Source organism: Acanthochromis polyacanthus, chromosome 5 (assembly GCF_021347895.1).
Source record: "Acanthochromis polyacanthus isolate Apoly-LR-REF ecotype Palm Island chromosome 5, KAUST_Apoly_ChrSc, whole genome shotgun sequence".
NCBI classification, from domain to species: domain Eukaryota; kingdom Metazoa; phylum Chordata; class Actinopteri; family Pomacentridae; genus Acanthochromis; species Acanthochromis polyacanthus.
In genome coordinates, this window is record NC_067117.1 from 21,692,126 (window position 1) to 21,895,064 (window position 202,939).

A 202,939-nucleotide genomic window follows, 5' to 3' on the forward strand; every position below is an offset into this window, starting at 1 on the left:
AGTCTCACAGGTCTTACAAAAGCTTTGGCAGTAGCTGAATGTGTGTTGAGTGTGCAGAGCTCCCTTCAAAAAAGGACACCGAGCAAGCTCAACTCCATTGATAAGAGTTATCTGCTCGCCCCAAGTGCAGAGAGATAAATCACCCTGAAGTTTAATGCTTAGTCAGTCTTTCAAGCGAGTGTGTGTGTTCTTTGGAATGGAAGGGAGATTAAATGAAAATCTGAACACTTTGGTGCCCCAGAAAATGATCTGTTCAGCTCATACGTTTTAAAAAAGCACTTTAAATTTAACCTCACACCCTGACAAATACATTTAAATGTGTAAATCTCTTTACCAGCTCCACGCAAGCAAACAGTAGAGGGCGTTTTACCACAACATCACTGACCCTGAACCAGCATGCTACTCAGTGACATCAGCTCAGACTCTGCTAGACTGAATCAATACCACGGACAAAGCAGCTTCAGACTGTCATCTCTCTCTGACCCTGACTATGACAAATACATGCAAACACACACTTGCACACAAAAATTCCTTTGGTGACATATCGATCTCTTTCTAACAGAGTCCTTGGCCTCAATGTTGAATGTGTGGCACCCTGGCAGGAAGCTTAGTGCTTTGTGATGGAGAAAGGGGCCGGAAAACACAGATTGCTCCTCATTTTAGAGCATCAGTCACACTCGAGTTTGTGAGTTACGGTTCGGGAGGTGACAGTATGTCTGCCACAGGAAGTGCTCTGTTGACTCTTTGAACCGTCTGTTCTCACAGCTTCAAGGCAATCAGGCTGTGACTGTCGACAGTGATCAGCTCAAGAACAGGAGTGTGATGTCCTAAACTGGCCACAAGATGACACTGTGGAACACAAACAGTATGTGATTGTTTTTCCATTAAAATAGTGGAAAAACTATTGACACACAAAAACCTGAAATTAGACAATACATTTAATTATCATATAATGTCTGTACTATTTGGATAAAGAACTATATTTTTGTCTTTTATTTTAATGTATGTTAGCAACATCTGTTCATAATTCTTTCATAAATGTGATCAAATATATTTCTTCTGCAACAACTAAAGTTTCAAAAGGTGTGGCTCCACTAGACAGACACAAACAACTACAAATTATTGTTTGTTGAGCTGGACACTCTAAGATGTGGATACTGTTCTCCTGCAGCCAAGTTCCTCTGGTCCTGGATGTTTGGCAAGGGGCATTATGTTGTTGAAACACTCAGTTTTGACCTTGATGGAACCGTGCACGTGCAAAGGGGAGCATGTGAGTTTTGAGAATATCACAATATTTGGCAGAGTTTAATGTGCCATCACATACAGTGAGATGACCAACAGAACTCATGCATCCTCAAACCATGATACTGCCTCCACCATGCTTGACAGTAGGTAATGTACATGTTGGAGATAAAGCTTCACCTGGCCTTCTGCATATCCTCATATTAGCAGGAGGAAGACCAAACTGGAACTGGACTCATCTGACTACAGAATCTTCTTTCAGTTCCTGGCTGTCCAGCTCTTGTGTGCTTGGGCCCAATGATGCTCTGTCTCTCATTGTTAAAGGGCTTCTTCACAGCCTTGTAGGACCTTAAGCCATGATCTAAAAGTCGTCCACATACAGTGCGAGTGGAACACTGGACACCAGTTTGGTTTGATGACTGCTGCTGAAGCTCCTGTGATGTCATTCGGTGGCTATCCTCGCACATGCAGATCAGGATGCGGTCATTTCTTGCTGAAGAAACCCTTTGATGTTCAGATCTTGGTTCATCTTCCAAGTTGTTGGTTGGTCTGTATTTCTGCAGAGTGTATCCAACTGCTGAAGGACTGCATCTGCACTTAATTTCTATCTGCAGCTGGGAATCTGTATCTTCAGACATGTTAAGTTCCTTGTTTTAGCTATTTTTGTCTCTAAAGAACTTTCAAATGTGCTGCCTTTATATACACATGAAGCACAGCAACAAAAATTGTGTCTTTTAATAAAAGCACTTCATTGTGGATCACTGGTACCAAAATTCTTTAATACTCAAAATTTCTTAGGTATTTTTATTGAACCAATCAATAAAAAAAGTTTTTAATGTTTTTGATGTTTTAATGTTTTTTTTAATGATTTGTTTAGTATTTTGGCTGTGACTGTACTACAAGAAATTGCACTTTAAGACCTAAGCGTGATCCTTAATGCAATACTTCACAAATGCATGTGGTGTCCAAAAACTTTTTCCATCACTATACATCAACTTAGAATTACATCTCCATAACATTTGGTGATGAATAAGACAGAGATTTAAAAATAATGGCATGAAAAAGTGCTTTAGTTCTGTGGCGATGCTCCAAAAAAAGATGGACCTTACATTTTTCAAAATGCAAACTGCACTTTTGTAAGACCATTCCAGTCCTTCTTTCAGATTCTACACTTGTAGATCGTAGCCACCGACTGTATAAAAATGATGGATGTTGCAACCGACTCTGAAAAGTGAAGCTAATGGGCAATGGCGAATGGGTGCCTTAAAGTGCAATACCATTAAACACCACCAGGCACTGGTTCCAAAAATTTCTGGCTCTCAATAGACTATGATTGAAAATCCATCCATCCATTACCCTTAATCCTCATTAGGATCGCAGGTGGGCTGGACCTATCCTAGCTGACTCAGGGCGAAGGCTGGGGACACCCTGGACAGGTCACTAGTCTATCACAGGGCTACACACAGAGACAAATAATCACACCTACAGACAATTTGGAATTACCAATTAACCTCAGCATGTTTTTGGACTGTGGGAAGAAGCCAGAGAACCTGGAGAAAACCCATGCATGCACAGGGAGAACATGCAAACTCCATGCAGAAAGATCCTATGTCTGGGCGGTGATACAAACAGGGGGTGTTCTGGCTGCTAGGCAACAGTGGTAACCACTGACCACTGTGCAGCCCTGATTCAAAAATAATCATCAAAATTTATTATGCATTTTTTATGCAGAGAGTCATAATGAGTTTTCTTTTTTTTTTTGCTAATTTCCCTCCTTCTGATCAGCGTTCTGGTGGTCTGTCTGAGAATGACTCCATAATTAAATGGAAATGAGGCTTGAAGTTTGGCAGTGAGACTGACTCCCTTGGCATGTCTGGTCAGAGCTTTCATGTGTTTTACACTGCATCCTTGTATAGGTGGGCAGCCAGAATGTCTTCTTTTTCTCAGGTAGTCCTGCCCCTTGCTCCTCTCCAGACCCACCTACTTTTATAAATACGATCTCTTCTGGCTTGAAGAACTCCAAAGTGGCAACCAGGAAGTAACAAACTTGATGCTTCAAAACAGCAATCCACAAACCAGTGGAGGGTGTCACTGTGGCTACATTTATCTTTTATATATGGCTGTGATTGCAGACCTGTCACAATATTCTCAGCTTGGCCTGAGATAACCCTGATGACATCACAAAGGTTGTCTGTATTTACAGGCTGCACTTCCAACTGATCTTCATGGGTAAAACTGATGGAGGGCTTCTTTAACGTATATAGCTTCAGGCTGCCAGACATGATATAATAACCGTAGCCACTTAAATTTCTCAGAGGAATTAGTGGAAACGTAGATTTATGACAATATTGCTATTTGTTGCTCTTGATGCTTTGATTATATAATGGCAACATGTCACTGGAGATGAGCTGTAGTAGTGACACAGGATGTTAACTTTCAGAGGAAAAAAAATATTACAAACACCAAGTGTCTGCACTATATGAAAATGAGGAATGTTTCTGCCTAATTAATTTATTCAGCTAATCAGTCAAGTTCTGATTGCCAGAAAGAGCATCCTCCTGGCTTTAAGGCACCAGTATAAAAGATGACTTGTTACTTAATAAGGTTCCTCATTAAAACACATCTGATTAGAGCACATTTTTGTGTTTACAGTTTATTTTTTATTTACCTGTTATCAGTAAGTAAATACTCTGCATTGCCTTACAGTGTGTTTCTTATTCATCCTCTGACACACACGCCATGTCGCCTTGTCGCCACTGTGTTCAGCCGCCATCAGGAGCAGTTCAGTGTTTTGCCCAAGGACACTTTGGGATGTGGAAGGATCAGGGATCAAACCATCAAATCTGTACTTAGTGGTCATTTTGTCCTATCACCTGAACATGACTGCCGTAAGCGGCCAGCCATTTTATTGCTATACTTCTTAAATACCTGTCCAATTATTTGTGTCTGATAATCAAGCAGCAATTTCAAGTTATTAGAATAAGTAACATTAGAAAGCATTAAGTTTGTTCAATTAGACCAACCGATGTAGAATTTTTCACCCGATCAAAAGCATTCTACCCTGAAGCTGCTTCTCTGCTGTGTTTGAAGTGTGACAGAAGCGTTCTGGGAGCTTTCTGTCTCCTCACTGACGAAAAATGCAACTCATCTGCTCAAGATGACTAAAGTGAAGCTTCTTCAGTTGCTTCCTCTGGAACAGTCAGGTCGAGAGCTTTTGCTCCTTCTACTTAGATGGCTAATCAGTGTTGCTCTTTCAGACAAAGTTCAAATGACAAATATATCTGTCCACTCTGTAAGAGCTCATTGTCAGAAATGTGTGCAGCTCAAGAAGATGGCTTCTTTAAAGCACAAACATCACATCGCATCATGCCCAGTGGCCAGCAAGTTGCCAAAGGCTGATATCTGTCTGGACCAGTGGATGAAATAGTTTGTTACATCTTGGAGCAGCCTGAAGCAGCAGCGGCAGCAGCTGTCTCCAGCAGTGTTCACTGTTTACAACCAGCAGTCATCCTTCAAACACCTGTGAGCCACAGAAAGGGCTCCTGCCACAGTCTAACCAATCACAGCTGTCAGCCAATGCAGCCAGATCCACTCTGACTTTAAATTGAAAGTGATCAGTGAGACATAGTACTCTAATTCTTTTTTTCTGTTCTGCCTGAATTACAAACAGCAAAAACAGGAAGAAAAAACACTTAAATTGTTTTTGTGCTTTTGGGCTGAAAGGGTGGGTAAAATGAATTGAAAACATGAATCAACATTCTCCTAATTTCTAGCTTCACTGATTATCAAAGCAAGTTCCATCAGTGCAATATAAAAATAACATGTGCAATATGAAATAACAGAGAGGCTGAAAATAGCAACTGTCATACTACAAACTACGAATCCATGATAAGACATCTTGATGCATATCAAACGAGGTTCATTTTGTTTTGTTAAAATATTAAAATCTTGTGTGTCAATTATATCATGTTGCTTGGGTCCTATTCACAAAGTATAAATATTTATGAATCAGGGCCTGCATTCAGAAATGTGTCAGGGGGTATTTATTTTTGTATGGAGGTTACAGAGGAATGTACATTTAGATACTGTGGTATTGATTTTTACCAAATATGTCCGGTCCCCATTTGGTTTTGTCTGACTATTAAATGAACGCAAGTGTTCAGTGCATGAATAAAATAAGTTAGCCTTGAGAGGTAGGCTCATGCAAACAATATTTAAGAAAAAAAAAAGTCAAGATATGAGTATTTGTAAATTCAATACACATAATTTTAACTGCGAGTGTTATTACCCAGGGTGCACAGCCTGCCGTGTCTTTGAATTTATAGAACACTCAGAGCTAATAAATCAAATATAAAAGCATTACTAGACACCCAAACTTTTTTGGCTTAAGAAAATCTCAATGCTCCTTTTGTATGTTGCCGAAGTAACACTCTCTCCTCAACTGCTTTGAAGCGACTTCAGAGCATCAATATTTAACCTGACATTGTCAAATCTAAAAAAAGAAATGATGCTTGAAGGGAAGGTAGTGCTTTGAAGCATGTTTGCCTGTAGAGTTGCGCTGAACATGACTGATTTCCTCTCTGAGTTTGATGACAACACAGGCACTGTGCAGATCACAAAGTCATAACACACACATATATTACAGCCATTACCGACTACGCTTTTGATTACATAGGCACTAATGGCATGTGGTGGTAACCTGATGGATAGCTCAGAATGGCACAGAACAGCAGGCCTGCTGCACATGTGTGATGGATTATTTTTGCGTCGTTATTTCCACTCTCTGCTGACAGGGAACAGTAAGCAATCTCGTGTGATACTAACAGAAGGGCAGCTTGTACGTAGCGTCAGAAGAGCAAGTGCTGACCTGTGAGCTGTTGGTGAGGTCAAACTGAGGCACATCCAGCAGCCACGGGCAGAACTGACAGACTTGACTTTACAAAACTGAATGGAGTGCTGTAGAGGAGAGGCGGAAATCACAAATCACATTGCTGCTTTAAACCATTTTGTTCAGCTCAAAGATTCATCAACACTGAGTAGTTTGTTGCATCACATTTCAAATGCGCTTCCGAATGTACCTCTGTAAGTGAATTCCAGCGCACTTCACCGAGTATGTCGGTAATTGAATGCATCACCGTTTGAATGCACTTCAGCTGCAGTGGCTGGACTCAGCGATGGTGGTGATTCAGTACTGTCAGTTCACTTGAAAAAGTTGCTGATCGGGTTTTGTTCATACATGCTCGGCACTTAAAGTGCAGGAGCAACCTCAGCACTATTTAGCTGAGACTTACCTTTTTTCAGGCCATAAACTTGGCTATTACCAGTTTCTTGACAGTCTTGGAGGATTCAGTACAACACGCAGTGATGCACAGGCACAGATGAGCTCGATGCAATGTAGAGGATTTCTTGTGTGTCTGGTGTTGAAAGGGTGGAGGTGTCTAAATCCACAAGCAGCTTAAGTTTTGAGTAAAATCACATCACTGCAGGGGTAATCTTCACCTGGATTGTGGCATTTACCTGCTCTGTTTGCATTTTACCAACTATTTGTCCATTATATCCTTCTTTTACAGTCTTCCGATTTAAATGCCAAAGCACATTATTTAAACTGAGAGAAAGACATACAATATAATTTTTTCTGTTCAGATTTGACATCCCTATCAGCAGGAGAGCATCATTTGTCAGCACGTCCTACAACTCTTATAAATCACTGTTGAAAAATAAACACCCACTGCCTCTGTGGCTCTATAATAATGTCACCTGACTTCTTGCTTTGCTCCAGGTTACTACAGCCACTAAAGGACTTTATCACAGTGTCGTTTGGGGGCATTTCCTGAAATGGTTGTGGCTGTCATTTTTCTTGGGAGGACAGTCTCCCAGGACTTCCCAGAGAGCTGGAGGTGATCACTGCAAAATCCCCACACCATGTTGTCAAAAGCAAGCTTTTTGCAGAGAAGGCAGACGCATCCAAGAACAACGATTTTGTTGCATTCGTCAAACTGACATGAAACTGACTGCTGATAAGATTATTTCCCATGAATGCCTTTGGATGATCTTTCTAAGAATGGAAAAAAAGTAAATAAAAACTATTATTGACTGAAGAAGGTCATTGCAATGAGTTACACACTGTTGTTTTTGGATGAAAAAAATAATATTTTTGTTAAGTGCAATTTAAATCAGATTAGAATTGAATAGCTGACTAAGGACACTAACAACACAAAGCCTAGAAAATTCAAGGAGCAACCGTGACGAAATAGCCTCACGCACAGTTCAATGAATCATTCAACAGTGCAACAGGCAAAGCTGACATTTCCGCATGCATTTCTTATGAAAGTATGACTATTTCATCGGCTCATTCCGAGTCGGCTTTCAAGGACCATTTCTTTTCTAAGAGCAGATGAGTCACTCCTAAAACTACATTATTCTTACCATGAGGTAAATTTGCCTTTGATCAGGAGCTGTGTAAGCGTGAAACGGGATGAGGGATTACAGTTGTGGGACAGAGACCTGAAAAAGGTCTTGACTCTGCATGCCACATGCACAAGTGAGGGATTTGCTTCACCAACAGTTAGACACGCATACATGCACACATTGGAGCAGAGGAGGGAAGCCAGGGGCAATGCCTCTGGGGCTGGCAAAAGTTCAGTGTCTTAACAGTTCTCATGGAGTGGTCATAGAGGGGACATGAACCCTCCACTTCTGAAGCCGTACTTCAAAATCAAGTCACCTTTTGATGACCCTAAACTGGCAGTGAAGACTTCTGCTGGATGTGACATGCCTCTCAACTCACCAAGTGTCATTGACATAATGTCTACTGATCCACATCTTTCCAAATAAACGGAAAGATTCTGCAGTCGCATGCTGTATTCTTCCTCAACAGCAGCAGCACCCATGCTCACATTACACTCCTTAAACCTGTCTTGATAGACAGGTATGATTGTTTTTGACTGACCGAAAAAACTGCAACAGAATCTGGCCAAAATTGCTAACCAGTCAAAGGATTCATAAATTTTATTCAGGTGAAAAAGAATCTTTCCAAAAATGGCACATGAGACATTTCCCTTCAAACCAAAAAAGCATGGGTTACTAGTGGTGATAGAGGAAAAGTCTGGTATATCAAGTCATTAGGATTCATCTTCTGGAGACGAGGAATATCTGGACAAATGTTCCATGTTAATCTATTCAGTGTTTGCACCATCCAGCTAACAGATACTGCAAATCCATACAGTCATACTGCTAACATGGCAAAAAAAGCACTATTCATCAGAGCTTTTGATGAATCTCTTTGCTTATCACATGTTTGAAGGGGAACATATAAAGACATGCATATATGCTCAAATGAGTATTGGTTGTGATGTCTCCTATTCAACTGACCCGAGTGAAACACACAATACCCATTAAGGCAAACAAAACATTTCAGTTGTTTGGGGATTCTTCTTGAAAGGTTGGCAAATGGTATTTGGCAAGTTATCATTGCCATAAACTACAAATCTGGATGTTTCAACAAAAGGGTAGAAAGGCGCCATTTAATTAACAATGGCTCTGAGCTGGATTTTCTTTTTAACAGCTGCTGATTGATTAGCGTGACAACTGGAAGAGGCTGCAGCCATTTTTCTACTTATTAAAACCATCCCCCACAATAGCCTCGAGCCCTGCATGTACATTCTCCATATCCTGAGCACTGTTACAGCAACCTTGACAAGGAATACACACACTGCATGAAATGCCATTTGAGCAGCCACAACACACCATTTCCACCACACCTCTCTCCCTTAGAAGGCCGATTTCCATGCACAGTCGAGCATGAGACAGATACAGTATTAGGACAAAGAATAGCTACCACATGACAGCAGCCTGGATGTCTATAACATGACAGCAGAGGGATCCACAACAGGCTTGTTATATGTGGAAGCCGAGCCTCCTGTGAGGAAAGGATTTTCGACATTTAGAAACTTTCTTCCTCTCCTGAGTGAAAGCATCTTGAAATCCTGAGCAGACAGCCCAAAATAACCCCGCGCTCTTGTTTTCTTTTCTCCCTCAGTCCCCATATTTACGCGTCTACAACTCTCGTCTGCTCCAGTCAGCCTGAGGAAAGCGCCTGTTGCATGGGTGTTTCCATGGCAACGGGGCAGCAGAGGCTCTCTAAAGTCGGAGCGAGAGCACCTGGAGCTGAGCTGATGGCAGAATAGAAGGCTTGACCCAGCAGGCCATCGCTGAGCTGGGCTGGAGTCGTGTTATTATTGAACATTTCATTACCGGTCGCTTCCTCCTGCCTGGCACTGACATGATAAATTGTCACCAGATACAGGTTGTTAATCATTTCTTGGGGTTGCACAAGTAATAAAACACAGGGCACTGTTCCTGCATTTGATGATGAAGAGTGGAGTATGTCCTGATAAAGAGGGAGAGAGATATTTAAAGAGAGAGGAGGAGAGTGTTTCAGTGCTGGAAAGTGGATTACATCCATTATTTAGAAGCTGTTTCCACTTCTGTGGGAGAGTAGAGAGAAAGGAGAAGTGTTAGGAGGATACAAACATCTCCACTATGTCTCTGTGCGAACTGGATGAATCCTGCATTCATACATAGGCCTAATTGCAGTGGAAAATGTCAGAAAATTTAAACTGTCTGCATTAAATATATTGAAATATTTACTGTTTGGGTTTTCTGTGTAATTTAGATTTTGCACCAAGTAGTCTTGAAAATAAGTTGCAATGTTTCTCTTATTAGTGCAGATCCATAAATGTAGCAAAGTTAAAAAGAAAAAAAAGAAAAAAGAAGTTTCAGATCATTGCATCAAAAACAGTCGAATGAATTGAGGGCCCCTTGAATTGCAGAGAAACTGGGCCAAAAAAGCTCTGATATGTTACCGTTTGATCATGATGCTTTATCTCCGTTTCCCATTTCCTCTTATGAGCTGCGTAGATTGTGTCCACAGGGTAATCTTGAATGCACATTTTTGAACATATGGCATTAAGTATCTTGGCATGTGCCGCAGCAACTGGATGAAGCTTCACATGATGTTAGCACAAAAAGTCCTCAGTCCTCTGCATGTTTAAGTAGACGTATGCGCATCCAGCGAGTTAAACGAGGGTGGGAGGCAAATATGAGCTAAATGGACACGAACATGTAAACAGTAAACAGACTCACATGCAACCTTCAATGCTTAAGCTCCAGAATCTTTAAACTAAATGTCACTAAATGTTGTGAGGAGGAAACAGTTTAAAGGATAAAAGTGCACTTTTTTCATGTATCTCTTTGGATAACACCAATATTGTGATGGAAAATATTTCGTTTTCTGCAGAAATAAATCCGTATTGGTATTCACCGGTCACCAGCAGCGTCCACTCTGTGTTCTCTGCTGTTCGTCTCTCATCTCCCCATCGTTGCTTCCAGGAGTGAAGGGGGGAAAAATACCACAAAACAGCCCTCCCTGGTATCATCATCCACCTACTGCTGTCACTGTCCCGAAATAGGGACGCAGCTTTCCTGCTGTTTGTTCTCTATCAGATGAAAATATCTTTCAGAAAAGAGTGTGGATGCAGGAGGGGGAGGAGGAGGGACGAAGAGTGGAGGGCGAAGGGAGAAAGAGGGCATAGAAAAGGCACAAATCAAAGTAAGCAGCCAGGAGGAGTGAAGGAACGTTTTTAAGACTGTCCTATCCGGGCTTTGATGTTGTGAAAGGATGAAAGCTCTTTGCTCTACTGTTCTTCAAAGCCTTTTATTTCCACGCGCACTTTTTTTTGGAGGCTCGAGATAAGCATGTTAGCCTCCTCACTATTTCGTCTTTTGTTTGTCCAAATGATTAGAGCTATACAAACAGTCCAGATACACCTTTCTACCTGCCACACGATATCAGCCTTGCTTTGACACATTCGTTCTATTTTTGTACTGTTAAACCAGCGACGAACTTCGGTGGCTCACAGTCGAACCCAAAATGATTCTAATGGTGGTGATAACAAAGCAGGGAGCCAATACAACCGCACACATGTTCATTTGTTGAATATATTATTTTATTTTAACATCATCATCATCATCATAGTTTAACTTTTAATTTTCCCTTCATTCATTTAAAATGATCACCTCTGAATGTACACATACTGCAAACTGTCAAAAATATACAAACAAATGCAGGCTTGTGCTATAGTCTGGTCAAATGTCTAAAAAACAGTGGCACTGGGAGGAAAGAGAGAGAGACAGAAAGAGAGAGAACAAAGGCAGGAGAGTAGAGAGAGAGACAGAAAGAGAAAGAGACAGAGACATTGAAACCGGTAAAGACATGCACAGCATCATCGTGAGCACCAGTTACGGCGATCGAGGTGCGCGGTACTTCCATGGGATCCTTGTGGAAAAGTACATACATTTCATCATCTGACAGTGGGGCAACAAAATGCCCGTCACATATCAAATCAAAAAGAATGTGTTGCTTGTTAATGGAACTGTTAGGCACATCATTGTTTTTTATGGTTTTACATTTTCTGGAAAAGTCAGAGTTACTGTAAATGTAGAATGCTTAAAGAAAAACAAGGGAAAATAAAAGATACAATAAAAAAGAAAGAAAAAATGCTTTCAAAAGTCATTTTGGAATCACTGTCTTGTTAGTAACTCAACATTGTTATATAGCGTGTGCGTGAGTGCATATCAGTTGTCTGGTGTGTGTGTGTGTGTGTGTGTGTGTGTGTGTGTGTGTGTGTGTGTGTGTGTGTGTGTGTGTGTGTGTGTGTGTGTGTGTGTGTGTGCATGTTGTACACAAGTGGGTGCATTTCTGTAGAACCAAGTGGTTAATGGGAGTGAGTACTTGAGGTGTTCTGTGGGTGGTTTCTGTGATTGGCTGACAGCTGTCCAATCAGATGCTCAGGTCTTTGGGATTCTCCTTGTAGGTCTTCTTGGGCTCAGGGAGCACGGGCTTGGATGAGCGACTGGTGTTGGTCTGGAGTGTGCTGTAGTACTCTCTAACCTTAGCCGCTATGAAATTGTCATCATCCTCTTCATCCTCTGAGTCGTCCCTTCTGGAGCTCCTGATCGGGGAGATGTCTCGTCCCAGGCTGCGGGCTCGGTACTGAGGCTCAGGGGAGCTACCTCGGCTGGCGTAGCGCCCGTCCCTCTCCATTCTCTCAGGTGATCGTCCCCTCAGCAGCGAGCTGTAGCGCTTGTAGGCTGAATCCGAGTCAGGGGTGCGCACTCTGGGCAAGGTGGTGTCTCTGTAGGCGTCTCTCAGGCCACGCGATGTCACGTCCTTCAGCAGGCTGTCCCCCCTGTAGGCCCTCTCCATGGAGGAGGCTCTCATCAGCAGGCTGTCGTCCTCAAACAGGCGGTCCTCCCTGCGCAAAATTGGAAGCGTGGCCTCCCTGTTTAGGCGGTCCAGGGCCGGGGGCTCACGCAGGATGCTGTCCTCAAAAGGGAGGCTGGGCTCGGGAGACTTTGCTGGCTCATTCAGTGCAGCCTCATTTCCACTGGGCTTCTCATTGCCGCGGCTCTGTCTCACTGGAGAGCCCTGCCGGCGGTAGGGGTCTGAGGAGTTGGCGCGGCGTCTGGTGGGAGAGTGGTGGCGAGAGCGGTGGGGGGACCTGTGGCGGTGAGGCGAGCGGTAAGGAGAGCGGTAGGGCGAGCGGTGGCGATGGTGAGAGGGGGAGTGGTGACCATGTCGCCTGTCTGGGGAACGACCACGGTGGCGGTGCCCCCCGTGTCGGTCATCCAGGGTGTTTTCTGCACTACGTGACCGACTTTGCCCCTTATCAGGTGAGCGGTGTCGGCTACGGTGGTTCCCGCTAGAATGGTGGCGGTGGCCGTCACGCCCCTTGTCGTCCTTCTTCTTGTGCGGCTTGGACGCACTCTTCCCCGTGGACTTCCTCCCCTTGCTGGTTTTCTTGTGGGGGGAGTGGTGGCGGTGTTTGGAATGGTGGTGCTTGCCAGTGCCTTTAGAGTGGCGGCTCGGTTCCTGCTTGCTCCGGGATGGTTGGTGAGGTTCTGGTGGGTAGCTTGACTCTGATGGCGCATTGGTTGGGGGCAGGGTGCTCACTTCCGCAGCGTTTTGTAACCCTGAGGCTGGGTTGGCTGCGCTGCTGCTGTCGTTGGGGCTGCCGTCTGCAACAAAGTGTGACATATAGACGAGGGCAGGGGGATCAAACATGCATCTAGACTCGAAAAGCTTCTATCTGCTTTCACATTTACCATGCTGAGCCACTCAGACGTGAAGCCGAGAACATTTCTAATGGAAGCCATTCAGATGTCAATGTCAGCAAAGATGGCTAAGTTGTTAGATGGCACAGCAACAGCCAATGGTAAAACAGAGTAGCTTACACAGAATAGAACGCGGTGACACAGCGGTGAAGCAGCCATTTGTTGAACAGACTTGTCATCCAAAACAAACCTGTTCATTGATCTACCTGGGGCCACCCTTCTGACCGGGAATCTTACTTGGCTGGTCGGGTGGCTGAACTGGCAGCTGGATACAGTCAGTGCCAACGTGCTGCATATTGATGATGTTGCTTGATTGCACTGAATAGCCATGCTCTTTCATGCGCTGCCATGATGCCTTAGACACTTTGTTTATCTCGAAAGCAAATTAAATGCTCAAGATGAGATCCAAAAACTAGCAACTGCTGTAAATGTACTCCAGTTACAGCGGGTGTGATTTGGGTGGCATTTTACTACGACATGGCCTTAAATGCTCTGCACAGTTGTACAACAGCGTACCTGAAGGAATTTGACAACTTCAGTCTTACTCTATTGCAGTGTGCGAACTACAGCGGAGCCAGAGAGAGCTTAACTCCACTTAATAAGACATGAGCTCCCTTGAAATGTTGATTGATTTGTGAAATGTTTGGAGACAATTGGGGAATCTGCAGACATTTAGCCATCACCAGTGTTGTGTGACAGCCCAAGACAAACTTCACTCAATTTAGCTCAAACATTAGGGAAAAAAAAAACATTTTTCTCAATGCCAACTGCAATAAAATAAAATAATATGCTTTTGAGAAAAGATTGGATTTAACAAAAAATTTAAGCCAATCGACTCAACCAGAGGCAGAGGCATTCCTAACACAAATCAAGTGCTGTATTTTAGACCACAAATAAGCCACTGTGTATTTCACACACTGCAAGATCATCTACAGAAGCAGCCACCACAATGTTTTATTTATCAGGAATTGTAAAAACTAATTGTTTTACCCAGTACTGCGTGGATCTACATATCAAGGAAAGACTACAAATTGCAGAGAAAAACTGCAGCAAAAAAACAAAAAAAAAGATGTTCCATTATCTTTGTAAGTAGTGAGCAAATCTAACAAAAACTCTGAATTTCCTCTCTGGACTTGTTACCAAGAGGTCAAATGCAACTAGTACAAACGTGTGCATGATGTATCCAAAACAACGGCTTCGGCAGCGGCGACACTGGCAATGCGTTTGGGTGAATGGATCTGTATGCATGAAGTAAGACCACGGGTGAGTTGATTCCACACAACGCACATCAAGATGGAGAAAGAAAAAGAGACGGAGAGAGAGAAAGACAGGAGGTGGGACAGTCTGACGACAGGGGAGGACAGTTACAAACCGTGGTCTGATTTTGGAGGACAGAGGCCTCCCCCATCTTGTCATTTCTCATACATGCAGTGAGATGGGGAGCGACCATCCCTGAAGGAAGACAAGAGCCCAGCGCAATACAGGAAGAAGGGAAGATACACAAAAAACAGGAAAGAAAAAGAGAAGAGCACAGAAGTTTAGATCGCTTGGAACCAACGTGAAGCAAGAAAAAGAGAATTACTGTCTGTGTTGATTCTTAAATGAAAAAAAATGTGTTTATTTGATCATTGAGTCATTCAGAATAAAGAGACAGTCCAGGAAGTTGCCCAAACCCTTCAGTGGAAACCATCAGTTACAGAGAAAAGTCCTGGAAACAAGCGTGCACACACAGTAACCCACACACACACCCACACACGCCTAGACATGTGGACACAGAAGCAGCAGAAAAACCAAATCCAAAAAGAAATAAAGACGGTGAGACTGGCACACCCACAACAGCGAATGAAGCAGTTTTACATTGCTGACAGAAATCAAAAGAAATACTGGCGAGACTGTTAAAGGTTGTGCCAACTAAAAAGTACAAACAATGATCCAAAATATACAAGTTCACATGATGCCATATCGGTGCAGGTTAAGACAGCACATTCTTAGCGCAAAAAATAAACTTACATTGATGAACTTTTCAAGACAGGCAAATGTATCCGCACTCAAAAATAAAAAATAAAAAAGCAACAAAAGAAAACATTTAAAATGACTCGTGACTACCAATCAAAACCGGTCAATACGATTAAAAAAAAGTTCCATAAATATTATGGAAAATAGACAATAGAAGGGGGAAAAAAATCCAATTTACACTTTTGACAAGTTCATGCAGCAATAGACTTTTATCCATTAATATGTGGCTTTGATTCATGGCTCTGTACACTGAACAAAAATACTTGTAAAAATGCCTCTATTCTTTTCATCACTGTACAAAACGTTTATATAATTGGAACAACTCATTTTCTTTTTGAACGGGGATGGGTGGAGTTCCTATCTTCACAGCTTTTCAATGGCATTAACAGTGGGTGCAAAAAAATAAAAAATAAAGAAATCCATGGATGAGTGAGTAATGGCAAGCACAGCATAGTGAGATTTTCTTTTGAAAATGGTAAAAAAAAAAAAAAAAGCACTAGACTGCCTTTTCTTCTCAATACAGTTCTCACTTAAAACCTTTAAGAGTTCAGTAGCTTACATTCACCTTCAATAAATATCATAAATATGTTTGTGTCACATCCTAACCAAAGCTGTGAGAGGTTCCATTCTATCATGGGATGCTTCCTCGTAATACTAAATTAGTGTTTAATGAGGAACTGGAGCCATCAATATTACTTCCTACCCACAAGAAACATTGATTTTTCACTACTCTGCTCATTCAAACCCTGTAAACAGTTTCTTTTTTTTACATGTAGCAATGACATCAGACCCACCACCTTCCTTCCTGTAAAGTCCCAGCAGAGTGCTTTTGCTCAAGTGGCCAGAAGGTGAAAAGTGACAACAGGATGACATGGAAACTGAGAGCAGGTGACAGCAGGAGGGCAACAGCACCCACAGGAGCAACCTCCACCCCTGCTCCCCCTCCCGAAAATCCCAAAAGCCCAGGAGACACCTCCACCATAAAGAAGACCCCCAAGACCAAGCAACTCCCCCCACTTCTCTCCCCTTCCTGGTAGATTTGTTCCAGGGATGGGTGAAGGGCAATGGGAGGGTGATTAAGTTCTTTTTTCTCCCTTTCGACCCACCACCGTCCACTGGGGGTCCCCTGGTTCAGGGCGTGAAGATGGGGGAGAAGGGAATGTTTTCGTAGATTGACCCACCATATTCAGGCACAGAGCCGTCACCCCTCTTGAGCACCAGATGGGCGCGTCGGCCTCCATTCTTGATGAGCTCGATGGCTCGCGCGTGCTTCATGCCCTTGGTGCTCTCGCCGTTGATCTCCAAGATTTCGTCCCCGACCTAAAGCGGAGGATGAAGACGAAGGAGGAAGTGCAAAGGGTGGGGGAAGAGACGCAGAGTGACAGGTGAAGATGGAAGGGAGAGGAGTTGAATCAGAAGGAAAGAGGAGAGACAGCGAGAGCCAGGAAAAGGAGAGGAGACAGCAGAGCAAGACAGAATGCGAAGAACAAGTGACAGTGGGGAACAATGTACACAAGAGGAAAGATGAGAAGCACAGAGGTTCAAAGGGACACGGTGACAAGAAGGGAAGGGAAGGGTGGACAGATCGGGGAGAAGTTACATATCAAATGTACTGAATGGTAAACTGCACCAAAGTAATTCTTTTTCTAAATCAACAAATTACAGAGAGAGCAAATTAATGCAGCAACTGTGACAAGGAGAGAGAAATGAGAAAGAGAGAAAGATACAGAGAGAGAGAGAGAGAGAGAGGGAGAGAGAGAGAGAAATAGAGGGAAAACAGCAACCAGAAGAAACACTTTTTGCTTCCTGATTCTTTGAATTCACTCCTCAGGTTATCTGTCAGTGCTGTCTGCACCAAGGGAATACTTCTCTGGCAGAATATGGATTGCTCACTGACACCTTTTTCTGCCTCACACAGCTGCTACTATTAATATCTCTGCTAATAAGGGGCACAACCACAAACGGCTGTGTTCATATGTGCATATACGGATGTGTTGATGCATGCACGCCCACACACGTCCTAACTGTAGCATGTGGGAGAAAAAAAATCCCTTAAATCGTACATTCATGCAGTATCCACCCAACATGTGTCACATGCAAACACCCAGGAAGGAATCCCTGAGCCCCTGCATTGTATATTCAATCAGGCAGCCCAGGGAAAGTGCTACTGGTTGTGTGCAATCAATCAAATTAAAAGGTTAAAGTTTCTTGACAGCTTCTGTGGCATGTATGAATGCCACTTTACAAGCTCCTAGTGAAACGTTAATTAATTAAAATGTATATATTCTGTCAGTGTCGTGCTCACTGACTCTGCAGTGTTTGTGTGTTTTAACATGGCGCTCACACAATCAGCCATTCTCGTAGCCAAGCCTGGATGTGACTGTGAGTGTGTTCAGTGAAGCATAGCTTGCAGTAGAGGGGTACAATTTGCACAAGTAATTACACTGATCGATAACATTATACCGGTATTAGTTTATGAGTGGGTTCACGTACACATTAGTAGTCTAATCCTGGTTTTGATCATATTCAGGATATGGCCTTTACATGGAACACGGGGAAACTGCGTATCATTTCTCTGTATAGATGAGATCAACAGTTCTCAGGTTTCTCATCATCTGTATGTGCCCTCATTTCTCAAATCTCAGCCACTGTGGTCTTACTAGCTGTGAATGCTGAGAAATACAGAATACTTCAGGTAGTTTGCCAAGGTTCCTTAAAACCACGACGAAACAAAAAAAGATGTTCACACGTGCAACACATAAACAGCAAAAGTCCAAAAATCCAATCATAACCAGGAGACTAATGCACAACTATACACTGTTTCTATAAGGTCATCATTAAGCACAGAGCTAACAAAACAGCCAACACTGCCACTGCAACTAAATGTAAGGAAGTATCACATTATAATCAGGATAAAACAGCTAAAATGAACAGTCACGGAATTATAGAGACATTTTACCGATATGCTGTTCGGTAAACACAGAAAACTATGTAACTTTAATTATGGTTTCATTTTGCACAAATTGGAGGATTAAGGATTCATTTGTGGGTTGGAGAAAATCCTCCAAACTCTTTAAATAAATAATGATTTAAAAACAATCCAAAAAAAAGGGCATCGTTATAAAGACGAAAACAAGGCAATTTTTCTTCGCTCATGAAATGTTGACATTTTGGAGATACATGGAAATGTCTCCCACCGCTCATACATAATAATGGAGCCTTAGTATTCCTCATTGTGTTGGTTAACATTTACAGCATTGATTCCCCTGGTATGTTTTCACAAAGCATGGCATATAAACACGGAGCTTAACGGCAGGATTTAGAAGCTGTGGAGACAGAAACCCAGAAAGACCAATATATGGAAAGAGAACTAAAACACCCAAGAGAACTGTTGATTAAAGACTCCAGGGAATATTTTGGGTGGGTCGAAAAAATTCATGTGAATATCACTGTAATGTATTTATTATGGAATTAATTAAATTCCAGAAGGAATATTCGCTGATGCACAGCTGCATATAAGCTTTACTTAATAAAGCGAGTCTCGTTGAGATGAAGAATTTTTTTCAAGGGGCACAAAAACACTTAGACAATTTTCTGTTTTGTAATTAAGTACAGTCTTAAAAGTACTCTGGAGATTTAGGAAAGCCCATATAAATAGTTCTGAGAAGTGCAAGAAAAAAATGAATGTAGCTGAAGCTGGGATATCATCACTTTCTGTTACAGCTTACATTTCAAAAAGGCTATAGCCTACATTTCCCATCATGCAACTCCACAGCCCGTGCTTTTAGATATTTGTATTTCAAAGGCTAAACAGTATTTCCTAGAATAAGCTAATTGAACTTCATGGTTAAATCAGTGGAGTGACTTTTAGTAACGAAGCTTTTCTAATATGCAATTCCCTGTGAAAACAAAGTCTGTGGCACCTTCTGCGTGTCTAAATGATTAATGTTTTGCAGAGTGTAAACACTAATGCTTTTGTCTTTTTTTTTGCATCCGTACCCTCATCTTTCCGTTGCGTACAGCTGCTCCGTCCTCAGCTAGCCTCAGCACGTACAGGTCCATGTTGTACTCTCTGCCTCCTCGCAGGCTGAAGCCGAAGCCTTTGTTGTCTCGCTCCAGGTCCACCGAGTAGAACTCAGCATCCTGACGGAGACAGACCACACATGTGCGTGGACAGAGAGAGAGATCGAGAAAGACACATTTGCATCAAGGTCACTTTTGTGATTCAGATTTCAAGTGTGTGTGTGTGTGTGTGTGTCCTTTGAAGTGGGCTCCTATTTCAGGAGCATGGGACAAATGCCACCTTCAGGAAAGTCACACCCATTTAATAGCTGTGCCAGACTCCTTTCCTTGTGTGTGTGTGTGTGTGTGTGTGTGTGTGTGTGTGTGTGTGTGTGTGTGTGTGTGTGTGTGTGTGTGTGTGTGTGTGTGTGTGTGGACATGCATATGCTCAGGTGTAAGGATGCTGAATTATTGATGCCTTGGGCCCTTGGTGAAAAACAGAGAGGGGGCACTGACAGACCTAGAGAGGGAGAAAGAGAAGGGCTGGGCACCGCAAGGACAAGGCAGACAGCCTCAGCAGCTCCCGTCTTCACGCCCTCCTAATCTCCTCTGCTGAAGGATCAATGCTATCTGTGAGAGCCATCTCCACACCACCAGATTAATTCAGCGGCGAACACAGTGGACTGAGGGGCTACGTTGAAAGCAAACAGGCTTCCCTTAATGCGCAGACGCAGATAATGCCAGCAGGTAGGTGTAAAGAGATAAATAAATAAAAATGCACTTCGTTTGTCCTTGAGGAAGGTGGGTGGATAGGCCGGCTGATGCATGTGGGGGACACGGGATGAATAGATGTTTGGACGCTTGAACAACTGGATTGATGTTCCTAAAGACAAGCGTAGATGATGGTAGGGAGCTGATGGGACGGAGTGTGGAGTGCTTAGCCGTTGGATGGATGGCTGTATGAACGAATGACGTGACAGGTGGATGGATGACATCATTTCTTACCTGAGCTGAGACTTGCTGTGTGGGGGGCTGGGGAGGGGGACCTTGTGGGGGTTTAAATTCAAAAGATTCCTGTTTTGGTTTGGTGTTGTTCCTGAAACAAAAAGAGAACAATCAGTGTGAAATATTAAAGATGAAACCAAATGCAATGATGGCATTTAATTATTGTTTTATAGATTTTTTTCTTAAATACGCTACATCGGACACATTTTTTACGTGACTGCATGTTCAAATTACTCAATTTCCCAGCTTGCTCCTCACCTAGCCTCGGGTGCAGCCTGTTGCTGAGGTGTGTGAGTGGTAGTTATAGTGGCGATCTTCTCTGCATTCGTCAACAAAGATGCATTTGATGACTCTGAAGGAGAAAAAAGAAGCTGTCATGGCTCACCAATAAAGGCTAACATGTTTAGAAAACAGGCACAGTATCTGAAATAATCAGCTAATTGGCCATTTTTGGGCAAATCACCGCCTTTCATGTGCTCCAGACATTTCCACACTGTCCAAGAACATCTCTGCCTTCAGCCAACATAAAACTTTCCTGCTACAATGAGCACATTTTCTACAGCTAATTATTCAGTATATTAAAATTTGCATAGAAATACACCAATATAAGTCTCTCCGCTATTCTGGAAGACTGTGCGATGGAATTAAATCCATATTTCACACGTGGAATTTTTTCTTTTTTGCGGTGCGTACACTGGAGTCCATTCAGCAGCTGTCAGCTACAAACATTAGCTGACCTATGGGGAGCAGCACCAGCTCTATAACCAGCCTCCAGGCTTCCTTCATCACTTAGCCAACATCAGGGACTCCAGGCAATACAGCAGTATGTGCCATCAATCATTTTGTCAAGCTACTTGTCAATTTTTTACACCCTCCTGAAAGGTGTACAACTCATTTTGGACTGAAACTAACCCTGTCTGCCAGTAAACTGTCAAACAGGAAGCTTACACACTTGCAGTCTCTATTTATGTAAAAGCTCCTGATTATTCTGTCTTTAATCTTTGCACTGACCCAATCATTTTCTCTTATCAATGAAAAACGGTGGACAGCAAAAACACACCGTAATTACACTGCTCCTGCTGCAAAAGGGGACCTTCCTTCTCCTTAACAGCCTAATCTTTCTTGGCTAACTACAGGTATCCTATATTTGATTACAACTCAGCACTCCTCCAAGTCTGCTGCTCGCTATTCTTCTCACGGTCAGTTCCCCTCTCACCTATTCATCTCCTTCTCCTCCACCACTCTCCTTGGAGCCTGTTGGCTTAACTCTTCGATTTCCCTTTGCCCAAGAGGTACAAAGTCAACCAACGGAGCTGGAGTGTGGGAGGGGCCAGCTGAATTTCAGACACGGAGCAAAAAACCTTCTATATATAAGCGTGCGATGAATGTTTGAGCCCGGCCTTCAGCACGAGGACCCCCGTGTGTTATGTTTGCAAATGTTTTATGTCGCTCATTTTTCACTTTCGCAGCCTCGCATTTGTCCCCGTAAACCCCATTCGCCCTTCCATCTGCTCATTTGCATAACCCACTCCTTCCATTCTGCTGCCCTTCTCCATTCATCTCTCCTCCAACTGTTTTCTGTCTGGAAACGATTTCCTCGCTGTCTTTTCATTCTGCTTGTGAACCGCTGCCTCCTTTTGTCCTCTCTGGCTTAAAACTGAGCAAGAGAAAAAGCACTGAACTGGTATTTGCCCTCCCACCCTGAATGGACAGAGGGTGAACGGGGAACTGATACCAAAATGTGAAACTCAAGGGAGAGAAAGAGCAATGCAAAGGGAAAGAAAGGCACAAGCATGACAAGTAGGTCGGTACTATACAATATCTATTATACAATCTGTACTAAAAAAATCATATCACCTCCGGCATGTCTATCTCCCTTCTCTTACACAGTGGGAAGCAATGAGGTGTGCTTGGTCTGCGCCTCCAGTCTATGCTGGAGACACATAAGCTTTGATGAAGGCATTAGCTGCTTGTGCATGCATTACTGTGCACCAGCAGGAAGACTCCCATGGCTGTTTTCCTTGTCACTGCAGAAGTATTGAGCATCAGTCACTACAAAACTCCATCTGTGCTCCCACACGGGGAGAGAAAGAAGCTGAACCTGATTTCACCTTGGAAGACGCTCTTGCTCTGGTATTTATTCACATCGCCGCAAAGTTGAGACAGGGCCGATCCACGCAAAAATAGGCATGCTCAGCCATTTGTAAACAGGCAGAGAGAACAGTCACTCGGAGATGCAACTTAGAAAACACAAGGCACAATCTTTTCCCGACTCCGTCTCCGTGTCAGACAGCGTCTGCTTGTTTGACACATGCACATAAACACAAACCAGAACTTTCCGATAAAGCATATCCAGTTATTCCTCTCGGACGCCTTCTCTCGCTCTCTGTGTCTTCTTGGCAGAGCAATTTTGGCTCACTGTTCTCATCAACTGCTCTGCACGGAAAAAAAAAAAAAAACCCTCTTCATCCATAGGAAGTGAGCCGGAAAGCAACGAGCGGCAGACAAATAGCTCCAATTTCTATCAGTGTGCAGGTTGACAGGGAGTATCGCCTCCCTCACACAAACACAAACGCGCGCGCACACACACTTAATTAAACAATATTTGTGAAGCATGCCGGAGTGATCTGTCAGCACAAAGTAGCGAGAGCTCTCAGCTGCACAGCACAACATACAATGGGCACAAACTTTTCCTTAAAACCACTTTGACAGAAAAGACACACCCACAACCACAGAGGAAGTTCTGCATCTCTCCTTCGTTTCTCTCTCTCTCTCTCTTTCACACACATCCACACGTACACACAGACTTTTAAATTACTCTTGGATGTTTTAAGAGTGCAGGCATGCCAAAGGCAGAAATGCAAAGACTGGGAAAATTCCCAAATATCCCCAAAGAAGCACTTCTGTCAACACTGCGGGGGTGTTCCAGTCACTTTGAAAGCAAGCGAAGAAACGGCAAGCTTTATATAACTGTACGAGCATACCCAACAACTGCTCAGGAAAGTGATGACTGGTACTGCTTTTCAAATATAATCAGACTATGTAATAATACTAATAATAGCTAATGATTGTACTGTTTGACTTGCATTAATGTGCCACAGAGCACAGGCAAATCAGCACTCCACTGTGGTTAAGCAATCATCCCACACAAGGGTCCCTGAAGGTGTCATACAAATAAAAGTGCATATTATACAGTGACATTCATCTTGGAATAAAAACTGCAAGTCTCTGCTCACCGTCGCCAGGAATGATGCGTAGTGTGACGGTGTTTCCGGCCTCCTTGATGAGGTTCACAATGTCGGAGTGGGACTTGTTGGTGATGGAGCATCCGTTAACTGCCAGGATTCGATCACCGACTTTCAGCTTGCCACAGCGGTCTGCTGGACTCCCCTCGATGATGCGCCCTATTTTGTGGGGCATTGCCACACATGCATTTCCAGCTATGGTCACCATTGACATGTTGGGATGTGTGCGTTTAAGTGTGTGGGTGTTTGGGGATTGGAGAGTGGCAGGAAAAAGAAGGGAAAAAATGGGGCAAAGGAGCAGAAAAAAAGAGGATCAGCAGGGTTGAGGGTTAATTCACCAGCAGACACAAGCAAAGGCAAAGTCACCGAGAGAAGAAAAGATTGAAGTGCAGCAGGATAATGTGCAAGCGTTGGCAAAGAAGGGCAAATTTAAATGTGTTCTGCAGAGAAATAAAATAATCTATCATACTGTAGTTCTCAGTACTTTTGCGGTAAATAGGTTTTTGGAATTAATCACTGAAAAGGAGTGAACTTAATTCCAAATCCAATGTTCATTCCCCTCTTTTGCTTCAAGCAGTTCCTGCACCAAATTTCTAAAATGGGTATCATTACATTTGTATCTCGGCAGCAGAAAAACACAGTTCTTTGTTATCTACATCCCAAATACCTGCACCTGCAGAAAGTTAGAGACGACAAACATACATCAGAGCTGACATCTCACTGACTTCCCCGAGGTCTCTCTGTTCCTGCTTCTGTCTGCAAACTGACAACAGACACTGCAGACTGCGAGCAATCGCTCCTTTCCCTCTCGCCACTCTCCTAACGTTTCATTATTATTCATTTATCTCCTCCACCGCCTTCACTGTTTGATTCCGCACAACAAACTTGTCTAACCCCGACCTCTTCCCTTCTATTGAACAGAATCCAGCCATTTTGGGCTATAAAATATTGAGTGCAGAGTGAAAGAGAAAGAAATGTTTAATGTTGCCACTGGGTTTCAACTGGATTTTACATGTTAAGTCGAATGAAATAAAGCTCATCCATCTCCTCGTGCTTTCTACTCTGGCCTGTGAAAAGGAGCTTTGCCTCTTTGTAAGCCAACCTGCAATGTCGAGCATTTTCAGGCCTTTTTTTTTTCAGTCCACCCACACTGACAGAGACGAGAGCGCTGAAAATGTCATAGTGGTGTAGGTAGGAAGCCACGGCAGTGGGGCAAAGAGTGCACTTCATAGAAAAGATACTACTGGTTTGTAAAAGGCAAAGCAGAATCAATTTGAAGTGAATTATTTGCAAAGCTGTGTGATATCAAATAGAGAAATCACTATTGGTTGAAAACTCAGATATGACAAAAGCTTCTACCAGCTAAATAATTCAAAATAACCTTAAAAAACAGTAGACAAGGCGAGTCTGATTAAGTGAATCTCTCTGATCCTGTGTTGTAAAATAAATAAATATCATTCACACCGATCGTCTCCCCTATTTATCCTGCTTACGGCGCTCTGTCTTATGAAGTTGTCATTAGGCTTTTAGTGCCAACCTGCTCAGCAGAAGCCATTTAAGTTCAGCTGAATAATACAAGTGCCTTATGTAAGACCCACTTCACTTGTGATCAATTATGAAAGCCTTGTGTGAGTGTAGCAGTAGCTGCAGGCGAAGAAAGGGTTTCAGTGTCTTGGCTTGACAGGCTCAGACGAAAATGAGAACCACTTCTTTGAAGAGTGTTGATATTGATCTGGTGGGACTGTAAATAGCCAGAATCTGTGCTGGTTGTCAGGCTATTTAGCGTTCCGTGGTTTTTTTTGTGGACGATACAAAGGGATCCCATAAAGAAGAGAGGAAGATAAAAGGCCCCAGTGATGAGGAAAAGCTATAGAGTGTGATTCAGGTTTTGCTGAGTGGAGCTGATTTCTGTAATATTTGTATGTGCCGTCAGCTGTAACGAACCTGAAGATGCAACTTTTTAAAAAACATTCCAGACAGAAAAGCGTCTCTTACCGAAGGTGGTGCCAGCTTCAGGCCGGGACACCGACGACACGATGACAAAACCGAACCCTTCGTTCTCGCCGCGCCGGATCTCCACGTCGTAGGGCTGCAGAGTGGAGGAGGTGACGCTGGCGGTGGAGTTGTTGGGGGCTGAGAGGAGGTGGTGGCAGCTGCAGCGGCGACCACGGCGTTACCACTGCCCCCCGCCCCGCCGCCTCCACCACCGCTGCCGATGCCGGAGGTGGAGCCGCTGCCGGAGCTGACGGTGTTGAGGGAGTTCTGGCTGCCTTGTGGTGTGCGCTTCCCGATATCCTCCGTCAGACTGGGCGCCTGGGTGCTGCTGTGGTGCGAGGACGCCGGTGATGGAGGCACGTCTCCCTCCGCTTTAACTGGAGATGACAGAAGAGGATAAAGTGAGAAAGACATAGATATAAAGTGGACCGTTAGAATAGTGGGGACGATGGAGGAGATTTATGAAGGAAAAAGAGGAACAAATTGCAAACATGAAGGTGAGCCTGAACAGATGCCCGAGACAACACCAAAAGATCAAGAGGGAAATGAAGACAAGCTGATGAAAATTAGGCCAATCGCTGTTATGTAAGAGGCGTAGGGAGGCAACGGTGTAGAAAAACGAAAACTGATGCATAATTAGGTGAGAAAACATTAAAACAAAACTGTCAAGATATGACATCGCAGCTAAATGTTACATCATCTGTAGAATCTGAGTAATAAAAAAACGTAAAGAAACAAAGACATTTTTCTCTCCCACCACAGCTAGTTTATCTTGTTATGATAACAAAAAGGAAAAAGCCGGCAAGACAGCTTGGGGAGAAGGGCCCCTTCAGCAATCTCTTTTGTGATCGGTTTCGAACAAAAGATGAACTGAAGGCATGGGCTGCCTGTTGTATCTGGACATTTCATTCCACATTTCATTTCCTGTACAGCTGCGCGAGGAAGGCGCCTCATATTGTCGACGCTCTGAGGCAGACGGGGAGCAGCAATGCATTAATGTCTGGCCGCTGTCGTTGGGCCGAAGGTTGACCACCCTCTCCATCATATTTATGGGTCTTTCTTTATCGCTTGCTGAGGAGCAGAGTGGAGCCGAGCGCTGTGAAGGCAGCGATAGGGCCGAGGGTGTCTGCTTGTGGTAGCAGCTGAGCGCCTCCACATCCAGCCTTGTACCGAAGACGGAGCCTCTGCATGTAGTAAGCAGGGCCCCGGGCTGCTGATGGAACTATGATTAAAATAAATGCGGCTCTCTGTGCTGTAACGTACAGAGTGCAACTGAATACGGTTGTATTGCAGCATCAGGGGCTGTAATATCATAATGCAATCAAACACAATCTGAGTTTGTTCGCAAATTAGATTCATTAAACAATAAAATACACTGCTGATATGAATACGCAATTACTTATTTGATTAAATATGACAACTGTAATTATATTGAACCAATCTGACAGGGAAAATATGCTCACAGGAAGAACTACTACAGGTTGTTTTTTTTGTCATTTTAAAGTTGCATTTCTTTTTATTTGACCCCTTTCTTTATCACAATAAGAGAAAAAACTTGTTAACTCTGAACCCCAAACACATCAGTGGGTTTAAAATGCATGCTTTTTGTTTAAAAAAAGAAAGAAAACAAAATCACACTATTTTTCAGAGTTAGGAACTGTAAGAACGAGAAGAATTATCCGTTTTTCAACTTAACGACAGTCTTGTAACTACTCGAAACGTAACCAGATCTGAGCTTAAAATCTTTATATTTCGCCAGAATCACTTCATTCTGCATGTCTCATTTGTCTCATTGTAAACAAAAGAGCAAAAGTAAACTTCTTGCTTTGACCAGATTCTGTAAAACACACACAAAAAAATCTGCACTCCCCTGTGCAACTGAAAAGCCGCTACTGATTTAACTCTGATTCAACGATCACATGACAAAAAAATCTGGGAATATTTGGCTAAAATTGGCTGAACTGCAGGCTGTTACACAGAGCAGAGAGAAGACACACCAATACACCAAAAAATGTAAAAAAAAAACAAAAACGTGGAAAAATATATATAGTAAGAAGAGTGACATTTTCTTTAGTATTGGGAACACTTAGGACACTAGAAAAAATGTTGTACAGGAAGATTTTTTTTTAAATTTTTTGTAAAATAAACAAACATTTATATTGTGCAAAGGAAATGTTTGAGTTCTCCCTATGTCTAGTCATGGGTGTGCTGTTTCCATAGAGATGCAGGACTTGGTCAGAAATTTCTTGGAGTTCAGAGGGTTAAGTTACCACTATTATAGACAGAACATCCACCTACTGCTCACAATAAACATTAAAATGTTAAAAGGAAGAAGGACTTTTACCCCGAAGAAGCCACAAGAAATACAGTGTATGTGTAATTGATCATAAAAAAAACTCTCTTACAAACAAGGCAATGGTGATTTTTAGTTTCTTTAACAGTACGTCAGCTTTAAATGTTTTGAGCAGTTAGATGATTAGCGGCAGGCGACAGGCTGAAAACCACCAGCTTCTTGGCAACCAACTTTCCTTGCAGTTGTAAGTTAAACTATTTGTTCTGTGTCAAGAAAATCATTTATTGGCCCTCTTTTCCCACTCTTGCCTTGTGTATTTAATGAATTTGCCATAATTTGTGAGCCTTGAACAAGTTTTTGAACTTCATCCAGCAGAAACATATTAAACCTCTTTCAGACCTGTCAGCAGGTCTTTAAACGGCTAAGCTGCTTCCTCTTCCTGACCCACTTTATGCTTACCGGCGTAGCTGGTTTTGCGTCGCACAGTGAGGTTGACGTGGCCCTGCTTGGCAGCCTGCTGCATCAGTTGCACCACGAGTTGGTGCGATTTCCCCACTACAGCCGTGCCATCCACGCATATCAGCTCATCACCAGATCGCAGGCGTCCGTCCTCATCTGCCGCACCGTACTTCACTATGTGGCCAATGTATATCTGAAAGACGGACAGGGCAGACGAATGAGACTCTCACAGATGAACATTAAAAAGGGGCAAAAATGAACAGGTGTGCGTAACACGTTTTTACATCACACGTAAGAAAAGAGCTCAAATAATGCATTAACAAATGTGTTTCTTTATAAATTAAAGTTTACTCCATACAAAAATGTCTCATTTTTCACAGGAGCCATAAATTTGGCATGCAGTAAATGCCTGCTACAACTTAAACCTCAGTTTTACATCTTCACTTTTCTCTCCAAACTGCCACCGTAACTCAAGCCAAGCTCTAAAGTAAATCATTAGGTTTTTTCCTTCAAGAAAAAAAAAACGCAGTCCTGGCCAGTGAACAAGAACAAACAACACTGACTCTTTAAAAAATGGAAAAAAGAAATGGCTTGTGTGTGTGTGCGTGTGTGTGAGCGAGAGAGAGAGAGAGAGAGAGAGAGAGAGAGAGTTGTTTTTCTTTCTTTTTCTTGGACTGATTGCGGCTACATTGGCCAGATCAAAGTGAAACTGTGTTGTAGAAATCACTGATACGAGCTTGACTGAATCCACCACATAAGCTCTGAACTACATGCAGGAGGAAGATAAATAAGAAAGCCAGATCTGGGGGAGAAAACCCTAAAGATGCTGCTCCGACTAGTGGTGAGAATATCACTCTTCTCGTCATTTAAGTCACTGAATCTTGTCGGTTGGGGTTTCTACATTTCACACAAATATAGAGTGAAAAGTGAGGAAATTGAAAAGCACACTGGAGATATTTCTGCTTGGAGAGATGGAAAAAAGAAAGAGTTTTTAGAGAGACTTACAGGCTCTCCTGGCTCATTGCCTCCGAGGATCCTGAAGCCGAACCCTGTGTCCTTCCTCCACAGGAAAATGTCCTGCTCCTGGAAGTCTGGAACTGTGAAATCAACAAACTACCATTAACATTTCTGCATACAGTCATCCCTGGGGACTCCCTGTCCCTGCACCGGTACAACAAGAACCCAATAGTAGCATGCGATGAGACATTTAGTTTAAATCCCTCAGGCAAAATTTATGCAGACGGTGTAATGGACGCACCTACAGGGAATCAAATTGTCTGCTTGCTTATGTCAACATGCAAATAACTGTCCTCTCGACTGTTTTAGGCTTTGTCACTACGGTAGAACTAGAAATAAAGAACAAACAACTGATCCATCAAAAGATTACAAAAGATCTATTTTGGGTTAGGAGCATAAGTATAGAGCTTAAATAAACTATCAAAATCAAGACAGGCGATGAAAAAAACTGAATTCTGAGCCTTCTCATTCACTGGTATCCATAATTAGAAATAATCTGGCCAAAACTCCCTTCTGATGTCCAAAAATAGCATACTTTCGTTAAGCTTTTAAACACTCTCAGTGACGTTCTCACGGGCATATTGGAGTGGACTACACTGTTTCTTTTATGAAGTGAGTGTGACATGCGATGCATCCATTTCCACTGTGGCTTCTGCTGGATCCCATCTGACGGACGCGTTAACACATTCTGGACGAGGCTATATATTATTGAACAGAGTATGGCTAGTTCACAGTTCACTCACACCCACAAGAGACAGAAGCAAGTGTGTGCGCTCGTCACTGGAAAGGTGCTGTGTTATAAAGGAGGCATTGCACTGCAGCGACTGACAGCTCATGGTTCATGTAGCAGTGGAGACCGGGGGGCCCTCAGGGGACTATAGCAGGAGCCTGCGGAGAGGAGTGAGAGCTCATGTGTGTGGCCTTATCCCAGTGCACACAGGAGCTTCAGGGCTTTAAGCATGAGTATGGCATTTCACATATATGTATGTGCATGTATTTGTATGGTCAGAGCTGTGCTATGGGAGTTGACAAACATGCAGCTCTGAGCAAACTCTTGGGGAGATTTTCTTTTCCCTCCAGTGCAGACTGCCGGTGCCAGGGCCGCTAAAGCCCCTAAGAGGCGGCAGGGTGGCAGAAAGCATAAGCAGTCTGCTTCCAATCTGTTCCTTCAGTCAACAGTTGAAATCCCCGCGGAGCGCAGCCATCTCTTCCAATCTATCACAACGTTACTGTGGAGGAACTGGAAGAGGAAGAGTCAAAGGCTAACTGTCGCAATCTGCACCTACATTCAGGAGGGTCAATTGGACGCCCTGCTCCTGTCGATTAGTAGATCCATAAGTGATCCCCAACCGTGAGGCGACCGAGGCATAAATGGATCAATATTTTACAAAGATAGACTGGCCCATGCAGAGATATGAGTGAGGACTGCAAATAAAGAGCATGGACGGTTCAAACAGTGAAGAAATTAAACAGGGGACATCTTTAAACCCAGCAATAATCAAAATGAAGTCCAATAAAGCACGAGCGAGTCTCCTACCATCCCTGGCCTTGGTTTTTTTAGACCACATTAATGCTGTGAGAGGTTTTTGGAGGACTTTCTTTTGCAAATGGAAATTGTTCACCACATGGCGTTTTTAAAGACCTTGATCTCAGCAGAACTTTTCATTACCATGAATGCTGCATAGAGAAATGTCTCTGCTGTAGCCAAGGCCTGAGCCTTTTGGGGTGAATACTGAGGGATTTCAGGACGAGAGCTCAATGCAGCGTGAGGAAGCAGAGGATTTGCACCTGCTGGTACAGGTCAACTGTCCTCTCTGTCATTCTGGTTGCTTCCCTTAACTTTGCTACATCTAAGAATCCCCTCTTCTGTCAAGACTTGTCCTCTCTTTGATTCTAATATTTCTCTTTCCCATTTCATTTATATATTTTCATTGTTTCTCTCTTCATTGTCCTTTTGTGCTCTCTTTACTTGTCTTTCCATTTGCACAGAGCAAAGTGACAATTTAGAAAAAATCCTATTGAGATTCCATCACATTAGAGCAGAACGTCGACACATTCTCCCTCTTGGTCTTGGTTTCTTATTTCCCTTTTAAATCAAACACTGTTGTCCTCTCAGCTGTTCTCAGCAGCTTTCCAACAGGTGTCTACACTACTTGCAGCTCTTCTTCTCACATTCTTCTTCACAGGCATGCAAATAATGAATATCCTTGACAAGTGACGTCTGGAAAAGTGATACAATACTTCAAAATTTTCACTCCGTGCAGACTGCTGTTTTTCCCCCCCCATCTCCTTTGTTTTTGAACTTGTCTGACAGTGGATCTGAGGCTTACTCTTTTTAATTGGAACTCTCCCAATTAGGGTGGTGGGAGGGTAGTGGAGGTTACGCAATCCACCGACATCCACTCTGCTGTTGCTGCTAATTATATGCTATGTGCCTCTTAGGGGAAGTCTAGTGTAAAAGTGTGTCAATGGCACTAGTGTGGCAATTGGACAAAAGTAGCATCTAGTAGATGTTAAAGGACAGGATCGAGAACATGTGGGATATTTATGCTTGTAATGCTGGTCACAACTGACAATAAAATCTAAAGCCCTTTTCAGGCTTGGGATACGTTACATTGCTGGCTTCATCAATCTGTTTAAGTGACAGCATTCTGTCATTCAGACATAGGTCACTTTTAATGTCAGTGTTCTGCACGGCTTCATTCACACGTTCCCACCACAGTGATGGAGAGAGACGCAGTGTATGCGTGCTATTTGTCACACACGCCAGACTGGACAGTACACGGAGTGATGCATAATGCATAATAACAAACATAAGAATAATAGCAGCTTATCAAACTGTCCAAATTACCAGCAGCATAGTTTTTTATTTATGATTTCCTAAACACTGAAGATTATGTCCATGTTCAGGTCCAACAACAGCAACTTAAAATGTGTTTTTGTTGTTGCACAGCTACCTACTGCCATATTTTAGTCGTAACTTTACTGATTAGGTCACATTGTGTATGTTCTCATGGGAAGTTGCCACACACACTACTACAAATTTCCAAAATACAGAAGAAAATCTTAGTATTAAAAAGCTTGACTTTCAGTAAACAGATCAGACTTTAACTTAAAGTAAAATGTAAGTATCCTGACAGCTGATGGCTACTTTGTATCAAATGATTCAACTGGAGTAGATAAATTGTGAATCTGTATTCAACAACTCACCTGTCTGAGGTGTAAAAAAGTAGAATATGTGACCTGGGCACCGTTACATCCCAACCAAGCCAGTGTCCATGTCTGGGATAATTTATAAGTAATTAATGTGCTCAACTCTCTTGTTTTGGAGACTCTCATTTGGATCCTGCTGCTGTTTGATTCTGAAAGTATTTAACAAATTAAGACAAAAGATTCCTACTAAGAGCTGGAAGCAAAAACCTGAAGTTTTGCTCCTGTCAACGTTTGTCAAAACCTGGACTATATACATTCTTGTTAATCCGACCTGTTACAGAATCTGTCTTCATTTCAATAAAATTCTAGTTTTATGGACATATCAGAGTGCAATAGACGTTAATTTGTAGAACAAAGTGAATGAGAAAGGTATTTTTTTTTGTAATTTTGTGATGTAAATTGTGTCTTTGTGATATTTTTGGAACAACAGTGCTGAAATATGAAAAAAGCCTTCCCCAGATAACTTCACACGCCCCAAAACATGCCATACTTAATTTTTATGTACCTATCCACCAATCAGAAATGTTACTAGCTCAGACCTAATTAAAATGCCGTTGCACCTTTAACGAAAAAGTGATCAATATGCTTTTACCGCTCTGAAAAATGCTTTAATAGTCTAACTCTTCTTCTTGTAGAATCACAAGGGAATATTGACACCACTCTCATGTCTGTATGCTAAATGGGAAGCTTGAGTGAGCAGATGATTAGCTTAGCTTAGCACACAGAAATGGAACAAGGACAAACAGCAATACTGAATTTGTACAAGGTAAGATAAATTCAACAACCAGTTTTAAAGCTGAATGTTAGTAATTGTCACTTCATATCTTGCTGAACAAGCAGAAGTGTAAGGACTACTCTGAACAAAGCCAGTTCAATTGCGTTTTCTGAGGGTGCCTTAGCTTCAAAGACATGCATGGTAGGCTAACTGTTAATTCTAAATCAGCCCTCGGTGAGAGTGTGAGCGTGTACGGTTGTCTGTCTCTCTGTTAGTCCTGTGATAGACTGGTGACCTGTCCAAGGCTAATGTCCGCTGGGATACGCTCCAACCCCCTTTGACCCTCTAAAGGATAATGCGGGTATAGCTAATGGATAACTGAATGAAAATCTACATTATAACCTAAATTGCTTCTGTCTTGTTTCATGCATGCAATACTTATTTACAGTTGCCAGTTTATTAGGTACACCAAGCTAAAACCAAGTCTAATGCAACAGCGACTGATCTGTAACTTTCAAGAAAGTAGGATTACATGTATGGTTGTTGTATTAGACTACAACAGTTTTACTTTGGTGTACCTGGCAAGTGTATATTCGAGAGTAAATCAACATATGTCTCCCAAGCACCAAAAAGAGACCATGTCCCTTTCCAAAGACCAGTCATAAGCACAAGAAAAGGTCAGATTATTGTTGCTTTTGTTACTTACATGCACAAATCTTGCTCCAAAAAGTGCAGTATCATCTAAACACACCACGGGTCTCCACCGAGCCAACACCCCATGCAGCCCTCATCCAACCGCCACCAAATATGTATATACTTACGCCTACTTTCATACATGCTCCTGGACTGGGCCCAGATCTTAAAGGGGTCCGGTTTTCTCTGGATGGTCCCATCTGCTGGGGAGTCCTGAGATGGGAGGCCTGGCAAGGGCTGCGAGGGAGGCGGGGGAGCGCTGCTCTCGCTGAGAGGGGGCGCCAGGGACGGGTGCATGGGCGAGTCTGTGTGGGCGCTCCGGTGGCTGGAAACGCTATGCTGGGAGCTGTTCTGACTGTCCTTCCTTGACAACTGCTGTGGGAGAAGTACAGTGGATCAATATCATTTGACTATTTCAAGTCAGCTGTTTGAATAGCGTGAAAGATGAACTCAGAAATGAACTCTCAGGTACAGGCAACAACATAAGAAAAAGTTACTGCATGCTCAGCAGCAGAAAAGAAAACAGGAATCGGGGCTGCGGTTTGTGAGAGGAGAAACAGGGAAGATGAAGATGAATACAGAAGAGTTTTGGATTAGAGTTCAAAAAGATTAAAGACTGCTTCTCCTTGGGGCAAAAGGAAGCACATTCTAAGAGTATAATGTCAACCATTGTTGTGTTGCTACCGTATTCAACAGAAAGAATAATCAAGCCGTTTTATTCAGAGAATTCTTTTAGCTAACAAAGGGAGAGAAAAAAGACCTCAATAGTTTCTCATGATTAAGTCATTCGACTATAGGAGAAACACACCGTGGCTCAACTTACGAGGGTACATTGCCTATTCCTTTTGTTTAACAGAGTGGAATGTATTAACAAGGAACTGCATCTCCTGCTGCATATGGAGAGATATTCACAGTGAATAGAGCACTCGTGGGGTTTAAAACGAAGGGAGGATTTTACTTGTGAAGGCAGAAATGTAAAACTCCCCATAAATTGCCACTGGCCCCTCAATAACATGGGCACTTAAGCACCTGCTCAACGATTTGAGATGTTTGAGAAGGGTAAAGCACATAGAAATCTGAGCTCAAGTGCAAGTACACTGCAACTTCAAGTAAAAATCCTTTTCATCATCCTTCTCATGGCATCTTTCTTGAGGGTCGCGTCTTCGGCATTAGTCTGCAGATTTTGCACCGCTGCAAAGATTTCAAACAGAAACTAGTGAAGTGAAAGGGTTACCGGCAGCGAATTAGAAAGAAAGGCAGATATTTTAAGACAGTAAGAGAAAATGACAGCAGTTCAGTCTCTTCACGTCACGTGACCTTACATTACTCCGGATGTGGTGGACAAAAATACACCAGGAAGGGGCGGAGGCAAGTGGCTCATCTGTTCTCAAATATCAAAGTGTTTGGCCTTCAAAGTGCAGCCATGTCTTCAATAAATTCAGACTCATTACGCCCCAAATCAGTCTCCTACACCTCTGCAATTCATGTTTATATTCATCATCCTTGTTAGGCATAAAAGAAGCTTGACGCTTTAGCAAATATTAAGTCAGATCTGTGGCTTCGGCTGGAATGCTCACTCTGCTGGTGTTGCGAGTGAAACCTCACTGGGTTCTGTGGTGAACTGCAAATCAATGGAGTCACAGAATTAATGAGAAATGCAGGTCTTGTTAAGTACTAAAGTCAGACCTCAGGACCGATGTTTCCCCCTGACCGCAGAATGATTTTTTTGGGGTCACTTTGATTCCACCAAACAAAATGGTGCCTCAACGAGGCAGCATTTTTTCTTGTTTTTCTCTCACTTTGATGTGCACAAAGTCCAAATCCTACTCCCCTTTCAAATGAAAACAAATCTCTTGTTCTTGATGGATCTATTAGATTTGACCTTCTGCAGTCATTGTGTTCTCCCTCTGTGCTCCGGGACTGGCCTAATACATTGGTTTCTCCTGCTCCAATAACTTATTAAGGAGACAGAAGATGGGGATGGGGGAGGGAGATGGGGGAGGTGGGGCAATGAAAACAAACCCTTGCTGCTTCCTTTAGCTGAGTCCTGCTTTGCCACCAACAGGCCAAACTCTGATTCACTCCTCGATGCATCACAGCATCAGCAGTCATCAGTTTGTTTCTGTTGCACATGAACAGCCTCGTACAACCGAAAAGCATCATGCATTCTATGTGCATTAACGCTCTCAGTTTATCCATCACCTCCATCATCCGCTATCAGAATTGCATCACCATTATCTACCCAGCACCAGCACCACAAACACCTCATTCCCCAAAAAACTTTCACCCCCATCTAAATGACATCACATACCCTCCTAGTGTAATCTCTGTATGGAGGAGCCAGCTCAAAATCATCCTGCAAAACAAAATTGACAAATACATGTTCAGTTAGACACAGTCAGCAGAGTCCCTTCTATTAATACAGACGTTGCAGGGTGAGGCCGTCTCCCAGCTCTGATCATACATTCAACTCTCACACTGCAAACTTAGCACCCAGCGCGATGCGATCATCAGCGTGTTAGCAACCCAGCTCACGCGGTGCATCAAAGCCCCCTCGTCCCATCCCCCGCCAGAGGGGGGAGGGGGGGAGAGGGAGGGAGGGAAGAAGGAAGAGGGGGGCCCTGATGTGAAGCTACAGGGATCCACCCCCGCACAGCACAGCATCCCATGTCTACAAACAGACCCACAACATCAGCACAAGTTACACCGTACAGAGGGGAGGTAGAGGCGAGGGAGCAGAGGGGAGGCACGGGAAAGTGAGTAGTGAATACTCCTCAGAAAGACGCACATAAGAAGGAGAGAGGAGTGGATGGATGGATGGATGGATGGATGGATGAATGGAAAAAGAAAAAATTATAAGAAAATACACACTTACCAGTTTAGGGCTCTTCTTTGCAGGTGCCACTCCTGTGAAACCAGACAGAGGAGGGGGGGAAAAAAGAAAAAAGGGAGAAGGTTACCACAGGAATTATAGTATAAAGTCCACGTTCAGATAAAAGGGTGAATTCAAAAAAAGTAAAAAAAAAAAAAATTGGAAAAATACACAGTGCAGACTCCCAAAGAATGTCACAACAGTGCTCATCTATCCCTCATCTCCTTCTCCCTCCTTTCCTCTCTTTCCCTGCTTAGTTCCCTTGCTCGCCCATCCACGGCTGGCGTTTGAGGAGGAGGAGGAGGAGAAGAAGAAGAAGAAGAAGAAGGAGGAGGAGGAGGAGGAGAGGGAGGAGGAGGAAGAGGGGGGGCAGGCAGCGCTATCTATCTGCATCACTGCCGCGGCCAGCGTTTGGCTTGACTGGTGCAGCGGAAGAGCGGGGCCAGCCCCGAGGGTTCACTAGACCCTGGCTACCCGACGGCAGCGCACGCATGTCAGTGAGTGAGGAAGGAAAGTGAGAGTTGCGAAGGAAAAGGACAGAATCCTGAAGAGGAAAAACTAAGCCAGAGAATAACGAGAGAGGAGTAAAGAGGAGGAAAAAAAAGCGAGCTTTGCTCTGGAGTTCTTGGCCGTAGCATTACCCATGGAGAAGGAGTCCAAGATACTGAACATTAAATTATAGGCAACCGTCAGTTCCCCTCTTACTGAGACCATCTTCCTGTGTCCGCTGAGCGCCGCGCTCCGCTGTCGAAGGCTCCAGCATCTATAGGCAGTTGGCGCGTCCTCCTTGGTCTCTCCCTTTCCTGCTGCCTTTTCCTTTTTTTCCCCACCTCGTTCTCTCTCTCTCTCTTTCTCTCTCTCTCACCTCACTGCACACTGTCCTCCCTCCCTTTTCTTCCCTCAGCATCATCACCATCCCTCCCTCCCTCTTCCTCTCTACGCTCCATCTCGGTCTCCCTCCCACCCCCATATGCTGGTAAACATCCATGCAGCTGCACACACACACGCACGCACAGGCAGGCATCAGATGGCTTCATGCAGCACTCCCCAACACAAATCAAAGTGTGCTTAAGGTATGACAGACTTGTTTCTGCGTGAGTGAGCAGTATCCAGGAAATATCATTGCAGAAATATCATTATCAAAGACAAGCACACACACAGGCATTAAAAAAAAAAGAAACGAGTGACGGATTACTAAAATGCTAACACAGCCTGTATCTAACCAGGGAAATTTGCTCCTCAAGCACATCACTGCCCTCTCCCCCTCCTGTGATTCCTCCCTCCCTCAGCTCTGCATGAAACAAACAGTTGTATGAAGTTATGGAAATGAGAGCGGGAGACTGAACGCGTGAAACAAAGAAAAAATGCAGGGCTCGTGGTTTTTATTTACCTCTGTGGTATTTATGACAACAATAATAGGTATGAACCACACACACACCTCTGACGTACGACAGATGCATGTATGTAACACGTAAAGTGGGAGTGAGACTGGGCGGTGTTTCATCTGAAAAAAATGGACCACTATTGTGTGTCAATCCTTTAGGGAAACTGAGAGGATAAGATCTTTTACACGCACACACTCTTGTCTTCTTTATCTCCCTGACATCTGGGTTCATTCACAACTGACAGCTCCAACTGTGTTGCGTCTGCAGTTTTTTTTTCTTCTCTCCTTGCTGCCTCCCCCTCCTCCCCCCATCTCTTTTCGCCTTTTCAACTTTTTCCAAAATCCATAGGAATCATTCATCCAGAGGCACATAGCAAATCCCCCTAAATAAGACACATACACTAAAGGTATTCTCTCCAGGATGCTGCCAGTCAGAGTGTCAGAATAGCGTTTGATTATCCTTCATGTGTTTGCTGAAACTGATCTGCTCTTGCTGTCAGATACACGGATACAGAGAATGGACACACCCAGGCAAATAATGAGCAGACTCAGTTATGGGTTAATTCAGAAGCTTACAATGTACAGTACATTCTCTATTTCACCTGAAAATTGAGAACGCTTCCATGTTAAACAACACAGATCCCCATTTATGAGCATTTTCCACAATCAGCTTTAAAAATGCGAGGGAAATCTCAAAATATGTTGGTCTAGGCTGGTAAAAAATGCAATATAAAGATGTCCTGAGATTCTCTGTCACCATTTTGAAATGTTTTATAGACGACACAATTAATCTATTCAAAAAATAATAGCTGAGATCATTTAGAATAAAAATAGGGACAACAAAACTGTACAGAGGTCAACATCACATTTGCAGGCAGACGTGGTTCAGCAGTGTTTGGTGTCTGTGTGTGCAGCACCAGAGTGCGTTTGAAGCTCTCAGATCAAAAGGTATTGTGGCTGTTTGGGCCAACCTCCAGCCCTAATTACACACAACAGGGAGGAAAGAGCGGTTTAGGACAGGTGGGTGATCTAGACTGGCCTGCCTACTGACAGCCTGAGTGAGAGAGCTTGGCTAAATCCTCTGTGCTACCCTCCAGCTCTCATATAATGGACCAGGAACTGCTGTGGGGCCTCCCGCTCATTTTACTGTTTATTATACTTACTAAATCATAAAATATGGGACAGAAACTGCTTTCGGAAGAGTGAATAGTCGACCTACCGGGCGCTAAATTTGTATAATATGCCGCTTTTATGATCAATGATATTTCAACAGAATATTATGATTTCCAAGAAAGAACAAATAATGAAGTATCCTTTATATTAGAGGATCGCAGTGGATTTTTTATTTTTTTTCATTGAGCTTGACAGAATAACTGTCTTATTTCACTGCCTGAGGGGGAAAGAAAACGCACATCTTTGCAAGCATGACTTGTTTCTCTTTGTGCGACAGCAGTCTGGGTGTGTGAAGACGATGCATGCTTGTGCGGCGGCGTAAGGTGTGATGTAAGAACTGCTATTATACATATCAAACACCCTGAGTTAAGATCGGTGCACAGGAAAGGATGGATTCAGCAGAATTTGCTGCCAAAGGGACCTTGGTGTGGATTTAATTGTATTCTGCTGAAAAGATCTGACAAGACGGGTAGGAACTGTTGCACCAACCTGGCAGCACAGCATACACTAAACGGAAGCCATTACTAAGCAGATTATTTTGTCTGTCCACAGTTGCGTGTGTATGTGTACGTGCTGGTAGATCTCGGCTAGGAGTGATGGCTTCCAACAGGCAGGTCCATCTGTCACCGTGGCGACAGTGCCTGGTGACCGTGGGGAAGTGACAGACGGTCTCCAAGCAACGGTTGTTGTGGTGAGCTGCTCTGCGCTGTACAGTGAAGGAGTGAAACGCTCCTATCAGCTGTGTGTATCAGCAGCCTGGATGTGACAGCCCTGCAGAGTACGGCTTCATTTCGCTACCCCTATGCGTGTATGTGTGTGCAGACAGTCAATTTAAATGAAAGAGCTGGAACACACCAATGTGGCTAAATAGTAGCAAAGACGACCAGGGAGACTATGCATTTAAAAAGGGGAGAAAAATGTGTTGTGACGGCTTTGTTCAATCGACAAAAAACGGAAAAATCTGTTTGCCATTTGTGGCTTCGAGAAAAAAAAAAGGCAAGGGGTGAAAGCCCCTCCTCCCACGAATGCACACATTCACCCAGAGGAGACCCCAGCGCAGAATATCTGCAGAGCATTGTCATGGAAACAAAAGATGGTGAAATGGTGGAGATTTACGAGTCCTCCAATGGCTACAGAGGTGTGAAGACATGGGAGATTGGTTGGGGTCGGGGGAGAGAGAGGCCCACCTCGTCCCTGTGCAACAAGCAGCAATTCACTGACTCAAGCCTCCAGCAAGCTCAGAAATGAGCAGAGGTGAATGGTGGGCACCCAATAGCCAAACCACTACCCCACCCCCCCACCCCCCACCCTGCCATCATTGCCTTTACGGACTGCAATGCTGTTCGTTATGGTGCCACTGGAACGTTCAGTCAGCAGAATTTTTAATGCGAAGTGGGCAAAAAATACAAGACTTCCTGCCCATACAGTGAATTGATTTCCTGCTTTGGTCTGCGCAGGGACCCATCATCAGCGTTTATCTCTTACTAATGGGTGTGTTTGAGACTGTCCACATTAAGCGAACCTTATGAATGTGCATGCCAGTAACTGGGAGTTTGTTTATATGGGTTGTGTAGGTTCACGTAATTGTGTTTGTGCCTATCAGTGTGTGTGTGTCCTCGAAGAACACTGATCCGTGGAGTGCTTTTTGACAGGAAGCATTTACAAGCCGTCTGTGCACTTGCCCACCATTTTGCCAATAAGAGCTATCTATGGTGGCAGTGATCTACTTGGTGTTTGTACCCTCTTTAAGCTGCATGTCCATGAAAAAAAAAACAAAAAAAAAACAAAGGCAAACATTTCACCCTCCAGTCCGTCTTCAAGGGTACAATAAATCGCCTTCAAACTCCACTTAAAAGCAATGAGGGGACATTCAAACAAACATAAATAAGAGGCCAAACAGCACCTTGCTCTAATGCCATGAATGCTATTAAGAGTTTTCCAAGAGCCGTGCACGTAATCTGAGGTCATGTCTTTGGGTATTTGGCTCCTTGCTAATTCAAAGGAGATAAGGAAATTAACTGTGTAGGCAAGGGGTTCATCAAATACGCTGACATTTGTGGAATAGTTGAACACCTCTTGTCCATTTTAGTAATGTAACCTGCCATCTGTGCGTCCGCTGGACTACGTGGGAGGAGAAAAAAGGCCCATATCTCACTGAGAGAGTAGAGGAGTGTGAGGCCTGATTGCCCAGCAGGGACTAATGTGTCGCTGTTGATTGATGAGTCATGAAGTTGGGTGGAGCGGGAAGGGTGGTCAGAGAGCAGAGCATCATGGGGGTTTCCATGCTGCTCTTTCATCATCTCTCCGATCCACTGACATCCTTCCATCCACCCTTCTTTTCCCCTCTGCAGCCATGCATCCTTCCCTGCACTTTGCTCCAAGCAGTTACTGCAGCCAAGCACAAATGACCTTGCATTCATTGCAGCACCTGTCCGGCCTTACAAACAAGCAAAAAAAACAAATAAATGAAAAAAGAGCACGACTCTACGTTCACGCTGAGACAAATAGGCTTCATTTTTCTACAGCTGACTAATGACGAGCTGCTGGGCTATTGAGAGGCCGTGTTTCAGAAGTTTTACACCTAAACAAGTTTTCACTGTCAAAATGCTGTACAGCAGCTGTGTGCATCCCTAAGGACTGTGTAGCACCTTTTCAAAGGAAATTGGGGAAAGGAAATCAGCATCTCTGCGATGGGAAGACATCAGGGGCCAAAATGAATTATGCCAGTGCATCAGTGAGGGCAGGGGAAGACAGGCAGGCGAAAATGAGCCCATTAGAGCAGAGTAATTAGACAAATGAAAGCACTATGTATCACAAAACACAGACCTGATTGAAGCAATAAATCATTCCTGCGTGCTTATAGGAAATGCTCAGAGTACAAAAAAAGCCTTAAACCACAGTTTCCTGTGTGTTTAACCTGTGAAACAGTGTCACAACCAGACACTGACCTGTGGACGGCTCCTCTAATGTATCTATTATTTGAGCCAAAGTGGGTCCAAAAAGATCATTCATAACTAATGTAGGTCACTCAGACACAGAAACTAAAATGAGATTCACATCTTTGTCGAGAATCGCAGTTTCACCCCTCCCCCCCAAAAAAATTCAGCACAATGTCGCTAGTGTGGGATGAAAACACACATTCAGATTTCACCCAAGCTGGACTGCGCATGTTCTCACACACTGCGAGAGAAACAGTGGGAGGGGGCCGAGAGGGCATACTGTTGCACACAGCCGCCTTAACGAGTGTTTCTTCATGTGTCGGTCCTCGGGGATTGACTCCCATCTTCGTGTGGGCGAGCAGGTGTGAATCTACATACTGTCAGAGGGGGGAAACAGAAAAACTGGGATGGATGGGGTGGATCTTCGCCAATTAAGACCGAACCGGGGTCCTTCTGCCTCTAATCTGTAAATGGATGCATGGATGTTGAGACTGACTCTGAATGCATATGTATGTATGTGTGCGTGCAAGCAGCATTTGCTCAAGCAAGAAGAGACTTTTTGATGGATGGAAGGAGAGTGAGAGCAAAAGAGAGCACATAAGAGAAAAAAGATGTATGTGTATTATAAGTAAAGCTGACATCAGGACCCCAATTAGAGGCCAGTGTGCTTTGCTGCTAGTGCTGGAGTGATTCAAAGTGAGACAGCAGTGAAGAGAGAACGAGTGGGAGAGTAATTAAGGCACCGTGACTAGAACCTCAGTTGATGTTCTCATGAGTATAGCTGTGAGTGTGTGTACGTTTGCAATCCATGCGACATGCGAACGGTGACGTGTGAGTGCGGCAGGAGGAAGCTGAGGGATGGGAAATGTGTAGGAGGAAGGAATAAACACCGATATATATACATACATACACACACACACACTGGATGTCAATAAGCTTTTGATGGAGGAAAGGTAACCCTTGAAGCTGTTCCTTTTCTTTAATTTATTCAGCTCTAAGAAACATTTGAAACTATTTCTAATTCATCTTTAACACTACATATAGGCTATCTAAAAGATTTATTATTCGCCCAAAGCGTATAAACTGTATTGGTGATTAAAGTAGGAGCTAAAACAAATGAATGAATGCTGTGGAGTTACCAGTTAGTCATTTTAAGATGGGAAGGGATTATTTCCACAGGAAAACGTCTAAATATGTCATTTTGATACACAGAGAGGAGTTTATAAGGGTTGGGTCAATGACTGGAGAGGGACTTTGATCAATTAGTTGAGGAGTTAATCATCAAAAAATTGATCAATGAAACTGAAGACATTTACTGAATCATTCACTTGCCCCAGCTCCTCTACTGTGAGAATTTGCTGCTTTATGTCTGTCTGCATAAGAACTAAATATATTGAGATTTTAGACATCTAAAGCAAGGCATCTGAAGACACTTTACCACAAGGAGACCCTGATGCATTTTGCCTTTTTCTCTTTTATAGCCTAAATCCCGAGTTCCCAAACTTTTTATCCCCCGACCCAAAAAAATAACTGTACGAGAGACGTGCAACCCCCACTATCCCCGGAGGTAGTAGATGCATACAAGAGTTATACACAGCAGCAGACACGCTCTAATAGGCCTATTCAAGCATGGGCATAACAGCAACACAAAGGAACACAACAGCCGAACCACAAAAATACTATTTTATAGTAATTTAATGTTGGTTAGTAGCAGAATGCAGAAGTTGAAGTAATCTCCATGCATAAACCATAGTACTGAATAACTACTGCCAGGTAATGTTTGTGTGTACATAGTGTGTAAGTAGCAGAATCCCACCTTGTTTCTGTCATGTGAAAAATTTGTGACTTTTCTTTTATTTCGCTGTCACACTCAAATAATCAGCAGGGCTGGCACTACGCTTGGAGCAGAGCAAGTTAATTCTGGGTGTAATTAATGAATTTATTTATTTTTTGCATGATGCTCCATTAATTTCAACAATTTTTACATATTTGGTAGCATTAATGGAAAAGACATTCCATTTCTAAACATGTTTAAATCTTATTTGATCTGTAAAATTCATCTTGTGACCCTCCATGGGGTTCTGACCCCAACTTTAGGAATCTCAGGACGAAATGATAGATGGACTGATTGAAACAGAAACAGAAATTGCACAATAGAAAAACTGACCAAACCAATTTTGGCTGTTTCACACAGAGAAAAATTTAAAATTCATGCATCTCTCACATGCTGAATCCAATTCCAGGTTCTGGGGACCAATTCAAGTTAAATTAAAACCAGCACAAATTCTGCCACTGATACTCAAAAGATACTGTTTTTGGTGCCTTGCTTTGAGGAATTTCAACATCATTTGTGCAAAATCCTTTTTCTTCCAATCAGCATAAAATATTGCTTGATAAGGCTATGATTTAATTCAACAACAACAGCAACAATAAACACGCTTCGCTTAAAACATCCCCCGCCTTATATATAGTGCCTCTAAGTGCAAGAAATAATAATATATACTGGACGATACACCTACAAAATGATACATCTTCACTACAATAAAAACAATCAGGTCAAGGTCATACACCAAAAAAGGCAGATCTACATTGTGGACAGGTGGTGTGGGTGCAATATGCATGAAATCCTTCAGGTAGTTTCTGACATATGCTCCAGAAACAGAATCTAAAAATATTTGAAGTGCCTCACAATGACCTTGAAAATCAGGTCAAGGCCATGCACCCCAAAAGGCACATCTACAGCCATGGCCATAAGTACCATGACCCTTGTGAATCTTAGAAAATACCACAAAATTGTCACTTACAATACAGTACACAACTCCTGAGAACTATATTAAGTTTCATATTTAAAAAAACATCAAAAGAGTTTGGTGTCATTTTGTTATTCTTACCAAATTCGGTTGTGAAAGTACTGCATTTTTTTTGTTATTTTCTTCTAATATTATGTTTTGGGAACAAAGTTGTTCCAATTGTTGGAATTTATTGATAATATTATATCCCTTGTTGATTTGTTGACTAATTAAACTGGTGCTGTCAAAAAATATTAGTTATGTTCTGTAATAGACATCAAAACAGACATAGTAAGTCATGCTGTGTCCAAACTTATGGCCATGGCTGTATACTATATAGAGATGGCCTGGGTGCAATATGAATGAAATCCCTCAAGTAGTCTCTGAGATATGCTCCGGAAACGAAATGTGGACATACGTACGGATGTACGTACGGACGGACGTGCCCACGCCAATATCCCCCTCCGTGCCTACGGCCAGCGGGGGATAAAAAGTGTTCAGGACCAATGTGTAAAGGAAGAGACACTACACTCGTCCAATTTGTACTTTGGCTCACTAATTATTCTGATAGAAGTAATGTGTGTGATGTTGGAATCATCAAGCACTTCATCACCAGGAATTTGTACGAAAATGTGCAAAAGGGAGAGGAGCAGTCTGCAGACTGTTCTATTATTAATCTGCATGAGACCAGACATGCAAACACGTAAACAACCAAATAAGCATGATGAAAACAGAAAATACATTTAGAAACGCTTGTTCATTTAAAATGTTCTGTATGCGTTGTCAATATTCAAAATGTACATGTGTTTCTGTCAGCATCATTCCTCCTGTCAGACTCTTCTCTGTTTGTCCACTACCAAATCCAGTGGCTACATTTACAGACACTGAGCTAAACTGCTTCCTCTTTTATCGACAGTCTATTAAGCCGCTGCTCATGATGAGGCCGTATCACTTTAAGGGCTTGTGTACACTGACACAATGAAGAAATGCTAGTCATTAACAAAAGCCAGAGAGGGGGAGTGAAACCGCATGACTGTTTGTCAAGAAGCCAGACAAAGAAAGTCTGAATCAGAATGAAGGAAAAAAGATGGAGACATGAGTTGAAACGGAGTAACACGTAGAGAAAAAGAAAGAAAGTCGCAGAGTCAATGTGTGGCTGCAATGCAACTTGGTCGCCATTCATCTGACCAATTTCCCCTGACAGTTCGGAGCACTTAACCCCACTGAGGAGATAAACTACATGTGTGTACAGCACACACACATTCACAAAACCTTTTAGTTACAGGAATTAATAAGCCCTAAAGCAAGCTTGGGACACTCTGACAGAGAAAACGGTCCAATTACTTGTATCACACAGGGCGTTTAGAGCTCTGGAGGTCTGTGAGTCTGAGGGGGATTGGAGGGAAAATACCAAAATTCAATCATTTCAGTTTTATCCTCCATTCACAGTTGCTTTGTTTCCATTTAGTGCTTCTGTGTAACAGTGATTTTCAATCAGACGCCATTACAAAAGCTGTGTGTTGCACACTGAATAGAAGCATTCACAGTTGCTACAGCACTGACACTGACCAACTATCACTGAAAATTTACGTTAAGGGCAAAAATGTGACACAGCTCAGCTGTAACCAAGTCAGATATCCAGGTGGGTGGATAAAAAGCATACCAGCACAATTGGCGGCATCTTTAAAGTAGCTGCCTTTAACTTGCTTTACCAGTGCATGAATGGCCCGAAATAACCAAAACATGTCAGCAAGTAAACACAGCAGACAGAAACAGCAGAGTGCAAAAAGCCTGGGCAGAGAGTGAAGCTGGGTATGAGACAGACTAAAAAAAAAGGAGGAGGAAGAGTATTCACTCTTTGACATAAAACACCATCTAAACCTGAGTTTGTCTCCTGTATTTACTGTTCTTTTCATAGTTCCTCCATTTACCCTTTTCACTTCCCCTCTTCTGCCCTCTTTCCATTTCAGGACAACTTTGACTGACGGTCAATGCCATTCAGTGTAAACACCTCAATCTCTCATTGCTTGTCCTCAAATGTTATTTCAACTTCCTCTGCGGCTCCTTTTCTCCTTCCTTACCATAATTATCCTTCTATCTTGCCTTCTTTGCAATCTCTTATTTTCCCTTCCACCCTCTATTTGCATGAATAAATAAATATGTGTGTCAATAAAAGAGCTCTCTGCGAGCGGCAACAGCCTGCAAGGCAGAAGTCTATTATTTTTAGTCAACAGCGTCAGATTCATGGGAAAGGATTGCTTTGTTTTGCAATACTTCAACATATGGGAAAATAAATCAGAAGCAGTCACAAAACTTGACAGCTGTTCCCTAAATCTTCCTCACCTCCATCTGCTTAAACGAGTTACAGTACAAATGACAAATTTACCGACACCACAAATGAATAGAAGGAAAGACTGGCCTTTCACTCACCTCTCTGCACCAGCATGGTGACCTCACTGCCTTTGGGACACTTACTGAGCAGGTCGACCACCTGGTTGTGTGACATGCTCTGCACATTTCTCTTGTTCACTTCCACGATAATGTCGCCCTCCCTGAGGCCGCGGCAGCGAGGGTAGTCCACGATCTGCTTCACTCTCTGCCCTCCGCCTCCGGGACTGTCGGCAATAGTGAAGCCGAAGCCCTTGTCTCCTTTCTCCATGTGTACAGTGATGAGCTCAGGTTGTGTTGCAATGGATGAGGCCAGGGTGACCACATCGCTGGGGTAGCCGTGCTGAGAAGAGGTATCGGAAGCCACCTCTGTGGAGGGGCTGTGGGGTCGGGGGAGGCCGTTGAGGGGAGCCCCGCCATTGGTCGGGACGCTGTTGTTATTCTGGCTGCCGTGGCTGGACGGCGAGTCGTAGCTGTTAGAGGCCTCCTGGCCGTTGACAATGATGGGCTCTTTGTTGTCGAGAATAGCCACTGAGGTAACCAGGCTGGTGTTGGGGTCATCGGGGTCAAAAGGCAGTGGGTAGCCACGGCACAGCTCCAAGTTGACCATGGAACCAATTGGGATGGACTGGAAGATCTTCACAACTTGGGCATGAGTGTAGCCCAGCACACAGGTGTCATTAACACTCACGATCACGTCACCTTAGAAAACAAAAACAGAAACCAAGCTTGAATATTCTTCTGCTAAAGCTCTTTTATTTGGTAGCTTGTATCCGAGCCAACATACACTTTCATCTTTATTTATAAAATAAGAATTCAGAAAATCTAACTGAAGCAGTCTTCTGTCTTTGTAAACTTATAAAATCAGTACACCAACCCGTCTCCATTTTGCCATCAAGGGCGGCAGGTCCATCTAGGACCAGGCTCTTTATCTGCAGGAACTCATCCGGCTCGTCGCCTCCTACAACAGTAAAACCAAATCCCCGGCGACTCTTCTTCAGTTTGGTATTGATGAAAGTCCCCTTCAGTTCAGATCGGTTCCGAGTAAAGAAAGGCTTTCCTCCTGAACACACAGACACTTTGATCACACCAACGTAACAGCACAAACTCAGTTAAGCAGCACTGAATTTAGTGTGTGCAGGCCTTCAGCGCCTAAACTGTTCCGACTAAATATACCTTATCTGGGCTTTTGAGAGATTCTTTCGCTTTATGGTCTAAATCCTGTTCGGTACAAACACAGCATCACCCATCATTAACATAAACACACAGCTACTCTTCATCCCTGTGAGCATCTGATCAGTGCAACCAAGTAAAGCAGGGATAATTACTATTGGCGGATGTTTGCTGATTACCCAGATGACACAACATGAATCAGAATGGGCGGATTATAATACATGTACTAATTAGATAAAGGAATCAACCAAATCCCAAGCATCCCATTAGTGTAACCTCATGGAGTGGACATATTTGGCAACTACATTTAAACTCTTGATGCATGGCAACATTGTCGGGAAGAAAAAACTCTGATATAAGATGCTTGTAAATGATTAAATATTGATACTGTCCTGACTGAGGCAATATTGATGACTTAAAAGCGCTTGAAATCAAAAGCATAGATCAAAGCCACCATTAAGAAGTACGAGCACAAGGGGCACTAATGCTTAAAAGGAACCCACAAAAAGGTACTTTTGAATTTAAAATGATGAAAAGCAAATGATACAAATGCAGCTTATTTATTTGGCGAGCACGCAGTGGCTTTCTCAATATCTCATCAAGCACCAATGACATCCTTAAACATGCTGGCATGGGAGAGGGCTCTGCTTTGTAAACAGCTTCTGAAATCTCATCTGCCAACAGGACATCTGTATCATTCAGCACTAGTAGTGAGGGTTTAATTCACGCAGTAATCAAACAGCATTCATGTCCACCTTAAAAAAAAAAAGAGAGAGAGAAACTGCTCAAACGCTGTGATCTCAGCCTAATTCCAGTCATTTCTTTCTTCTTGTATTCTCTACCTCATTATCTGGCATCAACAATGAAATGGAGAAATATTTGAGATGGGAGTCTGAATCAAGAAACGCAGTGAGGTATTCTACACCGTTGAGAAATGGAGAACAGATGAATACAGACACAAGCTGAGCTCTAATTGTCTATTAAAAGAAAATTACTTCCTCCACATTGTTTCATACGTTTCACACAAATGAATAAGTAGATGTTGGCAGAGGTGAAGGAAAGCAGGGAGAAGATGATGAAGGGAGTGCACATTAACGAGAGCGGATCATGGAGGAATGTGTGCTTAGTGACCTGCAGTACTACATTAGGTTATAGCAGAGCTACAGCTTATGCATTCAATGAAAAATGCATTACCCTTGGAGTCAGTTTGCATCCTTGCGTTTCTGCTGTTTGCGGTGTGTGTGTGAGAGCGTTCGAGCGCACTGCCTTTGAATAGCATTTTTCAGAACAGGCGAGATGTAACAAAACTGTGAGCTGATATGGCGGCTTTATCCACAAGGGATCCAGAGATGCAAGAAAAGACCAGGAAGCAGAAGAAACATGAAAGCCGGCAGTTAGATAAAGAGATTTCAAATGACGTCTTTCTCTGGAGGAATATCAAGGGGCTAGGACAGTCAGTCAGCAAGAGTCAGAGGGGGAGCAGGGGGAGAGAAAGATGGACAGTACCAACAACTGAAGCAAAGCAGAGAGTGGCGGGAGACAAGACAAAAGCCAGCGAGACAGCAAAATGTGAGCTATAAAATAAAGAGATCATTAGGGAAAAGGAAAAGGCGGCCGACAGAGCAGCAAGGGAGAGTATGAGAGAGAGACAGGGTGAGGCAGTTAATTCTCTGCCATGGCTGCGCTAATTAGACAAGCTGCTAGTGGGAGGCTGGTATAAAAGGAGCTGGCAACCAGGAGAAGGCAACCCACTGTAACGGCTAGACACTGTGTTTGTAGGTGTGTGCATCGCTAAATGATGAGTGAAATCAGGCCATTATTTGATCCAGAAAATGGAGTGACATGGCAGATGTTTCATGAGAATCCACATGTAGCCACAATGAACGCATGGAGAGCACATTTACAAAATAAAACTGTTGCGGCTGAGTCACATTCGAGATGTCATCACTAAAATATAAACTGTATGGAGTGCTCTCTAGGGCTAAATGTAGTCCACTGTACATAACATATGAGCTGATTATTACTTATGACATGACTTCTACAGAGAGCAGCTTTACAGTGTCAATCCATAACTCATCCGCCATCATGAAACCTCAGACTTGGCCCAGAGCACCTACACAGGACAAAAAAACTACACGGTGAGAATCCTAAGAGCTTCTGTAGAAGGCAGCTAGGCCGTACTGTTTGGTTCTTGACGTCTCACCTCTCATCCAAAAGGCTTCTTCAATTCTGGCTTGAAGGAGCCTTTAGGATGAGAGGTGAAATGTCTTCAAGCAATGAAAAGAGAAGTCCTGCTGCTTTCTGCTGAAGCTCTTAGGACTACCATCACCTGGATGACTGAGAATCTACACAGATACAGAGCTGAATTTTGTTTGACTCAAAATGCATTGCTTTTTCTACAGCACAGAAACGGAGAAGTTAAGAGTTCATTAGGTTGTGGATTTTAATTCTGCAGATGAGAACTTACGTTTCTGTCCCATCGCATTGGGCACCGTTGGACCTGTCTGAGGGTCCCTGTAGGTTTCCTGGTGGTTGGCAGCATAGTTGGCCAATGGAGCCCCTGCCAATGTTGAGTCCTCAATCCATTCTGCAACAGCAAGAGGCACATATTCTCTAGCTGGAGTCTAGACAGGTGCACCTACTCTCCTACTCATAGAAGTAACATGAGTTAAGGGCCCTCGGATAATGTGACCTACTGTGTCGTGTGTTTGGGACAAAGCCAGTTTAGGCCCTGTGAGGCTGATGGAAGAAGTGCTGAGCAACAAGTGAAGGGAAGTGGTTCAAAAAAAATGTGAAACCTGCACTACAGTCTCAAATCTCATTACTGAGCTTCAATAAGAAGCCCAATTTAAACAGGCCACATGATCTTTAACACCGTTTCTTGTCTCTCTATCGAATAACAATGGAGGCGCCTGAATACAGAGCAACCGATTTCTTTATGTTGGCCACCGCCTTTGATTAATCACCTTGTTACAACATCACAGCACAGATCAGACTGCAGCCTTCATTAATATTCTCGACAGAGAGATGGAATCAATGCAGACGTGAAAAAAATAGGTAAAAACTCTGCATGAAGGGAGCTTTTTGAAGAGAGCCGCAGCTTTCAGATGCGAGAAAAGTCAGCAGGCAATCGAGGTGAATCTAATGTTTTCTGCTGAATTAGCAGAAGGTGGAGCATGATAGGAGAATTCCCTCGTGGGCTGGCCTTCATTTACAATTAATTTCTCTATGGGGCATCTTGTGAATGTATAAAGTCTAAGGCAGGAAACAGGTGCAACCTAAGATTACCTATTGGCTGTGTTTGGGCAGCTCACTTAGATGAAGTCTTTTGAAGAGTGCTACATTGTTAGTGTTAATACTTGTAGCATCACTTAGTGCTTTTTTAGGTGACACAAATTAGGAAGGGGCCTCTTTTTAGCAGGCTGATCACTTTCAGCAGAAGTCGGACTTACCTGTCATCACCTTAGGAAAAAAAAAGCTTTCAAGTTATTAGCAAAAACAAGGATACAAAGGTAGCACAGAAACAGAAATTAACTCCAAAAAGGCCGCGTTGTACAGCCGCAAATCATAGTTATGCCTTTATGGAGGAGCACTTAGCAAATCATAAGGCAGTAGCAGGCAACATCAAGTAGTACTGTAGCAGTAATTGGCAGAGACAAATACAGTCACACTTGCAAACATATATATGCAGGCACTTCATTCACACACATGAATAGAAAGAAAGGAAATGACGCCCTCGAGGGGGCTTGTGAACGAACCTCGGATGTAGCGCTCACCTTCAGGTGGCTGCTGGCTTTGGGGCTGAGGCTGCTGAGGCTGCTGCTGTTCCAGCTGCCTGCGCCTTTTAGCCTCCAGCATTGGGTTTTCATACTGGGTCTTCCTGTTGATATGACTTCAGGACGGTGGAGGGAGAGACGAGCGAATGGAGGATGAGGAGGAAGGAATGCAGCACAGGGGGAATGAATTACAGGAGACGTAAGAATAGAAAACAGGATGCGGGACAAAAAGTAAAGATCAGCAGGAAAGTGGAGAGGGGAGGGAAGACAGACAGAGAGGATAAGGTAATATAAGAGCGAGATAGGGTCAAGAAAAGGGGAGACATGGCGATAAGCTTTGATTAATACCAAGTGACACAATACAGATGCACCCATACTTATCGCTTATGAAATAAACCCCTGTGTGACGATGGCATAATTTACAGAAATCACAAACATCTTTAACTTTGAGCCTGTAAGGTTTCCACTTGACTTAACGATCGCTGAAAAATTAAACCTGTAAGCATCATATTATACAGCAAATAAAGGGAATGGTGAATAATGTATATTACAGAAAATACTGCAGAGACAAAGAGTTTAAAAAAAGACAGAAATTCCACAGCCTTCTGCCCCCAGGTGCTGCTTTGAACATCATCCAAAACATATGAACCATATTTGCATTAATGCCGAGGCCCAGGGGCTTCACACAGGATGAGATGCGCACATATGCACAAACACAAACACACTTGGTGCATATTTGGTCATGACAAACAAAATGGCCTGCATTTTCTACGACAAAATAGCTTTGTCAAAGATTCACTGTGATTTAAGAGCAGAAGTGTGCACACATTCGACTGACTCCTATTTACAGTGAGGTTAAGAGTTTTGTTTGCTATAAGGTAAATGTGTGGATGCAGTTCTACATGAAGAAAAATGCAATTAATCAGCACATTTATTCTTGTTTCGGCATTCCTGTGTTCAGTGTGTCCTTGCAGTGTACACAATGCATCACTTACTCAACATAGTAGACCCCATACACTGGATCATCTATTTTCTCCCATCCTGGAGGAAGTTCTGTGAGAAAAGGGGAGGAGGGGGAAAAAAAAAAAGACAATGAGACAGAGGAAGCAAGGAAAACTCGAGGCGGTGAAGTTGCAGGAGGCCATGTACTGAGCCATTAGAGGCGAGGCCAGTAGAGACCTTTCGCCTCTTCATTGTGTCTGCCTGTCAGTCAGTGTCCAAGGCTGGAGAAATGAACTCAGCAGCTTCACAGGCTGTCTGGCTGTCCCCACCTCTGTCCCCATCACACTGGTGACATTTCCACACATCAGATAAGAACAGAGCAAGACCCCCATGGGCACAGATGGGTGGATGAATGGAGGGGGGAGGAGGTGACATGAAAGGAGGAGGGAGAAAAGGAGTAGAGGAAGGGTCAGGGAGAAGGAAGGAAGGCAGGGAAAGTGGGAGGTAAGAAAAAAAGCAATGGAAAAAAACAGGTGAAGTTCTTAAGTAGAGAAAACTGAGGGAGAGGAAGGTAGACTAATCCAGGCTTTGAAACCTCTGTACAAAAACACACAAAAAATTTTTTTTGAGTTGAAAAGACTTGAAATTGTGTGGATGGAACGCCAGAAAATGATTGGATGATTTTTGAATGACTGTTTTTCCTTATTTCCTTCTCCTCATACCAATGACAACTATTCTGAAGAATATTACAAAGACGTACACTTCTAATTAATTAAGTGATGAAACTATCTGTCCTTGGCTGAGCACACGAGTACTGTGGCTGTGGTCTCTGTCTGCTAAAGTCTGTGTTTTGTTTGTCATTGTGTGCTTGTGTGAAATTACAGTGTCTGTAAAAAGTATGAACCCTCCTTTGAAATATTCATGTTTTACTGATTTACAGCAATAAATCATGGTCAGTATAGTTTGGCTTTTAGGATAAGAATATGCAAAAAAGCTTCTTTCACATCAAAGTGAAATCAGAACTGTACAAAGTAAGATGACAATGACAAAATGAAAAAAAAATGAAATAAGCGAATGCATAATCTTATTTGATTTAACATTTAATTGCATCCTTAGCCACAATTACAGCATCAAGCCTGCGTGGATGGGTCTCAGTCAGGCTTTCATATCTGGACACGTCTTTTGTAAAACTATCCGAGTTCTGCCAGGTTGCTTGGGCATCATAAATGAACATCTCTATTAAAATCTAGTGTTTGGTGTCTGTCAAACACAATGTCTAGTCTGATAGCCAAATAGTTCAATTTTGCTCTCATCATATAAAAGAAGTTTCTTCCTGTTGACTTCAGAGTATCCCATGTGCCTTTTGGCAAACTCTAGTGGAGATCTAATATGGGCCCCCCCCTCCCCCCAACAGTGGCTTTCTCTTTGCTATCCTCCTATAATGCTTTGACTGTTAAAGAACAGGCGCACAGTCTCTCCCATTTCAGTCGTTTGTAACTCCTTCAGAGGAGTCATAGGTGTCTTGATGGCCTCAATCACTAGTGTCTTTCTGGCATGACCTGCCACATTTTCCTTCCATTTCTTAACGATGGATTTAACTGTACTCCAAGGGACGTTCAGTGACTTGTCCTGTAACAATCCTCTGACTTATTCTTGGTGTTCTTTTGTTTTCATGCTGTAGTTGTCGTCAGGAGTACTGATTCACCAGCGAATGGACGTTCCAGATCCAGGTATCTTTACAAACCATCACTGCACTTAGATGATCCGCTCCATTTAATTGTGTGACTTCTACCACCAACTGCATTGAATCGGGTGAGTCACCTTCAAAAGGGTAAAAAATTATGCAGTCGCTTTTTGTACGCATTATATTTTAAATAGACTAACATTACTTTATAGAAATCTTTTTACATTTGAAAAAGTCTTTTTATTTTATTTTTTTGTAAATTCTTGTCTACAAAGCCAAATTATCTTCACCATGAATGAATGCTGAAATAGGAAAAATTTCAAGGAGAATAAATACGTTTCATAAGCACTGAATTTCAAAACACTTGTATTCAAAACTCGGCATACTTTTAATAGGCACTGAACTGCAGACTTGACTTCACTTGTGCCAGCTCCTCCATTGTTGGCCTCGTCTTGAATGAAAGCCTACTTCCCTAACATTGAAAATGGCTGTCGACTCAAAGAGATGCATGCACACGTGTACAGACGCTTTACCAGGTTTTTACATAGTGAGTGAATTTCAGTGTTGATTAGGAAAGAATACGACTGGGCCCACTTTAGCAGTATGCAATTGCCCAATGGTGCAGTCTTGTACTGTTTCTACGGTTTACCATCTCTTTGCCAGAGAGTGTACCGCCATTATCTCCAACAGAGCCATCTGATTGAGTTCTATAGCCTGATTACAGCAGCATTGATTATTGGCTAGCCTCCACACAGATAATGTCAGATGCTTCTAATTGGCTACAAACACAGATTGTCCAATAATCCTCTCCTGTGATGTATAAGTTTTACATATTATTACCCTCAGCCTATTCTGTCTTGCCCTGTGTACGAGTAGATGGTAATTACAATCATCCAACTTGGAGAGCTTCCCTCTGTTTTTTAATGAAGTGGGCCTTTGGCTGGAGTGGAATCAGCCACGGATACAATAAAATCAGGGTGAATTAAACATTAAAACTGTCTGTACATGACACCCACTACTGCTGATATGTATCTGTGATTTGTACGTGAAATTTCATAGCAACCAAGGACAAATCTCTAATCAGAGTCCAAAATTTCATGCACTTGAGCCTCTATTATTCCATATTTTCCACACCTGCTAAAAGCAGCTAATACACAAAGCATAAGAGGCAAGGAAGAAATGCAGCGGGCTTGTTGCAAGGGTGAACCCACAAAGCAGGCATGGTGAATTATCATTCAGATGTTTTGAACTGGAACGTTAAATGGAATGTGGTCCTGCCTCACCTCACGCAAAATTTTAATCACCCACTTGATTTCACACTGCACTAGTTCCGCTCCGGGAGAAGCACCTGTGTGTGTGGTGAGGATGTGTGAGAGCGCAGAGAAAGCAGAGAGAGCATGTTGCAAATGTCTTAAAAGCACAGGACACATTTCAGCGTGCGGAAACACAAACGAGAGAAGAACCCGTCGTTCATTAAGCAGTGTTTTCCCTCTCACCCTTTTGTCCCTCTTCCCACATCTCACTCTCTAGAACATGTTGTGAATTCAAGGGGGAGTCAAGCCTGATGAATTACACGTTTAACTGTTTGTATCTCGTTCTCCTGATACAACGTGGCGACTGATTTCTCCTGAGTAAGCATGTGCCACGGAGAGACACTTGTGGGTGTATGTGAGGATTTGAGCATGTGTGTGCCGGCGTTTATAACATGCTTTCGTGTGCTTTTCCTTTGAGGACGGGAGTTAATTGCGTTTCGTTGCCCACCTGTATTGGATTGCGCTGATCGATAATTATTGAACAAGTTCATCCAGTCGAGGGCTGTTTTATGGACAGGGGACCTGCCTGATCTGACAATTTTAACATGGCAGCTGTTTAAAATGCTTAACAATGGAGGCTGGAAATAAATAAATAAAAATCCTGATGAAAGCAGGGTTCACCTTCACAGCACCTCATCAACTTCTACATGTAGTGCTCTCTGTTCTCCGATTTTAATGCTTTTTGCTGAAAACATCTGCCTGCTCCTGCTGCTGGAAATAAAGAGCTAGAGAGAAAAGCAGGCATAGCAGATTTTTTTGTCTGTGGGTGACCTCTTTCATACTACATTTAGTTCTTTTTAACTCAACATTAAGATCGGAAAAAAGATTAATGATGGTTTTCTGAGAGATTTCAGCTTTCTCTTGACATTATGTATTCAGATTTATTTCGCATTTTGTAAACAGAAAAGACAGCGACATAACGTGTACATTGCTGCTTTTTGTCCCTGTATTTCTTTTTACATCCAGGTGATGTCAAAACGTACCAATCAAAAGGGTCTAGCACAAACATTAATCAGACATCTACTCTGGTAGAATGACATCATTCATTATCAGTGCATAACATCATCTCCAGACACTATTTATCCGGCACAAGTGGCCACACTGCTGTGTCTGATAGGTTAGTTAGTGTGCTGATGGGCCTCAGGAGAAAAGTCTATTGCTGTCTGGCTTCGACAGACACCCATTAGGAAATCATCGTTATAACAATCTTCTTTGTATCAGCTTTTGCCTCTCACATGTCAGATGACTGCCTTGTGTTCAAGGCCACATACAGAGTGTGTTTGTTAGAAATCAAAGCCACACAGTAAGGGTAGGCTAGACAAATGTCAAGTGCCTGCTAGCCTAATGTCTAATTTCTAGATGTTTAGAGCCAAGGGGTTGGGGTTAGTCACCTTTAACCAAATGTTGTGGCACATCGTGAGTCTCTGGTGCTGACGTGCATGTGATTATGTAGATGTGCGCCATTAAAGTCCCTCTAGGGCCTAAAATCTCATCACTGTGTATCAAAGCTGCATATTTAGACGTGTGAGATGCGACATTATAGCTTGGCTTTCTCTAGAATGTCACCGTTTCTCTCACAGCAGCCCCAGCACACCAGCTCACAAACAACTCTCCCTAAACAGTGTAAAACTACTCAAGACAAGCTGTAACATCTGAGCCACTCATTTGCTGGAGCTGGAATCTGATTCTGAAGATGACAGGATTTCTATATAGAAAACGTACATTCATACACAAAAAACCTATGGAACTCTCAGAGGAGTAAATCTATGTTTTAAAGACCATCATCAGTCTCAGAACATCTGCAATTTCAAAGTGAAAATGCTCAGCCATGGCACTGGCTGCTTATTTCGCTCATGATCGATCTTCTAGCATATAAAAACACCATATGGACATGTTAACGAGGTAGAAAACTTCTCACCAGAGGGGGGATTTAATTGCCATGCCTCAGTTTTCTTCCCTTCACTATTTCACACTCTTTAAGTTCAGCTGTCCACTTACAACAGTTATATTTGTGCATGATCAAAGTGACACTTGTGGTGGGACCGTGAGTGCAAAGGTAGACATTTGTGTCCCAGCATGGCAGTGTAAAAGATGAGAGAAGTTCCTACCCAAGTCATTATCCAGCTCCTCTGTGTGTACCCCTTCTACTCAGTGGGACGGACAACCCAGCAGGATGAGGTGATTGTTGGAGAGCCGATGAGGTCAGAGAGGGAGAAAGAGACACATCTTTGGGTTAGCTGGATGTAATTACAGCATCTGGCCACAGGGTGGCAAGAGGTAATCAAAGCCAGATCATCAAGCTCTTGTGAAATTCATGTTTACAAAAATCTAATGGCATGGTTTTCCCCTAAATGACTGAATCTATTTATGTGGTTTATAATGCAATAATGGAGCAGAGCTGCTGAAGAAATGTATGCAGCCCAAATGATGGAAACCATTCATCATGTGGAGGGCGCCTCAGTGTAGATCAGGGTCTAGTCAGTCATTACTTATTTAGGGTAGATGATAGAAATGAGGCAAACAGTTCAGAGAAGGTGTGGAGCCTCTTGCAATGAGAAACAGTTGAAAAAAATGAGCACAGTAGAACAGTGCCACCCAAAGACTGTTCAGTACTTTCTCTGACCCAACACTGACACCTAAGGGCGACTGAGGGAACCTCTACTCCATCATGTACATCCTAGATTTTCATTACAATACAGCTAATTGCTTTTGGCAAAATCTATCATCTTTTCATAATGAAAAGACTGGGATTTTACATAAGGAGAACTGAAACAAAGCATCAACCCTTTTGCATGGAATTCTATGCATACAACACATAGAAGATTTGACATAAGCATGCATAGTCTCGTGCGCAATGAAACAAGGACATACCATCGTCTTCACATTCTTCCAGGGGTTTCTGAGGTTTGTCCAGGCACCGAGGGTCTATCCAGGAGGTGGTCTTTGTATTGTGGCTGAAAAAAGAACAAAGAGAATAAAATTACCTGGAGGTAGGCAACAAATAATCTTGATGTCCTCACAACTGGGATGTAATAAAGGATTGTTAAAGATGGATTTCAAAGTTATAGCACAGGATGCAGCTCAAGATTGCTAGATGAAGGTTTACTGTTACCAAAGGGGTCTGTAAATTCAGTTTAAAAACATGTGCAACTCTATTCTGTGATGACATCCTGAAGTCTGAGATAAATAGGATCTGCTGTTAATATATAAATACAAACCAGAAAGACTGAAAATCAACTTCCATAACGAGTTCGTTTTTGTTTTCTCTTACAAACAACAATACATTAGAACAAACAAAAAGTACTTCTCCATAATTATCTTTAATTACAAACTGTAGCTAATGCGTTGAGAGAAAGTAACTGAGCTCGTTAGAAATAAACAGTCACTTTAAGAATGAAAAACACCAATTTGACTACTCTTATTTTAAAGCTCTTATTTTGGTCATTTTTAAGGCTAGTTAGTTCCTGAGTCTCGTTTTACTCAGAACAGTGCTCGTTTACCAGACCTTTCATCATTTCATATGATAATACACGCATTTTTTTCAATATTATTGAATAGGAATATGAAATTGATTTGTTTATCCGTGTACGTCATCATGTAATGCTGTCAGTGGAGATATCTGGAGTTTTAAATGCTTTTGAATGTATTTTATTTCTTCTAAAACACTATATTTTAAAACCTGATGATTTTATCACTTGTCTGGGTTTTTTTGTTTGTTTTTTTGCTGCCCTGTGAAACACGGCAATTTTCATTTTACAAAGTGTTTTATAAATTAAAAATGTTATTATTAGCTTTCATAATTATATTGGGAAGATTGTGTGGACACAATGTCACAATTTTTAATTTAGGATTCTTTCATACGTTTCAAAGTTTGACCTTTGTACATTTTTTAATTATTCACAATAACACCAGAAATTCTATGTATGATATTTAGTGGAAATCTTGATGCACAATACTAGGTGCACTTACCCCTTCAGTATGAGAGCGAGACTTCAAACAGTTTGATTTATTACTACACATTATGTCCTGCTGCAAACTGTAATTCAAAAACACACACTACCGGTCAAAAGTTAGGACACATTTTCTCATTCAATGGTTTTACAGAAAGTAGATAAATACTGAAGACATCAGAGCTATAAAAGAATACATATGGAATTTTATTGTAAACAAAAAAGTGGTAATCTTCAGTATTAATCTGCATGTTAAAATAATACAAATGAGTAAAAAGCATGGAATGAGAAGGTGTGTCCAAATCTTTGACTGGTCATGTACATTTACAAAGAAAAGATTCTGGTAACATGTCACTTGTTATAAAGTTTCATTTCAACTAACTCAGTGTTGCACAATAATTTACTCTGTACAAACAGAACCCATCAAAACCTGAAAGCAGACAATATTCAAATAATACTTTAAAACTCTGAACCCTAAAAACCAGCCGGCTGGATTGAAAGGCATGTTATTTCTTTTTATTTTTTGAAAACTCGCCAAAATGGCACCATTTATCACACACAGAAACTGGTAAAGCAGGACGACTCATCAGATTTTCAACTTTCCAGCTGCCCTTTAACTAATCAAACCCAACTTTTGGTTTTATCAGAAAAATGAACTCAGCCTAAACCTAAAATTGTGACAGTTAATCAAAATCCAAAAATTCAATATATCTTATGTTTAAAAACTAAAATTGTTTCCTTGACAAAGGTTCTGTAACAACTTGGAAAAATGCTGTATATGTTGACAGCAGGTTTCATGAAGAAATTCTAAAATAAACAATCAGAGAAATTCAACTCAATCTAAAGCTAAAATCATGATATTTAATCAAAATTACTGCATTAAAACTCTTATTGAAAAAAATGGCGAAATAAATTTATTCAATGATAGAGACTCTAGAAAATAAAAATATGTTTATTGCAAATTTCAACTAAAGAAATTATGATTCATCATATTATAACTATGTCATACTTCATAGAAGACACTTATGAGTTCTCTCTAGTTCTAGCCATGGTTGTGCCATTTCCAGAGAGATACAGGACTTCATATTGCAGTGAAAAACGAGCCTAGAGGGTATAAACATATGACCAGGGAAGAAACTGCTTGGGGTTCAGAGGGCTAAATAAGAATAAATAATGCTGAGAATATGAGTATGCTTTGTTACTTACTCTATAAAGTAGACCTCTCCATTCTCGGTGTAGGCCATCTCCCAGTTGTCCGGCAGAGGTCCCAGTGGGTCCTCTGGGGGAGGATGGCTCAGGTGAGAGTGTGTCTGCTGTGTGCTCTCCGTGGTGGCCGGTGGTGAGGGGGTCGTCCCAGGGTAGGACGGTTCACTCTGGCGGGGGGCGAAGGGGCGCACGGAGTGATGAATCTCGTCTAATTCACTGGAGTCTCCTGGAGGGATCAAACACAAACACAGTTTGGTGTCAAGTATATTTAGGTTAACTAATTTCAGTGACACTTTGGGGAACAAAAGGTGGCTGTGAAAACAGTGGAAGTGCCACAAGAGGAAATCTAATAAAAGGTCAACGAAAAACGGCTTTCTCAAGAAAACAATATCTTCTGCTGCTTAAATAGGCTGAGATGAGGCTATTTTTACACAGCAAGAGGCAGACACAGCACAGATGTCAGCCAGGTGGCAACATGTCAGACTGCCATGTTTAATGTAAGAAGCAAAACCCTTTTATAAATAAAAGAAAATGTTTTCTAAAATGTTTTAGATTTCCTCACTAATGAAAAGCCTGTGCAATCCAAATACTTCCAAGATTAAAGTAGTTCATGAGGTTTTAAAACTCAACATCTTGCCACAACTCTAAGGTTTCAATCCAAGGACTTGCCAAACCCTCAACATCTGCTTCACTCTAAAGTAAAATCACCAAATGCTACTTGAGTGCAGCCATTTATCCCAAACTACTTCCGGCAGCTACAAAAACACTGACTTCAGTTGGGGCTGCTGAGTGGGCAGTTCACACCTAGAATCAGGGCCTCTGAAGTGCTATCACCTAGCTTCCTGTTATCTCATTTTCACACTCTCGCTTGACCGACACCCTCCTTGCTCACACAATCACAGACGGCAAATAAACAACTTTTGGTCCCACCTTGATAAAACACATGGCAGGAACAGCTTTGGGGCTGAGTCAACCTCCTCACAGTGCCTACTGACCCACTAACACACAAGAGGAAAGACAGCACAGAACGGCCGGCGCAGTTCATTTAAAATAATATCCCTGCTAACAGCCCCCAATTAGATGCTTTAATCATTTAAACTAATCAAATACTATCTTCCCTCTCACTCATACACTCAAATGACCTACCAACTATTAATGACATCATTGCAAATGATTTCAAATATATCATCCACCCTCTGCTGCCTGCAGCCAGATGGCACTATATTACATTTTTAGATGCAGACATGCATAGTCAAACCCAGAGACCACTTACTCACCAATCAAAGAAGCTCTTGTATTCTGCAGGCCCTCTCCTCATCAAAGTGCTCTCCCTCTCTCTCCTCTTCATTTGTGCCTTTTCCTACTTCTTCATTTTCTCAGTTTATCCTCCTTCACAGAATAAAAACCTCCCTTGTTTGCCTCCCTTTCTCTCTCCATCTCTGTCCAATCCTTTTCAGACTCGCCCCCTTCCCGGCCACTCCCTCTTTCTCTTTAATTTCCTGCTACCTTCTCTCCACTTCCACTCTCCTCCCACTTTATCCATCAGCACTCACATTCTTCCGTTCTCTCTCCTCTCCAGACAGGGCAGCAGAAAGCGCAACTGCATTCCAGTGTCATACTCCAAACTAAATACAGCACAGCATATTTCTCCAGCTACTGTGGAAGACGGATCTACAAGCAGCTGACTGTATACACACTGTCTGTTTGCTAAAGGAGTCCACATCACAGCTAACACACAGCTGGCGATTGGTTGCAGGCAAAACTGGGAGACGGTTGGAAAATTGACAAAAAGTGTTTAGTAATGCCAAATGTGGAGTTGATTTGGATGTTGCCTGTGCAAAGGAGTTTGCTGCTGCCAGCCTTGGGACTGGTTCCTGACTGGTATTTTGTATCCAAGTACATGAAGATGTGGCCCAAATCAATTTGAAACAGAGCGTCATTAACAACCAGGCTTCAGATTGTGCTTCAAATGCATCTTGACTGACCACTTGTTGCTGGGTCTCACCTTCGGACCCGCAATATGAGGCCGCTCAACAGAAAAATGCCCATCTGAGCTTAACTTAACAGTTCCAGAAGGTGAATGTGCAGAGTGTTTGGTGCACCAGCTTATGCATAAACCTCAAATTGCTGCCCAAGGTAATAGAATGGAAAAGTCAGCTGTGCTTGACAGGTTTAGCACTCGCACTGCTTTACATTGTTGCATGGTTCGGTTTATATTTTGTTTTTAGTATATTTTACCTGCATTTCCACCAGTATCCAACACTGTCCTACATTGCAATTTGTAATTGTTCATCAAATACTTTTCAGATAACATTAAAGTAATTTGTGTCAAAATACAATACACATGAAAGGACAGCTTTCTTTTTATCTTTTTGCTAAACAGTATTCAATTGTATTTTATGTAAAAGGAATTTCCAGTCATTTTTTTTTTGTAATTATTATTGCAAAAATGAAGATATTTATGGTACAAAAAGGTAAAAGATCTAACTGTGCAGCCAAAATGAGTTCTGCCTGTATTATATTTTTATATACAACTGGACTATCATTATTACGTCATTAACTTAGAACCATTATTTTCATATTGCAGCGAGCGTGGCAGAGCTCATTTTACTCATTGCACATGATTATTTTTCCAGTCATTAAATGATGCCTCATTATTATGAATATAACCACTCACTAAAGTTGTCAAAAAAGAAATGAAATAAATATTTTCCGCTGAAATGAGAGGCAGAAGTGTACAAATTTAAAATATTCAAGCAAATGACAAGTACCTCAGAATTGTACTTGAATACATGCACTTTGTACAGATTGCCTTGAGAAAGCTTCTGCCTGAGGCATAGATGACATTCTACAAGTGCCAAGGTACTTCTTGTTAAAACTAAATGGAATATATTTTGTAAAGTAGCTTCTTCAGTATGCAAAAGAAGAAAAACAAGCTGAAGAAGTCCTAATCATGACATATTTGGGCACAAAGAATCCATCAGTTATCAAAAGGACATTTTTTGATTAATTAATTGACAGCTACTGTATTGATCCGGTTGTCCAAGACACATTTTATTTCAGAACATATGAAATGGTAAGAGTGCCATTTTACCCGGGATAAACCTATGTTTTTCTTTTACAGTAGGCGATCAAAGCCTGCTGTCTACTGTCATGACTTAACATTGTGTTTAGTCGTGTGCTTGCTCGCTTTATTTCAAAAACGACAACCTCATTTTCAATTTTTTAGACAGAAAATAAGAAAAGGGATTTCCAACCAAACAAAAACAGTCTCTAAATTGCAAAAGCTTGTGAATCCAGCATCAGCTGAACCCTATAAACACATGCGTACATCTGCAAACATACCAACAGCAGCTCCACTTCCCGCCCCACCATCCCTCCACACCCTCCGCCTTTTCTTCTTCCTGCTGTCTCTACGTACCTGTAAAGCTGCTGTTCATGTCAGGGAGGTCCTCGTCGTCCTCCTGCTGCTGCTCTCCAGGCCCTATTCCAGCATTGTGCATGTCATTGTAGGACTTGGTGCGTCGGGGAGTGGAGTGCTGCGAGCCCGGCAGGCTACTGCTGAGCCCGTCTGGCAGTGGGGCATCACCGCCGCTACCGCTACTGCTAATCACTTTCCCACTGGGGGGCTGCACCGGTGGCTTGGGCGTCCCATAATAGTTACCTAGGCAACAAGGAGGGAGGCAGAGTGGGGGATTAAAAAGACAGAAAGAAGTAGTAGGAGGGCATGAGAAGAGGGGTCACAGGGTTTTTGTGTGCATGGTTGTGTTTGCGTGAGTGTGTATTGGAGGGGGGTTAGTCAGAGCCTTTGTATGCAAATAGAAAGGCTGAGTTTGTCCGTGGGAGAATGTTAATCTCCAAAGCAAAACTACACTTTTTTTTCCCCTTCTTTGGCCCAAATAATGTTGCACAACCAAGATCACTTTAACACAAACTAATTAATATTTCACTCAAGAGAAAATGAGAAAATTCTCGAACAACATCACTTCATTTTGCATAATTATAGTTAAAGAAGAGTGCTGGGAAGCAGATTCTATATAGACACACAAGTGCAGTACATATTTCCTTCCAAGTACTGCAGAAAATCATCTGATTTTTTTTCTTTGGCATTTCAGCTTAATTGACAATTTCAAAGAAGAGAGAACAAAACAGAGAAAGTGAGCCATGCTCATTCAAAGAGAAACTAGGCAGATGTAAAGATGCAGAAATATAAAGCCAGAGTCTTGATGAAACAGAACTGCAACAACATCCAAGATACAAAGAATTTTTAAAATTATGTTCCATTCTAGGTGGCAAAAATTCAGTTAAAAATAAACTGGCAAATTACAAAAAAAACAGAAAAAGAGTTTTTAAGACTGATATGAAATAATTAGATGGGGCAAAACTCATCTAATTATTTAGCATGGACCTAAAATGAAGCTATTTAAAGGAGTTTATGGACAAAAACGTCTGCTGGAATACAGTTTTATATTCAAATGATCCATTGTTTGAACTTTACAGCGTTTATTCTACACAAGGACTTAGGGTGGAAGCCGGTTTAAATACTATTTGGTATAATCAGTCACAATATCAGAGCCTCACATGGTAATAAACCCTCAACATTTTTAGGTTACCCACAGTGCCCACAGGTGCTACCAATCCTGGGAAAAAATGGCAGTAATTATACATGTTATAGCTATTTTACTACTCACATTTTTAACTTGTTTCCATACTTGCTTCCCATTTGCCCTGTACAAATACATCCTGCAGTTCAGTCAGAAAGTCCCAAAATGTTGGTTACATGACTTGATTTTCTAAAAATAGTTTAAAACACCTGGTTAGAGTAACTAATTTATTTTTTGAGATATGTAGATATATGTATATGTCTTTAGAAATGTAGAATAAAGTAGTATTACCAAGATATCACAATTGTTAAGCTTCAATATGATTAAGTCTCTTGACAGAATGGACATCACAAGTCAGGGGCTCAACACTGCAAAAACTCAAAATCTTACCAAGTATATTTGCCTCATTTTTAGTGAAAATGTCTCCTCCCATTCGATTTAAAATAAGTTCGCTGAACAAGTGACATTTAAGCAAGATGGAGGGACTTGTTTTAAGACAATGCATCTTAAATTTTTTGTAAAGTCAAACAATCTTGAAATGATCTTGTTTTGAGTTGTATTTTACAAGAAAACTCAAAAAAAGTTTAATACATCTCAAATTAGGAGGTTACATGAAAGCAAAAATCTATTTTTGAGTGAATAATCGCTATTTTTAGCATGACTGCCGTATTTTAAGACGCCTAAGCTTGACAATCCTGGTAAAATATAGCTTACGATAAGTTTTCCCAGCTAATTGTAAGATCTCAGTATTCTAAAAATCACATCTTATTTCAAGAAATCTTACCAAGCCATTTTTCACTTATCTTAAGGTAAAAGTTCCTTGAAATAAGCTTTTTTTTTTCTTGTTCTGAGAGGGGTATTTTTTCCAGTGAAGGGCCACTGAAAGTTGAAAATCCAACGATTCGATTTATGGCAGTACATTTTGAAAAACAACATGCCTTTCATACCAGTCAGCATGCTTTAGCATTTAGAGGGTAAAAATTGAGCTGCTGGGACTATTTGAATTGTGAGTGGAGCTACAACTATATAAAGAACTGCTCAGTTGTCTGATAAATTACTTACTACGCTACTATATTTTCAGCATCCTTGCTATTTGGCGGTTGGCAGACAAGATAGCAGTGCGTGGTACATCCTGCTTCTGATGTATCATCTCACCAATCTCTGTGCCATCAGCATCTTGGTCTACCTGGCTCAGATCTTGGCAATCTGATGTTGTCAAATAACGTGTCCCACTGACTTGGCTGTTCAAACAAACATTTGAAACAGAGAGGACATTGTAAGTTCCTGATTCTCTGCACACTGTCGTCAGTTGAAGTGAGTAAGCTCGCTGCCAGCCAGAAGTCCAGTGGCTTTGTTTGTTCCTCCTGGCTTGTCATCATCATCGTTATGGAACACTGAACAAACTAAGTGGACACAGCAGACACTTAATTAGACATTATCTGACTGAAAGGAAGTGCTACATGGTGGACTTTTTGTTGACAGGATTTGCAGTACAGTGACTGCGTTTCTGTCAGCAAAGCAAGTGTTTTGTGTTATATGTAGCACATACACTGTGAGAAATAATAGGGCTGGAGTTTCCAGGTTGACTGGTCAATTTTCTCTAAATCAAACCAAATTTTCATTATACACACAATCATCAGTGTTACTTTCATAATAAGAAATCTATTAACTAAAGCATACTACTTTTTTCAAATGTTCTTTCTGACTCACACATGTGATGCCGGTGGTCATCAGACATGTCCAGAACAATCACTGACTGATCAATGGGCAGTGACTGTACGTGACTTCATCTACAAACTGTCAGATTTACCAGACAGAAACAGACTTTGGTTGCTTCGTCTAACCAGCTTCAGTGCCTAACCTGTAAAAGATTAGGGTTGGACCCGAATATCCCGAATATCTGAAAATTCGTTCGCTACGGCACTATCCGGATATTAATTTTGGTATCCGAATATTCGGAGGCCAGAAACCACTATTCGGGCCAGCCCTATAAAAGATACAAGTGTTTGAGCTCATGTGTCAATGTGACAAAGCCCACAGAAAACATACCAACCAAGCACTGAACAGTGTGCATCAGTTTTTCACAAATATACTATTGTAATGTTGTTTGCATGGAAGACAAATGACATCTAGATTTTGAAAGCAAAATTTTGTGCTGTTCTTTAACTTTTCACGTTTACTTCAGCTAATTTTTTACAACGTGTCCGAAAGTAACATTCTGGAAAATACTGGAGAAAGAAGGGGTGGTTGTAGCTATGGGCTACACTTATTGGGAATAAAGTGAATTTAATAGCAACGCATGCTAAGAATGACAGAACTAGAATTTCTTTAATTGAGAAAAATTGTGTTCTTGCTGCACTGCACTACATCAGATTGAGAAGACCATGTGTTGAGTGTGGTCTTTGGCACAGACACCAAACCTTGTCTGTGGTGTGGGCGGACATGTTTTGAGTGCAGGCTGGAGGCAGAGAGGGGACAGGCTTCCCTCATGTTGTGCCAGCAGGTATATTTGTCCAGAAGCAGATTGACCCGCCTGGATGTGGCCTCAACATGGCTACATACTGACAATGTGCCACTGGTAGGCGAGTTTAAGTCCTGGTTGTAGACTTAAATACGATTATATCTGTTGAACCAACTGACACACACATCCCAAATCAGGTTAAATACCATTTAAAGATGCTTACTGACTCATATCTCAAGAAAGTAAGTGTCAAATTGTCATTGAAATGCGTAACAGTCTGTGTTTGTGTGTTAGCAGTGTTCCTCTGTATGTGCCAACAAGCGCTCTTTAAAAACCTGCTGTCACTGAAAGTTGGTATACGGAAATTTATTGTTAGATTTTGTGATGCGGATGTCCTGATCTGATATCAAAGATTTGGATCGGGATCACTAAAGGCATTTAACTGACTGGTATCCGCACAAATCTAAACCCAATTTTTTCTTTATGTCTGTTGATGTAAAGTTGTTATGGAGGCAGAGCACAATTTGTCATAGGGCATCAGAGATGGAAATTTTGAATACTTTTCAATCACCAATCAATTAATTGATTACATAAATTGAACAAAATAGAGCATTTGTCCAGTCCCAGCTTGTCACAAATACATAAGCTCATATCTTTGTCATGCTGGCAGGTTGGAAATGAAACACCCACAATGCTCTCTGCTTGCTCACACAGAATTGCGTGTAGATTAAGTGACCACCTGCTCAAGAAACAGAAAGAGGGTCCTCCTGTTGGCTAAATCAGGTATTAACAACAGTATAGTTTTAACATGTATGCAGGGAAAATATTTTTCCAATGCCTTTTAGAGCTTGTTGAGCCACAGCGCACTGCATTTCAGACAGTGCCCTGCTAGAACAAGTTTTCATATAAAATTATGGAACAGCTTAGATGCACAAATGCAGCTATTTTCTTAATGCGCTGTAGAGTTATTAAGTTGTCAAACAAATGAATTGCATTGATTTTAATAACTTTATTGTACTTGAATTGTGTATTAACTAGTAAAATGGCATTGGTTTAAAACTCGGTATCAGCAGAAACTAAATATGAAATGATTTTGATTTGATTGGGGCAAAAAAAAGAAAAAAAATTGATTAGGGCATCCTTATTTTGTTGTTAGATTTCTTTTTTTAAACCGTAGAAGTTGCCAGTGAACCCAGCCAAAGGGGTGACTGTCTAATTTACCTTCATATGTTCCTATCTCCAACAGGGTTCCACTCTTCTCCAATTCAAGGAAGTCCTCTACTGAGAGGAAGTTGTAGTCCACGCCAGAAACTTCTCCTTCACGTGGGGCGCGGGTAGTACCTGGACACCAAATCAGAGACAGAGCAGAAGTTAGCAGGAGATTTTAGTGGCAGCTGGGAATCGCATACATCACTTCTTGTATTACCTTAGATTGTTTGGATTTTTTTAGATAGGACCATCAGAAAAGTTGTTCAGCAGCGTGCTATTTTTTAGTATAGTTGACCAAAACATTTTGCGATGTGATGGAATTTCATCACTCTGCATAACATGCAATTTGAATGAAAACCACAAAATCTTTCTTTCTAAGATATGCCATAAATATTACCAAAGGAGCAGTCTTCAGAGCACTATGTAGCATTAGCAACTTTAATACTGATGATTAATGTTATTGATAATGTTGACATTCTTTAAAAAACTGAAAGTATTTATCACTCTATACTGCTAGCAGGCTCTCAAAGGGAGATTATCCACTGGTTGTTGATACCCCTTCATGCTGGGGTAGAGTGTGAGGTATTGTAGTAGCACCTTTGTGAGATCGTGCCATATGTGAGGGGGGAAACGTGTGTGAACCTGTGTGTGATTTGGCATGAAGCCTGTGATACTGTAGCACTTGCCTCTAACGGCTGCTGACAGTTGGCCAGTGTGGCATCAATGGTAAACAGCAGGAACAATGGTGAGATGATACCACAGTGGTTTTATCTGAAAATAAATGTAACTATCTTTTTCAAAAATATAATTAATTCTGCTTTCTTTGAACCACTTTACATCCCTAATACAAAACCCCACACTATTGTCAGAATGGTCTGCTGGTCTCTTTGGACTTCTCTCCCTCTCTACTGCATTTATTGCATCTTACTACAAAATAAAACTATTCTGTCTGTAGCTTAAGAAACGGTACAAATTAAAGCACCCAGAGAGTGCTCATTGCTAAATATCTTTGTCATCTATCTAGTGGCAACAGAGGGCTTTTCCGTCTTCTTTGCTTGCTTCCCCTGCCTTCCCTTTCTCCCATCTCCTGATCTGTCTTATCTCCCAATCACTTTGTCTCTACTGGGCCGGTAAGCAATAAGCTGGTAAAAATAGATGTGTGGGGATATGGAGAGAGGCTCCCACTGCAGCCATGTTCAGTGACACTGGTGATAAATCACAGATGTGCAGATCCTAACTCAAGCAAGAATGCATTACACTCCGGCATGCATACAACACACCCAAAGAGAAATGCATGTTGTCCATGTCTGGAGACAATGGATCTCTCACACAAAATGTTTTTGATGTGCATCAGCTCCATCATCCAGTATCACAATGGCAGTATATTCTGCTGTTATGTTTGTTAAAGGCTAATGCACGGGGACACACAGAGTGACAAAGTCTTCTTGTGCATCACCAGAATTTATAATTAGTGTCCACAAACACCCAAGTGCTTGTGCATAAAGAGGACATAGATTTAAAGTCAATCAGATTCTATCAAACAAACTGTCTCAGTTAGCTCATTCCCAGCCACCAAGTCTTTAACCGAATGTCAACCTTGGAGAGTCCTCGGCGGAGCCTGAGTGCTCAGCCGACTGTCAGTTCACTTCCCATACAAAAGTGGCCATTGATTCGACTCTATTTAGACACTGTGGCTCATAGAAAACCAAATAGGAAGTGGAATTGTGACCAGTGTTTCAAAAGGGGTAGAAAAGCAGAGCCCTGGCTAACACCCAGGGGTAAGACACTGTTATCGCTATAGGCCTAATTAATTCAATACCCCCTCCCTACAAAAGCTCCATTGACCGAGCTGTAAAATGGAGTGAGAGGGGAAAGACAAGTTTAGAGTTGTGCATAGAGACTCCTGCCGAGAGCTGGGATTGGATGGGACGAATGACAATTCTTCCAGATGCCGACTTCTAAAATTCCGAAGAAGAACGAGAAAGAGTGCGACTTCCAAAGCTAGGAGTTAGCATAATCCAGCTACTGGCACACACAATGAAGCCTTGGAGGTTTGTTGTGAGGGTGTTCATCTAACACTGGCTGGCTTGTGGCTTAACAGCTTCGGCAGCTTCACCAGCTGAGGATGGGTGGGTGGGCGTTAAAAAAGAAAAAGTAATCATTAGCATTTCAGGAAGATGATCAAGGAAACAAATCTGGCAGTCATACTGTAGTATGAGGAGCTGCTGGTGCATCAAAACACACTCACAAACACGTAAAATGTACTCCAGCCTGTAACTGTACGACATGCTGTTGCTAGGGATGAAGTAAGCACAACATAGACAGTGACATAGAGGAGCTACAAGTATATTTTCCTGTGATGACAAGTTCTCATCATGGTCTCTGACTTCACAGCCCCCTTTAAATCCCTTGAAAGAAATATTAAGTAACACAGAGATACCGTTCAAAAGCATACTGAGAAAAAAAGTGAGAATGGCAGAGATGTTGACGGAAAACTGAAGCGGCAAAAGTAAAAGAGAGACTACAATAGTGGCCACATTTACAAAGAAAGCAAAGAACCTGACACAGACTTCATACTGAATAAGTTAATGTTCTTATTTTAAATGATTACATAAGTACAGACTGAATTATGTTTGTTGTGGTGAGTTTGGAAATTGAGAAGCAACAATGATGGTCACCCCCTGTGAACTATTCAACTCATATGCCAATGTGATATAGACTCATTACCTGATGAATGATTATAGATTATGGAACATATTATCAGTTTATCTCTTGTGCAGTCTATGCTAAACCTCATGTTTCTTACATTTTGCCACAGCAGTACATCCTCATAGCCAACTTCTCCCAAATTCGGCCAAACACTGTTTCAAGACATTTTATGGTCATGTTTTGTGCTACTAAATATTTCATTTCAGTATAGGCAGAGCAATACACACGTCCAATAGTCAAATTCTAGGGAGTGCAATGTTAATTCCTGTATATTAACTTAAATTATTCTACACTTTTAACTAAATGAACATAACTCACTGCAATACTGATGTATAAAATGCATGCTCTGCCTGGAGAAAACATCTCACATAGAAAATAGCCACTGTAAGTAAAATTCCTTGGTTTCCACTTGGGCAAATCTTACACTGAAATGCCTTATTTCATTCTTTTTAAGTAAATTTTTCATCACACAGGTATCTGACCCGCTTTGCTTCGGTAACTAAGTGGGAAACTAGAGGCTTCTCTGCGCACAGCTGTCCAGCTAGTGGACCACAGCCTGCATGTGAGGAGACATCTCTAAATTGCAGTGTCTATCGATAAACAGATATTCGGCAGATGAGGTGTCATATTTATGTTTTTCCTCTAGTAGATGCGCTGCATTTAGGTCTCATATTGACACAAATATTTGTATGGAAGGTAGCACAACAGGTAAGTGAAAGTAGTGTTCTGTTTAGTTGAAAGTGCAATAAAAATATTTTGTCTGAAATAATCCTGATAAATAATTGTGATGTCGATATTGAGCAAAAATAATCCTGATTGTCACATTGGCCACAACCGTGCAGCCCTGGGCAGTTGATCAGAAATACTGTGGCTACAGAAGGGATGATGCTGATTAAAAAAAGGTACTTTGTTGATGGTGTCTTCGGTTGGTGCCATTACATGACTGCGTTATGGAATGCAACTAATATGTTTGACCATAAATCTGCACCGCAAAGTGCTGCATGATCAGCACCAAGCCAGATCTGAATCAAAAAAAAAAGCAAAAACCTATTTTACATGCCTTTGCCACTGGTAGAGCATATGAGAAAGATTCCAAACTGTTTGCACTCTCAAAAAAAACTCTTGACAGTAAAAATTCACTTCCATTATTTTTTATTTTCTGTGCAGATGCTCTCCCCTACAAAATCGCTGTACTCATTCTGGAATAATCAAATCTTTCCAAAGTCAAATGGTGAAAATTCTTGTATTTTTTCAAACTGCAAAATATATTACTTTCTCCCCCTCAACCACAGGAAGCGGGACTGCTTGCTTTAATGTGTATTAGAGTACCACCAAAATGAAGCCAAGTAATATTTTGGCTGCTGTGTGTATGAAAACATATATATATATTTTTAAACAGGACGCATTTTGAATAAAAGTCTGAATGCAGCTGAAAACAAAGTCTACACAGAAGACTGGAAAAGATTAAGCTTCACTGACTGGTCATTCACAACGTGGCTAACTGAAGACCAAGACCTATTAAAGTACACCACATTTCCCAGCAACCCACTCATGAAATTGATGCCAATATGCAAGATTATGAGAAAACTAGCAAAAGAATTGAAACCATCTATTTTATATTACATCATAATATATAATGTGGTTGTGATTCTGCTAAGCATCTTTAAACTGTACAGTAAGAAATTCTAAGCTTATGTCTGCCGTCAAGGCAATGTTAACCAGAAAGCCAATTAGCCTAACATTATTGATATTTCTGTGGAGGGGCAGCTGAGAGCCAAAGTGCATAACATTTTGTGAGACTGTCACGTATATAGAACACTAATTCGGCATATCTGAACAGGATCGGCAGTAAAAACAGCAGCCTTAAAATTTAAAGCAGTAGCAACAGGTCAAAATTGTGTTTGAATGAAAAATCACCACAAAGCGATTTGCTTGTTTACAAGAAAGCACAAGAGGCGAGAACACTGGATGTAAATCTGAGGGTAGAAGTTCCTCCGGTTTACGCCAACTGCTTTAGATTTTTTTTTTTGTGCTTTCCCAGTAGAACATATGGAGCTCTGCATAACCTTTAATGTGCCATGCTCCTCTCTTTTTTTTGTCTGTCCTCTTGCCTGCTGTTTCACACTTATGAGACAGGGCAGAAAGCTGAGCCACCTTTTCCCTCGGGCAATCCAGCAGAAGGTTGATACCAACAGTCACAGAGGCATCTTTTAGCTCGTATGAATGCCAAACGTGAACACTTGTTGGCCTGCAATGGTATGAACAGGGTTGAGAAGGAAACGCTTACTGTCATAATGAGCAGCTGTTCCCTCTCTGCCAACCGGCACACACATATGTACATGTCCACAAACACACACACAGTGGGGAGGAGGTGCCACCAAATGGCATGGTCCGGGGCTAAAAGGGGGCTGCGGGTGGAGGGTAATCACTTAATGGAGCTTTATGCACCCATCTCCTTTACAGCACACACACACACACACACACACACACACACACACACACACACACACACACACACACACACACACACACACACACACACACACACACACACACACACACACACACACACACACACACACACACACACACACACACACACACACACACACACACACACACACGTTTGTTTTTCTATACCGGTGGGGACTTACCATTGACTCCCATTCATATCTAACTCCTAACCCTTACCCTAACCCTAACCATCACCAAATCAATGCCTAACCCTAAACAAACGTTTTTGCACTTTTACATTTTTTATTAACAACAATATGGCCAAGAAAACGGTGTTGCCACCCGTGGGGACCTCATTTTAGGTCCCCACCGTAAGACAAGTCCCCACCTTTATAACAAATAGTCAGGTCAAAGTCCCCACCGGTATAGCAGAAACAAGTACACACACACACACACACACACACACACACACACACACACACACACACACACACACACACACACACACACACACACACACACACACACACACACACACACACACACACACACACACACACACACACACACACACACACACACACACACACACAGAGACAGACAGAGACAGACAGACAGACAGACAGACAGACAGACAGACAGACAGACAGACAGACAGACAGACAGACTCATAAACAGTGTTTCATTACTATAACAGCTACAGTGGGAGCTCTGTCCTGACAATACTTTGTACCACCCACAGTGACCAGATTAGACCCCCACCATGAGGAGCAACATAAAGTTCAGGACCTCTGTATTTTATCTACCAGAGACACTGCTGGCAAGAGCTAGGTGTAGGACGGACACTGGGCCGGCTTTGGGGACCTATTGTTGTTATCAGGGAATGAAAGAAATTCAGTGATAACAATGTTTAAGTGTCATTTAACCAGCTGGCCAGAAAAAGTAAGAGAGATTGGTACAAAAAAGGGAAAGAAAAGGAGAGCGATATAGAAAGTATGCCCATGTGGCCATTCAAGCCTACAGATGGACAAGCAGAGATGTGAAACTGATATTTAACTTTAATATGGCAATTATTTGATGCAATGCAACGTCAGATGTAGAGTTGTTCTAGCACTAACTATGAAGCAGGAGTTCAGTTTCAAGGTTTATCAAACATCAGCAGTCTCTTGGTTTATACTCCTTTCAGGTCAATTTGCATAATAGTTTTCATGCCAGAAATCAATTTAATCTTCTCAATGCTTCCGGAGGCAAAATTATAAAACATATTTCTCACACACATCTACCTGGTGCGTGAATATTTACAAGGACATTGCTGAATTTGAAGTTAACCTGCATAACACTTTCACGACCAGAGAGAATGTTCAGGGACACAGCGCACCAACTCACAAATGTTTTGACAGACAATTTTATTCCCTGGTGTTTAGCAGGTGAATATGTAAAAGCAGCTACTATTATTCCAGTGCCAAAAAAGTCAACACAATTACAGTCCCAGTTATTACTGCTTTGTGCCTTTCTGTATTCATGATGAAATGCTTTGAGTGACTCGCCTTAGACTGCAAAAAAACAGTCTCCAGTCTCGGGTTAATGGTGTGTTCTTTGACATCAGCACCATCGTGACACACCTGAAGAACAAAAGACATCAGGGTGGTGCTCACTGACTTTGAGGTCAGCTTTTATTACTGTCATTCTCTGGAAGCTTTTCTCACTAGGCCTCAATTCTGCACAGTGGATTTTGAAGTTTCAAACTGTCAAAGTTCACAGTCAATGCGGGGACGGCAACATAACGTCCAAACAATGAAACCATTTAACGCATGTGCATTGCCCACTGCTATTCATGTTGCGGCTGTCTTTATAAACAGTAGGAATGTATGCGTTTTTGTGGTGAAACAATTTAACGTTGCTATCATTGATGGTTGGCACCAGAAATACCAGTCAAGTCAGTCAAACTACTTAGCAATATTTTATTGATGTGCGTCTAAGATGTTACACAGCCTCCCGCTGCTCACCGCTGCAATCCCAGCAGATAGCAGCCCTCCTTTCTCTTCGGATGTTGTAAGCCGGCAAAGTGGAAAGTGGGACAGATAATATCTCCTAAAAACAGGGCAGTTTGGCAGAATTTTGATCCATAGAACATAAATAAGGTTGTATGTAACCTATGTCAGAATCAACTAGCTTAAAACCAGTTGATTAGATCTATGTGTAACTAGGGCTGGGCGATATGACAATAGATATCGTCTGGAAGATAGAAAATGTCTATCGTTTTATGTAAAGATCCTCTCGTTTATATCGCAGTGTTGCAAAACACGCTTTACAGCAGTGTTTTACGTCACCGATGTGCCTTACAGCAAGCCCAGGCACGCGGGCCGCGTTGCCAACTTAGCGACTTTCTCGCTAAATCTAGCGACTTTCCAAAGCGTCCTAGCGACTTTTTTTGTCAAAAGCGACTAGGGACAAATCTAGCGACTTTTTCTGCCGTTTTGGAGACACTGACAGGAAAACTCGAATCATTCTGCAGTTACTGTTTTCAACGAGCAGCAGGTGCTGCTGTGAGCTCCTCCCCGTCCCAAAGCACGGGCTGTCAGTCCAGTAACCCCGCAGCAGTCCCAGTGTCTGATTAGAGGACACATCACTCCGCGGCCAGACGGCAGATGAATCGCGCATGGGCAAAGTCACTACAGATCTCATCTAGACTTACGGAGCGGGATATAAATGAAAATGTTTCTTCACTGTCATACTAAAATAAACCACAGCATTTATCCTCCAGTACAAAATATATTTTGGGTGTTTTATAATCACTTTTTAGTCTCTTCCACAACGTTATTCCTCTCTCCTACAACGTTGATTACAATTACATGCAAACTGGGAAATATGCAAATTAGGCGATGACATCATTTAGCGACTTCTAGCAACTTTTAGGACAGCCAACAGCGACTTTCCTTACTGAGGAGTTGGCAACACTGCACACGGCTAAAACAAACAGCTATGGAGGAAGACGGTGGACTCGACTCAGAAGAACAATCTAAACAACAAGATGACGAACAACCAGCTCAAACCAACGAGCTTGTACCTAAAAAAGGGGGAACTTCTGTCATATGGCGGTGGTTTGGATTTAAAAAGACCGACAAGGATCAGACTACCATACTTTGTAAGGTATGCCGCTGCCCGGTCCCAACAACAGACTCGAACACGAGTAACTGTTTTTATCACCTGAAAAATATGCTATATCGTGATGTATATCGTATCGGGATATAAAATAAGCTATATCGGGATATAAAATTTTGGTCATATCGCCCAGTCCTATGTGTAACCATATTCAGGAAACGTATGTGGATGTTAGGCTGGTTTTACATGAACAAAATAAGTGCATCCTGTTCTTAGTCTCACCCAAGGTGGTTTAAAGAAATACAAACATACCGGAGCGTTGTTTTTTTTTTAACCTTAGCAAATGATGGCGAGGTGCAGTCAGACCAGTCTACACACTTGTGCACAGCACTAGAGAATGGTCTGAATATGCAAAACTAACCTCCTAAGAAAGAAGGCTGCTGCTGCTCGCACTGCAAATGTTAGCAACACTCAAACCATTGCAAAGCATTGTGGCATTTTTTACCCACACATGATGAGATTCCGCTTGGTTTGAAAATCTAATGCAGTTCATCGCAGCAACAACTACACAAGATACGCTTCCACTCCACTTTGGTAGCAACAAATAGGTCTGAAAGTTGTTGAAATATATGAACCAAAATACACAATGCAGGGGTGCAAAATGCTAGCACTGCCACAGGAGATTGGAACACAACCAGTGTTTCTTTACCTTTAAAATGGACGCCTACTCTAAGTTTAAATTTCTGTTTCTGAAATTAGTCACTAGGAACATCTGTAATTATCATCAGTGCTAGTAGAGCTGCTGGAAGAGAGGAGTGAAGATCACAACTTCTTTAAGATTGGCAATAGACTTCCTTAAACCTTACCCTGACCACAGCCCACTGATTATTCGTACTTGTGAGTCAGGAAAAAAACATTCCAGGCTCAGAAAGTCCAATGACTCCAGTACGTAGTGACTTCATGACTCGCAATCCCATCTTGTCTGCATTCTTCAGATGCACAATTAAGCAAGGTCCAGAGTAACTACCACAGGGTCTGCTACAGGGTCTACAATGCCTCAGATAAAATAGTTACAACTAAATCATTCGGACTTATCTGCTCTATATTCAAGGGATGCTGCACTGACAAAGCCTACTGCATTGTCATTCTCCTCATTTTCTCTATGTTCCTTTACCATGAGAGAGACAGAGAGAGGTGTCGGGGCCCTCGAGCAAGATGGGCCATGCACAGTAGCAGCATGTATTTCCACACCGTTAAGCACATGAACTCAGTGACCTCCCTCCCAGTCAATACATATCCTGACTGAAATGTTTAACCTGCCATTCTACTGTCTCCTCTGCGCATTCCTGTTCCCACATACTGTGCTCTAAAAGAAAAACACTGAAATGCACTCATATGAATGATGCAATGTGTAATATACAATATGCATGACAGCATAAATAAGGTATTTACTAAAATTATTTAGGTCCTTTGCATATTTTACATATTGTTGTCTCTTTTTTAACACCTGCACCATGGGTAAAGCAATATCCAATTCCATCTAATCTAATTCAGATTTAATTAAAAGTGGCTAGAATCAACTCATACACCATATACAAATGATAGTTTTTTTGGTCTTGTTGCTCTGAAAGACTTACAAAGCCAGAGCACATGAAAGCTAGTTTTGAGCTAATGGTACCACTGTACATGGTTCTTAACAAACAGAAAGATATTAAAAGCCAAGAAATATGTGGGGAAAAAAGTAATTAGAACAGCCTGATATCTGAGCCTTATCCTAACCTTAAGTATCTCACGTTTTTTCAATGGTATGACACACAAAATGTGCCACAGGTGATGTTGTATATAAATGGAATTCAATGATATTAGATAGATTATTGCTCTTCACTCCTACAGGTTCTCAGTCAAAACTGCCCTACTACTCCCTGTTTTGGAGCTTTTGTGCTTCCACTGATAGCGATGATGAAAAGAGACAGAAAATACAAGAGTTGGGGAGGGACATGAAGCAAATAGTCTGACAGGCTGGGACGCGTTTAACAGGTTAATAATTAGTTGAAGTAGACAAACCATTAAATTAGCCAAAAAAAATGACAAAAAAAAACCAAACAAACTGTGCCCCACTTAAAACTAGTGACGATGAACTCATCCAGTTGCTGATCTATTTATCCAATCATCCACCCTTGTGTTGACTAACGTATTGCTGTACTGCCTCAATGCATTTGAAGCACCACCCAATGTCAACTCTCAGTCCAAGGAAACAGAAGCACTTTTTGTGAAAATTCTAAGCACCAGTTGAGTGATAAGAAAATGGCAAGAATGCATAAGCTTAATAGAAACCAACACCTAACCCTACAGTTCTTCACAGCTCATTGTTGTGTATATTCATCTAGTATTTACATTGTACCAGAACCTGTCAGCACAAAAAGAAAAGCCAGCTATTGTCATAAAGATAGTTGAATATACTAAAGCTTGGTTCAGCAGTAAGTAAATGAAACCAGGGCTAGAATACACACCCCCTGTCAAAAGTTTTAGGAAAGGTAGTGTCTACAGATACGGACCCGTACCCGTAGCCTGTGGGCTACGGATACGGCACTTTCCATTTGCCAGACAGATACGGACCCGTATGCGAGTCTCGCGAGTCAAGAAGCTGCTAACCACTGCAAATTGTTGAAAGGTAAGCAAAGGTTAAGGTTAGGGTTAGTGTTAGGGTCAGGTTTAGGGTCCGTACCTGTAGTACCAATGCTACGGGTCCGTACCGCTAGCGTCTACCGGGAGTCACGTGACCAGATCTCGCGTATCTGATTGGCAAATGGCAAGTGCCGTATCCGTAGTCCACAGGCTACGGGTCCGTACCTCTAGCAACAACCTTTAGGAAACTTTCTCATTCAAATAAAGTAGAACCTGTCCTACAACTTTTGACAGGGGGTGTATCTACCAAATTTAGTACACATATGCAGCACATCAGGCTGAACAAAAAAGTCAGTGACAGTCACATTCCAAACCCAACGCGAAGTGAGCTATTTTGCGTTGAATGTCAGATTTTGCCCATTTTTCATTTTTTTCTAGAGCGAACTCCTCCTAGGGGGGGGGAACTCCAATTCACCTCAAATTCGGCCAGTACATACAGGAGGCCTTAATGATCAAAAGTTATTAAAATCTTTTTCCAAAGTCAAAGGGCATGTCCGTGGCGGCCTCTAGAATTTTGATCCTTCGCCATGAAATTTTAAATGCAGTGTAAATGCCCTGAACATGCTCCAATCTGCCTGAAACTTTACATGTATGATCAGAGTCCTGCCCTGATCACATCCATATGATGAAATACACCCCCTGTCAAAAGTTGTAGGACAGGTTGTACTTTATTTGAATGAGACAGTGTCCTAAAACTTTTGACAGGGGGTGTAAGTAAATATTAGAATAATATTAATATATTAAACAGAAAAGAGATTCCAGTGGGATGCTCATTCTATTGTTTTCAGTACAAGTCGGTGACACTGTGGCAACAAAGTGCCAGCCTGGTAAGAAAATTTGATTTCAGAGTTTCGATTCGGTGCATTTGTGTGAATAATGGATAACTAGAAAATGTAAAGATCAGAATTATAGATAGACACATTTCTGTAGGTAAGTAAAAAATGCTAGACATCTACATGATTCAAATCGCAAAGCTGGAGCACAGGACTTTTTTGGAATAATGAAAATCTGTGACGATAAGGCCAAGTCATGCTTTCCACATACGAGTGATGTAAATTTCATCATCCACCCAAATCCATGAGGATACGTAGGGTATGTCTCCACTACAAGACTACATGGCTGTGCCAGAAAAAGCAAGTGGTGCTTTTAGCAAATTCTTGTTATGAGAAGAGACTGCACATGAGGTTCTTGGTCTTTCACAGCTTTTAAAATAATTATTGAAAGAGTTGTATTGAAGTGGTCGCTGCTGGACTTTGGAAGCTTTTTTGATACTTACATTCTTTCCATCAACAGAGCCCAAATATAGTGGGAAATTCTAAATTCTCCAGAAATCTTGTGTTGTATTTGCCCATGATGCTCAAGTTTCAACTTTTTCTAAACTACAGAAACTGTTGTTTTTTTAACTGTCTATAGCCAATAGCGAAAAACTTTGGTCACTATGACCCCAGCATCAATCACAACGTTTTTCCCTCCACACAGTATCTCAAAATTGGGCTTATCAACTACAGAGAGCATCTGGTTACACCATGATGTCTTTCAAACCACGATCGATACATGACAGCAATTGGTCACAACCCTTGCTGTGACCTTGGCCTTCCCAGTTTGTTTACACTGTCACTCTGCTTACATCGGATCAATACCAAATTGTCTCCTTTATGTCATTTTCCCATCATCTCGACTGAACTGACTGGACTGTGGTGTTCAAGGTCTGTGTCTCGGTTCAAGGACAACAATGAGAACAACATCATGATGGTTCCCATTGCCATATTGAATACTATATGCAACAATCAATAGCAAATAGCCAGTATTTCCACTCAATTATTTAACAAGATAAGTAATAATAACAGATCTCTGAAAAGAAAATCTATGGCTACCTGTCAAACAAAGACTCAGCCTCAGACTTTGAATTAAATCACAGATTTTCATTTCCTCCTTTGTTCTGTATATTGTATTCACTGGGCCACGTCTCAAACAAATAGTGAGCCTCTCATCCTACTTTTATGGGAATAAATTAGAGATAAGTGTTCGATGTCTCGCACTGAACAAACCACTCATGCAGAATCTGAAGTAGACCTCATGATTTAAATGCTGTAAAACAAAATGGATTGCTCTAATGTACTTAATATATGGAAGATATTCACCTCTTCCCTCCTCAAGCACAACTAGCACTCACTGGCAGACAAGTCCAAGCAGCTCATCTATATTTAATTGATGACAGACTATTTTAAGGGAGTGTCTGCCCTTCTAGTGGCATGATAGACTCAGACTAAGGTTGCTGACATTTGTGAAGGCTGGGGATGACACCAAGATCAGATTTAAGAGTACAATGGCAGCGTAAGAAAGAATGCAGTGACTACATTAGTTCATTGTGCATCACTGAAACATCTTTCACAGCTTGATGAGAGACTGAAAGGTAAATTATCCTTTAACCATGCTGAAATATGTCAGAAGACGGGACAGAACTGCAAGCAGGGGATGTGAAAGTAGATCAGCTTGTCAACAACTGACTGCAATACGGAGAAAAATACATGAAATTAAGATTAGCCATTATTTTTTTAACACAATGGCATCAAAACACGTGAAAAACGGAGGATGTACAGGCATGCAAGCAGCCACAACCCAGCTTCTAAAAATAACCATGTGTGAAAAATCTGTTTATTTCCGACACTTGCATTCCCCCAGAGCAACAGAGCACCCTTGGCACACATATCCCCCAGGCCTGGCCTTGCATTTTAGCTGTGACCTACATTTAATTCCCTCCACAAGGACAATGTTGGGCTTGACTCCTTGGACGAATTTGGCTTCATGGCTGGGAGCTGAATGGTTATCTTGCTTGACATCTTCATTAGATCCAGTCTGATGGTATGGCTTGTCGTTGTTCATTAGTGTGTCTTTATCTTCCTTAAATGTCACGGACGTCTCAGCTTTAAAAGAGGCAAGTGAACCGGATTCAAACACCTCTTTCATATTAGTACCCCGTTTTCTTCTCCTTTTGCGGCATCCGAAACACCCAAAAAGGTTTAAAGACAGAAGGGTGAACATGAGTATATGCTGGGCCAACCAAAATGAAACCGAGATCCAAGTGAATATATCCAAATAAAACTCAAGCGTCACTGTTCAAACTGAGAAAATGAGTTCCACAAAAACAAGCTCTAGTAGCAAAATTACACTAAAGTGTATTTGTACACTTTTCCTCTTGGATCTAATAATCAGATTAAAAAAGATGTCCTGAGTAAGACAACATGTTTGCCTTCCTTGATGCGATCCTTCCTCTGAGACATCAAAATATTATCGACAGTAACAGCAATTGCTGCGCTATTTGGTAAAAACATGAAGACATTCACAGACTTTGTTTGCTGGACAAACGAGGTGGATGACATTTTTCTAACCCCAGGGCTTTTAAGACTTGAAGGGAAGAATCACTTTAAGATCACTCCACCCAAAACCAACTGTTTTTGTCTTACAAGAAAAGAAAATTGCATAAAGACACATTTAATGATTGGCCTGTGAAACTTCAACGAGGAGGGTTTGGATACATTCTTCAAAGAAAAGCTGAAATACGTGTCAGGCAGCACAGCAAACAAGGTGATTATTATTGCCAATCATATTGAAAATTCATGGCAAGTGGAGGGCTTGCATGTGTCTGAAACTGATCAATGCTCATCTACTGTGCAGCAATGACACAAGAGACCATCTCACATAAGCCATTGTGTCACTGCTGATGACATAACAGCATCAAATAGAAAAACATGAACAATTGGGTTCATGCACACATAGCCCAGATGTCACATTGTATGGTTATATTTACTAATAATGTGCACATCGTAGCTATTTCTGTAGGCAGAATTAGCACATTTTTTGCAGCATCAATCCAGTATAGTAGTGTTTATGACAGGTTACATGTCACAAAACTCTTGGAGAATTTCAAATGTTGGAATCTAGTTGTCAGCACACGAGACTAGTTTCATTCCTTATGCAAGGTAAGCTGAAGAAGTCCGGACATAACAAGGCAGACAGGATCTAAAGCAAACACAGTTACCCAAACATTAGGACATTTAGGACATGACTTAGAGCACAGTTTTATTCATAGATAAGCTAAGTAGACAAAGAAAAAATATGCTTTGTTGCAGATCCTGATCATTTCAAACCAATCAAGCCTCAAAAGACAAAATCACAACCCTCAGTTTGAGGGAGGCCTCCACTCTACATGCCCACACTACACCCAGACTTCAGCGTGACCTAGATACAATTTGTCTTCAAAAGTCAGAAGGTTCAGAGAAACAACATGCACAGCAAGGTGGAAAACACCATAATTCAGAGACTGGTGGGTTAATTTCTTAGACAATTCAGAAAGCAGGGATTAAGGTAATGTATGAACGAAACAAGGGGGGTGGGGGAGAGACGTGTTTAAACATTTTCATCATGGTAAACTGATCAGTGCCATGAGTGAAAAGTAGGCCATCATAGATGTGTTTGGCAATGACTCATTATCATAATTGTTCTATTAATAGACCCAGCTATTCTTATTCAGCTTCTGTGCTGGCATCCAGGTCATTCAGGACAGGAGTTATTTGAAAGAGTGCATTTTAAGTGGCGTGCGACTGACATGGAGACAATAGCAACACTCACAAACTCTTACAATGCACAGAGAGAAATTTATTTCAGTCTGACAAAGCCGTGTATGCAGAAGTACATATATACATGTACTGGGTTGAAGAAGAAGCTGTTATCTGCATAGCTTGATTAAAACTTTCATGAGCATGACCCAGTGGATAGGACAGAAGACTCACCGCCCTCCCCTTCATCGCTTCTCTCTGCTTCTATCACTACTCCAGTTCATTCATTCCTTTCTCTCCATGTGCTGTTTGTTCCCTCCATTACTGGCCCTATTGCTTCTTCCACTTCTTTAAATCTGTTATGCTAGCGACTCTCTTTTAATCTTTAAGCCACTATTTATCTACCCCTTCAAACAAAGAATATTAAGAAAGTTAATACCACAGACTACTCCACCCAGTCTCTGATCTGCTCATTTGTGTTTTCTATGTCTCTGGTACATCTGGCAGTTGTGACAACTCCCTGTGTGGTCAGACAAAACTGTTCCTGCTTTCAGGTTTGACTGAAAGACAACTGTGGGTTTATTCCTCAAGCCGCCGACCAAGTCCCGCCACAAGCCCAAAGTCTGATGCTGATGATGTCATGAAATCCAGAAGTATACCAAATAACTGCTCCTTCATCCCTTCTGGCTGCTGCACTTATTTAAATGCTCAGTCATGCCAAAATCCAGATGTGAAGGATAATAACATTTTTATTTTACATACAAAGAAACAGGAGACATTTTTTGTGTAAGGAAATGTAAAGTTGGCAAATGACAATAACACTGAATGCATATTAGTGATATAAAACACTGAAAGGCCATGCCTAGGCACCCTTAAAGCTGCTGTCCGGAGTTTGTTTTCAATTTATGTATCATTTTTTAACAAAGCTTAAATGTGTTAGTCTAGTTCGATACTATAATATAAAGTTAGAATAACGCGATATGAAAATCTATTCCTGAGCTCCGCCTTCCTCTCATAGACCCCCATGTTATTCCAAAAAGCGCCGGTTGCTGCCGACCAATCAAGTTCGAGCTTCAGCTTTGTCATGCTGTCAATCAACGGTTACGCGCACAGCAAGCAAGCCCATGCAGAGGTGGGCGAGCTACGCACTACGCAACCGCGCGCACATTTGTTTTGCTTGTGGAGGAGAGAGCATCAGGGCTCAGCAACTTCCAGAGAAGTTACCAATCCCATGGCTTGTCAGGTCAAGAGACTGCAGGACGTTTTTTGGCTCGGGGTGCTCGCATCGTTCCCCGACCACGGCCTCCATAGCCCGCCTGACGGCTTCGTTTAGATGCCGTGGTCGGGGTGCTCACCTCGCTCCCCAACCACGGCCTCCATTGCCCGCCTGACTGCTTCGTTTAGATGCCCGACCTCTGGAGGAAGATGTTGGGGTGTCTGAGACATACTCTTTGTCAGAGAAGTCATGCAATTCTGAACTCTAGATAGAAATAAATAAACAATGTAACACATATACACGCGTAAATGCACTAAGTTTGATAAACAACGTCATCGAGAGGGATACACGAGTGTAATCACATATTGAAACTTTACTAGTTCGTCCTAGCAGATTCATGTTATTTTGGTATTAGGACAAGTTAGACTCAATACAGCATTCTAACGTAATTCCTTTATTATTTACTAAATGTACTAAATGTAGAAGAGGGGAAAACAGCAAAACAGGCGAGATGCTGCAGCACTCCGGGCACTTCTCTCATGTACTGCGCGCGTGCACAAATAAAGGGGCGAAATCAGAGGGAGGGAGGGTGGGATCACCAGTGTTTTGGGAGACGCTGCGATTCAAACTCCGGACAGCAGCTTTAAAGTCCCAAATTTGGTTTATACTCCTGTGTTGAATCTCCGCAGACCGTAAGTCTCCACAAGTGGCCTACAGTGTTGTGAGCATTCATACTTGTGCACTGTTGCGTCTCTATTTTGCTTCAATTACACCGCCAAAACACTAACTAGCATTGGGGTTTCTATGCCATGTGCTGAGTTTCTTCACTTACTACAAGCAATAGCTACTGAGTCTGTCTGAGACATGTTGCAGTTCAAGCTAATGTTGAACAATAGTTACTTTCATTGAAATTATTCCAATGCAAACAGAAGAAAACGCATCAGAACCAATTGAGTCTATGCAGGAAAACATGGCCCTCCATGCATCTTTCAGACAAATGCAGCTGAAACGGAGAAATGTGGAAATTTAAGTCGATACACAGATTGTTAGAAATATGAAAACAAGACCACGACACATGGCTACATTGGCAGAATACTAACTCTTGCATTTGGGTTATGAACAAGCCAGATAGCTGATTACATAGAGGCAGGCCAATGCTGGATTTTTGAGGCCAATGGCGATTTTAGGGTGTAGAAAATCTGCTACAATTACATATGGCAGATACACAGCATGGTAGAGTTACACTGAAAATTGAATATGATATGGTCATTGTTTACTGAATCTGGCGATGCACTTTACAAACTTGGTAGCCACCAGTTAGTCACTGAAGACAAAGCTTAACTCTGCAGCACCATCTGCTCAATTGTGATATGTACTCTGCTACATGTGCTGCAGACAGTGCTAAGAGGATTGGGAGCAAGGGAGTAAGAGTGGCTCTGCTGGACAAACTATGCGATAACACTATTTCTAAATTACACCTTTTAATGAACTATGTTCTGTAAAAGAGAGTTTTCATGTCAGCATCTATCAAATACCATGTACACCAATTGCGATATATCTGTTACAGGCAAATATCAGCTGATGATATCTGGCAACGGATATATTGGTCAGGCTCTCTACTAGTACATTTCGTTTTACAGAGACTTAATCTTTGCACAAAACTATATACTTACATGATTTACAAAATCACAGTTGTTGTTGTCTGTGTTGCCATGATGTGTAGTTAGATTTCTGGGAAGAATCAGATTACGGTGTAGGGTATGCAGCTATGGCATCTATATGGCGAGGACTCAACGCAGAGGTAGAAATCAATCTTTACACACATATGATGAGTACCAGTTTGGTCAATGATTCAGGCATGGTATGGTAGCAGAAACAAATGGAGACTTGACCAGCTAGCGTCAAACAGCGACAAAGTGCATGCAACCAAAGTTCAATATGTTCAGTTCTTTCTAACTTTACACTTTGAGATTCCTTCATTTTCAGCTTAATCCAGAGCCAAAAGCAGGCTCTAACTTAAACATTTTTCCACATATTCACTGCCTGTAAATATATACTGATGTGTAAAACTGGCAGAAATCTTCTTTAATTAGATAATTCAAATAAACATGAAAATTCTGACAGTGAGGCAGAAAAACCCACATAAACCAAAAGATTTTGGAAACAAACTAAACTAAGCTACTGGACACAAAAATGACTATCAGTCATTTTGAGAAATCTGAGGTATGATGTGAGTATTCTTCATGGGAAAGTGGAGTGAAAGGGTGAAGCACTGGGCCGATGAGATGTGCATGCTAATAAAGATGGGCGCCTCAACATACAGCAAGCAAATCCTTTTTCTTAGTCGTGCCTGTAATATATAAAGAAAAAAAATTGTGCTGTGCATCGAATTATGCGGCTTTGAAATGAAATATGATGACTGTGTTACATTAAAGGCAGGTCCTCGCACTGGATTGAATTAACCGGCAGTGTGTCTTTCAAGGAGTTCAGTCATTTTACTTTCAAGTCAAAATCATTGCATGTGTGCCATTTATTAAATTTCCTGCAAAGGTGGCAGGACAATGAATTGTGCAAAACACTATTTTCGCAGAAAACCATACACAAACAGTTTTATTCTGCAAAGTATCTGGGGCAGTCTGAATAAACATCAGGACACTATAGAGGAGGTACCACGCATCAGTCATGTGGGTTAAAACCCAAAAAAAATCAGATCCAATTTTTCTGGTGTAATCTGGCAGACATAGCTTTTCCAAACTGACCGCATTTTACTGATTATGTTGGGTTTACTAGAGCATCTGTCTTTCTGAAGTAAGTGGCCATTTAAAGAATACTTTATGTAGCTGGTGGATGATCACAAGGCAGCAACATGGATTATGGGCCTGCCTTGAAAATCTGGCTACAGTCTTTAGACCCAACTGCTGTGCAGAAGCTACTACAGAAGCATTTCTCTAAATCTCCACAATAAACATGCTCCCGTGTCAAGCTAGCCGGCTAGTCCACATTTTCCAAGAAGAGACTGAAGCATGTCCTCATGGATAATATTCAAGACACACCAAACTGCATGCATGTGCACATACACAAACACAAGGGGAGGGCTAGCAGACCGCCGTCGTATTCCAAAACCAAAACAGATCCATCCACCATCTTGGCCAGAGCAAGCTTGCCAGAGCTTCTTTTTTTGTTGTTGTTGAAAGACATGCGCGCACACACAGACACACACAGATGCAGGAGGGGTGACGAGCTGACTGGGGTTTGTCAGCTCGGCAGGGGGATGGAGCCATCTGTCCCAGTAAAGGGTTAATCCAACCAAAAGCACAGATTCCAGCATTTTCCAGTGCTCAAATTTCTGGCTGCATTCTGGCTACATATATTTTTGGTTTCAAAAAAGGAGGAAGAAGGGAGGCTACAGTCCATCATTCAGACATCCCAACCATCCCACCTGATTCTTCAAACCCCCAAAATCTCCTGGTGACAGAGAATTAATTGCTAAAAAGGAGCAGTTTTTAGTCTGCCTTTTCACTGATAGGTATGGATGCCACTCATTTGAGATGGAGTGTTTTGAGTCGGGGGGAGGTTGTTTTCACTGCTACGGCTGGCTGAAAGAGGCTCGCAAAGGAGAGATGACACGCACACACATACAAAAACACACACATACACACCACACCACAATGAGATCAAAACAGGCCTTTCTCCGGACCTGTGTTGTGCTCCATTTTTTTTCCCTTCACAAGCAATTCTTTCAGCTCTGAATGATTCTCACACAGAAAGATGTTTGGTGGGGGGGGACCAGGAAAATAGGGGAGAGATCAGAATATGAAACAAAACAAAACAAAACAAAAAAAAAACCTGAAGGGCCAGTAGGGCAGTGTGAAGCTAAATCAGCCAGAAACCTGTCTGCAAATGCCCCCCGCACACACTCACAGCCGGCCTTTGTCTTTTTATTCCACCCAGAAAAAAAAGCACCATGGGCTAGCTGCTACCTACAGCAACATGGAAATGGAAAAGAAAGGCTCTAAAACGATCCATTTAGAGGGGCGGAGAGGGAGTGGGGATGGAGGGACAGGGATGAGGGAGGGGGTCATCCAGACATGAGAAGGATCGAAAAAGGGAGAAAGAGGGAAGAGAGGGTGAAGAGAGGGAGAGAGAAGGAAAGAAAAGAAGATGAGGGAGGATGAAGGAGAGACACAGGCTAACCTTAGCATCCGAGAAGCTCCAGACAGACAAACAGACAGGCAGCAGTTTGCTGCTGGAGGTAATGGCTTCCAATATGATCACACATGTCAACAGATCACAGCAGCCTTAACACAGGCATCACAGAGCTGAAGTGCTGCCACCAGAAACACACATACTGTACATACACACATGGGAAGTGACACTGTGCACACACACATACACAGAGGCATCAACCCGGGCCACAGACAAAAACGCACACAGACACAAGCGTACCTGAGACAGACAGACACAGACACACACAGCTTCCGTTTGACCACAACACATCAGCCTCCATTACTGCCAGCAATGTGCCTCCGTCTCCCCTCGCTCTGCTCCCGATACCTCATAACGCCTGATGCACGGCCATCCTCACCGCCTGCCTCTCCATCTCTCTCCATCCCAACCCCCAACCATTAAATCACGGCAACCCCTCAGTGCCCCTTCTGCAGAATGAAACACAAAACAAAATACCTCAATCTGGGAGCCTGCGAAGGGGCTTCTGCTCCTTTCTCCCCCTACATCCACAGAAACAACACCACGTCGACAGGAGACAGAGGGAGGAGGGGGGGAAAAATCCAATCAGGTGTAGATGAGGGAAAAAAAAAAAAATCAGTGCAGAATCAGAGTTCCTTCTCCTATCCACCTTCTTCTTGCTCCTCCTGTGTCCTCTGTCCAGCTTTGGCTTTGTGATGCTAAGCTAACAGGAGCTAGGCTAAGCAGCATCCACACATTGGCTTATAATGCGCTCCGTCTCATACCCACACACACCAATGCTAGGCTTGTCTCTCTCTCTCTCTCTCGCTGGCTGACTGAGCCCCGCTGTTTCCCGTCTCGCAGGCACCCACATGCACCCGCCCACCTCCCCCCTCTCTCCCTCTCTCTCTCTCTCTCTCTCTCTCTCTCTCTCACTCCCTCCCCTTCTCTTGGTGCTTCACCCCTATCCCTTCTCGTTCTCACAGATCCCATCAGATCCCAACAGCACCTCTGTTTCGGTTCTCCACCACAGACATTAATGCTCTTACACACTCACACACACAGACACACAAAGTCATACACATGCTCCGGCTGTTGAACAAGTTCCTAACAAGTCATCCTTGACCATCATGCGAAGAGGACAGGAGTCAGGGGAGGATCTTTTACGGAAAATAGTGAAGCTTTGGAAAAGAAAAAAAAAGATGGGAGCTGGGACAAGAGCTGGGCATGGAGGAATGGACTGGAGCTGCATAAATTTACATGTCAAACACTAAAGAATAAGCTCAGAAGTTGAGCACAATTCCTAAATCACCAATATTTACAAGTGTTACAACTTGCTAAATATGCAGAAAACAAAACACAGAAATCGAGATGTCTGTAAGAGGGAATTAATCCCAAATGAATGACATCAAAGGTGTTTCACTGAGATTCAAGCTGACATGTGGTCAAACGAGAAGAAAGAAGTGATTGTGCTGAGTCAAACTGACCTAAATGTCACTCATTTGTGCATGACTAAGTTTAAGGCAGAATACAACTATGCGGAGGGCTCATTTGTTATGCTCTGTGGTCAGAGCTGGGCTGGGGGCGTGGGTGGGAAAAGCAGCGAGAAGATGGAGCAGGGTCAAAAGGTCACATGGGACACTAAATGTTAGGATACGTACACAAATGTATTTCGTTTTTGAGAGAGGTGTTAATGGACAACATTGTTCAATTTGCAGACGTAATGGAGGAGCAACTCACAGCTGGAAAAAATTAAAAGTCATTGTGGGCAGTGTTGAGACAAACCCAGAAAAACCAAAATGAAGTGTTAAATCCTTGGACAAGATTTTGCATTCTCTCTCTCTTTCTCTTATTTTTCTAAGTGTTACATTAGTGGAAGCCTTGAAAACTGAGAATTCCAGAAACAGATGAAGTTTCTTTTAAAATATTAACTTCCAAAGCAGTATAAAGTGCATTATTTAAGCACAGAATATCATTCCAATTCAGCATGGCAGAGCTCTTGCCACTCTTTGTAATCATGTCTTGTTGAATGTTGCTTTCACTTCTTGCCATATCATGATTTAAATAAGGTTAAAAAAAGGTTCGTCTGAGCACACCAGTCGAAAACACTGATTTTAACCTTTATAGGTGCTTTTCATATCATACCTACCTAATTTGTATCAGAGTGGACTGAACAGTAGAAACATCTTCCAATCCCCCTATAACATGGTGGATATTTCAACTATGTATTCTACGCAGACAAAGAATGTTATTAGACACAATTCATTGCAGACAGGATGAAGTGGACAGCACTAGTTTTAGCTCAGTGCACCTAATAATCTGATACTGATGTGCCATCTCAAATGCGAGTCACAGTTAATTCATTTTGTATATCTCATGAAAAGCATTCATTCATTATGTTTTTCGATTGGGAAATTCTGCCAATATCATGGAGAAATATACATCCCCTACAACAGTCTGTTTGAGATGCAGTTTTACACAGAAAGAGATGCACAAATAAGCACTCCAGACACATTTAAAATCCTATAACTGCCTGTATTTATACGTTTTTACTCAAACTTCCTCTAAGCCTTCATCCTACTGCAGGATGTGTGTGCAACGGTGTCATTGACCGAGTCTGTCCACACAATACATGTGCCACAGCCTGTGTGGGTGGAGCAGTTGGTGGCTATGAATCTGGGGGCGTCCTCCCATCATTCAACCTCTGTTTGACAGCACTCCTTTGACTCCTGCTAATGGTGTTAGCTGTACAAAAAAACTTTTCCACCACGCATCAAATCGGCTTCTATTGTTTCCTTCGCAGTCTCTCTCTGATCTACCTGCAGCATGCTGAGAACTGCTTTTCCAAATCTAATCAAAGTGTCAATGGCTTTTTGTCAAAACCTATAGCCCCACCATGGCGGCTTTAAAAACAATTAAACACATTTACAGAGGAGATGCAAAAAAGAGTAGAGTCGACCAACATCTTTTTTTCCAGCATTGACATGGACACCAGTACGAAAAACTTAAATTTTGGCCTTAGAGTTTAGAATAACACAAACTCCAACACAAAAATTCACTAAAAAGCCTTTGGTGATATTTTTTAACATTAAAAGAGAACTTTAATGCTGATAGAATACTACCTAATTTGTCGAAAATACGTTTTTAAAAAAAAAAAAAAAAAAAAAAAACATGAAATATCCAATCTGATAATTGACCAAACCAGCAATCAGCTGGGTAATTTCAGAAAGTAGTAAGTTAATGCAGTCTGTTCAAAACCTGATATTACCATTAAAAAAAGAAGCCAACATTTTGTGAAATACACATATCATGTTCGTTTTCTTGCCCAGAACTATAGATAACAAGGTAGCTCTCATGTCTCTATGATAAAGATGAAGCTAAACCAGGTGTTTAGCTTATCCGCCCTGTTATTAAATTCTGAGGTGAGACGTCATTTTTTTTTAGCATTTAGTCTGACTTACCAAATGTAGACTGTGGGTAAAAACCTGCCATTGGCCACGCAATTCATGTAGCTTTCTCCTACCCTTCCACTATCTGTGTTGATGTTTTCAAAATCCCTTTCACTACAAGAAACAACAACCTCATTGCAGCAACCGACCAAGGTGCAAATCTCCAGTTTTGCAGAGGATTAAGATTGTGCAGCAAGGCAGCCTTACTCTTTGCTAGAGTTTTTTTTTTTTTTTTTTGGTGAAGTAGACATTGTAATGACAGTGCTCATCTCCCTGCATGCGAATGTTCCACCAGAACAAGTGGTTGTTGTTTCCTATTTTTTCCAGTTGTTATGCTAAGCTGACTGTCCTCTAGCTCTATAGCATCATGTTCAGAATAAAGATACAAGCTTATTCCTCAATATGCAAATCTATTCTTTGCACCTCTTGAGTCAACAAATGTGGCCAAGATGTCAGCTACTTGGATAAGTTCAATGCAGGGCAAGGCACACTTTCCTTGGTGCCATTCAGCTAGAAGCTGCTATAACATGGTGATCCTGTCATTAAAATGCATGTACCAAGCCTGGACAAAAACACTATGCCGTATGCAACACATGACAAATATCAGACACACACAGCATCTGACTGGCATACATCCTCTCCTAGGTAAGCAAAGCCAAAATAAATTGAGAGTGATGAAAGTCTACTCCTAAACCATCCTTTTACCTTTCTTGGCATACCGTGTATTGCTCTCTCACAGTGAGAGCATTTCTTTTGTTCAAGTATCACAATGTGATTGCAACTGTGGGTGCAATCTGTAACCTCAATAAGGCAGGACTAGAAGGGCTGCCTTTGTTTACACTGTAGACCCAGACAGAAACATGTCCACACGAGACGGCACAGGAAAGTCGGACTCAACCACAAGTCATACGTATAAATACGTTTACATCAGCTTGACCGGCTAGTTGGAATCAGCATTGATTTGAGTGTGAGAGAGTTTTTTTTTGCAGCATCTCTTCATCCCCTCCACCCCTCTGTCTCTCTTTCTTGTCTCTGCCCATCCCCCCTTCTTGCCCCCCTCCCATGCCCAAACTCCACCCCACCCCCATCTCCATCCCCGCGGCTTCAGCCCCCCCCACCTCCCTCCGAGCCGTCCTCTTAGCCTATATACGATTCGTCCAATCGTCTGCGCCGCGAGTCCTGCAATTCATCACACGCGCACGTGAACACACAGGCTTTCTGCAAAACCTTGTTCATTTGACAAGCGGTCACCAAGCCATCAGCATCACAACAACTACAGCAGACAACACTGCTACTTGCCTTGATGCAGGAGACACCAGAGCTCCCTTTTTAAAGGCTTGCCGACACTGAATGGTGTGCTTTAAAACCAGGCATAAACCCAACAGAGCAATCCTCTCTCCTTCTCGCTACTGCTCCGATCGCTTGACAACTGGCAAGAGAAACGAGAGAGGAAGACAAAGACTGATACAGAGGGAGGAAAGGAAGCAGCGGTGGCAGCGGGAGGACGTGAGGCGGTGTTGTCATGAGTTTGGGGGGGCCGGGAATGAGAGCAGGATGGAGGGATTGAAGGGTTGGCGGGGATAATGCGAGACTGGGAATGTTGAACGCGCATGATGGGGTGACCACAAGGGAAGCAGACAAATGCCTCAACAGATGGGGGAGGGTGGGAGTGCTGTGCCTCAAATTTTAACAGGGTTATAGGAAGAGCTGAGTTTGTGGACATGTGAGAGGGGAAATTAGTTTTTGTTTACAACCAATTAAGAAGGGTACCTTAAGGTGGACAGCTCTACTGCATTATACAGGGTGTCCCAAAAAAATGTACACACACTTTAAATAATTGTAAACGAGGTGCTTATTATAATTCGTTTAACTTTCAACATGTAAAAGAATTCACAAACATCATTCTATTGTTTTGTCACTGCCTGTTCTCAAACCGATGTCTGTTCAGGTCCAGACACTGCCGACAAAGCGAAGCCATGGAATAGCACACATCATGAAACAATTCCCTTGGTATTTGCGTGCTTTCACGTTCAATGGCTGCTCTCAATTCAGTGACTGTTGCAGGTCTTATTGTGTGGACTTTGTCTTTTAGGTATCCCCATAAAAAGAAGTCTAGTGGTGTGAGGTTAGTTAGTTAAAAGGGGTATACATTTTTTTGGGACACCCTGTATATTGCTTGATACATATGAGAACTCCAAAGTAGTTCTATGCTTTATTATTGATTCTCTTATTTTTGCATTTTTTGAAGTTCATGGTATCGACTGTTTTCCCCATTTACCCTGTAAATATGGTTTAATTCAATTGTAATATGCAGTAAGGTAATTCTCAAAACTCAGTGCATTATCAGCTCACTCAAGAATAATCAGAATGGAAGCCAATTCTCAAACCCACAAGAGCCAGAAAGCTAAAATATGAACTTTCAATATTAGCACCTCTTCTAGTCATAATTCTACAGTGAAACTTGAGGAATGAGTACATTGGCCTACACTAGCAAAACATAAACTTACTTTAAAGTTAAAACAGTAAACCTTCCAGTATGTGTCTTCAGAACTGCTCATCTGACAGCCTCTAAAACACACCCATTCCACATCTTTCTGATGCCAGATTATAGGGGATGTGTCCAACCACTTCTGTAACTTTCCAAAACCAACAATCTGTCACTTAGACGCAATTTATGCCATCATGATTGGCCACTTGGTGAAAAAGTTGCTCTTGTTTTTCATTCGCTACACAACTATTTGTGGTACTTTTCATGTAAACACCAGACTGTCACAGTATGAATGTCCTCCAGAAGACTCCAACATCCCTGTATTATCCCTATATTTAAACAACACTGAATCCCTCAATTCTCTTTGAAATGTTTTTTTTCTTGCACTTTTCACAGTGAGACTCTTCTGATTTCTGACGGATCATACCAGTATCCACCCTTGTCAAAGCCATGTTTTTTGTTTCTTGAGACACTGAAATGGTGGCGTTTGTGGGTGGCACAGAGTAAACACTCATTCACCACTAGGGTGAACAGTCCTCGCTGTGCTGCATACGGCATGGTGCTCCAACGAACACTGCTGGCATTGGTGCCAGGCTGTTGGCAGTGGGATGCGAGGGAGAAATCATGCCCTTACTGCATCCCTTGTGACCCCTGTTGGTTGGTAAAGCACCAGTGTGGAGTAGGGAGAAGGGGACCAACATGAATGTCCAAAAGCATTAGAAGAAGCTACTTGCTGACAGACAAATTAAAAACCACATACATGATGCAATTAGACAAACAGCAGTGCCAGGGCTGGGAAATTAATAGATCTTACTATGTGTAGATCAAAAAGCATTCATTATACACATTTCTGTAGCTCACATTTATAAGGTTAAACATGGATTTGGATTTTAACAGACAGTTAAAGGTTTACTGACAGCATGTCTAGAGCTGAACTACTGTTTGTTCACCATATTTAGGTGAGATACACATCTCCATCTGTTTCTCCACCTGCTTGGTGAGCTTTAATCACACCTACACATACACACAGAAGGCGACTCAAACATGCATTGGGCATACATCAACATGGACACGGCAGCCAACACAAATTCATTTTATATATGCTTTTCCATGCAATTGCAATGTCACTGTGAAGGACATATGGGAGGATGTACTTATTTATGGTTCATGCTCTCCCATGAAATAAAAAAAAATTTAAGCTGTGGCAAAAGCTGTGTAAATTTAACATTCTGGTGAGAGAATCCCCCTCCTCCACAAGTGCATCACAACGAAAACTTAACAGTCCAATAAAACGTGGCCCAGAGAACACCTTCATGCTTTGTTTACTGCTAAGACCACCATGATTTTTACTGGTGTGCCTTAGACCACTCAGTGATTAAAATGGGCATTACGACCAGACCCCCACGCACTACCAGTGTCTGGGTGACATATGGCAGTGGAGGCAATGCAGATAAAGTCCCTTAAACAAGCTTCCTGCATACAGATAGCAATAAAGGATCATGAACAAACTAATTGAAATGCCAGCGGATGAGAATCATTAAGGGTTTGTGGAAATGAGGAGCTCCCTTTTGTTGGGGGGGGGCGACATTAACTGCAAAACAAAGGCTAAAAATTCATTATGCTAAGGCTACAGATATGTGTAGCAATAGAGAAAGTACAACGCCGTTACCATAAAATAATGTTTTTGATCAGGTTTGCATACTGTGGGTTTTATTTCGTACCCCAAGAATGTGGCTGTCGTGGAAAGTATGAGATTATGTGATATGTCTGAAGTGCAACTGTGGGATCTACAGATATTAGTAAATGTCATGAGGCCACTGCACCACAGATGGAAATATTAAAATGATGAATAGAGAGCAGAGAAGAAAATGAAACAGCTTTTTTCCATTTCCCTCTTTTGTTTCCCCTCCATCTTCATAAGTATGGCCTGCTGTGACCAGAGCCAGTAGGGAATTCCAACTCCAGTATCATGATAATGATGAACTGGGCTTTGATCGGTCCAAGCGCTTGATTGCAGTGCTATATGCAAATCGTGGACACAACAAAATTGGCATCACGCAGCATGGTTCATCAATCTAACTCTCTCTCTAGGTATTTTATCTTTCCCCCTACTGAGGGAGTTGCACAGTTATTGCATTTATCACTGTGCTACTATGGTGGAAATGCAACAATCCCACATCCTCCGTACCAACGGAGTCTTCAAGGGCTGTTTTTCATAGCAGGAAAAAAAAAACTTCAAATATCTGCTTCAACTTTTGAGCAGCAACAGCAGCTACAAGAGAAATGTGCAGCATTAGAAAACAAATACACCTTTAGATCTTTGCTATATCGACAGTTAGGCCGGGGGGAAAAAGACGTAAGGGTCTATTCCTGGACTGCACAGTACACTCTGGCAGAGGACATACTAGTTAGTGATGGAAGGTGAGGGACTTGGATGGAGCCCCTATGTGTAGAATTACTGGTTCTATTGATCCAGTGGACATGAGTTACTAGTGGTATATTCACTGTGGAATCACTAGACTTTTCCTCTGACTGATTGGACAGTATTAACAAAGCAAACCGTGCTGACTAGTAGTTGAATGGCTGACTGTCTTATGGCTTATCAGCTGGGAAGGCAGGTGGAAAAGTTTCAACATGTGATCCGGCCGCCGCTGCGGCCGGATGTCCGGCGGCCGCAATGGCGATGGACAGCTTAGATCATCATGAATCCGCCGAATTTGCATAGGAATTTAAAGAATGTCCGGCGGCCGCGGCGGCCGCAAACGCCGATTGAAAGCTTAGATCGTCATGAATCCGCCGGTATAAACCACTTTCAGATGTGATTACCACAGCGGGTTTTGCTCGTGGTGAGCGGCACGAAAAACATGACGACATCGTGTTGGTGAAACCGAAACAAAAACTGACGTGACAGTTTCACGAATCCCCGTGAGACCGGGCTGAAAGTTTATATGGTGTGTGACAAAATAGATCAAGCCATGACATGAGGTTTGTCCTAAAAAGGATATGAAGTAAGCAGCCTAACTGTATGGTCAATATTGACTTCAATACAAGACATACTTAGATCAGACTGAAATAATTGATTAGATACGGTGTAAAATGTCTAAGTGAGGCCACTACACTCAGTAATGATTACACAGATCTAAAACTAATCTTGCCAGAATCTAAGACAGGGGCTCACACTGACAAATCTAAGAATGTTTGGCAGTCTTTGGAGGTACAACAATGTTTCATAATTCCAAGTATCAACAGGATTTTTATAAATGCCAGGACACAGAGAAGACAACACAACAGTGTTTGAAAGACATGAGAACAAGGAAATGGCACAACAAAGGTGTGAAATGGTCTCAGACTCACAAGGCACGGCGTGACGATAGAGGTTGTCTCGAATGGTCTGCTGCAGTTCGTGGTCAGGCGACGACTTCTGGAAGCGCTGGCTCAGATAATGTTTCAGGTCCTTGTTCAGCTTGCTTCCTGTCATTGTGAACACAAACAAAAAAAATGGATGATGTAAGTGCATCAAAACGACCACAAGGAAAAAAAAAAGGCTAGCAGGCATAAAAACATTACAAGAGCCAAAATGACAGTGTTAATCCACAGAAAAAGTGTCAAACGACCACACCGTTTGGATCGCACGAAAAGAAATCCACAAGTTTATCCTGCAACAACAGCAAAGCTAGATGCCGAGAGCATAGCCGTGAATTGTACACTTGCCATTGTCACTCAGAGGGGTAGCTGGCTGCAGGCTCCCTCTCCAACTAGCCAAAACTAAGACTGCTAGCACCACGGCTAACACTGCGAAGCTGCCCTCCTACCGCTACGCCATCTGGACCTCAGACACACATTAGGCTACTGAAGGGCAGCATGGCTGGAAAATGTCCATGTGTGTGTTTGTTTCTTAGCGTGTGTCTGTGTGTGGCCGGTGCAGTGAGCGTTACTGGCAGTGTCATCCATGTGCAAACACAATACAAACAGTGTGACAACATAACAGAAAGAGTGATGTATGCTGTCACACAAATACAAAATTCTGATGATGTACTTGATGAATATGACAATGACTTGATCTAAATTCCCAACAATACTGTTTCAGGCAACAACAAACATCTTAACACATTTTATGCTAGTGTATTTATTACACAAATGATTTATCTCTCATCTTCGCGTGGCTGCTGAGACCATTTTTGGTTGTCTTGGGCAAACAACCAGTCATAACAGGCCCTGGTTCCTGTTTCCATGGAAACTGTGTGTATGTGTATGTGTATGTGTATGTGTGTGTGTGTGTGTGTGTGTGTGTGTGTGAGAGAGTGAGTATGGGTGCCTGTGTGTGTTTAATAAGATGATTGAGATTGTTAGCATAGTACAGAAGAGCATTCTGCACTGTTCTGCAGAATGATTGTACGCTCATACAATAAAAATACAATTGAAGCACAACAGGCACATCCCACAGAACTGATATCACCATTTTTTGTTTTAATATGACCCAAAATTTGGTCTGTCATTTATAAAAATATGCCTAAAGGCAAGAAGAAAATGCAAAAATGTAATGATAGTCACATTGCTATGTATGAAATCTCAAAAGTCTAGTTTAGAAGCAGTCATACAATGAAAACGTCATTGACAACTCAACTGCTATTCCTTCCAACAGTATTGTCGTAAAACGTTAATTTCTTATGTCTAGTCTTTTAACATTTCAATGTAATTTCCTTGGAAATAAAAATAAATGGGATCTTTTTAAAGTAAAGCTATTAAAATTCATCTTCTAAAGGGGGATTTTTTTACACTTAATTAATCTATCATATCATCTATCCTTTGAAATTTTTCTTAGGCTTCCTGTTTAGGAAACCCATAAATGATAGTTAGGGGATTAGACCTCTCAAAAGAGATTCCTTAAAATTCATCCCAATTTTTTTTTTAAATTAAGGTCCATGTCTTAAAGAGTATAAGTTTTGTGGGCTTTTCCCTTTCCTTTAGTGTGTTGTAAAGAAGCACAAAGTCCACACCAAAGTGAACTATTCTCTCAGCGAGATAACACTGCTCCTCATCTGCCTCAAATGTCTCATTTGATGTCCAGGATTTTTTTTTTTTTTTTTTTTTCTTTCTGTTATTTAGGTCATCATGTAACACATTTGCTAAATGCCTGCCTTGCAGATGGTTTGGTACACCCTTAAACAAAAAAAATTAGCAGTTTCTTTACAGTCTGCTATTTTTTTTTTCTTACAAGAGAGCTTCATGCTAAAGTCTCCGATTCTTTGTACGTATAGATCTGGGGTTGCAGTACAGAATTGACCTATCCTCACTTTCGCTGGATCAGCTGACCAATCAGAGTAGACTGGGCTTTTCTCAAGATGGGCTTTAAAGAAAGAGTAGCTAAAACAGACCATTTCAGACAGGGTGAGAAGAGGTTCTGCACTGGTTTTTTTAAGATTTAGAGCAGGGGAACACATTCCAATAGACGCCAAAAATAAAATTAGGAACACGTAAATGTCTATAATATATCCTCTTTAAAATATATACTACTGGTCAAAAGTTTCAAAACAGCCCAATTTTTCCATTTTTATGTTTCCATTTCATGTTAATGTCTCATTATACTCCGAAATGAAAGCATAGAACAAATAAACAAATTAAGTTAAAAAAATCGATTTAGAAACCAAAATGTTTTCTAAACTTTTGACTTATTAAAACAGCTACCTTTGGCAGATAAAACAGTTGAAGACACTCGTGGCATTGTTTCCACAATGAAAGTCAAATATTCTTCAGAAAGTTCTTCCCAACTCTGTTGCAGAAGTTCCCATAAATGTGTGGCTCTTGTAGGTTGCTTTGCTTCACTCTTCTGTCCAGTTCATCCCAAACCAGCTCCATGGGGTTTAAGTCTGGAAACTGTGCTGGACACTCCATGTTTCCAAGCTTACCATCTTGTTATTTTATCCAAAGGTAGTTCTGGCAAAGCCTGGACTTATGTTTTGGGTCATTATCTTGCTGTAGGATGAACCCCTGACCATCTAGGCACATACTAGAGGGTACTGCATGGTGCTGCAGAATGCTGTGGTAGCCATTTTGGTTCAGGGTTCCTCTCACTCTGTACAAGTCACCGACCATGGATCTAGCAAAATAGCCCCAGACCATCACGCTTCCTCCTCCATGTTTGACAGTTGATGTCACACACCTGACTTCCAGACCTCTTCCTGTCTGTGTTTCCCCCAATTTCTGAGCGCCTTTTGATGATGAAGAAAACTGTGCTCACTGACACCTTGACTTTCTTTGCAGTGTCTCTGCAGGAAAAACCTACACACTACACTACACTAGCAACACCCTACTTTCTGCAGTACAATACTGTTCAAATAATGCTCTCAAGGGCATGGTGCCGAAGTATGTTCCAACACTACTTTTATGCAGACAAAGGGGGTTGTAAATAATCAAGAAAAGTTGGGACACGTAGGCCTTGGTAGCACCAAGTTTCAAGGTGTGATCAACCTCCATTGCTGCAGAATGGCTTTAAGTTGTAAACCCATTTCTTGTTGACTGAAAAGACCTTTTTGTATAGCTCTGAAATGTACATCATTTTCAAGTTTTGGGTAAGTTTACCTTTTTTTTAACCTCTGGCAGCTCACCACTTATCTTTGTACCATTTCAAGCTATTCATTGGACTTGAACTACTTTAAGTTCAATAAACAACTGCAAAAATTGGGGCATTCTAAAACTTTTTAACGGTAGTGTAGTTCTTCACATAAATAAATACCCCTGAAGTCTTTCATCATGGCTATTGTAATCAGCTAATAAATGATGGTTTCGTTTGGTCAATGGTCTGCGAGCAGAGGTTGAGTCTTTGCCCCACCGTCTAAGCTCTTCGTAGGAGGACACACTGCTCCTGGCACTGTCCCATACAGACATATCACTCTGTTGTAATCCTCGCAACAGGTCACAAGCCAACACTCAGGCCAACAGAGAGTCTAATACACTCCCTGATGTGCTCTTGTACACAATTGCTAGAGAGAAATGGGTATTCCTCCCTGGCTGAACTCAGACTGTGTGACCCTGCCTGAAGTTTCAGATGGACTTTCTAAAATTACAAAAACATCACCCAAAGGGACCAGAGATGAGGAGTTGAGAGCACTAGAGAGAAGAGTTTAGGTGATATTAGCAACAACCAGTACACATTCTAAAAAATTGTTTCAATTTATTTAAAAATACTGGGATTTACTTATGTAAACCTTTCTAATGTGCTGTGCATTAAGGATTAACTGATAAATGGCCCGACTAATTATTTAGGCCAATATTTGGCATTTTTACAGTTATTGGTATCGCTATTTTTATAGACCGATTATTGAAAAATAAGGTAAATGCACTACTTTGGCTCTGATGCAGCCGCCTGTATTTCTATCTGCAGTCACTCTGATGGTTTCAATGTCCCGCCAGCCACAAGTACCACTGAAAGTCACTGTTTCAGAGTGGGACAGATGAGTGCATTTGATTTGTGCAGAAACTCCAGTGAATTATTAGCCTAGCCGCGCTAGACAACCCACGGCAACGAATTTAATTCTCTGCCAGGGTGGGTCTAGTTACCCTCCATAAGGCTCGAGGCTGGATTCTCCTAAAACTGGCTGGACGAATCACCATGAAGTGTAGAGTCAGAAGGCGGGCGTAACGAAGTGACGACAGAGGCACGACGATTCTGACAGAAACAACCGGCGCACAATAAACAGTTATCTTTCGACTTGGCTTTGGCCACAGCCCTTAAAGATTTGAAGCTAAAATTCAACTTGAAAGATAAACAAAGGACGGCACTGAAGTGTTTCATTGAGAAGAAAGACGTGTTGGGACTTATGTGGACGGGATATGGCAAATCCTTAATACACCAGTTGGCTCCGCGGCTCCTCTGGTTGGGAAGCTAACGGGACTTAGCCACAATCTGCCGGTGCTCTAGGAACTCCGTCAGCCTATTCGTTGCGTTGATTGGTTGTATACCTACCCAATTGCTGCAGAGGGATTTGATAGACAACCTTTTAGCCCGCCTTCCTCCCTGTCGAGCTTCCCTAGACCCTTGTGCCGTCAGAAACATGGGTGTAGCGTGGCTAGGCTAGTGAATTATACATTTCCTGGGAAATTAAAGGGGGACTCTGATGATGTAGCTTTGCTCCTTAATAAAATTTGAGCACTTGCAAGAAACAGATAGGGGCAGCATAACATCCTTTAATTCATCTTTCATGTTTACAAAGAATTTTTTTTATTTGCGATGCATTTGCAAAAATAAAAACATTACAATGCAGCCTTTACAGCTGGACAGCTTGTTCAGCATCCACAATGTCTTAACTACATTTTCATGGCCTTTCCTATTAGATAAGTTTGACCTCTTCCTGCACTCCAACTTCTCCTCAAATTTGATTAAACTGAACACAGTGTCAGTATTTCCAGACAAGTCAGTACATTGAATCATTAAGACAAACTATTTGTGCTCATTTACCTCTACTTTTGTATGCCTCTGTAACCTATGACACCCATAGTATCGTTTAATAACTGCCTAGCCAGATGTTTGGCAAGATAATATTCTTGACATGATGAGCTATTCAAAAAGTCAGTTAGCATATGATTGCGTGGTCAGTTACAGTTGACTAATCCATGTAAAGAACCAGTGGTTACTTATCCTTTCAAACAAACCTAAACTTAACTGTGCATCATAAGTGCACACCAGTACTTCAGCAAAAAGCACTGTATGTATAGTCAAGATCCAAAAATGCTGGATATAATTCTCATAATACTCAAAACTAAGAGTAAAATCTATAATTTACAGGTGAAATCTATACAATAACGAAAAAGTTACAAAGCAGCTTGCAAGCTTGACAGTGTGTACAACTTTAAAAAGCTACTCAGGCCTCCTATGCACTTGATCGCAGGCCTGCAAGACACAGCACCTCAAGGAGCTACTGCATAAGCTTTAATCCAGTTATGTAGACTCTGTCGTTCCCTCAGTCCCTCTTTGTGCATTCTTATCTTGATGAAACAATGATGCTTTCATAAAAACGAGCAGCCATCCTTCAAAGGCATGGCGGTATGAATAACAAGACCCTGAAGGACACTTTCACTGATAAATGAGGCAAAGGTAATTACGTAGGGACTTGCCGATTAAGTAGATAGCATTATCTGTCGGTCCTCTGCTTCTAGGCACTATGACGTTGTCAAGTGCTGACATAGAACTTCAAGGCGTCTACTGATCAGCACACACAATCAATCCTTCGCATCCAATACTGTAGTAGGTATATCTATGAAATAGAAAGTGACTATATGTGGACTATTTAAACAAGTGTTTATGTCTGTGTTTATGGTAACCGTAAGGGCGAGTTTCAGTATAGCAAGCCCCCACTATCTTCACTCCCCTTTCCTAAATCTATTCTGATTTCAAAAGAATGCACACTACCTCAACCAATAACCGCGATGCCTTCATGAGCAGTGGAAGATAACCAACCGCTAGCTTTTCGTTGGCACATGCAGAAGTATTGGCTAGGAACAAAGTATGCATGAGGTCCGGGAGTCAACTCAGCTCTTTTTGCAGCTACCCAACTGAATATTGTGTTTCTGGTATGAGGTGAAATACCATTCCACCACATTTCCTTTCTCTCTTCTCTTTCCTGTCCACTTCTTAAATCAACAACTTTAAAACTACTCTCCTTAAGTGCTCCCACAATGTGAGTTTTCAGTTTTTTGGCTCCGAATAGGTTTCATTGGAGCTATAGTACAAAAACAGTCGAATGTGGCATCCTCGAGATCGATAATCTGTGGATGCTCTGATAGCAATCTCTCTCCTATCTTTTGTGCAAGAAGGTGAAGCAGATCATGACTCATCTCCCTGTAAGCCTTTAAGGCAGCTATTCAGCTCCTTAAAACCAAAGCCAAGTATGTGTTAACACCATAAGCCCATTAACTGTTACTATATTGCCTTGGACTGCTGTGGTACAGTCTTTACATGATGACAAATCAGTTTAAACATAAGCCCTTTTCAGACACAAGACACAGGACACATAACACGGTTGGCTCTATCAGTCTGTTAAACTCACAGCATTCTGTCATTTACACAAAAGTTAATATTCTTTATGGCGTTGTTTAGACACACAAACCAAAGTGACATAGAAAACCATTTTACGCAACGTTTGTCATTCATTCGAGACTGGACTTTATATAATGTATACAAGATATTAATGAAATCCTGACAGCTGTGATGGAGCTCTTACAACAAATATTGGTGTGTACCATCTCTAAACTCAGTCTCTGTGACCAGGATGCAAAATCAGACATGAAGCCAATGTTTACAGTTTCCGTCAGAATGGAGCGCATGTCTAAAACTAAAAAACTAAAACTGGGAAGTTGGCTGTTCTGCATCTTTAAAATCTTAAGACATCATAGGTGTAATTGGTGTGCTCAAATAAATTCCAGACTCATTCGTTTCACTCCAATGTCTAATCACAGCCTGGCTTATTTCCTTTATTTGGTATCAATTTAATTTAAACATAAAATGCCCAACTCCAGGCATCTAACCAGGTTTACAGTGTCATTTGAGACTCGCATGAAACAAAATATCATACAGGCAGCAGGATGGGGTTGGGAGACCATTTGGCTCAGTGGCTGCCCACCCAAATCCTGCCGCAAATAGATAATTAGAAAAGACATATCCTTCAAACACAGCCCACCTGTTATAGATTTTCCATAAGCTCCCTAAAACAAGCAAGATTTGGACGGTGATTTTGGACGGACACACGCAATCCACGACAGAAGGGAGGTGAAGGAGAAGGGGTTTACATAAGAGGCAGAGGGAGAGTCAGACTCTGTCACACAGAGCATCAGAGTAAGCCAGACAAAACATCAAAAGAGTTTTCGACACAGCTGAAATGTGGAAAGCCCCACTACTTTCTAGGCATCTCCTATATTGAGCCCACCCCTGCACCCCTCAGCTCTGATCAGCCAGCCAAGGCCCTGCTCAGACATGCATAGCCAGACATGGCACCAGCTAGACCCTCCGCTGGCAGTTGACATCTGTATTCACAGCATGGAAAAAGCAAACTTCACTGAAACTTGATCCTCCTGCTCGCAGGGCGGCCGTGGGCAGAAAGGAGAAGGTCTGAGTGATTTCTGCTGATTTGGAAATGGCGGGCAACTTGTACAGACCCTTTAGACTCCAGACAAGCCGTGGCATTACTTAGTGAAAAGCTCCAGTAACTTCTTTGAGATTAAAAACCTACAGCTACATTACCGCTACACAGATGTTTTTTTTTTTTTTTTAAATAATCTGACTGCTGACCCTGATCTTACTTGTGCGTACATCTGAAAAGCAGCTGAGGCTTCATAAACCTGGGCTTACCAAGCCAAACTTAAAAAGAGCTGATACGTTTTATCAAAACTATCTCTGTAATGGATGTTTGGCAGGCTTTAAGTGAATTTCTAAATACAGAAAGACAATTTGTTTACTATATAATCCAAGGCTATTTCACTACAGGACACAGTTGTCAACTCAATCTAGAGTGACTTCCTGTTTTTAGTCCTTCAATTTGGTCCAGACTGAAACATCTAAACAGCTTTTGAATGTATCTTTATGAAACACAAGTCCATCGTACTAGTTGAGACCTATTGTTTGTAGTGATGCCCTGGAATTCCCACTAATATAGATTAAAACTCAACAACTATCAGATTGGCTGTCACTGCCATATTTACGGTCCACAGAGTATGAATCCACAATTAAACGGCACAACTGTGAAATCTACTGAAAGAATTGCCACGTAATATTGTGCATACATTCATGCTCCCTTTATGAATTGCGAAATCTTTGGTGAACTTAACTTTTTACCTTCCTCAGGTCCCAGCTGTTTGGTTAATACTGATGGTGTCCCAGCCTGCACTGTTTGAAAAGGTCTTTGTGCAAAGGCATTTAAAAAAGAAAAAAAAAAAAGATGCTGTAACCTCGACCATCACTCTGGGCAGTGGGAGACACAATCACCATCTTAACACAAAGCAACAGTCGAAGTGACAAAGCAGACAGCACAGTCATATGCCAGGGTGCCAGCCTGTTTTACACTTAGCCAAGTCAGATTTGGCAGTGCCACCATGTTTGGCTGGGCACTGAGTGTTGTATCAATGTAGAATACACAAACAGTCTGGCATACAAGGTAACAAACTACTTTTTTTTTTTTCTTCTCTCCTCTCTTCAATTGTCTTTTGAACATCAAGGGGGTTGTTGCCAGGCAGAAGCTATGATTAGAACTAAATTTCTCTTTCAGTGGGTTGTTTATTGTTAAATTTAGTAGCACCGAAGTGGGACATAGTACAGAAAGTGGGCTTTAGAGTTAAATGCCATTCCGACATGATCTACTACAAGTTAAATTTAGCATTGTACACAAGCTGCCCAAAGTCATGTCTTAAGTAATCATCTCTTAAGTGTACAGTCTATTCATGGCTCTGGTTAATCAGATCATCAAGGCTAATCAGCATTTAATTGATTCAACCAGCAGCAGCTCTCCACAGTTAACATTTGCATCACCGCTGATCAGAGCTTAGCATCATGACATGATGATTAAGGGACAGGCAGAGAGAGACAAATCACCAGATCACCAAATGACCAGTGACTTCTGCTTGATAGTGCAGGGCGCAGATCCCCATTGAGAACCACACAACTATAATGAAGTCTATGGACACCAGCAGAGATTATGCAGCCCACTGAGAAAGATTATCAAATTCAGACAGCAAGAATATTTTTCCCTTCAAGTTTTCCAGTCAGGTAGTTGTCAAAATAACCCTATTATGAATAGCTCTTTAAATCAGGAGTCTATGTCCCAAAGCTCATTGCATAGATTCAGATTTACATTCAAAGAGCAGACAGGTGTATGTGTGTGTGTGTGTCAGAGTGAACAACCCTGTCTCTGAGCTCAACACTACCCCCTATGTTCTCCTGCTAGATGTGGCTTGCATCACAGCAATGGCCGGGCTCTGTATCCATAGCAACAGCTGCCAGATGAGTACTGAATGTGGTGGAAGGTGGTGATGGGTCATAGCCAGGCATAGTCTGCTGCCCCCCTCTGGGCTATCAGGGTATTACAAAAACAAAGGACAAAGATCACGAGCAGCGCTGGATTGTTTACCGCTTTCTACATACCTGTGCTTTCAACATAATCAGTTAGAATGTATAAGAATCGGAAGCTGTGCATGTGCTCCACACTTAAAATACTGCTTTAACAGTCACAAAGTCAGTGAAATATTATATAAACAAAGACATGAGGATAAATAATCATTCAGATTGAGTCACAAACAAGACGAGCCCACAGTAGAGGGCAGAACCACGCCCATGCATGACACTCTGTATCAATTTTGATTATCCTATGTATCTCCCTCCCTACTTGATCTGCTGACCTGTAACTCCACAACTGAGCAGGGGACCTTAGACTGATCTTCAGTGCCAAGTTTGATTATCCTGACTTCAGCACTTGCAGAGATATCTGACCGGACATACCCACCCACATACATACTTACCCAGCCAGATACTGAAGCGAATGCAGTAATCCCGCTGACGTACGTCAGGCGTGGTTAAAAAGAAAGTCATGGTAATTTAAAGAGCTTAAAAATAAGTCCAACTGTCAACCTTTCAGACTTTTCAAAACAGTGAGTTTCCCCTACAAGTGATATATGAAAACTACATGGATATACAGTAATATATGTACTAACATTTCTATTTATACAGCACAAATACAGGTGATTCAATCATGTAATCGATTCTGTGCGCCAAAAGTATAAAATGCTCTGTCAAATTTGACTACAATGTATATTGACTCTGAAGCATCCTGAGACGTGATGGTTTTATCACATTACGGCCAGCGAGGGAGAATTTCTAGTGGCGTTACATATATTTCAATGAATTTGCTAGAAACTGCAGTATAGCTACCATTGTACTCATGCACATAACTTCTAGCGAGCACAGGGGGATGGAAGAGTTTTCTATTAGCCACTGGAGCAGAGGCACACAGCTTTTCAATCAATGCTTTTGATGAGGTACCGAAGCTCTAAATTGAGGCGTAAATGCACTCAGACACTGAAACACCTGGATGTGACTTTCACAGAATGGGGGAAAAAAAAAAAGTCTACATTTTCAGAGGGCAATTGACTTTAGTCAACAATATTGTTTCCCCTCAACGCAGCCAGTAAAACCTCATAACATCAGCATCCAATCCAATACAAATTGGAGCTTTTTGGAAAACTGTTATAGAAATTGCTGGACAAATTTTCATCCATCCAAAGAGAGAAGAAATGCAGGAAGAATTCACCGTCATAGCTCTTCAGTAATGAATTACTTTAAAATCCTCAGAGAGGCTGTATGTGATGGTGCCGACTGATGTTTTTATCACTGCAATGGGAATATGCGCAATAAATACATAGCAAATGACTGTCTGAAATCCATCGAATAAGAGAAGTCATTTTATTTGTCATGTCAGATAAAGCCCTGCATACAAAGAAATCACACCGTTTGGCCAATCAGGTAAAGGTTTCTTATAATTCTAAAGTGTTATTAAGGATTATGTTCACTTTCATTTGTTGGGTATTTATGTGCAGGTTGTTTGAAATAATGTATTTCTCAATTCAGTGTGCGTAGGCTGTACAATGTTTGTTGTTAAGGAGCAAGACAAAACAAATCTATATGTAAAATGTACACTTCAATATCATTAATTCTCACAAGTCACACTGTCATTGCAATCTCGTACAATCTTGTCACACATCACTGATTTTCCTCATCTCACAAAGGCCAAAGTCTCAGATTTGGTGCATCGCTACGGTTCAATTTGCAGAAACGACGGTGGAAAAGCACAGAACGGTCTTGTCAGCACGGGTGTGGAACAACAAAAACGAAGCCTTATCCTCTCTGCGCCTTGTTGAGTCGAGATGGAAAAAAAAAACCACCAGATCCAACACAGTCAGGGCTAAAACTCTGACACATTTTTCGTCTTGTCTATATGGTTGTGTGTCCTGGAGCCGCTTGCCTGTTTACTATGTTCTAGATTGCTTTCATTGATCGTAGTCGTCCACAAGAGGGAAAAAGAAATCCTCAGAGGATTTATTTCAGCACACAGAGCGGCAAAAAGGCTGCAGCGGAGGTGTCATTTTCCCTTCTGCAATCTGACAGCAGAGAAGGCAACACGTGACTTTTTATGGGTCTGACCATATTAAGTGTGTGTGTGCTGTATTGGTGTGAGTGATGTAGAGTTGGTATTTACACAACACGAGTCTGACGTGACAAACATCAGCATCTACTCGCCAAGGACTCGGACACTATAAACAATAATACGGTGCCTGCATTGTGATTTATGTGGGTGCTGAACAATGCAATAAGTTCTGTGTTATTAAAATTCGTGTGACGATGCCGACAATCTGTATAAGCCTCTACAATTGAAGATCTCTCCGGAGAGGCTTGTAAATGAGAGGATCTATCAGCCATTGGCAGAGAGGATGGAAAGCAACCATCGGAAGTCCTTTACGCTCTCCACAGAACGTGGAAAAGAAGCAAAGTGAACCATCATTAACACTAAATTAGAGAGTTTCCTTGATGAAAACTTTCTCTAAGGCCAGGATTTGCTCACCTAATGATGAGATTATTGACTGACTGATGCATAAGCCAGTGGGACACGAGTATTTCGGAGGTAATTACCTCTCCATCATGGCCTCTCCTCATTGACAGGCGACATTTCAAGACCAATGGGAGTATTAGTCTCCTGTGACAGGGAAGTTGATTGGCTCCCTGATTCTAAAGAGGTCCCCCGGCCAAGAAAGCGGAACAGAACTTTAACCCAGGGAGAGAGATTAAGAGATTAGGAGCACAAGGCTGCAAGAAAGGTAGACTGGAAGAAGACAAAAAAGATCAACACAAAGGTGAGGATGTTGGTTACTTTTAAAATAAACTGAGAAGGAGTCATTAAGGGCTCATATGAATAGAAAGTAGCGTGCTTTCAGCAAGTGACAAATCTGGTGGTAGAAGCTTCAGTGTGTGTTCTGGGAAGACTTCTACACACTGATAAGGCAGATCCTGGGACACTGCAAATGCAGACATTCACACACTTCAAATGTCATTTTGCAAAGTGCTCTTCATGCCCAAACACAACCAAAGAGACGTGTGTCAGCAAAAATGAAAAGCCAGTCTGTCAATAAATGCAGCATTCAGCGCTGCTTTTATAAATATGATTAAAGCATCAAATGCATTTAGAAAAAAAAAATCATCAAGGCTATTTTTTTCTAGAAATAAAAAGCTCCTCCACATCTACAAAAAGGCATTTTACAACTGTTTTTCACAGGCTGATGGATATTCCTTGTGGGAAGTATCAATCTAAATGTCAGCTTCCAATTCTAAAAAGTTTTTACCGAGATTAAAATTTACATTTATGCAGGAAGATAACAGGCGAAAGCAGACAAAGATGCACAACAGATCGGTCTATAAATGATACATAACTCAAGGAAAAATAACACAGTAAAAAAGTCAAGCCAAAGCAAAGATGTCACACTAGAATAAAAATCAAGCATAGACCTTCAGCAAATTACTAGCAAAGCTGCAGATGAATTACTGCACAAACGTATGACTAAGCTGAAAATTTCCCTGTTTATTAGGCCTTTACAGTGCTGAGATGTATTACCATAATACATTCTGGCCTCTCTCCACCCCTATTCCATTTCGCAGCAAGATAAATGGGCAACTGCTGGGGTGTAATCAGAGGCAGTGTGCTAAGTCACCCCAGGCCCACAGTGGGTGAACCGCTGCACTGACAGACCAACCACTGGTCACAGCTAAGGGGGGGGAGGGCGGGAGAGGTTGAGGCGAGGGAGGAATAACATAAACAACGGGAGGACAAATGGAGAAATTAGAGTCCTGTTCAAAGCAAAGGGGTGCAGACAAAGAGGTGAAACAGCACAGCAATGCAGGAACACATCAGATAATAGAGCATAAGTGAAAAAGAGATGCAAATCAGGAGACACATGGGAGGTTTCTGCTAATTGTATTCACATTCAGACCCAGAGCGAGGCACGTTTCTGCAGCCTGTCTACGATTGTACAACCAGCTGTTGGGACTCCGTGTCCTCAGCACACCTTTCGTGGCTTCTAATTGGCCACGCGGGGGAGAGTCTGTTATTCTCTATGATTAAGCAGGGTCGGCCACGGTCGGCCTCACCTCAGGGCCGAGGGCAAGCTCATTAACTCTGCCACCAGGGGGCACATGTCACTCAGGATCAGGGAGAGTGAGGGACAGTGTGCGCTGTGTTTACAGTCTTCAGAGCGGATTTGATTTCAGCTTCAGAGGGCATCGTTATATTCTTTTTCTAAAGTAGAAGTACAGAGATTTTTTTAGTGAATAATTAAGTCTCTTCATGTTTTCCCAGAGTCTTAAAAATCCTCTTTAAATTCATTGTTTTATTTATCAAATTCCCCAAAACTTAGAAAACATTTAAGTAGGTAGGTACTTTATTGTTCCCGATGGAAATTCAAGAAACCAGCCCCATATTAACCATATAGAATAAACAAAAATAAGAGCAGAGTGCACAAGGGATATAGAGATATAAAAATATAAAGGCTTAATTATGTACAGAATGTACATACTAAAGCTAAAACTGTGTAGATGGTGTGCAAGTAGGCAGAAAAATATAAATCAATTAAGAACTGTGCAATAGTAATATACAAAAAACAGATATGTTCATTTATTTACGTGTATGTGTGCAGATAACCGACATTGTCAAATAAAGTCCAGATGGAATAGTAAATGTTTACATACCTTTTCTTACCTAAATATTAAATCATGGATTTCAAAAAACAAACAAATGTGGATCTTCATATTGTTTTAAGACTGAAACTATGGATTGTTTGGCAACTTGGCTTGATAAATTACTTCTAGAGCTGTAAAGGTGATCCAAGTGTTGTACATCCACAAGCGAAGCAGCAAAGGCTGAGATATCCTCACTTAGGTTCCCACTGGGCCAAAATCCAAACCTCACTTAGTGCTAATTAATAGTCATAGTGGATTTTATAAGACATTCGCTCCCTCCAAAAATGGTCAATTCTTTCAAACTCATCACATCTTGTCAAGAATGCAAGTTTTGTGTAAAAATCTCTACATATCAACTCTCAGATCATCTAGAATAAAACATCAGGCCTCTTTTCTTAAAAAAAGAAAGTAAATAAAAAGCTCCTTCAGAGTCACAGAAGAAATCATACAATACAAATGACATCATCGGTTGATTTAAAAAAGGGGATCTAGATTATTAATATATAAATCTAGTATTTTTTTATATATATATGCTGGAAGACCTATCATGAGCATCATATCATCAGCAAAACAAGCTGTCAACACGATGATTCAAGAACATGGATTCAGACTTCTCATGTTTTATACGTAAAAAAACCCGAAAGAAAATAGTCCTGTCAATGTGCAGTGAGGGGTTTTCCATATCATCATTCCCTGAATTGCTTCAGTATTCCAAACTTGTCATTATGTAGTATAGACTAGCTTTTACAGTATTTGAGCAGAGTGGTACGTGAACTGGTGTGCTTGAGCTGTAAGTGGATTAAGTGACAGAAAGCAGCGGCGTACAGGTATTTATAAGCCATTTCAAGGTAGAAAGGGACTATTTTCATAAAACTTAGCTACACAGACATACATTTTTGGCTGTCTAAATTAAAAACAAAACTGTCTCTTTCCTTGCTGTTGTACTGTGTGTCAGTAGTTCTCTATACAAATGCATATTGAAGATTCTGTAATTCATCCCTTTTTTTTGATGTCCTCTTATTTTCATCACAAAACTAAATCCTTTTCTCCCATTCTCTCGACTCATCTCATCTCCTTGTATGTTACTGCTTTCTTAACATCCTCTCTTCATAACAATGTTCATTTCTTTTTCTCAGTCATACTTTTTGAGGCACCAGAATGAACCCAAAGTCATTTTCTTCCGTCCATCCATCCGTCTATCACGCCTGGAGAGGGCATGACTGACCCACTTTCCCGTCTTTTGTCGCCCCATCACACTGCTGACTCAAGATGCGTTCAAGATGTTGTGTGAATGCATAAATACAGACATACAGCCTTGCTCATGCAGATGAATACATTTGGCAACGCATGCACACAACAAGACACCGACACACACCACATCTGCTCACGGATCCAATTTTAGAAGCAGGACGAGAACACACACACACACATCTGAACCCACAGACACACATGGAGGTAAAAGAAAACAACTAAAGATGCATTTTTTTTAAAAACAAAATGCATCATTACTTTGTTCCCCTATATCACAACTACTATTATTAATTTTATTATTATTATTATGTTCCAACATTGAGTTTTATCTGGATACTACGTTTCCTCTTCTTTACATATATAAAAATCTAATTACACTTACACATTGCAATATTTCAGGGTGGAGGGCCAGTGGGAGAGCGGTCACTGGTGGTCACGTCTGCAGTCGTTTCTGGGTCAGCATGAGGCAGAGCTCATCCAGCCCTGCGTCCCTTAACAGCTGACTGCAGGCCAGACATGCAGACAGCTCCACACACGCACATTTACAACCAGCGTGGTGCACTTGGTATGAGCAAGACATTAACTCAACACTTAAAGCAACAAACTGTCATAGCAAAAACACTCAATTTTACTCAGTTAATTAAAATATGAGTAACTGCGTAACCATCCAAAATAAAACAACAAACGGAATGAGATGCATTCAACCTATGAATAAATTGCATGCACCCACTCATCCACAAACTATGCTGTATGTAAGCCAGCATCTGACCACACACACACACACACACACTTGAGGAACCCAGAAACAGCTTGAGTGTCTGCGCAGGCATGCATGAGTTACTCCGCATTGTACTCCTGTCTTTGCATTCATGCCTTGCAAGTGCACATGTCCATGTGGAGCCACATGCGTGCATATTGCCATGAGCTGTGTGTTCGTCCAGCGCTCGTATATATCTGAAGCGCGCCAACACTGTAGCATGATGAGCAGGATGGAGCCCAGTGACCCATGTGAAGAGCTCTGGGAGTGAAAGGGCTGTAATTCTGCGTTTGAAAGAGTTGCTCAGTTTGTGCCGATGAATTAAAGTGAACACACCCATGATCGCAGAATGTGCAGGATCTGTTTGCAGACAGACAGACAGACATGTTCATCACTTTCTCAAACAGCAGTATATTATGACAGAGGCTGAGGCTGGAGCGAGCCCAGGTCTGAGAACTCGGCTGCCCGTTCACAGCCTTAATCCTCCGCAGAGGTTTACTTCCAAACCGTGGTGACGACACGCTGACGGACAGACACATCTCCCTCCCTGCCCTGACTGCGTCACAGCTTCATCTCAGCCGCTTCTCACAAGATAGATAGAAAACACAAAAATGGTTCCGTTTGACTAATTTTGGGCAACACAAAAACACGACTTCATTAAAAATCGATTGTAAACGCCCAATATTCATTTTGTTGTAAGGGAACAGGTTGCCAAGTGTTTTCTTGACCATTTTCTAGCCATAACTTTTCTTTTCTGCTTCATTTAAGCATTTTAAAGCATCCCAATTCTACATTTATGTTTCGCTTCATTGGAAAGTATGCTTATGTTACTTCTTGGCAGAAAATGAACAAAGAAAACCATGTTTATGTTTATGCTCCCACTAGTCTTTTTTTTGTTTTAAATAAACAAGAAAGTATTAAGAAACCATGCCATTTTACTGTTACAACAACAGTGTTTCTTTTTGTAGCTGGATGACACATATTCAAAATCCAGCCACATAAGAGCAGATTCAGGACTAGAACAGAGCAGTGTGTCGCTCAGCCATGGGAGAATTTCAGCCAAAGTTGAGGATGAGGCTAAGAGTGGAGCAGGGCAGGCCTTTACTCCAGGCAGATGAACAGACAGACAGAGAATCAGCTGGCTGACAACCAGCATTCAGTAATCACTGTCAGCAGTTCACATTGTGCCCGATCATGTGTTTGAGCACAGCCATGCAATGCACCCAGACTCATGCAGTTAAAAAGTCAGGAGCTCCACTTTTCACTGTGATGATACTGAGGAACATCCAGACTACAACAAGCTACCTCATTCCTCCCACATCACACTATTACTACAGTTCAGCCAGACACCAGTGAAAAGCTCCATGTTTGGATCTATCAGTATGTAGGTGCATGGAAATTCAGGAATTTATCTGTAATCAAATGAAATGTGGAGTCATTCTCGGTATTTGGTGAATGGCCAGCAAAAGAAAGTGTGGGATTTAAGCTCACGGCTCCAACTCTCATGTGCACCAGCTTGGATTTTCCTGTTTGACTTACAATGAGTGCAGCGTTCTGCTAGTGGCTGGTTCAGAAATGGGGTCTGTGGAGCCGTTAGGGACACCTAACAAGGCAGAGGAGCTCAGTTGTATGCAGATAAAGGCAGGTGAGGGCGACAGGAAAGAAAGGCAGAGGCAATGCAAGTGAGAAAAGAGTATTAGCTGTCACAGCTCCAAAGCCAGAATGGAATCTTGTTCATGGGGTGCTACAGGTAAAAAAAAAGAACTACACCTAAGACTTAATAGCTTCCAGGTCGACCTAGAACTGCATTTAACCCTCTGAAACCCAAAAGCACGTCAGCAGGTTTGAAGGACAAGTTAATAAAAATAAAAAGAAACTCCATAAATTATCATAGCAAGTGCTATAACAATGATAGAGACAGAAGGAATAGTCCTAGTTTTAACTTTGTGATGCTAGTTAAATAAATGTATGTGTGACTTCCGGTGTCATCAAGAAAAGCAATCAAAATTAAGCTGAAAATCAAATCTTTCTCTTCTACAAGTCTCCATTGGTCATTTCACAAACAAATCAGGTACTTTTCAGCTGAACTGCAGGCTGTGTTTATGTAGTAGAATCAGTAGAAAATGCCAAGTCTGATGAACTGCCATGTCCCCCCTAATATTGTTACACTTGGTAAAATGCCGTACGTTTCTTCAAGTTTTTTTTTCAATTTTTCTAAAATCAACTTTTGCTTTTTCATTTTTTTTCTGATTAATGGCATAATAACTTTCTTATACTACATGAAATACATTTTGAGCACTTTATACTTCTAGCCATGGTTGTGCTCTTTCCACAGGACTTTGTATTGCAGTGATAAATGAGCCCAAAGTGAGTAAAAATGTTAGAGGAGCAAAGGCGCCCAGAAACTGCTTGGGACTAAATTTACAACCAGATGGAGAGACACGGAAAATACTGAAACTATACATAGGCTTGTAACTATTTCTATATGAAAGGGGCAGTCTGTCTAATTTAGACATGACAGAGAGAACAACTCTGCATGTGGAACGAGTTGTAAAGTGACAATCCCAGAAGAGTGAAAATCAGCCTGGGCTTGGAGACGACTCGTATTCAATAAAAATTTAGGAGCAAGAGAAAGCAAGACAAAGCAAGTGATACTTTAAAAGGCAGGGATATTTCTGGTGCCCAAGAGGATGGCATTAGTGCCAGAAGACCACAAGACACATGCATGGAGAGGAGAAAATAGAGGCGAATATTAAAACAAAGCAAGAACTGCCACGAAAAAAGTGACAAACAAGCAAAACCAGAGGAAGGGGAAAGAAGGGAGGAGAGAAGAAAAGCATGAGGTTTGGCAGGATGCCAGGCCAGGGAGTGTGTCACAGATGTGCCCCCGACTCTCAGGGGGGATGTGACGAGTGGACAGGAATGCCTTCCACACTCACATACATGCACAAGCTCCAGCAGCCCTCATTTACCCAAAGTCACCCAATAGGCAGGACCACCCAGGCACGCTACACAACTTACAGAGACCCCAGATGTCAATCACACCGTCAAGGGTTTCTCACGGTTGTTTGATTGTCAAACTCTTGGTACCAATGACGGGCTAATGACAACAGGGACCAGGCTACCACCAGTAATTCCAATTTCAGCATGTATTTATACTACCAACCACACTGGATCAAAGTTGCTGCTATATGTTGATACATAACCAAAACTGGGTTCAATCCTGAGCAATTAAATTCTGCATACAGTTAACAAGCATTTTAAAGTACGTGTTTGATTGGAGTGCTCTGCAGATTGTTTTTAAAACACGCAAGGTATTATAAATGTGCGCACAAATGCTAAAGCCATGAGTTTAAAAAAAATGAAAACTGCATTACAAAACTGCTCTCTTCCTTTAGAATCCTCCCTCCTTGTTGAGCTTTATCATGCTGCCGTTTCACATTAGGTTTATCTACGGTCCTCTGCTGAGCCGTGAAGGCTGGATTCTCAGTGTGGCCCTGGATTTTTTGAAGATCAGAGGAACGGAATGGAAAATGTTCCAAACGTCAGTAATAGTGACACAGCGAGCTTGGTTGTGGTGAGCATTCGGCAGCTCAAGGGATTGTGGGCCGTTAAATGGGGCGAGGGGAAAAAAAGATGTCACTTTTTACAACGGCAAAGTAAAATAAAATAAAAAAAATCCATTTCACTTCAGTTTCTGAATGTCTTCAATCTTCTCTCCACCTGCTCACCTCTCTGTAGCCCTGCTCTGTTGCTACCTCTGGTATGCAGACAGATGCAGTCATTCGCTGTCTAAATATTATTTTAATCCCCCGCTGAACACAGAGCAGTACGGAAATATCTCCCTCATTCCTCTCCTCCATGGCTTCCTTCCGCTCCCCTTTCCACAATTTGTGGAATGATGGAAATTGTACATTTTTATCCCTGTCCTATCAGGTGGATAAAAGGAAACATACTTTGCTGTACAACAATAAGTCTTCACAGTACATGTGTAGCAAAGTAAGGATGGATTTTTTTTTTACCTGATGGAGACGATTGAAGTGTCATTGTTGAGCAGCATCAAAGAAACCAGGAAAATGAAAGAGAGAAACACAAAGAGAAGAAAAAAATGTTAGAAACACTGAATTCAACACAGCTTGGCTTACATGAAACTAAGTGTAACAGATTCTACTTTTGACAATGCAAAGAGTCTACAGATCAGGTAGAATCAGCAGTGCTTTGAGCGAAATACTAACATGAGCAAAATGAAAAGTTTTTTTTAACATACTTCTGAGATATTTAAGTCTTGGATGGACCCACAGATCAACGTACACCCGCTTATTCAGTAGAGCTGCAACAATTAGTCAACTAGTTGTCAACTATTAAATTAACAGAACTATTTAGTTATTAATATATCAGTTCAAAAAAAATGTAAAGAAAAAAAAAGTCAAAAGTCCCAGATTCCAACTCCTTAAATTGCAGCATTTTCAGGTCTCTTTCCTCCTCTGTGACAGTAAACTGACATTTCAGGATGTCATCTCTTGCTTCGGGAAACACTGATAAACATTTTCTGACATTTTATGGCCCAAACACTTGTTGACTATTTGAGAAAATAACTGACAGATCAATTGACAAAGAAAATAATTGGTAGTGGCGGCCCCATCATTCATGCAGTTTTTCACTCAGGCAATCAGGTACGACAGGGACAATCATTGCACCGTTGCAGATACAGGTCGGGAGCTTGAGCTGTCCACGTCAAACGTTAGAATGAGAAAACAGCATGACTGCTGGTCCAAGGTGAGCTGGTTTGACTGACATTCTGCTGGGATTTTCACCACAACAGTTGCTAAAGTTCATGCAAAATGGTGAAAAAAAAACAAACAAAAAAAACAAGTGAGGCTTTTGGATGAGACATCAGATATGAAAGACTGGTTCAAAGTTGTCTCAAATTGGATTCAAGAGTATGTCAATAAGTCCAATGTCATCTAAATACACTACAGCCCAAAAGCTTGGAATGATTATAGATTATTATATGAAGACTCACTCATCAGTTTACATTTTTACTATAAGTATCAGGTATTGGTATCTGTACTCTTGTTTCTTTACTTTGCTGTTTTTTTCTAGCCATTTCTGTGGTAGTTATAGAGATATGGACATAGATGAGATTTATCTGGGATTTTTGTGTACAAACTCTAAAAAGCCAAAGAGCTAAAGTGAATAATGCAAACTGTGATTTGTTTTTGTTTTTTTTAACTTTTGCAATGAAGCTGTGACTTTAGCAAATCTCCTCAACTCTAAAACTAAGCCCTTCTTTTCTTTTGCTAACATTTATTCAGCAATCAACTTGCAACATCGGTGTATACCTAAAGGAAATTGAGGAAAATGGTGCATATCAATGAAAGTCAAGTCTGATCATGTAGTAAATACATCCCAAAATCCATAGAATTCATACTGGTTTCTATTACTTTTACCTTTTAAAGAAAGACACTGCAGACAGAAACTTGAAGTTGCTTCTATATTTTTGGCCTGTAGTGCAGATCTAAATCCTACACAACACTTTTTGGATGTGGTATAGCAGGAGATTTGACTAAAGCTCAAAGCATATGCTGAAACAATGTGAATACGGAGCAGAACCTCAAACAAATGCTTTTCAATATCTTGTGCAATCCATGTAATGAAGAACCAAGTCTCTATTGACTACAAGGGAGGCCCTACATAGTTTTCGTGTGGCGCTTCTTATACAGTGCTTGGTGTGTGTACACATAGGCTAATATGCAACACTGAGAATACATAACACTGTCCTGGAGCAATGTAGGAATTGGTCAAATTAGGCTCATGACCAAATAAAATGGAACTGGTTGGTGTTTAAGACTTCATACACTTAACATCCTAGTAGCATTTTTCCCAAACACACTCCTCAACCGCCTTATATGCAGAGTCTGACACCCAATAACTGCTTTCACTGACAACACATCTACTCAGATTATTTGGGTATCCATAAGCTCAAGGAAAATCAACTGAAAATGACACTTTCGGCAAAACTGCTAAAACTAAAGATTCCACAGAAACCACTGAGATGTCACACATGGGAACAAGTGAAGTCCTCATTGTGTCTTGGACCAACATGGTGACTTGTAGCTCAGGGAGAATTCAGAGGGAAAGTAGGTGATTAACGTCCCATCACAAACCTTCTTGCTGTAAGGAAATCTAGCCTCCGTAACCCAAGCCAAATACTTAACGGGTTTCACACTAAACACCATCACAACATGCCATCACTGAGGGTCCTGGTAAGCCTGAGGAATCACAGAAGAAAACGTGGGTTGTGGTAGAAATCGACTTGATTTTAATTAGGTGGTGAGGGCTTATGGTGTTGATGTTAGCGCTCCTGCTAAGTCTTGGGCGCAGTCAGAAGCATTAGCCTTAACTTGAGCAATGTGCGGGAGCCAGACCCAAAGCTAACATTACACAGACCAAAGGCTGCTGAGGCTTATAGATGTGTTTACCTTGGAGGCTGGCTGGGCAAATGAAGAGTTATAACTCAGCAATGCTCTCAACTCATAAAATCTAAAGAAAGACACCAAGACTCACCAGCCTGAATAAAACACAGCAAGCCACACCGAACAAAAAAACTAAAACAGACATACAGTATATATCGATGTGCACATGCTGAGAATCCTACGTTGCATTGAGCAGGTGTGTTACACACACAAATGCCAGCTGCCATATATATTTTAAGCAAAAGTAAAGACAAAGCAGCTTTCATAATGAAACCAAAATCTGCACGGTGAGAGGTGTATGTGGAAAGCTAGGCCCAGTTTCATGCAAACATTGTTACAGCTATATACTCTCCACTCTTCTTCTACATGAGGCCTCATCTTACAGGCGCAGGGAACTGCAGGAAATAAAGTCATTTCCCTAGCTGGATGAACCACCCATCGATAAAGTCTTATTCAGACATGCACACTTTTCCATCAATCTAACAGCAGCCGAATGTGTCGACTTCATGTCTGATGAGCTCCTTGATCACTGTTCCATAAAAGTTGTGGGAAAAAAATGAGCAATGAAAGTCGCGATGGCATCAAAGCGACATAGCAATCTTACTAGGTCAAACCTAGTAAGATTGCTGTATCATTTTCAACACGGCACAAGTCTGAACTGCACGCCATCACATTAGCAAATACACAAACTTAATTAAAATTCATGAGAGGCAATTTTGGCAAGATTTTCCCCACATTTCAGCACAAATATCAGTTGAAAAACAATCCAAAACATCTTTCTCATTTACTGTGCCCTACAATTTCACAAATAATATAAACTAAAATGCCCAGACAGATGAAGCTTTGCTTTAATGAGGACAGATTTTAACATGTCAGAATAATGAGACTTAGCAATTACCAATGTAATCCAGGTTTCGTAAAAATATTGGACCTGATGTTTAGCATGTTGCTTCCAGCTGTTTGTAGGAGTTTTTCCTCTGGGTTGATGAAATACTGGCAGCATCAGACAGCAAAAGGATCCATGAGTGTTTCCAAACCGAGTGAGTTGTGCTTTTTAGATTTAGTTCTCTATTTAGTAGTGTATTTGTATGTACTATAAATCCCGTGATGTACTGCCTATTCTCTTCTTTGTGACACATATCACATGTGTACTGTGTGTATATCTGAATGAGCTGTGAGGAAACTGTACATAAGTGATTTATGTCTCAATGACAGATTTATGAAGCCAACAATGTTACATATCAATATCTGAAAGGGGCTTAAATGACTATGGCAGGTGTAAACAGTCTGCCCCACCAGTTTGTTCTTTAGCTCCCCTTTTTATAAAACGACACACTACACCACTCCAAGTGCAACTTCAGGTGAAGAGACACTTTGGGATTGACTACAGACTATTTTGCAAAGAAAGAGCTGAAAAATGTCTCACAGTCACAGATTTGTCATTCATCCATACACACAGTTAGCCACTAATAGGAACACAATTATCTGCTCACTACACAAGATGAGAGTTGCTACACAAGCATTCTCTTTCAATCAGCTCAAAATTAAGCACGTCTACATGAATAGACAAGTATTTTTTAATAGCAAATTCAATCTGCCCTCCATAAAAAATAAAAATAAAAATAAAAAAAATCACACACATCACACAGAGAGTAAATAAAAAGACTAAACAGGAGGAGGGAGGAACATCAGATAAGGAAAAGGTAAAAGTCGTGTTGATGAGACGAGGTAATGAGCATTTGTGAGAGCTTGTTGATGCAGTTAATTTTCTTCAAAACTGGGGCGTCCTCACCATCTCTGCCTACTCAGGAAAGGTGCATCATTAATCATTGTTTTGGAGAGAAAAGCAATCTGCCACTGCAGAAAATCTAAATCTTCCAGCGACTGTGAGCACAAATAATGATGCCGGACTGTGATGAAAAACACAAAATGGGAGATGAGAGTTTGAAAAGGAGAGTAAATGGAAGGAGAAAGGTGGGGGCCCGACACTGACAAACTAATCTAGAGGATTAATCAAGTAGTCAGAGAGGCTGATGAAGGAGAGAGGAGAGATAACAAGAGACACAAAAAGGTCAGTTATCATATTTCTTGCCACAAAGGTCTCTCTTCCTTCCCTGCTCCTTCCTATTCAATCAATGGTGTGGAATTTTATCAAAATGTTGTGTTAACCCTCATTTATTCAACGTGTCTGACGTTCAAGGACGTGCTGAGTGGGGGCACTGTAGACCCAAAGAATAAACTGCTATGGCAAACAGCCATCCTTGCAGAAATATGAACTTTAAAAATGTTATTTGTTGAATAACTAATAGAATCTGAATAAAAGATTATTTTATCACTTTAATAAAAATTAAGTTTATTTGTATATTATGTAAAATGAGAATACATACTTATCTTTGACACAAGTGAAAATACAATCTGCGCTGGCATTTAAAGCTTATTTACCATCCTGTGACTCTGGTGTCATTTAGTTTTTAGTCATTTTAAGCTGGCATTATTTGTGATAAATTTAAATGTTTAAATTTCACTAACATCACATTGGGTTGGTTGTGAAAGTTACATTTCTTTTAATTATTTATCTGAAAATTTAGTTTCAGAAAAATCTGGAATCAACATGTAAAACATTTTGTCCACAGGTTTCACCAATACTGAAATTAAAAAGTGACAAATGTTTCAGATATTTTGCAATCTATGTTTTTAATTTGTTCATATTTGTGTCCTCTCTGTTCGAGCACACAGCCTGCAGCTCAACCAAGTCAGATCGAATAGTTCCTGTCACTTGACTGTTGATCGCAACTGAGCCATCTGTCTCTTCACAATTGAGCGGTGAAGAATAGATGTTTTTTTTTTTTGTTTTTTTTTTAACAGAATCTGTTTTGACCAAACCGGTTATTTCTTTTGCAAATTTGTATACGAGACATGCAGAATAAAGTGATTTTAAAGAAATATCACAATATTTTAAGCTTGAATTTGGATAAGTTTCTCAATCAAACAGCACGTCACAGATGAGTAGTTCATGGACTGTCAGTTTTTGGCTCTGACTAAAAAATAAATGAATAAGATTTGTTATTTTTTTTAAACTGCACATGACTTGTAAACCCACTGGTGGGTTTTGGGGTTCAGTAGGACTAAAACTGCTGAGGTAGAATTGGGTGCTTTCCACTGTAGTCAATACATTGCCATTGTTAAGTAAACAGAAAACGGTAGTTGATGAGGAAATGAAGAAATTAACTGACAGTGAAAAATTGGAGCAATACAGTGAAACACCTGTGAGAAATGACACAATCATAGTTGTGGGGTCTGCTGGTAGGATGAGGGTGAAAGTTAATAAATTTGAGCCACAACTATCAGACCAAAGAAACAACATCTCCACAATCTGAGTCTCACCATCACTTTCTCTCTTGAGTTTTCTTAATGATGCCGCTAAACATGTAGTAATGAGAAGTTGCAGGATTGGAACTGCATTTCAGGTGTGCATCGATAACTGGAGATGATGGAAAGGGGCAGAGTAACACAAAGTCGTGGAGCAACGATGTGACGAACTTCAGTAGCTGGTTACAGTTGCTGTTCATAGGTTTACAAGTGTTTGCTCCCTGGAATTTCAGTGCAAAGTGCAAGGTAAGTTTGCTACTATGAAGTACTTGGAGCGGAAGTGCAAACAAACACTGCTGCTTCAGTTTACTAGACGAAGTTGAAGAAATATTAGCATACTTCATAATGAAACAATGGTTCCTCCAACACTATTAACAAGCTTTAGGATCATCTGGCATCTTTTCGACCTAAAAAGAAACACTGTGCCATGCTTCATAATAATAAATGAGTTAAAAACCCCACAACAAGTGTCGCCATATGGCAAAAAAATATTAATAAGCAGCTTCTCAATTTGTAGAAAAATAACTGTCAAAGCTGTTTACAAGAGGCGAAACAAAATTGGTTTGGATGAAGAAAGGCCCAAAGAAAAAGATCCAGAGGATATTGGGCGAGGAACAAGAGGAGAAGGAATGTAGAGAGGATATGAGTCAGAGATGAGGGGAGGAAAGAGAGGATGTCAGGAAAGGGGAAGGGGTGGAGCAGAGGGGTGAGGAGGAGAGGAGCGGTCCATCTTTTCGCCAAAGTCTCATGGATCTTCCCGTTTGCCAGCCATTATTTAACCCCCACCCCCACCCACTGCTTTTAATGGGCAGATCAGAGATAAGAGTGGAAACTGTCTGAGCAAGAGGCCGATCCATCTGTCCCCAAACGTCTTTGCTGTGCAATCTGGAAGACAGAAGAGGAAGACAGAAGCAACCAGAAACATTGCAGACTAGCACAGTTTGTCTGGACTCCTTCCACTACTGCAATCTCATTACGTCCTCTATCAAGATGGGGACGCAAACACAATAACAGCAGCTTCATTGGACCCTTTTTAAAGTTTTCACTGAAAGACTTTAATTTGAGGTCAAACATGAAGACTAAAAAACTTTGCGAAAGCTGTTTTCTTTTGTGTTGAAATCTTTCAACCAAGCACTATTAAGGACGAGAGAATTAGTTGTCCATTTATATGCAAATGAGCTTCAATCAGTGACAGCTCAGTGAAAAGGGTGAATGCAGCGAGGTGTGGCTAACCCCTAAATCCACTGGAGAACTTTTTTTTTCCCCCCACTGTGGAGGAGATGGCTGTGTGAAAGATGGGAGGTGAAGCAGAGAGCACAGTGACAGAGTGTTCTCTCCATCATTGAAGCAGATGCATTGACCAATTTGTTTAATTTCTTTTGACCCATTTGTCTCATCAGTTTACTACTGAAGACACCAAAAAAAAAAACAAAGGCGCACAAAACAACAAGATGTTCTGAGAATGCAGGGACACTGATGTACATACATGAGGGCACTGTTACACTTTATTAGTTTACTAAATCAGCCCAAAGATGTATCAACATGATGTGATTTGAATTTTAACAGCTTTTTTCATATGCAATCTAAATCAATTAATAGTGTCATGAATCTAAACTGCTGACACATTTTTCATTTGCTGATGTTTTGCTGTTGTAATTATTGTAATCACCCCTCTTCAAAGGTTCACTAACGGACGGCGGTCTTATACACTCTGCTGCTTAATCTATTACTGAATTTGAATGTATTTGAGGAAAATAATTTGTGGCAATTTGAAATCTATCTTTCAAGACAATAAATCTTAATACAGTCAATATACACCAATCAGTCACAACATTAAAACAGCCAAAGCAGCTCTGATCCATTAGACACCAGACCTATAGGGTGTCCTGTGCTCTCTGGCACTGAGAAACTAGCAGCAGATCCTTTAGGTTGATTGGTTTAAAAGATAGAGTCTCCACTGGCTGGGGTTGTTCTACCAGATCCCACAAATGCTCAACAGGATTTGGATCTGTGGAGTTTGGTGGTAGGGTCAACGTCTGGGGGACTTGCTCGTCTTCCTCAAGTCGTTTCTGAGCAGTTTTGTGGTGTGAGGGAGTATATTGTCCTGCTGGGGAGACCGGGGAGTGTCGTTGCCAAAAGGGTGGGGGGTGGGGGGTATCTGCAGTTTAAGTGGGTGGTACGTGTCAAAGTAACATCCTCAGGAATAACAGAACACAAGGTTTCAGAGCAAAACATTTCATAGCAACCAGATGATCAATACTCCTCACCAGTCTGTCTCTGATTTTAAAGCAATGGCTGATTGGTGTAAATATATACAGTGATAAAATACACATCAGTAATGTTTGAAAAAGTCCCAAAGATGATTCATTTCAAACTAACAATTTATAAGCTACCACAGAAAGAAAATCATATGTAAGCAAAGAAAATCAGTGCAGTTATTTCTCATCAGACTGAAAGTTGTTTTTCTATTCGGTCTCTCTCACTCACGTGTTGATGAGGAACATGTTATGCCGGTTTTTTAGGTAATGTTTACACCCCTCGGTGTGATATCAGTTTCAACAGAACGTTCTTAAGAGAGAATATGACTCCGACAGGGCTAAAGATGAGGATGTCAATTCGTCAATTAAGAGGAAAAATAATGAGCGACTGGCTGGACAATCAATCTTTTAGGAAAAGAATCAGAAATCACGGTTTCCATCTCCTTAAATGTGGAATTTAGTTTGTTTTACTGACAGTAAATTCACCATCAACTTGTGTCTCAAATGAGTACGTTTTACTTTTTGAGACATATTACTGACAAAAAGATTTATTGAGAAAATGAGACATATAAATATGCTAGAAAATACTGAACTGCACTAAAGTTTAAACAAGTGACAGGAAATCACATAACACGTGTCAGATTTTATATTTTACAGAGGGGTTGTGGTTCATGAGAAAATTGCAGCACTTATTTATATATTTATATGGAAATCTAGGCTTCTTAAAATGCATAATATTGGATGGTAAACTAAACAGAACTTGTGTCTCCTCTATCATAGCGCATAGAAAATACTTGGCTTAGTTGAAAGGAAAGCTTAGTTTGAATGAAACAAGAGATTGCATTGTGATCGATTCGAGTCAACAATAGAGTGACCCTCTCCAACGATACTCTAATCAATCAGACCGCTCATCAATCCCCCAGGACCTAAACATTTGCATAACTGATCATGCAAGTTTTCATTGCAGGTTTCATTACCGATTAGCCAGAGCACTATAAAACAGTTCTGATAATCAAACTAAATAGCTTGGTTAGCAAACTGAAATAAAATACTGTTGCAGTATTCAGCAGGGTGGACTATAGTGCTAAACATCAGGAGCTATTTCATATTCCTAAACAGCTCTCACACACTGTATGCTCTTGTAAGTTGCAAATATGAAGACTTTTAACCATTAATATAGCATCAAACAACCATTGCTAATGATATGGTATAGTAATGGCACTCTTCGCAATTATGCAACTCTATCTATTGGTGTTGTAATTCAAGCTTCTCTGTTTTAAGTTTTGGTAGCTGGTCTGGCCACACATGCATGTCGGACCATGTTAGTGCATGTGAGCCCCTCCCTTTGAAACTGCTGGCATTCCCTGCACTTATAAAGGGACTGAGAATAACCCGCACTGCCATATAAAAGTGAAAACACAGGACAGATGGGAGTGTAGTCTGAAGTGTTCAGCCAATTCCTAACAAAAAAAACAAAGAAATTCTAAAAATAACTAAGGATTTCATTTATGTTATTTACCTAATTTATGTGCTCTTGTTTCATTTCTTCTCAGTGTGGGAGTCTCTAATGCTGTTTTGCTGCTTTCCCCCAAACTTGTCTGCTCTCAGTCTGGGTTATTTATTTATTTTTTTATCGTTCAGTAAAAAGCAATATAGCTAGGATACAAAATTATGCATAAAGTAAGAGATACCAGTATTGTTTATATTGTTGACTTGTCAGATATTCATGGGAATGGAAACTGCAAGACCAGCATATTGCAAAGTTGTGGCATAAGACTTGTGTTTTTTTTTTTGTTTTTTTTTTTACTGACACACCCCAAGAGGGAGTCGGTCTCACAAACCATAACAAAGGTTCCCACCATTTCTTTTTAGTGAGCCGTACAGGAGCACAGGACAAGCAGAGGATTTCATAACTTCACAGCATGCGGTGCCCATTACAGTAAACTAGAGCTCATGTCAATAGCAGCACTTCATGGTGGAGGACAGCAGGGAACTCTGAAGGGGAAATCGCCCCTGATGACATAAATGTTGGAAAAACAAACACTGAGAAGGGATGGATAAACTTCATGATTTGGGTTTAAATCTCCCAGGAGACAAAAGAGGTGTACATGTATATGTGTGTGCGACTGAGTGTGTGTGGATCAGTCCTTCTCGCACATTTGTGCATGCATGCACGGTAAAGTGCGCATTCCAGACGAGTGAGGAGAGAAGCACTCTGAGGCACGTTGACGCAGGATGACAGAGATGGAGTGAGCGGGAGTCATGACCGTAAGACCACATTACAACAATTAGCCAACTGGGGCCCTCCTCCCCCATAATACACCCCCTCCGTCACTGTTCTCGGTGCCCCTGCAGCGGAGTCTGTACGCAAGGCTGCTGAACTAGAAACAGCTCTCCAAACAACTGACTGACTGAACGCTGGGATTAACCCGTCGCCTACCAACACGCGTCATGCAACAACGAAACAAGAACACATGGCTTCATATGAATGGTTATAAGACCTTGGACTGCCTCTTGGAACATCATGTGAGGAATAGCTGAAACCACAACACTGGAAGAAGTGACATTTTTGTGACCCACTGGCAAACACTGCATAACAGGGGAATCACTGTGTTTTCAAGAACTTGACCAAATTCAATACAGATCCCTCTTAAGTCAAATCAAGGATAATTAAAAAAAAAAAAAAAAAAAAAAAATTGGCTCCTTAAACATATCCGGAAATTCCCATGTTTAATTGCCCATAAAATACATACCCTATGTGGCATTCTTCATAAAGCAGTTCCACCAAGTGTTATTAAAAGCTCATTTGGACTACTGATGATCACTTAGCTCTAACCTTGTACAGTGTCTGTAAAGATATAAATGAGTTGCTAAACTGGCAGCTACTTGGGGTGAAAGTGCTTGATAGCCCGCAGCAGCAGCAGCAGCTCAGTAACGCAATGACTGACTGATAAATGAATTGACAAGTCGTGGCGGACGCAGCGTGGTTTGGGAGATCGTGCAGGAGTCTTGGCGAGTGATTTATCAGCGGTGTTGGCGAGTCATCCGCACTATGTCCTCTTCCCACCTTCTGAACCTACAGATTACTGAGATAGCCACTGAGCTGCAAGTTCTTAAGATGGAGTTGTGATGTTGGAAGGGATGGAGTGAGTGGAGGATGGGTGTGTTGATCATAGGAAGGGGAGGAGAGCGGAGATTTGATAGTCTGAGGGCCAGTAGAGGCCAAAAGGGATTGCAAGACAGAGAAACAGATCAAAAACAAGAAAGCGGTTATTAGGTCTTTAAGAAAGAAACACTCTCTGAAAAACAAAATCCTGTGATGGGCTTGACAGGCATGGCATTTTCTTAAACAAAATTGCCAAAATTACACAATTTATCAGAGAAACAAACTGTAAGACAAGAACCGTCATATTTCCACCTTTCTGATGGTCATCCATGACATGCCATTCCATCTAAAAATGTAACCAGTCTAAGATTAAAATCATGATATTAAACCAAAATCTATTTAAAATAGGAAAAAAATCTGTCTATAATAAATCGTTTACATTTACCGAATTCTGTAAAACACTGAAATTTCAGTGCTCCATGGTGAATCCATAAGGCCATTACTGACTCATCTGTGACATACACTCACTTGACCAAAACTCTGGGACTTTTTGACTGAACTGGGCTGAACTGCAGGCAGTGTTTACACTGAGCAGATAGAAGCCAAATATAATTTATTGCAACAGAACTTTCTTATCCTGCAGAAAAGAGCTTTTTGAGTTCTCTGTACTTCCAGCCGGTGAAGTTTCCATAGAGGTGCCACAGTGACTAAAAATGTGACAGGAGCAAAATAATGCCCTGAAACTGTTTGGATTTCAGAGGGTTAAAACCCTGAGCTCTCCTTCATGACTCCACCAAAGCATTAATAAGCAACAAATGGATGAGGGCACCAAGAGGTCTAGGCCTGGATACAGTTATTACCATCATTATTACATTACCAGCCATGTAGCCAAATAGTTTCTGAAAGCTCCTCAATAGCAGCTATGAACAGGCCCATACACTGTTCAACTCACAGTCACGCAAACACGCTGTCAAAACTACCTGTTAGAGATCAAGGAACAGAAATAAGTCTTACTGAGAATGAAAAAAATACTCCAGTATAAACTGAAAGAAAGTCAGGTCGTGTCCCTGAACTACAGTGCAGTTTATTTAAAGAGAAAAAATAAAGATAATCAATTCTGCTTAGAGTTTATTAGGATCCAGTCAACTGTAGCAGATTTTCACTGTAGCACAACGGTCACAAATCCTTTCTGTGCACTGCATCCTGAAATCTAAGGCTGCGGTCAGACTGACTTGAGTCCTGCATGAAAAAAACAGCCCTCTAATTCATTAGAATGGAGTCAGTCCAGTTACACAGCAGGGATGCCAACACAGTCTCTGGCAAAAATCTAACTTTGAACACTTGATTTCTATTATTTACCGCATTTTTTTCCAAAAGCTGATGCTGTGATAGTTTTCCAAAGTTATAAAATCCTATATATGAGTGTTACAAATTACTGTGTGGCTTTGTGGCACCTGATACGCCTTTTAACGCATTAATTGGCTCACTGGGCTGAATGCCTGCAAATAACCAAGCAAATGGTTTACATTTTTATACATAATTCATGCTCGGAGACTTGGAGAGATTTGGCAAAAGGAGCAGCTGTTAATGTAAAGCATTGTATGGTGATTCCTCATCCTGCAAAAAAAAAACAAAAAGTGCTGGCTCGCTTACAGTGCTAAATGGTTGTAATGTACCATAATGGTTCAACACGAAAGTCAATTGAAAAATGTTCCAAATGGCTGAGCTAAAATGAAAAATGGAATATATTAGATATTGAAAAAGACTTAAAGAGCTGCAGTATGGGCATAGGTTTTACTTCACGTTAAAGCACCGTGTAGCATAATATGATTACACACTTCTTATGCAAGACAGGGGCTTGAAAAAGACTATGAGACTACATTTTGCTGAAGAAAAGGGAATTGCCCTCGAATACACATGCAAAACACAATGCTGTAATCACAGGATTGCATACACAAACGCTTTCAATAAGAGTTTGGGTAAAAGTAATGTATACAACAGAGGGCCAGAGCATGTGGTCATAATTTGCATGTGTACTGTAGAAGCACATAACAATGCATACCAACAGAGCTGCGTTACACTCTCTCCTTCTCCGTTTTCTTCTTGAGCAAATCATGACAACCCCATGGCATCAACAAACCAAAATGCTTACAATTATTCAAATGCTGTTTTCTTTGAAAATTTCACTGTGTAAAGACGTAATTTTTGAGATGTTCTTCAGTTGTGTGACATTAATCATTTTGGTGATATTTTAGTACTGCAATTCCAAAAAAAATTACTTGGCAGTTAAGCTTTACGGTCACACTTCTATCTGTTAAGGAGGTCTGAGCAGGTTTTTCTCTTTCCTTTGGCTTCGGCTGTTCGGTCTTGAAGGTACGGCTTCATGCCCATGAAAGTATATTTTAAAGGATAGACCGTCCATACAAAAGGTAAGAATAACTACAAATGCTTTAAGTATTGAAGAATAGGTTGAATCATTGCACAGGGACATTAAACAACCGAAATTAACGTGATGGAACTTGCATTTAAAAGGCCGAATCAGTACTTTTTGCATATTTGTGGCCGAGTTACCCCATATTACATCAACAACAGCTGACCAGAAGCAAATTAAGTAAGTCATTTGTAACAAGTAAGCCTGAACATGGAAAACACTGCTATGGTCCACAGCTGGGAGAATAAAACCTTCTATGATCTCCCGTGTATGTTTCATTCCAAAGGAAAAAAAAAGGCACCCCACAGCTCCTAATGTTAGTCATCACTCAGCGCCAACCACATTAGGAGCTCAGCCTCATGCTTGGCTAGCAGATCTATGCTAACAATGTAGCTGCGGGGGCGTCGCAGGAGGTAAAAAGGTCATCAGAAAACATAAATTAGGCTAGAGCCAACAGATGTGCAGTGAATAAAAGAAAATCAATGACTAATTGAGATGTATACGGTGAGAATGTCGGAGCTGTGTTGGAAAGAGGTGAGGGTGGCGTGCTGCAGGGGCTTGGTGGTGGGGTAGAAGATATTATGAAAAGAGATGACAGATAAACTAGGAGCTGGAAGTAATCATGTAAATGGATCGCATCTTGAGCCCGTCAAAGTTGAGGTTTCACAGGACAAAGAGAATCAACATGGGTGGGTGTCTGAGAAAAGACAGCAGAAAGGATATTTTCAACACAAACTAAATTGATCTCATTAGCTGCCTCTTTCTCAAAAAAATTCACCCAATATTTAATTTAATGACAGTACTGCCTCAGAAGTCCTGCCCTACAGACCAAGACCTCACACCTTTGGAATGTGAATCATAAAACCTCAACATTGCTTTTGAACCTTGTCACTGTCCGGAAAAGTTGGCCTTCACATATCTGACCACATCAAATATTAAAAGCAGACATCAGGCAGCCTGATATCAGGATCCAGACAAAAAAAAAAAACCTCCATGAATGATATTTCTCATCTCTGGGACTCACATGCATGAAAGAATGTGAAGTCTCGCATCAATAACTGGCAACTTTAAAACTGCCTAATGATAAATATGCTATACATTGTCTTATGGAGCCGAGTTAGATTAATGAAAACTTGCTGTTTGGCTAGAGATCTGTTGTCATTGTCAGGTTGAGCCAATACAAACACAATTTACCTTTTTGTTTAACTTGTACTTCATGGTAGTAATGTAGTTTCAGTTGCCTCAAATGGCCACTTGAGGCAGGATTCAAAAGTGAATCAATCACCATAGAAACCCATGTTAAACTGTACAACTTTACAGCAGAAATAAACACACTTACAGTCTAGTACAAAAACAGTTTTGGTCTCTATAGTAGATTTCCACGTTCACGACATTTCTACCAATTCATTTAAACCTTATGATTGATTTTTTTGGATTAGCTGGGGGTTTCAGAGAAGTCAGGCACTGCCAAGACTGCAATAGCCAAAGTCACCACAATGGGCTTTAAAATCACTGCACAAGAAAAATTTATGATGTCACTGAGAGTTTCTACATCTTTAATAGCTGAAATGTGGTGAAACTTTTTTTTTTCCTGTGTGGGCTTAAGGAAACTCTCTTTTTCAGGTTGGGTACAGTGGAGAAGCCCTTTCATAGAACAATCATTTTAGTGTGTGTAATCAGTGGGGTTCCTTGGTCACCCGTAGTTCCACTAAACTCAACCAAATTAAACACAAACGACGGGGTTTCTTGTGACAAAAACACAGTAACTTTTTCACTCTTTGTAAAGTTATTTCATTACTGAACTTGAAAAAATGTGGCAAGACTAGAAACCCAGGCTATTTAATTAGTATTCTCAACTTGCTATCGGTGCTATCACACCCTATTATTTGGGATGCGCAAAAAGGTCTACCAAAGTGAGCACTGGCATCATTTGCAATTAAGGAAACAATAATGACAAAGACGGCGATAACGCTCTCCATTACAGTCTGTGCTGGAGGAATCCGTCTCGAGATAACCTCCATTTGATTGGACACTTTAATCAAAAGGACCAAATGTCTGTGTTCCAATCTCATTATGCACCAGAGCAGAGGAGAACACACTATTGAATTAGCTTCAAAGTCAGCCTGGAGACACCAAGCCCTCGCGCAACATTGTGTCTGCATCTGTAGAGCTGTACTGCAATGGTCTCTTGCTTGTTAGTGAGTATTATCTGGCACAAAATTGAAGAAGAATGTTGTGCATCTGGGAAACCTGAGCAGAGATGCATTTTTGTCCGGGGTCGCTCACCATTCCTTTTGCTCTTTTTCTTTTCCTCAACACATTTCTCCAGTTTTATATCCAAACATTTACCCCTTTTATGTGTCCTCATCGTGACTGATCCACCTCCTTTGGTTGCAGTCTGACTGGGTTTCGAGCACAAACGACTCTGGAAAGTTGCATCTCTTTCAGGAGCAGAATAAGCTGATAAAACATAAGCTGTATGCGAGCTTCTAGGTGATGGTGTTACCATAAAAACACCTCGAGGTGTCTGGAACACTCTACAACCATAAACACAAACTGATTGAAGGCTGAGGCGGGGAAATCGCTGTGAGGACAAAAAAAATGCTGCTGTCAAAGTGGGAAAGCTGGACAGTAAATAAAGTTAGCTTTGATTTCTGTCCACCCTGCCAGGAGCCTGAACTGCAAACCGTCTCAGAGATGGATTTGTGAACTAAAAACTTGGAAAGTGGGGAGGGTGAGCACTCGCACAGGTAATGGAAGAACAACATTTGTCACTGATGTCTCATTCTGAATGCATTCTACATCTTATGAGAATAAATTGAACTGTAAAAATGAATAAAAATATACTATATCAGAATGATAACATACTGATAAAGTGCTGCTGTTCATGATGCTTTGGGCTCCGTGTAGCTCTCTGCATGCTAACAATATCAATTTGCAGATGACTAGATAACAGAAGACTTGTTTACTATAATCAATTTATTGCTTATTCGCATAAATCACAAACCTGAGAGGCTACGTTTGTAGGGGAAAATAAGGGCAGGGAATAGTAACTGAAGGGAACAAGAGTTATTCTGCTGTTTCACTGATATACATCCTCAGCAGAGAAGTTAAAAACACCGAAGCTGAGATAAGATAAAAAGGCTCACCTACGTCCTGTGTAATCCTGTAAAGAATATACAGATATAGCTTGTGTTCTATGGGACCTTATCTCAGAATTAAATAATTTTTCTGATTGAATTGTTCCATGTGATGATCTGCAATTGAAGAAAGTCACAGTTTGTCCTATAGACAGCAAATTGCATCTCTTGTCATGGGCAATATTCGTCAAAAACACAAACATAGCCGCTAACTTGGCATATTTCACCTTCTTCTAAAACAAGGTAAAAAGGTATTATAAGAGGTGAAGAGCCACTAAAAGTCCAGTCACGTTGAGAGTTACAGCTATGCCAGTGCAACAAATCTATATCTATCTAGATCTTCAGCTGCTCTGGGTAAACTTTCAAGACAATCTGCAACTTTCTTCACTTCTCATTAAATTGACAAATATCCACGGGGTGCACCAGAAGAAATGGGACTTCACCTCTGTGTTGGAAGGCTTTTAAGAAGTGCTTCTTGCCTTTAAATTGCAGAAGTCTTCATGTCTTATTCCAATGGAATTTCAGAACCATTAAAATACTTAATCTTGACTCAAAAACTCGACTGGTATTTCTGCAACAAGTCTTACCTGAGACTTTTCAGTCTAGGAACAGATCCTCTACTGATAAAATAAGAAATCTGCTCCACCTAAAATGGAACAGCCAAGCTATAATAATGCGCTAGATAACTGCCATTTCCTTTGAAGCCATACAGCCTTTTCATAAGGCGGAGTTGGACTCTCTGTTTTGACCTTATCACATTTTGGGTTTGGTCCTCAAGATAATACATAAAAATCTGAAGACAGCTTGGCTTACTAATGGAGGATATAATATATAACCCTTTTGACCTTTTGACTGGAATCAGGCAAGATTGATTTTTAAGCCTCTTGCTGTTGGGAATTCTTCTTTTTAAAAACATCGGATGTCAATATTAGGACATTTTTTGAGGCACTAAAGCTCCAGATTGGAAAGACTGGGTAAACATGATGATGGAGATTGCATCAGAGAGTCTGTTTCTGACGCCATGTACCAGCTATTTTCCCGGAAAATTCAACCAAAAAAAAAACACCAACATAAAAAGAAAGGAAGAAGAGAAGTGCACAAAAATATACTTTCTCTGTGGTGAGGTCAGCTGGCGACTGACCAATCACACGGCCTCGGGGCAACACAAAGGCCCACGGCAACACAGTGCCTGCATCACTGCTCTGTGACCTCGGGTAAAGCAATAAATCTCATGTAGAAGTATTACTTTTGCAATCTACTGAATGCAGTCCTATTACATCTGAAATATTGTTTTCTTCTGTCCCAGATTACAAAGAGGCATCTTGACACTGTACTGTAGCACCAATATACCAAAGAATATGAAAAGGAACATTGTTATTCAGACTACACATTTAAGATTTTTGATAAAAATTTCATTCTTTTTCTGTAAACAACTAATTTGTGATGGCTGAGCTATGTGAACAGATAAGATCCAATAAACAAATTCTTACACTAACTGTCCCTTAACGATGTGTCACTTCCCTGTCTAGCCATCTCACAGGATCTAAATACACTAAAGGGGGGAAGCCAGCCTAATCAGCTAAACAGTCGCCTCAATGAACATACCCAGTATTCAAGCTGAAGGAGATAGAGATTGAGCACAATACTCTCAACATGGTAGTTAAGGGAAAGAATCCACGTCAAGATAAGGGCTAACAAGTTTGGATGATGCTCTTTCTCCCAGAAAAATACAAGCCAATATAAAGATATTGCAAATACATTTCAAGATTGTGTGTGCATTTTCTGCTCATCAAATGAGTGTAAGTCGATACAAATCTGTAACACAGATCTAAAAACAAAAGAAGGCTCTTTTGTGTTTCTGTGTAAATTAACCTGCTGCTGACCACAGAATTCTGTGTGCCAGCTGCTGACATGCTCATTGGCCTCCACGCAAATCCCTCACATTCCACAAATGAGTGCAGCTCAGGCCACACTGGGCCAGATGACTGGCCTGCAGACAATCAGCCCGAACCCCTGCCCACCTAATGAGGCGCTCTTAATTAGTCATTAAACACGAGGACCAGCCAGTGCTTTTTCTTTGTGCTCCCTCTCTCTCTGATCAATAGCATGACATTTCTGTTCTTGGCTCCTCTAATTAAAAGGAGGAGATGCAGAGTTTTCATTCTGCTGCCTTTCCTGCTTAACTTCAGTGTAAATATCACACATAAAAACAAACAGCATAAAAACTCACTGACCACAAAAATGAAATCCTGTGCAATATAATGCAATCTGACGCGAAAGTGTTGGGAAACTTTATGTTGTACTTTCGGTGCTCAGTCAGTTAGTAATGGCCTTGTACTGGAACTGAACTGCGTTTCAAGTATCTTTTTCACCCAAATGGGAAATTTTACAACCATCTCACAAAAACAGCGAAGCAATCCAACACAATATTCTCACACACTACAGCCCTTCAAATGAATTTCAACTTAATTTGTACAGTGAATGCACGCACACCGCCACATTGTTTCCATTGTTTCTTTTATTCTGTGTGGTCTTGACAATGTTTCAGCGATTTCACATGGTGTGTTTAAGAAGCAAACTTCACACATAATTAACATGCACTCAAGTGAACATGCAGCTTTTTAAGATCTTGCTAACCTGTCCATAAGGTGTTTATTATATGCCAGTAGATATATAGCATCAGCAAAATAAGCAGTTCACATGTACGGCCGAGCAATCCCGCCCTGAAACTGCAGCATACCAATGACTCCAGGATTTCATATGTACACACGTGTGCGTACTTTGTCTAAAAATATTAACAGAAGACTGGTCTTTTTTTAATGTTTCCAGCACAGAAGGGGTGTAGCCACTTTTACTGATTGTCACAGAAGTACGGTCCACTAACTGACTGGATATATTACATGCTTGCTGTAGCCAAGGGGTAAGGAACCGCCCTGTCAACTTACAGAGTGGGTATTTCCATATTTTTCTTCAGAATCAGTTTCCAGTTCAAACATGTATGGCTGAATCTCTCCAATATCACAACTTGCCATTGTGCAGCGTTGAGTAGTTCTGCAGTGTTTGAGGAGAGTTTTAGGTGAGCGGTGCATGCAGAGAGAGGCGGGTACTTGATGTGCACATTCTAAACTTTAATGTACAGGGTTGACCGTTTAGAGGTTAAATCAATGCCTAGAAAGAGACTTCAAGAAGAACTTAAGACAAGACAGCAGTGTGCAGGTACTTCCATTCTGTTCGTTCACTTTATCGTTACCAATTTACGGATGTCCCTCATGATGGATGTATCGTATATAGAGAAGGAGACAATCCTGGATACAGATGTATATGAAAGCAGAAGGCCTACTGATTTGTGCTGTGACATCCTTTAGTTCCCAGGGTGTGTACATGTGTGCTGACAGCATGCAGTGGCCCCGGCTCCTGAGCTTCCCGTGTGATCAATTAAACATGGAGCTACCTCCGAGATCAGCAACATCCATCCTGGACCCTGCCCCGCCCCTCTGACAGCGTATCATAGCAACCAGAACTCTTGAGGACACGGCAATGGGGCAAATCTTTGGTCTTGTGGCAAGATCTCTCTGGTATTGGGGCAGATGATCCATCTGTTGCAGCTCTGAGAAGTCGCACTCATTCATCAGAACATGTGTTAACACACCCATTTACTAGCTCACAAATGAGCCGTGAGCTTCAGTGTGAAGCATTAACTTTAAATGAAAGCTAACTCAACCTGTTAAAGTGTGACACAATCAACCTTCATATCTTTAAGCATTACATCACTCTGAAGTAATCACATCTACATGAAGCTAAGAGGAGCGAGATCTATATATTGAGAAATTACTGCACGAACATATAGAGGGACATACACCACATCAGCTCTGGGTTTCACACATCGTCGTGGTAACCTACTCCTGACCTCAGCCTGAATAACTGCACCAAGCCACTGCCAGCACTGCAGCTAGAGCACAGCTGGAATAATAAGCCGTGCACTGCCAACGACACAGTCGTCCAAAAGAATGCATGGAAGGACAGCAAAGTAAGGAAGAGTTCAATGTGCAGCAATATAAAAGTATGTGCAAAGACTCGAGTGATTACGGTCCTGTTCACTGCGGTTCAGACGAGGGGTCTGGAGATCTTTCCAAAGCTTGAATTGGAATTGATAGAAACAATACACCGACACGTCCGCTGACTTTTTCTCATCAGACCTCACATTCATTTTTCCATCCTCAACGCTTCCACCGGTCCGATGATTCAAGAAAGGCTGAGGCACCATATGGTTGCTGCTGCAGCTTCCACTGGGGAGAAAGCAGCTGGTCACATTCTGCTTCCCCCAACACTGAGAGGAGGCTCCCAACATGTAGTGATAAATAGCATTTGATACTCTGTTCTCCCAAGTTGGATTTTGCAAGGGACAACTTTGGGCTTCTGTTGTGGCACATAGGAAGACATTGTGTTGCAGAAAATCTGTTCAGGATCAATTGACCTGAATAAAATGATCAAGTATCAGCCATGATGTGACCAATGCATGTTACTATCATAACAGTGACTGAAATATAAATTGTGCTCTAGTGCTCCAGCAATCTCTGCTCCTATGTCCCCTGACACAATAATGCAATGACAAACTTCATTTCTGAAAAAGACAGCACTGAATTAAGTACTGTCTGTCTTCATGCTGGTAAACAATAAAATTTTCATGGCAAGGAGAAACTAGCAACATCCTCTTTGCAAGAAAAAGCAACTGGCTTTACGGGGAATGTGGTCTCAGTTTACGAGCACAACAAAATACCACTGTTGTGAAACAGAGGCTACTAGGCGTCTCTCCGATGGCTCACACCTTTTTCATTTCTTTCTCCCTCTCTGTCGTGTCTGGTGGACTCAGGTGGAACTGCAGACCCATATCCTTCCTGTAATGTTTATCAGACATTAAGGCTTCATAACTAGCTTGGGCAAATAGGGGAAAAAACAGACTAAAGAGGGAAATGCAAGACAGATTAATCAAATACCGGCTATGAGAGGTGATAGGAGGGGTTGAACCTGCCCTCCTTGTATTTTGGTATCAAGCTTGCAAAGCAAAAACACGCCTTCACCCATTACAATATTGACATTAGGAAAAAATATCACTATTACTCTTTCTCTACCTCACAGCACATTCACATCCCTCCACAACAATTACATGAACTTCTGCATTATAACTAGCAATAAAGGTCCCATAAAGAATATATTACAGTGAGACCTTCATTTTAGTTCCCAGCTCGCCTTGAATTGTGGAATAATCGCAAAGTGGAAAAGCTGCACAACAGTGCTTGTCTCTGCACAATATTGAGAAAGCCCCATAAGCAGCAAGTAAAAAACAGATCGTACCTCAGGCCAGCTATTGTAATGCTGATTGTTCGGGGATGACAAACAACTTCCTCAGAAATCTCATACAGCTGAGAAGGCATTTTTCTGGGAAAGAAGCCAAAGGACTGATCTTACCTTCACCTGATCTTATCCAAAAACCATTGTTTCTGTGTAGTGTGGGAATTCAGGCTGAGAACTGGCAATTTTCCAGTCTTCTTAGCAAGTGTGACTGAACCTGTACAGGACACTTGCTAGGAATGCATAGACACATAACATGCACATTCACTTGTCACGGAGTCTCAGTGGGAAGGGCCACGGGCTTGATACCATCACTGTCGCCTTAAAAAGAATCAGAATCAAAGGACTAATCCCAAATCAAAGGTCTATCAGCACCTGAAGGTGGGCTGAGGTTTCACAGCTGGAACAATAGACATCCGTATCCTTCCAACATATTCTCCTTTGTTAAGTTATGTCAAAGGGTTGGGAACATACCATTCTTTGAAAATGGAAGTGGTGGCCTGGGATCAGAGCACACATCTGTTGTTTGTACAGCTATTTTTTTCCCCCAGTGTGCTGAAAAGTGGAGGAGAAAGGGGGCTTTGAAAGCGCTCTCCAAGAGCCTTAGCAGTAAATGTGATGGAAGATCAAAGAATAAGCAGATAGGGAATTGAAACACGTGTATGCTCATTGAAACTGAAGCCGGGCTATGCAGACAGAAACTGGCTGCATGTGTAAATGATGACATCAGACCACCCACAATCCAACTGAACAGGTCCAACCACATACATCGCATTCGGTCAGAATGTTTTTCTCTGTTTTCATCCTCTCTTTTTTTCCACTCCAAACTGAACCCAACCGGCCTCATTTTACATCAAAGCTAATAAAACGGTTTCTTGTTCCAATCCCATGGGTTCGCCGATACAAAGCCCCAAGTCATGCTCGTCTTTCAAAGAAATCAAACACATACGTACATTTGGGCCACCTCTACTTCTTATTTAGGTTGTTTTGGTTTTTTTTAGGTTGCATGGATGTCTAGAGCAAAGTAAAAAAAAAAAGTTTATTGATAGAGAGTTTAAAAAAAATAAAGAAGCCATGTTTGTCGAATCAGTCTGCAGGTGTGATGAATGCAAAGCTATTAGCCTGGAAAAGCAATCCATCACAGCCTCAGAAGACAAAGCGGGGAGAAAGTGGGAAATGTCAGACAGACATGAGCGATTGAGCACAAGTGACTGGACGACGGGAGAAGACCAACCGGGAAAGTGGGCTAGATAAAAAGCGAGTGAATGGGAGAGAGGAGGAGACAGGGTGATTATGCATAAGACGCAGGTAGCGTCAAATGAGACAAACACACACCAAGTCACCATCTGCCTGCTGCATTGGTGGGGTCCTCAGATAACCTCCTTCCTCTAATTGAGCAGTGAGATAGGGCCTTACGGAGCAGCAATTTATCAGCCCATCAGTCCCACATAAAACAACACACAACACTATTCCCTCTATCATTAAGTCGCACTAAAGAGGAACACAAGGGCTTAGCATCTGGAGCATTTAGTCCTCTAAGCACAGAGTGAGAAAGCATGTTCACTACTACTCAGCAATGCTTTAAAAGCAGTGGACCGACTCCCAGGAAATGAAGTCCTATCAGGGTAGCAGTGTGTAGCCATTAGAGGTTTCATTTTTTAACTGCTTAGTAATTCTTTTATGCTAGCAGCCTGTCTGATCATGATCACCCATCAAACAGTGTCTAGTGATGACGGAGACGTTGCATGTAAGATTTTTGTGCTCCTTTTGTTAGCTTCTGTGGCATTCCTGAAAACACTTTGATAGCCACGGTAGCAGTGTTGGACTTCAAGTTCACCAGTTTGAAATTTGACATTTATCGTCGATAGGGCATTAATCCTACAAACGTTTCATCCAGCAACACCAACAGAAAGAAATGGTTCAATTGTTGAGATGGATGTTGGATTTCCCAGAGGATAAACCCTAAGAACAAGCCCTTGATTTTCCTAAGCACTAACAAGGCAAAATGCAATTTCGCAGAGTAACAACAATGTTAACAATATTTTACTACTTTTTTAATCACGCCCGACGGGTACGTCGGCGGGGTTATTGCATTCGGTGCGGTATCTGGCTGGGTAAGTATGTATGTATGCATGTATGTGGCTATGTCCGGTCTGATACCTCTGCAACCGCTGAAGTCAGGATAATCAAACTTGGCACATAAGATCAGTCTAAGGTCCCCTGCTCAGTTGTGGAGTTACAAGTCAGCAGATCAAGTAGGGAGGGAGATACATACGATGATCAAAATTGATACATATTGCATCAGTTGTATAGGGAGGACAGGGTTTTCGCCAGCGGAGGGCGTGGTTCTGCCCTCTGAGGGCTCATCTAGTTTTAATCTGTTTCCATATTTGTCTCCTATCAGTTCTGTAGAAACACATCCTGCAGTTCAACCCAGTTCACCAATCGCTATAAGGGTCCTCTTTCTGGAACCTGGTTCACTTTTAAAAGGTACTAATTAGGTGCCAACCTTTCCACTTTAGCAGCTGAAGCCTCAAAACAATATCAAACACAACACAAAACACAAAATTAGACTAAAAATGTCATTAATGAAAACTAGATTGAACAGTTTTGACTTAACTTTGCCAAAATCTAACAAAATCAAAAGGACTAAAACTTGAATAAAACTAATACATATTTTTGTCAACAGCCAAAAACTAAATCAATATCAGGCACAAATTTAAGAGGAACAATTTCAAGAAATTTTAACCATGCTTTCTCCTTTCGGTGGTAGATATTTCAGCTTCCCATTCAGTTCTGACAGACCAACCACAAGTCTGCTTTTACTACAACTGCTGGGCTCCTGCCACCTCACGTGTGATATGAACTCTGGAATATAGTGAAACATAATATTTAAAAGCCGGTCTGCTGATATGAGGTGTTTCAGCCAAGCAAATCAACAAGCTCGCTAACAGAGTGGCTGTCGTATTACTGGCTGACTGTAGGCGAGCTCAGGTACCGGGGGGAGGAATGCGAGGCATATGGCTGTGATTAAAACAGGGGCGGTGGAGCACGGCGTTTACATTAGCATGCTGCCTATGGGGATGTGGAGCTTTATGAGGAGCTGTGCCAGTCACAGCCTTCAGTCTGCATTGCTCGCAGTTTACAGAAAGAGAGCTGACAGTTGAAATAAGAAGCAGGAGTGTATTTTTTACCTGTCTGCCATAGTGAACAAGTTTATACCACTGTAATGACTGCCGTCAAGTTTGGGAATTTTAACTGTTTTAAAGTATTCTACAGAGTGGTGAAGTGTTGGAACTAGAAAACTGAAAAGAACAGTATCACTTTACTATATGGCAGACATGCATATGTCTTTCACAACCAATTTACTACATGTAAAAGCTATTTTTTTTTTCAGAATCATTTAGATTCACTTTGAAAAAAGACTTACATATAAAATACATAAAATATGAACATCAGTGTTATAATCTTTAGCCACTTGTTGAATAGCTTAATCTGAGAATTGATTATTGAAATAAGAAATTCTGACACAGCAACATAGTATTTATGCAGGTGCTAGTGTACTGACTGATGATAAAAGTCAAAATGAGACCACACCATGCGAAACTGTAGCTTTAGTTACTGCAGAAGGGTCAAATTCAGGAGTATACAACAGTGCAAGGGCACTGCAGGACTGTGACAGAAAGTAGAAGTGAAGGACAGAGATAGATGAAGCAGCAGAGGGAGAGGAGGATGAACAAGAGGGTTTGTTTGAGTATGTTTACACTCCTCCTCTTCGAGCAGTGGGAGGGAATCATTATTACAGACGAGCAGCCGCATCTGACACAAGCGAGCGTGCAGCATATCCATCACACACACACACACACAAACACACAATTTCAAACAGTGGGATTAGAGCAGAAATCCCACCTCAGACACTCTCACATAGAGCATTTCATCAATCTGTGATGTTCCGTTACATTATTCTGTGATGAAGTTTTACTTTTTCTTTCTTTTTTTAAACTTACTGTTTCATTCCTGCCACAACTACTTAAGGAAAAAAAGCACCTGAGCTTGTTGCAGTCGATTGTGTTTTGCATGTCTGTGAGGGCAGAGAAAGAAAAGGTTTGTAGTTATGGTAAAGCAAGAGGCATGTAACGCCAAAGGAAAACTCCATCAATTTACATATCAAAATCTGTTTACAGGTGCAAAAAGTTGCAAGAAGCATTCAGTGGCTCCAGAGGGAGTTATGTGAAATCAAAAAAAAAATGCTTCAAATTACATCACTTGAGTTGATGGTAAAGATGAAAAGTATGAAAATGCCAAATTTTGCAGGTGTAGAGTCAGAAAGAAGTAAACTTCTGCTGAAGGAACGGGCTGCAGGCTGTGTTTGCTGCTACTAGCATATCACTCAGAGTCTCTGATTGAAGAAGTGAGTTGCATTGTGGGTAAAGTAGGCAAATCTTTCGGATAAGGCAGAAGAACGTGTGAAATGCCAAACACAATATCTTGTCCAAGGTGAGTGTAACAGAGACATATATATGAGCTTCTCAGTTATGTACGGCATCCTCCACATTTCAGCTTTGCATTTCCTGCTCATGTTATAGGAAAGCAATGCTAAATAGATGAAGTACTCTTTAGTGATTGCTTTGCTTTTGATAAAACTGTAGCTGGTGAACGCTTTTCTGCAATAAATTCCTCCTTGTATGCATTTACCAACATCAGGATTAAATAAAAACAAAAATATACCCTTAAATGTTAAAGATGTGACACCCAAAGTTTTCATTTAAATATGCTTTAGTTAGTATTTAGTGGCTAACTAAAGTAGGTTTTTTAATTACCAATATCATACATTACATATGTCTCAAATTATATATTATTATAGATATTTGGGAACAGGACAGCTGATGGCCGTTATATAAGGCCAATATCATGCTGCAACTGATACAACACAGCAATGTAGAAATAAGAATACTAAGATACAGAATGTATATATAATAACAACGATCAACACGAAACCTGAATTTAAATGAACATTTATTTAACATTGCCTACGTCGTCTGTCTGCTTAAGTAATTTTTTTAAATTCTACAAATGTATCATCTAAATAAATGTCGACAAACTTAAACTTTGCACACAAAAAAACATATATACAAGTCAAATGAAAATAAGATTTTAGAGCACTTTACAACTGCATTTATTGGCAGATAGCAGCATCCAATACTACTCTTCTGGTAAACATACTGACATTTGGGGTAGCAGAGAGTGCTGTGTCTCTTTCTGTCACCAGATTCATCAAATATCTGGGCTAATCTGATAACAGTAAATCTCTGTACAATGTCTAATTATCAATTGTGACATACACTGGCTTTACTCAAGCATTACTGTTATGTTAGCAGTTATGTCAAAATCCAATTTGGATGCTTGATAGTTGAACAGTTTGGCATTAAGGGAAAAAAAAAATAGGTTCATTAAGTTTTTCTTCCATGGTTTTTAATGCTGTTTTATATAATATCCACAGAAAGGGGTGTTTTTGTAACTGTTCTCCATCTCTAGTATAAACAAAATTTCAAGTGCAGCTTCCAACCGACAGCTACTCTTCAGATGCATGCTGCACCTGTAATATGTTGCCATCATAAAAGGTACAAGGACCACTTTTTTGTAACCCAAAGCAAATTCTGCCTGCTGCCAGAGTGGATGTCTTCACTGAAACTGCAGGTTGATGTTTATTTCTGTCATTGCACAGTTTATTTCCATGCAACGCCGCGCATTAGAAAACAGTGCTAGTCTTTAAACAGACCTCTGATGCATTTCTGGCGACTGGCTTGCCCTAAACACAATGTCTTCCATTGGAGCAGGGTTCAAAGGGACTGAAATCGGCCTTTAAAATGTAGATGGGAGTTCTAGTGATGCGTCTGTGTAATTATGTACAGCCTAAATTAAAAATATAAATACAATGCTTTCACAAAACAAAAATGCACAACAGGCACGTCAGCGTTTATTAAGGCGTCTCATTTAATTTATGTACACCTGAGTGGGTGAAATCACGTATCAGCGGCACACATGCACCACGTAATCTCTCAACCAGCGCAAACACAATCCGATCTGTCAGTCGCTGCTCTGTACCTCCACTCCAATCCATGATTAGCATATCGCCACAACCTACACTGCAGACTGAAAGGTGGAAAACGTGAGAAAAACAATGCAATTCAACAGCACACCTCGCCCAGAACAGGAAGTGAGAGTGATTTGTAATTGCTGAATATCGACGCAGTCCACTTTGGCACGATTAGAGCGAGAAGCCAACAGGGCACGACCATTCCTCCTGACATGAAATATGGAGCTAATATCTGTTGCCTTCTGTCAGAGGATCCCAACAGCTTAATGATTCAGCCGGCGATGTCTGACAAACAAAGACATGGAGTAGAAAGCACTGCTGCAACATACAAAATGCAAAAGGGATTTTTTTTTTGGATAGATTTGAAAAGGGCATCAATTTCTTCTCACAGTCAAAAAAATAAATAAACTTCCAAGTCAGGTGGAGATTTTCTGCAGAAAAAAATAAAAAATAAAAAGCTGCGTCCATCCATCCGTGCTCTTGCTTTGGTCTTGTTCCTCATTCAAGGTTCACCTGCTGTGTGTCAGAAAAACATGACAGCACCAGCAGAACAGTGTCAACACAGCAACTGTTTAGTGTGGGAACACAAAGAGAGCCAGGCACCCAGGGACCACAAGAGGAGGGGCCAGGAGGTGACACTGACCCGGGACAGAGTGGCACGCCTGAGGCCAAATGCCCAGGGGGTGAAGGATCTTTTCTCTGCCAGGAGGGAGAAGAAATAGAAAGAAGAAATGAAAGAGATTGGGGGGAAAAGGAGTGAGGCTATAGCATTACACTGGGTTTATCCTCATGTGATGTAATTGGATTCCTGGCAATATGGGGGCTTGGGGAAAGGATGGAGGACAGGAGGAGGTGACTGAATGGAGGGAGAGGAGGAGGGGTTCAGAACGACAGGGAAGAGGATTGATTTTAGTTTCAACACTGGAATGAGGCTCGGGGGAGATGAAGGGAGTGGAGGTGGAGGGGGCCTGGTTGGTGGAAAAGCCCCACCAGTTTTCTCCTCACCACCTCAGGGCTCCGCCGGCTCTAAGGTCGTGTCAAGCCGACCACCGAACTCAAACTGTACAGATTTTACGGCCCGTGTTCAATCAGTCGAGGAGCGAGGCGGATCCCGAGAGAGCACGAGTGAAATTAAGTTACAATGGGTGTGAGCTAAAATGCTAATGAGAGCAGAATGAGGTAATCTCTCATCTCTCTGGTTCCCACGACTCAGAGCTCAGAACCACCCAACCTCGGGTTATGATTTTATTTCATTTTTGCTCAAATGCTGAAAAAAAACTGGGACTTCACTCGAATCTTGAACATAAAGCTGCTGTGTCAGATTGCATTGTAGCATCAGTGGGGCTGGAGGGTTGGTGTGCATAATTGCAGCCAAGCATGAAAACGGAGGCCATAACTCATGCAGAATTTCAATGCTTATGAAAATGCAATCTACGTGTCGTATTAACGGTAACAGATGTTGCCAGTTTGCAGTCGGAACAGCTGGAGAACGTCCCATTTTCCAGGTGAGCAGATCATCAAATATCGTGCATTCATGTCAGGAGATGGAGTCGATAAAGACGAAGCCCCACCAATTTGCCTCTATTTGAGAGTATTAACAGTTAAAGAGCTGAAATAAAAGGTCTGATGAACACGAACATACTCTCGTGCTCCTCCTCAACCAGACCTACATTGTCCTCTGCCTGTCATTCATTCTACTATAAATAGAGTGACGGGCTCCGTGGTTAACCTAGGATGAGCTGCCAAGCGTCAGGTAGACGGAAATACCTCCCTGTACAGCTGGCGCTTAGCAGGGCAGAAACGAGTCAGAGAAATGGACCAGATGAGCAGGTACACACAAACACACACACACACACATATATATATATATATATATAGACAAAAAAAATTAGATCTAGCCTCTCTTCCTGTGTCTGCTCGACTTCATCCAAGTGCCAGGCACATGTAAAATGCACAGTGGGGTTGATGCGTGTGTGTTTGGGCCTGTCTGCTGCCAAAAAACGAAGCAAAGTTCAAGCCAGGATCACAGCTTGGATGGGCAATTTCTCCCACATTTATTGGGCTACATGTAGGCACACGGCAAGTTGGTTCCATTTCTATCTTGCAGAGATCACTAACACAGAGTCATACGAATATATAAATAAGAAATTGTATACTATAACTACCTTGACCTGGCTGACGTGGCTCAATCTGTAGAAATAATAAACTTACGCTGAGCACAGTGACATGTAGCCAACGTTTAATAGCAAAAATATTGCCGAGGGTTGACATTTCATGAGCAAACAGTAGCTGAATACAGAATCCACTGCTGACTCACATCCAACAAAGACACAATCGCCCTCGGAAAATGGTATCAAAATATAGAGCTGGTCTATGTTTAGAGTGGCAAAACAAAGTCACTTTTATGACCTTGTTTGTGCCTTCTGGCGCACAATGATTTAGGCAACATTAAAGCTGTATTTAGACCACACACACACACACAACTACGTATGCCAGCGCGCGCGCACACACACACACACACAGCCTGTGGTCAAGAGCCTGGATACTTAGAGAACAAAGCAACGTATTTTCCTCTGCTCTGTTTTACAATGGAGAGCTCGGCTATGACATCATTTGTTTAAAACTGCATTCAGATATAACTACCTTCCCAGCAACAGCTTTCCTGTGGAAACTTTAATGCAACTTCCCCATATTTCTCTGCAGCCCTTTAACTCTTCAGAGTAAACTCAGTTCCACTGTATACATTACTGTACAGTGCAGCCTGTATTTGTTGCATTTGTCTTACCATCTTTGTGAAATTCGCAAGTGATGATGGCAGCTTTGGTAATAACTACACCTGTTTGTATATATAAAGTCTGAAGGAAGTGGCCATCACACAGTTTGTCAGGCTTCTCTGTTCTGCATGCCACAGATTTGGAGGCGCTGAGGGTTGATCTGAAAGAACAAACCTGTGGGGAACAAAGGTGTAGGAAAGCACTGATGAATTCAATAAGGCTACAACATGCTTCCTCTAAGGACTGAGAGGAATGGAAGGAGGCTCTTACTACACCCAAGATCTCAAGAAAAGGTGGCATAATGTGGTAAATTCCTATTTATTAGGTGAAAATTCTGTGGAATCAATCACAAATAAATATTTATATTGACAATTATGCTGCTTAGGGATGCAAAATGAAACAAATATTATCCACAAACATGGTTTTGGCTTCTCACAATTAAATAATATATGAATGAACGTGACATTAATGTTTAAAATGCCAGCTCCAAACGCAGAAAACTGCACTCACAGAAAACAGGAAATGGAAATAAAATGATTTGGTTTTAATCTGGCTAAGTTTGATTAATTTTTGGTCACATGCACTGCAGCAACTGAATGGAAACTAGAGGCTTCTGTGTACCTGCCTAGCTACAGTCCACCACAGCCTGCACGTGAGGCGTTTAGGGAACACTGGTAAATGCTAGTATCTATTAATAACCAGATATTCTGCAAGTGAGGCATCTTGGGCACAGTTTTATATTTAATTCAGTTGACAAAGAACTCTACCTTAAGTCTGATTTGATGCAAATAATTGCACTATCTAGTAATGTAGCACAATGTGGAAGTAAGGCGGTGCTCCGTTCATGTAAACGTGAAAGTGCCATGAAAGTTTTTTGCCCTTAAAAATCAATGAAAACTCATAAATATTGGTCATCTCAACATTGCATTTACTATTTTGGACCTAGTTGTGTAGTCCCAACTTTGGCAGTTTTTTTCCCCCCCCAATTAACCTTAAAATAAATGCCTGGCACTTAAATAAAAGGCCAAGCCCAATGATATTTAGTTTACTATCAAACAGAATTTTAAAAGCTACAAATTCCCACATCTGTGCGCTTGACATTCCACAATGATTTGATCAATCAGGCTGAAAAATGAGATATTAGCCAACATATTGGGACATGTCAGCTGATAATAATCACAAAAGTCAGTGTGCTGTTGGCTAAATGAATAACTGGCCTCTTGTGGCTACCCTAATGGAGTTAGTACCATTCTTCAAGATAATAACATAAGTGCCCAAATTACCAAAAAGCGCCAAAGACCCAACTAGAACCAGATGTGCACAACCAGGCTGTTTGTACCTTGCTGTCAGTAGCAGAGAGATGGTAGGAATGTGGTCTGTCCGTGCTGAGGCGACTAAACAAAGTTATCTCCCTGCAGCATCATGAGACTAAAAGCTCCTCCTCTCCCCACCACTGTTTATCTACCGCTTTCCAAGTCTGTGTGTGTGTGTCCGGCGAGATTTTATTTAGTAATCAGCCATGCCCCTGGAGATGACCGGCGCCTTGGGATTTAGGACCCTATTGCTGTGGCAACCAAAAGGTCACCAGACACCAGTCACCTCGAACGTCATGTTTACACTGTCCAGATGAACAGGGGGGGGATGAGGGTGGAGGGATAGAGAGCACTCAACCGTGGTATTTAACCAGAGTAAAAGCACGCCAGCCCGATCTGTGGAGAGATAATCAATCTCTTTTAAGTGCCAGCCGCAGTTGAACTGGGATTCTGACACTTAAAGCTCAGTAAGAAGATTCAAATATTAAGTCCAGAGAGGTTTGACTAAACCCAGGGGAATTTGCATTCACCATGGAGGAAACAAAGGTGCCATGAAAACATGCAGGTGTGGTCATTTATTCAGGAAGTACAGCAGTCTGTGAGCTCTAAACTTCATCCCTCCCTCATGATGCGTTCTGCGTCACCCACATCACCTGCTGACAGGTGCAGCGCCGGTATGCTGCAGTTTCACTCCAACCTGTCCGACTGGCTCAGCTTTGAGAACAGTGCAACACACACACGCACAGATACCCAGGATAGGCTGAAGATATGGCGGCTTTATCAACCATTACTAATTAAGTGTTGATGGTAACGGACAAATTGCACTCCAATCAATATTAAACCCTATAAACCCTTTTGTTACTTTAAGTTCACACATCAGAATTAAGAAAAGCGACTTTGCCTGGCAGACAATGTGCGTGACTGTACTAACACAATGTAACATAAAACCACAACGCTTCCTGCTTCTATGTTAATTCACTGTTCCAGTTGTCCAAATTCTTTTGCAAATAACTCAGAATGTCTGACACGGACATGTTCTTGTGCAGACAGCAAACCGAAGACGTCGTGATGACAAACAGCAAAACAGCCCCGACTGGCTGTGTAGGATTCCAACCATTCCTACCAAGAGGACAGCGAACCGGTTGGAGCTGCATGACGCTCATCAACACACAAACCAACTGACAGGAAGGGTGGAGTCTTACTATTTGTCCCATGTTCTTTGGAAAACAAAAGTGAAAATGTGAGAATCGGTTTAGATAATTTGAATGGTGATGGTAAAAAACAAAGTAAAGTCTCCAACAGGGACAATTACATTCAATCAGGGGTTTTAAAAGTCTGGGTAAATATGGGCGTTCCAGGACGCAAGAATTCTGTTGTTTTTAGTTTGTGGAACTCAAACTAAACTGAATAAATCAATCAGGTCGATAAAGCTTATTGCAGATATATGTCAGCTGGTAGATAACAAGGTATTGTATCACCACCAGAGAGCACAGACAAGCTGATTTTTCAACTTAAAATATCTTGCTGAGTGCATATTTTTGCTTCTGTTTTTATTTTTTTTTAAAACAAAACAATCTAAGGGATCTATATTACAATTCTTACTATTCTGCATTGGCTTTGTCACATGTTTCCTTGGCAAAAGACAGATTTCAGTGCAATCTGATATACAGTTTAGTCTATATTTAGCAAGGCAAGGCAAGCAATGCAAGGAAAATGCTCTGCAGTTTTTCCATATCTCCATCTGTAAACATTTGATGATGAGGCAGATACTGACCAGTGTGACTCAATGCGGTTACACGGCGGAATGGGAGGGTGACCATGACAAACAAATCGCTCACATCATTTTATTATCTTCAAACAAAGTGACGGCATGAGTCAGGCTTCTGCTGATGACCACGTGATTAGCAGGTTTTATAAGGTTTTCATAACCACACACCTCATCAGCCCATCTGTGTTTGAACGATGAAACACACCCCTTTCTGATGTTTAATTACACCGACAACTGTCAGACTGCATGACATGTTAAATTCACAAGTCTTCCAGACATGTAACCAACTAATCTACGCGACAGAGCAGGAGATGTCAAGAATAACTTGGAATTTCAACCAAAACCAAAGCGCAAGATAGACAAAAGCAACACAATGGAGAGAGGAAATGGCACACGATGATGAGAGTTGGAGCAACAGAGAGTCACAGACAGTAAAAATGAACAACAGCCAAAAAAAAAATTCCCCTCAAAAAGGAAACAAAAGCTTCACAGTCCAGCTTGGTAACATATGACAGTGCCATATATGGCAATTACTTTTCTTATCACGGTCAGGCCAAGTCTGGTTTTCCAGCTGTTGTCTGTGATAACATTGTTCAAATGTGTGTGCTGATTTCTTTGACCCTCAAGACTCCTGGGACCAACACGATCCAACGCTTGTAATAAACTCCCTTTCAAAAAAACAAAAAACTTCTATCTCCTGTTGTGAAGAGTCAACTCCAAATGGGCCTGTCATGAGCACTGCAAAAAAAAACAAAAAAGAAAAGAAACCCAGAGTCAGTGTGACAGAGAGAGAATACTACTTATCCACAGTGACTCAGCAAACAACTAGGCCACAATCCAGTTCCAACTGTCCTCTTATCAGCCCATTTACATCAAGAAGAATAGAGATCAACTGCTCCTGAAAGGAAACAGTGTGTCTGTGTGCACTCAGAGCCTAAGAGCCCCACAGGGAAATTAGATTTCTTGTCTAATTTATGAGCTCTGGAGCTCAGTAGAGCATGAGGACATGGAGGGACGTCTGTGTTCACCAGCAATCTTCTGCCCATTTGCGCCGACAAGTTTTTAAGAAAATATGCCATTCCCTACGTGTTAAACAGATTGGTGCTATACATCATCCGTATAGGAACGGTCATTACACAGCAAGGTGCACTGAGTGGGAACATCAAAGAAAAAGGGAGAGAAGGGGAGCTGGAGGACTGAGAGAGTGATCGTATAAAAGGAAAAAAAGCATGCTGAATCTGCACAAGGCATTTACAATGATGTAGCTGGCTGGGGAGATTCTCTTTCAGAAGCAAGTGGAAAGATGAATTCCGTTTGACAGTCCGTGTGGCCCTCATTTGCAGTGCACAGTCTAATTTGATAGCTTTCTGCAAGTCACAGTGGTACACATTTGAAGAGCATACATCAAAACAGTCCACACTTTTTGCCCCACACAACGCGAGAGACAACTTTTTACTGCAAAAAAGAAATGGCACTTTTACCGAAACGCATTTCGATGATTGTGCTGAACTCCACCGGAGTGTCCGGGCCATTGTGTTTTCCTATAAATCCAGCAGACGGGTGACATTTGGGTAAGGTGCAGGAGCATTAGTCGGAGTTCAGGCCATATTGGGGCCTTTAAAATAACTGCCAGTGACACACAGCAGACACCTGAGACACTAAAATACGAATCTGAGCCAGGCCCAGCTATGTAAACACTGCATTCCTGCACAGAACAGAGTGCAGGGAAACAGTGGTGTGTGAGTGTCAGAGAGAGAGAGAGAAAGAAAACGAGACGATATCCCTGCATGCAAACTTAAGGGAATATAATCTGCATGCATTAGGCTTACATGTTTATCCTAAGGGCATGGATCTTTAAATTGGAAAATCCCTGTGTGTGTGTGTGTGTGTGTGTGTGTGTGTGTGTGTGTGTGTGTGTGTGTGTGTGTGTGTGTGTGTGTGTGTGTGTGTGTGTGTGTGTGTGTGTGTGTGTGTGTGTGTGTGTGTACTTGTTTCTGCTCTTCCGGTGGGGACTTTGACCTGACTATTTGCTATAAAGGTGGGGACTTGTCTTACGGTGGGGACCTAAAATGAGGTCCCCACGGGTGGCAACACCGTTTTCTTGGCCATATTGTTGTTACTAAAAAATGTAAAAGTGCAAAAACGTTTGTTTAGGGTTAGGCATTGATTTGGTGATGGTTAAGGTTAGGGTTAGGAGTTAGATATGAATGGGAGTCAATGGTAAGTCCCCACCGGTATAGAAAAACAACCATGTGTGTGTGTGTGTGTGTGTGTATGAATTTAAACCCACAGCAGTAGTAATAGAGCATTACTAAGTTGCAAATGGAATTCCGACCCAGCCCACACAATCCTGCCCATTTGACCCAAAGCACAACAAAAAAAGTCCCAGATTGCCCACATGAAAGCCTTCCAAATAACATTAAGAGTATGATATGCATGGTAAACCCTCAGCTCCACAAAGCCAGCATCCAAATTGGTGTCAGCTAATCAGTCTGCTACTGAATGATGACAAAGCCTATGTATCAGGTCCTAACCTTACTTTATGGCACTACAAGTATCAAATAAGGCCTGTAATGATGCTAGCAGTGACACAGCGGTCTGCACTCCTGTCGTTTTTCTATTTTCTGAAAAAGTTAATCAATCTGTGATCCACAATTACAGGCACGCACCATGGGTGAGTGGGAAATGTGATTTCAGATAGATTTAAGATGCCAGAATTGCACACACAACTGCCCCAGTTTGATAGCGCAGCCTCTCCGAATAGGAATATATTGTGTAATGTGCGTTTAATTTGTTTCCGAGGCTTGTGTTTTACTTTAATTACAACTACAAAGTATAGAGTGGCTTGCTTTGAGATTTGTTTACGATGCTGATGTGAGAAATTCAAGTATATTAAATTTTGAGATTCAGGCCAAGCATTTCTGTCAGCGTTTGTTTAGTGCGGTGTAAGGAAGTAATTTAAGTCACTAAAAGCAGCATTTGGTGGTGTACACCGTAAATGTAGTGTGTCACGAGGTTGTGCATATGGTTGCCTGGATACAAAGCCTGCCATTTCAACTCAAGGCTAAAAGGCCTAACTCACAAATCCCCATATCCTGATTTCATTCTGAAAACTCTGACCGCAAGTTGTGACTCGTCTCTCCGTTGCTTTGATGCTTGTTAAGTTTTCATCCTATAAGACCAGCTGGATAATCAATGCTGACCACTACAGAGCATACAGCCACCAGATGATGTTCAGCTTCTTTATGTTCACAAAAAAGGGCATGAATCCAGATGACTGTTTGCTTCACAGACACAAAGTGGTGATAGTTTCTGAAATTAGAACACCCCAATACGAGGTTGCAACATTCATAGATCTTCATAATAGCATGAAATGCACATCAAGCCACGTTCATTATCAAATTCATAGACATACAAAGTCAAAACGCCTTAAATCATACACTATTAACCAGAAAAATAGGTCAAATACCACACAGAAAACTTGTTTCCGTCTCTCAACATGTAAATGCCATAATGAATCAATTAGAGGATTCAAGGGAATGCTGACACGGCAGCAAAGAGCTTGCAAAAACATTTTTAAAACAATGTTATACCCCAATTTATTAGGACAGACACTTAAAGAGTGACATTGCTTTTATAGAAGTCGTATTTCTATGACTTGCATCGATTTGCAGCAGCAGGGCAGCACTCTGCTTCCACTCACAATTGCTTTTTTTTTTTCTCATAAGCACTTTCATGGGGACAAAACAAAAGCCATAGCTGCAAATACAAGTGCTAATGACGTCCATCCACAGAGTAGAGGCACAGAACAAATTATAGCATTATTTTTGCTTACACTGACAGTCAGACCGAGCCCACAGAAAGCTCAAAGCCTGTTTTATGCCGAAAGTGAAGGAGAAAGGACCTCCAACTTCGTAAAGCATCTCACCAACAACACGTGCTCAGAAGACAGACAGGTCTGTGAATGTGATGGATAACAGAATTACATCAGACCCCTGCACTCACATGCCTAAAGGTGTGTGAAAGTGAACTTTTTTCACCAATACAGTTTGACATGGCTATGTTTTCAACGAACTTACACTGTGGCAAACATCTCCAAATGCAAACGCGGTATTAACACTGGTAACGTTAACAATAACATGCAAGCTGCTAAAAACCAGGCATTACTAATATGCAGATTAACAACAGCAGTTATAAATGATCTACTGAACTCCTGCAGAAAGAGTGGGTGACTTAAATGTGCACTAAAATACTGCTGCACTCGTCTCTGCAAAGATTTAACCTTTTCTAAGCAGCAGTGTGACATGTGAAGGTGGGGAGACATGAGCATGTCAAAGAGCTGGCCTTAAAGAGTTCCTCTAGTTCTGCACATGAAAATGTAAAAACACACGCTTCTTTTCGCATCCTGCATTGCACCGTTTTGTTAAGTTAATGTACACTACTATTCAAAAGTTTGGGGTCACCCAGGCTATTTCATGTTTTCCATGAAATATGACTGCACAAGGGTTTTATAATCATCGGTTAGCCTTTCAACACCATTAGCTAACACAATGTAGCATTAGAACACAGGAGTGATGGCTGCTGGAAACATTTCGCTGTACCCCTATTTATATATATTCCATTAAAAAAAGCAGCCATTTCCAACTAGAATAGTAATTTAAACACATTAATAATGTCTAGACTGTATTTCTGATTAATTTAATGTTATCTTCATTGAAAAATAATGCTTCTCTTTCAAAAATAAGGATACTTGCAAGTGACCCCAAACTTTTGAACAGCAGTGTATCTATTTTTATGCATTCAGTTTTATGTCTTTATTAATCCATTACTTGACCTGACATTTTTGGGTTTTTTTCCTGTTATATCATTTCAGTATTAATATCAATCTACCGGTATTTAGACAGGTGACAGTGTTGTTACTTATTTGTTTAATGACATAATTACAACTGTACAATTCCTCCGAAAAGCTCTTTTTATGCCAAATTAAACTCGTCCATATTAAAACATCATCACTTCTTTTATCCTTAGCTGCAACATCATGTAATTTTTTTGCAAATATATCAATCTAAAATTAATTTTAGAGCAATATCTCAGCAAAACATTTAGTAACTTATAATCCTGACAAGAAACGCATAATAGTGCCACATTAAGCGTGAGCAGACCGTAAGAAGGGTTTTATATTCATAACCCTACCAGCAGCATGGCAGGAAAAGAAGCGAAGGTCAACCCCAAACTAACTGGATCCGACAGACCGCATAAGTAAGTAAGTTCAACTGGCTGGTTGTTTACAATCATTTTTATTTGTGTGTTATAACAGCATAATGGCAAGGTTAAGTTACACCAGAACCCGGCCCTGAATCCATTTTATATCTGCTGCTGGAGGAAACGTTTTGAAAAATTGCTTTAAGGAGGATAAAATTCACACATGCACAAAGATTAAAAAAAAAATAAAAGAAAGCCATGGTGAAGATGCATACTGGCTTCTTCTTAAAAGATGAGGATTATTGTAATTGTGTGAAAAGTCAGTCGAAATTTACTTATGAAGTGCAATAATACCAGCTCTAAACTTTGATTTTCAAGATCTATCGTAAGGCGTTTACGGTCAAATAACGAGCAGGGTGATGACTATAACACTGAAATTTCTGTTAACAGAAGATCAGATGGTCTAGTTGGGGTGTTTCTGCCTTGTGCTCAAATTGCATTTGTGTTCAGGCTGAGCTCTGAATAAGCAGTGCAGTTACAGAACGAGAAAGGTGAGCTGCCGTCGCTGATGTACAGAAGGCGTTGCAGTTGTCACATAAATCGACGACATTAGACATTAACGTCTGTGACTGATGACAGCAGAGAGAGAGAGAGAGAGAGAAGCTGGACACCAGCGCCCTCTTAATTAAGACTCAATCCTTTCCCTGTCTTTGCTAATTAGTCTCCGCTTGTCTAATTAAGATACTATCAGGAAGCTGTTACATTTTACTCACGGTACTGGTTTAATGAAGCCTGTACAGTAAATGGTGAGTCGATGGACTGCTTCCGGAGGAGAAAACGAGGACAAAGTCTTTCTATTGTAGTTTTCATACAGTATGCGCTCTGACCTTTAAGAGCTAATATTCATGCTGACCTTTATGTTGCACTATCAGACGCACACAGTGGGACAACGTAACTTTGTGCTGCCATGGTGCCTTGTGATACCAAAACAATCAAAGAAGCCGACCTGTCCCAGAGCTGAACTGTGCTTTCAAGGTTGTAAGCAACTATTTAAGTGTTGGGTCAGATGGTATCTCCTAATAATTTGTATAATCTTGAATGCCAATGGCATTATATTGTGATATGTGCCCAGTCTCAGATACTAAGACCACATGAAGATGAGCGATATTCAATCCTGTGAGGCACGTAAACTCTCATTTACTGCCCCGTACAGTCATTGTGGAGGTGTTGATAAAGTATTAGCGACGCCTCCATCTTCAGTGTTTTGCCCTAAGGAACCTGACAGAACCAAGCCCACACATGTTCAAGAGCTACTGGACCTCTCACCCTGTTATGTTTTTTCTCTGTGAAATTACAGAGAGGAGTTAACAAGTCATGATTAAACAAAAGCTCCTCCAAAAATCTCAAATTGAGGCATTTGGAGACAAAATGAGGAGATCCGGGCCAAAATCGCATGCAGTTTCTTCAAAGTTAATGAAGTTTGAGTGAGTCACACTGAGTTCTTCTGACAGTTCTTTAAATAATTGTGATAAAGATCAACAGCTTTATTTAATAGTCATGAGATCTTAGGATAAAACTGAAATGAAACTAAGTGGAACCTATATCTGATATTTTTTAAATGATACAGTTCTAGCTAATGAAACTATTTTCTCTTGAAATTGCTAAAAATGCAGCTGAGGCACATTTATGTAGAGTTTTACAGTCCGACACAGAGATAGCAGATAGTTGTGATAGCTGTAGGACAGCGTGCCATTTGGCCCTTAGCTGTTAACCAGTAATAACAGCTCTGAATTACTGGCTGGTTCCTCCTGAACATCTATCAGAGCTGGGAGGCCACCTGTGGAGCGGACACCACCATATCTACCCTGCCATCATCACACATTACCACCAACCATTTGGTGCCCTGAAGGTTTCCAGATAATTGCAGCACACACATGCTCTGTCAATCAAGACTGCTCGAGTGCTGGTCACCATCACACATTTCCAGATGGAAGAACTGCAGGCATCTTCTTCTCAGAAGTGTCAGTTTCAGTTCAAACTACAGAAAAAATAATTGTACTTTACCATGACTGTATAACCCCTGGCTTTATTGCTGTTGTAAATGGACTATTTCACTTACTAAAGCTTTAAATGCAGCCGACTTGCCGCTGCTCATGCCCCCTTCAGGAAGAAAACTCTCTCTGGATCCACATCGACAAAAGGGCAAAACAAATGACCACATGGCAGCTGATGAGGGTGTGAAACCAGGGCTTTCTATCACTTCTAACTTTCTTCCTGAGTGATAATTTTACACTCAAATATCACTGAATTCACAGAACAGCCATTTTTAAAAACTTATGTCTCTGGTGAGTCTGTCAAACAACGCCGTGATTATCAAATCAGTAATTTAATGGTGCTGTAGCAGCTTGGCAATGAATCTGAAGTAACTACTGCTAACAAGTAGTCTCAATGGGCTGCATTTGTGTCAGTATTTCATACTTGTTCCATAGTCTGATAACAGACACAGAAAATCAAATAGATAAGAACAGCTTTACCAGGGATTTGGCTGTATTAAAGTACAGTAAATGTGATGACAAAGAGCAGGAGAGAAGTGAACAGATGTAAACACTGGCTGAATGTTTTGGTAGCATGGAAACCCAACTGTCTTAAAGTTTCCATCCTTTCTGAATGTGCCTCAGCTTTACAGCTTCCACAGTGCGTTGACTTGTGGGCATATGATCAAAGCTAATGGTAACATTTGTCACATTGTCTGTACAATGTCCAAAAACTACAGATTTTTCTTTTGTTGTGGTGACTTTCCCAACAATACTAAAAGTAATCCATGGGGTCTTTCCTGCGTTGTACGCTGCTACAAAGAAACTCAGTAAAATTGTTACAGACTTGTAAAGCTCAGAAGTCATCTAGTTATATGTGCCTGGAGGAACACAAGCACTAAGTGTCTTCATATTTTCACAGTTTCTTTTTTACACCTCAGAGTTTCTAAAAAAAAAATAAAAAATCTAAAACACAATAAAACTGGAGTTTCATCATATGGGAACTTTAACTATGCTAGAATCCAGATAGGTGGCTGAACTACTAATAACTGAAGGTTTTCCAAACACTGCACTGAATTTTGTTAGACTTGGACAAAGCCAAGTTAGCCGTTTTCTCCCGTTTCCATTCTTTATGCTAAGCTAAGCGGCTGCTAAACGCTTGGTACACACCAGGCGTAAACTAACCGTGACGTCACCCGTTGGTTTCAACGCCGAGCAAATGAAGCCCGGATTTTGCTACTTCCTGGTCGCCGTTTTGGATTTTCTGGAGCCAGTGACGTAAAAAGCGTCATCAAACAGACTGGACCGGAGAGCAACTAGGGGCAGGATTGGCTGAGGACTCTCTTATCCCGCCCACATTTTACCGCAGAGGCTTCTGTTGCTGTCTATCAAGTATAGCCACGCCCCCTGGCTCCGCCAACTTTAACGATTTATTTAAAATTCAGTATTGATTTATTTTAAGATCGGCCACCTGATCTCTCATTTTGACCATGAAAACTAACGGGAAAAAAATCCTGAGCTGTAGAAAATCAGTCTATCAAATTTTATTTTTTCCAAAAATGAATTGGGGTCTATGGAGAAAAAGCTTTTTGGAGCCAACCCTAGCGGACGGCGTGATATTGCAAATTTTTGACACTTCCGGGTTGGCTTCAATTCTGGAGCCAGATGCTACGTCCACTATATATACAGTCTATGGTACACACAGATCAATGTGTGGTATCAATCTTCTCATCTAACTCTCACCAAGAAAGTGAATACTAGTTGCAAGTAGGTGCAGTAATTCCTCACTGACTATACACATCAATTACTAAATGCTTCCAGGAAGACCACCACTGTAGACTCATCAGCAAATACATGAGAGGTTATTTGCAAACCACAAATCAGAGCACATTCCCAATCTGTCTTCCTTCCTTCCTTCCTTCCTTCCAAATCTTTCTCAGTGTTTTATTTACCCATAATCCATCACATTCTCCCTGCACACTCGTTGCAATCCACATAAAGCCGTTTCCCAGTGCTTTGCCACACAATGCCATCCATAACTGTGAAAAGACCTGTTCGACAATTCTTTTCATTAGAGGACTTAGGCAGGAAAAGGAACAGGGTAGGGGGGACTCTGCCAAAATGGGCTGCCCCTTAATAAGAGCCATCACAATTCCCATACTCAGGCGACAATAAGCGTGGAGAGAATAGATAAAGACTTTAGAGGGGGAGAGATAGAGAGCAGGCGAGATGAATGGAGCAAAGGAAGATGAGCAAAAGGAGGAGGGATGAGGCAGTGTGGCTCGGCAGGGCATTGTTGTTGTGAGCCACATAATTGCTGCTCCAAGAAGACTCTGGGAGTTTGGGTCTTGTGAGTGCGCTCTGCCGTGGACAAACAGACAGACTCATGTCTAAATCCTCTTAATCAGGGCGAGACCATTCTCTAAACCTGTGGATACTCCTTTGTTTTGTCTGCGTGTGCATGTGATTGTGCATGAGTAAGCCTCCCAAAGACTTCACATTAATGGGATTTGTGTAAACAGACCCCACGGCCTTAACCGGACTGTAATGAAAGGTAAAGAAAAGGAGGAAGCAGACTGGAGGGGAAAAGGGCCTTTATATTCCAATGAGCCTGAGAGATAAAGGATGGATTTTCTGGGTGCAACCACAACTAGAACGATAAGAAGCTTTAACGACAACTACTAAACTCCATATAAATGCCTTTTTACTGTTGTGTATCTCAAGAAGTCAAATATGTTGGCAGGTTGGCATTACAGAAACATGAGTAAGAGTAAGTACAAGCACTTAACAACGCTCTTCTGTGCACACGTACGGTCCCTGCTGGAAAGAACTTATAAAACCTTCAACTTCTGAAGAGCCTAGTAGCAGTTTTTTCTTGAGCACATCAACTTGCTACTGGCTCTAGTGTCAGCCATATTAACAATGCTCACAGCCACTACCAATCCCATCATTTTGCTTCCTAGTCATGCCTGCTAGAGGCATAACCACATCTCATCCGAGTTTAACAGCAGCAGAGCTGACAGAAAGACTTGGCCACGTCAGCTCATCTGGCACGCACACAAATAGATGGGCACACATACATACACACAGCGCTACTATCTGCAGGCATGCATATGATCCTATTCCCCGCTTAGCACTGGACAAAGAATAGAACTGAAGTGACTGCAGGTTGGTGTCTTGGTACATAGCTTCATTACTCAGTTACGGACTTCACATTCAACTCAGCTGTAAACACCCCCTTCACAAAAATTCATTCAAACCCAGGCTCAACCACACCCATTCTCCACATGTGAGACAAACTTGGATTGGTGAAAGCCCAAACAGAACACTGGATGTGATAAGTGCCAAGGAGGGTGTACAGTTACCCCAAACACTGTAAAACTGATCAGTGCTGTAAACTGGGGCTGCAACTGACCGTTACCACAATTATCAGTTAATCTGCAAGCAATTTCCTCAATTAATCCTCTGAGTCCAAAGCAGTCACATTTTTACTCACTGTAGGTTCATTTTTCAGTTCAATACAAACTTCTCAATGGAAACAGCCCAACCATGTCTAGAAGCAGGAGAAGAAGTAGAGAGAACTGAAATATGCCTTTTGTGCAGTATAGCTAAGTTAGCCAAGTTATTTTTTCTGAAATTTGAAGCACATGAAATCATCATACACAGCATTTTTTCCAAGTGTCTCCACGGGTTACCAGCTCTGAGAAAAAAAATGGCAACCTCACATACTATAGATATTTTACTAGTAGAACTGTTCTTTATTTCTCCACTTGCTTCTTATTTTCTCTCTAAGCACGGCCTTCAGTTCAACCCAGTTCAGCCGAAAACTCCCTGAATTTCTGTCATGTGACTGCTGTTCACAGCTGAGTCACTAATAGCTTTTTGTTTATGCCAAGGGACACGGAATTTTTTGCTTTTGGGGCTGAAACAATTCCTCAAGTAATTTGATTACTAAAAGGCTTTGTTTAATCCACTAAAGACTACACTATAAATGCACAATACAGCGTAGATGTCCACCGGTGTTCCGCCCAGATGGTTACTTCTGTTGCAGAGTGCGCTCACTTCCACTTTTGATACTGTAACGTGTACGCCAAGCGAGGAATACCAAAATGGAGATGAGACAGATGATTACTTGATTAATCACCAGAATAACTGATAGAGTACTCGATTATTGCAGTAATCGATAACTGCAGTCCTATTGCATATAGTTAATTTTTGGTGAATTTTTAATTGCTGCGTTTAGAATAAAGGGATTTAAATGAACCATCATGATTGTAAGCTTAGATGTGAATCATTCTTGAAAATGCCACACATGAGTAGTTCAACGACTGTCAGAAAGTTGAAAATTAGACAATTCTTCAGGCTTCACAGAGAAACTCTTTAATTCTGGAGATTTTTTAAAGATGTTTTGGGCTTCATAGGGTTAAACTGTTGCAAAAAGCACTTTCATCAAGCCTAAAGTAATGTTTTTTTAACTCATGTTGTCCACAACCTCTTCAATCTCAGGCACGCATATTTTCAAGATCTCAGCGCTTCATGAATAAAGTCTTTGATTAAGACGTTCACCTGTTCTGAGGTTGGAGGCTCCCAGCTGGGGGGATTATGCTAACCAGGCAGTGGGATTGGCGGCGTGGGAATAAATGGAGGCCATTTGAGCAGATTTGTCAACTCATCCTACACTTTGGCTGGGTTAACACTTACTTTACTGCACCAAAGCAGCCCGATATTAAGCTTTGGGCTTTCATTTCACTGTTTATCTAACACTCACGAGGAGCTCATCATTTCGTGGTCTGACAAATGAAAGAAAGCAAAGCCCGGTTAATGACTGTGTTAAAAAATCCCCGAGAAGTGACCACCGATAAAAGAGTGTGTTGACAGATTGCTGGTTTGGAATTGGACTGGAAAGGTCTCAAAGGGAAACTGTAAATGAGCTCTTCAGCCACTTCCTTAGCGATAGCTACAACAGCTAAAAAAAAGCAACGGATGCTTGTGTAAAAGAGTTCACTGCCAGTGCAGAGTGAAGATCATTTGGGGGGGAAAAAGCAGCTCATAATGTCTTGTGGTTTAAAGATCTACTCTTTTCAAGAACTTCTGGCAAATGTGTCTGTATTTCTCGAAGTTTACATTCCTCTACTGCACATGTGTACAATTTGAGACGAGCAGGCTTCAAAGGGATCTGCCTCCCCGCCTCCCCATCCTCTACTAAACTCCCTATCATAAATTAGTCAGCCTTTCTCTTCGCCTGACAGTGTGCGTAACTGCAAGTGCCAAGTGTGACCAATTCCCCATTCACACTCAGTACAACAGCCTACACTTGAGCCAATTAGGAAAAGAAAGACGATTTTTCAGCAAACAAGAGGACAGACTGTACACATGTGCATATGGACCTCCTTAGTGGGATTACAAAGAAGAAAAAGTGCTGCATTAGTGAGACAGCATTTCACGGTCTACTTAGATGGTAACCGAGTGGCCCTCCAGCGTATCTAAGCGCAGAGCTTAAGCCGAGCACCGACAACACAATTTCAGTTCAAAGCAGGCAGGATGCTTATACTGTACACATGTGACTTCTCTCTCCGACTCTGACCCACACACACTCGCATAAATATAAACACACACCCTGAAATTAAAACCAGAGATCTTTCCTAAAGCCGGCTGTAAGGGAGGAAGCAAAGTTCTTCCACTGCTGTCAGAGAATACAAAGGTGGAAGAACAGTTGAGGCGAGGAGGGGTGTCCAACTTCCTGCTGAGAGAGAGGAAATAAACACTTCCATATGCAGTCCCTACCAGAAACACTTGCACATATTCACACACACAGCCCGGACTGAATGCAGAGACACAGTGTTGTAAATTTGTGCAGGAGGGCCCTAGTTAGCAGCACGCACCGCCTTATGAAAGGGAGAATATTTTCTGCTTCCAGAAATTTATAGCCAGTAAAGCGTCATTCATCACATCAGCTCTGTAATATAATGAAGCTCGGAAAGAAATACACGCCTCGCGAGCCGGAGTTGGGGGATTCCCAATTGGTCAGGGAGAAGGATGGCTGGTTTAACGTGAAAAGGATTCAAATTTCTCGGGTGTGTGTGAGAGCGTGGTCACGTGCGGCAAATCCTGTTGACTAACATGACCCACACACAGCATCTAACCTCCGCCTGGGGAAACCCACGAACTCTGGGCCACTGTGCTATTTTTCATGTCCGGAAAACACACATTCGTACACTGACATGAGCGTTAAAATCCCACAAGAGACCATCACTAGCTACAGTTGCTGGTATAATGTTTATAATATCCACATCACCCACCTTTAAATTCAAGTATGATGCTCATCTTACACTGACATGCACTAAGATACACAAGATCACACACACACACAAAGACAGCATCATAAATTATTAACAGAACCGGACTGTGTGCTAACGCCAGAGAGAGCATGACACTAATTCAGTCTCAATCTGAACCCTCTTTGTTGTGATTTTGTGTTTGCACAAGCACATATTAGTGTGTCTCTTGTGTGTATTAGCCATAGTTTGCTTGCATATGTGGAGCAGTAGGTCATGCTCTTATGAAGATTATCCATAAAGAAGCTCCGGGGGTTTATCAGATTGACACCATAATGTGAGTTTTTGTTTGCAAACGCAGCAAACTGTCAGTGTCGTTACAGTGCATCTCCGTGTGAGCGTTAAACACTGAAATGCATTAGGACAAGGTCAATAGCTGCTTGTTTGAAAGGGTGAGGAGCCTGTATGTAATTACATAATCCAGTTATTTTCCCACAGCTTCTGCACACTGAAGTGCACTCTTAATGGTTTGGGCTGAGCAGCACAGTTAAGGGTGTGTCATCTGCAGACTAAATGTGTGTGTTGTTCTTTTTCACCGATACCCCAAGCAAACATGGCAATCTCTGCAGCACAACTCCACAGGGCCTTTTATCAGCTCAGACTTCAAGTGCGCATGTGTGCTAAGAGGTCAGCGAGAGTGCTGAAAGTCCCGACGTAACACTGTTCAGCACGTTTCCTTCATGCAGCTGACAGTCAACAGCAGCGCAGGCTCTGTGAGTAACAGTGAGCCGAGACAATGGAGCGGTACCTCTCCTCACATCTCGCACAATTAAAGTGAGAAAATGGCACAAGCTCTGGGTAAAATTAGGTCACTTAGATTTTTACAGATGGCCCTTGTTGCCAAGCATATTTTCCCAATTAAGGCTGATTAGGGAGGGAAATTCCCAGACAGCGTGAATTATTAAAAACTTGAAATGGAATCTGATCATGTGATGTTGTACGGCAGTGACACCCGACATTCCCAGATGGGTACTGGAAAAAAAAAAAAGAAGGGGGGGGTGAGTTTCCTTCTATTGTTTAAAGTCACTACAAACTACAGCCAGAATGGAGGATGAAGCATTGTTAACTCTACACTGGTGACCAATGGGACACTTCCCCTGTCTGCATGCTGTACAATAACAAAGATTCAAGATCCAAAAAAAGCATTCCACAGCCAAGCTCTTGAAAAAGACGTCCACCTCTTGACACTCTGATCTACTGGATTTACTTCTCCTGCAGATGGAGTTTTTTCCAGAACTGCAGCTAATGAATGGTGGGCAGTATGTTAACCAGGATCCGAGGATGAACAAAAACGCAGGAATTTTTGAAAATGGAACCAAACTAATATTGAAATGTCAACATTTGTGCCGTTAGTTTTATTTTTAGAACACTCTCACTACTTTCAACCCAAACTCGCGCTTCATTTCACCTCATTAGATCGTCTCTCTGGACTGTGTGGGCTGGTAAAGACTGACAACGATTGAAAACTCCCCGACTCTTTGTCCCAAACTTGTCAGAATGATGACAACTTACACCTTTTTTTATTTCTATAAGCAGAGGCGTAGTTGTCCCGCCAGTCAAAACATCAAAGAAGCTGCAAAATGGGTTGCATTCTTGCGTTCAGTTACTTTTAGGAACCTACGTGTGATATGTTTGAAATGAGCTGAAGGCTTTGCATATACACGTTGTTAAATTCAAGGGGTTTACAAATCAAAAAAATGAAAGAAAATATACATTTAAAGAGGAAATAAACAAAAAAACAACAGATTTTAGGAGTAAACTATGCTTATATTTGTGCTGACTGTGCACAAATTGAGAAGTTAACAGGAGCATTCATGTTTTACAGAAACACAGAATCCTCAAAGCCCCGCTGCATTATATTCCACTGGGTTTTAAATCTTCACCTGTTGCCAAATCATGTGTTTTTTCAGCTTTGCATTATTAAAGACATTTGAACAACAAACTGATGCACAAAAGAACAAATTGGTGAAGAAAAAAAATCACAATAATAGAGGAATTGATGATGATTGAGGACGATGCTTAGAATTTCAGCCCTCACTGTTATTACCAACACCTGTGGTTCCGTTTGGCAACATCCCATAATGAGCAGCTTAGCTCCACCTACCTTTAACATGAACAGAGGTCTAACTATCCAATAAGTGAAAACAGTGCAGGGCCTTAAATCTCTAACTTATGTTTGTATTATTTTATATGTAAACGTACAAAGTTTACTTCGATCAGCGTCACAATAAAGGTCCTATATGCTAAATTTTAAGAATTCTACTTACCAAAGGTGAACTGATTGGTTAACAAGGTGTCATTTAGAGAGAAGGAACTGATAAATGATATCTGCTTGGGTGGTATTTGTTTAAAATGAAAGCACACAACTGTCCAGTGCTACAATAAAAAAAACTTAGAGAGGAGGTGACAGCAGCCTCTGGCTTTGTCAGAGCTGGGCTGTTCCCATCCCAAAGTGGACAAGTGGAAGGTTGTTTTTTTTTCCTGCATTTGACAACTGAGTTGAAGTTATTTTTCAGTTAACTGATTTGTTGCCAAATTTTTGTTCCTTCTTTAAAACAGTAAAATATTCTTGGGTTGTGGCCAAAACAAGAAATTAAAGGATGTCATCTTGGACTTTGAGAAACACTGATTGACATTGTTTTAACTACTTCCTGGTGTTTTATTGATCAAATAACTACTCGATTAACGTAACTGAAAAAATAGTCAACAGACTGACTGACAATGTCAGTAATTGTTAGCTGATGCCCTAATTTACAATAAACAAAAATAAAAGATGTTGAGTAACTTTTTGGAACTGCAACTAAGGTGTCCAATTATCATAATCCTGTCCTGAAATTAACAAGGAGACATTTGGGTGTTAAATCCAGCATGTAGCACCTTTTCACAACACTTCAGAACAGGCCCGGCCGATACTGCTGCCAGCGTTCGCAGGTTGTAAATATGTGAAATTGTCCTTGAAGAGTTGTTGCTCTTTTGTGAGCGTCTCTACATGAAGCTGGAGCGGCCCAGCCTGGCTCTGAGCATCCCTTCAGCGGTCTGTGTTACCACGCTGGGAGCCTGTCAGAGTGGCTCAGTGTCAAAACGCCCAGCCCTGCTGAGCAGAGCTGACCATGAACTAGCCAGACCAGCCACACTGGCCGGATGTTCAGCTTTTGTTAGACGCTCGATGTCCCCATTCCTGTTCGGTGCTGGAAAAAATGTTGCTCGTCTAGCCTGTTTGAGGAGTTATCATATACAGGTATTGCCCAACAGCCACAGGTAAAGAAGGCCAAGGCCACTTTAGCTGTATGGCAGCCCATGTGTGTGCGTTCTCTAAACTGATCTCCTCATGTGCAGTTTTCTGTGATTCACCTGATATTCCTACAGGCCTCTCACCTAATTAGAACAACCTCAATCCATTTAAAGTCATGGAATGAGTGACACCTCTGAGGATGATTATTTCAGGTGATTGATGTCTGTTCTTCCTCTATAAAGATGGTAACTGGAAAAACTCAGATCTACTCATTAATCATCAACTGAGTCGTTTAAAAGGACACAAAGAACAAAAAGAAAAGCTGAATAAACAAAGTGTGTGCTGTTTCAACTTCCCTTGACCTGACAGGTGGCATTTTATGTACTCAAATACCTTCAAAATTGTGTAAATTTAACGCAGCCTGGCTGGACTGGTGTGAAATTTCACAGTTTTTTTTAAATTGTAGCACCACTTTAAAGTCTGATGAAGAGATATATCGCCTGGTGGGATTCATTTTAACACAAATATCAACTTTAAAAGCGGTGCCAAAACTCTACATTACTTAAGAAAATGTGTCTATTTAGGTAGCTTTTTAAGGCTTTTAGTACATTCTGTGCAAGCCGAAATGAAGATTGTGTTCGTCTGTTTTGAAAAATGTGATTTGGAAAAACATTTTCAAACGCTTTCATTCTTGAGCCAAGTGAGCAACATTAAAAGGCCAAACATTCGAATGGAGTTCTGTGTGCGCCTCCTCCAGCTCTTACCTTGCCTGACAGTTTTCAACCTGACGGGACCTTTGCAGTTTTTTATCACGGTCTGCACGTCGTACAGAGGTAATCCCGAGATCGAGAGGTTCTCCACCTCCAGCAGAAGTTCCCCTTCGTTTAATGTTCCACTTTTGTAAAGCACCACATCCTCGTTAACTTGGCCGATGTAGGCGAACTCTCCGTTCTCCGCGCCGCCGCGCAGCGCCACATTCAAGTCACCGCGGGCATCTTTGGAGACGGAGACTTCGTTCACTCTGGAGGTCCAGTGGTTCTTCTTTAACACGGGTTTGGACATTGTGGACAGTTTTTTATATCTATGTATAATGAGCCAAACCGGGCGGGCTGTGATAAAACAGTCACAAGCAGCGATGCCTCTCACAGAGTACACTTATATCCGAGAAAAGCGCAGCAAACTTTCTTTCTCTTCAACAGAAACATGAGTGACTGTTTTGTCCCACCAGCTTCCTCCGTGGCGGAGAAATCAAGCCATCCCTGTGTTCTCCGGAGTCCCTCCTTTACTGTGTGGATATTGTTCTCATCATTTTCTTAACATCCCTGCAGTTTAATCCTCCTTTATCGATGTCATCTTACATCTGCCACGGTCCCACTCACGAATCGTGTCCAATTATTAAATCCCCTCAGTTGCTGGTAAAAACTCACTTTCTGGGTTTTTTTTTTTCTTCTCTCCGCTTAAAAGCGACTCAACGCTTCCTCCTCCTCCCACGGTGTTCACTTTCCGGGCTCCTTTATCCAGGTACGTGTTTCTCTGGCGTGTTTAGCGGACTCTCATCGCTCTCTGCGCGCTGCGTGCTGCTGGGAATGTGTTGCTGTTCGTGCTGCCTTCAAATGCTGTCGGAAATGTCGGTCTTCCAATGGGAGGTCACATGAATTACCGCCTCAGCTGTGGGTGAAGTGCACATTATGCCTAAGTGAAAATATGTGACCTCGTCTCATCGACCACAAATAGCCCATTTTTTTAAAAAATACACGAGTCTTGTTAATATGTAATTTTATGTCATTTATTTGCTTTACAATATTTTTTTTACTGTTTTTTTGCTTCCGGTATTTTTGGTTAAGGCAGAACCTACAAATCTGTTTTAGCCTCTCTACACTGGCTCACAGTAAATGTAAGTTTAAGATTACTGTTAAGGCCCAGCTTGGTCTCGCTTCTACTTATATTTTTGACATTTTCCTACCATGTGCACCAGATTTTTTTTCTCTGTTCCAGAGGCTCAAAAAAAAATTCAAGGGGACACAGCATTTGCAGTCAGGGCTTCGAGGTTCTGGAACAGTCTACCCAAGAAATCAATTGATCTCTTTTACATCTCTTCTTCAAACACATTTCTATGTTTAAAAAAAGTGATTGAAACATTAAAAATCAACACACTATCTGTCATGTTTTCCACTACAAGAGCATTTGTAGATTCTACTCAAGTTTTTATTTCCTTTAAGCTGTCATATATCTAGCTATCTCTGTAAAAACAGACACACAACAGGTAAATATGTTGTTTTTAACTGTCTTTTGAGTTTAGATGACAATGTCTCTTGTATCGTGCTGCCTTTTGAAGCTTTATGTAGCTTTGATTATGCAATTGCTCCACCAATAAAGATTTTTGTTAACATTATTTCTGTTCATTATTACTTTAATTATTATACAGTTCGTCTTTGAATTAAATAAATTAGGGCCGAATACAATACCCAGTTTGTAAATTGTGTCCCTATGTAGCAGACGTTTTCACACAGTACATTCAAAATAAAGTAGCACCTATAACCACTGCATGGCATTAGCTATTTCTCTATTTTTGAACACTGTTGGTGCAATATTTAAAGTCGACACACTAAGTTGGGACACAGACTGTTTTAAGTTTGAATTTCAGATGCCGGAGTCTATAAAGGGCACATGAAGGCAGCACTATTCCAATGAGCGCATGCGTGCTGCTGAGAGCTATCTTGGATGTCCCTTTTACGTAAAACAGCTTTTGGCTTTTGGCTTCCCTAATTTAGATGCTGGTGTCAGTTTGTTTACTTCAGCCAGTTGAGCTACATGTTGTTAAAATTCACTACCTGCGTGTAAGAGGTGCTGTAAAGTGTGTGTCAGATATTTTCTGACATTTAAATATTTGCATAGCAGCTTCTTTGTCGAGATTTTTGTCAGGGACTGCTCAAAAAAGATTTTTTTTTATTTACTCAACAGCCCTGATGTAATGATTCTGACTGAAATGCTAATTTGATCACGACCTTGTCAGTCAGTGGTTAACCCTGTGATCCTACCTGTCAGGATTCCTGCATTTCAGGTTAGACAGGTGGCACGCCATGTTTTCATGCTCGCCTGAAACCTCCCCTCTCCGTTTACACACTCCACTGTGTGTAATTGTCCCTGACACTGAAATGTCTGCAGAATTTGTTGTTTCCCTTACAACACACTCACATTTTTGTGAGTCAACCATGCTGCAGAAGGCCCTTTTTTTCTGTTTACCAGTATCACGATTTCTTACTTACACAGAAAAACATTTGTGGGCAGCATTATGAGTCTCATGAAAAGAAAGAACTATCATTTTAGTTATTCTGAAGAGTCGATCGGTGAGTCAGATAAAGACTGAGAGAGAAAAGACAGGAGGCCATAATCCAAGAATCAATGTGAGAAAAAATAATGAGATGAACAATAGACTGACGGTGGGCTAAGACAGCAGGGATGATCAGACTGATAATAGGATCAGATGGGCTAGGCCTCACCTGAGGAACTACATCAGCTTTTCCCAACCTAAAAATAACAGAGGAAGAACTTTTGGTCCTGTGGGAGTAAAAACTATTCTCCTGGATGGGACGAGAATATAGTCAAATGCACTTTAAGCTCAAACTTTATAATTTTCACTTCTCTCTTTCCATTATCAGCTGCTCATACATGAAATGCATGATTAATATTTGTTCAGTTTGATGCAGTTTCCTTCCAAGGAAGCTCTTCTCGCAAGCAAGGGATGAACAATAAACATTAATATAGAAAAGTACTTAAGACATAACTCGAGACGCAAGCGTTTTGAATTATGAATGTCTTCATTCATCCACAGAGTGCCATTAAACTAAACAGCCCTAACACTGCATTCCTAACTACCCCATAAAAAATACATTTAAGCTATTAAGTAGTACAAGACACAAAAAGCCCAGTCCTTTCCCTGAGGCAGCGTGAGGTAGATCCTTCAGTGGTACTGGTTAAAAGCAACTAGTGAGGGGGAAAAGGATGATGCACAGACCAGGTTGATGCATGTCATGATCTGAAAAGACAGCAAGAGTCAGAAATACCAGATTGTCAGAGCAAAGTTAGTTTTTTGCTGTTTTTGGTTGGCTAAGTCTCCAGGAATGATACATTTCAGCTTAGTTGCCAAATCATGTTGCTATAATTAGATGTTCATCACATGATGCATACTGGCCCCCAGACAATATTTCTTTATTCATAACAAATCATTGGAAAAGGAACAAAACTTGAGCATTGCAAATCTCATAAAATGGTTCTTTGAAGTATCAAAATGTGGTTCATTTATCTGGAAAAATGTGTGCAGAGGACCACCAAGAAGTCACCAGATTTGAGTTCTTGGACATGCTTGGACATGTTCTCAGTCAGCTCAAGTGGGGGTCGATGTTGGCTAAACTTTAGAGGTCCAAAAGCACAGAAGGAAAGACTAAGGTGCCATATCCAGTTTCCCTTAAAGCATCTATCATGCTAGCAGTGTGGCTCTATGATTGGAAATACTGGTCAGACAAACTTTATGCCAAATTGAAATATTGCAGGTTGTCGACTAAATGGATCGCCATCAGTTTTGGTGCAGACATTAGTGTGTGAGTGATAGATAAATAATTTTGGCTCTGACACTTTTAGTACCGTCTTTGGGTCCAAATTTTGTCTTTATCCAAGATGTTGTTTTAAGACCAAATAGCTGCAAAACTGACATTCTCATCAGCCCCAGTTGTACTTTGCAACTAGTGTTAGTGTAATAGTGATCATACCTGTGACACGTACAGTAAGTAGGTCACCATTGTCACTGTGAGCATCTGAAAACACCCTTAAGGCTACATGCAGTTTTACAAACTGACTGCATGAATGTAGACTTTTTGGCCTCATTCCAAATCACATGCTTTTGTCTTTTACTTTCCATACATCTACATACACCTGCTCTTACAAAGTACAACATACAGTATGAATACACCGAGCTTTCACCATCGCAGTCTGTAGTGCAAAATGATCATCAGTCGGTGCGCTCTTGGTGACTCTTGCCTACACTTGTGTAAGACATCCCAACCTGACACAGCTGCATAGAAGATTGTAGGTGAGAGTTTCCAGAATTGTACACTGGTTTTCATTCTGCAAAATCCAATCAGATTTAGTAGAACATCCAAGTATTTTGGCAGACTGCATTTAGCATACTATGTATCGGGACATGCTAAATCTTGCACTGATCTACTGTATAGTACGGTGCTTTAGGTATCGGAACACTCCTTTATTCTTTAATGTTTACATTTCTTAAAACTGGAAGTAGATACCTTCATTTTCAGGCTTTGAATCCGTTATAAAGAAATTAGAACGCCTGTGGTTATTTCATATCATCCAGCCGGCACATGATAAGTTTTCATTTCCAGCCGTTGCCCCTACTTTAACACACTAGCTTAATGTAAGCTTTGCTCAGTCTGGGTTAGGTGTTGGTGTGTTTGTGTACGCTCAGTAATGTCTATTGTGACCTCCAGTGAGGGGGGGGTCAGCCAGCTCCTCTGCCAGCTTCCTGTCATACAGTGTCACCCAAATAAGATCGACAGAAGCAGACACGCTGCCACGGGCCTAAAATTTCCTCTTCCCTTACCACCCATCCATCAGTCTGTATATGTCAGCGTCTTCTTTGTAGCATCCGCTGCCTCTCCGCATTTCACCGTCATCTTCTGTCTGTCGTTCACTCTGTTGCACGCATTAATAAATGCAAATCTTTGCTGCTGAAAGAGTGAACATGTACACAGGCAGGGCTTCACACTGTGATTTTTCTTGACAAAACAAACTATATTCATAATCCTGTCAGTGTTCAGCACTAAATTGCACATACACAGTAGAACTCATTATTACATGTGGTGGATGTTACCACTGGAATCAAAATCCTACCTATAACCTATCCACACATGTAAGGCTGTATGGCACCATGGGATCTACATATTAAAGTCCACCCCAGAGAATAGGTAATAAATGTCATTGTTAATCTTGAGGAGTTTTACAGAAAAGCCACAACCTTGTCATGGAGAGCTCTCATTAAAGCAGCTCTTCCCACCTCCTGCCATTGTGCCGCTGCGTTATGACAGCATACGTAATGAAAACCACCTGCACGAGAGCGGATTGTTTATCATAAACTATTATTAGCCGCCATTTCCATTCACTCGGCACGATGAGCACGGTGCCGCTGCTGACAAGTAATGACAGATTGAACTTAATGGCCAACAGTGATAATGCAGTCTTCAAATCTGACAGCTGCACTCTCATGACTTTGACATGCTACTGCAGCGAACCTCCACCATTAGTAGCTTTCATGATGTGTCTACATGGGGCTGAAGCAAATCAGTATTTTTTCCTAAGATTTTCTGTTTGGCGAGCACTCACTGCCTTCACTGGCTGGGTTAGCTCTAGACGTTCTAGACTTAAAAGTACCGGCAGTGTTTTGTCACCAGCACCTGAACATTCTAAGCTCTCCTGTAGATGGTTTTAAAAAAAACAGTTTCTTTGGGGCAATGTTTCCCTGGAGAAATCTGTAGGTTTTCAGGTATTTGCATACACAAAGTGGGTTGGAAATCGTTGTTTTAATAATGACAAAAGGAAATAGTTTGAGAAGGAAGCTCAGATCTGCACATCTGATCAATCGCAGCATGAAGTGGGTTTCAGGGTTTGTCACAGGGGTGGACCCAAATCAGGCGTTATACTCATAGCTGCTTTTCCACAGTCAACACGCTACTTACCCAAAACACAGAATTAGAATTAACTGGAATGTGTTTATATGCAGCATCTGATCTGGTTTCAAATCTACCGCCAATCAAAAATGAAAATGCAGTCGAGGTGCTACACTGGGCTCCATGGGGTTAATGCATGTGAGTCCCTCCCTTTGAAACTGTTGGTTGGTTCTGTTTTTATAGAAACAAGCTGAGAAATAGAGAGATCAGTGAAGACAGTGAAGAAGTTGGCCAAAGCTCATTATTACTATTATCCATTTGTAATGTTAGCATGAGCTATTGGTTGTTGTTGGGTTATGTTTTGTTGTGTCTTACGTATATAACCTTTCTTGACGTAAATAAAATATGAAGGGAAAGGGAAGGTTTGTTTTGTTTATAGATGCCGAAGGCCTGAGGACAGCCAGTGGTTCTAAATGCAGCATATAGAAGCTTTAATGTCATACCTTAACCCTGCTCATCTGTAAGAGCACACTTCCAGAACGTTTAATTTTTAGTAGGTTAAAGACAGCGACTTTTGGGCTTGTAGCACATTGTCTACCTTTTAACAATTTGAAAGAGGCATTGTTTATGTTTTGACAACGTATATTTAATGAATTATTGATGCCGGAAGTCCGTATCTGCGAATATCTTTCCAACTTTACGCCTAATAATAGTAGTAACTATGTTCATTCATTCACTGCAGAAAGTGTATTCAATCAGTATGCAGTTGAAGCTAAAGTTACACTCTGTGTGTAGATATGCCTGGATGTAATCTGAAGTGATTGGAACTCCTAATTAAAAAACAAAACAAAAACATTTGTCTTTCCAAAAACACTTAGTGATACACACACACACTGTGATAAGATCATTACAGTAACAAATGCATCAACAAGAGATGATAAATCCTGTTGAACTAAATACAATCTGCTGCTTTACTTTTGACCTTTCTACACCTACGTTCTGCTTCTCCTGCCATTATGTTGTGATTTTAGATGAACATACACTGACAGTAATGGTAGTTATATTTATAGGTATTTATACTGCTGAAAACATATCTGGGGGATATTTGATAACCTATGGATCACCTAATCTCCTTGTTTTACAGGTAAACAAAAAGCAACTCGTAGGAAGCTCTGCTCTGACATTCAGCCATGTCATCTGCTTTGAACAAAATCAAAGAAAAACTAAAACATAAAGAAGCTAATCCAATAGATCGAAGTACACTGTAAAATGTAATAAGCTGACTTTACTTTAAAAAGTCAGGAAACTGATTGCCTCAAAATTCCCAAGTAAAGTAAATAATTCATTTTAAGTTGTTAAAGCTGAAAATAACTGTGTTTAGACAACTCAGATATCAGTAAACCTGAGTGAAGTTAACTAAAAATCATTAGTTAGGTTAACTATAAAATGTCAATTTTGTTTGCTTAAATTTATGAGTCATGTAAATTAAGCAGTACTCGTAAAAATAAGTTAACTTTACAAGTTTAAGCATTCACCTTACTAGCAAAATATCAGGAAACTGATTGCTTCGATATGCTCAAGTAAGATGAACTTAAAGTGATAAGCTATTGAAACAAAGAAGGACAACAGTTTGAATGGAAACAAAGTTTAATAATGTAACTTTTTTGTTCAGAACACACCTTACATACAGGAGTTCTTAAAGTGCAGTCTGTGGGACAATGGCAACCCACTGAGTAAAGGTGACATAAAAATGCATGCTTCCTATAAAATATTTGATTAACAGTTAGAACAACCTTATTTAGTTTGTAACCCCACTATATGTCACTATAGTATATCACAATACAAAGTGGAAAATAGGCTAAATCACGCCGTAATGCAAAAATTGCAGGAACTTGCCAAAAAGTCATAAAACCGTGTAAAATTATTAAAAAATATTATATTTTTGTATTACATAGAAAGCATGTAATATAAAAGACTAATTTTTTCAGAAAAAAACTGACACGACTTTTTTCTTGGGAGGCCTTCAATCCAATACTGAGTCCCTAAAACAGCCCTCAGTAGTTAAAACTTTGAGAATTCCTGCTTAAATATCTCTGTTGACGATTGGTGGGAACTATAGAAAAACTCAGTAGTCAATTGCAGGGCCTAACATATATCTTAACATCAATAAAGTGAACAGCAGACATAGCTCAACTGTTTACAATCCACCTATTGCATGACTGCAAAATAAAATCATTATTTCAACTGACTGTGCAACTGTAATTCTTGTGTTTGAGCCAGCTCCCGCTAAAAACTACTAAGAGCTTTCTGATTTAAATTCTTAGTGGTTGAGTTTAGAACTGCATGCTGGGGTGGATTCAACAACATCGTCACACTCCAAAGCAGAGCACCTGTCTGCTGAACAGAGAATACTAAACTGCTGAAACAGTTGGTCTGTCCTTCTGTAAGTTAAAGTTAAACAGGAAGTGATTCATTGAGGATGTCGTCCATTTGGTCTCCTTCTTAACAACCAGAAAGAAAGAAAGAAAGAAAGAAAGAAAGAAAGAAAGAAAGAAAGAAAGAACATGCCTCCGATTTCTGGTGGCTGTCACAGATGTAGAAACAGGGAGAACTGTATAATGTGATGTTTCCTGACACCTGACCTTTCAGTACAACTGGAAGCAGCTTCTCTTCTCTCTACATCACCCCAAAGCCTCCTTCTGTTTGGAAGTTTCCAACATCTTTCCCTCCAAAATTTCACATTTCAGTCTTTAATGATTTCGCAGGCTTTTTTTTGTATGTCAAATGACATGAAGTGAACTTTGTATAAATATTTAACGGAGCTTCGTATTTCTTTTTAATGCTTAGGATCTCTGATGGGTCAATGAAGTCTCATAACCAGAAGTCTGAAAGTTTTTTTAGGGCAAGTCTAGCTCGACTTTTGCTTTGATGAATGAGATCAGACTGTTGCAAGACATCGTAGCACCATCCAGAAAACGCAAAATGTGTTGTGATGGATGAAAGCAGTGCCGTGCCCAACATGCATGTGTATCCGCAGCCTGCAGGCCACACGTGGCCTCGTATCATCCGTGGCGTGACATCATATTGCTGCACCGTTTTGCACATTTGAGAGGCAGCATCTGCATCATTCATAAGTCATTAAAACCATATGAACCTTTTTTCCGAGGCCTACCGGCGCATCGCGGCATAGCTCCCCGGAGTGGCTCCCCGCATTGTATAACAAGCGAGTTTTTTGCTCAAGTCATGTCAGCTGACCCGTGACTTATCTGTGCTCATCACCTAACACTGGCTCTGTGGATGAGGAGGATCATTTTTCTGCTTTAGATGTCACTTTAATCTGTTTTACCTCTGTGCCCTGATAATGCCTCATTCATCATAATATCCACAAAGAGTTGGAGGGAGGGAGAGAGGGGGAAAGAGTGAAATCCTTCTTTTAACTAAAGCAGCGCCGCAAAGCTCGGTGTTGCCCTGGAAGATTAAGGATGAATGCTCGGCACAAAAAGGCCATCAGATTATGTGACAGGGCTACAGAGGGCTGTCGTATCAAAGCCGATGACAGAGAGAAGGGAGGGCGGGGAAGCATAAACAGGCACTAATGAGGTACTTGGTATAGTTTGGACTCTGTTCTACTGTAAACGGTACTGTGCTGAAACGGTCTCTATTCAGGCTTTAAATGTGAATCAAGAGTGAGCGACGTGAACTGAGCTTTTTAACCAAGGGCCAGGAGCGGGACACTGAGTGAATTATACACATTATTCAGCATATTTAAGTGCCGAAATTCACGTCAGCACTTTCTCCAAGCTGGCTGTGATCCCAAGAAATAAAAAATCAGCTGGATCTGGATGCTGCAAATGTTTGCCTCACCCATGACTTTGACAGAGCACAGAAAAGGCCGACTTTCCTTTCACTTGGCTTTGGGAAGGAGAAGAATGCGCTGCCCATCACTTATAAATACTTTATGTAGATTCTCAAAGGTATAAAGGAACATGTCAACACTATAGTTGGATATGTGTAACATGCATTTTGACAGAAGCCCATTGGGGATCTGTCTTGTGTATACACGGATTATTCAGAAGGAAGCCATGTTTGCTTTGTTGCTATAACAAACACTCATATCTACACACCTGCAAAGTATGAACACATGAGCTTCTTCAAGGAGCCTCACCACATCTCCCGACACCACTGCCGGCTCTGAGGATGCCTTCAGACATATGACATGTGGGTCATGGTGTCAGGAGTGCTCCGTATTGCCCTCCAAAGCTCCTCCCGTCAGCGGGGACCCAGAGAGGATCATCTCCTTTTTTGGACTGGCAGCTGAGCAGAGTTAAGTATCGTTTTTTTTTTTTTTTATCTGCATTTTCAGAGCCTTAGGGAGCGGATTGACTGTATTTAGATGAAGATGACTGGTGGAAATTTGTCCATTTACATAACAAGTAAGAAGTTTAGCTTAGTCCCCTGGATTTTTTTAGGGAGGGGACAGGTGCAGAAGGCACACAAGATTTAATTTCACTTTCTCAGACATTAAATATTGATAAACATCGGGTGTGCATGCACTTTCATTTATGCATGCTAGTACAGAACTTACATACTTTGCATATGTAGTGAGCCTATCAACTATCACCCGTCAGTCTGAGAACGTTTAAGCCAAATTCATGTCAGTGTATTGAAGATCAAATCAGTTACTTCAAATTTTAAAATAAAAATACAAGTATCATTTGGACTCTCTACAAGTGCCAAGAGATAATTCTTGATTCTTCACCCACATGATGACAGCAATCCATATATTTCATCTAATAATTCCACAATAATCACTGCCTTATGTGCTATTAGCTTCAATCTGCTGTTTTTTTGTGAACTTGACACTCAAGAAGCGCCTGGGAAGGAATCGAATAGATAAAATAAAGCAAGAGCAAAGAGAAAGTGAGGGAGAGATGATGATGATCTGTGATGATTAGCCGGGTATGACTGGGTTTGGTCACGTGGGTCATGTTAAAGCAAAACTGAATAATTCAAAGCAACTCAAGACAATGTCAGTGCCGAGCAGTGTTTTTCTCAGTGCTCTCCCACACCAGCCTCACAACCACACGGCCTGGACTAAAACAGAAGCAATCAAGTGGACGTTTTAGGGTTAGAGCCCAGCTGCACAGGCTGCTGATGCTCTCTGCACTTGCCATTTTACATGTTCTTCTATGTTTTAAAGGGGAATATGTGAAGTGCAGCCTCCAAAATAATATATAGAGATCTGCTTCTGCTGCGATACTGTCTCCTCCTGTAATATGTTCTAAAGACAATAAAAGGCATCGTAAGAAGTTTGAGATAATACAAAAAAGATTAAATGAAAGGATTGTGAATGGAGCAGTGTTTACACATGGATAATTCATGCTAAGACCATATGATCTGTCCAGTCTGTCCACCGGGCATTCCCTCTTGCCCCAGCAATCGCTTTGCGTTTCCCCCTGATTTCAGATGCGATCATTTGAAGATGCTCGGCCAGGCCACATGAGATGGTATTTGCGCTCCTCCACCTCCTTCCTTCTCTGCCTTGATCTTTCCCGTGTACCAGCGCGTTTCTAATCAACAGCTGAAGAAGGCCGCTCAGAGAATCAATGGAATTAGTCAGAAAAAACTGATCCATCGCGAGCACAACATGAAAGAACGTTTTCTGACTGAATATGTAACATCAGCTAATGAAATGCAAAGCTTTCTAAATAAAACATGTTCTTTGACTTGAAAAAAAAAAAAGATAGAAGACTTACCAGATAAGACCACAAACAGACAAAATGCTCCCACTGGCCTGAATAATATACAAAACAGCAAGAACAAAACTATATATACACTACCAGTCCAACAGTTTGGACACACCTTCTCATATAATGGGTTTTATTTACTTATTTCGTACATTGTAGACTGATACTGAAGACATTAAAACTACAAAAGAATACATATGGAACTATGTTGTAAACTAAAAAGTGTTAATCTTCTTCGGTATTAATCTACAATGTACAAAATAAAGCAAATAAATAAAAAGCATTGAATGAGAAGGTGTGTCCTAACTTTTGACTGGTAGTTTATACTGTTTGATTTGTTGAATGTATTTTCAACATTATGGACATTTTAATTTGATTTGATTCTGTTTTATCGCACCAATTCATAGCAGAATGCAGTGAAACTCAACGGATCGATTAGATTCTTTGGCAACAGTTAATGTTGATATTTAAAGTTACTCTGAGGGCCACAGGTGCATGTCATTGGTTCTGTTATTGCTGGTGCAATGCATCACTGCTTACTGTAGTTACTTCCCCAATGTCAGCCACTGGAAACAGATGGAATGGCACTTTATGGTGCAGTCTGACAAGCTTTTGCCCCTTATTCATTTATAGGTCCCAGGGGAGATATGTACTGCAAACTGCAGATAAGTCCTCGTCAGGGTTCAGTCAGATTGTGAGAGGCTGGTTGATAGACCTCTGGTTTAGGAAATATTCTTTGTTTACTTACAGATACTTCAGATAAAACTTTACTTACCCTAAAGGAAATTATTTTTCTTGTTTCTTATTCTTGTTTTGTGTTTAAATTATTTCACCCGAAGAGAAAAAGGTATTCTGCAGCGACTGACAAATTTTTGACAGTCATCATGTATAATTTAAAAATGTTTAACCAGCCCACTGGTGATGCTTACTCTCCCAGACTGTGTTTATTATTCTGCCCTTTATTATTTTTATTTGTTAAGGTGCTTTAAATCTGGGGTAGACAGTGTTTCTTTTTGCATCACTGGGCCAAGATTCCACACTAACCTTTAGTTGTAGCATGTTGTAATTGAAGTGCTTTGAGAGGAAACTTGACTTCTGCACCTCCTTTTGGCTCAGTTTTCAGGCTTTAGAAATTCTAGCCTGTGATCTTATTTTTCAACCAATAACAGGGCTTCACCCAGAACAGTAAAAACAGCAACAAAGATCAGAGTTAAAGCAACATATTTTGGGGAAAGATGGAGGACTTTCACTCAGAAGACTGGTGCTGGAATACGGGGTGAAGCCAGACTCAAATGGCAACTTTTAGATTGATTATTTTTGCTGATGTCTAAGGGGGTGAGAGAAGAAAGAGGGAGATGCTTTAAATATATAGTTAGTATCTAAATTAAGTAAAAAGGTAATCTGTTCCTGTTGTTTGATCAGAACTGACTGGCAACATTAGCGACGAATTCCACAATTGTCATTCGATTGTGAACCAAACCTTGCTCAGTTCTTACTCGTGCAATGGAATATCCTGTGTGACGTCACCTTCTTTCATATGAAACAGTGTGACTCTCACAGTGACTGGTTGAGAAAGCATGTTTTCAAGGGCATTGAAGTTTTCACCTTTACCACTGGTGACCACACCCATCATTCATTCCCTTTGGGTGAGGCCAGCACCAAAAACCAGACATGAAATGAACACAAGAGGTCAGAAAAACAAAGCCTGGTGTAGTTTTATATTTCACTGACAAAAGACAGATTTCTAAAACCATGTAGTATAGGTCTGCCTCCATTGATTAGACATGGCACTGAGAATTGAAAGACTATGCTTGCTTTCTCTTATATTTACAGTTCTCACGAATGCTGCCTGTCAGTATTGACAGACTTTGGAATAAAGCCACAGTGACTACAGCCAAACAGTGTCAGTGACTCAAATGCACCTCTCTTATGTGCTGCTCTCAGTGTCAGCCTTGAACTACCTGCCATGCTGTCACACAGTGGAAAACAAGGCTGCTATTGTGTCCAGGTGCTCCTTTGTTTGTTTGACCCAGCTGGGCTGCTGGGCATGACGGAAGACTGGAGCCCACAACTGGGGGGAGAGAGGCAGGCGGGTACCATTGTCCTTGGCAAATTCCTCCCCACATCAGGCGTGAGTCCATTCCTCACTGCTGCTGTGTTTGGATTTGGTGGGAAACTTGCCTCAGAGTCAGAGGATTACGATGACTGGCATCTTTAAATGTGTTTTGAACTCTGTACACTGGCCTTTTGTATGCAGCAGGTACAGTAACTGTTTACAGCTGTTTACATTGCAAGTTTCTTGTAAATGTAACTGTTATCATGCCCCTGATTATTATTATTATTATTCATAAATACATCTATAAATGCCACACTGTTATTGCTGGTGTCTATTCTTTCTTATTTCACCCAGTTTGTGAACTATTTTATACACAAACATTTTTGCAATGTCTCTGCAGACTTAACACGGAATCAGTGGAATCTGGATGGAGTCCAAAGAAAACTAAAGAATAGTCTTTTAATTTGCTCTACACAGTATGTCTTTAATGGTAATTTCCTAATAGTGGACCAAGACGGGGTTTGAATTAGAATTTTCGAGGTGCTCTTTGGACTTTGTTTTCTCAAGCACTGGTAAAAACAATTAGGTGTCAGCTATGAAAACACATAGGCCCAATATTTTTCTACTGATTGGCTGGAATGACAGGGTCACAGATGAAAGCATTTGTTCTGGTTTTGAGGGTTCCTAAGCTGGCATGGGTTCGCCTTTGGGCATGAAGAAAGTTTGCCTGAGTGTCTGTTAAAACTCCAATAGAGGAAGCATAAGAGGCCTTCTGTAGGCAGGTGGTTCTCCTTTCATTAATTCAAGCAAAATGGACCCACTTGAACCAGCAGCCAACAGAGCTTTGTTCTACAGCAGTGGAAACTGATACAGAAGTTCTTCATCTGTTCTGTGTGCCATAAAAGTCACAAGGTTTGTGATTTATCAAGTGTGCTCCATGTTGGAGGGGCTGATAATATGATCATCTGATACCGCGTGTGTGCTTGATAACTGTATTTAGCTTTCAAAATGAAGTTACGCACTGTGAAAGTGATTGTGCAGAAAGATTACTTTGCCAGTGAGTCATTGGTAATTCAGAAAATCCCACCAGTCATCAAATGAAGAGTCTTTTTTTTTTTTTTTTGCTTGATGAAGTGAAATTTATCCTGTATTTTAACTTTTGTTATAGGAGGCTTTGATGTGCACTACAATGGGCAGTATGGATAAGTCTTTTTGTGTTAAAGTCATCAACAACAGTGTACATACACATGTAAATATCATGTATATCACAGCAGTCTTGTGTTTCTAATGACTTCTGTAAGTCTGAATTTTCTATTATTCAATCATTTAAACTCATGTGTCTCTGTCACCAAAAAAATATTTTAATCTCTAACTTAATCAGGATAAATACCATACAGATATATTTTTTCATTGTTTTCTTAAAGCTGTATCAATATAAATTAATAGATATACAGCTTTCTTCATTGACTAGGGATCAACTGATATGTCTTTTTCAGACCTGATACTAAATATTAGTAATCAAGGAGACAGTAACAGATACTTGAAACCTACATTCTTTTGCAGTAAAATTTAGAATAGTACAAATGCAAACACAACACTTTGTTGCGACCCTTTTGATGATTACATGTGGGTAATTAAAAATGAACACATGTTAAATTATATTTTAACATTTATCTTTCAGTCATGATTGGCTCGTACTTCTATCTAACCAATCACATAGTGCTGCGAGTGTGACACTGTTAGGAAGCACGAGCTCCCTACCACACCGCATGCAGATCTTTTATTTAGACAGGTGGACATGAATTATCTTATTTTTCTGTTTATTTAGTAAAGTGGCTACAGAGAAAAATATACTTTTTAAAGCTAAGTTCACTTGTCTGGTTAATGTAAGCAGCCTGTTGACAAATACTGTACGTTTCCAGAAGTCCTCACCTGAGTTCCTTACTTGTGGAGGCCATCTTAGAGGTCCAGTGCAGTTCTTTTATTGGTTCCCTGAGTAGGCAGGACCTTAAAAATAATTGGATTAAAGATGTGTCCGGATCGACCAATTTAAACTGAAAACCAAGTCCCTGCTCCATTTATGTGAGGGAAGTGAGAGAAAAGTTTGCTCATGACGGCAGCACAATGCAGCTCTCCTGTTTAACTGAAGTTGTGAAAGTTTTCTTGGGCTTCATTTCCTTTTGGGGATATGATATTTGTTTAAAAATTGCAAATATACAGCGTTCGGTTTTCAAGCCCCCTTTTTTTCAGCATGATGTTGGTCATCCACATGCCTCGCAAGGCTTCCTGCATTCCTCCTTGCAACAAACTGCTCGACACCAGAGTGGAGGCTGCTGAGCCAGAGCCAAGGTAGTGCGTTTTAAAATAAATGTATTGCATTGGAAATCGGTTTTATAAAATTATTTGAAATTTGCTGAGTATCAGATCAGCTAATCAATACCTTTGTCCGTGTGTAAAAACATTTTCTGTAGCTGCATATCAGGTTGACAGCAGGAAGAGTGAACCAAGAAAGTAAAGTTGCTGACTATGAAACGAGGAAAAAAGCTTGAAAATCTGCAGAGTCAAGTGATACACTAATTCTTTGTGAGTCTGATGCAATGAGGGACATGGTAATCGAAGCCATTGTTAGCATAAAAATATTCTTAAATGCAGCTTTATGTATGCAGCCCATTTTGTAATTACAGCACAGCCTTCAGCGTCATCTCCTCTAGCACTAACGTTCTTCCACAAATGTTTGCTTCCTCCGCTTGTCCCTGTGTTGAATGACAGCTTGGCATCCATCCAGAAGGAGTAGGGGCTCAATGGAACGTGTTGTCCCCCTGAGAGAGCGGCTGTGGTCCGCTGAGGTGAGGCTTCAGACGACCTGGGAGCGCCTGGTTGTTACTATGCTGAAGATCTGTATGTCAGAGCTGTATAGGGTTTCACATGGTGGGGCAGGGAAGTAGCCTGGGAGAACATTCAACTGCTGGGAAGTCAGGAAGTGAACAATAATTCAAAACAGAGCTCCAACAAAAGAGGGCCTTCAGATGTGTTGACTTTAAACCATAGCATTTCTCCATGTATTCAAGCTATCCCCGTGGAAAATGTATAGGTACACACAAAAATACAAGAAGGTCATGTGTAAGGTTTGAAATGGAAGCAGTGCATTTAACTGTATTTTGAGGAAAACTGAGTGGAATGTATTCTGCATATGGCGGGACATTAGAGGTAGATTTTGATGTAAAGGCAGTTTCTGTGAACTTTTCAGTAGTGTGTTTATAGCTACTGTGACTGAAATGAATACCTGACGGACCACAGCTGCAGAATCCCAAAATAATTATACTACATAGCTATTTTCAAGCCTAAAGAGGGTGAGTTATTACTCAGATTTGCAAGGATTTTCTGTTCACGTGTTCGATTAGCTAACTAAGGAGCCAATATTGATTGTAAACCCTCTCACTGGAATTAATTAGATTACGTGTGTTCGACACAGTCAACATTATAAACTTTATATTCTTCTTCTTTCCTGGTGAAATATGACCCAGTTAAACACACACCATAGGGCAGCTCCAAAACCATTTATGTCCACTTTGACACATGCTGTCTGTGAATATTTTATGTTTTGCTATTTTCGAAAGCATTAAAGTTTATGCACTCGAACCAGAGACGTGCATCGTGGTGTCAGAACACATGTGCATGAGTATATGCAACACTCATACAAGAACCACATCTGCAAAACAACCGTCTTGTTACGCTTTTTGTGAAACGGTGGAAACAAAGTGATCCGATTCAGTGAGCAGTCAGAAAGCGTGAGCTGCTCTGTGGGTTGGGAGAACTCGGTTGTTCTCTGTGCTGAGCGCGATCGTCTGCTTGGTCACACTGCGCTGTGCTGCGTCTACCGTCCTCAGCAGGAAGCTGCCTCGCTCAGGGCCTGATTCTCCGCCATGGGCTCCGAAACTGCAGGTCTTCAGTGGCTTTTCTCTGTGATCCAAAGTGGCACAACTGCTGCACTGACTCAGGAACCTACAGTGTGTGCGTGCTGGCTTGTGCACTCATACACGATGATAGAATGGTGTGTAATTTATCGTGTACGCAGGGAAAGAATGGCTTTGGTTATGGGTCATGGGTGTCTGTGTGTGTGCCTGAGTATTGATATATACAGACAAGAACTGTAGATCTGTGTGAGTGTCGCATGCTGAAATATGTGCAAGTTGTTTAAGTCAGGGTTCGTCACCATGACAGTGTGAGAGACTTCCTTGTCACTACAGGCAAGTGGTCGTGATTGCATTACCTCTTGGAGGACTCATTATCCTCTAAGAATTGACGCATCATTGGGATCATTCAGGAAGAAATCTGTGCAGATTAAAGCCAAGTTCACCTCAGTGGCACAATAACCAAGAAGACTGTGTCAGCTTTCAAAGCAAACGACGCACTGAGGTACTGTTTTGGTCATTGCTACTTGTCTTGGATGTTTGACCCTCACTGTGCAGAATATTGTATTTGACACTAGAAGCTGTTTTCAAATGCATCTGCTAAAAGTGAGCTACAATCCAAGGCAACATTATGGCATTTTATGGAAAAACTGTTCCACACATCACATGATTTTTATATACATCTTTGAACCTGACTAGAAGATGCCTTAAAATTTCTTTTGTCCTCCACTGAAGAGCATTGAGAAGTTTGATTAAGGCGTGGGTTTTTGCATGGAGGGACTGCACAGCCCACTCAAAGCAGATGATGATGTCCTGTTAAATGGCAGACCCATGAAATAAAGCTACTGCGCCATCAGATGCACTTTACAGGCATCTTCCAGTGAAAGAATTTGGTGTGAACTTTACAGACAGAATAACAAGTCCAACAAAAACACTGCTCTTTGATCCCGAGGGAAGATTTGATGCTGTTGAAGTAAAATTGCAGCTGTGTTGAAAATGTCTTGACATGTCCTCAGGTCATTTGTGTTCTACGGGATTAAAAAAAAGAAATGCTTTACTTGACAATGATACAGGGCACAATAATGGAATATAGTTTCTGTATCAGAAAAGGAGTGCAGGCTTTAAAGTTGTCATTGTGCTGTAATGAGAATTACTTCATTATTTGTGAAGTTTGTCCCCTTTAAGTTTACAGACCACTTTAGTGTCTTTCAGCTAATGGTTTTGGCTTTACAGCTCACAGCCCAACTTATTGGAATGTAGTCAGCTTGACAATGTAGACAAAACAACAACATCCACATGGCAGAGTAAGTCATCATTGAACTAATCGACATTTTGGTAACAAATCTTTACTAATGCAAGGTGATTGTGAAGCATCATCAACCTAGGTCCCTTTTGTTAAACAGTGTTAAACTGCTGAAGTCCTCATTTTGATTGTGAAACACTACTGAAATTGATAGGAAAGCTTTGGGTGCTTTGAGGTTACTGATCAAATTAATAAATTTTAATGATTAATTTTCTTCCAATAAAAGAAAAAAAATCTAATTATGGCAGCTCTAGTCATCAGCTCACTTTATTGATGTATTATTGAAATATTCATGACAGCGTCTTATCTAGTGAATCTCAATAGAATAAACACTTTTTTTGGTTTCCTATTTTTCATGCTTTCTACACCTCATCTGGGTAAGTTGTTTAGTAGAGTGAATAATACTTGATTCCAGGCAGAACAAGTATAATCTTTCTCCAGCCTTACCATGAGGCTGTAGTTGCTGGCTCCAAACAAAACAACAATCTCACTGATGCCTTTGCACTCAGTCCCCCCGTCGCTGCAGCTTTCACATATCGATCTCCATAAACATGCTCATAAACTAGCTTTAGCACCTCTTCGCCCGGAGGCTTACATTGTGCCACTGGGGCTGTGACCGCAGATTATGTGGTTTGTCTGCAGTAACGACCTCTTGGCAGCATCTTTCTTTCATCTCACTCTCTTTCTCTCAATGAGTGGTCACTACTCACATTCCCAGAATACCGTCTACTCCATTTACTACTTCTGTTTCGGCATCTCTTCTGCCCATCCTCCCGCTGTCACCATTAAGGCGGCTGCTCAACATACGTGCAAATATGAGCTTTTAGTTGTCATTGCTGAAATCAGTCCCTGTGATACACACACACACATGCACACTCTTTCACACACACTAACACACAATCTCAGGCACTCCACCCTTGAGTGAACAAGGTAGGGCGGCCACAGCAGAAGACAAACAACAGACACGTGTGATGGATGTGTGTGCACAAGGGTAGCATGTGTGAACTCTGTTTGTCCATCATGACGGTGCTACTTGATGAAAATGGTATGTGTTTGTGCATGTGTGTGTGTAGTTGCTGGGTTGTTAGCCACTATAAGAAGTTATTTTGTCCTTCTGCAAATGAATGCACCTGTTTTTGTGGGTATGCATGTGTGTGATTCACATAAAAAAAAGTACTCACAGCTGCCTGAAAAGGCCTTTATGTTTTGATGTGACCAGACATACTAAATGAGTAAACACAATCCTGGGTGTTCTGTGCATTCAGTTCATATATACTACACAGCAGATACACAGGATATATGATAGGGAGATGACTGGAAGACACCAAAGGAATTGATATTCCCAAGAGTTAGAGGAACTCTACAGTGTGGTAGAATAAATGAGATACCATAGGACGGAGTTAGCTATGAGACTGGTGACCTTTGAGCAGATCTCTGTGACCTGGAAACTCAGTTTTTACAAAGGGTCATACAGAGTATCATCTGTACATTATCATGTGGCTGCTGGCCCTCTGCTTTCTGTGGACACTGACATAGTGTGTTCATTTATATCTCAGCAGCCATTGGCATTAAGTGTTCATAAATTCAAACTCTACGCTTTAATGAAAATCTTTAATGGGGATTTAGTATATACAGATCACTAAATTAAAACATGTTGCACCACATGGGCTAGAGATGAGTTTTTACAGCATACTAAACAGCCATTTGACATGGTACATTACTAAATATTGGTTTAATACTGTTAAACTTTGAAGAGAAATTACCACAATTGCCGCTAACAATTCTTCTTAAACATTTAGGAAGAAATAAAACCACATTAAACCTGTAGTTACAAAAGTCTGGCAGTTGAAATCTATTGATTTCATCAGCTATGCAGCAGCTTCCAATGCAACACTTACCTAATGTTTTATACTTCATAGCTTTTGACCAGATATCACTACAGTCAAGCCAAGTGTAGCAACAGACAAACCCCTAAAGAGTCTCAGTAGCAGTGGTGTAGTCCAGGGTATATGGCGGTATATGGCGGTATACGGCGTATACCCACTTATTTTTCAGTTAGCATTGCGTATACCCACTTCTAATGCTCCCTGGTGTGCATCATTCAGTAATATCTGTGTGCCAGGTAGCCCTCTTTTCCTTAAGGATGATGAAGCCATGAACAACCCTCCTCTGCCTGTAATTGGCTGGTACATGCTATCTTCACTGATTCGATTGGCTAACTTTAGGGATGAGCCAATCAGAGGCAGAGTAGAGCGGGTCATACAGAGGAAAATTTTGCTAACACCTCTGTGGCACTCCAGTTGATTGACAGGTCTGCTTGAAAGATGCGCGGAAATGCGAGAAAGTCAGAATAAACACCTTTCAAGTGAGTGGCACGTATCGAGCGAACCTACTTTCATGGACGATATAATTCTCAGGTAAGTTTTAAGGTGGTTTCCAAATGAATCATTGTTTTAAACTACTGGCAACATGACTGCACATTTCAAGGAGAGGATATTTTGTCGCCAGTGGTTAAAGCTGCAGTCAATTCCAGCCATTTTCAGTACAAAAAAATCGCTAATATTCTATTTGTAAATAAAAATATGACGAGAAACACAGGGAATATTGGACGCGCATCGCGAGGTGCATTTCCTCGAAAACGACCTATTCGTGGATCATATACCGTCTTCAAGACATGTTTTGGACAAAATAGTTTACTGGCTTGTGTCGTCTGGATGTCTAAGGTTGGATTATGGCTGTTTTTGTGGAATATTTTCATCTGTGTGTAATAATGAACCCGGAAATGTGAGTCGCGCTGTGTACGTTGAAGCCGTGTATAGAGAACGAATTGATGGAAATTCGTTGTTTGTCGGACAAATGTGTTTATATTACCGCTGTGGTAATCACATCTGAAAGTGGTTTATACCGGCGGATTCATGAGAATCTAAGCTTTCCATCGGCGTATAGTGTTTGTATAATCACGTTTGCAGTTTCAGACATTTAGCAAATTGCTTATGCAGATCTCAAAGTGTACCGCGGGCGGGACACTGAAGCGCAACTGAAGCGCAACGGGTTAAACTGAGTGTCGGGCCGAGTCTGACTAACGTTTTGAAAGGCTAACGTTATTCTAACGTAAGTCTGAAGCTAGCTAGATTGGGATAATGTGGGAAAACCTCTAGGCTGGTAGTTGATTTTAAAGTAAGTAAAAACACAAGAATGGGGACAGGTAGTTTAAGATTCGACCTAAAACAATATTGAGGTTTTATTCATGATGAAATATGAACAAGGATGCACTGTCAACTTCATATTTGAAGTATTTTATTCAAATAAATGTTCAAAAGTAACTGAAACACCATGTTTGCCTCATGATAAATACATGTTACATTAATCCAGTTTGCTTGTGTGACCAGTAATAACTACAAACTGCTCCTAATCAAGTCATGATAATTTTATAATAGTGGGCAAGTAGAAATGACTGAATAAATTGAAGAGAGTAGTCTTCTATGTCACTGTTTCTAAAACAGGGCGTTTTTCTGGACTAATTAAAAAAAAAGGTGAAAATTAAGAGTATACCCACTTCTCCAGGGACCACTACACCACTGCTCAGTAGGCATCACTATCTGTAAAGCATCTCCATCTCTTTGTTGTTAACGATTTGGACAACTACCCACATAAGCATGCATGTAAGCGAACACAATATTGGCTACTGATACACTTCTGCATTTCAAGAGTATGCAAGGGTCTGAGCCCATCTGCACATGTCTAAACAAAGTCACAAAAACCAAGGATTTGGATTGTGCAGTAAAGCAGTCTTGATAGTTTTTCAATGGATTATCCATTTTATGACAGTACTGCATGCAAATGTTTAACTAAATCAAATCCACTGGACACTATTTTAAATGAACACTAAAGCTGCATGCTTTACTTAGCTCTGCCCACAATGACTGTGACTGGTTTATGGGAATACAATCAACCCTTCAATTACAATGAGATACACTCTGGCTCACAGAATACATAATTTAAACTGCAACATTTTGTAAGCTGCATCAACACTACATAGCAAACAAGCCAGACAATGAAAGTGTGCAACTTTTAGGGCATTTTATTCTACACTCTCAAATATATTCCTTGATACAGGTGCAAAAAATCTTTAATTCCTGAGAAGAAAAAACCTGTGTAACTATGCCGGAGCACATTAATCCACCCTAAGGTCATTGGAATTAAACTGTGTAATTTTGCAGTGAATAGAGAAAGGCCCTGAGGAGACTGCTGGTACTGCAAACGTCAATCAAGGCATTGGTGATGGCGGTGGAGGAGGAGAGGAGATGATTGGTGGCCGCACAGCTCCATGCTGCAGTTGCTGATGTCAGGGATGTGATTTTTCCGCGAATTCGCGGAATTCCGCTTTTTTCAGGGATGGGAATTTACCGCGGATCCGCGGATTTCCGCTGATTTCATTTATTTGAACGCTGATTTCACAAGTTTGAACACTTTATTGTCGCTGATACTCCCGCGCGATGGTAACGACGTTAACGACAGCTTGTTAACGACGATTGTAAACGGCCCAGCGATTGGAAGTCGCTACGCCCCCCCCCCCCCAGCAACTTTCCGCTAAAATCAGAACTTGCTGATCCCATCCCTGTGATGTGGCTAGTTCCTATAGAGTGGCTTTACCTCTACTACTATTGTCCTAGTTAGGGGAGCTTCTCTTGTTTGTGAACGACTTTCGAATGCTATTTTCCACAAAGAAAAGCAAGTGCTTACTTAAGATGAGCTATCCAAATACTGTCCAAAGTGAAGCATCACACTGAATTTAAAACAACACAGAAAAATCTCTAGAGGTTTCCAACAGTAATGTTCATATGTAGTGGATGACCACCAGGGTGTACTCAGTATTATCATAAATAGTAGCCGTTCTTTCAGATATTCAGCCCAGTATAAACATGATATTTTATACCCCAATGTTGCAAGATTTTTGAATACAAAAGACACAATTGCTAAAGTACAAACATATGCAATATTAAAAATGATGCAAATTAATCTTTAGCAAATACAAAGAATGTGGGAAAAACAAGAATAATGCTGTTTTCTTCTGGAGGGACCAAATTCCTGCACAGACAGGAGCCTCTGTTCCTACATATAAAGCTTTGAGTACTAACCTGGCAATAGCCAGATTAATAATTGTGTAATACTTGATAGTACTCCACAATATCAATCTGGGACCGCTCCATGTAAATCCATTCGGAGGAAAGAGGCACGGATTGGACAATGCAACAGTATGTCCCGCCTCTGACAGGTTTGTTTTTAGCCGATCGCGGGATCTTCACAACGAGCGGAGCCAATTGGTAGATTAAACTCTTACCAAAACCCGTAGGTAAAAAAGCACAAACATCTTTACCATCCAGAAATGCGCAAAGCGCCTCTCGTTGTTCTTCCTTCAAAGAAGCGATACGAGATTCAGCTAAAACTGACTTAATAGTAGCATCTATACGATCGTTGTCCTCCGTTGCCATGTTTGTTTTGATCTACTGGCACTTGGTGTCGTCTTCACACCCGGATATCCCGCCCCACACACGAATACTGCTGCGTGATTGGCCCGTGCCAACTTGGCTCTGTACGAACAGTGAATGCGGGAGCGGAGCAAGATGGTTTCTTGAGAGATTTGTGAACTCTCAAATATCGTGAGAAATCAACATGCTGGCAAGGTTATTTGGGTACAACCCGATCCTCGTAATCAGTGCAAGAATAATATAAGAAGTTTGGCGATCCTCTGCACTATGTGAGAGTAAACATTAATCTAACTACTACTTTCTTAAATCAACTCTCGGTCTCTAAAAGACTCCAATCCAGAGGCCACAATGAAGCCCGACTTGGAAGATATGTCATCCCAAACCCTGATAGCATTCTCTCAAGTGGAAATACATTAGGGAATCCGTCTGGAACAATGCAGCTTGACAGATTGGTGAAAGAGGACCACATTCTCCTCTTTGTCCTTAGCCTTTTGATAGGATTACAATGTGAACCAGTTGAGGGAGGATCACTGCATATATTTACTATAGAAGTTGTTTAATAAGATTAACGTTATTGTATCCTATTGGTCTCAGACGTAAAGCTTTACTGACTCATTCTTTACTCAGACTGATTATCCAGTGATGCAGCCTTAACAAGCCAAAGCTCTTGAAATCAAAGGAGTGAACCATACGGAGAAGAGAGCATGAGAAAGTTTTTTTACCAACACACTTCTTTCCTTTGAATATTCAAATTAGTTCTTGGAGCATGCAAATATGGATGACCTGCACAAAGAGGTGCTGTCCTCCGTAAGGAAATCCTCCACATGAGTGAAGACAACAGCCGAGAAAAGCCATAGAGCGCTTTACATCAGATTTGGAAACATTTTTAGCAATGTTAGAGGACTGAATGGAAGGGAATGTCCAGACTAAAATATCTTAATAACTGTGGAATGGATTGTCTTAACTTTGATTTTGTTCCAGTATACATGTGACCTGTGGGATGATATTAGTCACTTCATTGATCCCCTACATTTCGACCCTGCCTCCCAGACGACCCTGTACAACTTGTCATTTATGTTTTAAAAGAAACATAATTTGATTTTGAAAGAAACATTTTCTTGCAGAAAGGTAAGATTTGTGTACAAGGAAAGGCTTCCAGTGGAAGATGGTAGGAGAAGAGGATGATGGTATAAGTCTGCAACAGAACTTTCACCCAGTAGGTTGGATTATTGTGTGGAACCATTATTCTTGTAGTTAAGTTTTGTTGTCACACATTGTTAAACTTAAGGTTTTCCCATGTCTTTTGCTTAGATGTAGGCACCAAAAGTACATGGGTAGGTTTTGGAAAGTATCATGGTTTGCTTGACACTTTCACATCAATAGGTGCCTGTTAGAAAGACGTAAGCACCAAAACATCCTGGCTAGGTTGAAGAAAAGAGCATAATTTAGGGGGAAAAATGCAACATTTGAATGTTCTCTTTCTTGTTCTGCTGACTTGCCGCATCTAACGTGTGATGGACTGCCATGCTCTTAGTCTCTATCTGCTTGTAGCAGACCCCAAACTGTCCTATCAAGTGTGTTAGCATAGCCACAAGCCCGGTACTTCCACCAGCTGTATCCTGTTGTTATTTAGCCGGTTCCTGCTAACCTGTTACCTGCTAACCATATCAGTAGCCTTTAGTGTGTGTTTTGAGTGCTTTGCCGTTAGTTCAGTTCACTCCTGTTAATTGTTAATTTGACTACAACCATGGTCTGTAGCATTAGTTCAGGCTATAGCTTGGCAGCTTTTTGTTAACTCAGCTCTCCATTATCTGTGCATTGTACACTTATCAATGAATAGTTTGCATTAGTTAAGGCTGCACCTTGTCTATCTGTTTGTAGCCTGGGCCTTTTTGTGTCCTCTACTTTCAAATCGAATCAAGTCGTATTTATTTATAAAGCACTTTAAAACAACCAGAGTCGACCAAGGTGCAAACCATTGTCTAAAACCATGTTGTAATGTATTCTGTTGGTTGTACTTGTGATTTTTTTTTTTGCCTCTGGGTTTTGTGATTTGCCATTACAGCAACGGTAAAACTACAAAATAAATAACAAAGTATGTGGAATCAAAATGTTTGTTATGGTGCCAAGAGACAATCCTGCTTTTCTAAACATAAGTTAGAATGTTAAGTTCTAGAGGAACTCAGCTTTTGTGGAGACAGAGCTGTACCTTTTGCTACTTTTCCATCCATCATGAGGCCACATTTTCCATTATGTATTTTGCTAATAATTTCACCTATACCTGCAAAATTATATAACACCCCCACCACTCCCATTTGTCTTCTGTGTTTAGTTAAAACATTTCTACCTGCTAAGCCTGTATATGTTCTTTGCAGGCATGTTTCCATTAGTATTTAGCTCAAAGCACTGCGGTGTCTAAGCACAGCTTCACAGAGTTGCTAGCATGGCTCAAAGTCTTGTTTCAGGGGTTCCTTAGTATGTGTTTTTAAAATGGCTACCATGAGATTTAGCCTATCATGCCTGGCTTTCTTAATATCAAAAGGCCACAGATGTAAAATACAGCGTAAGTACTTAAGATACTTTACACTAAGCAGAAAGCCTGAAAGGAAAGTGGATCAGAGATCAGAGTGATTAATGTCTTCATACACTGAAATGTCTTGCTGAACTTATTAGTTTGCATGCAGAAAAAAAAAATGTCTTCAATGGCGTGTAGCTTGCCTTCAAGTCATACTGTAAAAGTTTGAGAAATGCACTTGCAGGGAAGAGATTTTTTTTCTGGCTAAACACGTGTGGCTGAAACACGAAACCGTCATGGCTTTCAGAGTTTATTTCAGCGTTTCAACACTGACTGTCAAACTCTTTAGCAGGATGGTGATGACTCTGTCATACCATTAAAAGATCAGCTTTTTACATATCCATTCATCTCTCCCTCTGTCTCTCTTTTACTGTGTCTCTTGCAGGTAAAAAAAAACATAATCCTCATATCCAGCCTATTAGTCACAGAGGATTAGACCCATGGCAGAGCCGAGCAGAGATGGGAGGTGAGCAGAGAAAGAGAGACAGATTAAATGCCTTTGGTATTATGAGGTAATTCTCAGGCCCCAAGGAAAAGTGCCCTCCGTGAAACTACTGTATATAGATAAAGAGATATATTTTGATGAATAATATTATTTCACCAGACTGAGACATTTTGCTGAAAAGATTAAGGCTCCACATGCAGTTGGACACCTGCACTTCACTGCAAATTTAGCTGTGTAGGCTCCACTTTCATTACTGTTCATAAATAATTTTGCAAGAATACACTTCAGGAGTCTGTGCACATGTTGTGTTTGTAAACAAATCCATGCCGGTCTTGTACAGAATCTCTGATGAATTGCGGACTCAGGCCAACTTTATTATCAGCGTGGATAGGGATCTCTCCACCTCCAACCTTTTCAGAAGCTCATTTGAAAGTCAAGACTCATTTATCAGCTTTTGATCTAATTAAACAACCTGGAGCTGGGATGAAAGCAGGGACCAGCCATTATCTGACTCCATTAGCCACAGGCACGGCATGAAAAATTGCTCCATCCCTCACAACTTTAAGCCAACTTTCTCGCTCTTTCTGCTCCTGCAGCAGCTGTTAAGAAATTTGATCTTGTTTTCACCTTTTATTGCTTCTCTGCTGGCGCTCCTTCTTCTGTTTGCCTTTCCTGTCTGTCCCTTCATACCTTTCTGTTGAGAAAATTTTCCTTTCACGTTTGTTGAAGTATTTATACATTTTAATTCCTGCTTTGTCAGGTCAGATTTAGAATTATGACAGTAACTTCTTTCCATATGTCAACTTTTAAATGTGGCAAAGAACTGCAAAATCTCACTCTCAAAACAAAAAACAATACACGAATGCAATAATTTGCATCAGTGTTTTTGACTAATGACAATTTCTAATGAAATTATATTCAACTGCCAAACTGCACTGAGTTAGTGGAATTAGATTTTAATCTAAAATTTTAAATTTTTAACCATAACTGTTTGAAATTGTCCAGGCATGACAAGACAGCAGACTTATCATCCTAAACTCACAGTGAAGAAAAAATAAGTTATGAAGCCAATTTCATGAAATGACCTCAACTTGAATTTATTTTTTAATCAACAAACGCAGACATTTGACTTTAAATTACTAATAATTTTCAATTGATGCAGTTGCCAACATTGGTATGTCAGTTGAACCCATTAATACAGTGTTGAATCTTAAATAATTTATACAAATCAGTAAATCAGATTCTATTTTAAAGTCTTTCAACCGTAAATTTAACTGAAGGGTGGGAATTGCAGCCCTTGAATTACTTTATTAGAGAGCACGTTTGTTAGTCCTTCTTTTCCTAACTTCTTCAAGTATTCACTACAGGGACTAATTCTTCTCCCTTGATCAAAAAACAAACAAACTAGATCCTTCCTCTCCTTAAGAGACTTCACTGACTGACATGGAGATCTGTGACTCATTTAATGGAAGAAGATCAAGGATCATAGCTTATGTTCTGCTATTCCAAAAGTGAGTGTTTCATGTTGCCACTGTGCGTGAGGCCTCGGCATTGTGTATCAGAGAAAGCTTTCTGCTTGCAGAGTAATGTATGATGCACAGGTGTCAACTGGATAAATAGAGTGAGGAAAAATATGTGTCTGCACAGCCAGCAGTCAAACATCCCTTTTCACTCTGCAGAACAGAAAGACATGTGCCCTCTCTGCTGGTACTTTTAGGTATTGCATCTAACCATCTGCAAAGTGATCCTGAAAACATAAACCGATACACATCAGGAAGACAGTGCCACCACGGTAAAAATGTTTTTTTTTTTTTTATTTTAAATATCCCTCTGATAGGGAATTCTTTCCTATGAGGAATGACTGCTTAATTTGTTCATTTGCATTGTTTCATTGCTGATTTTGTCACTCATGCTATTTGATTACTCCTTGTTTTCACCGCGTGGGACAGCGTTAAATCTGCCGGGAAACCATTTTTAAACTGTGACAGCCCACAGCTGGTAATCGTTTCTGCTGAACTGCTAATTTTCTCATTAAAAATAATAAAACGAGAGCGAAAACATCCCTTTCTGGCTCCACCAAATAGCGCAGCTACAAGAAGTTGTTCTTTTTACGATGCACAATTACACTGTCGACAGTAATTTCCAATATATCAATAGCCTCTTGTGTTGATTGCTGCCATCCAGCCACTGCAGAGTGCCGAGTGTATTCAGTAATCACTGAAGACATGATGGGAGTCATTTTCAGTAGGCCTGCAGGCGTCTGGGAACATTACCACTGGGAAAATTACATGGCAGCAGCTTCCCAAGATGAGAGATGATGAGGGGACCAATTAGTATGGAAAGACACATGGCAGTCCTTCAGTAAAAAAAAAAAAAGAACATTGGAGGAAATGCTGTAGTAGAGTGTAATTATCCATGTTTACTGTCCAAGTCATTAACACTAATTTGTGATGCTTGCAAACAAGCTGTTTAAGGTAATGGCGCTTTGCCTTGTTTCAGCAGAGTTAATAATACTATTGCCGTACAATCACATGCACAATTCAACAAACCGAATCATGACCTGAGGCCGTGGTTTCATTTTTGCTGAAATCAATCATTAGAAAATAGGTCTCTAATGGTAAACTGTCACTTAGTCAGTCCATCATCTGTCAGTTTGGCAGGTTAGTAAGTCAGAGGTGGAAGAAGTACAGGGGTTCTAAAGGATCAACACCAGAGTGATAATAATCCACTACAATACAAATCCTGATTTTTAAATCACATGAGCAAAAGTACTATAGCAACATACACTCAATAATTATTTATACTATTAAATGAATACCACTGGTTCTATCCTGAAATGTCTCCTCACTTATTTATTGTACAGTGATACACAAAATGTTGTTTTCCCCGACAATCTAAGATTATCTCCAAACAAATCTGAAGGGTTTTGAGAATAAAATGAATGAATAAATGGTTTGGATAATTAATGAAAAATAAAATAAAAAGTTCTGGTGCACATTTTGCATTAAAATGAAACCATCTGATAAGTTCAAATAGAGAGTATCAGATAATAACTAACTATTATCTAAAACTTGGGCTGCTTGTAGGATGCCAAAAAGGTTATCTGTAAGAATAGTGGTTTTATTAGGCTTTTTCCCCTTGGGCACTGAAATAGTACAGTGCAGTCATGTGCCTGTGTTGAATGTATCTTCGTGTTGCTCCAGCTGAATGGACTTCCTCCTTGGAGACCACAGTCTGGTGTGTAACTATCCAGTATTTCAGATCTGATATGCTCCTGAGCAGCTCTGAACTCCTCCAGAGAGGTGGCC

At 41.2% G+C, this 202,939-nt stretch overlaps 1 protein-coding gene across 1 annotated transcript; it reads right to left on the minus strand.

Moving 5' to 3' along the window:
- Window positions 1-11,227: 11,227 nt before the first annotated feature.
- Window positions 11,228-172,998, minus strand: magi1b (membrane associated guanylate kinase, WW and PDZ domain containing 1b). Its single transcript, XM_051948779.1, is given in 24 exon segments — window positions 11,228-13,320; window positions 16,614-16,752; window positions 19,432-19,575; window positions 20,440-20,530; window positions 20,698-20,791; window positions 23,676-23,879; window positions 25,680-25,811; window positions 25,814-26,056; window positions 28,432-28,624; window positions 29,437-29,528; window positions 34,198-34,441; window positions 36,945-36,976; window positions 47,657-48,316; window positions 48,492-48,677; window positions 51,255-51,374; window positions 52,546-52,679; window positions 53,559-53,616; window positions 58,611-58,646; window positions 59,374-59,456; window positions 61,659-61,884; window positions 65,080-65,322; window positions 69,945-70,064; window positions 100,131-100,247; window positions 172,193-172,998. Coding segments are annotated over 24 exon segments (5,127 nt in total). The 5' UTR covers window positions 172,491-172,998; the 3' UTR covers window positions 11,228-12,082.
- Window positions 172,999-202,939: the final 29,941 nt, after the last annotated feature.